This window comes from Siphateles boraxobius, unplaced genomic scaffold, assembly GCF_051911475.1.
Source record: "Siphateles boraxobius isolate OS27281-9 unplaced genomic scaffold, OSU_SipBor_1 26, whole genome shotgun sequence".
NCBI classification, from domain to species: domain Eukaryota; kingdom Metazoa; phylum Chordata; class Actinopteri; order Cypriniformes; family Leuciscidae; genus Siphateles; species Siphateles boraxobius.
The window spans coordinates 21,448,625-21,680,318 of NW_027508876.1; the positions used below are offsets into that span (position 1 = coordinate 21,448,625).

General features: G+C 39.7%; 8 protein-coding genes across 20 annotated transcripts; 3 read left to right on the forward strand and 5 right to left on the reverse strand.

The window, feature by feature from the left end:
- Positions 1 to 4,126: 4,126 nt before the first annotated feature.
- Positions 4,127 to 18,189, reverse strand: ptchd1 (patched domain containing 1). Its single transcript, XM_077244877.1, has 5 exons — positions 17,786 to 18,189; positions 16,650 to 17,124; positions 12,272 to 12,935; positions 5,551 to 9,311; positions 4,127 to 4,835 (listed from the first exon to the last, which is right to left on the reverse strand). Exons 2-4 carry the CDS (start codon positions 16,995 to 16,997, stop codon positions 7,660 to 7,662), a joined length of 2,664 nt encoding a protein of 887 aa, XP_077100992.1. The 5' UTR covers positions 16,998 to 17,124; positions 17,786 to 18,189; the 3' UTR covers positions 4,127 to 4,835; positions 5,551 to 7,659.
- A 20,989-nt stretch (positions 18,190 to 39,178) lies between these two features.
- On the reverse strand, positions 39,179 to 53,089 carry phex (phosphate regulating endopeptidase homolog, X-linked). The gene is made up of 22 exons (XM_077244878.1): positions 52,596 to 53,089; positions 49,659 to 49,715; positions 49,267 to 49,428; positions 49,101 to 49,184; positions 47,788 to 48,014; positions 47,623 to 47,691; positions 47,393 to 47,509; positions 47,189 to 47,272; positions 45,098 to 45,240; positions 44,791 to 44,884; positions 44,573 to 44,701; positions 44,036 to 44,137; positions 43,877 to 43,954; positions 43,652 to 43,755; positions 43,503 to 43,561; positions 42,794 to 42,848; positions 42,609 to 42,676; positions 42,394 to 42,524; positions 42,224 to 42,289; positions 41,460 to 41,561; positions 40,415 to 40,491; positions 39,179 to 40,321 (listed from the first exon to the last, which is right to left on the reverse strand). Exons 1-22 carry the CDS (start codon positions 52,717 to 52,719, stop codon positions 40,219 to 40,221), a joined length of 2,235 nt encoding a protein of 744 aa, XP_077100993.1. The 5' UTR covers positions 52,720 to 53,089; the 3' UTR covers positions 39,179 to 40,218.
- Positions 53,090 to 58,384: 5,295 nt separating this feature from the next.
- Positions 58,385 to 71,616, reverse strand: mbtps2 (membrane-bound transcription factor peptidase, site 2). 2 transcript variants are annotated; one of them, XM_077244868.1, is made up of 11 exons: positions 71,400 to 71,598; positions 70,511 to 70,659; positions 69,826 to 69,964; positions 69,594 to 69,697; positions 67,797 to 67,924; positions 67,518 to 67,636; positions 67,263 to 67,443; positions 65,709 to 65,803; positions 65,117 to 65,312; positions 64,945 to 65,036; positions 58,385 to 58,543 (listed from the first exon to the last, which is right to left on the reverse strand). In XM_077244868.1, exons 1-11 carry the CDS (start codon positions 71,472 to 71,474, stop codon positions 58,508 to 58,510), a joined length of 1,314 nt encoding a protein of 437 aa, XP_077100983.1. In that variant the 5' UTR covers positions 71,475 to 71,598; the 3' UTR covers positions 58,385 to 58,507. The 2 variants fall into 2 exon arrangements, with proteins under 2 accessions (XP_077100983.1, XP_077100982.1); XM_077244867.1 differs by lacking the exon at positions 58,385 to 58,543 and adding an exon at positions 61,464 to 62,934 and having other exon boundaries at positions 64,961 to 65,036; positions 71,400 to 71,616.
- A 2,532-nt stretch (positions 71,617 to 74,148) lies between these two features.
- Positions 74,149 to 90,173, forward strand: smpx (small muscle protein X-linked). Of its 4 annotated transcripts, none has more exons than XM_077244881.1 (5): positions 74,149 to 74,288; positions 78,927 to 78,991; positions 82,043 to 82,129; positions 88,169 to 88,304; positions 88,957 to 90,173. In XM_077244881.1, the coding sequence occupies exons 2-4, from the start codon at positions 78,953 to 78,955 to the stop codon at positions 88,292 to 88,294; spliced, it is 252 nt and encodes an 83-aa protein (XP_077100996.1). In that variant the 5' UTR covers positions 74,149 to 74,288; positions 78,927 to 78,952; the 3' UTR covers positions 88,295 to 88,304; positions 88,957 to 90,173. The 4 variants fall into 4 exon arrangements, with proteins under 4 accessions (XP_077100996.1, XP_077100998.1, XP_077100995.1 ...); XM_077244883.1 differs by having other exon boundaries at positions 74,152 to 74,288; positions 78,930 to 78,991; XM_077244880.1 differs by lacking the exon at positions 74,149 to 74,288 and adding an exon at positions 75,418 to 75,721.
- A 2,098-nt stretch (positions 90,174 to 92,271) lies between these two features.
- On the forward strand, positions 92,272 to 94,636 carry klhl34 (kelch-like family member 34). Its single transcript, XM_077244879.1, has one exon. It carries the CDS (start codon positions 92,470 to 92,472, stop codon positions 94,231 to 94,233), a length of 1,764 nt encoding a protein of 587 aa, XP_077100994.1. The 5' UTR covers positions 92,272 to 92,469; the 3' UTR covers positions 94,234 to 94,636.
- A 1,660-nt stretch (positions 94,637 to 96,296) lies between these two features.
- On the reverse strand, positions 96,297 to 188,596 carry cnksr2a (connector enhancer of kinase suppressor of Ras 2a). 8 transcript variants are annotated; one of them, XM_077244873.1, is made up of 21 exons: positions 187,982 to 188,596; positions 163,319 to 163,482; positions 158,678 to 158,880; positions 151,867 to 151,972; positions 145,957 to 145,998; positions 142,582 to 142,701; positions 141,760 to 141,819; positions 139,604 to 139,672; positions 137,130 to 137,276; positions 133,632 to 133,768; positions 131,452 to 131,645; positions 129,601 to 129,690; positions 125,003 to 125,211; positions 112,917 to 112,965; positions 111,653 to 111,828; positions 110,950 to 111,023; positions 110,734 to 110,873; positions 109,024 to 109,124; positions 105,516 to 106,035; positions 101,455 to 101,654; positions 96,297 to 98,910 (listed from the first exon to the last, which is right to left on the reverse strand). In XM_077244873.1, the coding sequence occupies exons 1-21, from the start codon at positions 188,043 to 188,045 to the stop codon at positions 98,695 to 98,697; spliced, it is 3,081 nt and encodes a 1,026-aa protein (XP_077100988.1). In that variant the 5' UTR covers positions 188,046 to 188,596; the 3' UTR covers positions 96,297 to 98,694. The 8 variants fall into 8 exon arrangements, with proteins under 8 accessions (XP_077100988.1, XP_077100984.1, XP_077100990.1 ...); XM_077244869.1 differs by lacking the exon at positions 96,297 to 98,910 and adding an exon at positions 99,249 to 100,217; XM_077244875.1 differs by lacking the exon at positions 96,297 to 98,910 and adding an exon at positions 99,249 to 100,217 and having other exon boundaries at positions 133,632 to 133,765; positions 151,867 to 151,954; positions 187,982 to 188,553.
- A 7,690-nt stretch (positions 188,597 to 196,286) lies between these two features.
- Positions 196,287 to 202,874, reverse strand: chrnd (cholinergic receptor, nicotinic, delta (muscle)). 2 transcript variants are annotated; one of them, XM_077244884.1, is made up of 13 exons: positions 202,743 to 202,874; positions 202,450 to 202,580; positions 201,888 to 202,033; positions 201,340 to 201,384; positions 201,006 to 201,115; positions 200,755 to 200,910; positions 200,539 to 200,648; positions 200,268 to 200,468; positions 199,247 to 199,358; positions 198,992 to 199,106; positions 197,835 to 198,045; positions 197,615 to 197,733; positions 196,287 to 196,753 (listed from the first exon to the last, which is right to left on the reverse strand). In XM_077244884.1, the coding sequence occupies exons 2-13, from the start codon at positions 202,505 to 202,507 to the stop codon at positions 196,571 to 196,573; spliced, it is 1,566 nt and encodes a 521-aa protein (XP_077100999.1). In that variant the 5' UTR covers positions 202,508 to 202,580; positions 202,743 to 202,874; the 3' UTR covers positions 196,287 to 196,570. The 2 variants fall into 2 exon arrangements, with proteins under 2 accessions (XP_077100999.1, XP_077101000.1); XM_077244885.1 differs by having other exon boundaries at positions 202,450 to 202,654; positions 202,743 to 202,842.
- A 2,790-nt stretch (positions 202,875 to 205,664) lies between these two features.
- On the forward strand, positions 205,665 to 207,958 carry camk2n2b (calcium/calmodulin dependent protein kinase II inhibitor 2b). The gene is made up of 2 exons (XM_077244068.1): positions 205,665 to 206,052; positions 206,645 to 207,958. Exons 1-2 carry the CDS (start codon positions 205,893 to 205,895, stop codon positions 206,713 to 206,715), a joined length of 231 nt encoding a protein of 76 aa, XP_077100183.1. The 5' UTR covers positions 205,665 to 205,892; the 3' UTR covers positions 206,716 to 207,958.
- Positions 207,959 to 231,694: the final 23,736 nt, after the last annotated feature.

A 231,694-nucleotide genomic window follows, 5' to 3' on the forward strand; every position in this document is an offset into this window, starting at 1 on the left:
ATCAGGGTTCTTCTCACACTTTCTCAAGAGTCAGACAGAATTCCTTGTTGCGAGCGGTGCTAACGTCACACAGACAGCTCAAATATTCCATGACATAGCTTTTGTCTTTGCATAGTGTGCCTTTCACCTGACTATGTGTAATGTGTCAGATGTAAAGACAGAAAGAAATGATCTTTTTAAGCAGGAGCAATTTTATTTTAAAGCTGTAGTTCACCCAAAAAAATATTATGTACTTGCTCCATGCTGTATAATTGTATTTTCGATATCAAAAGGAGATGTAATGCAGAATGTAATACAATGAAAGTGAATACGGACCAGGGGCTGTATAGCTCCAAATATGGCAAAATCTCAGTAGTCTGTATGCCATTTATATCTGCATAAGTCCTGAGAAGCCAGATGACATCTTTTTTGAAGAAGAAGAAGAAGAAGAAGAAGAAGAAGAAAAGAACAAAACTTGTTGCTATGAAATTAGGTTAATGACATAATATGTATGTTTAAATTTCATCAATCTGAATGAATCCAATACTATTTTAGATTCTGAAAGTTCTGTTTATGAACCCTAAACTTTGCAATTAGATTCACCAAATTAATTTGCTTCATTGTATCGATTGAGGGGTTACGTAAAGCCTTTTCAGTTCGATTGAGGCGTCAATCTGATTACTGACAGATTATTTGGTTGCAATGTAGCTAATTAAACCAAAGAATATTGGTATATTACGACTTACAATTGTGGAATACAACTGATTCATCTAAAGATGCAATAAACACAAGAAGTCCTGATAATAAAAAAGTTTCAGACATCGCTCAGAATAGCATAAACTAGAATAGGTAGGGATTAAGAATTGTGAGAGCACAGGTGAGGAATTAGTGAAATCGATTTCCCCCCCCCCAGTAGGATGCAGTTAAATGTAAGTGCTCACGGAAGAGATCTTTCTTGAAAATTGACAGGGATTTGGCTGTCTGGATAGGGTTGGGAAGGTTATTTCACCAGCAAGGGACAGTGAATGAAAACATCCTTGAGACTTTCTGCCTCTCTGTGATGGTACCATGAGGTGCTTACAGACCAGAGGCTCCTTGATGGCACATACTGTATAGGCTAGAGTTATAAGAGAGAGTGGAGGTTAGGAGGGTGCAGAGCCTGTTGCTGTCCTGTTGGCAAACTCCAATGTCTCGAAATTGATGCGAGACACAACTGGAAGCCAGTGCCGAGAGATAAACAGTGGTGTGACGTGGGCTCTCTTGGGTTCCTTGAAGACCAGTTGAGTCACTGCATTGCGGATCAAGATTTGATTGCACATGTTGGAAGTCCAGCCAGAAGAGCATTGCTGTAGTCCAGCCTAAATTACAAGGGCCTGGATGAAAAGTTGTGTTGCTTAGGAAGGGAAGGGACTGTTGTATGGCATCACACAACTTAATGAATGAAAATGAGGCTGAGTAAAAGATTACAGAACTTTTATTTTGGATGAACTACTCTGTAGATAAATATGACATTTTCACATGAATAGAATGTGATGTGGGTTGGTTGAAAAGCGGACCTTGAAAATGTAGGAAACATGGTGTTTATGTCTTTGTGGGTAAAAATAAATGACAGAGATAAATGTACAGAGGAGCACAGACCGGTTTAACATCTATTTCTCTCTCCCCCTCAACTCTCCACTGTGTAGTAGAACACACACACACACACACACACACACACACACACACACACACACACACACACACACACACACACACACACACACACACACGCACACACGCACGCACGCACATACACAAAAACACACGCACATACACAAACAAACAAAGAAACGTGTGAAAATAGCCCTCACACTTACAGCGGATCAACTTTTCAATTTCGCAGGGTGTGGATCCCTGGGGCCACTTTATCTCTTTCTACCTCTTTCTTTTGACAAGTTGTGCAATACGCTTAGTATATTGTTAGTTTACACTATTAAGTTTATTTTTATTGATTGATTCTGTTTTATATTGTTAATTTCTTTCTGTTTTTTATGTAATTGTTCTAGTTAGCTTTCATTTATTTTTATTTCAGTTTTAATTTGAGTAATTATGCAGTTTTCCATTTATTTTTTGATATTGAATTTAGCTTAATAAGAGTTACAGTTTTTTTCGATTGCTAAACGACAGTGAGCACAACTGGAGCCACATGTGCAAAACTCTAACTACAGTCTGCACTACCAACAGTCACCTGAGCTAAACAGTTCACATCACCTGCAAAACTCATTCCAAGCAACAGAACTCTTAACACATGGCTCAAAACAGGCTCAGTGCAGCCAAACACTACACAAACCTCACTGAGATAACACACACTGTCACTCAGAACACACTGAGAGTAAAAACACTAACATCAAACACCAATGCAGAAAATACAAACTTTACATCTTTACAGTTTGAACAATTTCAGTGACTTCATACAAAGTAATATTTTCTTCAAAGAAAAGAGTGACATTCTTTCAGATGATTTATTTAAGTTTTTAGAAAATAACAATTATTTAAGGTAAATGAAAATTAGCAGTTTGCTTCAATGGTCTGTAGTAATATCCGAAATTACAGTAATTAGAAAAAAAGGTAGAAACTAAAAGTACATACTGTAATTCGAACAAATAAAAAACAAGACACCTGCTTAGCCTTTCAGCTGAAATTGCAATTAGCAGTGTTTGAAAGGCACAAGGCTGGAATCTATTCTGTTTTTGAATGTGTGGTTCACAGTTTTGACAGCAGTGTGTTAGCATTTGAACAAAGTGCTGTAAATCCACAGGGTTGTGCAGGTTGTGGTTAAAGTCATGGGATAAGTGTGTAGAGTTTTGAAAACCGTGTTCAAGCAATGAAAAACGAACTAGAGTTTGGTCCACATGAACTGCTGCTGTGCAGACTGTAGTTAGAGTTTTGCACATGTAGCTCCAGTTGTGCTCACTGCTCACTAGCAATCAAAAAAAACTGTAATAAAAACAATAGCTTAAGTTAACAATATTATTTGCCTGGAAACAATGAACCTTGAATATTTAATATTATACTTCTTTTCAAAATTTCTAGGTTTAGATATAATAAATAAGCAACAAGTATGTAGGAAGTGAGATGTATCTATCATCAACAGAAGTGTGCATAATATTGAATAATGCCTTCCTTTTTATGACTTCCTCCTGATGGAGTTTAGCTTTTCAGCAGACCACGTTTCCATGGTTACGGTACGGATCACGCCTGAGAAAATGCAGAAACATAAAGAGTAGTGATACACCTCTATTTTCTCATACCTGTCTGTTCTCGCTTTCTTTTCTTTTTTTAGATTTCTCTTGAAAAATAAATGGTTGAGTTCATTTTGCATATAACCACTTTTTATACCACGCTATGAGAATATACTGTGGATGTTTCTCTTATCTGATGCATTTTGTAAGCTGTGGTTGCATTACATGAGAATGGTATTGTGATGGAGAAAAACTGACCTGCACAAAACAGTATTAGGTTACTTTGGTGAGGAGGCACGCCCTTCCAGAATGGTGTCCTCTTCTGTAATCTCTGCTCATGATCAGTGTATGTGGGACTGATTTGATCCCACCCACTGCCAACTAGGATTTAAGTTTGGGAATGCCACAGCATCTGCGTGACTGCCAGCGGGGCTAGACAGAAGGAATTGTGTCATGTGAAATGCAACACTCTTTGTGTAATATTTGTCTCAAAGAAGGGAAAACTCCTTTATCCTCCTGCCTTTTTTGCACATACACTCACACAGTCATACTGCTGCTCATATGGCTCTTGTTGCTGTAGTTATGAACCCTTTACTTATGGTAATGACAGAGTAGCAATCACAGAGTAGCAAAGTCCTCTGAGAATCTGAGCACTTTCAATTTGTAGAGGTTGTCGGTAATGTCACACTGTGTGAGTCGTTCCCAATTATGTCTGTGGATTCCTTTGGTTATACTATAACACCATATAAAAGTCTCACATGGCATTGTATTTCATGCTTAATGTCATGCACCTTTCTTCCAACCAGTTAACAATATCTACAAGTGGTCACTAGATGGCAGCATGCTGCAAAACTGAAAATAGAGCAGAACAATTGATTCGATTTACTGTTTAATGAGGAATCAGACAAACAAATGATGCGTCATCATTCACTTTTCATTTCAACCTCTTTTTATTTTTATTCTTCTGAAATTCATAGAAACATAAAAAAACAACAATCATCTCCAGAGGCATATCAGTCAGGTAGAATGCATGTACTCTAGGCTAAATTTGTGTATGCATTTGTGTATGTGCAAGCCAGTGTGGGTGTACAGTGAATTCCCCCCACCCCCCATTCTTCCTACTGGCTTTGACATCTTCAAAGGGCCTTGTGCCAATACTGCTTCAGAGCAATCATATTTGGGCTAAGTAAAATAATGGAGGTGTTGTACAAACAAAATGAAAGGATGTAAGCCTGAGTGGATCTGTAAAGCAGAGGAATGTGAAGGACTGTGCATTGAATGTTCATATCCAGCAATTTTGACAGAGGAGGCAAATAAGAGATCGTAATGATCATGAACTTTTAAGCTTCATTTATAAAATGAAATCATTTTAAGTCCATGGTATTTCTCTTAAAGGGTACACGCTTTCAAGTACATATACAACTGGACCATTGTACTCACATAAAACCACACTGCTGATCCTACAAAATGAAGGCTGATAGATAGATAGATAGATAGATAGATAGATAGATAGATAGATAGATAGATAGATAGATAGATGGATATTTTGGAAAATGATTACATTTGTTTTCTTAATTTTGTTCTTGGGTCTTAAAGGGTTAGTTCACCCAAAAATGAAAATTAAGTCATTAATTACTCACCCCCATGCTGTACCAACCCCGTAAGACCTTCGTTCATCTTCGGAACACAAATGAAGATATTTTTATTTAAATCTGAGAGGTGGATCACTGCTACATAGGCTGCCTAAAGGAATGAAACTTGACGGCCCAGAAAGTCATTAAAGAACATGTTTAAATATTCCATGTGCCTACAGTGGCTCAACTATAAGTTTATCAAGCGACGAGACTACTTTTTTTCCGGAAAAAAAAACATAAATAACGACTTTATTCGACTATTCCTTTTCTTCCTTGTGGGGTTCCACGACGCATGCGCGAGAACTGAACAAGAAGTATTAGAAGAAGAACGTCCTCTTCTCAGTTCTCGCGCATGCGTCGTGGAAATCTCTTGAACTCTCGTCTCAGGCCCACAAGGAAGAAAAGGAATAGTCGAATAAAGTCGTTATTTATGTTTTTTTTTCGGAAAAAAAGTATTCTCGTCGCTTGATAAACTTATAGTTGAGCCACTGTAGGCACATGGAATATTTAAACATGTTCTTTAATGACTTTCTGGGCCGTCAAGTTTCATTCCCCCAGGCAGCCTATGTAGCAGTGATCCACCTCTCAGATTTAATCAAAAATATCTTCATTTGTGTTCCGAAGATGAACGAAGGTCTTACGGGGTTGATACAGCATGGGGGTGAGTAATTAATGACTTAATTTTCATTTTTGGGTGAACTAACCCTTTAATTTACTTAACAAAAATTGCACTACATAATTAAGGTAAAACTACTCAAAGAAATAAACTGAATGCACGATTTATTCTCTAAAAACAAGCCTTATTGTTTTATGCAGTTTTGATAAACAAAAGTACTGATAAAAAATGATTCAGTATAGGGCCTGTCAACAAAAGTGCTGAACAAACAGGATCAATTTCAGTGCTTTTCAGAGACCAGTAAGTTTTATTTACAGTGCTGTTCTGAGATCAGTCAGAGATGAGTGCTCCACTGAGATCAACAGCATGCTGAGATCAGTGAAAGCTGCAGTTGGGTTGCTGGTCTGAGATCACTCAGAGATCTTAGAACACTTTAATTAAATTGTTGAAAGAATCATTCAGAGCACTATACTTGAATTAGTTTGAAAGAGTATTGAATAATGGCTACTGCACTGAGATCAGTAAAAAAAGCTGTGAGAGGCTCTAGCACTGAAAATATATACGGGCAGATTCAATTATGTGTGTAGGTCTCATCCAAATGCTTGTGGGCTGTGCAGCGATTCAAAAGTACTACTTAGGAGGAGAATGGAGTAGGTGAGGACCTGGTGGTCAAGTAGGTAGGGAATGGCCAAAAAAACTATTTTACAGCAGCCACATTAAGTTTGAGTGTCCAATCATGTACACATCTAACTGTTTTTTCCCTTTTCTTGTCCTTTAAATGATTATCTGCATGCTATGCAACACAAGCTGCAACATAACCTTTCTATTCTGCCACAGACATTATAAATGTCATTGTCATAGCCAACAGGGGTGCTTGAGAAAGAGAGACTTTAAAAAAAACAAAAAAAACAATAAGCCCCCCAGCTGCACTAAAGCTAAAGGGGATGCTGTTTTACCTCATGATTGATTTGACATTAGTTGCTTTTGGGGCCAAGGAGAATTTGAAAAGTAAGTGGATTTGATTGGCCAGATGCTCCTTTCCTATGCTCTCTTTATGCCCCAGGTCTCTCTATATCTCTTTATTGAAGCCTCTCATACACAGAGGGCAAAGTAGGGTGAACATGAAGGGACTCATGCATATTGATGAAGAATGTTGTCTGTGACAAGGTGATTTTCAGCATTTTTAGAGGCAAACAAAATAAGCAAGGAGCAGCAGGGATAAATCCTTCATAGATTATAATACCACTGCAGTCCAACTTATTTGGTAACCATTGCCCTTATTGAACTTACGGGGTAGGAAATTATACAGACACTATGCAACTAAACTGTGACCAGAGTTACCATGGAAGCAATCTACTGCATACCAACCTGTCAGCAGAGCCTTGCTTCTGTGTATCTCTCCAGCACATACCCCCTTCAGTTCTTCTCTTTTTCCCCACCCATTTTTCTTCTCTCTCATAGATTCCTTTATACAAGATCAGCCTTAAATGCCTATGAGACATTGGTTATGGTGGGGAGGTGACTTTCAACATGGTCAGACAGTGAAAATATTATGAACCTTCTGATATTTTCAAACGCTTTGCCGATTTAATACCACTATATCCCAAAAATATGGTCTCACCACAACCTCTAAGAGCGGCACATTAAAGTCATGGCTATCAGCAGATATGAATATGGCTGCTTGGTCTTTAGCTTAGTGCCCTTGAAAGTTTTGTTATGATTCTTGGGGCATCAGAAATATTGTAAGTCTCTATCTATGCTTTGTCAAAGAAATAGCTTGTTACTGTTTCCGCTCTACTGCTGCTGTAATGTTGCAGGCTAGAGGAGCCCCCCTCTGTGATTATCTGCAACTGTGCAGCAGTGTGGTTCATCTGGCCTTCCTCGCACTCATTGGGCTGCAGCAAACCTGCTTAGGGCTTTTACCATGAAAACAATACACATACTGTAGCACTAATGGCTCAACCTCAAACTCATCTACTGTTTTTACCATCAAACAAAAGCCTTGTGGGTTCATACTTGTTTATGCTGAAGTACACCCATAAAGTACTTAAAAGCCACCTCTGGTTTAATTAAGTATGGAAACTGGAAGCCCAGCTGCATAAAGGGTAACTCTCATATCTCAGGTCTCCCTCTGTCACCCCCTTGGGGGTGTTTTGTTTTTTTCTCTCTTGTACATCCTCCAGCCTGCCTCTATTTTTCGGGCATGTGGTCAGACAGTGGTAATCTGATCAACCACACGTGTGCTGTCCCCCATCTCCACGCACTCAATTTCTTCACTGTTTTCTGCAGCATCCTTTTTCTCATGTCGATTTTTCTTGGAGGGAGGAAGGAAGGTGAGCAGGACGGGGACAATGGCCAAACAGTGGAAGGCGGTGATGATGGCGGTGAGAAAGAGGCACCTGAATAGTGTGCGGGTAAGGTTTGAGGGCACGGCCGCAAGAGGGAGCAGAGCTGCCCCATAACACAAGTAGCTCTGAAGGGCAGGAACTCCATGTCGCTCCAGAGCCAGTTTCACCCAGCGTGTACGAGTAGATTCCTGGCCTAGAGCAAATGCAGATACTAGCGGAGCGCTGGAGTCCACGGCATAGTTCACTCCGTAGATCAGACACAGCACTGAGACGCAATCCAACTCTACCTGCCACAGAGTCATGAAACCCACCAGCCCGAACTCAACAGAGGCTACCGTCACAGTCAACCAGGCATTCACCAGTGGGTCAGCTGCCAAGAAGGTGGAAAAGAAAAGCAGAAAGAGAGCAGCGATGCAAGAGTTCTTCAGCGGTGCTCCAACCGATGAGGCATAGCGGTCCAAATACACAAAGGATGGATTGAAGATGATGAACTTTACCCTGGAGGTCAGCGACAACTTCCTCAGTGTGTCCAGTAGGATTGACATCTCTTCTCGTTTGTTTTCTGTCGTCTTGGCCACGAGAAACATACGCGAGGCCACCACATCAAATTCCCCATCCGCACGTTTGGCAAAGATGATATCGTCTGAGAAATGCACATAGCAGGGTTGGCTTAGAAAGCTAGACCGCAGGTGCTCTGTGAAGTTGCTGCGTGACAGGCTAGTGGTGATGTTCAGCCCGTGAAGGTAGTTTAGGTAACTCTCGAACCAGGAGATGCGTTCAAAACCTTTGGTGTACTCTAGTAGATCCTCTTGCACGCTGGTGTTCCAGTACTCAATGGACTCATAGATGTAGAAGCCGATCACGGGGCTATAACTGCTGAAATACCGCTGTTGGGCACGGGTGTATGCTATAGTGCTTGTTTCTGTGGCAACCACATTACTAAGATCGGACCCTTCACTGACCTGAAGGTAGCCCATGAGTGCGAAGGAAATATAGACCAAGTAGAAAAGAACCACAAATGGTTTGACATAGGTGTTGGTGATCCAGTCACAGTAGTACCGTTTCATAAAGGCTACCAGTAGGTGACTCTCGTAAGCACGCAGGGGTCCTGCATCTGTGGCCTCCTCATTGTAATGTGTGTACATGAGGAAGCGGTACCATGCCGGCTTTTGCTGCAGCAACTCAGGCTTCGGTACGCGCCTGCAGAATAGACTGTGACGGTAGTTGTTTTCCAGGTAGCCGGCAAACACCAGGTTGGAGCCATAGAAGGTGAGGATGTAGAGGTAGTTGAAGAGAACTGAGATACAGGCGTTCTGACAGAAGAGACGCACGGCCTCAATGTTTGTGAATGGACTTGCCCCAATGCCGAAGGTTACCACGTGCAAGGCCGTGCTAGCTGTGAAGGGCAACATACAGTCTGAGAATACAGCAGCAACCCGCTCCTTCACATGCTGGTCCTCGCGTGTCCGTCGCCAAGACGACAGCATCTCAAATGTGCCAAACAAGCCATGACCTGGAAGAGATGAAGAGAGAAAATATGTCTTTCAGTGATTTATAAACCTTAAATATAAAACATGAAGTGGAATGGTCTAAGCGACGCTCGGAATGATTTTGGCAGGCAGCTCTTTCAAGTGACATAAATGGCTGCTGGGAAAAGAGGAGACGTAAATAATTGAACAAAACGGTGACAAGACAGTCACTCTGCAGCTGCATCGCAACAATGGATATCCAAGAAAAAACAGATGCTCTCTTTCTTCTGTTCTGGCACTGCTGTCAAAAAGTGTTTAGCATACATGTGTAGCATTTGCACATTCATCAATGAAATCAAATTCTAATAAAATTAAATTCAATCTAATATATAGGCTTTTCAGCCAATGCAAAAACATAATTTCTAATGTATTGCATCAGCAATAAATTTACAGGAAAACCCATCAAAATAAAGAAAGGATCCATTCTTGAAAGCAGAGGGAAGGAAGCCTCTTGGCCATCACCACCTTTATTTACAGAGAATTATCTAACTATAGCCCACTCTGTCCTCCTCCATCTTCACAGCTGATGAATTTGTAGCTAAATAAATCTCAGTCACACTCCCACATGATAGCCACATGCCATGCAAAATTGATCTGATGAAAGGAGAAAGCCTTACGGATGTGAGGAAGGCTGACAGCCCCAGTAGCCTTGGGACTTTATAGAAGCACAGAAGCCCAAGACATTAGACAAACTGGGTCAGCCCACTTTTAGAAATTGACATAAAGGGTCCTACGATTGAATATAAAGTCTGTATCATAACGAAGCTAACATTCTTATATTACAACTTATATTTACACATTTAATTCAAGCATTCACTTTTTTTTTCTTTTATCTTTCTTTCGTGTTTTTAGCTTTCTACATCATTCGCTCGTGCAGGCAGAGTGAGCAGATGGCTCTCACCTACAGTTTTGCCACGGCATCAGTGACTCATCATTCATGACGGAGGTTCCCTCGGTCAGATATTACCAGTACTGCCTCTCACAAAGACCTGGGATGTGTGCCTGGCACAAAATCTAGCAGTCACCAGACAGTGCTGACTTGAGGTCGTGGCCTTCACGATTGGACTCCAGTGTACTGATTTCCGGCAGAGCTAAATATCTCAACTTAAATTAATACGTACATGTAGATGGTTGCTAAACTACACAATCAAGATCTGTCAGTGAGAGTAAACAAAGTGAAATAGAGAATGAATTCCTATTCTCATGCTGTTTTCTCCTGTTTTTTCGCACTTTTGCCTTTGATTTTAGTCGTTTTCCTTCATACCAAATGAACCAACATTTTAATTTCCACTCGTCTCAAAATAAAATAAAAATACCAGTGTGACACACAGACTGATTCTCAATATGCAAGTCCTTTATCTCCTGAATATCTTCGCTAATCTACCCCTTTTCCTCTTAATAAACATGACAATCTTAGCAATTATGGTCTATGATATCTCCACCTTCCATCTTTACATTATCATCAGAGGACTATCAGATGATTCCAGTTGACAGCTAATATCCTTGTAATGGAATTTGTTTTAAATAAAAGGCCGGTGGCTTACAGAGATAAGGGCTATTGTTTTGTCAGACATCCGTTATGATATAATTATTCCATATATCCCTGCTTTCCTTTGAACCCTATTCAATCCAGAGCAGCCTGGAATGACATTAATATGCAGTGACACTGGGCGGCTCTAGCAAGTTCTGTTTTTACACCAAGAAAGTGCTCTGCAGGAGAGCTCTGCAAGGAGACGTTGTCACTCCCAGGCTGCAATTGGAAACCAGCGGGGTGAATTCTGAGATTTCTGATGTGGACTGGCACAATTGTCAAGGTTAGGATTGAACTGTTGGAGTGTTATAAGAAGGACACAGATGTCAGTCGTCTTGAGATAGAAATGCATTATTAATTTTCTGGAGTGGGTGGCACAGGGTCAATCCAAACGCATAGTCTCATCTCAACCTTCGTCTATTTTTCCAAGCCTTCGTTTTTCTTTTCCATTTTTTCACTTAATTTCTCTGTCTTTAGCCCCAGCCTGTTATTTTCTCCACAGAAGCCTCCTCCCACATGTGGCACTAATTGCTGTGTAAGAGATGGCCAACAAGAGCAAGCGAGATGGATGTGATCTGTCAGGATGCATGTATGCGTGTTGGTAATTATCGCAAGATATCTGCTTGTGTGAATCTGTTCCACAATCACACAGTTGATTCACCCAGAAAGGCTCATGGACTGAATACAAAATAAGGGGTTGAATTCCTCTAAAGGCTGTCTGTTGGGCTCTATTAGGAATTCCTTTGATGTGGAGCGTTTCATTTTTAATGATACACCTCGACAAAAGTGCAGAGCTTTGCGGTCAGTCAGAAGGTGTACTCGTTTAACCTGACAGTCACAGTATGGAAGATCAAAAGAATGGAACAAACATGCAAACCGCAAAGACGACTAGCGACTAAAGAGAAAAGAGCACACATCACTGGGATGATAAATATACCATTAAAAATATGGGAGGATGCTTTAATTGATGTACATTAAAGACTTTTACACTGTTACAAAAACAATCTCAAATACACACTGTTCTTCTGAACATTCTATTTATCAAGGAATCCTGTAAAAAAACAAGTTTCCAAAGAAACATTAAACAGCATAACTGTGTTCAATATTAGTAATAAGAAGAAACGTTTCTTAGGCACCAAATCAGCAAATTGGGATGTTTTCTGACGGCTAATGTGACACTGAATACTGGAGTAATGGCTACAGAAAATTCAGCTTTGCAATCACAGGAATAAATTACATTTGAAATATATTAAAATAGAAAACAGTTATTTTAAATTGTAATCCAATTTCACAGTATTGCTGTTTTAATGTATTCCTGAACAAATAAATGCGGCCTTGGTGAGCGTAAGAGACTTATTTTAAAGCGTAAAAATTTGCATAATAGGATGACAGGGAGAAATAATATAATCTCACCTAACATGACAAAAGGGATGCCCAGGTATGTTGAATTGTATTTCCCTCCTGTGAGGTTGAAGATGCCCGCAGAGGTGAGTGTAGCAAGGCTGACGGTCACCAGAGCCAGAAGGCCCAGCCAGGGCTTTGTACGCACACAGTCTCGCATAGAGCAGCACAGCATGGCCAGTGTGAGACACGCGGCCAGGCTAAAGAGCAGCGGCCGCTCTGATACACGACTGGTCCTTTGGAAGTCCCTCTGAAGAGAAGAGGAGGTAAAGGGGTTTAGACTAAGCTCCGGATGTGCCTCTCCAAAGTTCTCCAGCTCCCTGCAGAACAGCAGCTCCCAGCTGGCCGCCACCACTTCGTTCAGTGGGCTGGCCGCTTGCAGGTAGTACGTGAGTTGAAGGGCTCGAGCAGAACGCACCCCGTCTCTCCCTACACCTGCCAGGACTCCGCCCAGTTGGTGCCCAATGTAGGCCTCCCGCCCATCTTTGAGTTTGGTGATGGGATAACGCAGAGAGGCTACTGAATGGTTGGATGCACGTGCCGATCTCATCTCTTCCAGAACCCGCAGGATGTCGTCCACGATGCAGCTCTTGCTATCATCCAGCAGGCAGAGGTGGGCAAAAGTGTAGTTGAATCCCAGCATAGGAACCTGGATCTGAGTGATTGTGTTGTGTAGCTTGAGGTGGAAAAAGAGAAGGATAAAATGTTTTACTAAAACAGACAGGTAATAGATAAAAGTGTTTTTTAATGTTTTTGTAAGAAGTCTACTATGCTCAACAAGGAAGAATTTATTTGATCAAATGTTAATTGTAATTTATTACTGTGATGACAAAGCTGAATTTTCAGCATTACGTCAGTCTTCAGTGTCACATGGTCCCTCAAAATCTTTATATTATGCTGATTTGGTGCTCAAGAAACATTTATTATTATCAACGTTGAAGGCAGTTGTGCTGCTATTTTTGTGGAAACCGTGATGCATTGTTGATGAATAGTTAAAACATTTATTTGAAATAGATTTTTTGTTAAAAGGTGAAAGTCTTTACTATCATTGATCAAATAAATGTGCCCTTGCTGAATAAAAGTATTATTTTCTTAATTTCTTTTAACAAAAAGTTTTGAATGGTAGTGTATGTTCATGCACACATTAGGAATAAATGAAAAATAAAACCTTTAATACTCAAGAGTAAACTTTAATTATTTGATTATGTCACATTGCATCGCATTCAGTTGCTACTATCTTGTTGCCAGGCAACAAGAAAGCATGTTGCTGCAGGAAGAGTGTGCCAACAAACAGAACATAAAAGAAAAACTTTTTAGACTTTCTTCAACAGGAATCCATGTGAGAAGCGGATTTATTGTCCTCTGAGGTCAGTGTCTCTGCGTTGTTAATGTCAGACTGATTAGACTGTGTCAGACTCAGATCACCGGGGGAGGCTACCTCCTCCAATCCTCCGGCCTCCTCGAGCAACAAAGAAATGTCAGACACACACCGATCAGGCCTCTAATTGCTCAAGCTTGATAATTAACCCTAAGTTGGAGACTAAAGCATGACATTGCATGCCCACAGTCTTTATGCATATCAACAGCCAGAAAAAATAAAACTATATATTGCACAGAATATAATCACCTCAAATCCTTTGAACCATGATTTTCCTTCTTTCAGAATCAGATCAGATCTTAACATACACAATTGTCACACTCTTTTAAATCATGGATCAGCAGAGGAGAGCTCGCCAAAGGTGGTTTATGATGGTACAGTGAACAAGGTAATACTGAGACCTGTTTTGTGTGTGCAGGGAGAATATAAAGAAGGTTTTATTTCTGGAAAATGCAATGCTGTGTGAATTTTAAAAAGTTCTTAAGATGTGGTTGCTGCTCACGGCTCAGGCTTAGTTCAATTAGCTTAAGAAAATTTAAATTAATGTTTTGAGTTAGAAAGAATGAGCCTAAATGCACAAGAAGTGAGCACCGGTACTTTGCATTAAATAATATAGAGTCTATGCTAGCAAAATGTCACTTTACATAAAGCCACAATTTCAAAATTTCACAAAAAGAGGTCAAGTGCTCATTTGTTTTTTGCCTGAAGTTAAGATCTCTTGCCAGTATAGTATAAGCAGAAGTTCCTAGCATCATATTTAATGTTGGTTGTTTCTGGGGGAGTGAATTTGGGATCTGAATTGGAAAGATGTTACAGGAAGAAAAAGTAGGCCACAAAATAAAACTCTGACTGAAATATATATATATATATATATATATATATACAGGTCCTTCTCAAAAAATTAGCATATTGTGATGAAGTTCATTATTTTCCATAATGTAATGATACAAATTTAACTTTCATATATTTTAGATTCATTGCACACCAACTGAAATATTTCAGGTCTTTTATTGTTTTAATACTGATGATTTTGGCATACAGCTCATGAAAACCCAAAATTCCTATCTAAAAAAATTAGCATATCATGAAAAGGGTCTCTAAACGAGCTATTAACCTAATCATCTGAATCAACTAATTAACTCTAAACACCTGCAAAAGATTCCTGAGGCTTTTAAAAACTCCCAGCCTGTTTCATTACTCAAAACCGCAATCATGGGTAAGACTGCCGACCTGACTGCTGTCCAGAAGGCCATCATTGACACCCTCAAGCAAGAGGGTAAGACACAGAAAGAAATTTCGAACAAATAGGCTGTTCCCAGAGTGCTGTATTAAGGCACCTCAGTGGGAAGGAAAAAGTGTGGCAAAAAACGGTGCACAACGAGAAGAGGTGACCGGACCCTGAGGAAGATTGTGGAGAAGGACCGATTCCAGACCTTGGGGGACCTGCTGAAGCAGTGGACTGAGTCTGGAGTAGAAACATCCAGAGCCACCGTGCACAGGCGTGTGCAGGAAATGGGCTACAGGTGCCGCATTCCCCAGGTCAAGCCACTTTTGAACAAGAAACAGCGGCAGAAGCGCCTGACCTGGGCTACAGAGAAGCAGCACTGGACTGTTGCTCAGTGGTCCAAAGTACTTTTTTCAGATGAAAGCAAATTTTGCATGTCATTCGGAAATCATGGTGCCAGATTCTGGAGGAAGACTGGGGAGAAGGAAATGCCAAAATGCCTGAAGTCCAGTGTCAAGTACCCACAGTCAGTGATGGTCTGGGGTGCCATGTCAGCTGCTGGTGTTGGTCCACTGTGTTTCATCAAGGGCAGGGTCAATGCAGCTAGCTATCAGGAGATTTTGGAGCACTTCATGCTTCCATCTGCTGAAAAGCTTTATGGAGATGAAGATTTCATTTTTCAGCATGACCTGGCACCTGCTCACAGTGCCAAAACCACTGGTAAATGGTTTACTGACCATGTTATTACTGTGCTCAATTGGCCTGCCAACTCTCCTGACTTGAACAACATAGAGAATCTGTGGGATATTGTGAAGAGAAAGTTGAGAGACGCAAGACCCAACACTCTGGATGAGCTAAAGGCCGCTATCGAAGCATCCTGGGCCTCCATAACACCTCAGCGGTGCCACAGGCTGATTGCCTCCATGCCACGCTGCATTGAAGCAGTCATTTCTGCAAAAGGATTCCCGACCAAGTATTGAGTGCATAACTGAACATAATTATTTGAAGGTTGACTTTTTTTGTATTAAAAACACTTCTCTTATTGGTCGGATGAAATATGCTAATTTTTTGGGTTTTCATGAGCTGTATGCCAAAATCATCAGTATTAAAACAATAAAAGACCTGAAATATTTCAGCTGGTGTGCAATGAATCTAAAATATATGAAAGTTTAATTTTTATCATTACATTATGGAAAATAATTAACTTTATCACAATATGCTAATTTTTTGAGAAGGAGCTGTATATATATATATATATATATATATATATATATATATATATATATATATATATATATATATATATATATATGCTGGAGAGCTGTGACAACTTTTATTTGAAATCCAGTTAATATGATAGCACCCGTTCCACAGAGGAGTTAAAATTAAAGATTTGTTTAATTTTGAAAGGCAGACTTTTGTTAGTTATTCTCCCATTGATTTCTTAATACTGGGACAAAATAAGTCAAGCAATTTTCAGCTTTTTTATAAGTTATACAAGATTTTGTTTTGACTTAAACATCCAAGTTGATTGCAGCCTTCTTAAAAAAATTAAGGCAACCTTTTTTCTTTTCTTTTCTTTAAAAAAAAAAGTGTATCCACTTGATTTCCTTTACATGTTTTACCTCTGAAATATGATAAAGACTAACAAGCTTCAAAGAAAAATGTTGTTGGACGTGCCAAAAAGTAGCCAAATCAACAAAATGTTGATTAATGGAGGCTTAACAACACTGTAGCCGTTCAAACATGTGAAACAAAGCCAATGACTGTAGTGAAATGTTGCTCACCTTTAGGACTGTGTTGACGTGGTGAGGGTCCAACACGCTCCCCCTGCGCGAAGTCACGATGACCCGGCCATATCTCCCGGGTGTTTGCAAGTCCGAGTACAGCGTGTGTTTGGACCGGTTCACGGGGAACAAACTATCCACCAAGTTCCCCTCGATCTTCGCCAGGCTGTGTTTGGGGGCTAACAGGTACTCCACGTTTTCCTCTATGCGGTATCTGCTGAAGCTCGCGCCCAGCAGGATAGAGATCAGCACGGGCGCGGAGGCGAAAAACACTGGGTGGTTGGCGACAAAGTGGCCCAGTTTGTGGAATGATGTCCTAAGCCCTTCGTGCAACACTTGTCGCAACATCCTAGAATGCAGCAACAGCGCAAGGGCGATGAACCAGCATCAGCATCGGAGATCCGGAGCATCAGTGTTCAACCCACGCAGCTGGATCACTGAAATGATGAAGCGTTGCGTTGAATATCATCAGGTCCTGCTGGGTCAGAGACATCTTGTTAGTACTGCTTTGTTATTTACTTCAAAAAGAGAATTTAGAATGAAAATGCATTCGAAACTCTACAACGTAGAGGCATGTGGCAACATCAGTGTGCGAATTAGCCTAATCAGTGACTTTCAAAGCTGACGAATTTTCATTCAGTATTCTGTCAGTTCATTTTGGGGCGCAGTCGGCTGAGGTTCGTCTCACGCAACCCAAATCGTCTTTAGCGCCGGCAGTACAGTAGCTCAATTATAGGCTAGTCTACCTCAAAGACATTTTAAACAAAACGCTAAAACGGTTTGGGATATGTAAAACTACAACGAAACGATACATAATGGAACTATTATGATTTACCATACCACAGCGATCGAGTAGTGAAACATTGGCTATACATAACGTAAGTTTAAGACTACTCAACCCATTTGCTTTGACGTCCTTTGGGGTTCAAGTCAACATCCGACCCCCATCCCCACCCCATAATTCGGACTCATGGCCAGAATTGGTCACTTTCTAAGGGAGTGACAGGTTATATTCATAGACAAGTGAAAAGAAAAAACAACCTTAAACCAGCCTGCCGAGCTGAAAAGTGGCCAAAACCTGGCTGGTTTAATTGTTTTTTTTCGACAGGGAAAAAAATGTGGTTCTGAATTATTACCAGTCACGTCTTGCAGTTTCATGCCATCTGAGAGACACAATTTCCATAACTGCGTCGTTGATCCGAGTGCCAGGGGTGATATGCTCAATTCTCGTAGACTAATATGCTAGAAACGAATCACTTTTCTCTTTGAATATGTCCACAGCGTCTTGGAAAGGATGAATCCAGTACCTATAACAGTGAACTGGTCATGTAGCCTAGTTACAAACAGTTTCAAATGCGCAAATACAGTTTTGTATATTCCATTATCTATGAGCTGCGTGTCATTGATCCATATTAATCCCGTACCGCGCCCAGCACGACCGCTATCCGCTGTTACTAGTCTGAAAACACGAATCTCCACCACCGACCCGCGGCGCAGAATGCGTGCGAGCTCCGCGCAGATCCAGCTCGGCCACTTGTGTGCATTTCCTTACCGACTTAAGACATTCGTTACTGCGCAGAACACAAGACAGGTCTGCACAAATAATATTCACAACGAACGAGATGCGGCACTTAAATGCTCAGTTACGGAGCTGATTCAGAAGTTCCAGTTTCCCGAAGAGCCGGCCGGTAAATGCCGCCGGTGCCCCCACCCCCATTACACCTAATCACGGGAAGATGTTTGTGGAAAGGGAAGCTTTTCTGATTGGTCTGTTAACGTTAGACCATACAACACGCATAGAGATAACGATTATGTGACGGACGGGATTGTATTTTGTGTGACAGTCTGTTATAGAAACTGTTTGCAATTACCCTACTATAGGCTAATGATTTACACGTACAATTATTGTCTCAGTACGCACATAGCATACTTTAACTGCTCTTCTGATGAGCGCTTTACACTCTAAAAGAGATTCTAAAAGAGGCTTTTCACATGCAACAGAAGAACCATTTTGGCTTCCCCAAAGAATCTTTCAGTGAAAAGTTCTTAAAAGTGAAAAGCACAAAGAACAATTTAGAAAGCTAAAATAATTATTGTGCAATACAAAGGTTCCATTTATTTTTAAGAGTGTGTGAAAGACATAACACATCTTTATACCAAAAACAGCCATAATGAAGCAAAAAATTTAGCATTTGCCCTCTATACTTTTAGTCAACACCCAAAAAAGTATTACAGATGCATTTTGTACCAATATTTGCCCACAGAGGAGGAAAAAAGTGTTCATAAAGGAAAGCCAGTCATAGATTTGATTCAGCACCATGGACAGAGACGATCACAGTACCAGTATTAACCAGTTTGGTCTTTTTGGATCTTGAATTGAAGATGAAATTGAGGCCCATTATGTCAATACACTTGAGAGTTTACCATAATATTTTCCTTCTGACGTGCTATTGATATTATTCCCACAATTACCAATGTTCTCCCTAAAATTTTGACAATTTTTCAGATTGTATTTGTATATATCCAGAGGAAGTTCAATCGCGGCCAGGGTTAAACTGTCCCAGCTCTCTCTGAATTCCTCAGACAGACAGACAGTCTCTGGCCAACAGATCATTTAATAACAGTGGAACAGACTGCTGAAGTGCAGGGGCACGGCTCTGGATTTACCTATGCATTTTTAATCAAGTACTGAGGCCGTGATTCAGCATGGCTCCCCTACCTGGACCGCTCCAGTGCCTTTTGCTCTACTCGGAGAGTTATTTGATATCACATATCCATATTAAACTTCCAAAAGGGTTTTTTGGAACAATGCCATAGAAGAACCATTTTGGGTTCCCAAAGAACCTTTCAGTGAAACAGTTATCAAGGAAAAAACATAAACAAAAATTCATAGATGTTAAAGGTGTTGGAACCATCGATGCCAATATAGAACCTTTGTAGCACAACTATATTTTGTATGGTTTATTTTAATCCACAGTGAGGTTGTTCAGATAGAAATATGTTTTTATTTTCCTGCGTCTAACCTTTGACCATACTGTAGACACAAAAGCAGGGCTTGTAATGATCATCACTGTTTTATATGGTTATTGCCATGGTAACAATGCCTCCTGTAGCCCATGCTTTGCCATAACGTTCCAGCAAACTGACAAAGAGTGGTTTCCATGGTTACAGCTTTAGGGCACCATTGTGACTTCACAGCTGAAAGTCCTGGTTGTGTTTAATGTCTGTAATACCTGTCTGAGTAAATGTTTAGACTCATATTGTATTATTGCTTCTACAGTATATTGTGCCGGCATTATATGGCACTAGCAACATCAAAGCAAAGGGTTTGATTCCTAGGGAAAACACATACTGGTAAAATGTGTAACTTTTACGTTGCTTTGGATAAAATATTCTGCCAAATGCATAAATGTAAATCTATAAATGTTCCTGTAAATGTAAATTGACTAACACAAAAAAGCAGAAACGTCTGGGCTGAGTTTATTTTAGGAGGCAAGAGAAGAACTGAAGTTTGTTACCATAAAAAGGTAGAGAAGGTTCAGTTTTCAGAGAGAGGTGGGAGTTTGGTCTCCTGCAGTAGAACTTTACAATAGGTTCTGGAAAGAGTCAAAGAACAGAGCTCAAATCTCACTTGAGCTGTACGGTGTTCAGAGAAAACCTGAACTGAGTAAAGCTCTGTTTGCCTGCTGTGCAGTGGAGTCTGGGGAAAAGTTGATGTGAGAGGAAGGAGGAGACCTGGATTGAGAGAAGAGGAGAAATAGAGACAGAGTTAGTGGGAAAGAGAGTAAGAGTGATGGAAGGGAGAGGGAGAAGGAGAGAGATGCAGAGAAAGGGAGGGAGGAGAGAAAATGTGAGCTGAATGTCAATGATGTAATTTTCCTTCACGTAATCTTTATCCTCATTTTACCTCAAACTTTTTTTGAATCATTTTCTTAATCAGAAATGTTTTCTTAGATTCTTAAATACATTCACATTTTATCAAAACTGTAAAAGATAATAATAGTTTTTGTCAGATAATGTCTTTGATTCTGTTTAAGCTTGTTTTAATTTGTTTTCCCCCTTTTAAGTATACACTTAACCAAATGTTGTTAATACAAACAAACGCATAAACAAACATTAATCCCTGTAAACAAGTCTTAAAGGTATAGTTCACCCAAAAATGAAAACTCTGAATTCATTTACTAACCTTCACATCATTTCAAACCTGTATGACTTTCTCTCTTCTGCAGAACACAAAATAAGATATTTTAAATTATATTGGTGACTAAACAGTTGATATACAGTATAGCCATTGACTTCCATAGTAGGATAAAAAAAATACTATGGAAGTCAATGGTTGCCGTCAACTGTCTGGTTACCAACATGCTTTATCTTCTTTTGTGTTCAACAGAAGAAAGAAACTCATACAGATTCGGAACAAAATGAGGGTGAGTAAATGATGTCAGAATTTACATTTTTGGGTGAACTATCCCTTTAAGTACCTTACATTGTGACTTTGTAGTTTATTTTGAGCATTTTTCTTTTCTCCGAACAGCTTTCATTGTCTTAGCTCTTGCTCTATCTGCCAGGATCTCTGTTCCCATAAACCATAAGTGTTGCTAGACCCTAGTAAAAACATTAGTTGCAGTAAACTATTTGAGTTTTTTCACTGTGATTTTCTCCTTACTATAGTCACAAAATCTATATGGTTCTGATATACTGTACATCTACTGACACATATTTCATTCAGTCACAGCAGCTCCTGTTTAAGTAGGGGCCTGAATGTAATTAATAAACCATCTCTCCACTAATACATCCTTCCATCTGTCTGTCCTTATGATGATTTCATCCCAAGACGACCAACACAAATGAGAGATTGAGGGTATGTGGATTTACAGTGTGGGCATGTGATGGCAGTAACCTATAAAATCCCCTATATGTCTCTCTGTTTTTCTCTGAAGGTGAACAAGTCAAGATAACTGATAACCAACAATAGAAGGAAAAATCTGCATAGAAACAGAACAGGAAAGGATGCACACAGAGAGAAATTACCTTTCTGACTATTTGAATCCTGAAGCTTATTGGTTAATTTCATCCTGCTGACTCAAACTGGGAACAATTGCATGGTAATCCCCACCACATGCTCACAGGAAACTCTAAACATATTTACAACAAATGAGTCAATTCAGGAATAAACATACAAACACACACTGACATGTTTCTATAAACCAGTCAACCAGTCATCTCCCGTCATTTTTTAAAATTAAAGACGGGAAAAAATTGGGTTTTAGAATTTGGGATAATACAGTGAAAATGTTGTTTTAAATTAAATTACAATTAAATAAAAAAAAAATTGCACTATTGATACCCCAATGTATATATCGAACAATTCATATCCATTTATATAATTCTATAGCCATTGCATTTTTTTTTATCATTACAGTTTAGAGTTAAGATTGGAGTTAAGTGTAATACAAATAAATTATACATTGTGCATTGACATGTTATTGATCACTTGAATACACCATTCCAAGAACTAGCATTTTCACGACAATATTTATGAATTTGTATGCTTCTGTCTTCAGGTTAACATGTTGAAATGAACAATGAGTGCACTCTGTACCCACTCAAAGTAATAGTACATTCAGCACATCTTCTCTTTCTTTACACTGAATTTTTCATTTCTGTCCATCGCTCTTCATCTCCCTTAACAATAATCCTTACAAAATAGGCAGAAGACTTTTCCTGAAGACTATTCCCAATAGTTGTTTTCCTGGCTTTGCGGTTTAAAGCAAACAACACAACAGAGGAACAGTTTGAAAAGGTGCATAAAAGTTAGATTGAGCTCAGTGGAGGCAAAATGGTAATAGAGAGAGAGAGAGAGAGAGAGAGAGAGAGAGAGAGAGAGAGAGAGATTGAGACATCTGTGCAAGCAGCAGTGGGAACACTGAACCAATGAGCCAAGAAGTGTCTTTAACTTCTCTGGGCTTCTCTCTTTTCTTAATTACCGTTTATAAGAAGATAGCTTAGATATTTAAAAAAAATACTTGGCCAAAATATGTCGACACCTGAACACCACATCCATATGTGCTATATACACTCACCTACAGGATTTTTAGGAACACCATACTAATACTGTGTTTGACCCCCTTTCGCCTTCAGGACTGCCTTAATTCTACGTGGCATTGATTCAACAAGGTGCTGAAAGCATTCTGTAGAAATGTTGGCCCATATTGATAGGATAGCATCTTGCAGTTGATGGAGATTTGTGGGATGCACATCCAGGGCACGAAGCTCCCCTTCCACCACATGATGCTCTATTGGGTTGATATCTGGTGACTGTGGGGGCCATTTTAGTACAGTGAAGTCATTGTCATGTTCAAAAAAACAATTTGAAATGATTCAAGCTTTGTGACATGGTGCATTATCCTGCTGGAAGTAGCCATCAGAGGATGGGTACATGGTGGCCATAAAGGGATGGACATGGTCAGAAACAATGTTCAGGTAGGCCGTGGCATTTAAACGATGCCCAATTGGCACTAAGGGGCCTAAAGTGTGCCAAGAAAACATCCCCCACACCATTACACCACCACCACCAGCCTGCACAGTGGTAACAAGGCATGATGGATCCATGTTCTCATTCTGTTTACGCCAAATTCTGACTCTACCATCTGAATGTCTGAACAGAAATCGAGACTCATCAGACCAGGCAACATTTTTCCAGTCTTCAACTGTCCAATTTTGGTGAGCTCTTGCAAATTGTAGCCTCTTTTTCCTATTTGTAGTGGAGATGAGTGGTACCCAGTGGGGTCTTCTGCTGTTGTAGCTCATCCGCCTCAAGGTGCGTGTGTGCGTGTTGTGGCTTCACATATGCTTTGCTGCATACCTCGGTTGTAACGAGTGGTTATTTCAGGCAAAGTTGCTCTTCTATCTATCAGCTTGAATCAGTCGGCCCATTCTCCTCTGACCTCTAGCATCAACAAGGCATTTTCGCCCACAGGACTGCCGCATACTGGATGTTTTTCCCTTTTCACACCATTCTTTGTAAACCCTAGAAATCGTTGTGCGTGAAAATACCAGTAACTGAGCAGATTGTGAAATACTCAGACCGGCCCGTCTGGCACCAGAAACCATGTCACGCTCAAAATTGCTTAAATCACCTTTTTTCCCATTCTGACATTCAGTTTGGAGTTCAGGAGATTGTCTTGACCAGGACCACACCCCTAAATGCATTGAAGCAACAGCCATGTGATTGGTTGATTAGATAATTGCATTAATGAGAAATTGAACAGGTGTTCCTAATAATCCTTTAGGTGAGTGTACTTCCACATTTAATGTCAAAACCATGGGATTTTGTCCTCTCTTTGCTTTGGAGTTCCAATTCATCCCAAACTCGCTAATTAGAAGCGGTTTCCTCATTCCTTGGCTCTGTGGTGCAAGGAATGAATGATAAAACATTAACAGTCAATGAGAATCCATCTTACTTTAAGACATGTTTAAACCAAGGACAATAACTATAACAATTATACTGTGACCAATCAGCTGTGAGCAAAGTGACACATGTCTGATGCAAAAAAGGCACTCCACCTGTTTCCATTCCAAATTAAAGATCGCTACATAGCATGATTTTTAAAGACAAAATCATCTGGCTTTAAGTAAAGCTTATTTAGAATAATAATTTTGTATGATTTAGATATTATTTATGTAATTATTAATTGATCACACATGTACAACTTTAGTTTATCAATTATTATTACGCAGAGTTTAATGGAATAAATATATAAAAGGTACTTTAAATACGCTTTAGAATCAATAGATAAAGCTATAAAATGACTACATGACTAAAGAACAACTTTAGTTTATCAATTATTATTACGCACAGTTTAATGGAATAAATATATAAAAGGTACTTTAAATACGCTTTAGAATCAATAGATAAAGCTATAAAATGACTACATGTGACCTTAAATGTTCAATCCTCTCTATACTTTTATCAAATGTATAAACTTACTTCACAACTTTTACTTGCACTGATATAGCAAGACTTTTTCTTTTAGTTGTTGTTTCATAGACAGCAATTTTCTTCTTGCTGTGTAAATTTGTTTAAATTCTTAATATTTTTCAATCTCGTAATATTCTGCAGAAGAGAGAAGTGAATTGCGCTGCTTCTCTCGCAAGAAATTAATCGCAGTTTCACTCTTTCTCAGCATGCGATTGGCTGTTCGCTACTGATGTCACACCTAAACTCAGGATCAAAGCCTGAGTTGACAGAGAAAGTTGAAGATCAGCATCATGGTACTAACAAAGCCTGGTTGGATTGGTTTGGTTTTGTCAACTCGAAACTAATCCTGTAACCCTGAGTTTGTACCATCATGGTACAGCCCCCTGGTTTCACAGACAAGGCTTAAGATAGTTAGATAGTCCCAGACAAAAATGCATGTTTGAGCTATTTTAACTTAAAGCAACTTGCACTGACATACTCATCTTAAAATATGTCAGTGTAATTGTTTTGTCTCAAGATGCACACCAGTAACGTTTTTTTTTCTAAGGAACGTTTATAAAAGATACTTAAATGTCCTAATTTAACTAAGGCTTAATCCTGGCTTAATCTAAGCCCTCTCTGTGAAACCAGGCCTGAATGTGACATGAAGGTTAACAAAAAGATGTGTAATATTGACACATTATGGCTGCTCTTGGCTAAACAGGTTGTGTTAGATGCTGTGAACAACAAATCCGCAGGTTGAGTTCATTTTAAAACCACACATAACTATGTGTAAAACAGCTGAATTCGTCCAACACAGTTTTATGTAATATACACATAATTTGTGTATTTTTCTATACATTTTTTAAGAGTGTATAAGAAAAAGACTCCAGTTCTAAGCAATTTACCTCCCTGTAGCAAGAGGCCTTACCATTCAGCATAACGTGCAAATTGCCCTAAGTTAATGGTGGAGGAATTATAAACGTTATCTAATTCGAATGAGTCGCTCTCCAGCTCATTGAGAAAGTTGATGTTCTTGTTTAATGTGTCACATTTGTAAAAGAACGAGTAAGGAGCATGAAAAGGTAATCCACTGTCCCAGGAGGGGCCAGAAATCAGGGTCCATTAAGAGAAGGCAATTAATGATTAATTAGTTAATAAGCAAGATAACAGGCAGTGCATGATTGTATGGGATATTGCAGATTATGAACCATTTAGTTTATTGAATAGGGATGGAGACTGTGTGTGCAGCCATTCAGGTTGAGCTACAATAAGACAGATCGAAATAAGCCATTCATCACTGTAATTCAGTTTCTATCCAGACCCTTTAAGTCAGGATAATAATTCACTGTCTTATTGTCCTATGATTAATTCATGTTTGTTTAGAAGAGAGCATACCCAAAGGGACTGTCTGAGGGAGTCGATGAACATGAGCATTAAAGAGGGAAAGTGAGAGGATAGATGGATGAAAAGATGGATGGTTGCGTGGAAAAGCTCTAGGGCTTTTCTGAGAGGAGACATTGCTGTTACTTGATCCCAATCCAGCCAGAAGCACACACGAAGTGGTGATTTACACACAAAAAAAATCATAATTTACTCACTCTTATTTTGCCTCAAACCCATATGCTGTTGTTTTTTCTGTGGAACACAGGAGTAGACATTTTATTAGATTCATGACAGTTTATAGTCGATAAAAAGGACAGAAACACATTAAAGCACCATAGAAGTATTATAAAAGTCGTCATGCACTGTGTTTCAAGCCTTCTGAAGCCATATGATAACATTACGTAATAAAAGTAGAGAAATGTAAGTCATTTTCTACTGATAATCTTGGTCTTCCTTCTCACAAACTTATGACAGAGTTAACAAGCCCTTTAATTCTCAACCAATGGCCTTTTATCTTATGCATACTGGCACAAACACTTGTGCTAGTGGGTGTTAGCCATGAGTAAGTCTAGTATTTACTGTTCTTATTGGCTGAAAGTTTAATAAGTAAATGATTCAACTATGTTGTTTCATCACACCCACCTATACACAAATGCACAAAACGAATTATAAACTATTTGAATCATACTTTTATACATAATGTGTCTGCCGCTTCTGCATTAGTCACCATTACTTCAAACTGTCATTTTTTAATGGAGAAAAACTACAACTGAAGCAGAGAGAGAGAGAGAGAGAGAGGAGAGAGAGAGAGAGAGAGAGAGAGAGAGAGAGAGAGAGAGAGAGAGAGAGAGAGAGAGCTATTCTTACACAATGACTCAGCACATCCAGTCGTACACACATACACACTGACACAATATACTGCACTTGTACCTTACAATTTCTCTGTCTGTCTTTGTATGTTTGTGTTAGTCTCTTGGAAAGTTTTAAGTGAAAATTGTTCTAAAAGCATTTTAGGGTGCTCATAATCGGAAGATTATTATCTCTGTATCAGTTAGTGCCGTTTACTACCACAAAGAAAAAGTTAAAAATAGTCACATCGTGAGATATATAGTCACAGTTGCAAGATACTGTATAAAGATGCAATTGTTCGATATAGTCATAATCACGAGAAATAAAGGACTGTTGAGGTAAATCCAAAAAAAGGACGGCAAATAAAGTCACACTATGCGATCACATTATTATAAAGCCATAATTGTGTGAAAAATGTTGCAATTAAGAAAAATTGTAAATGCAGGAAATACATTGAGAAATATAGGCACAATTATGAGAAAGAAATGGCAAGATATAGGTGCATTGTGAGAAAAAAAATATAGTCTAATGTTGCATTACAATATATAAAATTCACTGAGAAATATAAAGTCACAATTATATTTTTATTTTTTTTAATCTGAGGTGGAAACGTGCTTCCATACAAATTCCTTTGCTAATAATATCACTAGTGGAGTCAAATTTGTGTGTGTGTGTGTTCATTTTGTTAAATTGGTTATCTAAACTGATCTCATTCACTGTTGCATTCACTGTTGCAGTATTTTTTCTAAGATGAAGCATTTGCTTTTCTGGCTCAGCTGAGTGTATAAATCTCTAAAATTGACATAATCCAGATAATGTAAGTCATTAGTATTTCTCAGCATGAAAATAACTGTGGTTTGGGGAGTCTGGCACACTGCAGAACTGCTACATATGAAAGAAAGAAAAAGAGAGAGAGATGTTCTTCTGTTGTGCCTCTTCTTTCTAGTGGGTGGGCACACGCTCGGCCCCATCGCCCACCGCCTGCCACGTTATTTCACACCACTCGCACACACTGCCAAGGCTGAGGTCACCAGGCTTTTCATTTTGAAATTCCTGTGCGTTGTCACTCCAGTGGATGTCTTTGTGGGTCTGTGTGTAGGTGTTTGATTCTACGGAACGGTGTGACTCATACGCTTTCATAGAAGCTTCTACTTGCCTCATAGCTCAGCGCTGCCTTCAAAGCACATGATAATCAAGATCTCAAGGCGTTCTGTCTGTGACAATTCTCAAAAGCACAGACAAAGACAAAGAACAACAAAAACAAATGGAACTGGGTTATGGGTGTTGAGTTTGATGAATTTTAATGGATCTTAAAGATAGTTGGGAAGGTTGTGATCAGCAGATAAGAGGCGAACTGGGAGAAAGTGAATTGCTGAGGCTTGAAATTTAACCTTTAACACCTTTTCTTCTTCTAAGATGGAAGAGGACTGTAACCGCAACAATTGTTACAGAAAATCTCTCTGTCTGTATAAGAGGTCTCTTTAATATCATACTTGTTTCTCTAGACAACAATCAGAGGATTGAGATTTGATTGAGCAATGAGAGAAATTGAGAACAAATGAAGATGATTCCATTTAGATTAGCCAAGATATCAAAGTCAACAATGTCACTTTTATTTCTCCAAAGCAATTTGAAAATTATGGAAGCTTGTTTCCTTCACTGAATAAAAAAAAAAGGTAATTGCAACTTTTTCTCACATTTCCTGATTCCTGAAGTTTGTATCACGCAATTCTAAGAAAAAAAAGTCATAATTGTGAGAAAAGTCGCAATTACCTTTTTTCTCCCACAATCCTGAGAAAAATATCTTGCAATTATGACATTTTTGTCTCGCAATTGCAAGTTTATATCTTGCAATTGTGATTTTTTTCTTCACAGTTATGACTTTTTTTCTCACAATTGCGAGTTTATATTTCACAAATGTGAGGGAAAAAGCTGAATTGTGAGATAAAAGCTCACAATCTTTTATGAAATGTGATTCTGTGGCGGAAGCAAGCTTCCATAAAAAAATTAAAAAACATCTGAGACTTAGCTAATTTTGAAACTCCTAATATTTCAATGAATATTTCAATCTTTGAGCCATACAATGTTCTTCTGTGAGCCTGAACCTGAAGCCAATCCACACATACATTAGGCAGAGAAGCCATTATGCCTTTAGGTCATCAAGAGTTGACTACAACAAATTATTGAATGAGGTGTTCCAGTTTAATCCTCGCTGTTGTGTGTTTGTGTTTTGTAATTTTTTGGAACACAGTGACTGATCAGTCTTGTCAACATGATCAACAGTTTCACGTCTCAACAAGTGTGTCTGTGAGCACTGTGTTTGTAGTGTGTGTAGCAATTGTGTAATGGAGGGTGGGCATACGGCCACTGAGAGAAGAAAAACGCCTCATTATCGCAGCTAATGGGAAGGCCTCCTAACACAAGCCCTTCGTGGGGGACCGGACACAGTCACCACAGCAACCATCACCACAGCAACCACCAACACAACCCTCATATATTTCCACCAGCTGCAGTGAACCACTGAGACCATTATGAGCCTGATGTTAATACTCTCACTTTACGTTTCACAACTGAGATTTCCTTAACATCTTTTTTTTTTTGTTTCTTCTGTGGTCAGATTTGCAATTAAAAGTCTGAAATCTCTCATCAAATATTTCCAAAACCAAATCATACTTACTGCATGTGTCCCTTTTGACTTTTTAATTCTCTCAGGGAATTTTAAAAGAAGGATCTTTACTTCATGAACTCAGTATAACTGAGGATCCTGAGCTATAGTAGTGAAACCTCTGAGCGATAACGTTTGATTTTGGGGACGGCAATGAAAAGGGCAGTGAAAGATGACAGGTTAGGAGATGAGACTCGGTCTTAGAGATTCTTGTCACGCTCCCTGTCAAATCAGATTGGAACAAATCACTTAAAAGAAAATCATATTTTCCAGCTTGTTACTGTGGCTATGCAGCCTGAATCAGCTGATGCATTCTCCCATCAATCATCTCTCTGTTATACGTAACCACCAGTCTCTACCTATACAAGCACTACATTTTGCTCCAAGTGCATACAGTTAAAGCACTTTTGGTCAGACTTTCTTTTGAAGTTAACAATGACAGTATAAAAGAGCTGGAGCAGGAGTAATGCAATATGACTTATATAGCCTAATCCACACCTTTTCATCTTATCCTGGTGAATAGACCTATATCAGGTTCAGTCTGTCTATTTCTGCCAAGGTGATATAATTTGGTCTGAATTTCTCCATGTACAGGATCTTGATCTGATATATTTTACCTGAAGGTAGAGCTTGGCATTTGACGTTTTTGGGCTTCTTTTTGAGTCTTTCTTCAAATAGGCTCTTTTCACTCTCTCACTCACACTTTTCACACCCTCTTGTTAATTGAATCCGTCTACCAGTGTACATAAATGCATCACAGGAGGATTCTGTATTTTTTCCCTAAATGACGTGCACTTTTTCCACACAGTGTCATTTATACATATCGTCTCAAATAATGTATCATGTTTAATATAGCATTCTGCGGTAGAAATGATGGTGATGGAATTGAATTTAAAAAAAATTAATAAAATGTCTATGTCTTGCTGAGGGTAATTTCTTAGATATTGTGTATGCATAAAAGGCGCTATATGTAGAATTCAAAACCCCTTGTGGCTGTTAAGTGAACTGCAGCCAGCAACTTACTGCTCTTGCACACGTAACATACAGTACAAGAGACTAATCATAATTCAAGGTCCCGATATACTCACAGCGAAGTTCTTTTTCGTTCTCCTTCGTTCTTCTTCGCTTAGAGTTAAATAGAAGTTGGAATTAGCTATGCAGCGATACACTTTACAGTGCGCCCTATTATGCTATTTTAAAGTTTCCTAATGTTGTTTTGGAATCTCCTACAACAGGTTTACATGCATCAAAGGTCAAAAAACTTTCATTTTCTCATAATATATATATTGCACATCACCACATTTTCAATGATTTGCAAACAAGAGGAATGATGAATCAATCTCTCTAAATCCCTCCTTTCCGTGAGCTACTGTGCTCTGATTGGGCAGACAGCTCAGTCTGTTGTTATTGGTCTACCGTGGCTCTGCTTATCCTAAGGCTTCCTACACGGCAAACTAAACATGGTAACGAACAATGTGTACGATTTTACCATATCAATCCAACCACGAGTCCAATGATGAAACATTGGAAGAACTATTCATTCAACCCGAACCTCCATCGCAAGGTTGGAGAGAGCCTGTGTGAATCTGACCACTTCTAGAGTAACCAGTAGGCTGATTGGAATCAAGTTGTTATAAAGGGTGATGAAGGTCAGCAGATTGTACCAGAAGTTGAGGGAGATGTCACCTGGAAAGACAATGACATACGATGCGATCGAGCAGGACGTTCCTCAGTGATACACTACTCAGTTTGAGGTACATTATGAGATGTTGCAACTGTAATTCCTCACCATCAGCATTAACAAGTGCATGTCCATCAACAAACCGATTATTTTACTTGTACTCATTTATTTACAGAGTAGTTTTCTAATTTATTGCGGTGAACATGTGAAACTGTATCAATAACAGTGCATACACTATCCAAGCTCTAGCGTGAATGACTGATGTAACATTAACGTTGCTAAAACAAATCTTGGTCCATGCTTAATCTTTCCTCAAATTAGTGAGAATGACAGACAAGCTGCATTAATAGACACAGTTTTAGGTAATAGTGGTCCACAACTGATTAGCAGAAATATTAATAATGTGAGTTAACCAGTTAGCAGGAGACATACACAATATCAAACTCAAAACTAAGTATTTTGAACACCATCTTTCAAGAGCAAGCGGTTTGCGAATCCTATATTTAACTCCGAGATTTGAGAAGCAGTTGTCAGTAATATAAAGGGAACACAGCAAAAGTTTAGGATTATACTGCTGTGATATCGTGGTAAAGATGAATTTTAACCACCGATTCTTCACATGTTCGTTTTTGGGCAGTGTAAAAAAACTGGCTTTACCTTCACATTGTAGAGCACAGCATCTTTTAGACACGATGCAATCAGCACAGGAATCAGCTGCAGTGTTTGAGGTTCAAGTTTTCCCTGGTGTCTGCGCGCAATAAGTGAACGGGCAATATGCTAATGTTTTGTCTTGATGTCACAGTGAAACGGCTTATGACTCGTTTGAAAAACGATTCATTTCATTGACATTTCTTTTGAAAGACAATAACTTTATATATGGTGCACTTTCAGATTTAAAACTTTGTAGGATGTTTTCATTCACTTGGCTATATTACACACTACATGAAAGGTAATTTTCAAATATCCAGAATAGGGGCCCTTTAACTTTGTTTAGATAAATAAACTAAGATAAATATAGGCATTTAGATAAATATGCAGATGTGTGCGTTCCTTTCAATGACAAAATAAAGCCAGAACAAAAATGTCAGCGGTGAAAAAGCAGCATCAATAAAACATAATCTTAGCGTTGTGGATATGCATCATGTGGATATGCCTCATGTTGACAGATGAGGTAATTAAAATTACTCTGTTATTAACCTATAGCTTGATTATGAAGTATATTTGAGACTATAGATAGACTATATCTGACTTGTGGTTGTATTTTGAATTGTATTTGAAATTTTGAGGAGAGATGTGCTATATCTTTTATAACCGATAGGACCATAGACTGTAAAAAAGATGGATGACACCCATTCACTCTCTTCCATTGGTGAAAAGTGAAGCGGCCAAAGTCCTAATATAGCGCTGACATCTTGCGCTGATTTGGGACCTGATTCTGCACAGTAGTGAACGCGGGACCCGAGTCTGCGCAGTAGTAGTAGTAATTACCTCAACAGAGAAACCGATTAGAAGGGAAAGGTAAATGTTTTTTTTTTGTGTCCTAGGGGTTTATTTATTCTTAAAACTTCAGCTTTGTTTTCTTTTCAAATGTCTTTTATGTATAGGTTTAGTTCTTTTCTCTTGTATTCTTTTCGCTCTTTGACTTTCAATCTTAAACTAAAATGTACATTTCCTGAAGAAAATGTGAATGGTGCTTGCAGTGGCAAAACACAAAACATGCATAGATATAAGTCTTGCTGAACGGTTGCTAGGGAGTTGCCAATGATGATACTCCAAAGACTGCTTGCAAGTTTAAATTATATAATCCATATTATATAATGCCTATATGACATTCAGACTTAAAGATATCCCACTTTGGATTTGGGTTGCTATGGTGCTGTAAATAGTTGCTAGGGTGTGGCCAGAAAGTTAACAGGGTTCAACCAATAGACTGGATGTCTGCCTTTCCTCAATGGGAATTAAAGCCGTGATATCAAGGTCCCGCTCTCACTCCCGCAGAAATGATTAGTACAAAGTTAACTGCAGTGTCAGTGTAAAATAAACAGTTATGTAGAAATTAAAGTTGAAGCTCCAGTCTCCTCCCGAAAATCCCCCCAAAAGTCTGTTGCTGCCTCAGGGACTACTTCGTTTAGAGAAGCTGTCAATCATGATGTCACATTTCTGTTTTATAGCATTAAATAAATAACTAAGACCAAACTTATTTCACAATTTGAAACATTTGAAATGTAATTTGGTTGTTTAGTTTCCATCGCGCCCCATTAGACTAGGAGGGCGGGGTTTATGACATATACTGGGACCACCCGCCAAGGGGCGATCGAGACGCTTTGGCTTCACTTTTCAGCATTTGTGCGGCAAGCTTGGATCGGACCTACAATGTTCGCACAGTGAATGAAAAAGCGGCCGAAAAAATTCCATAGACTTACAATGGCAGAATCTTCGTGTTTTTAATCCCAACTGACATTTTCACACACAGGGCTTTAGAACCCTCCCTCTCCCTCTCCCTCTCCCTCTCCCTCTCCCTCTCCCTCTCCCTCTCCCTCTCCCTCTCTCCCTCTCTCTCCCTCTCTCTCCCTCTCTCTCTCTCTCTATCTATCTCTCCCTCTCTCTTCCTCTCTCTCCCTCTCTCTCTCTCTCTCTCTCTCTCTCTCCCTCTCTCTCCCTCTCTCTCTCTCTCTCTCTCTCTCTCTCTCTCTCTCTCTCTCTCTCTCTCTCTCTCTCTCTCTCTCTCTCTCTCTCATAGCCACACCCTAGCAACCAGTTACAGCACCCTAGCAATCACCCTTCCAATAAAAATAGACAAGAGGGATATAAAGGAATCAGAGCAACATAGAGATACGTGAGTTTGGCTCTTTTGATTTGGGCAGACATCCGGTCTATTGGTTGAACCCTGCTACCTGTCTGGCCACGCCCTAGCAACTATTTGGAGCACCCTAGCAGCCCAAACCCAAAGTGGGATATCTTTAAATCTGAATGTCATATAGGTATTGCGGTTGGATTATATAATTTAAACTTGCAAGCAGTCTTTGGAGTATCATCATTGGCAACTCCCTAGCAACCGTTCAGCAAGACCTATATCTATGCATGTTTTGTGTTTTGCCACCACAAGCACCATTCACATTTTCTTCAGGAAATATACAATTTAGTTTAAGATTGAAAGTCAGAGAGCGAAAAGAATACAAGAGCAAAGAACTAAACCTATACATAAAAGACATTTGAAAATAAAACAAAGCTGAAGTTTTAAGAATAAATAAACCATTTACCTTTCCCTTCTAATCGCTTTCTCTGTTTTCCATTCTCCTTTCTTTTCTTATTTTCACCTAATTTTTCTACCTCTCTCAGCCTCTCTGTGTCTTTTCAGTGGGAACGGCAGAGTAATGGTGGCATGCTTTTAGCTGCAAAACCATGATGGATAAGAACCCTTAAAAAAGGTCTGATCTAGTTAGACACTGAGTCTAAGGCTTTTCTTCCCAAATCTACTTATTTTGCCTCAAGGCCAGAGCGACTACAGCCCTTTTAGAAATGTACTTTGTGTTTTCAGAGCTACAAATGGCAGCGGAGCCTGTGAATGCTGTTCGGCAGGGAAGTCTTGCTGAGGGCGTTGTGTTTTGGATTTATATTCTGTGAGAGCAGGTGATTAGAGCGAGCTTTTATAGAATCATGAATCATCTGTGTCTTTCAGCTTGTAAAGGCAGCGAGATGAAGTGATGTCAGAACGCCTGACAGATATGTAATGGTTCAGTCCGCCAGACCCTAAGGCAATGTTCTTGTCAATGACTGATCCAAGTTATCCCACTGACAATGGCACATAGCGCAAATGTGAAGTGTGAGAAAGAAGAGAATTCTACTGAATAGATTTGCATCAAGGACATTTGTAGTCGTCATTTGACGGATAGTATTGTCAGTCGGTGTTACATCACTCATCTGTTGTAACTATGATGTAATAGTGTCATTCAGAGTCTCTGCTGCATAAGGGTCAGTGACACAAGAGTGACGAAATTCTTTTAAAAGTATAGTTTAAAACACATGGACAAAGTTTTAGAAATTCATCTTGGTTTAATATGGTTTTGAAAAGCTTTTTGAAAATATCACGTGAAAGTAAATATTGCATCGTGAGGTGCAATCTGCCTAAAAATACTTTTCACCTTGAAAAAGTATTTTAAAATAAATAATTTAATAAAGGTGTGTACAATCAAAAGTATGTTTAAATGTGACCATGTAAAAAGTAATAAAATATTTTCCTTATGTAAGAGAACTTAAAAGAATCTTAAAAGATTTTTTTCAAGAGCATTTCTGGGGGCAGGCATTTATTTAAGGACATGACATTTATTTTTATTTTTAATATTACATTTTTTTTTTTAAATTCGCAAACCCAAATGAAATCTTTCTAAGACCTTGGCACATTTTTTAAACTAGACTTTTAAGAGATTTGACCTTGCATTGACTCTTATGTAGCAGAAACTCATTGAGATCATAGTTACATCAGATGAGCATTCTATAAAATATCAAAATTACTTACATTTGGACTTCATTAAAAATATGCTCATCCTGGAAGACATAGTCAGGTCATTGAATGGATGAACTGCATTTTTATTAAATTGGTGAATAAAAATGCAGTTTGTCAGGTCATTGAATGGATGAACTGCATTTTTTATTAAATTGGTGAATAAATGAATAGATCCCTCCACCTAGAAAACAGCACCATAAACCATGATATTCATATAGAGGAGCATATGTCCATACATTTTACTGTCAGCATGTTCCACTCCAGATGGTATTTTTTCATGAGAGGCGGAGGCAATAATTTAGCTCTCCTGGATTGCCATTCATAAATCATACTTGAGATCTCTCACATTTCGTTCCCACCTGACAGCTCATGTGCCTGTTACTCTGATTACCCCCATAATCATTCCCGCCTCCGAGTCGATTCTCCATCATTACCACCACCAACAGACACGTGGACTTTCTTCAAGATCACACTAGAAGACAGGCGATTTTCAGCAACCTTTCACATGTAAGAATCTGGTGTCAAGAACAGCTCATTAGAAGGTGGTCTTAAATGACAGAGTACTAAGAAACAGATGTTTTCTTTCCTTGTGAACTTTCTCAAAGTAAATTATTAAACCATATTGACAGGTGCATTATTGATGAGGAGTTTTGTTGAGAGAAAGTGGCAACCAGTCTTTCTTTCTATTTCAAGGAAAACGATTGGCTCCTGAATTCCCTAGGCTCATCTCCTGCTGCATTTTAACTGTACACGTCTATAAATAATTCTTCCATTTCTTGGCCGTTCCGCTTTTTCAGCGTATCTCCTGGTGTATTTATTTTGGATAAGCCCTTGAGGAGAATCTGGCAACCTGACCTCTCAACGGTGCTGTCCCAGCATTGATCTTAGACAGAATATTAACGGTGAATCTGTCTTCTGCACTCTACTGGGCACTGATGGAAAACATAATGTTTACAAAAACCTGTGGGCAGATAAACTGTCTGACCCAAATGTTCCTCTTGTCATATTTTATGGCTTGAATTCCTGCGGTTCTGTGGTTCATAACCTGGACCACCTGGGAAGGATAATGTCAATTCTCTGTCACTTAAATGTAATCCGGAAGCACTGTACATTTTAAAAATGCAGTTTGTTATTCAAGCAATAGCATACCTCTCTCTCCCGATAGACAGATTTCCATTACACATGTAGATAGATAGATGATTTTCACTTACCTTTCATTTTCATGCATCTTTTAGATTCCCTCATCCTAATAAAAGTGTTTCAGTAGACACATGATAGATAGATAGATAGATAGATAGATAGATAGATAGATAGATAGATAGATAGATAGATAGATAGATAGATAGATAGATAGATAGATAGATAGATAGATAGATAGATATTTTTATGTCATTTCTCATTTAACATTTTATTTTTCATTCTCTCCATCGGATGAATTTAAACACAAAGTGATTCAGTAAACAGACACGTGGTCTGTGTTTATAAAGTCGTGTGCTCTTCAGGCTCATCCAGCTGTGTTTAATGCTTTTCAAAAGCTCTTAGTACCCCTGTTCCTATCTCTGTACGCTGCCTATCAGGATGGCACTCAAGCCGAACGTAATCAAACTCCCGAGAGGAGACCAGACCAAAGTGAACCTATCTTACCTCAACAAGAAGGCTAATATCTAAAAAGCAAAGCATGGGTAGCTATTTATATAAACTACTCGTTAGTCAATGCAGCATCCAGTGTGATGCGTCTGTTTAAATATGCAAACATACAAATCACCTTTTAGGATAAAATACAAAGAAATATAGGCCTATAAAAACAATCAAGGTTAAATCTCCCTCTAGTGGCAAACCTATGGAAAAACACTCAACCTGGTTTTAACTTTATGTATCTCTCTCACAAACACAAAATCTAGTACTGTAATTGCCTACAATATCTACAGCAGCGATTCTAATACACAGAGACAAAGGCTAAGTTAATGCAATCAGCTTTTAATTAATATGGGAGTGATCTTTTAAAGATTGATAGGCCTATTAACCACTGAATTGATTATTGCTCTTTTAGCTCTGAGATTGTCCCGCTTCCTCATTAGCTCAAGCCACCAGTTGTAGTGCATTATGGGGAGCGTATGTGATCGGTTTGAGTAAGGATGATGCTTGCACTGATAATATTATAATTACGTTTTTGGTCTCTTAGACAGTGCGGCCCCTCTACAAACTGCAGGTTCCAATGCACCCATAGGGCGCTGTGTTACCATAGGAACAGTATACATAAATGCTCATAATTGCGTTATTGTGTCTGTCTCAAAGACAGCCAGAGAGATGGAGAGCAAGAGATAAAGAGGCCAAGAGAAGCAGAGGAAACAGTTAATTGAGGCACTGTCCTTCTCTTTCATTATAACAGATGCATGAGCTATGAGTCTTTTGAGGAGCCTTGATTTCTTACGTATCAAACTTTTGATGTATTTGACGTATTCGATGCATTGTTAATGAATGGATTTTTATGTACAGCCAGGCTAGATGGCAAAAAAGGAAGCTTGCCGCTTGGGGTAATGAGCAACAAAAATCAATTGGATTGTAATATGAATGTGTAAGAGTATTATAGCCTATGTGTAGCCTACTGTGTTTGTCAATTAATGGGTTTTGTAAAAACTCATGCATACATTCTAAGAAAAAGTTGCTGCCTTCAATTTTTAAGTACAATCAATTTAAGTAATTTCAACTTAAATTAGGCTACATTACAGTGCATTTATAAAAAAATGAGGTATTTTATATGAGGTATAGCATGTGACACTGCAGGGCACAGTTGTGTTCTCACATTCACAAGCCTCATGCTTCAGTGGATGAATTGGCCGCCTCTGGCATTGTTCTGCAAAACTCACTCTCGCCACCTCCAGCTTTCTCTCGCTCTTTCATATCCAGTTTCCTCTGGGCAGAATGAAGATTTGGCCCCCTGGACATTTGAACCCATTATACTTTGTCACTCTATTTCTCTCGCTCCTCAGAATGACAGCAAACACTACAACACACAGACTGACGGATGCATCTCCTTAGGAACTCTGGGTTATTTTTAGACCTTTCCTTTTTAGCACTCCAATCAATGAAAATCTGTTTTTCACCGTTTGGTCCCCACAAGACTTCCACTATTCCTGCATAAATGGAGGTCAAAGCAATTGATTTTGGTTCACATCCTATCTGCATTATTGGACTGCTGCAGTGTCTGTGCTTTGAGTTTATGTTCAATAGAGCTGCCTCCATTTGTCATTCATCCAATTTCCCCCTGTGCTTAGTTAGACTGTTATTCAGACATTTTTCCTGATTGGTCATGTGAAAAAAAGAACATTTGCATTGATTTCCTCTCCCTGCACTCATAGCATTTATAGTTCCACGAGGAACCATTAACATCCATGGAACCTTTTCAATGCACAAATGTTCTTAATAGTGGAAACATTTTCTTCTTTATTCTTCTTCTGATTATTAAAATAAAAACCCCAAAATAGTTCTTCAATGGCATCGCTGTGAAATGCCCGTTTGAAACCTTTATTTTTAAAAGTGTAGACACATGCAACCATACACAAATTAATACAAAAATCAGTCTCAGTGTTTCATGACTGTCAATTGGACCTGATCACCCTGTCGGCCCCATTTATTTTTCTATAATAACAGGCTGACTATATTTTATCCTGCTTATTACATGGGTTATTTACTTTAAAAATAAACTAAAAAGGCGGCGTGTGAAAACAGTTAAATTACCTATATCAACATTACACACAACGTAAATTCATCCTTTTGTAAATGAATGTTACAGATCTTATTGTCAACAACTGTATATGCTTCATTTTTTATTTCTTGGACCTTGTAACATTTAATCATTGGTGACATATTCCAATCATGAATTCACTTAAACACTGCCATTTTCATACAATCAAGCTTGCATTAAATTTTGAGTGCAACACCCACATCTCAAAATATCCCATCCTACATTTTTTTATTCTTCGATAATTTCACTTATATGAAAGTCACATTACTGTATAAAGTTCTGTCGCTACTTCCGTTTCATCATGAACATGTAAAATACACCAAAACAGATTTGTTTTTCTGCACAAAACACCACACAGTTTGAAAACCTCAGGAAAACAATAATTATTTACTTACGTGTTCAATAAAATAAAATGACAGACAAAGTTAACCGGTATCAACAATAACAAAAATGACAATAATAATTTATAGCACTCTTAAAGCAACAGTGCGACCTAATTTGTTTGAAAAAAAAAACAGTGATGAACCAAAGGCAGGCCTCAAGGGAATTTGTGTGGTCCGTTTGCCATTTGCACATTATAATTGAGGTCAGAAAGTAAAACGCAGATCTGGCCAAAAGCTCTCAGGAGTGGCTGACTATTCCAGTGGCTGAAGGAGGGCCAGGCGCATCAGTGGTCAGTGTTAGTAACTGCTGTTTCTCTTTAGAAACCAGTGAACGGGACAAAATATCGAGGTTTGGGTTGTGCTGTGATTGAATTCTGCACATTGTCCTTACTTTCATTACCACACTCGACAGGAGCCCGCCCCTCTGTTCATGATTGACGTTTCAGGGCAGTTAAAAGCTTTACGGAACTCTTCATAGTTGCTCATAGCCCCGATAACCCTTCATCATAGCAACGAGAGTAAAGTGAGTCACATTGAAGAATAGGGGATGTAATATAGATGTAAATGAGCTGTATATATTACTGCACCTTACCTATATTTAGGAGGGCTGTGAGCTCCACTTTGGATCTGATCACGTGCTGCTTCTGGTCTGTACGCATTACAGCGAACCTAGCACATAACAATACACAAACAAATCAATAAGAGTCCCATTTAAGTCAAGACACTACTTTTTTTTTATGCATTGGTCAATTTTGAGATTTTGGGCTGTTTGGCTAGTGGAAAGAAAACATCCAAAATACACTTTTAAGTGTTTATTTTATTGCACTTCATCTATTTGCATCTGTAGATTTCAATTATAGTATCTTTCTTTTTCAAGGTTGTATTCTAAAAAGGAGTTTTTTCTGATCCACTAAGCCAGCAATCTCCAAAGATGCAAAACGGCAAGGCAGAACAAAAAATGTATATACAGTACACAAGACTATATTCAGGCAAGAGTTTGTTGTTGACACTCAAACTAAACTGTCTTGTTACTATTGCTAATATTATAACAAAAGCATAACTTGGTTCTGTGAATCATAGCAAAACAATATTAATCGCATATGAAGCAGAAACAACATCTGTTTTCAGGCCTTCTCAGCTTTTCCTGTTCATAACCCTTCTTTTCCCAGTGATATTCCTCTGAACATTTCTCTTTTGTAATGTCTCTCAGCCAGCTCTCTTTCTACAGTCTTTGCTCACTCCCTCCTCCCACATCATGAGTGGACACGCCCCCTCCTGCTGATTGGCTACAAGTGTGTTGTGGTCGACCCGATCGACTTTCAACAGTGTTTCTGAGAAATCGCTTACTGCACCTTTAAACTCAAATGTGTACTTAAAAGTATTTACTTTAATAGTAATGGGAAAGTGCATACTTTTGAGTGCGTACTTAAACAGTCCTCAGATATTTGTACATGCTACCATTGGATCAAATAGTAATTCTAATCTTGCATACTATTTAGGATACACATAAAACCCTTAAAAAAGACTGGAAACATTTTCAACACTTATCCAACCGAGTCTAAATTATTAATACAAAATAATTTCTGTGACATCTGCCATTTAGGCCCAAATATGTATGTGAAATACTGAATACTGACATGGGCATAACTGAGGAAGAACAGCTGGTTATTGGTCAGACCCACACCAGGTAGGAGAGGCTCCTCGACTCCTCTCTCTTTCTCGATCCATCTCCTGTAGGCCTGCAGACACGTTCACATGTACATGGATACACAGAATTTTAATTGTACACACCACAACCTGGAATACTAAGGTATAGTTTAAAAATTCACCCTCATGTAATTCCATACTTTCTCTCTTCCATGGAACACAGACTGGAATTTTTTTCTAAGCAATTAAAATGAATTGTCACTGGAGCTTTCAAGTTTCAGAAAGGATAAAAAAATAACCATTTAAGTATGACAAAAGTGTTTCAAATGAATCTTTAGCCATTTAGCTATATCATATATTTAATAATTTATTCACTGAATATCTTAACTCTCCAGGAGAAGCAGTCACAGTAGATTTTATGCGAAATTTTCACGGACACTGCAACACATAATTCACCAAATACACAATTCTCTCACATTCACATAAGTATAAATGGATGTCAATGGAAAGAAAAATGTAGTGTGACTGTGAACGCCTCATGAGAGAAGTAGCAATGTCTGACTTGTGAATGAATCATTATTATGTGTCACATTTTTCTATGAATCAGTTGATCCGGGTCAGAAAAGTAGTCTCAATGATGTGTTCACAAATTGTAAGAAATTCTCCAAATTTCTCCTCCTGCGATCCATCAAAGAAAGTCTTACAGGTATGGAATGAGACAAGTTGATAATTCTAATGGAAAATGCTGTAATACCCTGAAAGATTCTCTCAATCCTCCATTGTCAGCAATGTTCTCTCCCAGTGTCCTCTTCCCCTTGACCTTGAGAGGTGATTGTGGGTATTAAGTATTAGGTTGGTAGCTCTGCTACATTTTGATGAAGTGTTCAAAAATAAATGCATTGAAAATGCTGGTTCCTACTGTACATTTAGTCCTGCCTCCTTCCAATAGTAGCTGTCGTACTGGTCAATCATGCATTTTGCCTTTTCGGTGAAGAGGTTGATGGAGGAGTTGCTCCACCATTGATCCAAGTTCCCATTTTTGTCATATTTTCTACCTAGATGAACACAAATACTCACAGATGTCCTTGAGAATCAGGCAACGCATGTGTTGAGACTCATTATAAATCAAATGGCCTCACCATTGTTATCAAATCCATGGGTCAGTTCATGCCCCACAACTACACCGATCGCTCCATAGCTCAGTGATCTGACACAAGAACACATTTCACAATTTAGTTTTCCTAGAAATCTTCATGATCTTTAAATATAATATGTGCTGGAGAAATCTAAATCAGAAAACATCAACAAGAAGTGTCTGTCTCACCGAGGATAGTCTAGACCCCAGAAAAATGGCTTCTGAAGTTCTCCTGCAGGGAATCCTGGGTAAAGGAAGAAGAAGAATATGATCCAGTATTTCTAAACAAACATCAAACATCTAAAAACAAAAAACTCTGACAGATACCAAACAGAAATGTGTAATAACACATTATACTGGATAATATTACAATAATAAAAATAAATATATTTATATACATATATTTTCAAATGTAATTCATTCCTGAGATGGCAAAGCTGAATTTTCAGCATCTTTACTAAAGTCTTCAGCGTCACATGATCCTTCAGAAATCATTCTAATATACGGATTTGCTGCACAAGAAACATTTCTTATTATTATCAATGTTGAAAATAGTTGTGCTGCTTAATTTTTGTTAAACTGTGATGCATTTTTTCAGGATCCTTTGAAAAATAGAAAGTTCAAAAGCACAGTATTTGAAATAGAAATCTTTTGTAACATAAATGTCTTTACTGCCACTTTTGATCAATTGAATGCGTCCTTACTGAATAACAGTAGGCTATTAATTTCTTTAATGAATTTCTTTGCTTCCTGAAAAATTTGAGATTAATCATTAACAGTCATTTTAATTGATTGACTGACTTAAATTTTGAAGGCAAAACTTCTGTTTTAAAAAAATAGATTGTGATCACAGAATGCTGTGATCGACCAAGCTGTGTATTCGAAATGTGTAACTCACTGATCTGGTTGGTAGAGGAGCTGTAGAATGCATTTACTGTAGTTGGGTTGGTGAACCACCTGAGTGAAATAAAAAGTGATGTTTCATCTTGTTCAAACAAAGACACATTCATCTTATTTGAACAGGCTTTGAAAATGCTGACAACTTACTCCGTGCGTGGGACTTTTTTCCTCAGCCAGCCGATGTCAGACTGAGCTATGAACTTCAGGGTCTGCATGACATTCCCAAAGTAGTCAGTCGCAGTGAACGACAACTGTGCATAAACATAAAACCTCAATGACTTTGAGTTGTACTGACAACTGCCTAACACAATTAAAACTGGAATATCATCAACACGTCAAGACCAACACAATCTGAGAGGCTTGCAAACATACTCGTTTGATGTCCTCATTAATATAGGTGTCATTTAAGATGAAGTCTGGGTAACCCACTTTCGCCAAGACTGCGTGAGCCTAAAGTGATAAATAGAGAGTAGTGATATGGAAAAGAACATTATGTGTATTCATAGCCATCACAAACAAACTGGTACGCACCTTATCTGTTGCTTTTCTCTTTGTTTCTTCATCCATCCATTCATTCTCCTTCTCTAGCATGTCGATAAACGCCCACCGGATACCATTTATCAATTCCTCCATCTTCATAAAAGACAAAGACATTAATCATATGAGCATTCAAAGTAATGTTAAGCCGTTTTACAGTAAACTGAGTTCCAGCGTTTTATGCTGTTATTCATGATTAGTGCCACTAGATGGGGACAAAAACTAAAATTGTAATTATATGTGTATATATATATATATATATATATATATATATATATATATATATATATCCGTGTCTGTGTGTGTGTGCGTGTGCGTGTGTGTGTGTGTGTGTGTGTGTGTGTAGAGAATAGTTTTAATATATGAATAGTTACAAAACTTATGTATGTACAGTAAAAACAGAAATAATATTACAATTTAAAATGACTTTTTTCTATTTTTTATATATTTTAAGATGAAATGTATTCCTGTAATGGCAAAGCTGAATTTTGATAAAGAATGGTTGCATATCTAAATCCTTAAAAGTCTTACCATGTGTTTCTTGTCCTCCTGGAAATGCTTATCGACAAAGAGCCTACCGGTGGCATAGATGAGTGTGTTTTCCACATAATTTACACACTTGTCCCAGCGAGGGGTCAGAGAGGTGGTCCCCGTGGTAACCTGAGAAGAGACGGGTATTTTTAACCTCAGCAAATCTATTTACATTCATAGATTGGTGTAGGGTTAAAATGAGGAGGTGGTTCACTAACCCGAGCAAAGTCCAGGTATCTGTAGAGAAAGCGTCGGCTCAAGGTGGTGATTCGGGAAAATACTGATCTCCATATGACGTAATTGGCAACTGTCCTGGGGCGAGGTTGAACATTTGAAGCAGCTTAATTACAAAGTAATCTTGACTCTGTTATTGAGCAGAGCAAGTAATAAACTGGTAGGACGCATAAACAGCACACACAAAAACAGAGGGATCACACAACTGACACTGTCCAGATCAACACAGGCAGAGCCTCAGGGCTCTGATGTTTTAATAGGGTTTTGCTCCTTACAGAGATATCTGGATACCTGGTTTCTGTGGCGTTGATGAGTTTGAAGAGGTCTTTAAAGTGTTGTGGGGCACGTACGATCACCTGCTCTGAAGAGGAGATTTTCAGGTCTGGGTACAGCTCAGTGTCAATTACTGCTTTGACAAAACCCACCCAGTTAAACTGCAAAAAGTAAACACAATAATAGTATTACCTGGGTAAACTGTGTGACTTTGTATTTAGAAATACGGTAACACTTTAGAATACGGTTCCTTCGTTAATGAATAACTACACAGGAACGAATGAGTAACACAATATTAACAATCTAGTAATTACTATTAACTGACAAGAAATTCTGATTAACAAATTAGTAAGTAATAGCGCACAGATGAAAGTGGTAGTTCACTATTAACTAATCAATAACTACTATTTTTTTAATGCTTCCCAGAGAACTACTGTAAGTACTATTCTAAAGAGAATTTTATTTATTTATTCATTTTTTATTTATTTATAGTATTTATAAAGAGAAAGTGAAGATCATGGTAACTAACTAGCAATGACTCAAGTGTTTATACATACTTCTAAAGGAATTACTAATTATTTTAAGCTTTTTAGGTTTTTGGTGTTTTAAAAATTCCTTTAGAAGTATGTAGTAACACTTGAGTCATTGCTAGTTAGTTACCATGATCTTCACTTTAGAATACGGATCCAAATAATTAGTAATTCCTTTAGAAGTATGTAGTAACACTTGAGTCATTGCTAGTTAGTTACCATGATTCTTACAGTAGTTACTAATGAAAAGCTAATCCTAAAGTGTAGAGTCTTCTAATCCTTCACAAGATATTTGCACACACATATGACCTAGGAGACATACATAAAAACATAATGTCACTGTAAACACAATAAAATCACTGTATATGGTTGGATGACTCAATATGTTCCAGTAAGTTAAATAATAAAATAACTGTATATGGTATTTGGGTGGCTGATGATGGCTCAGTATGTTCCAGTAAGTTAAATAATAAAATAACTGTATTTGGATGGCTGATGACTCAATATGTTCCAGTACTCACCATGACTCTAGTGATTCAATGCCAGTCCAGAGGAATGCCGGGAAGTTGGCCACAGGACAAGTAAGGTCCCGACAACTAATTTAAAAATCCATTTCTTTAAAATTATTCAGTTGTTAAATAGTTCTCTAGGAGAGAGCATAGGCTAATTATTTCCCAAATCATAAGTCTTCTATGCTATTACATAGTGCTAGTCATTTGTCCTGCATTAGTTATTGATTAGTTTTGCATGAATTATGAAGCTTTTTCAGTAGTTCTCTGGGAAGCATTGATTAGTTAACAGTGAACTACCACTTTCATCTGTGTGCTATTACTTACTAATTAGTTAATTAGAATTTCTTGTTAGTTAATAGTAGTTACTAGATTGTTAATATTGTGTTACTCATTTGTTCCTGTGTAGTTATTCATTAACAAAGGAACCGTATTCTAAAGTGTTACCAGAAATACATTTACATTTGTATCAGGTAAATAGAATTTTATGTCAAAGCTAATTTATTCAGGTCTAAAAATACTATAATAAAATAACCTAATTTGTTCAAGCATATTTACGAGTTGTTTACGGCGTACATTTACGAAACATGCTTTACGAAAGCATGTTTACGATGTCAGATGCGTTCAAGTCACTTTCGCTGGAGCAAGATGGCGATGTACATTCTCTTAATTAACTACACAAAAATACTGCAAGGTTTTTAAACTCCCAATTCAAGAAAATGAATAGCAAAGAATTTGCTTCCGGAACGGGCTTATCCCGGAGCCAGCCACGCACGTGTACTAGTAGTACATAAACTCTGGGCATTAAGAAAACTCAGACATGTGGTGGCGTTCGTGTGCGATCATAAATATGATCTTTGCGACGTGACTTGAACCAGTAAATTGCTTTTTTTGGGCTAGGAAAAACACAGCATCCTTTTTTTATACAACTGTTATCAGCCAATACCGATCACCTCAAAATGACTAAACACTGTGCAACTAATCAGCCTGGCTCATTTATTTGTCTTCCACTAATTAGTATGAGTGACATGGCATAAAATATACATTTATTTGAATTATAATGTACTTACATCTGGAACAGTGCGCTGCAGTTTAGACAGACTGTACTTGTTGTACATGTTCTCACTGGTGCGGTTTTCATAGGGGATCACGATCTACAGAAGACCACACACTCCATTGAAGCATCAAGTACCCTGACTGCCCTGTTGTCTTTCTCAATGCCTCAATGATTTGTAGGAATTTGTTTTCAGATTTTCCAGTGTTTTGCTTCTCACCTTTGCGAGTTTCATTTCAAAATCAAGTACCGGTTTCATCTGAGCCTCAGCAGCCTGTTCATCGGCTCCAAGCATGACAGAAACGTCAACCATCAACCTTAAAAGAGCTTCTCGATACTGCAGAGAGGCATGAAAAGAATGGGTTGAGAAAGCAGAGACAAAACCAGGCCGGACTGTGACTGCATGCAATGATATATAGGCTAAGCAGGTTGACAGATGCAACGATGTACCATTTGTGCCTCAGTTGTGTTGGTGATGTAATCTTCTCTGGATGACAGTGACAAAGAGGCCTGATCCAGCTAGAAAAAAAAAAAAGAATTGCCATGTATTTTTACGCCCCAACTCACGCAATTGGTTGAGCCAGAGGTTGACATATGACGACATGCAGGTCTCACCTTGATGATGTACTGGTTGGAGTTCTTGTCATCAGGAGAGACATAAAGCCGGATGAGGACAGACTTGCTGTGCTGACTGCGTATCTGTGCTAGTGTTTCCAGCAGGTTAAACTGAGACTCCACCCACCGTGAGGAAGAGCCCAACGCATCGCCTAGAACCGGCCAGCGGAAGACTTTCTGCTTTAGATTCTTCAGCAGAGGTTTGGCATCCTCAATCTCCAGGACAGCTGTCAGGTGGAGAGATCAAGAAGTAGAATTTACATGTATTCACCTGACACCCCTGATGTATAAGATCACGTAAAGTCTCAATTCCAGTCCCAAACGGTTTATGAAATTACAGTTATTTTTTCTACACTGCCGTTCAAAAACGATTTTTAATGTTTTTAAAAGAAGTCTCTTTTCCTCCCCAAGGCTGCATTTATTTGATAAAAAACAACAACAACAGTAATATTGTTAAATATTATGACAATTTAAAATAACTGTTTTCTATTTTAATATTTTAAAATGTAATTTATTCCTGTGATCAAAGCTGAATTTTCAGCATCATTACTCCAGTCTACAGTGTCACATGATCCTTCAGAAATCATTCTAATATGCAGATTTGATGCTAAAAAACATACATTTTTATCATCAATGTTGAAAACAGTTTTTTTTCAGGATTCTTTGATGAATAGAAAGTTAAAAAAAACAGCATTTATTTGAAATATAATCTTTTGTAACATTATAAATGTCTTTAATGTAACTTTTGATCAATTGAATGCATCCTTGATGAATAAAAGTATAGATTTATTTTATTTATTTACCCCAAAAAATAAAATAAAACTCTTACTGACCACAAACTTTTGAACGGTACAGTTTAATGTTACTAAAGCCTTCCATTTCAGATAAATGCTGTTCTTTTAAACTTCCTATTCATCAAAGAATCCTGAAATAAAAATGTAAATAACTGTTTTTCAACATTGATAATAATGAGAAATGTTTCTTGAGCATCAAATCATCATATTAGAGTGATTTCAGAAGGATCATGTGTCACTGTAGTAATGATGCTGAAAATTCAGCTTAGATCACAGGAATAAATTACACTTTACTTTATATTCAAATAGAAAACAGCTGTTTTAAATTGTAATAATATTTCACAATATTAAACAAAAATGTTAATCAAATAAATGCAGCCCTGGTGAGCAGAAGAGACTTCTTTTAAAAACATTAATAATCCATAACTTTTGACTGGTAGTGTATGTTAAAAAATAACAAATAAATAATCTCGTCTGAATAGTGCTGTATGGAACTGCAAAGAGCTTTTTGGTTCTTACATTCATTCATGCAGGATGTGTAGAGGATTTTGGCCTTCTTCACTGCCTCGATGTCTTCACCTCGGATGGGCTGCTCTAACAACTCTGTGGCACAAAGATTCAATATTGAATCGCCTTATTTGGGCTGCAGGTTTTATTTAGTTGAGAATCATGTGGATCAGTGCACCTTTCAGCTTGAGGTCTACATTCTGCCGGAGCCATGGGTAAATCCCATAGCTGGATAAGTCTTCCGGAATGGGGTTATCCCGTAGCCAGCCTCCGCACGCGTACTGGAAGAAGTCATCACATGGTTCTACAGACTGATCCATCTTACTAAGGATAGAACCGGCTAGAGATGACACATCAGCAAACACAGAGTCAGCATCACAGTAATCTCAAACAAGTAAAAACAGTGTTTGAACTGTTTTTCTGAATCATAATGTCTGCATGTTGTTTAAAGTAAACATGAGTGTATAGTTTAGGGAATTGCTAGGTAGTTGCCTACTGGCGCCAAGTTTAAGAAAAAAAGTCCACATGACATTCTAGCCCCTATATGGCTTTATGATAAACGTGGTTTACCTGCTTCAATACATTGTGGGGTAAGGCAAACGTCTTCATCTTTTGCTTTCTGTGACACTACAGGGGGAGGGAAAAAAAAAATCTGTCAAGCAGACCAGTCAAAACTATGCCCTGAAATGACTGCCAAACATTACGCTGCGAACGAAAACACACATACATACACACACAGTGCTCAGGCTTCAGCTGTCCTTGCTCTGGATGTAACACACGCACACACACACACACACACACACACACACACACACACACACACACACACACGCAGGCCCGGATTGGCTAATCGGGAGCACCGGGAGAATTCCCGGTGGGCCGGTCTGTTTTATTGGCCAGGAGGGCCGGTGTTGTCATGGCACTGGGTTGAATGCTCCAGTCTCAGCGCAGCACCACTATTGTTTTATTATAATTTTCTCGCAGCCCCACAAAAAAAAGTCCGTTGTTAGAGATGTGCGATCAAAGAATAAGAGATGCAAAACATGGATAATAGGCGCAAAGGCGGCGCTGAAAAGGCCAGAATAATAAAACATCTCTAGAAACTCAAGCGGCCTAATAGCCTCAGGGCCGTACCGACCATTGTGGTCTCCGAGGTCCGGACCTCGGTCATTTTTCTGAGTATATAATGAACTTTGTGAAATAATTGCCTTATACTCTAATTTGGTGCTGCAATGATTCGCATATCGCGACGATAACCGACCTCATAATCTGAGCTGCTTCAGTAGCTACTCAACACCGCTCGTCGGCAATGGCAAAATGTTTGAGATGACCGATCAAAGCAAGCGGGATTTATGTTAACAGAAGCGTGAGCCGTGGCCGCTCGCGAATCCCAACACGACGCTTCAAGAGATTAGCAAGTGGAACTAAACTAAACAGCTGTTTTACGATAGAAGTTTTAAACGACCGAAATAAATAATCAGTTTGCAAAGACTGTATCAATCAAAGCTCAGCTTCGGGAAGGGGAGATTTACAGGTAACCTAAAGATAAAGAGACTGAGAGAAGAAGAATGAGAGAAGGAGATGGAGATGAGAGAGGAGAGCAGGAAGAGCAATAGCCTATTGCATACTATGCCCAGAAGGAGAATAACTTTATTACAATGGATTCCTATTTAACACAGATATACATGTTCTTTGCCAATGACAGTGGAAAAATAATATGCCCCCGAACCCAGATCACTTTTGGGACCTTTGTATTTTTGTACGGCTATTGCACTGAATAGAGTAGACAATTATATTTTTGAAAAATACAATGAATTACAAGGCTGTACAGAACAGTGCACTATTGCAGACTTATATACTGAGGGTTTAATTACATTATTTTAATATAGTCGGTCGGGAACTAAAGTGGGCCGGTCTAAGGTATGAAACTCCAGGGCTGAAAACAAATCCCACTCCGGCCCTGCACACACCCCACTGTGCTCAGGCTTCAGCTGTCCATGTTCAGGATGTCACAGGACAAAAACATAGTGCATGCTCTACTACACACAATCCAAAGAAGCTGCACATCTACAAACAGGGCAAGGGGAAGTAACATGTTACATCAGTGTTACTTCTTAAAAAAGCAGCTAATTAGGTTACCGCTAATTTTTATGGAAAATAACATTTTCGTTACTTCTGAGTTACATTTTCTCTTTCTTGCTTGTTTGTTTGACCTGTTTATTCGACTGTGCTTGGGTTTTAAATTAAATTAAATTAAAATTAAATTGAATATATTTTAATATATTATCTTAATATCTTAATTTATTTTTGTATTTGATATAACTAGCTTTTTTACAGAATAAAAATTTTATTTAAATAAACTATATCCCTGTGCATTTAAATAAACCATTGAAATTTTTTTTGTGTATTTGTTTTCTTTTATTTAATATATTTTGTTTTTTTAAAGTATTTAATTTAATTCATTTTAATTTAATTGAGGAAGGAAATGTATCATGAATACATTTTTGCGATATCTATTTCAACGTACTGAAACATGATCAGTGTGAACTCTCCATGCAGAGGTCAGAGAAGCTGTGTGAATTTGTGTCAGCGAGTTTGAGTGAGCGCAAAACTGTATGTATGTTGTGAAATCAGACAAGCATTGCTTTTAAAGGCTTGTGTTTATGGTTCAGTCCACAACTGGACAGCAGATGACCACAGCAGGATCCAGCACCCGGCCCTGTGGGACTGAGCCTCATTATCCTCAGAACCAACACACACAGCCGTGTTTGTGTGACTAGAATATGTACAAACAGAAATGAGCATAATTACTCTCTCACCGCAAATATGCAGGCAGCCCTCAGCAAGTGAGAGCAATAAGATGAACATCATTTATTTGCTGTCTCAACAGTAGGAAGACACTTGTGTATACCAAAATACTGTACATCCACACACTCATACAGCATGTCATGTTCACAATGTCTCAGGTTCCATGCATGAGACAAGACCCATTCACATTCAGCACTCTTAAAGGGACAGTTCACTCAAAAATGAAAATCCTGTCCTCATTTACTCACACTCATGTCATTCGACAAATCTCGGAGCACTTTTATGGTGGTCATTTTCATTTTTAGGGAAAAGAGCAACTTGAACACTCTTTGAAATATCTTCTTTTATGTTCAACAGAAGAAAGTAAGTCATAGTTTGGAACGAAATGAGGGGGTGATTTTAATTGTTAGGTCAACTATACCTTTAAAAAAAACACCCACATTCCCTAAACGACTCACGGCCCTCTAGCCTCAAAACTTTAAAGACCCATATATATATTTCCTAACCAGAGCTCCGACTCCTTACTGTGCTAATTACAGCCTACAAAGACATGCTGTGTGTGTAACAGAATACACTCCTAAAATAATATCATACACAAACACACAACTGACCGAAGAGCACAAATGAATCTATCTATCTATCTAGACACTTACTATCACATTAGTAGTAAGTAGGTAATTGTGCATGAAAATGACTCACCCGTGATGACGGCTATCAGTAGTGCAATGCAGACACACACACACACTGCCAGCGCAGCTTTCAGGAGAGTGTTGGGGCCCGCGCTCGGTTTGGTTCCTCCTCTCCCCAGCCTCTCCATTTCCATACTGCCACTGAGTTGAGCGTGTTCCTTCTCTTTCTATTCCTCCCTCTATCCTTCTCACACGGTTTTCCCTCGGTCTGGCCTGGAGATGTGCACTTTTAAGTCCCGGTCCCAGGGTGCCGTGGTCCTTTTGGATCACTGTGGGGCCGTGTGGAGGTGGTCTCGCCTCACAGGTCTCAGATCAGTGGCAGATGCACAGCATGGAGAGTCATGCTCCACTTGCCTAAGAGAGAGGAGAATAGGCAAGGAAGGAGGGGAAAGACAGATTGAAGGAGTGAATGAGAGAGAGTTAGGAGATCCTGGGGTAGGAGGAACTCTCCTCCCTAGAGCCAACTGGAGCACCTTACTTACAGGAGTAATTATATGGCGTCCTGCAGGAAGGGTGGGATGACTGTATTTGTTTGTGTGTGTGTGTGTGGATGTGGATCTATGCTGATATAGTCTGTGTTTGGGCTCCAGGTGTGTGTTTCTGAGTCCCTGCACTGCGTTTGAGATGATGAGCCCTCTGGTTAAATGTAGCCACTTCTGTATTTATTCTCTGTATGTCCCACAGCATAAAATAGAATGAGGAACACGGTGTGATGATGTGTCTGTGCCAGGACACAATCTACTGCCGACTCTAAGTTGACAATGTTTTATCATGAAGGTTTGTTTCTGATCTGATATGCTCATTGTCGAATATATCAATGCCAGGATGATTTACCCGTCTAAACGCATGCTTGAGATGCTCCTTATGAGAAAAATCTATAACATTATTTGACAAAGGATTGTGAGGATTTCCAAAGACGCAAGCAGATTTGGAATAGTAAATATAATTAAATATGGTTGTCTATGTATCTAGTTAATTCTAATTTAATCTTTAAAATAAAATAATTATGTAAATCTAATATTAAATAAATTGTTACTATTTATTTTGAATATATATATGAAATATATGAAATATTGTAAATTAATATAATATTATGAATATTCATTTAAACAATAATAATATTTTAATATTTAAGTATGTTATTAAATATTTACATATCCATATATTCAATTTGTAAAAACGCAGTCTTATAAATAATTGATTTATATTATTATTTAATTAATTAATTTGAATATAGATTCATATAGTAAGTTAAATTAATATTAAAAATAGAATTTGTTATTATCAAGTCAATTCAAGTGGACAATTAACAGATTTTTCTAAAAATATGATTTTGTTGATGTATGCTTTCCACACAACTGCATTAGTACAAACGGGTAACAGGGTTATTATTGTTAATAAAAAAATAAAACCATGAAATATATTTTTATTACTTGGAAAAAAAACTAAAAACTAAAAATTTAAACACACAACTTATCTCAGCATTCTCATTTTTTATTTAGTTTAAGTACTAAAACAACTAACAACAACTAAAACTTAACTATATAAACATATACATTTATTTTAAATATTTTATAAAAATGACAACAACAAAAAAATTATACAGAATATTAACAAAAATTATAATAGTATATCAATGAATCTTAAAAAATATTATAAAATATGGTGTTCATGGTATATCTTTGAGTACCATATAATGCTATGGTAAATTAATTTCACTACTTTAAGTGGTTTTAACCTCATAGCACTAGTTTTTTTTTTTTTGTAAGGGTAAATGTAAGTATTGTACACTTGATTTATTATCAGTTTTCATTTGTAATGAAAGCAACTAAATAGTGTTTGACACCTGGCTTCCCAGTAAATAATCACTTTGAATGAACAGATTGCAGAATCTGTAGACGTGCAACATTTTCTTCATCTTATCTTCTGATAAGAAATACAAACACTTGCTGAGCCATCAGATGACAACACTACTAGCTAGTCTAGTTAAGAGGGCAGCTTTCCTCACTGAGACTGTGACATGTCGAAGTGTAGAAGATCCACAGCTGTAGCAGATGGAGTGAATAACCAATTGTAATGTGCAAATGGGAAGAACTTACCTTGTCATTTTCCAGCGTGTCTATGAGGGGCTTCGCACTTCATTTGTTCACCAGAGGATGAATTCACTAAAACGAATAAATAATTTGATTGTGAAGGGGAAGTAAAACTTGATCTCATCAACAATTGAATCCATTTTAAATATCAAATCACTTTGTCACATCACCATATAGTAGGTGAAGGTGAACAATCCAGCAGGGACTCGTCTGTGGTACAGTAATATACAGCTTGAAATCTGTAGTCTGCTGGTGTAAGACCATCTTCTATATATATATATATATATATATATATATATATCATGTATATTAAAATGTGATTTATTAAAATAAATATTAAAAAAAACATTTATATACATATAAAAAAGTGGTCTTTTTAAATAAATAAAAAAAACATTTGTAAACCATCTATTTTTTTTTTTTTCAAAACCATTGCTTGTAAAATCTCTCGCTCTTTCTTTTAAAGAATTAAACAATATAAAGAGTGAAGATCCCAGAATGAGATTTATGTGGAATGTATCAACAAAGAATAAACTGTCATCCTCTTATCGCCTCGCCGTGTCACCTGTGACTCATCCCTAATCGAGATTTAAATTGCACAGGACGTAACTGCCATGAATTATACCGGAAATTTAGGTTGGGCTCTGACGCTTGAGCACCTTATTAGTGTTGGACGCTTTTTTCTCAAATAGATTTCCCAAAAAGACTTTTATTGTAATTCAGATCAAAACAGTCTGTCCTCATTTCTGAATGTGTCTCTAAAACATGTTCCTCATAAGATAACACAATCTTTTATTTTTTATATACAGTCACTAAATCACATCCCTTTGGAGATGGGTTAAATGGGACCGAGCTTCTGTTTTTGTGTGATGAATCTCTCACTCTATAAACCCCTTTCACACAAACATTCATAATCAAACACTTGACAGAGCGTCAGTAAAAGACTTCCTGAACTGATAAAGAGCCACATCTGGGCTCTCACCCTTAAGACTAATAACCCTGATGTCAAGTTATTTTAAACAGTTTTATAATCATGTCACTGAAATAGTTCATAACATCTTACAAAAAGCTTGTATTCTTATTAATGCTTTATTAAAGATGTGTTGTTTGTTGACAGTTCATACCCACCGTCATCTGGTCCAAACCCGTGCTGTTATTTATTTTTTCCTGTGGAAAATAAAAAAAGGAGAAGTGGTTAATAGTGACCATGATGGAAATAGACTCAATAAAATAATCCACCATAAAATAGTTCATATGACTAATTTGCTATATTTATACCTCATATGAGGTTCAGGCTGATCATTATTCACAGAGTCCTCCATCTTGCTGAAGCTCTGAAAGATACAACATATCAGACTATTGAACATATACAACAGCTGAACATGAAAGCTATATTTTATATCTTTATATCTATATTTTTCATTTCAAATCATGCTTCTATGTTTACACAGCCATTCTCAAAATTGATACCAATAATAAAAAAAAGCTTTTTGAGCAGCAAATCAGCATATTAGAATGATTTCTGAAGGATCATGTGACACTGAAGACTGGGGTAATGATGACGAAAATTCAGCTTGGCATCACAGGACTAAATTACAATATAATACAATAGAAAAAATTTATTTTAAATTGTAATAAAATTTCACATTATTACTGTTTTTGCTGTATTTATGATCCAATAAATGCAGTCTTGGTGAGCATATAAGAGACTTTTTTCAAAAACATAAAAAAACGACCCCCTTAAATTTGGTCCGAAGATTCTTCAAAAATACCTCTTTTAAAGGGACATTGTGTAGGAATTTCTCCCATCTAGCGGTGAAATTGTATTTTGCATTCAAACGAATTGTGCTCTCCAGCGTCTCGCTTTTTCAAATGTGTGTTGCATCTACGGTAGCTGTTATGTACCAAAAAGCTATGACACAATGTCTTCTAATAGCACTTCATCGAGTTTTCCTTGGTTTGTTAGGTTTGTTATTTCAAACAAACTGCAACTTGACACAACGAACAAACAAATGTTACAGTATGAACAATAACAGTGCAAAGCAGCCTTTTAAACTTGCCGGGGTAGTGACAAGCGCCTCTCACTGCTCTGCTCCTCCGTTTCTGCTGCTTTCAGTTACGTGACGCTGGCTCTGAACGAAAGCGCGTTGTGGAAACGCGTTGGCCTAGTACTTTTTGACCCTCTCTGCTATTATAGTTTTTCAAGATGGCGGAACGACATGGAAGCCTCCGTGGACCTACCCGTCACATGTATATAAAGATAATAAATTCGTCGTTTACGAGGATAAGTCAGATCATTGGCAGAGGTATTTGTACACCATTGAGGACATATTTATGAATAAAAATATTGCGTTTAGATAATAAAATACCTGAAAAACTACACATAGTCCCTTTAAGTTCCACCAAAAAAGTAACACTGTAAATGTTTTAAAATGCCTTGAGAGTGAGTAAATAATGACAGAAGTTTCCGTTTTGTGTAAGGCAGATCAGATTTCTTTACATGAGCCATTCTGCATTACTAAATCACACATAGAGTTAGATATTTGTTTATTCTGGTATGAATAATGTAATAACGATATTGACGAATGACAGCTGTGAAACAGCAAGGATTCTTTGGGATTGAGAGAGGGCCTCACCACACACTGTTTTTAAAGAATTTACTCCAAAATGTCAAATCTACTTTATTCTCATCAGTTTAAAATGTAAACTAAATTCAAATGTATAGCACTTCCCATAAAAACATTCCGAAGGAGCTTTACAAAGAACGGCGCCTTGCCTTTCAAATACTTATATTTATACACAACGCAATTGTGGTTAGTGAGGAGGCGAAAGCTTCTTTTTACAGACATCATTTTTCCAGGGGGAGCGTTTCGTGTCTCATTATGTTGTTAGTGAACAGGAGGCTGTGGTCAGGAAGACCAACTACAGAGAGGGAGGGTCAGCTACTCAGCACGGGACGTTACAGATGAAACCGGAACACAAACATTAGTTTAAACACAGGCGCTACAGATATGGAACATGTGGGGACTGAATGAGAAAAAGAGTGAGTCAATGAGAGAGGGAGATATGGGGGAGGACTGACGACACAACCTTGGGCGAAACCGCATGCATCGACTGCTCTGTTTACAGTATGCAGAGAAACAGACTGACAGTGTGTCATTACACTGAGATACGCACAGACTGAGGCTCGCACGCACGTTTACATGTTTTATGGGGACTTTCCCTAGAGATTTTTATACTGTACAAACTGTATATTCTATCGTCTACCCAACACATACCCATCACAGAAAACTTCCTGCATTTTTTACACTTAAAAAAACGATTTAGTATGATTTATAAGCTGTTTTCCTCAAAGGAACGAAAAATTTCCCCACAAAGTCTTATGTATTGCCATCCTTTGGCCCATAATGTGTAGGAAATACCTGATATCAAATATTGATTTATTTAATTACATAAACAAATTTAAAAATTAAAATTACTATAAAACCAAAAGGTAATAACTTAATGCTGACAGTAGTGCCTAAAGTTATAATATCATTACAAGTAATATCAGTAACAATAGCTGTAGTAACATTAGTGTATTAGGTATTTTAGTGGAAACTACAGTTAACATGGTACAATTTTGTAAGTGATATAATCGCTAACATTTCATCATCATCATCACTGTCAACATACAGTTTGTATACCAGCAGAAATATTCATAGAACATTGGCATTGTCATTAGTCAAACTGGTGATATCCTGCAGATGTGTGGTTTCTACTTCCCAAGCTCAGCTTATGAAGCCAAGCTTATCAGGCCAAACCTTCAATTTAGAGTATTATGGCAGAATCAAGCACTCCTATCCATCAGGCAGCTGCCTTCGCTCTACAAAAGAAAAGAGCAGATGTGACAACATGAGATTGTTGGTGCCACATGCCCACAAGAAAAACAAGGCTCATTACCTATAAGTGGCTTTTAAATTCACTAAAATAGCGGATAATGATATGTTTAATGAATGTTGTGTTTGTGGGACAGACACGTTACCTGGAATAGACACGCTTCTGTTACACAAGCAACTGTAGGGACATTCACTGTATGTCAACACTTCTTATTTGTTTTGTTGACTAATAGAAAGATTTCCAATTTAACGTAAGTACATAAGCTGAGAACAATCTCTCCCTCTCTCAAAAACCAACAAACATGCACATATTTTACCTGTAAGTGACCTACTGTATTTTCAACATACAGAATGTACACATTGATACTGTCCCGAGACAGAGAAAAAACACAGACACAAACACGACTGTTGGGATGCACCGATATGAAAATTTTGGCCGATACCGATAACCGATGTTCTTTGTTTGAAAGGCGATAACTGATATATTGGCCGATAAATCTAAATCCAAATTTTTATATAATTTTTGAGAGCCTGATTACAAAAACAGAAGTCTCATCATTAAAAGCCATGTCCCACGCACACAATTATAATGTTCTCATTAGTATTTTATGTAGTCTATATGACAGACTTTTTTTAAGGGATCCCAATCATATTTCAAGCAATTCAAAAGCATCATGGTGAACAGTGCACAACAGACAAGTGTCTCAGCTGAAGGAAATATTATTTATCGGTTAGAATATATTGGTCAAATTTTCTAGTCGGGCCAGTAATGATAACATAAAAAATTATCATATATCGGCCGATACCGTTATGGTGGCCGATATATCGTGCATCCCTAAATGACTGTTATACTAAAAGACACAATGATCTTTTATAATGTGTTGAAAGGATACGCACACACACACACACAAAGGGGGTCCGGAGAATGAGAGCTGAATAATTGTACTTTCATCCTTCTTCATATATATATATATATGAAGCCAGCAATTAGTTCACCCCTCTAGACTAAGAACAGACACACATATAAACAGCCCCAAGGCTTTCTGGGTGACGGTAAGAGGGGAGGAGTCTGGTCTCCCTACGCACAACCACATCCATGTGTAATTATTTTTCACTCTGAAATAGCACAGACATACAGTCCTCCGTCTTCCCAAGGGGCACATCTCAAATGTAGCGTCAACACACCCTTCTATGTAGAAAACCCTAAATAAAAAACTCAGAAATATGAACAATGAAAGCTAATTATAGCAGTACCAAGCTAAAAGATGCAACCAAGCACCTGAGTCTTAGAGGCGTGAAGTCACAAGACATCATGGACAAGGTTGATGAAGATCTCCAGAAGCAGAACTGACCAATGATCGGATGCCATGTGATTCAGATACAAACTGAAGTCAGAAATACTGAATGCAGTTCCATTTTATTTATTTATGTTTTTGGTTTCTTTATTGAAGTCTCTCTCTTTTTTTTCCCAAGATGTGTATTTCGTTTCTTCCATTCTTAACTATTTCACCTTTATTTATTATAATTTAAACTGTGATTTAAATCATCTCTTGCAGGAATTCTTAATGCAGACCTGTTTGTAATTGGGTGAGAGGGTGGGATATGGGTGGGGAGGAGTGTTCTGGTAAAAAAAAAAAAAGGGGGGGGGGTGGATATGTATATTCTATCATACAGTATTTGTTTTGCAAAGTTGTCATTCAATAAAAAAAACCTTTGAATGAAATACTGAATGCTGGTGCATAAAGAACTTAACAGAAGGACTTTAGGGAAAACTGCAGCTTGACCCATGAACTTCTGTCCCTTTCTCAAAGTGTGCTTTTAATATCACAGTCATCGTTCAACAGAACATTCCTCAAGCCTCTAATTGACCATTTCCATGAATTGATGCTCATTCATAACAAATAATAGTTATTAATACATTTCTGACATTAAGCAGCTCATGAAGGTTGTCCAAAAACGATGAAAAGGCCATGATTCCCATAGAATGAGATATTTCAGATCAAATGGGCCATAAACTATGAGCAATGTGAAAAGTGAAGCATGGAAAAAAAAACTCACAGTTATGCAAGTTCAAATACACTTGAGAGATGATAAATGCTGTCAAACTGACCATATAATTGCTATCGTTTTCCCATAGAGCCTAGCATCAGGGGAAAGCGACATGCTGTATCCATTAGCTGACTGACAGCCACCACTTTTAAGAGCAATCCACATACGGATGTCCTTGAGAATGAAAACATGGACACACACACACACACACACACCAAAGTAGCAGTGTCCATCAGCCAACAAATGTACTAAACCCTTCTCTGTGTGACACCTTTCCTGACATCAGATGCACCCAGACATCACAGTTCCATTGCCAAAAAATAACTATATCCTCATTTTCTTACAGTCCTGACAACACCAACTCCACTATCACAGATTCCTTTCACCCATGAAGCCCTTCTCTCCAATCCTCTTTTCTCAAGATGTCCTCACATAATTTCCCACCTCATTGGTGGCTCTTGTCAGTCACTGTGGTAAGATGTTTTTAAGATGTACGTGCATTCAGTATTATAGATACAGGGCTTGTTTGAAGTTGATAATATCATGGCAAATGATCTAACAACACTTGGATGAAACACTTTTCCCAAGGTCAAAAAAAAGGATAATACTGTCATCTACTGGCAGAAAATATTCTGCAATCATTTATACAGACCTATAAAGCTTCCATTTTAATTTCTCATGGATGAATTTTCCTTAGAATAATTATCCTTCTGTTTAAAAGTATAATGTTCTCATTATTAACTGCCATGTGTTTTCAGACAGGGTTTCAGACGGGAAGAAGGTTCATCAGACTTACCAAATATGTTCAGGGCAGCACTGACCTCTTTGTAAACAAATAAATCAATGACACAGGAAGGATCATGTAAATTACTTTTATAAACGCATGTACAATGGGCCATGAAGGTGAACAAAGACAACAACTTAAAAATACATATATAAGAAAAAAAGCAGAAAGTACATTAAAAACAAGTAAAACAAGTTTAGTGCAGTTTGGCTAATTGTTTTTGGGGAAAATATTCACAGTATACAGATCATATACAATATGAACGCTTTCCATGCACATTTAGAGCATGTTTAGCAATAGATTTCTCTTGTCATGTGTATAAGAGAACATTTTCAGTTCACAGCTGTGGCAGAGCTTTTAACTTTGCTTAAAATAAACCATTAGCCGTTCAATTGCTGACTAAGCAACTAAATCTACTCTTTGAAGCTCAATAATACTGCAGTAGTATGTTTATTTGTGTAGTTTCATGCTGTGTCTAGCCACTATATTTACAACTGTATTTTTTATTTTGTTTGCTCACCCTGTATGCGTTTCTATTTCTAAAGATTGTTGATGCTATGCTAGCTAATGGCAACAATCTTGGACTCTATACTGAAACCTAGTGGTGTGGATGAAGTATCACGCAACAGCAAAAGTTTTCAGTTACTGATACTATCATCGTGTCACTACTTCTTTTAGGTTACTTATGTGTCTGTAAAATTGCTGAATGGACACTCATTTTATTAACTTATGTTTTTACTTTCTTCCCAAATTTCCTTATTGGGACAAAGTCTTTTATTTGGCTTTATTTATGCATGTTTGGGTTGATGCAGTGCGGGTACAACGTAAAACTACACATACTTTGTTTCTATATAGGTTGAATTCAGGTTGATTGGGACCTAAAAAAGTGTCCTAATTAACCTTAATTCACCCTACTTTAGGGAGACAGAGAAGCAAAACAGGCAAGCAATGCCCACAAAATCCTCCAAGTATATTCTCATTTGTGGGTTTACGTGATATAGTAGACACTTACGTCAAGGTGTGATAATGCACAGTATTTATCAAAGAGGCCACTATTGGCGCTGTCCTTAAGTCACAGTGTAAAAGCATGCAGCTTCAAGATGATTTTTACTGCTCGTTTCTATCTGAGCCATTCAAACCTATCGATTAAGAGTTTTCTCGGGTACAGCAGCACTCTTGCCCCTCTGGTTGCACTCTCAGGGTGGGAAATCTGCCAAGTACCAGCAAAGGTAAAACCACCCAGTCGTTTCCTCCACGAGTTCAAGAAGGGTCTTCAGTAAGCATTTCCCCCAAAGAGTTTGACTGGAGGAGATGGCTAAATGTTATCGTGCAGTGACCATCCACAGGCCCAGAGCTACATTGGCCGCTAGAAGGGCACTGCCCCCCAGCAGAAAAAAAAAGCCAATCAGCTCTCGGTTGTTCCTCTCTAGGATCACAGAGCTCAACGTAGCTTCTAGGAATGCTGTGAGCATCCACTGGCCATCCAGCGCAAAGCACGGAACAGCGTTTACCACCGCCAGGGCCCCAGACAATGACACCAGGTATCTCAACACATAAGAAGTTAAGGCTATACATACATTTATAAATGAGTCAGTCATTACGGAGTTATTTATCTCAGATTACTAGTGGTGCAACGGATCACAAAATTTACGGTTCGGATGACAAATAAATAAATATATAATGTACGGGGGGGATTGGGGTTGTAACTTTGCTTTTCATTTATTACTTAAAATTGACTTAAAGTTCTTCGATACATATCAGAAACTACTAGCCTAACTGATAAAGTTCAAACATTATTAAAAACAAGTGAACAGTCAGTAATAAAATAAGAACAAATACACAAATTACAAGCAGAGATGAATACTAAATAACAAAGTTAAAGTCTAACAGTAGTATTCAGGTACAGAAATTAATAATTAAGCCAAAATGTAAAATAACACTATTTGTTCATTGCAGAAATTAAATATAGTTCCATCTTTGTTAAAGCTGTATTTTGTTGTTTTATTAACATTAATGACAGACAACTGTAGGAATATTAGGTGTCTGAAGTCACTTTAAAACCGAATGCACGGACCGAAAAAGCTGACAAACATCCGGTTTCTTTCTCAACTGTTCACTTATGACATAACCGAGAGAAAACTTGCCGAGACAGGTATTTAGACATTTTTTTGTGTGCACGTGTCCATTCATGGGCAAGGAAACGCGAAAGAGGAATCGAATGGTTGTGTAAGACTGGATAACTAGTTGAGGAACGAAATTAACATATTGAACTCCCCCTCGTGCAATATCGAAACGAAGGCCTCACCTCCCTCATCCTAATCTACATTTCTCCCCCTCATTCTTCAGAGATTACCCAAACTCACCCAAGAATCTAAATGGTTTAATGTGAATGATTATCCTCGAGTATTATACATGTTTGGTATCATTCGAAATGTCTCAGTGCGACTGGTACAAACGTCTCATTTCCAAATAAGTCAAACAAAAGGTAATTAAGTTTTTAAGAGTTTAGAGCTAATATGCACAAAAAAGAAGGGTGGGATGGTTAACTCTAATAAAAATAATGTCAAAGTCAGTTAGAATAATCAAATATAACAATTTATTATGTCAGGTAAATGTATCATTACAATTTCATAATCAATTCAAAGATAATGAATGCAAAACATCCAATGCTCTAGAACAAAGATGAAAAATATTTACCCGACATTAGAAATACGTGAGGCCAAGAGACTCGGCTCTCGGCCTCACGGCTGATCTGAGATACAGAAAAAAGCCTGAGCCCCTTGCTGCATTCCATTATATAGATAGACAATGGATATTTGCATTCAGAGGTAACACCTTTTGAGAACAGGAGAACCTACCCATCCCACCCTCCTTTGTGTGCATGTAATCTCTAAACTCTTAAAAACCTTATTACCTTTTGTTTGACTTATCTGGAAATGAGACGTTTGTACCAGTCGCACTGAGACATTTCGAATGATACTAAACATGTAATACTCGATGATAATCATTCACATTAAACCATTTAGATTCTTGGGTGAGTTTGGGTAATCTCTGAAGAATGAGGGGGAGAAATGTAGATTAGGATGAGGGAGGTGAGACCTTCGTCTCGATAGTGCACGAGGGGGAGTTTAATATGTTAATTTCGTTCCTCAACTAGTTTTTCAGTCTTACAGTTGTTGGAGCGCTATCTGAAACATGCACCTCTCTCTCTCTCTGCATACCCCTTTTCAAGTGTGTGCAGCTGTGTGCAAAGATAACGCGTGAGATCACAATTTTCGCCTCTTCATCCACGTTTAAAATTGTTTGAATTTGTAAATTGCCAAGACAAAACACTTTCAAATTATAAACTTCCCCTCTATGATGGTTGAATTTAACAGTTAATCCACGAATCACATGCGTGCCGAACCGTGGAGCCCGGTCCGTACAGATCACGGATCAACTGCGATCCGTTGCACCCCTACAGATTACAAAATGAACCAGGAACCATAACTGTGATTTATAGACTAAACAAACTCAACAAAGGATGAAGTCTTTAAGAGTGATGTAAATACTGACTGTGTGGGAAGGATACTTGCAGAAAGTCTCCAGCATGACAGGCAGGTCCGGATGAAGAAAGCCCAAACGAGGAACAAAGTTGGTGAGACTCACTAAAAATAAAGAAATTATCACGTTTATATCCAGGAACTTTTTCATTAAACTGAATAGAATAGAATAGAATAGGCCTGACCAGAGTACTGTAGGTGTGAAGGGTAGCCAACAAACAGCATGTCTGTTTGTGGTGGGTGTTTGACCCGGATCAGTCTGGTCTGGTTCTCCAGAGATGGGATTAAACACAAGCTTGGGATGAAGTCCGTTTGACAGTCTGTGTTGGTACGACATGTACGACTCGCTTCAATGGTTTTTCTGACCGGCAGACAGGCGAACTAGCATGAGGAGAAAAACAGCAATAGTCTAAAGTGTCAAAAATACCAAGACTGAGAGGGCAAGAATTGTTTTTCCCCTTCCTCTTGTGAGATATAAAGCGTAAGGGCGAATGTCAATAATGCAAAAATAGATGTGTTTTAATTTTCAGATATTATAGCTTATCACTTCCAGCCATGCAAAGCCTTGTTAGCCAACAGCAAGAACATTCACATTCAGTTTTAATAGTCATTGACTAAATGTTCCCTGTGTTTAGCAATGAGGTGCCATTATCTGACACTGCAATATAGTTTATTGCTGTTATTAATAGAAGCAAACAGAATCTCAATAACAGTTCTATTTTGAATAAAATTCCTAAATACCCACAAGGAGCATTTCAGAAAAGGTGTCCATCTTACCAATTTGCTCTCCACGTTATTACTGTAAGAGAAGCAGAGGTCAGTCAGGCTGTTGTTCCCACAGCACTCCATAGTGCCATCGAGACGTTTGAATGCTGAGTGGAAGAAAAATCTGAATGAGCTAACAAATATTGGTAATATTAACTTAAACAGCAAATCTTTATGTACACCACCATTTAAAAAAGTTTGGGGTCAGTAAAAGTTTATTTTGTTTTCGAAAAGAAATCTCTTGTGCATTTAAAGATTTAAAATAATTAATATTCAGTAAAACAGAAATATTATTCAAATTAAAAATAACTTTGTTCTATTTGATTATATTTTAAAATGTAATGTATTCCTGTGATGCAAAGCTGAATTTTCAGCAGCCATTACTCCAGTCTTCAGTTTCAAATGATCCAATTGTAATATGCTGATTATTATCAATGTTGAAAACAGTTGTGCAGCTGAATATTTTTGTGGAAATCATGAAGCATATTTTTCAGGATTCATTGATAAACAGAAAGCTCAAATGAACAGCATTATAAATGTCTTTATGGCTATTTTGATCAACTTAATACATCTTGGCAGAATAAAAGCATTCATTTCTTTAAAAAAAAAAATCTGACCCCAAACTTTTGAACGGTAGTGTATATTAGGGATGCTTACCGATGACCGTTTGACCGATGGTTGACCGTATCAACGTTAACCAATTAAAGTTGTCGGTAAAAAAAAAAAAAGTGATCTCTAAATTAGGCTATTATAGACAGTGGACTAAACGCTACTACAGTTAGCCATCTCATTCCAAGATATTTTTGTGTGAAGTGAACAAATCCCTCACACTCAATTTTTCATAACTCGCCGCGACTTGTTCTGTCCGTTATTAGAAGGCACACAGTGAGTTAGACCTGCCTTGGCCGGTGCATCTTTTACGCATTCTGAAGGTGCCTGTTTTATCCATTGGTTTTATCGTGTTGCAGACTATTAGGCAACATTCTGCATAAGATGGGCTTAGATTTGGAAATACATTACATCTACATTTCAGTGGTAACAGATAAGGTCATAATGATCATCATCTTTCTTTATTATTGTTAGCACTACCTCAAACTAAAGCAGCGTCTCTTCGGAGCTGTAATTTTCTTAAATGAGCCGCGGCAATGTTTTTCAAATGAGCTTCTAACGCTAGACTAACGCCTTTCTTTTCAACGCGATCACCTTGTACCCCAACCATTTAGAATCTAAGGAGCCATTTGTCCTCCGATTACATACAAGCTCCTCGGCGGCGCGTTTGCGGGACTCATGTTTCGCGCTGTAGGGGATTTAAAAAAAAGTGACGTGAGTGGAAGGGCGGCCCAGGGGCAGTGTGTGTGTGTGTGTGTGTGAGCGGGAGGCAGAGCGGCAGAGAGATGTGACAGAGTTCCGAAATTGCAGGCGCGACTCGAAAGGGCTGTTATTTCAAAGAGCGTGGCATATTTTAAACTAATCGGTTAACCGGTATCAACCGGCTAATGAGGGTCGGTGGTCGGTCAAGAACATTTTTAGTTTTCGCCATCCCTAGTGTATATGGCAGGTCAGTACCTCTTCCTGCCATCCAGCTGTGCTGCAGTTTGGCAGTATGAACACAGTACCCCGTCTGAGGATTATGGGACAGATGCGGAATGCAGTTGTGCCAGTCTTGCACTCCCTGAACAGTACAGTCCTCCAGCTGGGTAACCAGATCTCCAAGAAACAGCCCACGGGGTCCACTTGATGGGGAACCCTGTACAAAAAACGTATCTAAGACGCTATGGACAAAGTCGAAACATAAAACTTAAAGATGAAAGGCGAGCTGACCTCCACCACCTCAGTGACTAACGCCCCTGCTCCAGTGTAATACAAGGGGAACAGCAAGATGGGCAGCAGGAACAGGAAGCTGAGGGCCACAACACACAGCATGAAGTTGTGCCACACACCTACACGAAAACAGACAAAGTGGAAAATCTTATACTTTTATAAAAGTTGCTAGAGGAATAAGTAGTGAAAAGACAAAAATAAAGTTTTATGAATTGCATATGTAAGGTTTGTGGCATTGTGCTCGCAAAAAGTAATTGTTCCTGGTTTTAAAAGTCTCACCGGCGCAGAATATTCTGAGCTGCTGGACTGGAGAAATGAGGTTCAGATGTGTGGTGAAGAGGTCCACAAACGCTCCAGGATAAACCACAAACATGAACATGCCAAAACCATTCAACCTCACCTGCTCCCTGAAAAGAACATGCAGAAAGAAACTAAAACAAGCTTCTTTCCAACAGAACACCATTTTTTTTAATATAGGTTTTCAGGTATAACCAGCATTATAATGCCACAAGCCCAGAAACTCACACTTTGCTTAAATTTAATAATAAAACTTCTGAGAAATTTACTAGTCAAATGGGGTGAGATTTGAGTTTGTGACCCGAAACTTCTGATAATCCTTTTCACTGACTCACTCTCATTTCTATCACAAATGTGCATGCAAACTAGAGACAACTTAAGTATAATAGCAAGTAATCTTCCAAGAAATTGAAACATTATGAACAATCAACAGACTTAACATTAGTGACTCTTCTAAAAGTAAACAAAATATTTTCATTTATGCAAAAATCTAAAGATTCATTCTTGCTTATTTTTTGCTCCATTAGGGCACATTTTCATCTTAAAGCTGCTGTGTAATAAACGAAATTGCATAAAGCTTTAAAAATTCTTAAGTTTAAATTCGTTATCTTATCCTGGCTAAATGTGGGATAAGTACAGGTCCTTCTCAAAAAATTAGCATATTGTGATAAAGTTCATTATTTTCCATAATGTAATGATAAAAATTAAACTTTCATATATTTTAGATTCATTGCACACCAACTGAAATATTTCAGGTCTTTTATTGTTTTAATACTGATGATTTTGGCATACAGCTCATGAAAACCCAAAATTCCCATCTCAAAAAATTAGCATATCATGAAAAGGTTCTCTAAACGAGCTATTGACCTAATCATCTGAATCAACTAATTAACTCTTAAACACCTGCAAAAGATTCCTGAGGCTTTTAAAAACTCCCAGCCTGTTTCATTACTCAAAACCGCAATCATGGGTAAGACTGCCGACCTGACTGCTGTCCAGAAGGCCATCATTGACACCCTCAAGCAAGAGGGTAAGACACAGAAAGAAATTTCTGAACAAATAGGCTGTTCCCAGAGTGCTGTATCAAGGCACCTCAGTGGGAAGTCTGTGGGAAGGAAAAAGTGTGGCAAAAAACGCTGCACAACGAGAAGAGGTGACCGGACCCTGAGGAAGATTGTGGAGAAGGACCGGTTCCAGACCTTGGGGGACCTGCGGAAGCAGTGGACTGAGTCTGGAGTAGAAACATCCAGAGCCACCGTGCACAGGCGTGTGCAGGAAATGGGCTACAGGTGCCGCATTCCCCAGCTCAAGCCACTTTTGAACCAGAAACAGCGTAAGAAGCGCCTGACCTGGGCTACAGAGAAGCAGCACTGGACTTCAGGCATTTTGGCATTTCCTTCTCCCCAGTCTTCCTCCAGACTCTGACACCTTGATTTCCGAATGACATGCAAAATTTGCTTTCATCCGAAAAAAGTACTTTGGACCACTGAGCAACAGTCCAGTGCTGCTTCTCTGTAGCCCAGGTCAGGCGCTTCTGCCGCTGTTTCTGGTTCAAAAGTGGCTTACCCTCTGAGCTGTATGCCAAAATCATCAGTATTAAAACCATAAAAGACCTGAAATATTTCAGTTGGTGTGCAATGAATCTAAAATATATAAAAGTTTAATTTTTATCATTACATTATGGAAAATAATGAACTTTATCACAATATGCTAATTTTTTGAGAAGGACCTGTAAGTGTAAAAATGTTCGATGCTGCACCTTTAAGATGATCTGTTTACCTCAGTGCTGCCACCCCATGGCCAAACTCATGTATGACTCCACTGACCAAGATAGCGATGAAAAAATAGGCCAGTTGACTGACAGGAAGGTTCACACCAGGCACCTGATAATACAACAAAAGACATGACAGGAATGATGAGGCTGAGCACAGACGGTTCACACAGTCATCACTGCTCAAAGAAATGCACCAACATCGCATTCTAATTCCTAAAGATCTCTTTCTGCCCTCACCACCACTTGCAAGATCTGTTCGTGGGACCCCTCCGGCGTCTCTGCCAACATCTGACTCAAAGTCTGCAGCAATGTTTGGCTCAGGAGAACCACAGATCCAAACATCGCCAGGACCCCAAACACCATACCAGCACTGAACCTGAAACAGATGTGCAATACATAAATACACACACACACATATATATATATACACATACACACAAGTTGAAATAAGGATTTTAAATTCTTTCTCTATGATGATAGAGCAACAAAAGGACAGTGATTGTGGATATGTTGGTTTGTGCGTGCGTGTGTGTGTGTGTGTGGGGGGGGGGGGGGGGTACCCATAATACCTTGCTGTAACCACTGCTCTCATCATAAGCAGCTTAAGATTTTTTTAATACTTAAGCTGTAAGTCCTCAAAAAAATGTAATAAATATCATCAAAGTGGATTTTATGGCTCAACAGCCGCACCATTGGAAACCAAAACAGAGCAAGATGTCATATACATATTTAAAGATGTTATTAGACCTACCAGAAAATGCCAATGACATGATCCACGTTTCTTCCATTCAGAATCACAGAAACAAAATACTGACAGCTTTATATAATACAGCAATAAAGGTTAAAGAGCTCATGATAAGCATCACTGTCATCTAAACATGCAAAATAACTGATTTGAGGACAGTAATAATAAAACTCATACCAGATGTACAGAAAGCGAGGGTTGAGATGAGCACATCTGGCAAACAGACGGTTGAAGATGCCTGTGTGCCATTTTATATGGAAGGGGGAGAGAGTGAATCCGTTCAAAGATAACCACGATTCATAGCGGCTCTTCACTGAACTGGATGACTGAAGGTGAAACAGAGAAAACAAGATGGTTAGTTAGGATGGGATAGGGTTTTATAATCATCACCCTTATAAAGATTTAAAAAGGTAGAACAATAGTTTATGCCAAAATTAATACAGTAGTTGCTACATTTATTGCTGCTACAGTATAATAATAAGTCTATAATAATAATAATAAAATAAGTAAGAAGACATTTTATACTTAAATTTATTGCATTAGTGAGAGTAACTACTACATTAAGATAACTAGGTACAGTTATGCCATTGTAAAGTAATAAATCAGATGATGATACAATGGTATGGTACTATGAGATATACAATGTAACTAAAATTATACTGGTATTTTATACGGTATTTCAAGGTAAACCATGGTAGTACCGTTACCACGGACTCGGTCCAATGCCCAAAAAACATGGCAAATATCAAAACATGCCAGTATCGTGTTACAATGTCCAAAATGTTTAACTTTTTTTGTAGATATACATATGTAAATACAATGATACATAAATATTGCAATAATCCTTTACCTTGGTATGACTGCCATAACATATCAACATACCACTGTAGCCTACTTCTTTAAATGGTACAGAAGCCGCTCTTATCATCTAATGTTGTTGACAAATTAATCACATTCGCATTACAAAGGATCAAATATCATCAATCCTATTGTTTAAGCAGGGTATGGGGAATTTACTCTCTTTCGTTAGCTCAAGTTAAAGGTTGTAATGGTAAGATCCGCCTACCCGCAGCAGCGTGTCCGCTAGATACACGGTACACCACCCGCCCATCACACACACCACCACCGCTATGGGAATCATGGCACACTGGGCTGCATGCGTCTCAAGAACGTCCAATTCGAGAGGCAAACGATCGTAAAAGTCCGACTGTCAAGCACATGCAAGGTGCACAAAACACCAGTGGAACACGTCGCTTCCGCGTTTGCGTGCATTACGCAGTATTACTATTCGAGTCAGACTGTTTACTTTTGTCAGAGCATATAAGTGGCTAACAGAGCAATCGAGCAAGATGGGAAGGTTCGACTCATTTCCACGAATCGGTTCTTTCGAACAGACTGTTTAAAATAATTCAGTGCTTCTTTGACTTTATCGCGTTTTTAAGTTTTAAATCCTATTGTATTTTTTTGTGATTCAGGTCATAAAACAAATTAATTTAAATAGGTCTAATAACAATTTTAATGTAGCCTATAAAGTGTGTCAATCAATCTGCCTAAAGGCAAGCGACACATTTCCAGTATGATTTTATTTGTTCAGTACAGGCTACTTAAGTTGTAGCCTACATCAGTCTAATTTTCGTAAACGTAACTTTTTATCCCTTCAGTCAAAAAATTAATTTAACCTCAAATGCTCTTACTAGTATCAGCACTCGCATAGGTTCTCAACATTACCAATTGTACATGTCGGTTCTTGATTCAATTAATGCGTCGGTGAGTTTGATGCATTGAGAGTCGATATTATTTGGTCCTAGGCCTATTATTGAACAAATTGTTTAGTCCTATTCGTGGATGTATTCTAACTCCCCAGTCTCATGTATGTTTAGGGTGGACTTTAAAGATGGGACCAGTCAGATAGTAGCCCCAAAAAGGAGAACAAGAATTTTGTGAACTGCTTCAACTAATTTGAAAGATCCGACACAAAAAACGACTCGTTTAGGGATCAGGCATCGCTACTTCACAATGCAGCTAAAACTACATGTGCTTTTTTATTTGCATTTGCTGAAGCATGAGATCACATATCATTTGCACCATAAACATAATTGTGAACTGCACTTTAGTTTCCAGCTGAACAAACATGCTCTTCGCTTTTCTAATTTGGCCTCTGTCTGTGTGTGTGTGTGTGTGTGTGTGTGTGTGTGTGTGTGTGTGTGTGTGTGTGTGTGTGTGTGTGTGTGTGTGTGTTTGTACTCACAAGACCTGCCTTTAAATGTGCAATTTAATAAAGATGTATTAGGCATTACTGTTGACCTGTAAGCAAATGATCAACAAACGAGATGGTAAATTTTTCTCTAAAAGTCACAGTTATTGTAGGCTATAGTGTATGAAGAACTGCAGTGTCGTTGAGTGTAAAGCACATGGGTACAAAATAAATGAGAGGTCCAAAAGTGTTGAAGTCCCTGCAAACTTTTCTATCCGGGAACAAAGCTTTTATGGGTGGGAGAGATCTTGTCTGCTCCTCAGGCTCCTAAAGGTTTTATGAAATTATTTATTATCTGAGATGGTGGTCTAGATAGACAGCAATTATGGCAGCCTTTTATGCTTACAGTAGAGAGGAGGCCGCTGGCTTCATAATGCCACATGACCACAAGGACGGATTCATGTAAAATAGACAACAGATACTGAAAGGACAGTCTCGTGCTGCTAATTATAATATGACACTCAACTTTTATGACCTGTTAATGAACTTCAACAATATTTGCGTTGTTCAACCGTGCATTTAGACACTTTCAAGTGGGATCTTTGCATTGTTACATGCACATTAAAAAAGATTCCAATAGGCTCAAGAAATAATTGCCCGCTTAACCATATTGATTATTATTTTATTACGTTTGACCTACGATGACTGGCAGGATTAGCAGCAGGAAGTTTGTGATGCCAGGTGTAGGGAGGAGAGTACAGGTAAGGATTTGCATAGCTCTGCTGTCTGTAGAGGACACCTTTCTCATCAGCTGTGGCTCCAGTAGAGCTTTATACTCAGCATTGAAGGAACTGGGTGAACAGGATCACACGCCAAGTCTGAGTGGCACCAGGTAAGGACAGAAGATGTTTTTATAATCTTATTTTCTCAGGTTTATGTTTGTGGTTTGATATTTACCCTTGCAAATGTTTGGTTTAGTACAGTATACACATTTATTGCAATAATATTTAGCATGCATGCATTTGGAAGATGCTTTTATCTCATGAGACTTGTGCATGCAAAGTATACTGTACATTTTACCAGTGCGCTCAAATTGAAAGTGAAGTTTTTTCTCTACATTTAACCCATCCAAGTTAGTGCACACAAGTTAGGAGCAGTGAGTAGTGAACACACACTTTACAAACCGTGAACAAACACACTTGGAGCAGTGTACAGCCATTTTTGCTGTGGCGCCTGGGGAGCGATTGGGGGTTAGGTGTCTTGTCTCAAGGGCACCTCAGTCATTTCCTGCAGGTATTGAGAATTGAACCCACAACATTCTGTTTACAAGTCTGACTCTTTAACCATTATTCCACAACTTCCCCAAACCCATGACTTTGGTGTTGCTAGCACTAAGTTTAAGAAGCCTACATTTTCCACGGAAATTATGTGCGGCTTCCATCGTTTGTTTATACCTGTCCAGTTGTGGGTTAAAATCAGCCTAGATTAAGATCTGAAACTCCTCTAAACTGGCAGTGCTGCTACCACTGGGAATGGGTCGTCATGTCAAACCACGGGCCAATCAGACGTCTCCCTGGGCTCTGCGAGCTGGAGCCTAAATTAGGTCATGATCTTAATAAGTATTGTCGCACAGTGATTCTCTGACTGCGTAGAGGAGTACAGAAGAGGACCTCACAGAGAACAGGCAGGGCTTTTGACTGGGCATCATATCAGAACAGAAAGCAGTGAGGAGGTGTGGACCTCACGCTGGCAGCTGAACAGGTAAGGGCACAGTGGGGTCATGATGTCAGGGTCCTGTGTCGTGCAGAGCCAAAATGTACTCCTCTATCACCATTCACTTTTTCTGAACTCTCTTTTTTCTTCCATCTTCATTATCTGCTATATAGTACTGCAGCTATAAGTTGTACATCCTCTCTTATGTTCAGGCATATCGAGGACATTTCGATCTAGGTTATAGTCTCCTAAATATACCCTAGTACACATTATACATGCAATTGCAACAAGCAGTGGCAATTTAAAAATGCAATTTTAAAGTGATTCTGTGTTCTGGTGTGCATATACAGTACAGTGGGGTTTGAAAAGCCTGAGATGACTAGGCAAGTTTATTTATTTATATATTTAATATTATTTTTATATATATATATATATATATATATATATATATATATATATATATTAATGTTGTTTATTTTTTATATATTCGTATATATTCATATATAGCCTTCCTATACATTTACGTATTTATTAATAATATAAATAAGCATATATTATATAAATAAACAATATAGATTAATATTAATGTTATATACTTAACATAAGATGGATGGATGGATAATTAACATTAAGTTTATGTTTAAAATATCGTTATTATTAATATATGAATATTATATATTATGTCATTTATTTTAGGCTAGTTTATTGTATTTGTGTGTGTGTGAAGTGTGTGTGTACTGTGTATATATATATATATATATATATATATATACATACAGCACAAACACACACTATATATATATATATATATATATATATATATAATTTTATTGATCCTTGGCAAGTTAATTTTTTTCTATTAATAATATAAAATAATTAATCATTTTTTACAGCATCATTTGAAATAGATGCAAAGAGCATATTATGGTTCAATGGAAGCAATAACATCTGATCTGTATGATGGAGTCACATGACCGATGTCACTAATGTAGCCTACTTGATTAACGGCAGAAATAGTGCATACTATTTCTTATTAATATTCTTTTCCAAAACGTTATTTCCATGTTTAAATTACATTTTAAATCCCAGATTCTCACTGTGTGTGTATATCGTGACAGGACTGTGAATGGGGCTTTAATGTGCATGATGGGGCATATATGTGTAAAAGGCTGTCTGTAAAGTGAACAGTCAGGGTGGACAGAAAGCAGGTCCCCTCTGTGTATCACACTACTATTTATAGTGTGAACAAATCCCAGATATGAACGGAATCCCCTGCTCCTCAACAGCATGAAGTGAGGGAAAGAAAGAGAGACAGTGGTGTTGAACAGAACCAGAACTGTGGACAACAGAAGTCAAGACTGCTTTAGTCTGAAAAGAGAGACAGAAGAGAGAGAGAGCGAGAGAGAGAGAAAGAAAGAAAGATTGGCATTTGTCCTGTCTGTCTCACAACAGGGAACAGCGGTTTACAGTTACGGCAGCAGGTATGCAACTTTTTTTGAGGGCAGAGGGAAGATGTGTGTGTTCATGTGTATGTGAAACTGTAACGGTGCTAAAGGTCACAATGAATATAGGGGACGGGCTTTCTTTAGGTAAATTATGCAATATAGTGATATGATGATATAATGAGACCAATAAAATTAGTTTAAATCAAAACAACTTGGACTTCTAGCTTCAGGAGGACTTCTAGATTTCTTCTATCTTTCTCTAAAAGTACTCTCACTTTTCTTACTAAATACATAAGGATGTATATATTTTTTGTTTGTGGGGACTTGTTTCTGTAAAGTATATGAAAATGACTCAGGACTCTGGCAGGATTCGGCCTATGTAACACACTATGAAACAATAGGCAGGTTTAACTGTAAACTGTAACTTTGCCTTTACATAAGCATTAGCATTCGTTGATGATATGCATGTAAATGATACTTTTTTTCTGTCTATCTTGTGGTTTTCCTGCAGTAGACATCTCATCTAAGCATAGGACTGTGATGACGTTTGATGATTTACATATTAAACAGTGTTATTCCGAATAAATTAAATTCAAATCAATATATTGAAAGAACCGCTCATCAACACAGTTGAATATCGACCTTAGGTGCCACAGTGTCAAATACACACTTCATTTTGAAAAATAAAAGATAGAGAGATTTTTTTGTCAGACAGGTTGGAAAGGTCTAGAACTTCTGGGAGGTTTCCAGCAATGCAAATAAATTGTGCCTGTGAAAGCATTGTGGGAGTTTTTGGAAATGCAATATTCAGTGTGAGATTGCGGTATCTGGTGGGCGGGTTTGTGATACTGTAGGTGGTTAAATTGATCTATCCAAATCTAAAAACTCAAATTTAGAACCTTCTGTTCTAGTCTTAGTTTTTGCTAAAGGTGGTTTGATCCAAGTTTTATGCTGTAATTAGATGGTGGGTTTTTTTATATTGACAGTATCTTTAATTTAATTTTTGATTGCTATTTTGAACACAAAGGAATTTAAAGAGACAGTTCACCCAAAAATGGAAAATCTGTCATCATATACTCATTTACATAATTCACTCACCCTGTATGAATTTCTTCCTTCTGCTGAACACAAAAGAAGATATTTTGAAGAATATGAGAAACCAAACAGTTTATGGGCCCCATTGACTTCTATTGGACGGGAAATAAATACTATGGAAGTCAATGGTGCCCATCAACTGTTTGGTTTCCCATATTCTTCAAAATATCTTCTTTTGTCTTCAGCAGAACAAAAGAAACTCATACAGGTTTGGAACAACATGAGGGTGAGTAAATGTTGACAGAATTTTTTTTTATTTTTGGGTGAAGTATCCCTTTAAAGAGGGTATTTTGGAGCACTGTCAGACAGCTGCCGTAGTGCTTGCTGCTCTTTAAAAGGTAAATTTAGCTCAACGCTCGGCAGTAGTGACTCCACACCACTTAAAGTCCTAATGCACCGCTATTGATGTGCAAACAACACGGTTGCTAAGGTTGTGAACCTCTCTGTGAGCCCCAACTGACATGATTTGGTTGATCATAGCTGCCCCAATAAGACCAATGTTAAGTTAGAGAAGGAGGGAGATGTTGAAAGATTTGATATAATATTGCGAATGCATTATATTGGCTGTAAAGTTCACAGGAGAATTCCTCTTATATGCCAGGTGTTTTCAGCGGGACGTTCCATCAGCAGAATAACCGAGCAAATTATGGGCAGAAAGCTCCTCGCAAGCACATAATCAAAGCTCATCTGCCTACAGCTGTGTTCATTAGGTCACTGGATGATTTTACATATTTCTGAACAGCTTCCTTTCGGAAACACAAAATTAGAGTGTTTCAGCCTTCATTCTGCTCCGTCTGAAATGTGATGGTGAAATGTGTTTGTTTCCGTGTCGGTTTGTGTTGCCAAGTATTTAAATGTATTCTCTTTAAATTTCCCAAATTTCTTTAGAGTTCCCATTAGTCATTTGTAGGAAATGGTGCCTTTTCATTGTCTTGAATCATTATTATGTTAACCATTATAGAATAATAATAATAATAATGCACACCATTTTTTATGAAAATATATAATGGCGGCCAAGGATGTTAGGCATTTTTGATCTTCACTTCTATAATGTTTAGTTAATACTGATAATGAAACTGACTGATATACTGACTGAATTCATTTATTGTCCAAATTTGTTTTTATAAATATCCATTGATAGACTATTTGTTAACCACTAGTCTGAATATTATGTCCCCCCTATGGTGGTTCATCAATGTCCCTTGATTATTTTGAAGCTGAGGTGGACAGATCTTTTACTTTCTTTCTTTCTTTGTTGTTGAAAATGTAGCAGTAACCTTTTAAAGTAAAATTTAGCCTGACATTATCTGATGCTTTTTTCTGTGGAAAAAAAGGAAAGATCAGACAGCAATGAGATCACCTGAAACATTAGCTTAAACTTGTTTTTTTCCAGAAAAAGCCAGTAACCTCATGTTTTGAAAGAGTTCTCAACATTGTCATAAACTATGCTCAAATACGCCAAAATATGAAAGTCTACAATTAAGGCCCGGTTTCGCAGACAGGGTTTAGATTAAGCCAGGATTAGGCCTTAGTTAAATTAGGACATTTTAGTAGCTTTTATAAACATGCCTTAGAAAAAAACATTACTGGTGTGCATCTTGAGACAAAACAATAGCACTGACATATTTTAAGATAAGTATGTCAGTGCAAGTTGCTTTCAGTTAAAACAGCTCGAACATGCATAGTCTGGGTCAAGACTAAAGCCTTCTCTGTAAAACTGGGGATATTAGTCATACATTTCTCAAATATGAACTCAAATATTTCTCATCCCATTCCAGGACCAAATGAGCAGCCACTGAGCAATACAGCTCAAATGTCCATACAAAATTCATGCTGAACTATGGCGTTATGCATATATTTATTTACAACATCAGTACATATTCCACCTCATGTTCCATATCCAGTGTGTAGGTGTGTGTTATCCCAGCCCTGTTCTCTCCATGTTAACATAAATGATTCAGGGGTAAGAGCTGCTACCTGCTCCTCACTGCAGGAGTCACTAAGCAACTGAAAGACTATCCACGGGCACCTGAGAGCCGCAGGGGGGCTTTACTTTTCCCCGCACAAAATACATGTATTCAAACCCACAGCAGGCCAGTCTATCTATCTGATCAATGCATTCAGTCTATTCCTGTTTTTTTTACAGCAGAAACGCGGACAGAACTGCACAGAATGTCTAAACAGCCGTCGACCAATGTCAAAGCCCTGCAGGTGAGTAAATGGTGTGTGTTTTTTTGTTTGCACATAATTTAAGAATAGTCAGTGAGCTTTTGTGTTGATTTTAGTGGCACAAAATGAAGCATTTCTTTTTTTTCTTCTCAAAAACACTCAAACATGTCAACATGAAAGATTTTAATATGAAAAGCCAGTTCCCTTTGAACACTGAGTTATAACTGGAAAAACACATTTCAATGTACAATGCATTACAATACGCACACAAGGCCATTGACAAGTAAATGAAATGCATTACTGCATGTTGTTGGTGTGTGTCCAGCTTTTTGTCTTGGTAGGAAACCTTTCTTATCCAAGCAGAAACAATTTATATAAAAATAGACTTGTACACTTTAATTAAAGTCCTTATAGCCTTTTCCCTTTTGATAAAGTTGATGGAAAAAATATGTGAACCTGTGAATTTACATGGATTTCTGCATAAAGTGGTTAAAAATGTGATATGATCTTCAACAAAGTCTGCTTAAACAACAAAAAAGATATCTTGTAATGTCTTCATGGAGCACACTGTGAAAACAATGAAAAAGTTCAAGGATACCTGTACATCCTTAGGAGGCAGCATAAACCTCCATTAAACATTTCTTTGTGTTCAATAAATACATAAGAATGTGTTGTTTGTAATTTAAGCAGACTATTTTGTCTATTGATGTGACAGTCGATGCGATCAGATCATGTTATGACCAATTTATGCAGAAATCCAAATTGCGCACACACGCACGCACGCACGCACGCACGCACGCACGCACACACACACACACACACACACACACATACAGTTGTGGTCAGAATTAATGGTACCCCTGGTAAATATGATCAAAAATGCATGTAAAAAATAAATCTACATTGTTTATTCTTTTGATCTTTCATTTAAAAAATTTGCAAAAATCAAACCTTTCATTGAAGTAAAATAATTGAAAGTGGGGGGGAAATCACATTATGAAACAAATGTTTTTCTCCAAAACACATTGACCACAATTATTGGCACCCCTAGAATTTTTTACGAGTAAAATATCTAAGTAATAAGTATATTCCCATTCATATTTACGTTTTTTAGCACACCAGGGTGACTAGGAACATGAAATTGTGACTTCTTGTTTCACAGGAGTTTAAATATGAGGAAACACAAGGACAAATTCCGTTAATCATCCATCACAATGCATAAAATTAAAGAAGTTCTGATGTACAACAAAAGATTGTTGAGCATCACAAAATAGAAAGTGGCTTAAAGGACAATTCCGGCCAAAAAGGAACCTAAGGCTAAATAACACATACTGCAGGTACCGAGTCGACCATTCTCTGGGATGCGTTTTCATGATAATCGAATGTAACCCGTTTTAACATTAGTTTTAGTTTAACCACAGATTAGCTTATAACGCTAGTGTATGAGGCATTGAATAAGTAAAAATAAAAATCGCTAGTTAATACCACTAACAAAGCTCAAAATAGCCCCAGTCGAACCACGAACACCATGCTACGTGAGCTGAACTGTGACTATCGACCAGGACGTAGCACGGTGTTCGTGGTTCGACTGGTCGAGACTGTTTTCCAAAGATGGCTCCTGCCTATATACGCGAAGTGTACTGTCTTTATAAAGTATCTTCTTATTAAACTGTCTGTACACTTACAAAGTTCTCAATGCTTAGGTTTGCAGGTAGGGAGGGACGCTCATTTATGCTGTTAGTGTGGGGCTATTTTGAGCCTTGTTAGTGGTATTGATCAATTCTGACCACAACTGTATATATATATATATATATATATATATATATATATATATATATATATGTCTGGCTAGGAGCGATATCGTAGACACTCTTATAACAGTTCACCACAGTGTAGAGACAATTTTTACAAACACTGAACACTTCAGCCAAAAATAGACACATTTATCTTTCCATAAAAACTCTCCATATACACACAAATCCATAAAAAGACCCAAAATACACAAGATTCAGGATACAGTCCATCAGAGAACATAGACAGAAGGAAGAAAGGTCATGCATGCAAAGACAGGAGCACATGGTCACTACTGTACAGCCTAAAACAGCCAATAATTCATCCAGCAGCTTATATAAACGTAGAGCCAAAGAAATAGAGTAGAACAAATGCAAGGGTTTGATGTACTGGACCATGAAATGCATGCAAAACTGGAGTGAAGTCTACTCTTTAGGGGCATTTGCGATTGGTTGAGGGCAAATTTGGTTGAGGGGCAAATTTGTAAAAAGAATCGAGTGTTTGACCTTGTGTGACCAATACAGCAGGAAAGCAAATAAGTGTTTGAGGTTCTACACTCTTAGAAGAAAATGTTATTTTTAGTGGTTCCCATCATTGGGTCATTTTATGGATTTAGTTTTAATAAATTCATTTTGTTTTTAATAAAATTGTTATGCAATTATTTAAGATTGAACCTTTTTGAAAATTGAGAATGACAGTTGGATAACGATAATAAGAATTTTGGGGGAAATGTGTTTAGTTGTCATGAAAATAATGCTATTTATGCAAAAATATAATTTCTTATGTGACCTGGTTTCCGTGAGATTCACCTAAAAATAATGGAATGGCTAAGACAAACATGCTAAAAAATATATATGAGAAGAAATGTGGCAAGAATCCTGATCCTATCAGGGTTTCCCCCTAGTGTAAATTTACATTTTCACATTTGGAGTTTTGTTTTCATAATACATGCTGCATTTAGACGCATTTAATAAAGACCAGACTAAAAAATAAAACAAAAAAAGACAGGCTGTCTGCTTCGGGCTTCAGTAAACAGAGAGATGTCTGTCATCTCACGGTTTTATCTGTTGCCCGCGGCTCATTTCCATACAGGCACTTTGCTCTTTATGAAATACAAACTCCAGCAGGAAGACACGTCCAGCAGGTTTTGTGGAAAGGTTTGGTTTCAACAACTACACAATATTACATGAGCTTAAATGACTTTGGTATTGTGGTGTGTTACAGGAGTAAATGAGCAGTGTCCCTGTGAGGGTATAGCAATGATGGTGACTGTCTCAATGCATTTTCTTGTCTGTCTCAAAGGCCAACCTTAATATTCCAATGGGGGCTCTGCGTCCTGGGGCGGGACATCCTGTGAAGAGGAGAGAAGATACAGTAGACACAGAGGAGGTCAGATTCTGCTGTAAACAATCACGCATGCACACACTTACACAATTAAGTAAATTAGACATACATAAAGATATTCATAATCATTTTTCCAGATCACATTTCAATTTAAATTAAAATGAGATTTCTTTGTGAAATATTTTATTTGACCACTGAGAATTTTTTTGCTTTGTGACAAATTGAAGTAATTTATTTTTATCTTTGACTTCATATAATTCATTTACATTTCTTATCATGAAGTACTAATAAACACAATCATTGTTTTTGCCTACAGTAAAGAGAAAGAAAGAACGTCTCAGGTTACGACTGTAACCTATGTTCCCTGAGAACAGGGAACTCAACAATACGTCAACGACGCTATGGGGAACGCCTCAGGCGTGACAGGTGTCTGAAATCACTATCAAATCACGTCAATCATATTGACCGGCGACAGCCCGTGAATCATTAGCGTGAATGATTAACGTGCGACCTGGAAGTATAAAGGGGCGCCTTGCAAACATGACAAATCACCTTATCGTCTGAAGGGACTGTACGGTAGGCAAGCCCCGCGGCATGGCAGGGAGACGTATTGTCTCGTTCCCTGTTCTCAGGGAACATAGGTTACAGTCGTAACCTGAGACGTTCCCTTTCGAAGGGAACTCAACAATACGTCAACGACGCTATGGGGAACGATATACCAACGCCGCCATGCTAAGGGGAGTGCATGCCAAGTGGCAGTGACAACTGTCAGAACCAGCAACTTCAAATGAAACGCTAGAACCACTCACCCTCAGGTCACACTGGGCTGTCAGTGACAGCATTCCCTACGGTCATAGCCCAAGCTACAGCCTCACAGAAAAACCTTCATAAACATGGTTAAATGAAAGGTCTACCTGGGCCGGCTCCGGGCCTGGAACCTCAGCTTCCAATTAGAAGGGGTCCCTTCTAGGGAATGTGGCTAGGGAACCCAAGGGAACCCCAGCCAGTCACTATTCAGGGGAACGTACTCACCCCGAAATGCCACCAGGACGGCCTGACCTGGCGCCAGTACATAGACACTTAGTCTGGCCAAATCCTGTCTGTCTGAAGACAGAGCCTCTGGACAAATGCCTTAAGTAAGGCATCCAACCCGAGGGACTGCGAAGCTGGCAGTGAACCACTCGGCCCGGATCTCAGAGACGGGATATCCCGGAGAGTATGACTCAGCATAGTGCTTTCCGACCCTTGCTAGCGAGGGGAGTTTCTCTACTCGATCCACGGATCAACCCAGTGTCTGTGTTTCAAAACACTGAGGAGGCCTGTGAAGGCCTAAGGGCTGATCTAACTGGGAGGCCTCACGAGAGGCCTACGACCGTCTGACCAGACTCAGGAAGCCGCATGCTCAAAGAGACCCTCATGAGGGGAGCACAAGGTCTGCCTGATAGGCAAACCAGGCTGTAGGCAGAAAAGGTTCCGGGAGGGAACCTTTAGCAGAGAATGAACACTTTAGCGAGCCAGGGCGCAAGCTCGCCTTCAGCAGCTGCCTATTAAGGCTAGCTGAAACTGATAGCAAGAGACCACTAGCTTCATAAACCCAGCACCACTAGGGAGCGTTACAGGGAGGCCCGGAGAGGCCTACTACCTGATCCTTTAGGGAGGCCAAGAGAGGCCTACTACCTGATAACCACAGTACGTGGGAACTCCTCGTTCAGGGAGGCCCGGTGAGGCCTGCTACCTTACAACCACAGTATGTGGGGAGCTCACCTTCAGGGAGGCCTGGTGAGGCCTACTACCTGGTCACCACTATCTGTGGGAACTCACCTTCAGGGAGGCCTGGTGAGGCCTACTACCTGACCGTTCTCATTCAAGGAGGCCTGGAGGAGCCTACTACCTGATAATCACAGCATGTGGGAACTCACCTTCAGGGAGGCCTGGTGAGGCCTACTACCTGACAGCCAAAATATTTGGGAGCCCACATCCAGGGAGGCCCAGAGCGGCCTACTACCTGACAGCCACAATATTTGGGAGCTCACATTCAGGGAGGCCCAGAGAGGCCTACTACCTGATAGCCAACGTAAGTGGGAATTCGCCTTCAGGGCGGCCGGGTGAGTCCTACTACCTGATAACCATCTTAAGTGGGAATTCACCTTCAGGGAGGCCTGAGTGGCCTACTACCTGATAACCACTGGTAGCTTTGAGCCCTGAGTCCGGGTGAAAGTATAAGGTGGCCTGCTAAGGCCAGCCAGCTGGGGACTCGCCTATCATGGAGGCCTGGTCGGGCCTACTAGCTAATAGCAAGTCATATTCTGCCATAAAGTACACTGTTGGAAACCATACTACACAGCATAATTCACTAATGGGCTTCCAGTAGCGCTATAAGGTATGTCCCACAATGTTGGGACTCACCTCCGAGGAGGCCTGTTTAAGGCCTACTACCCATCAGTGAGTCAACTGCCCGAACCACCAAGGCCAACCACGTAAAGTGAGCTGGCCTACAGTGCCCTGTGGGGGGCTGTCCAATCAAGGAGGCCTGCTGAGGCCTACTACCTAATGGCGCAGCCTTCGTTGGCAGAAAAACTGTTTACACAGCGCCTACAGCATCCTGGTGCCTAATAACATTGCCCATGGCAGTGTACTCCGCAAGAAAGCTAGCACCCTTAAAACAAGGGGAGTACAACATACGCCACTCTGCCTCAACGGAGGCCCCAGTTAGTCAGGGGCCTACCATCTATGCATGGGCGTCAGCTCAGGGCAATGCTCTGGCTTCAGGGGAGCGTACTTCGACCAAAGAAGAAGTGAAGCTTACTTCATACTCGACCCGAGCCATAGTGGTGCGAGGTGGGATAAAACAGAACTGGGAGTGAAGTGCTCAGACCTACCCTGTATCACAGGGGAATACTCACACCTCACCCTGAGGTTACCAGGGTGCGGGCCTGCCAGCGGCTCTAGGGGTGACAGAAATGTATCTGTGCCCAACCTAGGGGAGTGGGGCTTGAATGAAAGCCAACCACCTACAACCTAGCGCTCGAGCAGTAGCTCAGCGAGGTGAGTGAAGCCTAAACTGGCGGCCTAAATCCGTAGGCCAGTTCTGCATGGCAGAGTCGGGCAGGAAACCCAGTCTTCTTCGTGAAGCGAAAGACGGCCTAACCCTGCTCAATAAAGACATATATACCACGGAGGCCTGTTTGAGGCCTACCATGTCCTTACAAACCATCCTCAGCACCACGCTGCATTACTCTAGGCACCCCAGAATGCAGAGAAGGGGGCGGGCCTTGGCCTAACGACTCCCACGGGAGGAGGCTGTTTATACAGGGATGCTAGAAACCAACATTCACACAGTGAAGGGTCAGAGGAAGAAATGCTAAAATTTTTAGCAGAGCGCCTCTATTATCCCTGGCACAGCCTATGCCAGCTACAGAGGCGGCCCTGGTGAGGGCCAGCCTGCAAGCATAGATCAATCTGAGGGCTCGGAGGAGCCACAGCCTTACTAAAGAATATAGTCTGTATTATTCCATACAAAGGGCTGCAGAATCGCTCAGCCTAATGAAACCCAAACAGAGCTCAAGGGGCGAAATACTCAGGAAGAAGTCAACGGACCCGTGGGCCGGACATAAGATCTATCTGAAGCTCTAGCGTCAGTCAACACTCTAAGTAAAAAATTCTGAGAGAGAGACCAACTACTCTACCCTGAGGTGGCTAACAGCCCGAAGGCTAACATAGTTATCGTTCTGGCCACCTAACGGGGAACTTCAGGGCCCTAATGATCCAGGAAACTTCTCTTACCTTATTACCTTGACATGACCCCATAGCTCTATACAGGGAACGAGGTCTGTAGAGAGATACATCTCGGAATTTTAATTCACAAAAAAAATTACTCTTAAAAGACCAGTCAGCTCACCTGCGGCGTGCGGAGTGAAGACTCGCCAGATAGTTCTTTATGACCCTGGGGTCCACCACTTTACATGCCTGAAAGAGGCGTTTCTACTAGCCAAGCCTAGGCGGGCCATTGGAACATCGTTCTTATCATAGGCCCAGCCCCAGGCCTGATGTAATGAACGTCTGGGGAGTCAGAAGAGAGGAGAGGGCTGGATTTCTTTTTAATGAAGCCCTCCGGGGAGATTATCCATCAGCGACACTGTGTGCGCTTGTGCTGGATAACCTCCCTCAGATCCCTCTTCTTGCGGGAGTCACGCCTCTTCTGCGCCCTGTTCCTCCACGGAGGGGGCGCACGAGAGGCGACACTGGCTCTCTGGCCCTGTCTACGGTCCTCGGACCGTGAAGGGCCAGGCCCTCCCGCCTGCCTGGGTGTGGAACCGGATCTCAGCGGTATGCAGGATCCTGCAGCAGGTCGGCCTGATATGCCTGCAGCACCGCCATAGTGTGCAGGGAAGCACCAGCCTGACCCGCTGTCGTGTATGCTCTGCCATTCAAACGTGCTGTTGACTTTAGCGGTTTGGATGGCAGGGTTGGAGCTCTCAGTGTCGACGCCTGCCCAGACACGAGATAGTTCGCAAACGACTCGTCAAATGGGCGGCATCGACACATACCCATGCTCTGCGATCCCCTCAACATCAGCGAAATTAACCCGCTGATGTCGGTGAATACGGGCAGAGTATGGGCTCTTCCATGCCCTCTCGATCTCCGTGTGAAGATCAGGCAGGAATGGAAGGCTCACCTGAGCTGGTGTGTATGGCAGGGGAGAAACCGATCGCCAAGCCTACCGCGAGCGGTCTCTCCTCTAGCGCGTTGCCATGGCAGCTACAGCCTGTTGGCGGCGCGCTCCACAACATCCACCAGGTCTGCATACACGGGGCAGGGTGGCTGAGAGGGTTCAGGATCTACCTGATTATAAACCTCCTCAGCCATCTCCTGCTCGTCCTGAAGAGCAGCAACTGCAGGAAACCATTGGTGCCTGCAGTTCGCCCTCGTCAGCCGTCGAATCATTTGAGAGGTTTACAGGACTCTCAAGATGATCGATGAGCTCTATCTGGAAGCCCATGATGCAAGTCGCCGCTCTGCCTCGGCACGAGCGGGACCACGCGGACCAGACGTTGAACCCCCTTCACTCGAGAAGAGGGCCAGACGAGAGCGGAGCGTTTTAAGAGAAAAACGCTCACAGTTCACACAGAGGATTCCCTCGAGAACCTCTCGTGCGCGCTCTTCTCCCAGGCAGGAAAAAACACACTCGTGTGCTGTACATTTCATTTTCTTACCGTTTCATTGAGTAGCGTTTTCAAACAGACAGTCCCTGAAGACGATGAGATTTGTCATGTTTGACAGGCGCCCCTTTATACTTCCAGGTCGCACGTTAATCATTCACGCTAATGATTCACGGGCTGTCGCCGGTCAATATGATTGACGTGATTTGATAGTGATTTCAGACACCTGTCACGCCTGAGGCGTTCCCCATAGCGTCGTTGACGTATTGTTGAGTTCCCTTCGAAAGGGAACGAAAGAACGAACGAAAGAAAAAACATATTTTTGCCCCATTTACATTTTTTATGAAAAATAAGCATACTTCTCTCTGCTCCCTTATTGCAGCAATAGATGGACGTTTTACATTTCAACTTATAAATTATATAAATGTAAAAAATTTATTAAGGGTATATTATTGAAAAAAAAATCTTAGTACTCCATGATAGTATTTACGTTGATGAGAAGCATCATTAGCAATAATAATAATAATTATATATATATATATATGTATATGTATATATATATATATATATATATATATATATATATATATATATATATATATATATATATATATATAAAAGCATATATACAATTACTAATAAAATATTTAAATGTTTATTTTATAAAATATGTCTATATGTGGAAATATGTTTATGGTTGTATTTATACATTATAGTAGTATGTTAAATAATTAATTACAAAAACATCTGAAAACATAGTCTAATGACAATTTAGGGGCAAATGTGCTCGTTAAAAAAATTATATTACTATCATCTTTTGGTCCTAAAATAGTCTTTTTATTTTGGGGGTAAAATGACAGACTCATTCTTGAGAGATTTTGTGAGGGCCACTCAGTAATATCTCCCACAACTGTTGGTTTCATAGCCATCCCCAGTCACTCCAGAGGAGAAAAAGGCCCTGCCTGGTGCTGTGAAACTACCGGGCCCCGCCGTGAACCTCTCCGAGATCCAGAATGTAAAAAGTGAACTCAAATGGGTCACCAAAGACTAAAACAACACAGGTAAATCTGACAGTCAAATATACACACTCACACCCATTTTCCCCGTCTACCATTTTTGGTTAGTCAAACAAACATTATAACATTGTTGGTTCTTCTCAATCTTATGTGCACACACACACACACACACACACACACACACACACACACACACACACACACACACACACACACACACACACACACACACACACACACACACACACACACACACACACACACACACACACACACACACAAGAAAGAGGAACACAAGAGCAATCGTTTTTTTAAACGCGCCACCCTGAAATCATCTAGGAAGGTTCAATGCTGTTCACACAAATGACCACATGGTGTCAGGAGCTTTAAAAGTAGTTTGCACGTGTGATAGCATGCATGCTGGAGTGCGTTAGTAGCTGTCTTTGAGTGTGTAAAGGGGGTATGATGGTGAATCAGGCTCTATTAATACTCCACAGATCAGTGGGGCAGTGAAAGTCAGTCTGTTGTGTGCAGTCCCAGCATGCCTCACAAGACCTTCCTATTATAGAGCAAAACATGCACTGTGTGTGTGACCCACTCTATGTGTGACAGAATAAAAACAGATTTGCCATGCAAACTACCTTGAGACCATGTTTTTATTGTTGTAAACCCATTTAACCAATTATCATTTTCACAGGTGACTCCACCCCCATTTTATCCAAGGCTTTGGTTACGGTCTCCATCCAATCAGATTCATGTATTTAACACAAAATCCCAGAGAATCGGTCGCAACGGAATCATTGACAAGCCTTAATGATGACACTACCAACTGACCTGACAATGAAGAAAGGGGGTGGATTCTATCGAAGCAAAGACTGATGGGAATTGAGCAATTCAAAGCTCTGAACCATGGTTTTGTCTGTCAAAAAATAGGTCATTACTGTTTAAACCACCCAGCAACGTATTCCATATTTTGAGTTTAAAAATGTTCTGTGTGCTAAACTTAAAGGGATAGTTTACCCAAAATGAAAATTCTGTCATTTACTCACCCTCATGAGTAAACTATACCTTTAGGTTTGATTTTAAAGTAGATCTGTATTCTCCCTACAAAGATCAATGATTCATACAACAGAATATATTAGTGTGAAGGCATTGATTCATCTTGAAATTCCTCCAATCTTCAGCCAATTCTGTCTTAACTCGTTAAAAATCAATGTTCTTGATACATTTTACATCTAGAGTGATTATTATGCAAATAATTGCGTCAAATTGTATGAATTAATCAGAAAGTCATGCATTTAATTTGACTGATTTTCTTATGACTGACAGCCCTTCTTAAAATGGCCAAGCTGCAGGCTTGTTTTCGCTCCCTACTTTTTCTTTATCTATGGCTTTGTTCTTGTGTGTTGCAGTTCATGAGTAGGCTGTTGCATAATAAAACATGAATTCACGTTCTCTCCAAGAGCAAACCCGTAGGAGGAAGCCAGCACTTGTTATCCTTGAACAAATAGAACTGGATTTCAAATGCAGCACTATCAGTTTGTTATGTACATAAACCGAGATCAGTTTAACAGTGCAAAGATGCTCATCTTCTCGCTTGTAAATCACATAATATGTCTGTTCTGTTCTGTGATCTACAGAGATCTGCAATCTGTAGTTTACTAGCAGCAGGTGTCATGACCTTTGGGTGAAAGTGTCCTTATTAAAGATCATGTATCGCTCCTTAGATCAGAGTAAGTCTGCATTAGGAGCTATTAGTCAAAAGATGGGAAATATGTACAATGCAGATTAATTGTGTCTACATATGTATTTCTTTAATTTGTAAGGCTCTTTTTTCTGTAAGTTTGCTTTGAAACAATGTGTATTGTGAAAAGCACCATACAAATACAAATGTCTGACTGGATTTAAGACAAAGTTTTGTGAAATTAATTGGATTGCAAAGTGAAAGACAAACAACCAACAAGTATTCAGCGTACATGGCAATACATTCAAGCCTTTTGAAAAAGCTTCCCAGGATGCACCTCATCTAGACTAAAGGTGGCAACTTTATAGGATCTTTATTTAGCATAATTTGCACATTTTAATTTGTAGTTTCATAGTTTTAAAGACTTGCTTTTATTCAAAAATGGCACATAAAATGGAAAAAAGTAGTGCTAAATAATGACCTGAGAGCAAATAAATGGCCACAAACACTACAAAAGACAATGAGTACAATGCTGGAACAGGACCTATCAATCATGTGGATATGGAATGGAATATTTCAGGATTAAGCATCTGGCAGAGGTGTCTGGAACACAGACAGAGTGAGCAGCTGTCCAACTAATCAACAAAGCCTTCATAATTCCCTCCTTACCCGCAATGCAAAGAGAGAGAGAGAGTCTGTAGTTCTAAAACTTGCTCAGCATACCTCACCTTCTGCCGATTCCTTGATATGGCCACCTTCTGTGCTATATGCTTTACATTATACATTACAAACTGTATATCTATAAAATATGTTTCGTTAATTAAAATGATTTTCTTACCTAAAGCTTTATGCCCACCAGTTATTATCAAAATAGTTCACCATGACCACCAGAGCCAAACAAAACCCCTAACAGGAAGAACAGATAGTTATATTTAGAAAGCCACTAAGGTCTGGCAGATTTCTTGACTGAAGGGTCACTAGAGAACACAAACACACTCACAAATTGCCTAGGCACATAAATCTCATGTAAATGCACTGACAAACCCATCAGGTGTAAAACAGTTTATCATAAATTATATTTATAGATTTTGCAGTGGTGGAAGAGATCCTGCAAAAGACCTTAAAGCATGCAATGAAGTGGAGTCTGGTTTTGTTGACGAAATATAAAAAGTGCACCATAGTTAATGCATCTAATTTAAACTACGGCAGTTGTTTGGTGCATTTAAATATATATCTGCTGATGCAGTGTGTAAAGACATGCCAAGGTCCCTAAAAGGCCAATTACTCATTAAGCAAGAATCCGAAGGGTTTGTAAGGTATGCACAGGATTTGGCAGTACAAACAGTGTCTACAAAATCACTTTTTTGAGACACAGCACACAAACACACCCCCATATGATTTATCATGACCTTATTGCACCCGCTTTAGAGTGATAGTGAATTCACAAATTACCCTAGTTACCAATTACCTTGATAGATGTTTCTCCACTGTCCAGCATTTGCAATACAATACATAGTATTGTAAACGCTAGACAGAGGAGAAATCAGTGTGACTATGAGGAGAGGGTGTGAGAACCTCTATCATAATCACCCCTCGCTCTTATACTTAATACCCCCTCTGCAATCTGGCCTGATGCTGCCCCATCCCAGCTTTGAGTCAGTAGCTATTCAGGGAGAATGAAGGGTACGATGTTCACGAGGGTGGGATGTTTCCTTTTTCGCTGTGGATCACACAAATACAAGTCTATAAATCAACCTCACTCATCAGTAATCTAGCCAACATCTCTGTGGTTATAAAACAAATTTTATTGTCTTTTTTTTTTAAATCTTTGTGCCTTCCTGACATTGTCTGAACAATCTCCCTATGGTTCTCATACACGGGGTTCTCACTGCCAATCCTTTCTCTTTCTCTCTTTTTTTTTTTTTTGGCTAGACTGTGTCCTGACTGTCCCTCTGATAAACTCTGAGTTTCTATTCCTGTCACCTTGGTGAGATGTTGCTTCTGGTGGCGACAGACAGAAATCCACAGTGCTGACTAACTCCTGCATTTATCAAGGGATGACTTCAGATCTGCATATCATAATAAACCCCCGGCATGATCCCTCCCGCTCTCTGTGTTCCCATCTAACTAAAGGGAAAGGGCAACTAGCTCGAGGCTGTGTTTACCCCTTGTGGCCCCAAAATGTCTGCCCATCCATTCCCCCCTCCCTTTTAGAGATCTGGTAGAAAACACATGCCTATCTTGTTGAGGCAAGAGGTTTGGAGGCTGCCCACTGGGTGGAGGAGCAATGGTTGACCCTCCCCTTTACAAGTTTACGCATTTGATGCCTGCAGAAGTCATGGACCACATCCCAACAGACGCAGCTGGTGCGGCGGACCTTTTCTTACTTCTGTCTTCTTTACTTTTGATGACTTTTGCAGGAGCAAGACGACTTAGCCACCTCCGCCTCTTCCCCTTCCTTTCTCTCTCGAACTCACCTGTTCCTGACCCTGGTCTTCCTTATCTCTCTCCCTTCTTCTCCTAGTGATGAATTATTTTCTGATGCTCAGCAGCACTCATGGAGATGGTGTTCTGTCTCGGTACCAGAGCTTGCGTCTGGAAGGTCGTATGTGTGATGTTGTTTTGGAGGCGGAAGGTGTGGAGTTCCCTGCTCATCGCACTTTACTAGCCTGTTCCAGTGACTACTTCTGGTCTATGTTCCAAGACTACACTCTCGAATCCAGTACTCGCACTATCAGCTTGCCAGCCCTGTCATCTCTGGGCCTGGAGCAGATACTGGACTTCATCTACACCTCATGGATCTCACTGTCACCCTCCACTTTGGAGGTCACACTGCAGGCTGCCTGCTATCTACAGATCACCCATGCTGTGGATCTTTGCACTCAGTACATCTCAGAGAGCATTGCTCCTGATAATTGCTGCTTTTTTGCTAACATAGCAGCACGCTATGGCCTTTCTGAAGCCTTCAATGACAGCAACTCTTTCATTGCCAGAAACATGTGCAGAATACTTGCAACTGAGGAATACAAGGCTGAGATAATGGAGTTAAACCTTGATTCTCTGCAAGAGGTGCTTGTAGCAGAGGAGATGCCAGGAGTGAAGGAGACAGAACTTCTACAGCTGGTTTTGGACTGGCTAGAGTGCAACCCGCAATCTGCCCTGCAAAGTAATGCATTGCTCAGTCGGATCCGATTTGGTTTGGTGCCATCTGAAGAGCTGTCTCAACTTAGTGCACTTAAACCTGCTCTACGTACACCCTTCATCCGCAGCGTAGTGCAGAAAGCGCTTAACTACCACCTTCAGGGTCCCTTACAACCTCTACTTCAAAGTGTCCACACCAGCTTAAGAGCCATAAGCAACAAGATTCTTCTGATAGGGGGAGGACCAGAAGAAAACAGACCCCAGAATCAGATCCTAACCTACGAACCTCGCAGCAAGAAATTCCAGGCACTTTCAGCATCCCTACCAAATAAGATACAGCATCAGGGAGTATGTGTTGTTGGGAACTTCTTATATGTACTAGGTGGTGAGGTGGTGCAGGTGGATGAGGAGAATGAGAAGAGTGCTGTGATGACTGTCACTGACCAGGTGTGGCGCTATGATCCAAGGTTTGAGCAGTGGGAGGAGATGGAACCACTCTTGCAGAAGAGGGCACAGTTTGCCTGCTGTGTGATGGAAGGTGTTATTTTTGCTATTGGTGGACGGGGCGAGAAGGGTGAGCCTGCTTTGTCATCTGTGGAAAGGTACAATATGAGTGAAGGGTGCTGGCGCAGTGGTGTATCCCTACCAAATTCAGTTCATGGACACGCCTGTGCCACTATTGGAACAGGAATCTACATCTCCGGTGGCATTCATATCAGCAACCCAGAAAGCAGCAAAGAGGTGTTGTTTTTGAATTCTGTTCAGGGGGATGCCTGGAAGAGATGTTGTAACATGTCCATTGCCAGATTTGGCCACCAGATGGCAACAGTGAGGGGAAGAATTTACACCTTTTTGGGAATGTATGAGCCCTTCTGTGACATTGAACGCTACAGTCCTGAGCAAGACCTGTGGACCCGTCTAAAGCCCCTACTGAATGATCGCTTCTGCTATGGTTTGACCGCAACAGGGGGCAGACGTGTGCTTATGTTTGGAGGCAGAAAATGGCAGGAAGGACAGGAGGTGTGTACAACAAACGTACTGGAGTATGACACAGAATATGATGCCTGGAGGGAAGTGTGTAAACTACCAGGGCCCTTGTGTGGGATTCAGTGTGCCACAATGACTCTTCAAGACCCTCCGGAGACCTAAAAGTCAATTACAAACACCATCCCACATACACACAGACAAACAGATGGCTGTCATGGGGCAGAGAGAGTTTAAGGACAAGGATATTCTTTGTCTCATGGATACATGGTTTGTAAAGTGGTGTGGAAAACAGGAGTCTATTTACCCAGATACAGAAGACCTTGGTAGGGGTAAAATGCTGTCAAGTATGTTTTGCAGCAAGAAGTAAGGAACTCCTGAAAGTAGGTCACTATGAATAGGATAGAGAAAGTCATGACATTGATAGATGAATTGTCATAAAGACTTTGTCCTAAAAAATGGCATAGTTCCTGTATGGACACTGGAGAACTAAATATTAAATTTCAGACCACTGCACACTCTCGAAGAAAGGACAAACAAACAGAAAAGCAATCTAGATAAGAACAAATGAAAACAGACATAAAGTGTGCACTTGAAATCCAGTTTAGACAAGATTTGACTATTTGGCACTGTGTGAAGATCAAAGGTGACAGTCATAATGTCTTATGACAGAGGGACAGCTGCCATGAATAGTGGAGACAGACTGTGGATAGTAGAAAAGTCAGCAGTTAAAATGAAGGAGAGTACACTCACAGAAGCTGTGAGAGAAAGCCCAATTAGACCATTGATTTGGAAGGGTACATGGGAATTCAAAGCGGGCAAGGACAAGTGTCAAGACCACAGTGTGTGTGTGGGATGCAGACAAGCCAAATGAGGATGAGGAGATTTTGAGTGAGCAATGATAACATAACTGCATAGGCATGTATACCTGACAGCTGAAAAGATTGGCCCTGCATGGAAATCTAGATTCCCAGTCACAGATAATATAGTGTGATTAGAAAACCAATGTAATTATGGTGAACTGCAAATAGTGAACAGCAGAAATCTTGAAAACAGTGCGATATACATCAACAGTAGTCACTAGGCTGGATGATATATCAAAAATTCATAATATATTATTTTATAATAGTATATATATATTTATGAAACCATTATAAAAAACAGATGTTTTAATGAAATAATGTATGTTTGTTTTTCCGCTTCAGTATAAGAAGTTGCAAGTTTGATTCATTTCTGTAAGTTCAAATTGATTCAAATGAATCAGTTCAAAACTAGTAGTAATAACCATTTATGTGTTGGCATTTTAAGCAGCATTGATCATCGAGTCTGTACAATGAATATTTACATTTGTTATGACAATTCTACAAATTACTAAGTGCAATTGAGCAGCAAAGAGAGAAATGCATTAATAAAAGATTTGTCTACATAAAACTTTGACCCCAGACTTAAAAGTTTCTTTAAAGTCTTTTGTACTCATTAACACAGGGGTGCTGGTAATAATAGAAAATGAGAGACAAAATAGCAAAAGATTTGGGTATGAGCAGCCCAACCTGGTTTGCTGGTTAGATTAGTTTACACCAGATAAGACCAGCAAACAAATTTAGGATAGTTTAACTTTTTTTGTTTCATTAGCTTCAGGTGTGTAGATGGAAAGAGAGAGTGATTGACAAGGAAATAAATCAGAATTTCCCATCAGAACTGCCTCTCGTGTCCAAACAAAGGAGACCCATTCTCGACCTAAGACTCAGAGCAAACTCAACAGTTCATCTCCATTAAATGTAAGTCCATTACCTTCACTGAACAGCCTGGAAACAAGCAAGCTTCTGGAAGAAAAAAAGAATAGCTTTCTGGGAAATTGACATGGACTTCCATTTTAACCACCATCTGGAGAAAGGTGCCTTTACTCATTGCCCGATAGGCTTTCAAGCTCTTAACTCCTCAGGCGATTGGCTTAAGCGTAAATATATTTTGGACTGAATTCCTGACCATAAACAAAAATGGCAGAATCAAGGTTGGAAATGCCAGCCGAGAAACTGCCATTGAGATGAATGGAAACACAAATGGACAGCTTTCTCTCCAAGTATAATCGACCTACATAGGCATTTACCAGCTTCAAAGTTTGTGTAGCCTGTCAGGCAATGTCGAGGACACCTTTCTCCAATGTGCATTCTAACTCGCTTCATTTAAAGTATCCAGCATATAAAAAAAACACATGCATATACAGTAAATACAGCATGATTACATCCATAAAAGTTTATTGACTCTAGGTATAACCACACTTAAATCTGGATAAAGCAATAACTCTTTTTAAATAATGTCATAAATAAAGTAAACTTTTACCAGGTTGTACGCTAAACACAACACATAGGAAACTGCACTGCCTAAATTACATGCCCTATTCATAATAAAGACAGGCAGCAGCACAGATATTGATGAACTAGATTGTTGTACGACAACTTTGTTAAAAAATGGGCTGCTAAGGAAACATAACATGATTTGCACTAAATTAATAATAACTTTGATATATTACTAAAGTAAAATACCAATAGACATCTGTTCTAGTACTGTAGCTCTATATCCACTGGTAATCACTTTCTCTAAGAGCTAATGGATTCCCATGATTCCCATGGACACATTAGCACCTGAGTCACTCAATCAAAATCAAGCTAATATAGTCTTAGATTACATACAGAATGAAATGTGCTCCATTATGTCAGTCATACCTGAAATATCAATGTACATCATATAATACACATCTTATTATACAATAAACACTCTTCTGATCATTCATTGTTCTTAAAAATCTCACATAAAGCATCTTTGTGTTTGCTGAGCGCCTGAGAGCGGCCTTTCTGACAGTTGAAACACTGACATTAAATCATTTGGCAGCTTTGGTTTAGAAAAAAACACAAATGTGATTGTGGTGTATCTACAAGCCATGTAGCAAGAGATGTTTTGCTTTGAGAGTTTATTAAGATGGATGACCTCCTGAACTTTGGCATACATGTAATATCAGGAGTTGAGCTGCTGCTTCTGACAGATGCTGGGTTGAGTTCAGGGCAACAGCTTTGATCGGCGAGTCCCTGGGCAGAGACCAGCGGTGTCCTGGTGACCTTGGCTCTCATAAAAACTCACTGTTGGTTGACACAAATCTCCCTAAACCCACGGCAATGCACATGACGACTGCATGGCAGCTTGCAGAAATGGAAAACGTGTGTCCAAACGGAGGTATACAATAGAAAAAAATTCATAAAACTTCAGATTAAGCATAAAAGATGAACAGCACACCTTCTGCACGGGTACACAATCAGTTGTCAGTGCCGTCTCTGCTCACTTAAGGGTGCACATTTTTGCTAGGAGCATCCCGTGTGAATCTGTTTTTGATTATGAACACTCATTTGCGCATAATTTCACCTCATATTATCAGGAAACTGTAGTGAAGAGAGAACTTCCACAATCCGACTCAAGTTACAGAGATAATGATGCTTCTGGATAATGAAGCCTGTGCTATTTTCTACCAATCAAAGCACACACACTTCACCGAATGTTCATCCATTATCAGAGGCCCAGTTTAGCAAGGTGTTACTCTCGGTCAAGAAGCGTTTACAGCACAGGCGCAGAAATATTCCAGGTTCAAAACTAGCTGAACACTATCTACAGCATTTTTGTCATTCTGTAAATTACTACATTCAATTATTTTGAGTCTTTTCTGATTGAGACACTGGACCACAATAAATGTTAAAATAATTTTTTAAATATCAAAAACTCATAGATCCACAGGACTTTAACATTATGCATGTCAACATGTCTAACAGAATAGTAATTTTTACTAAATATAATAAATTATTATTATCATTATGATTAGACTGATATATTTAAACTGGCCAAAAAGGATAAGCCAATAATTTCTTCATTTTTAAAAAAAATACTGTTTTAAATAAATTAATATTCTAAATACGTTACAAATAAAACCCTAAAAACTGAACTCAGTTCACATACATTTGCAATCAAATGCATGAAATTTAGGCATCACAACATTATATTGTACTCTTGAATTAAATATTTTATATTTGCTGATGTGTATCCCACTGATACAATAAATAAAAAAATTATAATATGGTACCAATTAGTCTTTGCCTTGTCCCATAGACTTCCATTGTGATAGCATTACTATGAGTCGAGTGAAAATTTCTGACTTTGGTAACCAACACCAGGCCACAGAAGCTGTTAACAGAAATGATTTTGAACTAGGAATATTTCTTTAAATGCCTTTTCTTGGAATATCCAAAGACCCTGCGGAGATTGTGGTTAGATGAAGTAACCACATTAGTTTTCCATGTTCATGCACACGCACACATCTTCCAACGCAAATGTACAAATGCTATAAGTCGGGGCCAGCCGATGTATAACAACAGATCATAAATATATAGTATGATACAGTAGAGTATATGGTGTGCTAAAGTGGCATATAAACATGGCAGATAACTTGTGTGATGACCGTCTGCGAGTCCACTGTGAGATTTGCTTCAAAAAGACAGCCAAACACAGGTACAGCAGCACAACAGAGTGACAGTCAGTGCGTTTAATGTTCAAAGGCCGCCTCAGACACGCATTTCCTCTCAGAGTTCAGTTTGAATCTTCCATTTCCATGATCAAGAGCTCTGGTTCCTGTCTAGAGGTGTGCCAGGTTTGTAGTCTGTGCGACGGCATTGTCTCGCCTCGTCTGAGCCGCTCGGAGGACTCGTAACCATGGCAACCACGTGTGCAGAAGTGGCATACTCTGAAGCCCGTTGGTTGTGAGTTGAGCCATTGAGAGTGCTTTGTTTGTACAGATATCTGTGCCTGCGTAAACAATGTTTTCAAGTATTTAAAAAGTAGATTGAGTCTGCGATTGCTGTCAGGATGGGAAAGTACGAGGAAAAGTGAGAAGGGAATTTTTATTAAAGGACCTTAATCTGGGTAGATGCGGTATCAAATCTGACGTGAATGAAAACGAGACTGTGAGGGATAACTGTACAATATAATTAATAATTATAATATATCTTTATAATCTTTGTGATCATATAATAATCACAGATAGTAAAATTATAGCTGATACAATATTTTCATGCCCAAAATTTAAATTCTATGAATTTTTTTTCTAAATAAATAATAATAATAAAACACTAAAAACTAAAATCAATTGTTTAAAATACACTTTTAATGTGAATTTAGGCATCAAAAAATTATGAATGGTCTGAATGGTATGAATTTGAACTTTTGGTGAGCATTAGATGATGGCTGATCCAATTTGGAAACGGTTAAAAAACTTATATACTAATAAGTATACTAATATATTAGTAAGATACTAATATATTGTGATCCCTAGAAAATACGTCAATCACAAAAACAAAAATACAAAAAAATACAAAAATGCCAGAAAGCTCACACAGACAGGTAAAGCCCTTTTTCAAATCAAGTGGGGAGAAAACATGAACTATTACTGGCAGATACCATTTTATTGTGATTCCTAAAAAATTTCATCAGATATTCTAGAACATAAACACTATATTTCATAACCAAGCTGATTATAAAATTATCAGCACATAATATAGCACATAATTATCAGCACATATAATCAGAACATTATAAAATTACCCAGAGGCCCAGATTATATGCACAACAAATTATTGTGCATTTAATCTGGGCCTCAGGGTAATTTTATAATAATTACTAAATAATGTAACTGCATTTTCAAATCATGCATCAGTGCATTGTCATATCCCTAAATGTTAATTCTGTACATATATCCCTCACAGCCACATAATTAAAATATCAGATTATTAGTCCATAAACACCAATTCACCCCATACTTTATCTTGAAGGTCCGTGCAAGTGAGCGACAACTACTTCAAATAATGTGGTGTCTGAAGTGTGCATCAGACGTGAGTCTCGATGTAGGAGTGCGTGTGCGAGAGGGAGGGCGTGCGGGGGGCGGGTTCAGGCGTGGTGGCAGGGCTGGGCTCAGAGGCAGGGCTGGGCTGACGGTCCCGCTGGGGCTCTCCTGAATACAGCTCCATGTAAACTTTCTTCCATTCCTGGAACTCTGAGGATGTGAGTTTAGGATTGGCCAGCAGCTTGTCAATCAGTGCTACCTCGCCCTCCCTGTCCTATGGGAGTGAAGAAAGAGAGCAGTGGAGGGTGGGCATTACAGATACAGTCTCCTTCATACAGTGGTTAGGATGTCATAAAGCACGCCACAGGCGGTAAGCGTAGACGTGAAGCGATGTGGACTCAGCCTAGATGAGCAGAGTGGCACACACACGCAAACATACATAGCATGCTCAGACTTGACTGGAGTCCTCTGGCACTGTGGGGCTTTGTGCCCCCAATTAACCTTCTTTCATTCAAGTCTGAGTGATAAGGGATGCTTATAATACCCACAATGCAACGGAAGGCTCTACCCCAACATAATGAGGACAGCAAGAGGATTGGGGGTGGGGGTGGGGGTGGGTGGTGATGGGGCGTTGCAAAGGCAGAGGCACAGACACACAGCAGAGGCACAGACCGATTGTCCCAACCACAGGCAGGCCTAATGGCACCAAACCAGATTAACCCACATTGAGAAGCAGAGTTCAGAGCAGGGTTTGGCCATACCAAAGATTATTATCTCATCGAAGATGTTTATCAGCTTTAAGATTGTCATTAGCTGGTCTAAGATGGCCTAAGCTGGTCGACATGCTCATAAGCTGATTTAAGATGGTCATTAACTGTTTTAAACTGGTCATTAACTGGTCTAAAATGGCCGTTAGCTGGTTTAAACTAATCATTAAATAGTCAAAGATGGCCCACTAGCTGGTTTACACTGGTCATAAATTGTCATTAGCTGGTTGTGTGTCATTAGCTCATCAATAAATGAGCTATCGTAAATCTTAGGTTTTGGAACCTTTTTTGGTGCTATTGAACAGCTGTTTATTACACCCACAATGCAAGGCGAAGCTCTGCCCCAACATAATAAGCACAGCACAGCAGCTGGGGGGTGGGGGAGCTGGGTCACAGCAGAGGCATGGGTCGACTGACCCAACCACAGAGGACCCAATTGCACCAAGCAGAGCCAAAACCAGATTAACCCACACAGAGAAGCAGGGTTCAGAGCAGAGTTTGGCCATACCCTCCTCCCTCACCAGACAGAGAACTCCGTCTAACATGGATGGGATTCTGGGATAGCAGTTTGGCTTAGTAAACTGTGTAAAAAAGAAAAGAAAAAAAGAAGAAAAAAATCATGCTGTCCCCAGAACCCCAAAGACATCAGACAGATGGAGAGGGACGGACGGACAGACGGGACAGATGAAACAAACAGGCACACATGGTTTCAGTGGGACCCATGCGGCAGCAGAGGTCAGATACCTTTAGCGTGCTCTGCAGGATGCGGAGATGATGCAGTTTGTCATTTAGCTGTGGATCGTTGCAACGCCGAATGAAAAGGTGTTTGTACTCCAGACGGGTGGAAAGGCGGTGCTCACCAATAGGCGACAGACTGGCACGCTCCAGCGCCCGGTACAAATCACCAAGCGAATCCGCCTGCCGATGGCACTCCGGCTCCCCGCCTGTGGGGGGCGCCACAGAAAGCCAGGGTTAAAGAGGGGTGGCTCCACCAGTAAAGAGTTAGCTATTCAACATGATTAGCTGGTTCAAGCTGTCAAACATGGTCAAAATGGTCATTATCTGGTCAAGATGGTTATTAGCTAGTTAACATGGTGATTAGCTGGTTCAAGCTGTCAACCATGGTTAAGATGGTCATTATTTAGTAATATAATTTGGACATTAACTCATCTACGTTGGTTATTAGCTAGTTAACATGGTGATTATTTTATTGTCTAAGATGGTCATTAGCTAGTCTAAGGTGATCAGTAACTGGTCTAAAATGGTCATTAGCTGGTCTAAGCTAGTCATTAATTGCTTTAAGCTGGTCATAGCTGGTTTGAGCTGTTCATTAGGTCTAAGATGGTCATTAGCTGACCATTAACTTGTCAACATGTCCAAAAGCCGGTTTAACCTGGTAATTAACTGGTCTAAGATGTCCATTATCCAGTTCAAACTGGCCATTAACTGGTCTAAAATGGTTATTAGCAAGTCTAAGATGGTAATTAGCTCATCATTAATGGTCCATGAGATTTTTTTTCTGCATCGACCAGTTCAGAACCAGCTAATAACCAGTTTAGAAGTGCTAGTAAACAGTTACTAGATGATCAAAAATGGGTTTGATGGTCAAAGATGAGTTTTGTAACATGGTGGCTGGTCAACCAGCTAATGATCAGTATAAACCAGCTAGAAATCATCCACCAAAAAACAACAGCATTAACATGCAAAATGGCAAAACTACAGAATCACATTTTGCTGAAATTACAGTATGCTAAAAAAGGGGTTTTGGGATGGCAGACAACCAGAACCCACTGTTCATGACATGTTAATTTCATCAACACAGAGAAAAACTCTCTTTGGACTACTGAGGTTTGGCAATCAATCACTCTGGCGAGCAGGTGGCATGTTGCTTGTTTCTTTGATATTTCTGTCTGCGTGTGTGACTGTATGCTGGTGCTCATGTGTTAGTCCGGAAATAAGTTAAATCACTCATGTCCTGCTGTTGGAGTGTTTGTGTAGGTAAAGCATGTGGGCCATGAACAGTATCTACAGCTGGGTGTTATTGGCAGATATTTCATGCGTTTCTTATGATCAGCCTTCACAAACCCACAGTGTACAGTATGTGGGCGAGTATATACCCACTATTCTGAAAACCACAAGAGGGCAGCAGTCCCACACAGCTCCTATCAGCATATGCTGCAGATGCAGGGTATATGCATGTAGCATTTAGCAATGTAGTTAGATAAATACAATATAAGGAGCTTAGTTTAGTAGTTTACTAAAAAAAAAAAAAATTCTAAATGATTATCAATTTAAGCATTTTCCATTTATGCACCAAAGTCCCCAATGACTGTGGGAAGAATATTATGTTTTATTGTATGTTATGTACGAATTTCAGCTTTTATTTATATAATAACAACCCTAACCGATACGGACTCTACTACCTGTCAGGCCACGTTTTGAACCTCTTTATTATATTTCTAACTATTTTTATTGGTTGCTTACCATTTTGTGTGCAAGTTATTGCTGGCAAGCCCTTTTTTTAAAATACCTGCAATAATTGGAAAGAAAAAGCATTTTAACGACCGCATGGTTAGCTATGTGATGATGAATTACAATAACAACGACTCAACCTGGGTAGATCAATAAAGTTTTAAAGCTCTTTGTGATCCTTTTGTAACTTGTTAAATGGCACAGAACTCTCTAGTAGAGCAGAAAAACTTTCCAGTTGCTGGGGAACATGTGATTGAGAGTCACGATCAATAGGCCATGCCTCTCTTTTCTCTTCAGTATGTAGTACAGCACGCATGGGCTCCGTGGATGACTAACAGATGCCCCCAACTCCTCCAGAGAGAGATAGAGACAGAGCGATATAAAAGACACAGATAAGAGGGAGACTCATTAAAAGCTACTGGGATTATATATAGACTGCTGCAGGAGATCCGTCTGAGATGACGAAAAAGGGGAATATTAGAAGAGAAAGTTAGACAGGACACTGCGAAAGGGGGCAGACTGGAAGTGAGACAGGCAGATCGGTGGTGAGGGAGTGGAGATGGGCAGTGAGATGGGGAATAAAGATGGTGAGATGGCAATGAGCCATGAGGCGATAGACTGCGAGACGAGGGGAAGATGAAAAGTAATACCGAGAGATAAACAGAGTGGTAATCCAGCAGCAAATGAGAGGCTTCCTGGGAGGTTTGTGGAGAGAAATGTGTCTATCTGGACACCAGACCAAAATGGGACAGAATTAATAGCCCATTCAGAATTTATTGTTACGGTTTAAGCATAATCCATGAGATAGAGCATTTCAGACATTAAAAAGGTAAAAGAGGTGGCCTTGTTTAAAAAGTAGTTACAGTTATTAATAAGAATCTGAATAAACAATTATTCCTCCAAGTAATATAGTTCATTAGCATTCAACAGAGGGTCCCCAAACTTTTGTCAAGCAAAACTTTTTGACGTAAACTATTTACTTGAAGTACCACCTGATATTTTAAGTTATAATTTAAATCATTTGCATGTTTACAGTTCTCTGATGACAGTTAATGGTCAAATGACAAGCAGATAAACAAATAAAATATTTATTTTGTATATTGTTTGTAGTACGATTTTTATTTAAATTGTTTTTATTTGAAAAATATTTATTGCAATTTTTGGTCAGACCTTAAAGTGTTTTTTTTCTTGCAATTGCGAGTTTATATCCTTCGATTCTTTTCGCAGAATTGTGAGATCTAAACTCGCAATTTCGAGTTTCAGCTCACAATTCTGACTTTATAACTTATAAGTGAGTTTCATGGAAAAGAGCATGCAGCTATTTCTAGAAGAAGATGCCTGCATGTGCATGTATGTAAGAAATGAGTGGACAGATCTCAGTGGGGAACCTCACAGCACAGCTAAAAAAATCCTGCAACTCAGGCACTGTTTATGCTTCATATAGCACCAACACACACTCAAACAGAGAAAGAGAGGAAGATACAGAAGCTAAGAAAACACAGGAAGAGATACAGATGTAAAAAGAGCCACAAAATCCATGAGCATGTCCCTGTCTGAGTGCACTGCTCTTAACAATTTAATATTGAAGCACTCAAATTCACACATGCACTAAAATAACTCTGCTGTGCCTGCTGTTCTCATAATCAGAGGGGCTATTAAAATCGAATATAATTGTGGTAAAGAGGTTTTAGTGAGCTGATTTGAGCCGACCTGGTTTATTTTCTTTCAAGCACAGCTTCTCACATTGCAAAATTATAACAAAGGGAAGACTCAGCACTACCTTTACATAAGCTTGATTAAGACACATATATGTGTAAATTTTGAATGTTAATCATTTGAATTCTTAAATTGACAGTCCTGATTGAAATAAATTAATAAACTAATAACAAAAATAAACAAATACATCAATTATAATAAATAAAAAATATAAACACTATATATATATATATATATATATATATATATATATATATATATATAATTTTATGTATTTCGATTAGGACTGTCAATTTAAGATTTTAAATTATTTTAATTTAGGTATATTACTTGGGTATATACATACAGTATACACACACACACACACACACACACACACACACACACACACACACACACACACACACACACACACACACACACACACACACACACACACACACACACACGTATAAAGGACTGTCAATTATAAAAATGTATTTAATTATGGAATTAATGTCAGGGAATTAAAAAAATAAATAAATGTATCAAAATAAATGAAAAAATAAATAAATAACAAAAAATATATACAACAAATTTATAATACACAATATTTTAATACAAATATGTTGACCCACCGTTATTGATGCAGTGAGAACGGCTGAGCTCCCTGCGGCTGGGGTCCCGCTGTTCTGCCATGGTGGCAGAGGGTGTGAGGAGGGCATGCAGGCCGCTATCCCGAGGCAAGGTGAAGCTTCGGGGTTTCCCGACTGTGTTAGCAGGGTCTCTCAGCCTCTCCCCTTCAAGCATGGGGAAGGGACCGTAATGTTCCTGCATCAGTGTGCGTTGGGCAGGTAGAGTGGATTGGCGGCGATATTCTGGAGACAGACCCGCCCCCGGCTCACAGAACACAGCGTCTTCTAGGGGCAAGGTCTGCAGGTAGTGGAGGCCCGAGCTGGTCAGAGGAGTTTCAATCAGGTCCTGCCATGAACGGCGCTGACTGGCGGACTTCCGCGCAGGGGAACCTCCACCGCTGCTGCTGCCCCCTTGAGGTTCGGAGCGGTACTCCTCATGAGAGGAGCGAGACTGTGAAGTTTCCGTGGATGAGAGGCGGCCGTGCTTTGGTTCTAGGTAAGGACTGGCAATACTAACCGAGTTCTAGGTCAGAGAAAAAGAAAAAAGGACACAAAAGAATAAGGTGAACATTAGGTTAAACTCAAATATTTTAACAACAATTTTGTAGGAAGCTTTTAAACAATATCACTCTCATTGAAAGGAAAAGCAAAGAAAAACATGACCAATATAACTACAACTTAATTTGATGCTCATCATGAAACTATATTTTCAAAGGAATAAAGCATTCATTCCTTTAAAATTCAATAATCTTATAAATCATGAATGGGCATGACACTTTCGGTCATTCTGTACGTCTCACCTTTAAGTAAAAGGCAAAAATAAAGTATTCAAATGAAGAAACTCAAAATGTAGACCAGGCATCTGAATAGCCACTCTCGTCTAAGACAGGCAGATGAGTAATGAACAGAGAGATATCTGGTTTCTGTGAAAAGTGCAGAATATAGAAAAATGGAGGAATAGGGGACAGAGGTGTGGAGGGAGAACCTAAAGCTGTGTTAGTGTGAAATTAGGCTCTAAATATAGGCCAACTGCTCTTTTTGCTTTCATCCAATTGGCAAAAGAACAGGTTTAAAGACAGACAGACTATATTCAGACAGACTGACAGATAGATACAGTAGATGCTGTTTTGTAATGTGGTGAAAAACAACCAGACAAATCTGGAGGACTCTCGGTTAACAATGTCAAAGTCCCCTAATTCGTTTATCTCTGGGAACAATGTGTGTGTTTGTATGAGTGTAGAAGGACTGGAGGGGGCCTTGCGGAAGGAAAAAGAAAAACGTTTAATTCAAGTTTCTTTGTTTGCTCTTAAATAAAGGCTTTGCTGCTGTGTGTGGCCTCTAGCTGACCTGCCCTGAAGTACTGCACTGAAAATACACAAAAAACGGTTACTGTGCACACAAATTGAACCACATACATTCAGGAATACGTAGACACCATATACTATAATCCATTCAATTTACAAAATAGGAATGTTTAGCTTCCTGCGTGAAAAATTGTAATGGCACTTGATGCCGGCCTTCCAATATATATATATATATATATATATATATATAGGTCCTTCTCAAAAAATTTGCATATTGTGATAACGTTAATTATTTTCCATAATGTAATGATAAAAATTAAACTTTCATATATTTTAGATTCATTGCACACCAACTGAAATATTTCAGGTCTTTTATTGTTTTAATACTGATGATTTTGGCATACAGCTCATGAAAACCCAAAATTCCTATCTAAAAAAATTAGCATATTTCATCCGACCAATAAAAGAAGTGTTTTTAATACAAAAAAAGTAAACCTTCAAATAATTATGTTCAGTTATGCACTCAATACTTGGTCGGGAATCCTTTTGCAGAAATGACTGCTTCAATGCGGCGTGGCATGGATACAATCAGCCTGTGGCACTGCTGAGGTGTTATGGAGGCCCAGGATGCTTCGATGGCGGCCTTAAGCTCATCCAGAGTGTTGGGTCTTGCGTCTCTCAACTTTCTCTTCACAATATCCCACAGATTCTCAATGGGGTTTAGGTCAGGAGAGTTAGCAGGCCAATTGAGCACAGTAATACAATGGTCAGTAAACCATTTACCAGTGGTTTTGGCACTGTGAGCAGGTGCTAGGTCGTGCTGAAAAATGAAATCTTCATCTCCATAAAGCTTTTCAGCAGATGGAAGCATGAAGTGCTCCAAAATCTCCTGATAGCTAGCTGCATTGACCGTGCCCTTGATAAAACACAGTGGACCAACACCAGCAGCTGACATGGCACCCCATACCATCAATGACTGTGGGTACTTGACACTGGACTTCAGGCATTTTGGCATTTCCTTCTCCCCAGTCTTCCTCCAGACTCTGGCACCTTGATTTCCGAATGACATGCAAAATTTGCTTTCATCCGAAAAAAGTACTTTGGACCACTGAGCAACAGTCCAGTGCTGCTTCTCTGTAGCCCAGGTCAGGCGCTTCTGCCGCTGTTTCTTGTTCAAAAGTGGCTTGACCTGGGGAATGCGGCACCTGTAGCCCATTTCCTGCACACGCCTGTGCACGGTGGCTCTGGATGTTTCTACTCCAGACTCAGTCCACTGCTTCCGCAGGTCCCCCAAGGTCTGGAATCGGTCCTTCTCCACAATCTTCCTCAGGGTCCGGTCACCTCTTCTCGTGTGCAGCGTTTTTTGCCACACTTTTTCCTTCCCACAGACTTCCCACTGAGGTGCCTTGATACAGCACTCTGGGAACAGCCTGTTTGTTCAGAGATTTACCCTCTTGCTTTAGGGTGTCATTGATGGCCTTCTGGACAGCAGTCAGGTCGGCAGTCTTACCCATGATTGCGGTTTTGAGTAATGAAACAGGCTGGGAGTTTTTAAAAGCCTCAGGAATCTTTTGCAGGTGTTTAGAGTTAATATAATTATAATATAATATAATAGTTGATTCAGATGATTAGGTTAATAGCTCGTTTAGAGACCCTTTTCATGATATGCACATTTTTTGAGATAGGAATTTTGGGTTTTCATGAGCTGTATGCCAAAATCATCAGTATTAAAACAATAAAAGACCTGAAATATTTCAGTTGGTGTGCAATGAATCTAAAATATATGAAAGTTTAATTTTTATCATTACATTATGGAAAATAATGAACTTTATCACAATATGCACATTTTTTGAGAAGGACCTGTATATATATATATATATATATTGTGAGATCTCATACTGTCTATCAAAAGCACAGAGTAAATGTTACAGTGACAGTACAGTGACTCACAAAGACTGAGAGATAAGTAGAGAAACAGACAGATAAGACTCAATCTCCTCACATCTCAACAGTGGGCTTAGAGTTGAGGTGGTCTGACTCACCCACAGTCACTCAGTGACGTGGTAAGGCCAGGTCTGGGGGACGGCACTACAAAATAGCTCTTTTACTAATGCCAAATGTCAAGCATTATGAGTCTGTGCTATTGTGTGGGATTACACAATGAGAGGGAGCTGGTATATCTGTGTGCATGCTGGATGCTGACTCACTGAGGGTGGCCGTGGGTATGTGTCATAAGGGGGTGGTGGGCTGTCTTGCTTGGGCGTCGAGGGCGTCTCATTGTCTTCGTGTTCACTTTCACTCCAGTAGTCTGCTTGAAGAGAGAGAGAGGGGCATGCAAGCAGTCATTAGCTTGTTGCAAAACATTTCCATAAAGTAAACAATAATTAAATTAACGCCTCAGAGATCACGTGGGGCACAAAGACCTACAGTAAAACATCTTACTAAACAGTTCCAAGGCCTTCACTAGAACCTATCATGAGATGTGATGTCTAAGGCGTCAGAGAGGAAAAACTAGGCCATTTTAAGCTTTTAAGAGCTGTCTGAAGAAAAAAAAAACTTAATAATGTAAAATATGTGGCTAATTTTGAATGAGCAAAGGAGAAAGATGTTTTTAAGGACAGTATCTACCAGCAGGTGGTAACCAACTAACCAGCCAAACTTTGACCCCTTTGGTTGTGTATGTCGACTTGTGTATAACTACAATTTACCAAAAAAAAAAAAAAAATCTCACTTGCTTTCTCTTTCTATTGTGTAATTTCTACTCATGTGAGGTGTATTTAGGAAACATTTTAAAGTCAAACATTGTTCTTATACATTTTTATTCAAAATGTCATAACTCAATCTTCCAGTGGCAACGCCAAAAATTATGCAAGTGTTCTCCAATCATTTTGCCAGCCTAAACCCAGTCCCTCCAGAGGCTTGCATTCATTTGTCTTCGTCCAACTTTTTTTTTCTTTTTTGATAATCTGTTACTCTCGTTACTTCACAATATGGAAGAAAAGATCTGTCAATACTCCAGTTTCATTGCGACTTTAAGACAATGAATTAAGGTTAATGTTAATGATTACATGCAAACAGTATGCAACAAGGGGGGTCTATGGTTTCAAAACACATTTAGGACACAGTTGTGTTACCTATACTGACAACCTGTCCTTCTTCTACAAAAAAGTACGAACTTCTGCATCATCAGCAAAGCCTTTAGAGCAGGACTGGGCAGCTCTGGCCCTCTAGATCCACTTCCCTTCAGTGTTTAGCTCCATCTTTGATAAAACTCACCTGCCTGTAGCTTTCCAGTAACCCTGAAGACCTTGATTAGCTTGTTCAAGTGCGTTTTTAATGCATTTCTATGGCACAACTATCAACGCCAAAATTAATCTGCAGCAGTCAGGTGGTACAGCAGTAACATGGTACAAGTAGGAGCTCTCAGACAATTCCCATCATACAAGCTGTAATTACGAGCTCTACGAGGACATGAGCGCTTTTTACAAGTTAAAATTACATAATTGCGGTAATTATGACATGGTGTGAATGGACCTAAACTCTGCAGGAAAGTGGATCTCAAGGGCCAGATTTACCCAACCCTTTCTTTAGAGTGCAGTAAAAGTATGCAAGTTTCCCACGTCATTTGGCTGCATTACCCAAAAGCATACAACGTCCAAGTAGATCATAGAAACCATTGCTGCCAATGGTCTTTACGATCTCCTCAGGCTTGCAATGCTTTTGGGAAATGTAGCTCTGATTATGCCCTCTCTGAATTTTGGTTGGCCCATCCCACCGATTTGCTCCACCATTCTCTATTTCATTTATACATCTGGGAGACGCTTACATTGAAAGCGAATTACTTTGCATTCAAGGTTCGTATTTCCTGGGAATCGAACCTTCAAAACCCATAACCTTTCTACAATGAGTATTCTCACCCTGATCCTGACGGATTCGCTCTCTTTCTGCATAGCCAGCTGCCGCCATGTTGAGACGACTCAACCATCTGTTCATATCATCCACGCCGTCCGCTGCGAAGTAGAAGCTCTTGATTTTGGGATGGCATGCTTTAAAAGCACTGCGTAGGGAGCAAAGATTCATTAAGAATTTTTCAAGCATCATCACATTACTCAAAAGTTCGTAAAGGTACTCACTATTTTTTGCGACATTCACTGGCTCTGTCGATCTTGAACTCGGGGAGGCTGACAAACCCTTCGGCCTTCTCATCCTAAAAGGTGGGGGAAAAAAGAGAGAGAGGATTGTGCGGACGCTTCACTCCACTTACACTCTTCTGTAATTTCATTAGGTCCTCATTAGGAGTTACATCTTCTAATTCTCCTTTCTTTTCTCTCTCTTTTGGTTCATTCCATTACTTTTTTCCCAGCATTAAATTGCAGCAGCACTGCTGACAGGACCTCTGCATAAATAAATGAAAAGCATAAATTGTTGCGGCTCTCTGTAAGCCTGTCTGTGTTTACAAAACCCACACAGTAGAAGATCATCAATTATAGCAAAGCTGGACTATGTTGTAGCATTCTCAGTGGACCAAAACCAGGCGAAACCTCCGAAACCCCCAGAACGGCAGCCGTATCCCAGGCCCAGGCTGTGATAAAAAGTGAAGACGCGAGGAGTAATTAATCAAAAAGTGAGTGTTTGTTCGGAGAAGTTCCTTATCTTCATTACAGAAACGCCATGTGTAGAAGACTGTTTTGTTAGGGTAGATGAGCATTAATCTTATTCCACACAACAGGGTAAAGCCGCACCAATTAAAGTCTCATCTCTAGATCGATACAGTTTCTGCTGCGCTGGTGGATACGAGAAACAACAAAGATAACTGTATTGGCCCAACACACTCACCTCCTCATTCATGTACCAGTACAAGCAGGCACCCTTCAAAACAAACCAGTATTTCTTCCATTTCTGTGAGAAATAGCTCTTAGCATCCTTCTTCTTCCACAGCCAACCCTCACAATCTCCACGGCCCAGGTCCTTACAGGAAATGCGTCTCTTACTGATGGAGGACAGTGGAGCTGCTGGATGCAATAGAAAAACACAGTATGTGTTGATAAATGTTATAAAATGGAAAGTTCACACTTCAATTCTGATTGGATGAGGCTGTTGTATAACGGCATCATCAATTCATTTCTATAATAAAGGTATAGCCCATCCAAAAAACAAAAATTCTAGCATAATTTCTTTAATGTCGTGTTGTTTCAAACTAGTATGACTTTCTTTCTTTTGTAGACAAGTGTGTTTGTGTGTTTCTCAAAAAGACAAGTGCAGGATGTTCATGGTGCTCTTTTCCTTCCAACGAAAGTAAATGGTGACCAGTGAACACCGGAAAATGAAAAGAAAAATGTAATCTATTTGGCTTGTGCACTATACTTTTGAAGCCATATAATAAGTTTTTGTGAGAAAAAGGCCCAAATCATGAAAATCTCCCCATCCGCCATGGCTCTCAAATCTCATTCAGTGTTTTGATTATGCAATTTTTTAAACTTGCCATGTCATGACTGATTATGAGACATATGAGAAGAAATTATGTTTGGCATGCCACGTCTTTATGCACCATATTTGTAATTGAGATTTGAAATCTTTGATTCAAAAATAGATTAAAATGATCAGTAAATAACAACATGAATTTTAGTCTTTTACTCACACAAATTGCTTCATTAGACTTGTAATATCACATGGCTTCAGAAGCCTTAAAATATAACATTAGTACAGGCATACATATCACTTATGCTAGTTTTTGTTTTTTTGGGGGACAATATTACCTTTCATAGTACAGAAAACAGGCAGTTAAAGCATCTCATTTTGTGTTTTACAGAAGAAAGGAAGTTTCTGGGTGAACGGTTCCTTTAATATAACACATATTGCTTTGCAGCAATTAACCACCTCCTCTATGTGCTATGGCTAGGAACATCTCTTACTCATAGCAAAATTACTGTAATGCAAAAAAGTATGGCAGAATGCTTATAATTAAGAGGGTAATTAACTTTCTTTACTCTTTCCTATGTTGGTGGACAATTTTCTTTCCTTATGCAGTCAAAATATGCAAGCAGTGTGGCAATGAAGGCAATGTTCCCAAACATGAGAATATGGAAAAATAAGTGATCACCTTTACTTTTTTTCTTGGTCTTGGATAGGAGAGAGGATCCCTGGAATGTCTGTAAAGCAGAATATATATATATATATATATATATACAGTATATATATTTATATTTAAATACAAATGGAGAAATGTTGAAAAATACATCAGGAGTAAGTGAAACGAGACAAAAAATGTATTGACTATATTATCGGTCAACACATCCGATTCTCCCGAGAGGAATCACATGGAAGAAACGTGTGAACATAATCTCTGACCATCCATCCATCCATCGTACAACAAATTAAAATCGGAGGCAACATCCGAGCAGATGAAGGCGTGAGAGACAAACAGCTAGTGAAAAGGAAGGCTTGAAGAGGCATAGAGAGAAAATAAATGCGATTTCTAACATCCTTGGCCCGTGTGTTTATTGAGCAGTAATTCTTGGATCAGCACACCCAGACCGAGCGCATATTTATGATCCAAGCCCTGTGGCATTTCTCCTCTGTGAAGAAACTTCCTGTGAGCTTGGGTACAAATTCAGAGGAAAACTTGTGTTGCTATGCTAACAGATTAGAGACAGTATCACTGACCTAAAGAAAACACTATCATCATGGTAATTGATTTATTAATATGTGCCAGAGGAGCGAAGCTGCTGTTACCGAAGCGGAATAACTGAAATTGATTAATGGAACATGTTTAGAAACTCAGGCAACCAGTTTGTAGATTGTCTTAATTTATTTAGGAGTATCTAAATATACCGTGTCCATTTCCTGAAGATGGTTTTCATTGTTTTTTCGTTAAAAACAGGTTTTCCCAGTGACCCAAGTATGAGTACTGGGTCACGTTTCAATACCATTTCCCCTCTTTACCCCACTTTTCTATAAAATTAAGCCCAAAAAATATAAAATGAAAAACATGATGGTGGTTTTCCCAGCATTTAACCTAATAACTCACTCTGAAAGCACTGTGGGAATCTCTTCATAGAAGGTGTGAATCGCAATTGCTGTGTGAACTGAAGCAATTTGTGAGAAAGGCTTAGACACATTAAGACAAACTTCCCTGAGGATTCAACACCTAGACATGAATAAAGAAAAGTGATAGAGAAAACTATGACACAGCACACAGTATATATCAAAGAAACAAAATAATACATAAAAGGGTGAATGCCTACAGGCAATGCCCAATCTTGATTTGCAGAAATAAACGACCAAAGTCATTTACAATGTCATTGAAGAAACAGAGGGAGTCTTGCTGAGTTAATGGCTCAGCCGACCAAACTTGCTTGAAATGATCACTGGCAATCACTAAAATTGTGCAGGGGGTGGAGAGCAACTCCTACAGTGACTAAGGATCGTGTAACACTCCTCATTCATTAAACACAAGCCGAACAATTCCTGTCAATCGTTCGTAAAACCATCCTTGTGTAGGAGCGTTTTTACGAGTGACTTACACAGGAATTCACTCTACTTGTGCTTCATGAATGAGTCTAAATGTTGCAGAACCTCAAGCTCTCTGCAACGCATGAAGTCACTTGGATGATGAACAGAAACACACACCCAGAACAAATCCCACAAGACATGAACATGAGATGTGCATCAGCTACTGAGTCCAAAGATATTCTAAACCTAATTTCTTATGCCTCGGGAATCATGATCTTCAGAGAAAGAGCGTTATGGGACAACTACAACCAGTGTGACTCAAGCAAACACTGTTCTTACATCTCATGTGGAGATGTAAGATGTGATGTGAAGATAAGGATGTGGCATAGACATGGCGTTGCTCTTCGACTTGCGTCCTACAGTTTACTCTTGTTACCCTCTGCTATATCCATCTCTCTGTACTGTTTTCTTCTGAAATGGTTCTGTTAATCCCTTCACTCAGTCTCTGATGTTGTGGGTCTCTTTCAGACCAGACATGGATTTGATCTCTCTATGATTGTTCAGTAACACATTGCCCTAGATGGCATGCTAAGACTTGACTTACAACTAAATGCCACATGGCAACACAGGCTCCCAATTCACATGACATATGGTACAAAACCTCTTCCGCTGAGATATCAACAACTGACATATGCTGACATATGCAGCATGTTATGGCCTCAAAGCACACGCATTAACCTCTCTTGTTATATTTAAACCAAACCTGTAGGTAAACAGTACCTTCTCTGGAGGCTCTTTTTTAATTTTTGTTGTTTTCTAACAATGTGATGAAATCAGTTTTCCAAATGAATAAAGGGCTGTTCACACCAAGACCAATAAAGAGAACTATAACAATAACTATATTAACATGCACACCACCTGACAATATCATTCTATATATTCTAAGCACATGCTGCAGTTTTGGTCTCTACTGCTTTAAATTCTCAAGCTCTCAAGTCGAATGGTTTCTGATTGACGGTCAATCGCTCTGAAAGTGATTTACATCAATATTGTTTATCTGTTATTATATAGTTGTGGTGTGGCCTCTGCTATTCTTTTATATTTAAAATGTTTTTTAGAACTATATCTTTATCATTATCGTCTTTGGTGTGAACAGGGCATAAAACTGCAGGCTCTGGGGTGTGTATATAGTTTTTCAACAGTAAGGCAAAATACTTTTGTGTGTGTGTGTGTGTGTGTGTGTGTGTGTGTGTGTCTAGTGGATGGAGGGAGTGAGTGAGGTGCTGGAACTGTTCAGACAAAATGCAGCTTTCTTATCGGACTGCAACGCAGCCAATGAAACACCACTGTAAACAATAGAAGCTGATGCAGTTACACAGCACATACCAACAGAGGCAGCCTTATTAAATCAACGCCACACAGCTTGGTCTCTTCTTGCACCATCTTCTCCTCTGGCATCTTACTCATCTTTCATCTCACTTAACCTTCACTTCTAAATATCTTCCAATCTATAACTACCATATATTCTGGTTTTAATATCTCCTCTTCTCTTCTTACATCTTCCCACATCATCTTGCATATTTATTTAGCTTTTTTGTCATGCCTCTTCTTGTCTCCTCTCACCTCTTCTCACGTCTTACGATCTTATCTCTTAACTTCTCGTCTTACCTCATCTCAGTTTCATCTTGTCTCTTCTTATCTCCTCTTACTTCTGCTAGTTTTGATGTTCCCCTCCTCACGTTTTATCTAGCCATTTTTCTTCTCTTCTGGTCTGGTCTCAAATTGTCTCCTCTCACCTCTTCCCGCATCTTATGTTCTCTTATATAATTTGTCTATTCACTTCTCATTATGTCTCTTCTCTTCTGATTTTATCTTATCTTATCTGTCTCATTTCATCAAGCCTCTTCTCTTTTTTCATCTTATCGCATACTTTTTATTTTATTTCATCTCGTCTAGTTTTGCATATTCCCCTCCATATCTCATCTCGTTGTGTCTCTTCTCTTCTCGTCTCCTCACACCTCTTCTTATTTCCCTTTGTCTCTTCACTTCTCATCTTGACTCTTTTCTTCTGATTTTGTCTCATCATCACATCACATCACATCACATCTCTTCTCATTTCATCTCATCTCTTCTCATCTCCTCTTACTGCTTCTCTTTTTGCATCTTACAGTACCTTCTCTTCTTGTTTCATTTCGTCTTCTTATTTCTCTTCTGGTCTCGTCTCATCTAGTCTCTTCTCTTCCCTATAATCATGTACAATTCATATAAAGCGGAATATGCAGATTATAAGTTAGTGGAGTCTCTAGAAAAGTTCATAAGCTACAGAAAGAACAATAGTAAGAATGCTGAGACCAGCACATTGGTTCTGGTCCAAAATTATGGTGATGGAGTGGTCAGCACACAAGTTGTCCCAACCCTGGCCTGGTCATCCTTTAACCCACATCAGGTCAGAGGACATATGGACACAGATACATCACCCTGCTAAGTGTTTTCAAATAGAAGCAGCAGGTAAGATACACTGTGAAAGTCACTCTTACGCAGGACTGTAACACCCCAGCTGGGATTCACACTTCTTCATGAGGAGCTATAATTAGGCACTTGAAGGGGGAAAAAAAAGATACAGAGAGAGCCAAACACATAATCACTTCTCATGAGCTGGCGGGCATATCAAGATTTTAAGCACAAGATATTGACATGAGGACAGCACATGGCCTAATATTGGCCAATCACAGCTCTGTTTCAGATTGAGCTTGGCCATTCACGTCACTCCATGCCCTGTGACAGATGACAAAATGACTTAGCTCCGCCCACCGCTACTGAACCACCATCTGCCTACTCATCATCCATATGCACACTGTGACACACCACAACAAGTCACTTTTTCCTGGATTATTAGTTTTCCCTTGGTGTTTCTGTGTGAGGTTATGGCTGCGTTGGTGTGTGTGCATTCTGAGAATATCGGCTGCCACATTACCTCTTAATAAACGACAGCCATATCTCACCTCCATTCCTAATAACTTCACACAAAGGATGGCTGGTCTCACTGAGAAAACCTACCCACAGACACACACACACACACACACACACACACACACACACACACACACACACACACACACACACACACACACACACACACACACACACACACACACACACACACACACACACACACACACACACACAGGGCTGAGCACACACCTCCACGCTGACTAAAGGTAGAGGACTAACAACACACACACATACACACAAACGTCTCGGTTACATATGGTAACCCTCGTTCCCTGAGGGAGGGAACGGAGACGTAGGTCATGACTGACCAATAGGAATCTCGCTAGAGAGGCTAATCTACTTCGAGTGAAACTAAAACAAGCCAATACACATTGGCGTGCAATCATTTGCAACAGCTGTGCAGCCCCGCAGCGCGGGTATTTAACAAGCAGCTGGTGTGATTGCACACTAGTTTTTTGCTGAGGAGCCAAGCCTGAAAAAGCTGGCCGCCCCGGCGGGCAGCAGCAGATGTGGCGACGGGACCTACGTCTCCGTTCCCTCCCTCAGGGAACGAGGGTTACCATATGTAACAGAGACGTTCCCTATCGGTCAGTCACTACAACGTAGGTCATGACTGACCAATAGGAATCCCTACCAAAGCGCCACAGCCGCTGCACCCCATCCAGCGCCCCGTGCAAGCCTCTACACCTTCTTGCCTGGAAGGACGATAGGAGGAGGCTTACACAGAGTGAATCTGACACTGTTGTTCCGTGATAACCCATACAGTGAGATATTGGATAACACTGGGAAAGCGTGCCCTTTCTCTTTAGGAAGGAACGCTGCGGAAGCCACTTCTTCAAAGAGTTATGTGGAATACATATGGACTAGCCCGCAGGCTGTACTGCATATGAAATAATTGGTGACTTAGCCCAAGGGAAAGACACGGGCTTCCGATAGGAGCAGCCGTGGAAAATATACACATATGGGATCCCCGTAGGGTCACACATATGGAACCCAGCCCAGATCCGGTTCTCAAGGATTCAGCGGATAAGGGCCTGGCACCGGACGCTCCGCCATGTCCGGGCCGAGGGGTTTTGGAGGACTCGACAGGTTTTACTCTGGAGCAATAAGGGTGCACAGTAGGGTGCAGCAAGCCGATAGAGCCAGGCCTCTCAGTGCTTCTACCCGTCTAGGGTGAGAACACGGGAGGAGACCGGCTCTACACGTAGGCTATAATATCTAGCGAACGTGTTAGGTGTCGCCCAGCCCGCAGCTCTACAGATATCTGTTAGCGAGGAGCCACGTGCCAGCGCCCAGGAGGATGCAACGCCTCTCGTGGAGTGTGCATGCAACCTGAGCGGGCAGGGCACGCCTTGAGCTTGGTAAGCCAAGGCGATGGCATCCACTATCCAGTGGGCCATCCTCTGCTTGGAGACAGCCTTTCCCTTCTGCTGGCCTCCGTAACAGACAAAGAGCTGGTCTGAGGTCCTGGCGCTTTGAGTTCTGTCCATGTACATACGCAGGGCGCGAACGGGACAGAGCTAAGCCAGGGCTGGGTCTGCCTCCTCCAAAGGCAGCGCTTGCAGGTTCACTACCTGGTCTTTGAAGGGAGTGGTAGGAACCTTGGGCACATAGCCAGGCCGGGGTCTTAGTACCACGTGGCTGTCACCCGGCCCGAACTCTAGGCACGATTCGTCGACCGAAAATGCGTGCAGGTCTCCTACCCTCTTGACAGAGGCCAGTGCAACCAGCAGCAAAGTCTTCATGGAAAGAAGCTTTAAGTCTACTGACTGCAGAGGCTCAAAGGGAACATCCTGAAGTGCTCGAAGCACCAGGGAAAGATCCCAAGAGGGTATGGAGGGGAGTCGGGGAGGATTTAATCGTCACGCCCCCCTAAGAAACCTGACGACCAGGTCGTGCTTTCCAACTGCTTTGCCATCTATGTGGTCATGATAAGCTGAAATAGCGGCAGCATGTACTTTGAGGGTGGAGGGAGACAGTCTACGCTCCAACCCCTGCTGCAAGAAGGAAAGCACAGACCCTATCGAACATCTTCGGGGGTCTTCTCGGCGAGAAGAACACCACTCGACGAACAGGTTCCACTTCAGGGCGTAAACACGTCTCGTGGACGGCGCCCATGCTGAAGTGATGGTGTTAAGTACCTCTGGGGGTAAGTCACCTAGAACCTCCGCGTCCCGTCCAGGGACCAGACATGGAGTTTCCAGAGGTCTGGGCGCGGGTGCCATAGGGTGCCCCGTCTCTGAGTCAGAAGATCCTTCCTCAGAGGAATGGGCCAGGGAGGGACTGTCACGAGGAGCATGAGTTCTGGGAACCAAGTCCGGGTGGGCCAATAGGGAGCCACCAGAAGGACCTGCTCCTCGTCCTCCCTGACTTTGCACAGTGTCTGCGCAAGTAGGCTCACCGGGGGAAACGCATATTTGCGAAGGCCCCGGGGCCAGCTGTGTGCCAGTGCGTCCGTGCCGAGTGTTCCCTCGGTCAGGGAGTAAAACAGCTGGCAGTTGGAGGTCTCTGAGGAGGCAAACAGGTCTCAGATCAGCTGAACCACCTGGGGGTGGAGTCGCCATTCTCCCGGAAGCACAGCTCGTGATAGCTCGTCGGCCACACGGTTGAGCACGCCAGGGACATGCATGGCTCGAAGCGACCTCAGATGCTTCTGACTCCAGAGGAGGAGATGGCGGGCGAGTTGCGACTTGCGACGGGAGCGTAGACCACCTTGTCGGTTGATGTACGCAACGGTCGCCGTGTTGTCCGTACGTACCAGCACGTCCCTGCCCTGTAGCGGCCTTTTCAAGCGGCTCAGAGCGAGATGTACTGCTAGCAACTCGAGGCAATTGATGTGCCAATGCAGTTGGGGGTCCGTCCACATCCCTGACACTGCATGCCCGTTGTACGTGGCACCCCAGCCGGTGGCAGAGGCATCTGTGAATACCACAGCATGCCTTGACATCTGTTCCAAGGGGACTCCTGCCCGCAGGAACAAGGGGTCTGACCACGGGCTGAAGGTCTGGCGGCACGCCGGTGTGATTGCCACCCGGTGAGTGCCGTGATGCCACGCCCATCTCGGGATTCGGCCGTGAAGCCAGTGCTGAAGCGGTCTCATATGAAGCAGGCCGAGCGGGGTTACCGCTGCTGCTGCTGCCATATGCCCCAGGAGCCTCTGAAAGAATTTCAGTGGGACCGCTGTCCTGCCTTTGAACGTGTTCAAGCAGTTCAGCACCGACTGAGCACGCTGCTCTGTGAGGCGCGCTGACTGGGTGACCGAATCCAACTCCATACCGAGATAAGAGATCCTCTGCACAGGGGAGAGTTTGCTCTTTTCCCAGTTGACCTGAAGACCCAACTGGCTGAGGTGCCTGAGCACTAGGTCCCTGTGTTCGCATAGCTGATCTCGAGAGTGTGCTAGTATGAGCCAGTCGTCGAGATAGTTGAGGATGCGAACGCCCTGTTCTCTCATGGGAACAAGGGCCCCCTCTGTGACTTTCGTGAAGACACGGGGGGACAGGGACAGCCCGAAGGGTAGGAATTGTACTGATATGCTCGACCCTCGAACGCAAAGCGCAGGAATGGCCTGTGTCGAGGAAGAATCGAGACATGAAAGTACGCGTCCTTCAGGTCGATCGCTGCAAACCAATCTTGGGGACGGATGCATTCGAAAATGCGTCTCTGCGTGAGCATTTTGAACGGTAGCTTGTGGAGGCTCCGATTCAAAACTCGCAGATCCAAGATCGGTCGTAACCCACCACCTTTCTTGGGTACAATGAAGTAGGGACTGTAGTGCCCTGACCTCATATCGGCTGGAGGGACCGGCTCTATCGCATCCTTCGCCAGTAGGACTGCGATCTCCGCTCGCAAGACATGGGCATCGGCTGCTCTCACTGTAGTGGAGTGGATGGCCCGAAACTTGGGGGGAGGCCGGGCGAACTGAATCGCATAGCCGAGCCTGATGGTTCGAATGAGCCAGCGAGACGGACTGGGGAGCACTAACCAGGCTCGCAGAGACCGTATAAGCGGGACCAAAGGGACCGTAGGCGTACCCGGAGTGGGGCAGCGAGGTGGAACACAGGGACGCAGCTCGGGAGGCTCTCTCTGGGAGGCGGCCCGTAGCGGAGTCTGAGTGTGCTGTGCAGTACTTACCTGGTTCCACGGGGCAGGAGGTGCGGGAGGCGGCTCGGTGGCGTTCTCGGACCGTACACAGCTGCCGGCTGGCGAAAATAGAGGCGGATGAGAGTGGTGAGGATTCCAACCCCCCACTGCTGTCCGGGTCTTCTTCGGACCCAGAGATGATAGAAACTGCTCTTTTATTGAAAATTTGGGAACCGCTGGTTTTAAGGCCAGCGGTGGAACACAAACAAAATGAAACAAAGGATTTACCACCCGGCCCTCTTCCGGGGGAGGGAGCGATGCAGTCATCGTCTCCTGGAGAGCAGTCCCTTCCATCTCTGGGTCGCCCGTCCTAGGGCCGCTTACCCTTGGCTTTGCCGCCCCTCTTGGCGGGGGCCTGGACGGGCGGGGCGCCCTGCCTGCGACTGGCTCCACGGCGCCGTTTAGATGGAGGCTGCTACTGCGGTGCGGGAGCAGGGGCAGACGCAGGATGACACCCACGGCGACGAGCAGACCGAGGAGCCGCGGGCGGTGGGGTGGAGGCAGCAGCTGACCGCCGCGGCAGGATGTGTCTGATGGCCTCAGTCTGCTTCTGTACAGCTGAGAACTGCTGGGCGAAGTTCTCGACCGCGTCGCCGAAGAGGCCGGTCTGGGACACGGGGGAGTTAATGAACCTGATCTTGTCGGTCTCCCGCATGTCAGCCAGACACAGCCAGAGATGGCGTTCCTGGACCACTAGTGTGGACATCGCACGACCCACTGACCGCGCATTGACCTTCGTCGCACGAAGCGCGAGGTCAGTTGCGGCCCGAAGTTCTTGGAGAACTTGTGGATCATGACCACCCTCGTGCAGGTCCTTCAGAGCCTTGGCCTGATGAACCTGCAACAACGCCATAGCGTGCATGGCAGAGGCAGCTTCGCCACAGGCCTTGTAAGCCTTGCCGGTCAGGTCCGACGAGTACTTACAGGCCCGGGAAGGAAGACAGGGTTCTCCACGCCAAGTGGAGTTAGGGCACAGTTGCATAGCAACGGCCCGTTCCACTGGCGGGATACGCGTGTATCCCTTAGCTGCCCCACCATCAAGGGTGGTGGGGGAGGAGGAGCCACCGAGACGGTTTCTGGCAGTAAAAGGTGCCGTCCACGTCCCTGTGAGCTCCTCATGCACCTCCGGGAAGAAAGGCACTGGGGTGGGTTGCTGAGAACCAGCGCGCGCCACCCCGAGATACCAATCGTCCAACCTCGAGGGCTCGGGACACGGTGGAGGGTTCCACACGAGCCCGATCCTGTTGGCGGCCCGGGAAAGCATGGCCATCTTCTCAGGGTCCGACTCGAGCACCGCTGCCACACCCGAAGGAGGCAGCGGCTCCGAGCCGTCGTCCGCAGAGAAGTCTGATCCACCCTCCGATGCAGCGATCGACATCTGGTCGTCGCAGGGAGCGCCCAACGAAACGACTGGTACACATCTCGAGGATGGTCCAGAACGTTCCGTTGGCAGCTCAACTGGTTGCGGAGCATGAGAGGAGTGAGGGTTCCTAGGGGGTTGGTTCCCCGAAGGAAGCGCGCTCACTGTAATCCTCAGGTCACCCGTGTCACTGCCCGTAGCAACCCGCGAAGGGGGGTTGGAACGAGGTGCAGGCACGGGGACTCCGCCCCTTTGCAGGAACGTGAGTCTTGTCCTCAGCTCCGAGATGGTCATCTTCCCACAATGGGTACATGACTCATCCACGAACGCTGCCTGTGCGTGTTCGAGGCCCAGACACACAAGGCAGCGATCGTGACCATCCCGCGACCCCAGGTAACGACCGCATCCAGAAACACACAGATAGAATGTCATCTTGAAAAAGACGCAAACTATCTGTGTAAGCTCTTTTAGAGACTGCTCTCCTTAGTGCTGAAGCACGCAGGGGAACGGTCACAGCGAACACAGACAGGAATGTGCACCTGTCTGTGCGCGATTCTCTCTCGCTGGTCTTACCAGCCGTGAAAACGGCCGTTGAGCGCTTTAATCGCGCACCTTACCAGCCGTAAAAACGGCCGTTGAGCGCTTTAACTGCGCACCTTACCAGCCGTGAAAACAGCTTTTTTGTTTGCTCAGTTTTAAAACAACAAACAAAGAAGAGAGAGAGAGAAGAGAAAAAGACCGCTCGCGCTGCTGTGCCGTCACGCCCGCACCAAAGTGGAGAGATCCAGAAGAGGCTTGCTTTCAAATTCACTCTGTTCAGCATACGAAGTGCTTGGCTCCGAAGCAAAAAGCTAGTGTGCAATCGCACCAGCTGCTTGTTAAATACCCGCGCTGCGAGGCTGCACAGCTGTTGCAAATGATTGCACGCCAATGTGTATTGGCTTGTTTTAGTTTCACTCGAAGTAGATTGGCCTCTCTAGCGAGATTCCTATTGGTCAGTCATGACCTACGTTGTAGTGACTGACCGATAGGGAACACAAACATTTACCCAGCATGTGGGTGTAAGTATGCATTCTCCTTCTTCACACCATGACCTGGTGCTTTCAATGAAAACTATTTAAGAATCTACCTGCAGTGATCACGGAGACCTTGATCGAGCACAGAGTCGGTGAAAGCAGCCAGGCCTTGAAGAATAACTCTTTGTTTGAGCAACAGAAAATAAAAAGAACACAGACACTGTGCGATTTTATTTACAATCTCAGAGTTTAGCCCGATTCAGACTGCATGACACTCAAAGAGAGACTGAAAGATACTCTTAGACAAAGAGAAAGAACTTGATTGAGGCATGTTGGATTACTTACTTACTACCACTCGATACAAACTCCCGTAATAGCACACACAAAAAAACCCTGTAATTTATATTTTGTGTAATTTGTATATATATATATATATATATATATATATATATGAAAAAAATATAAATTACACACAAATTACATTAATGTGTACATTTTCAGCATCATTCTTTAGTGTCACATGATCATTCTGATTTGCTGCTCAAGAAACATTTCTTATTGTTATCAATGCTGAAAACAGTTGTTTTTCAGGATTCTTTGATTAACAAAGTTCAAAAGAACCGCATTTATTTGAAATAGAAATCTTTTGAAACCCATTTGTACTGTCACTTTTGATTAATTTATTTTGTCCTTGCTGAATAAAACCATTAATTTCTTTAAAGAAAAATAAAACTGATCTTTTTTTGAGGATGGTTAGATATTTTTAGAAATAAAAATAAAAATGGGAAAGCAAGACAAAAACGTTTGCAGCCCAACACTATTGTTTCAATATTATGTGTGTGTTATAATCATGATAGAAATAATTCCGAACCCTCAACTTTACTTCCCAATTCTTCCCGCAATCGCACACACAACAACTCCTGTACCTCCTATGCATATTAAAAGTCTCATGCAACAACTTCACAATACACATATTGTTACAACTATGATGGCCGCAAATAATCCCTGCCTTTAAATCAAAAGAACCAATCGCCTTACTGTTTTTTTGTTTTGTTACAGAAACATAAGCTTTGCAGGAGATTTTGTTAATTCCATTCACGCAGATAGACGCAGTACTAGCATGATTACAAACAGCGATGGCAAGATGGTCGCAGAATGAACTGACTCTCTTCAGAGGACTTTGACAGAAAACATACTACTCACATGGTAAAGAGAGCTGGAGTCTGGGTTAGGTGTGTTCATGGATTCCTGCCTGAGCACCTCCATTTGGAGGGTGGGGAGGAGGGCATAGTGGGTGGGGCTTCCGCTCTTCTCGCTCTTCTTCTTTCCGCGTTTCCCTGTGTCTCTTTTCATGCTCCGGCCTGTCAGATCGGCAGCCTTCTCATCACTTATATACCTCAACAAAGAGTTTTCTGAGACAGAGAGAGGAAGAACAATTTCTTTAATCACAGTAGTTTTATTGGGAGCATGAAAGCCCAATGTCAACATATGCACAGGGCCATCCTTAAAGGTTTGTATGTGAGATTCACAGCTAGCAGTTGAAATGGGTACTGCAGTCCAAATTCAAAATATTGGAGAGAGTTGTTTTCCCTGCCCCATCCTGCTCACGTAGGTTGCCAGACTGAAAACACGCAAAAGAAACGAGCGCAATTGACAATGAAATGCAAGGAGACTTACATTCCCTGTTGTTGTAAGTAAGTTGATGATTTAATTTATTGATTTACGATGAGTTGATATCGCGTTTTAATATGGACCCGTTCATGGGTGTGGAGGCTTTTTGGGTCGGGTCGAATCTGCGATCACTGACCCACTTTGTTCGTTGGCTTCCATGGCTGCAATATGCTGTGTTTTCCGCCAACTGGCAACCTGTGGTGGCAAAATACTATTGGGTAAATTGGCAATGTGCAATATCGCACAGACCAAAACAAAAAAAGATATTCCGAGACGGAACGCACATTTCAAAGTAAAATAAATGGCTGTAGAGAGTTTTTCAGAGAAACAAGTATGTGAACTCAGCATGTTTTCTAAATATCTGCAAATATATTATGGTATTTTTATGCTGTAGTACAGTCAAAAACTTACATACAGCACCTTTAAGGTAGTGTAACTGGTGCGACCGCACCGGGTCCCGTGCTTTAGGGGGCCCTGCGGTGAATGGACCGAGGGGGACCACCCCCCTTTTAATCATTTTACTGCAACCATTTTATTACCAGTAAAGCCACAAGGCTACACCACCCGCTATGAGACGGAAAAAAATTCAACAATGCCACCATTTTATATGGTTAATCAGGCATTAGAGATTTTGTCTGGCATGTGCAGTAAATCAAAATTACATCTGTACAGCCAGTCCTTCTCAAACACTATGGACATTTTCCAGGTTGTGCTGTGTCAAATCACTAAATAAGCTTGCATTAGTATTCCATCAATCAAGCATCCCAAACCCCTCTTGAAATACTCCAAACCTCAGTTGGCCAATCACAATGATTCATTCCCTCAATAGAGGTCTATCATTAGCACTACTTAAGCCTGTGCACTCTTCCCAAATCAGTCAAATCCAATCAAACTCTATAGGCTTATTCTTGCCTAATGAGCATAACAAGCCGATTGGTCACAGCCATATTAGCGAGCCAAACCAACGGGCTCCCAGCAGCCCTGATTTGAGCTTGTCCTTTGATTTAGGAACCACCGTAGCCATTGTTGGGTTTCCCTTCTCCCACGCCCAAGTCCACCGTTGCCCGGCAGCAGCCAATGGGACATAAAACACTCAGGAGAGCTCCTGTCAGAGTTTCCATGGCAACAGCATGCTTCCAGAAGAAGTTCCCTCTTCTTTACGGCTTGGTTTCCCTCATGCTGATGAAAAAGTTGAAGAGGTGGCAGATTTTAAATTGCATACATTCAGCCAGACAGGGATCACAACCTAGTAGAGTCATTATAAATCATAATTTTAGAGTAGTAAAAATGGATTGAAGTACAGTATAAAAATCATTAAATGGACAAGAGGTGAATGGATCTAAAATGTCAGTTGTAAAGTTCTGGAAGATCCATCAGCAACAAAGTACCTTTATGTAGGGCTGCACAATTAATCGAAAATAAAAACAAAATCGCGACATGGCTTAATGCGATTATCAAAACCGCACCAGTCAAAAAAAGAGAAGATTTAAAGGGCTTCCTGCTGTTTCCAGCGAATTAAAGCTTGATGGTTTCATTTCATTTTAGATTAAATGTTAATTTTAAACAGCCATAAATATTATTATTGTAATTTTACAGTTGTACTATAAAACAAAATGATTATTATTATAATATAATTTTTCTTAAATACTCAATTTATTATTATTATTTTATAGCCATATCGATATGTAATCACAGAAATCTGGGCTAAATTGTACAGTCCTACAAATATGCACAGCAAGCCTGGATTTAATTTTATTATTATTTTAAATCACATTTTCCAGGGGGAAAAAAAACGCTATTGTATTTATTTATTTCAAATTGTTCAACTCTACCTTTGTTTGTTTATGAAAATCAAGCCTCAAAACGGATTGCATGAATTTTCTGAATTTTGAATGCAATGCCAGCTATTCAGAGGATGCCTTTAGTAGAACAAACATTCTGACAGTAAAATACTGTCACTGACAAATTACCCAGATTTCCAAGCTGTGGGTGACCTTAATACATCTTTACCCTCTCTCCACTCCAACATTTTAACAGAACCTCCTTCGAGTGCCTCTTTCTTCTTTTACCATCTTACTCTCAGCTAAACACCATTTGGCAACCTCAACACAAGCATATTTTCTCCCCAGAGTTTTAAGGAAAAGAATGAGTAGAGAAAGCTAGGAAATAAGAGAGCTATCAAGACGCTAATCTCCACACAATGCAGATAGACAGAGCTGCTTAACAGGATCAAATAGCAGCCGGGAGACACAGCCAGGTGATCATCCACCTCCTTTGCTCAAAAACACACATATAAAGACATAGAAGTTCCACAAATGAGAGAAAATAGAGGGGTTTGAGCAACAGCAAGTCCTGGAGGAGACCACCGAAAGAAAACAGGTTAGCGTGGGAAAGCAGTAAGACACGACAAGAGTGAGTCACAACAAAACATGCCTCTGCATCCACAATGAAGATGGTAATAAGGAAGTGATGAAGATTGACTAAAACATGCTAACCAGCCATACATTATACCTGAATTCATAATATAAAAAAACACCAAAAATTAAACTTCATGAAAGAGCTTCATTGATACAAGCCATTGGTATTATCTGTCTAAGGTATTGCAGTCCAACTATTTCTGTCAAGAGTTCTGGACTGTATTTCTAAAGCAGCAGCCAGTTGAGACTGTCTCGGCACTAGCGCACACTGGCTCTGTGTTGGTGCTCAAAGACTGCCACTGTTATCCTGGCACTGTGTGCAGTGCGGCCACAGGAAGTAATCAGAAATGCCCAGCGCGGTTCAGAGCCACCATGCAGCGAGGAGAATTAGATCCATGGAAAACAGCTCAGCTAAACATCACTACTGAATAAGAGCCATGAGAATGTAATAACAAAGAAACTGAGAGAAACAATAAAGGGAAATCCAGGCAGAATGAGAAGAATCAACTGATGGAAAACAAAGATGCATTTGAAACCTGAATAAGATATTCAGGATAAATACATTAAAAACGGATCCTATGGATCCTATTTATTATTATTATTTTTTTAATTAAATGTATAAATTATTATTTATGATATTCTACTTTTAACTGTAAATAAAATAGACAATTAATGTCCCAGGTTTTATTTTGTGATTTATCAATGTATGTTCTAAAAAAAGAATAGGCCTATATATATTTCTTTTCATAATCTTCCATTAAAATGCAATAACGTTCTCCACCTCTTTTTCTGCTGATGTAACCAAGGCTCTGAAGTTGGCAGAGCAAAAAAAATAAAATTTGCTGACCATATTTGTTTCTGAGATGTCAATTACTAAACATTAAGTTCTTGTTTATAGAATTGTTGCATAGAAACACTATTACAGTGTTATATTAAAACAGCGCTTTTGCTCGTCTGATATTCGCTCGTCAATATCACAGGCCACTTTTCACGAATCAATAAAACCCTGATGGTTAAAATCAAGGAAGAGATGCCAGCATAAAAAATCAAGGGGTTTCAGCTGTGATCTCCAGTGGGACATGCTATAATTTATCTACAACTATTTTAATCAAACATTTTCCAATTCATGAATAATTATTATACATGCTGTTTTATGGTCTCGTATTAATTAAGAGGTTAAATTGAATATTTGTACTATTAAAATGTATTTGTCACACAGCAGGACCATTTAAAATGAACAAATAAAACGTTAATTATGACAAAAAGGTTTTGGACACTTTCTGATTGTCAGAAGGACCATGTTAATATAATAATATATTATATATAATAATATACATGATAATTTTCGGATGCAACAATAGTGTCAAACAAGACCATAGACCCATGTAATAAAACTATGCCTTTCGTTACTCCATAGATCCACCTTGAAATTAAATCCATTTTCAAAAATGCATAAGAAAAATAAAAAAAACTATCTATGGAATGAAATTTATTTAATTCTTTAATATTTTATTTAACCAAAAAAGTGCTTAATTAAAAAAATTTATATCAAATAGCTATAAACAGACAAAAATAGGACACCTAAGATGGGCCACTCTCTTTGTAATCAGTTGGATGATTATATTTCCATAATACCTTAGCAAGGAGAATAATGAATAAAAACAAGAGAAAACCCATGTGTATTTATTGTATGTAACTGACAAAAAACCTCACCTCTCCGACCTTCTCTCTTCATTCTAGCTGGATCCTCATAATCAGGAACCCAGTTATACTCCACAGGCATAGATATGGGCCTCATACGACCTGAAACCACAAACATGTAAATTAACTAACATCACATTCTGTGTGTGTGTGTGTGTGTGTGTGTGTGTGTGTGTGTGTGTGTGTGTGTGTGTGTGTGTGTGTGTGTGTGTGTGTGTGTGTGTGTGTGTGTGTGTGTGTGTGGAAAGACAAGGGATATAAAGACGGAGGTAAACTGACAGTTCACAATCCATGTTCTCCACAGATGCCAAGGTAAGTCTGTGTGAGTGTGTGTTTGTGTAAGACAAACTGTCACAGTTAATGTGTCCTCTAGTTTTCTAGGGAAGCAGCGGGCATGGAGTGTGTCAGCAGTTCTGTGCGACTGCAGAGGCTCACGCTGGCATTTAACGGCTAGAGCTGAGTTCTCTGCATTTGAATATAATGCTACACACACACACACACACACACACACACACACACACACACACACACACACACACACACACACACACACACACACACACACACACACACACACACACACACACACACACACACACACACACAACAATGTGCAGCCCAGCTCCCTAGAGTTTAATTACAGAAAATCTGAAACCAACTCCCCTACGCAGGAAACAAGTTATAGACATGCTCACTTTTTTTGAACCTCAAAAAACAAACAATCATGCGTTGGAAAAAAAAGGAACACAGAACATACTGTATTTAGATTAGCAGAAGTTTCTTTCTTCTGCAGATCTAAAACACTTTCTTATTAACAGTTTTCTTACAGTTATGCATCATAATTGGGGTAAACAATGATTATTTTCTCATTATGTGCTATTCTACAATCAGCAGATGTTCATAACGTTTGGTCTGCGCCTCGAGTTAGTCGCTGGGTCAATATTCAGACCCTCAGATAGCTGTTAAACCCAGCGGAAAATAACAAATTATTTTATGGTGTGTAGAAAGGCACAAACCAAATTCCCCGTGCTAAAAGAGTAAATAACCCTGCTGCTGTACCAACTAAACTCCAACTGAAATGAACTCATGGACAAAACTTTTTGTGCCTTTGTGTTAGAGCTGCACGATTCTGGATAAATTTAGAATAACAATTTTTTTGGTATCAAACAGAGATCAAGATTATCCCATGGTTCTAAACAGACAACTAATCAAAACAGCATGTAATTTACTAGATGTTCAGACATATGTTAATTGCTGCAGTCTATTTAAAATTTTAAATTTATCTGAATGAATTATTTTAAAAAATGGTTTGAATGAATGATTTAAAGACTCACTCATAAATACTTTGTTTCATTACTGGATGAATCAGCATTTTTTGAACAAATCTCTTGAATGAATGATTCAATGACAAATACATTTTTTAACAGGAACTTGTCGCTACCTGGTGGCGTAACGATGGAATCGACATAATCGCTATTTGAAGTGCCAAGTTACTTTTAAAAGGTGATTAATTATATTTGTTCACTTCCGTCGACATCAGTGTTTATATCCAAACTATAAACTTTTATCCAAGTTCTTCTGTGATAATATGAATATTTGTAACACAGATAACAGATTTGTAACACTATGTGGTTGAAAAGACTGTTTGTGAAGTTGTTTCATACTTATCCATGACAACTGCTCTCTCTGGGTTAGCGGCAGTGCCAATGCATATATGACTGTTCCACTGTGGTTTTGTCAAAGTTTTAATAGACACAGGCGAATCGTTGTCAATTAGGAATGAGATTTGAGTGGGTGTTTGAATCGAGAACGCAATCTTTTAGCGATTAATCATGCAGCTCTAATGTGTGCGTGTTTGTGTACCGTAAGTGGATGTGCTGTCTCGGCGGGACGTTGTGGGTCCGTGGCTGGGGTCGTACTCGTAGCAGTACAGGACGGCCTCCTCTTCCATTAGAGGAAATCGCCGTCTGTACTCTTGATCCAGGAATGAGTTTGGTGATTCAGACCCTTTAGCGACAGGTACCCCACCCTCGCCTGGAAGACTGCATTTTTCATCTCTAAAAGCACAACATAACACAATATATTCAGATTGTATGCACACGGTAAGATTTCTTAATGATTTTGAAAGAAGTATCTTATGCTCAACATGCTGCAACTGAAGAAAACATGCAAATAGAAAATGTGGTTGCATTGTGAGTATTTGCAGCATGTTTCTCTATTTGGTTGCGATGTGAGGTTTTGCAGTGCGCTTCTGTATTTGGTTGCGTCGTGAGTATTTAGAGCATGTTTCTGTATTTGGTTGCATTGTGAGTATTTGCAGTGTGTTTCTGTATTTGGTTGGATTTTGAGAATTTGCAGCACGTTTCTGTATTTAGTTGCGATGTGAGGTTTTGCAGTGTGCTTCTGTATTTGGTTGCGTCGTGAGTATTTAGAGCATGTTTCTGTATTTGGTTGCATTGTGAGTATTTGCAGCATGTTTCTCTATTTGGTTGGATTTTGAGAATTTGCAGCACGTTTCTGTATTTGGTTGCGATGTGAGGTTTTGCAGTGCGCTTCTGTATTTGGTTGCGTCGTGAGTATTTAGAGTATGTTTCTGTATTTGGTTGCATTGTGAGTATTTGCAGTGTGTTTCTGTATTTGGTTGCATTGTGAGTATTTGCAGCATGTTTCTGTATTTGGTTGCGTTTTGAGTATTTGCAGCACGTTTCTGTATTTGGTTGTGTTGTGAGTATTTGCAGTGTGTTTCTGTATTTTGTTGCGTTGCGAGTATTTGCAGTGTGTTTCTGTATTTGGTTGCATTGTGAGTATTTAGAGCATGTTTCTGTATTTGGTTGCATTGTGAGTATTTGCAGTGTGTTTCTGTATTTGGTTGGATTTTGAGAATTTGCAGCACGTTTCTGTATTTAGTTGCGATGTGAGGTTTTGCAGTGTGCTTCTGTATTTGGTTGCGATGTGAGGTTTTGCAGTGCGCTTCTGTATTTGGTTGCGTCGTGAATATTTAGAGCATGTTTCTGTATTTGGTTGCATTGTGAGTATTTGCAGTGTGTTTCTGTATTTGGTTGCATTGTGAGTATTTGCAGCATGTTTCTGTATTTGGTTGCGTTTTGAGTATTTGCAGCACGTTTCTGTTTATGGTTGTGTTGTGAGTATTTGCAGTGTGTTTCTGTATTTTGTTGCGTTGCGAGTATTTGCAGTGTGTTTCTGTATTTGGTTGCATTGTGAGTATTTGCAGCATGTTTCTGTATTTGGTTGCGTTTTGAGTATTTGCAGCACGTTTCTGTATTTGGTTGTGTTGTGAGTATTTGCAGTGTGTTTCTGTATTTGGTTGCATTGCGAGTATTTGCAGTGCATTTCTGTATTTGGTTGGGTTGTGAGTATTTGCAGCACAAGTGTTGTCAAACTGATGATGTTTTTTAATTTGCTGGTGTTTTCTTTAGTTGCAGTGGCTCTCTCAGCCACTGTAAAAAAATCTGTAATTTTTTGACATAATATTTCAATTTAAAATGATTACTACTTTATTGTATTTTAAAATGTAATTTGTTCCTGTGATGCAAGCCATTACTCCAGTCTCCGATGTCACATGACCCCAAACTTTTCAATGGTAGTGTAGATCAAATATTAATCAAAATTGATAAGTTCATTTGTCAGTAATATTTGAATACTATGGCTACTAAGGAAAATGCTCAGTATTGAAATTCTAACTTTAATTTAAACAAAAAAAAACGTCCAGTGAGTGCCAGATCATGCAACAGTTATCTAAACTCTGAAAACTGGTCATTCACAAATCGCAACAGTGGTGATGTCAAAACCATTAGCTCATTAACATGTGCCCACCCACATATACATATTAATTCTTATACAGTCTACCACAATAATTTTCGCCAATACAGAGAGCCAATCAAAATAGCAAAACAGCTTGTTTAATTCTAAGGATGTGAGAAAGGGTGAAAATTGTCATGATAAATATAGTGTTTTCGATATATGAAACCTATACAGGTGACCTTCATCAAAAAAGCAGCAAAAGCCTTTACTGAATGAGTTACCTGGGTGTGTATGGCTCAGATGGAGGGGGTGGGATATACAGATCTTGGAGGGCGGAGCTATCACGCTTTGAAGGTGTGCTGATTGTGCTTGTGGGCGTGGCCGAACTGCTGGTTGGACTCCTGGGAACAACTGGCTGCTGGGCAGACAAGATAATTGGGTTAAAAATCAAAAGTTCACATCTACTACGAGCTGAAACTACTGGTAAAACATCTTCAGGGCACAACTAAATGTAATAATGGAGCTCTGTTCCAGGACGTGACCCAGACACTGATATCTGCAGACAGTCACAAGGGGCAAGGCATAGAGATTAATAGGTCCCTGAGCAGTGAGGCAGCGGCGCAGTCCCTCTGCAGTGCTGTCTGCAGTAAACAGTGCACTGAGATCTCTGGGTCAGGATGCTTTGACATAATGAGTGGGAGTCTATGGAAACATTCGTGGCATCTCCACGGAACACAATGACTTCAGAGACTGTAGACGTGTGATTAGTGTCTCCAGTGAGCTGAAAGGCTGGGGACAGGGGTTGTGACACAGACTGCACATTTGGATGTACACACACACGACATGCACAAAGAGGCACGTGCAAATAATCATAGTGCAATGGGCAATGTAAGATGACAGTGCAGATCTGTTTGGGAGTGGTTGGGGAAAATGACTAAAAGTTTAGTCTAGAGTCACAAGTCTAGAACTAAACTTGAATCCTCCAGCAAAAGCCGATTAAAGCTAATCTGCTCTCTCTGGCACGGACACAAACACTTTCAGGTGCCTTTTACATGTAAAAAGCAGTTTGAGTTAAGTGATGTTAGTGCAAATAACTTAAAAAGCAACACAAGAACCGCAAAAGCAACTCTGAGCCGATTCTGAACTGCCTGAAACAAGTCGTCAGTAATTCCAGTTTTCTTCCTGCATGAACCTACGTAGGTTTGTAATAAATTTGCATGATACCAGCCTGTGGTCTTCATTGGATTCACACAAAAAACATCTGCTTTGACCCGCCCTCAAACACTGTAGTTGTAGCTGAGGCTTGGAAGAGTTTGGTTCATGTTGTAGACATGTCAAGTTGATGCTGTTGTTTGTGCTGCGAAAGCAAATCGCTACACATGCTTCCAAAGGATGAGGACTTGGCCTCGAATTGATACAGTAAAACCAACGCCATCATTACTGTTTGTATCACTTTGTATAGAAGTACTGAGGAAGCCTACAGAGCTAAAATTCAGATATGGTAATGGGTGTTTTGTTTCCGACACACGTAAGCGGTAGACCAATCACAATAGACTGAACCATCTGGCCAATCAGAGTAAAGTAGGCTCTGAGAAAGAAGGGATTCAGAAAGACGGGATCCTTGATCAAGCCATTTCAGATGCTGTGAGAAAACTGGTGATGTTGCAATGTATATAATAAGAAAATCAAAACAAAAGTGTTTTTTGACCTTGGGTGCATGCAAATCTATTGTAGGAGAAAAGTAGGAACCTTTAAAATAGCATAATTGGGCCACTTTAAATAATAAAGATTAACTTTAAGTGAGCGATAGATAGGGTTGGGAATAGAATATTTGAGGTCAGGAAACGGATACTTGTAATAAAATTTAAATTTCGATTCCTCTTATCGATTACTGTGTGAGAATTTCAATATGACTTTTAACAAATCAAGCGCGAGAAGACTTGCACGCTATTTTATGTGCTGCACACGCATCCAAAGCACGCTCACAAATTTTTTTATTTTACACCATTCAAGCACGAGACGACTCACACGCTGTTTTTAGAGATGCACACACATCCAAAACGTGCACACAGAAAAGGTGATTTTAATGTGATTTTAAACCATTCAAGTACGAGCTGTTTTCAGTGCTGCAGGCATTTGTAACTATTGGGCAATTCTTAAAGTGACAGCAACTGACGTGTCGATAATAACACTAATCAAACAACAAAAGACAAAGAGAAAATTCACTCGTTCCTGACAGAATAACTTTTGTAAGTATATTTGTAATGTATATTTTTACAGTTATTTTACATTTGGTAACAGTTTCTGTACCGGAATACCTGAAAATCTTAAAACATTGTTTATTTCAATCATTTCTTTGTTCAGTTGTATCTTTTGTTGTCATCGCTAATTTTTTATTTGTTCTTTTTTAATTATTGAGTGTTTATGTTTCTTCAATAATGCTTGAAATTTATATAAGTTAGGCTTGTTGTTTTTCTATGGTAGGCTATTTTTAAACCACAGGCCTTGCATACGGCCGTGTGTCCACCAAAGCGTTTTTTCACGCTCCTGGCTTAAAATTCTAGTTGTTTTCAATGGGAGCGTTTTTTTAAACGCCATGAGCGTAACGAGGCGCTGAGCGTGTATTTAACGCTCGATTGCCGAGCGTTCAGCGTTTTTTACTGGTCGCCGAGAGTTGAAGAATGATCAACTTTGGGTAAAACGCTGCGCTCATCACTGTCACTTTTTACACAGCCGTCCAATCACAGTGGAGGAGGGGCGGGACAAATACCACACTGACCAACTGTCACAACATTCTTTCTGTACAACGACATCAACCAGCAGAGCTAACCGAACAAAATGGATGAAATTTTTTTTTTTGTATGAAACAAATTATCTACGAAATCAGTTACAAGTAAACTGTGCTGCGGATATTCTGTATCATAGCAACGAATCGTCTCAACTGAAAAAACGCAGCGCTGCCAAAACCCTCTCAAGCGCCCAGTGCTAGGCGTTTTCAGCAGAGCGCCTAGCGTTTTCAGCCAGCTAAAACGCTTCGGTGGACACAAGGCCTAAGTGTTCTTTGGCCTGTTGATTTTTGTTCATGATATTCAGCAACAAATAAATATTTTGCAATAGGATTAAATGTGAATGATAAGGTTGTTGTTTTTTACCTTATAGGAATCGTTAAGAATCGGAATCGATAAGCAGAATCGAAATTTAAATCGGAATTGTTAAATTCAAACGATACCCAACCCTAGCGATAGATGATGGCAAAGGTAATCTGAATGTAAAACTGTACAATTAAATATCCAGTAAAGACCCACAAATAAAACTGTTCAACTGCTGATTTATGAAAATAATGCTGAAAAAACATGAGTTATGTATATAACACTGCACAAACAGGCCATTCACAAATCCGCAACCATGGTGATGTCACGACGATCAGCTCATTGGCATATTCCCACCCACATATACATATGCAGACCTGTTTTGGGGTGGCTGGGGAAAAGAGTTTAGTGTAGAGCATTGGACCCCCATTGTCCACAACGATATCAATAACCTTCAAGAACATGAAAGATGTATATTTATTATAAAAATAACCAAATACTAGGAAATATTTAGATTTTTAGTTGTTTTAGCTTATTTTAATAGTCTAGAGTCACAAGTATAGAACCAAACTTGAATCCTCCACAAAAAGCCGATTAAAGCTAATCTGCTCAGGGAGCGAGTGGCAGATAAAGGGGGAAAGTGCAGCCCAAATGATGAAAGCTTTGGGGACAGGGCATTTTGAATCCTACCTGCAGGGCCAGGGGCTTCCATCTCATGTTCTTTAGTAGGGCTGGGGCGGAGGTGAGCGTGCTCTGGGGACGCTTTTTCAGGGTCAATGTCACACCGGCAGGGTCCCCACGCAGAGAGCTTACCAAGTTTTTCAACTGCCAGCCCACCTACAGCAACAAACACAGGGTCAACATACACAGACTCGACAAGAACGCCACACAGAGACATCACCTAACAAGCAACTGCTAGGAAATGCTAACTTCCGTCTCTCTATATTCACCTATGGTGAACAATGGAGAGAATATAACTATGTACCACACACACATGCTTCCTGACACACAGTAAATATTGGGATGAGTGTACACTAATAAGGTGTGATGTTTGCTAATCTTTCAATTTATTCAACATTGAAGTCTACGGAAGAACTTGACATTCCCTGGTCAATATTTGAGCCTTCGGTTCATAATATATTATGTGTAAGCCTGAATGAAGAACCAACTGCCTAATGTGGAAAAATTCATAAAATAATTCAGATGAATGTTGAAATAAATGACAATACTGACTATATTTAAAATAAAAGTTAAATAAAATAAGTTTATACACTGACTATATACAATAAATATATTTATAATGGTTTAAATAATTCTGTAACGCTGTTGTAAAATGCTTACTGAGCAGGCAAGTGAAGCTAATAGCTAGAGGCAATTTTGTAAATATAATTTTAAATATGCTATAATTCTATATGCAAGCTATACATTTTTAAAGATGTTTATATTACAGATGAATTATTAAACTACATTAATTCATAATATTCCAGTTTAGTAACATAATAAGGCTGTGCAGAGCACCACAAGTGATTTTACATTGATTAAGATGTGCTGGTAGATACAAAGCCACTAAAATATGATAAAAATCATTGTACATTATTACTGACTCAAGTGGCATAAAGTGACAATAGCAACATGAGAAAACTGGGGTTTTCAAAATGGCGTCCAGGGAAAGGGATAAGATAAAATAAAATAAAATAAAATAAACTGTATAAACGTTTAACATAAAAATATTACGGGTTTGGAACGACATATGGGTGAGTAATTGATAACACAATTTTCAGTTTTGGGTGAACTATCCCTTTAAGACATAATTTAATGTGTTTTTTTAAGCAATTTATTGTTGGCTAGTCTCCAAAATGTATGTGGTTTGAGGTTTTACTATCCTTTAATATCCTTGTGGGGACATTTACTACCCACAATGTAGGCAAAACTTGACCCACACACACAGTTTACACTAAGCATGCCCTTCACAAACAGAAACGATTACAATACACAACTACAAATACACACACACTGAGATGGGCTGGAATCTCTCGATATACGGGACATGATCCTGTAGCGTATGGGGTCCAATCACAGATGTTACATAGAGCAGCTCCCACAATGCACCATTATTGAACGCTCACTGAGGTTGTTCCTGAGCAAGAACTGCTCATTGTTGCGGTAATTGTTTGTCTGTGTGTTTTTGCTACAAGCCAAATTCGTAACGCTTATCGCACATTAGAGGCACTTTTATCCAATTATGAAGGGGATGACAATCTAATTTCATGAAGATTAATGAGGCCTTAGTGTTGCTGATCTTTCATCACAAAAAGAGCTTAGCATCCCTCACCACGGTGACAAGATGACTGAAAACAAACAAGAAAAACTGACGCAGAAGTTGAATTCTGATGCCTTGGGATAAAATAGAAGGAAAAGAGCTGAATCTGAACCAAGTTGTCAGAAGTCCTGTATTCAAAGGGGAAGATTTAGACTTCTGCATTTGTAACTTCATAATACATGCCACCACTTGAGAGTCAAATTAAAATATTCAAAGAATTATTCAGCACCTCATACACATCAAACACTAAGGGAGTAATTTCAAACAGAATTGATTTCACAAGCTTAAATCCATTCACAATTACTTGTGGACACACACAAACAGAATACGCAGAAAAAGCTCTTTATCAACTCTTTGAAGGCAACTCCACATGGTATGATCACTGGAGTACCTACTGACACACTCTATATTCACGAAAATTTTACGACCATCCTTAAAAAACACACTCCACAGTCCTTAATTTATAGCCTCTTATGCCCTTGAAACACCCTCCAGTCTCATTCAGAAACACCATAACACACTCAATCAGCATTGTGAATTAAGTCAAATTGGAATATAGTTGCCCCAGTCCTAGAGATGAGCTGAAAATACATCAAGTAATACTTGAAATATGTTTTAAAACTCTTGGTGCTTTAACAAGGACACACTAAAGCCCTTAAATTCAAATGGAACTCATTTCAGTCCCATAATTCTATACACAAACAGAGAGGAAGGGGGCAACTGCTGTTGAATGCAAAGTGAGATTTACATACATAGGGGAAAAAACTGATGGATGATTGGGTGGATGGATGATAAAATTGAAGTATAAATGAGCCAAATGGATTGAGTCCTAAGAGAGACTCACCACTGTCTGATGGTTCACCTGGATGACCTCATCCCCTGCGTGAATCTTTTTACAGCGATCTGCTGGAGACTAAGAAAGAGATGCAAAGGAGAGATATAAAAAGACAGAATAAATAAATGTCAAATAAAAAAGATATACTGTAATATTCTAAGTATTGCAATTACATCTAAGAATTTGGTAGATGCTTTTACCCAAACATTACCTAGCATTTAGGGTATACACTCCGGGTCAAAAATATGGAACAATTAAAGGATTAGTTCAAACTAAAAAGGAAAAATTGTCTTCAATTACTCACCCTTATGTCGTTCCAAACCAAGTCTTTCGTTCATCTTCGAAACACAAATAAAGATATTTTAAATGAAATCTGAGAGATTTCTGTCCCTCCATTTACAGCTACTCAACTAGCACTTTAGAAGCTTCAAAAGGTTCATAAAGAGATCGTAAAACTAATCCATATGAATTGAGCGGTTTAGTCCAAATATTCTGAAGAGACACGATCGCTTTATCTGATGAACAAATTTCAGAGCTCGAACATGCTCTGTTAGACGAGAATGGTTCTCAGTGGTTCTCTCATATCAAGCAAACATGCTTGAGCTTCCGTTGACCATATCTGATGGGTGCGTTGATGAACATAGGTAAATAAAAGCCTAAATTCAATCTGTTTAGTGTATAAAGTGATCGTTTCTCTTAAATTTTATGATCTCTTTATGAACTTTTTGAACCATCAAAGTGGTAGTTGCGTGGAATGTCAATGGAGGGACAGAAATCTCTAAAATGTAATAAAATATCTTCATTTGTGTTTCGAAGATGAATGAAAGTCTTATTGGTTTGGAATGACATGAGGCTGAGTAATTAATGACAGATTGTTTATTAATATCCCTTTGATATTTTTTTATATTTTTGAAAGAAGTCTCTTATGCTCACCAGGGCTACATATTAGATGCAAAATACTTTAAAGACAGTAATATTGTGAGATATTATTATAATTTTAAAAAATTGCTTAATATATTTGAAATGTAATTTATTCCTGTGATGCAAAGCTGAATTTTCAGCGCCATTATGCCAGTCTTCAGTGTCACATGATCCTTCAGAAATCATTCTAATACACTGATTTGGTGACTCAAGAACATTAAAAAAAATCATAATAATAATTACAAACTTTTGACCGGTAGTGTACATTTTATCAGTTTATGTATTCCCAGGGAATTGAACCCATGACCTTGATGTAGCCAGCATCAGCTTGAAGCTCTACTGCTAAGCTACAGTTATTGCATATAAAAGCAGTCTGGTATTTAAATTATATCGTAACTTGATTATACGTATGATATCATGGTTATAGTGTGCTGCAAATAGAAAAAACAATGAGCATAGAGCAGAGATACAAAATGAATGTGGATAGAATAGCTCTGATAATTTGGTCTGGTAAGAATTTGATGGGAAATTAGATCATGTTGAAATCTATAGTTTGACTTCTGAATCTGCACACTTTGGTATGAGATTAAATCATTAAATCATAAATCAATCATAAATCTCTTAGACCGCATTTAGATTAAATTGATAACAAATTAAAATTTCTCAGACAAATGGAGGTTTCTCAGATTATCCTCTTCATCTCAAGAGATGTGTGCTCAGATTTGACATATATGAGCACACATCTCTTGAGATGAATAGGATAATCTGAGAAACCTCCATTTGTCTGAGAAATCTTAATTTGTTATCAATTTAATCTAAGTGCGGTCTAAGAGATGCAAATTAAACATGACAAATGAAATATATATTGTGCCTTTTTCTTTTCTTTTCTATGGGTAGTTTAAATTGCAGTATACAGGGCGATTTCCACCCACTATTAGAGCTACAAAATCTAAGAGCTTTCAATCATATGATCGGTGGATCTGTATTGAGAGCACTCACTGTCTATATAGCTCTCTCGCTCGCTCTCTCTCTCTCTCTCTCTCTCTCTCTCTCTCTCTCTCTCTCTCTCTCTCTCTCTCTCTCTCTCTCTCTCTCTCTCCCTCTCTCTCTCCTTCTCTCTCTTTGGTTTGATCATGTGCAATAATAGCTGTACAATCAATTGCTGAGATGTATTAGTTTTATCAGCAGCATAATAGACATTATAAAGACACAGAACACACACATTAACACTGACTGGCTCTTACCCCCTCTGTGGTTCCTGTGATAACATGAAGTCCATCATATGTGGATTTGATGTACATTCCCTTAAGATTTAAGAGACAACGGAAAAAGACAATAGACTAGAATGAATAATCTCCATGTCTTCCTTTTTCTGTCTCGCATTCACATTGAGGAACATTTCAAATCCTTTCTAGTTTATTCATGTGCATAGAGAGAAGTGAAATTACTTTTAATAAAAGAGATTTGTGATCACATATCAATACAAGCATGCATACACACATATTCGCTAATTATGAAAAGGATTAGTGTTGGTGAAATTATTTGAAACTGTTTGCCACTTATAATTACAATACAGCTACAGTCAAGCTACCCAGACACTGCAGACTGTAAGCTATACTGCTAATAAAAACTACATTAAAGCTTTTAAAATAGGCAATATAAACAGAAATCTTTTGTAACATTATCAATATATTTACTGTCAATTTTGATGAATTTAATGTGTCCTTGCTGTTAAAATTAAAAGTATTAATTTCTCTTTTTTTATCTTAAAAACCCCAAACTTTTAAACGGTACAGTATATGATATATTAGTTATGAATAATATTTCATACAAATAAATAATAGTATTTAATATGTAAATAAATTATCAGATACTCTGATTTATCTTTACAAAAGTGTTTATAAATCACAATTAGTGTGATATCATTAACATGAAGTTATGAACAAATACATTTACATTAAATTTCTAATCAAATGTAATCTAAATAGCTGAATTAAAAACATAGTAAAAAAAACAGCAGTAATAAGAACAATGGCCAGCAGCAAAGTATTAATGTATGATCTTACCAGACCCTCTGTAGGTTTAATATTAGCCAGTTGAACCACCTCCAGATGTGCTGACTGGGAGACCAGGGGGTCTGACGACAGTGAGATGATGTGGTCACATACTCCAGATAATGTCTTACACTTCAGAAAGAGAAAGAGAGAGAGAGCATATCAATTATTTTCAGCACTGGGTGATCATTTATTAGATACAACTCAGCCTCATTAATATGATGTAAATTATCTAGGTATAACGTCCCTTGACCCAAGAATGCATCTTTAGCTGAAGTCAATGTTTGTGGTGCACAGTTTTAATATATAGGTGCAGTTCTGAAGCAATTTCCATTGGGAAGGACTTTGTTATTCCTAAAAAGACTTACTAAGACTAAAGCTGTGGTTGGTCAGGAATAATTATGGTGATAATAAAGTTTGGAAAAGGTTCTGTATTAATTGGCAGGAAGTTGGGTTGTATGGAGGTTTCATCCTGGTTTAGAAATCTCCCAAGGATAATAATCAAATTTCACCCCTCTTTGATATTGGTGTAGTTTTCTCAGGGTGAAGGAGGTGGGAATCAATGTTGTTTCATTTCCTGTTAACCACTGCATCTGCCAAAACACCTTAGCAACAGCTCAGTTAGAAAACATTAGTTGCCACATTGCTTTAACTATCTATGTAGAAACCAACTACCAACAACTTAGCAACCTATCTAGCAACCAACTATATCTATCTATCTATCTATCTATCTATCTATCTATCTATCTATCTAACAACTTTTACTTTTAAAAAAGTAATGCGTTACAATATTGTGTTACTCCCTAGTAACTAATTGTGTTACTCAGAGAATGTGTTGGTTTGTGGTTTTATATGCATTACAGTAACTCAATATTACAGGTTTTTACTGTAGTACTTTTTAATGTTTTTTTACTTTTACTATGGTAACTTTTTAATGTCTTGTTAGCTGACACCTCCATCTTGTTGCATTATGTTAGTTTAGCAAAATGATCTGCTGAAGTCTATTGCAGATATAGATATTCATACATGCGTCTAACTACAATTGCAGACACTCAGACAATAGTGGCGTACGGCTTACAATTATCGGCCAATAAAATAGGCATCTATGTATATTGCACAGACTAGTCGACTTTAATGCTCTGCCATGACCCTTTAAGCTTGACGTTGACTAGTTGCTGATCATGGCCAATAGAGGGCGCAACAGGATAAGAAATCTTTGAAGCACACATTTTACGCTACCTTTGCAACAGTTAAAATAACAAATAAATGCACACTTAGAGAGTGCTCCTCAAGATATGTTTGATTATACTATATGGATATGGATGCTCAAAATTGATTGGGTGAATTCATATTTTAAGCAGGTTATTGTACACGCAAGTTAATCGTCTGTATTGTAACCCACATATATACAGAGAGTAGCTCCCACATCACTTGCAGATCGCGCGCACATAGAAACATTTAGTAGCGCAGAAATGTAATGTCAACACTATTCTGTGATTTATCAATAAAATAGCTTAGAAACTGAAAAGTTCTAGCATATTTCTTAGAAAGTAAAATCCACAGCTATGGATTTTATTAGTAGAGACAACCAGGTAGAATTAATTCACACACAATCGCTCTCTCAGTAATGCATTCGTACAGTATAAATGTAATGTTTACCGTGCTGCTTTATCTGTATCTGATTTAGAATGAGCAGAAATCTGTGAGAAATATAACGACCCAAAAACAAAAGAACTAATAAAAATAAACTGTTATGTAGGAGCAAGAGCCTTGTGGGTAGCACTGTGTCATATGCCATAGCTGTGCACAAGGCAACCTGTGTCCGAGTCTCAGCTCGAGGTTCAGGCTTATTGGTTTATCAATGACGTCATCAGCGACTAAAATCAATGTTGACTCGACTTTAATCACATACATGTAAATGTCGACATAAAAAATCTGAAGGTTTTTTTTAGGGTCCTGTAGCACTTCAATTTACTTTGTTTTATGGTTTCATCTCTCGCTTTACTTCTGCTTTCATCTGGTGTCATTGGTGTGTTTGTTTCTCCTCCTACAGTCAGTAACTGAGGTGGGGTGGTGCTGGAAAATGAAATCTGCTGCTAGCAGGCGCAATGTGAAGGTATTTATAGCTGTGGGACTCAGTGAGAATGACAGCTGTGCCCAGCCCAGCAGTCTGTGGCGACAACAGGACCTGCCACACACACTGCTGTGTGCTAGTGCGTATGAGAGGGGAATCTCACAAAGAGCCTTGATGTGGGTCTCCTGTGAATGCAAAGGGAACTTCACCTCCGGGCCTGAAGCAGCATAATACATGTTTACTAAATGATATCCACTGGTCATGTTACCTGACAATTTTACAATAGCAAACATTGACATGAAGAATCACATGTTTTACAAATCATAAAAGCCATCCCTAAAATTGATTTCAATGTTAAACTAAAAGGCTGGGATTATTTGGGACCAAAAATACATGCAGGGACTTCTGTGAACACTACCGAATGATGACTCAAATTAATACGCTTTTTTTGAACATTTCAAATGTCTATTCGCATCACTAAAAATCAGTCAAGAGTTTACATTTTATTGATAATTTGAAAAGGTTCCATATGTCACCAGTTGAAGATGAAGGAGAGTTCAAAAGGTTTCTATAAGCAAAATGGTTCCTTAATGAAAACAAACTCAGGTAACCCATAACGACAAAGAGAAAGTAACAGCATGTGTTACACGAGAACACACAAACAACAACCATCAAACACAGAGTGAATGTGAGGAACTTAAATACACAGTGATAATGAGGAGATGACAAACAGGTGTGATGATCTGATGAGTGTCCATGACAACTGATGAGTGGCGGGAAAATCAAACAAAGGAACACATGTGATGAATGAAAATAAACAAAAAGGTTATGAAGGTGAAACTAAAGATGAATAATATAATATAATATAATATAATATAATATAATATAATATAATATAATATAATATAATATAATATAATATAATATAATAATAATATAATATAAAATTAAAACCGTGAGTAATAGTGTTATTTAATGTAATACTAGATCTGTTTTTACTACTACTGTTACTATAAAAAAACCTTTTGGGGGCAAAAATGTAGGGACTTCTGAAAACACTACCGAAAGATTACTCAAATTAATAATTTTTTTAATGCACTACATCTAAAACGTCTATTCACAACACAGTGTGGTTATAAAATCAGTCAGGCATTTTGTCTACCATAGAAATAGCAGGCAGAGAAAGTATGTGTATGAGCATCCTCATGATTCTTCCTGTAAATGAAGAAATGGGGGCTGAGCTCACAGGAGAAACATTAGAGCTCATTATCAGCCTCATATTGCAGCATAAAAAAAAGAAGAGAAATACTTACCACATGGAGGATCTTATTTTCGGTTTCATAGACGGCGCAGTCCTGCAAAAGGGAGAGGTAAGATATTACTGTCATTTAAACAGTTAAGGCCTCTCATGTACACACTCACCCACACAGAGCGTTTGAGAAAACATTTACTGAGCAAAATAGGATAATCTTCCAAACAGCTGGGTCACTGTGAAATGTCTCTCTCTCTCTCTCTCTCTCTCTCTCTCTCTCTCTCTCTCTCTCTCGCTCTCTCTCTCTCTAATGCTGATCTAATGTAGGAAGGTTGAACAGAGGAGAGCCCCAGGCTCAATTTAACATTCGGGCTCTGATGGAGACATTTCAAGGAGCTCCCGAGGCTCCCGCTGGGGGCCGGGACTACTGTGAAAGTTCATGGAAAAATAGCATATCGGCCAATTGATTGTGTTTTTACAGGTGTCATAAACAGTACAGTAAGTCCTACATGAAGTGTATACATACACAGGGAATTGTTTTACAGTTATTTGCTTGTCTATTGGTCACATGCAGATCAATTTTATCAAGTACATTGATTGTTATTATTATAACCTGACACTAGATTTGTCTAAATGAAATTAACAGTTTGAGGAGGTCTATACAGTTGTTGAGGCTGCACATTCAGAATGTTCACTAACCGTGGACCAGTCAAATCTGAGCTTGATGTCAGATTTCAGCAACGGTAAAGTTGGAGAACTTTACTTCCAATAAAGTTCATTGGTATCATTCATATAGGCTATTTTACAGTATCATAACTATTTTAAGCATTATTTTCAATGAAAACCCAAAAATCACTTTGAATTAGGTATTTTAGAATAATTATACTATACTGTTTACCACTGTTTTTTTAAAGAAATAATACTTTAATACTACTTCACCAGGGATGCATTAAATTGATCAAAGGTGTCAGTTAACATTTCTACTTCAAATGAATGCTGCTCTTTTGAACTCTCTATTCATTAGAGAATAAGACATGTAATAAACACAATCATTGTCTTCTGTAGTCTTCTGCCTTTGAAGTTGTTTCATAATTCATGAACTAACATTGACAGAGTGATTAAACTGAATTGAATCAACACTGAACTAAATTGAGCTGAATAATGATTATCTTCTGTAGAGCTGCTTTAAAGCTGAATCAAATTTGTTTCATAATTGATGAACTTTCCACCATTGACATTGTCATTAAACTTAATTTTGCAATTCTACCGCTTTACAGAAACCATTGGGACATTTTTACTGAATAAGGCAGCAATGAAGAGTTTTTTTTTCTTGTAGCAGCCAAGTTAGTCATTAAATATTCTTAATAGTCCTTAAATATTTCATAAATGGACAGTGTATTATATGCATCAACCAAATGGTGTGATATAGTTTTATATTCATGGGAAAAATGTCCATAATAAAACTTGGAAAAATGACATTTGGTGAGGACATTTGGTCCATGGACAGACAAACAAGACTATAAATCCCTGCTTAGTATATATGGATACATTGAGCATTTATGAAATATTAAAGAAAACATAATGAAGAAACTGATCTCTAGCCATCAGCCGTCACCATGGCAACACCCACTCGGATTCCTGTATCCATCACTGACCCCCCAAACCCAGCAATGCCAGTAGGAGGTCATAATTCTCTTTTTCTTTGGTCTAAAGAAATATGTCTCAGTTTCTGCAGCATCGTAGTGAGAGAGCATATTTTTTGTCATCGTCTTTGTTGCTCTCACATGCACCTCTTCCCTTTCATCACAATAAAGTAATAACCAGCCCTCACACCTGAGACTCTCGCACAGCAAAAGCCTTGAGAGAGAGAGTGAAAGAAAAGAATGTTCTCAGGAAATGAAACCGCATTGATTCACTTCCCTTTCGAGCACCCCTGAGCATCTCCGTAGCTATTCTCCAGTGCTGTCACTCAAGCCATCGATCATCACGCAGAATGCCAGTGTGCATATGTATGTGTGTGTGTGTGTGTGCCATTAGGACTTAAGGTGCACTTAAGATACGTGCATTCTCATGTCACAGCATAGTGTCTAAAGAGATAGTTCCTATAAAAAATGAAATTGTGTCATTATTTATTCCTGCTCATGTTGATCAAAAGTCCAAACCAAAATGATTTTCTTCTTTTACACAAAAAATACCTTTTTTGAGGAAAATTAAACAGGGACTGAAACTGTCAAGCACAATAAAAGTAACATATTTTTTAAATTGTACAACTATTTTAAATTGTTCACAATTTTACTATTTTTACTATATTTTTGATCAAATAAATGTAGCCTTGGTGAGCATGAGAGACTTTTAAAAATGATATATCTTACTGACACCAAACCTCTGAACGGTAGTGTATTTTAAATGTATAGTTAGTACTGCTAACTGCTTATAAACATGATGTGAAATACAACCAAATTTCCATAAAAGTTGGGACAGTTTGTAAAATCTATGATTTGTTAATTCTCTTCGATTTCCAATGTTTTCACTGACCAACTTTATTGTATTTCGCAAATATAAACAAATTTCGATTTTGATGGCTCCAAAACTCCCAAAAAGTTGGGACAGGGGCAAAATAAAAGTGAAAAGATTATATGACATCGAAGTTCAACTTTTTTTTTTAAACAGTCTATAATTAGCTGGTGAATTTGTAATAATAGGTGAGGGTATCGTGTTTGGGTATAAAAGAGCTTCTCAGTCATTGCAAGCAAAGATCGGTCATGGCTCACCACTTTGTGCCAAATGTCAAGAAAGAATCGTCAACCAATTTAAAAATCACATTTCTCAGATTACAAAGAATTTATGTCTTTCACCATCTAAAATACATAATATTGTGAAAAGATTCAGGTAAACCAGAGGAATCTCAGTACATGTAGGGCAAGGCAGGAGACCTCCATTGAATGTACATGACCTTTGAGCTCTCAGACAGCATTGCATGAGAAACAGACATGCTGCTCAGTTAAATATACCCACATGGGCTCTGGAGTACTTTGGAAAACCTTTGTCACTTAACACAGTCTGACGCTGCATCAAGAAATGCCACTCAAATCTCTGTTTCGCAAGGAGAAAGCTACACATCTGTTCAATGCAGTGATACCGCCGAGTTCTCTGGGCCCGAGCTCATCTCAGATAGTCCAAAAGACAGTTGAAATGTGTGATGTGGTCAGATGAGTCCATGTTTCAGCTTGTGTTTGGAAAAAATGGACATCAAGTTTTCAGTCCCAAAGACGAAAGGGACCATCCAGACTTCCATCAGCGACAGGTGCAAAAGCAAACATCTGTCATTGTAAGGAGTCGCATCAGTCCAAACGGTGTGCATTTGTGTGAAGGTATCACTGACATAGAGGCATATAATGGGTTTGTACAGAAATATGTGTACAACATTAAAGCAACATTCTAAACATTACAGCAAGACAATGCCAGGCCTCATTCTGCACATGCTAAAACACAGTGGTTTCTATACACTCTACACAGTAGACTGGATGTGCCTGACTGCAGTCCAGTTCTGTCACTTATTGAAAATGTGCGGCCCATCATGAAAAGGAGAATCAGACAACGACGACCACGATAGTTGAGCAGCTGTCTTGTATCAGACGAGATTGGGCAACAATTAGAATCCTCAATTCCCAAACATTTAAGTGTAATTAAAAGGAAAGAGGATGTGAGACAGTGGTAAACATGCTTTTGGTAAACTTTTTTGGAGTGTGTTGCAGCAATCAAATTCAAAATGTGTTTATATTTACAAAATACAAAAAAGTTTATCAGTGAAAACACTGAAAATCTTTTCTTTGTACTTGTCAGTTAAACACGGGTTCAAGAGAATTAACAAATCTCAGATTCTTGATTTTATCCCAACTTCACTGAAAAGAACAATTTATCCACAAACCAAACTTTGCTAAACATGCCAAGTAGAGCTCTGTGGATGAATAAATATTACAATTTTGGTCTGTTTATCACAAAGCTGTCATATGGCTTTGGAAGACTTGAAATATATGTGCAGACGGACACTTTTATGATGCTGTTGGGTTTCTTTTTTTTCTGGAGCAGCCACAGACCTTAGTCACTTTCATTGTATTGAAAACACTCATGGAAGAAATGGAAGAAAGTTAGAATCTTTGGAACAAGAGAAGTAAAAATTGATACATTTCATTTTTGGATAAACCATTACTTTGAATCATAGTGAGAGAGACACACACAAACAAACAAAAACTAAGATGGAGGTAAAAGTGATGCCAGCAGGGGGCGCTCATCCATACAAGCGATGAAAACTATAATTCAATAATGTAGCAATGAGGACTGTCATTAAAGCTTGTTTAGGTGGTTGACTAGTGACTAGTCAGTGGTAGACTACCAGTGGATAAATCAAATGGTCAAGCAGGTTTTTGGAACATGTTAGGCTGGCACAAGATTGTCTACCAGCTCAGTCAGGTTCTAACCAGCTGAAAGTCCATCTGGTCATCTAAGCCTGTTTGAATTATGTTGGATCAGGTGGAAACCAGCTAGCATGTGCTAAAAAAAACACTCCTGCTAACTTAAAATGGTTTTATTTGGGAAAAAAAGATTATGAACTAATCTCACAGGGGCCGATCTGGGAAAAGGACCTCTGCTGGTCCTGAGCGCTCAATACTAGTTGCATTAGTTGAGATTAGAACCAGATCTCTGGCTTTAACGCTGTAATCTCTCCTGGATTAAGAGAGAGTTTGCGCAGTGCTCAGGCTGAGCTGGCTGTGACCGACTCATCCATTTAATGCTGCTCTTGCTGGCCATGATCTTCTGACCTTCTGAAAAATGATCTGTTGGGTACAGACACATACTAACACACACTAGCATGCACATGACTGCAGCAGCCTTGAATCCTTCTCCTTTCTCGTATTTCTCTTTTGTCTAGAATGATTGTTTCAGACTGATCAAGTTTCCCTTCATGCTCTGCTCAAAAGGACTACATTACCCATGATGCATTCGGAAACAAATGAGCTGTAGTTCTTGACATCCTCATAGTGCTTTTTAAAACCTCTTTATAACATATGGAAGAATGTAAAAGGAGCAGATATGTGAGAGGTTTAAATTCGTTTCATATTAATAAACGCGCACTCCTTTCATCTTTTTTATCATTTAAAAATTACGTTATAGAATTTAATATGGGATTGGTGTCAGTACAAAGGCATATAACTATGTCGTCTTGTTAACTAAAATACATCACAGTTGAGGGACTTTTTTATTTTTCAAATAAAGTTTTATTATTATTGTTTTATATTTTATTATTGTTATTATTTTATTTAGTTTCAAATACATGCTATTATTTTGAACTTTCATCAAAGTATTCTAAAATAGTACTGAATAACAGTTTCCACAAAAATATTAAGCAGCACTGTTTTCAACATTGATAACAAGGAATGTTTCTTGAGCAACTAATATGCATATTATCATGTGACATTGATTAATTTTAAAATGTATATTTTTTTTACAGTACAATACACAACACTAATTTTTTTAATAATAAAGTTTAAAGTTTTCAGTAAGTAAAAAAGATTGAATTTAATAAATGTAAATATTTTCCAGATAATTTAACAATTTTCAGTGACAATAAAATACCAACATATTTAATTTTGGAAACTAAAACTGTATTTATGTATTTATCTATTGACATGAAAATGTACAGCTGCCTCAATATTTATGTTTTAGTCCCTCATCATCATATTTGGCAAAAATGAAAAACCCCTCACAGCACCGATCTCAGAGCTAAATCTGCTCTGAAAGTCCTTCTCCACAGCTAGACTACAGCCATATATAACCTACATAAATATTTTAAAGAATTTCCCCAGTTGAAATAGACTCAGAAATGTTGTTTCCATGAGATGCATCACAATCAATGTGTTAGCATCTAATATGATTGTTTGATCTAGTTGGTTTGGTCAATGAATGTCATTACCTGTTGTACTATGGTAGTGAGTTCCAGGCACAGCTGGATCACGTTGTTCCGGGTCATGGAATAATCTGTTACGGCAGCGAACGGTGACCTGCAAAAGAAGTAGCACCTGGAATTAACCGTTAGATTATTCTTAGAGCCAGACCCACAAGATAGACAATTTGAGTGTGTGTGCTTGTAAACTTCAGATATGTGTCGGTGTGTGCTGGGCTATAGGTTATCCCCGTTGGTCGTGAATGTACTCCAGACCCAGTTTATCTCTTTCTGTGAGTGACGAAGTGAATGTGGGTCGTGTGTATTGAGGCTGTGTGCTATATATACAGGGCTGTAGGAACATTGGTTCATCGTTTCCATCCTGTCTCTAAATATTCCTCTAAGACCGCTGGGAAAACCAACTGACGCAAACCCAGAAGCCCCTCACAATTTAAGAAACTCTAACAATATTTCACCGTTGGGCTAACAATCCTTCATTCAAAGACCCCACAAGTGCTCTTATAACACCCTAACACACATTCCTGAGTCAAACTCTCTTCTCTAAACAGGATTTGGGATGCAGCTCTAGGCGAATACTAAATCCCCGTTCAAAACTCCACTCCTAAATGTCAGCGACTTCGCTTGATTCCCAAATATCACTTTGCGGTAGATAAGAACAGCGACAGCGTCTGACCCCAGTTCAAGGACAACTGTCAGCAAGCATGAACGCAGTGGACAGACGCTTCACGAGAACTGTCTGAAAGGAACCTGAGGGGATGGAGAGGGAGGGAGAGACAAAGAAATGATAGCAGCAAGAAAATAAGAAAAAGTTTAAAACCAAGTCATCCGAGCTAGTCTGCGAGACACTGAAATCTATGCAGCTCACTCGATTCTCTCCAGGATTAACTAGACTTCATTACATTCAACCTTTGCTCTTTCGAAGCATTTGAGCACACGCCGCCATCTGGACACGAAGGCTTCAGGCTGACAGGAAATCCGTCAGTTGGGCAAAAAAGACCACTACCATCTCCTCAAGGCCAGGCCTCAAAGTTTCACCTCTTCCTGCTCTAGTTTTACGATCAATGCATGAGAGTCTGGGTGCTTTTGTAATTGCTTATATGCTGCTGTCTATCTTCATTTAAAAAGATACTTTTACACACGGAGAGAGGATCCGAACACTTTCAGCTCCTATCTGAACAAATCAATGAAAAAGCATTAGCACTAATAATGTCAGGGCATTTACATTTATGCAATTGGCAGATGCTTTTATCCAAAGCAACTTGCAGTGCATTCGAGGTATACATTTTAGCCGTTCACATTCTCCCTTGGAATCAAACACATGACCTTGGTATTGCTAGTGCTGTGCTCTACTGTTTGAGCTACAGAAAAGAGTCCGGAACCTTTATCTAGGTATAATGATTACACCATAAATGTAAATATGGGTAACTATAGTAGGGCACCATCAAGAAATTTGAGGCTGATATTGAGGCTAGAATTCAAAATTATTTATTTTTATTCCTAGTATGGTTAACTTTTAATTTTAAAGAATAGAATTTTAAAATCGGATTATTCAGTACGAAAGGCCAGAAAAGGAGTGGATTTGAAAACAGCTGAGCTGAGAGTAATATCAAAAACTATAGACCTCAGTTAGAGTAAATGGCAAATTTAAAGTGGCACAAATAAAAATGTGACTGTGAGGATAGGAAGTACACTGTGTTCGCAATGATGTGCATAGAGGTTGAACATTCCGTCTTTTCACAAACTTAGAATGACATTTTAAGTGTTTTGTTGCCTGAGTTACCACCAATATGCAAGTACTGATCTATTATGCCTCTTACAGGGATAGTTCACCCAAAATTTACATTCTTTCATTAAATTCTGCCGTTTGGAACGACATAGGGTGAGTAATTAATAACAGAATTTAAATATTTGGGTGAACTAACCCTTTAATGTAATCGACAGGTAAACAAACCTACCGGAACTTCTCCTGCTTTTTAATAGGCCACTCCCACATGGAGCTCCGCCCACAGTGAATGATAATGAGGGAAAGCCCACAACAAACCGAACAGAAGCAGCCAGATATCATTAAACGATGATCACCGGCTTGGCAAGAGTGGCAGAGGAGAGCTGGTGTCAGCCTGGATGGATATCAACCAATAACACTTAAGGGACTGAGACTCTCAAGTCAGTCATAATGTCTCTTGGCTTCAGATCCATTCACCTGCGTTAGTCTAACTCTGTTCGTTCCTCCTTCTCTCTCTCTCTCTCTCTCTCTCTCTCTCTCTCTCTCTCTCTCACACTCACTCAGAGTTCCTCCTGTTCTTCCACTATGTCTGCAGGGGAGACGACAGCTCTACTGGGGACTGTTTTGGCAGAGAAGAAAGGCCGGGGAGCGTAATTAGGCCATCATTAATGAAAGCGGGGAACGAGGTACCCCTCCCACCCGGTGGCCTTGTTCCTACAGTGTGCGTTCCTGATAATGGATACTGAAACTCAGAAACCGCCCTAACCCAAACACTGACTGGCTACAAGATCACCTTAGTCAGCATGCCGTGAGCTGGTGTGGATTAGTGCTCTCAGCTGGATCCCAATCCAGACTGGGCCAATGTGAACTGTGTGTGATATGGACCGCTCTCAGGTCCAGGATCAAAAAGTGGGGTTGCGGGTGTCTGGGCACAGCAACAGAGAGATGGCGTTCTCAGTGGGGTGTAGCTGAGAGGATATCAAATGCCTTCTGATGGAAAGGGTCCTACTGTGCGGTGCTGTCCCAGTCCAGAGCTTTAAGCCAGGCACAGTACCAGAGGGAGCTGGACTGAGTAAAGCAGCTGGGTGCCAAATGGATCATTCAGCACAAACCACCCACTTGATTTACATTCATTGCAAAATTAAAAAGTAGAAATATTACAGCACTACAGTCTATAACTTAAGTATTTTATGACGGGTTTTGTAATGACAGTGATTTGCAGCGACAAAGCAACAAAGTTAAGGAGAATTCAAATTTATGATTATAAGTAGCAAAGCAGTACAACGAGCACACATTTGTCTACTGTCAGCTCTGTCTAACACACTTTAACATGTCAGGTCTCAAAGATAATGTTTTCTCTTCTTCTGGCCAAGTTTAGATTTTTTAAATTTATTTTAACTGATCCAACAAATAGATAAAGATAAAGATGTTCACAAATGCATTTTTATATTTGTTATAAAAAATTGATTGTTCAAGGTTTCAAGGTATTTTTTAATTGGACAAAATTCTGTTCACTTTTTTTTTTTTACAAATGCTTATTATGCTTATGCTTTTTAAAAAGCATTAGTTACAATATGTAATTGTTTTCGCTGCTATAAGCGGAATTATGGAACTTGTCGTCATGCCGATGGATCAAATAATGTTTATGGATGAGTGAATAGGTTGTTTGCAGTCACGTGACTGTGTTGACGCGCAAAATTCAGATGGAGGGCAGGAAGTGAAGAACGCAATGGACGAGATGGAGGAAAGTCCGTACTGTACTACTTTAGACGCTATTACAAGAGATTTTATTATTACAAGGTCGGGACGGTAGGACAATTCTAAGGGCCCACACACTTTTGGGGCCACCAGAGATCGATTTTATTAATGGAATGGGTGCGGTAGGGGGCCCAACCACATATTCTTTCATAGAGCCCAAAATTTCTAGTTAAGTCCTGAATTAATACTCACACAGGTCAGTTTATTAGACGAAAGAAACTTGTGAGGTAACGCGCTGTTTCACTTGGTCTACACTATCATACCAAACTGCATTTGAGTGTGTTAAAAGTTATGTTATTCTATGTGTTAGTTTGTTGGCTGTATGAGACTAGCAGTTAGCTAGATCAACATTAGAATAACATACTGATCATATTCTAACATTTCATCATGTTGAGCTATATAACATTGATTTGTTATATGTACATTTGCTCACCTGTCTAATAAAGTACATGCAAGAGTGGAGTCTCTGTCAAGTCCAAGTTAGTTGCGGACGTGGAGCTCTCGGCATCTCGAAAACGCCACGCTGATATTGATCCTCGTTTTATTTCTCCTTTAGTCCCAAAGTCTGCTTGCCATGGCCCATAATGTTTGAACGAAAGAACAACAGCGTGAGCGTGCCACTAGATGTAATGCAGTTGTCCACGTCTGTCGCCATGGTTACTATGGCAGTACGAGTGGAAACCAGTTATAACGCGAATTTTAAACCATTGACAGGCGACAAGTGAACATGGACGAGCCATTATTTAAAATTGGAATTTCTCTGAAATTAAAAATCTTTGGGAACTTTTGGGATGTTGTAAGTACACAAAAAGTGATTTTTGGATATTTTATTACAAAAATCTTACATATTGTACTTTAAATTAATTTATACAGCTATTATTGAACAAAATCATAAACACATTAATTATTATCTATTAATATTAATATAATTTAGTATATATTAAAACAGTTAATTGTAATTACAATGCAAAAAAATCAACATGCAATCAAGAGGTAAAATAAAATCTTGTTGTTAAAAACTATTGTTTTCTTTTGAAGAACATACAGTTCTTAACTTCTGGAATCACAAATTGTCATAAATTGTGGTTAATTAATTTACCTATATTGACACTCAGTTTCTTTTAATTATATATTATTGTTAATATATACTGTATATCTTAGTTATACTCCTGTTAATATTACATTATACAGGAGGCCTTCGAATATTAAGTTTGAGTCAAAAATGAGTCATAAGAGGATGAATGGATGTGAAATTATTAGTGGCACTGCAGAATATCTACAGATTTTTCCTCACAATCAGCAGCACCAAAAACGGACACAGATTCCACGTGGACCTATGAAAAGAAAAGACAGTTTCAAACAACCACTGGACAGAAATTTTCCATTTCTTACTTTCTTCACGTCTCTCTCTCTCTCTCTCTCTCTCTCTCTCTCTCTCTCTCTCTCTCTCTCTCTCTCTCTCTCTCTCTCTCTCTCTCTCTCTCTCTCTCTCTCTCTCTCTCTCTCTCTCTCTCTCTCTCTCTCTCTCTGCTCATCAATATATCATAATAATAATTATAATTAGGTTTATTTATAAAGCGCCTTCATAAAGCGGAGATAACATAAACAAATCAAACATAAGTATGCATCACATAGTACATATACCCATACAAATATACAGTAACAAAAAAGCAGAGGAGGGTTGGAAATACTGTGAGAAAAGATAGGTTTTTAGTTTGAATTTGATCATATAATAGATTTGTGACACAAAGGAAGAGAAGTTGTCACGTGTCACAAAGAGTTGGAGGAAGAGAATTCAAAAGTTTTGGAGCCACAGCACTGAATGAACTACCACCCGAAAGACGAAAACGACGAAAACGAGGTACAGTAAGCAGTTTTAAGTCAGATGACAAGAGAGAGTGAGGAAGTGAATAATAGTAGAAGTTCAGATAAATAATTGGGAGCAAGTCCATGAAGACATTTAAAAGTTAAAAAGAGAACTTTATACTACAGTAAATGCAGAGAGGAAAAGGTATCCAATGTAGATTATAGAGCAAAGGGGTTTATTTTATCAGATTTCATGACTTGATTGATGACTTTGTCAGCAGAATTTTTAAGATATTGTAGTCTAGTGATTCATAAAGAAATCACAATGAACAGAAGCAATGAGGGAAAAATGTAGACCTGAAAGAAGCGGAAGTTACTGAGAGAGAAATAGTCTGTGTTATATAAGACCTCTATCACTCATCTATGTACCTGATTGCTGAGGGCTGGAACACAAATCCACATGATTGAATTCGAACAGACAAAAGCTGGCCTCATGCACACTAAACAAGAGACCCAAGTCGCTAACTTCTGACCACCCTGCGACACAGAAGTTGTGACTCTGATTCTAAGTGCCATCCCTTGACGGGAGGGAAGATCGTGCACAAAATGATTTGCACAAACAGGAAATGTTCCTGGATCAACACCCTCTGTCATTCCTGGAATGACATAGGAATCACAACCGTATCTCTGCGCCTAAGCCCAAAATCAGAGGCCTTCTTTAAGGAACAACAAAGGATGCCAATGCAGGAATACATACTAAATCCAGATGAATCCATAAACTAATTCATACTAATAATACAACTCTTACCATTCAATCGTCTGGTCGGTAAGATTTTTTTTAAATGTTTTTGAAAGAAGTCTCTTATGCTCACCAAGGCTGCATTTATTTGATCAAAAATACAGTAAAACAGTAGAAAAAAAATGGTAAAGCTGAATTTTCAGCAGCCATTACTCCAATCTTCAGTGTCACATGATTCGTGAAACATTTCTTACTTCATAAATGTTAAAAACAGCCGAGCTTTATTGATACTTCTGTGGATATCATTATCCATTTGATGGACAGAAAGTTTAAAAGAAAAGTATTTATTTGAAATAGAAATCTTTTGGAGCATTATAAATGTCTTTGTCACTTTTGATCAATTTAATGCATCCTCACTGAATAAAGGCATTCATTTCTTTCAAAAGAAATCTTACTTACTTGCAGCTCTAGATCTACCACTATCAAGTCATGAGAATTCAGTCAGTTACTCACGTCACAACAGCATTTATATGAAAATCAACAACAAAAGAGGACAAAAGACCCTGGATTTCAGGAGGAGACCCCTATTAACCTTTAAGGTCATACTTCTTCAATCTTTATCTAATGTCAGACATCCTTTTCTCTACGAAAGGGCACTGAATGTGGCTATACCCCAACTTGACACATTAATGTGGAATTTGAATTCAATTGAAATCAAACATGTGTATATTTATATTAAGTACGTATTAATTAATGTATTGATTAGTGTGTATGCGGCTCTTAGCAGGACTAACCTATCCAGCCAGGCCAGAAGGCTCTTAGCGGCAGCGATGAGGTCCACCACAGAGGTGAGGAAATCGTTGGGCAGCTTGCGGGTTGTCCGACCATCATAATGGCCACTGCGTCTGCGGCCCGTGATGAAGTTCTGCAGGTTTTTGGCGGAGGCATTGAGCTTGTGAGAAAGGGTTTTCAGGTTTTCTGTCTCCAGCCCATAATTCTGTCAAACAGAGATAAAGAAAATGAAATGCTTTAGGGACAAAACTCCAACAATTGTAGGAATGACTCAATCAGAACATCGCTTTTTGTTTTCCCGCTGTTCTTTTCAGTGTCCCTTTTTAGATACATGACTCTCCTTTCTCTGTTTTCCATTTTATTGTGCATTATTGGCATGAAAGAAGTTGTACATTTGCAATTGTGAAAATTTTGAATGTTACTTGACAAAGGCTTGCCAAATAAAAATAAATGTATTTAACATTAATATAATGATACATTTAAAAAGTTACAGTAAATACTTATTTTACTAAAAAATAAGCATTAAAAAATCAAATAAAATTTGTAACAATAAAATAAAATTGCCAATCAATTAATTTAAGAAGGAATAAATAACTTCAGTTATTACCAAGGTTAAACTAAAGATGTATTAGGCTACAAGAGCATAAATTTGGTAATAGAGATGGGCACAAAGCACATCACTCAATGGCAGACAAATTCTCTCTCTCTCTCTCTATCTCTCTCTCTCTCTCTCTCTCTCTCTCTCTCTCTCTATCACTCACTCACACCCTCAAAGATCACTCAGAGATCCCAAATGAATATTCAGCACCTGGCAGAGAGAGAGAGAAAGAGTGAGCGCTTCATATGTAGAGGTGTGTTGAGTGGGTGGAGACAGAACAAAAAGTTCAGAGTATGAATAATGCACTGAGAGTCTCTGCTGCCAGCTGATAGGAGCTTACACACGCCTCACTCCTCTGTAAGATAAAGCAATCAGCTCAGACAAATCTGCATATCTATATCTGACAAAACCATGTCAGAAAAAAAGCCAAAAAGCACACTAGTTTTCACATACAGATATAGGCGTCTTTGGCATAGGAAGTAAAAAAAATTAAATTGCAAATGAATTTGCTGTGTTTGTGTTGGAGAGAGGTCGCACCAGGTGCCTTTGGCAGGGTACCAAAGTACCTTGTTCCTCCATAAAGAGTAGGGATCAAGGAGCGAAGTCTATTCAAAAGCAGTATTATGCACATACATTCAGGAGACGGAACACACACATTAGTCCAATAACTTCAATCCATAAACCTTACACTCACAGAAATATGTTTTGCATTATTAGGTGACCGGTGTCCAATTTGATGCTACAATTCTTTCTCCTATCCCATGGTAATAGGCAGAACAACATATTACTGTAAAGGCACAATATGTAATAATTTTAGATTACAGTAAAATATCCAAAAACCACTAGAACAATGTTATAGATTTTGCTGACTTTTGTTGAACTTAAACTATTCCAAAAGTTTCAACATTGTTTAAATTCTGAGAATGAATTGTTGTTCTCTACCATACAATATATTTTTTTAAATAATTGCATGCCATTTAGCAATACAAGTCATCCAGCTTTTACAGTATTACATACTATGATATTCTAATATCAATCTAAGTGTAAATGTGAAATATACATATGACAAATGCAAAATGGTATCTGTGGTGGCTGGGTTTAGAGGCTGAAAATAGAAAATATTATGAATTCAGCATAAAACAACGGAAATCAATGGAAAGTACCCACCATGATAGAAAAGTGTGTGTGTGTGTGTGTGTGTGTGTGTGTGTGTGTGTGTGTGTGTGTGTGTGTGTGTGTGTGTGTGTGTGTGTGTGTGTGTGTGTGTGTGTGTGTGTGTGTGTGTGTGTGTCTGTGTGTGTGTGTGTGTGTGTTAAAGTGTGCATCAATTTCAGTAGGGCCTATCTCCTCTCACATCAGCAGGAGATCGATCAGAGTAATGTGCTCCATCTCGTCCGAAGAACAAATCCCCCACACGCACTCACAAAGTACAAGAACAGGTAATAAACACACCTGCAACACTAAAACAGGTTTGTACAACATACACACAGACTCACAAAAGATACATTAATCAGCTTCATAGTGGTGGGAGACTTGCACACAAGATGGGTGTGTGGTGGTTGGGGGGGGGGGGGGGGGGCACACCACAGCAGATAGCACACCACAATGACAGAAAGATAAAACAATTGGAAGGGGAAGAGTGAGATAAACAAATATGTGAGAGAATGACAGCTTTTTAGAGTTTAGAGAGACAGGAAAGGAGAGAGTGGGCTGCTCTGTGTCTCTGAGGTCAATATGCAGTCAAAAAATAAAGACTCAACAGTTCTCTCGCTTCCATCAATATTTGTGTGCAAATTTGTATCTAAGACGCTTTCGAAGACACCTTACAGTGGGGAAACAAGGCACATCATGTTTTAATTAGTGTTTTTCTAGTCTTATTTTTATACCATTATGGCACTTATGTTTTGAATTTACTTTCATATTTTCAGCTTTCATTTTAATTTGAGTTTGATTAAGTTTTGTATGTTTTATATCTAATATTTATATTTTATTATTTCAGCTTAATTTCAACCAGCAGACATTGTTTAATTTTGATAATCTTACAAGAATAAATGCGAAATTATGAGCAGCAAATGAGATTTGAGAGCTAAAAATGTCAGGGATAGTTTACTCTAAAATTAAAATGCTACTACCATCATTTAAACACCCTCATGTTGTTCAAAAGCTGTTTCCTCCCGTGGAATACAGTATAAAAGAAGATATTTTGAGATATGTGGAAAACAAAATGGTTGGGTTACCAACATTCTTCAAAATATCTTTTGTTTAAAAAAAAAGAAAGAAAGTCACACAGGTTTGGAATGACATTTTTGAGTGAACTATCCCTTATGCTCAGTGTATGGAAAAGAGCAGCAGGAACATTCTGCAAAATATCTAATTTTGTGTGCAGTTTAGGAGAATGATTCAGTTGAAATATAGCTAATTTCATACGCATATGTCTACAGGATGACATTCACACACACACAGCCTGTAAGTAACGTGAATGTCATCAGCTCTGATTTGGGATCAGCGTTCAGAACAGATAGAGAGCACAGCAAAGTCATCTATTTATGATTAACGCTCTCCTAAATGTCAGCAGCACAGGCCAGTGGTTCACAGTCACTCACAAAACCTCACGCTCATTATAGTTCACCTTGTGTTAGAAATCTCACAGATCAGGAAAAGGCAACAAGAAACATGTCTGATAGAAAGACAAGAGGTTGAAGCGAAGATGGAAAAAGAGTCAAACATAAAAAGGACAAGAAGGATAAAGGCTGAGGAGAGACTCAGGATGGTGAGACGGCTCACACGGACGTGATAAACATCTTCCTGTCGTCTGTTCCCTCCCGTCATGTTGCTGACATTCTGAAAGCGTGGGCTGGTAAGTCATTGTTTTAATACCTCAACTGAGAGATTCGAGAGAGAGGAAGTGGAAGAGAGAGAGAGAGAATTAGATGGAAAGCTAGTTATTAAATGCTAGATAATGTAAAAGGCTCAAGCGGTGCAGAGCAAATTTCAGCCTAAATCCTTTCCCATCTCCCACACTGTCAGTACTCTTGGTACCGTTTTGAAAATCATTTTCAAGCAGTCTAACATCTCACAGCAATAAAAAATAGTCAAGAGACACTCATGCACACAGAGCAGATACAGATTAAGGAACAAACCCACCTAGCAAAAAGCCTAATTTAAATACTGATTATAATAGGAAATATTTCCCAGGAGAACAATATTATCATCTTATAAAATTTAAGCTGCAACTCTTAAATCTTGTAACTTTTAAGAGGGCATGAAATGGCATTTGAAACTTGTTTCATCTCCGTAATGTGACGTTATTCAAAGTGAAATTGAATATTAATTTTAAGAGGATTGTAATAAAGAGTCTCCAATACTATTATTATTATTTTATATTTCTTTATATTATTGTTAAATGAAAAACAGTAATATAAAGAAATCATGGATTACCAGAAAATTCTGTCAAAGACGGGGATGTGCTGTGTCATAAATTATATAAATAAATGGTGGGGCAAGAGTTAATAAATAAGTAAATAGAGCCTTTTTTACATTTCTAACTTTTGTCATTCATAGTCAGTACATGCAAACAAACATTTTTGTAGTCTTTTCAGAATGTGATATTGTTTTTTTCTCAAAGTGATATCTCTATATCTTTGTTAACATTGTGCAGTAGATGACTCCACTGGTGTCTGCCAACAAATAAGAAAATAGAGTCATTGGTTAATTTTTTAAATGTTATTATTTTTTTATATTTATTATTTTTTGATTTTTTAATTTTAAATTATTAGATTGTGTTTCTTTTTTTCTGATATACTGTGTGAAATAAGACCAGGTAAATATAATAAGTAAACAGAGTGAGTCTGTCTGCTGTCATTCATTGGCAGTCGAAAATGCAAAACAAGTGTTTGTAGTCTTTTCAGAATGCGATATTGTTTTCCTCTATAAGTGATATCTCTATATCTTTGTCAACATTGTGCAGTAGGGGACTCGGTGTCCACCAGCTGACAGGGTGTTGAACAGCAGATGTAGGATCAAGCGTATAAAGGAAGGCTCTCACCAGAGCGCACAGGAGGTCCACAGCTTCCAGGATCAGCTCTTGGTGTCCGATGCGGGACACCCCCAGATCCTCCAGCTCCTGATGGGTGATCCTCAGCAGCTGGTCACCTCCTACCTTCTCCCGTTCAAAGTTCTTTATATACTGCTGCAAGCAGTCATCCAGACCTGTAGAGACATTAAAAAACATTTACAATCTAGGCTCGACCCTGATTTACTTTGTAAAGATTAGAACATCGCAAATCCATGGTATTTATGGTTAAAGTGCCCAAAAGATAGGAAAGATGGGAGAAGTTCCCCTTAATACAGGAGTACATTTACAGCCAAATTATAACATATTTAGAGATGCATTTAGCTTGTACAAGACAATGATACATAATCCAATATATTGAAACATTTGCAACTGTTGTTGTTATTGCACAAAACTGAAAATCAAAAAGGTTTACTGTCATAAGATTTTTGATCTGATTATATACAAAAACATCTGGTTGTAAATCAGTTTAACAAACTATGTTTGTAATGTAGCCTATTTTTTATATTACTTCATTTAAATGTCTATTTAAATGTCTGAAACCTAAAATAAACATTATGTGGTTGTAAACACTAAATAGTTGTGATATATGAAAAGCACTGAGCGTCTCTGCCTCAAGCGGGAGCCAGAGAGCAAAATCCCTTTTGAATGTATTTCGAATGAAACATAGCAAAGGACGCTATTTTATACAGCTTTTTACAGCGGATGCCACTTAAAACATGGGAAGTCTATCCCTCACAGCCTCGCTTTTATACATGTCATGGTGCTACTCTGAATAAGGTCTATAACAGGCATTTAGAAAAAGAGTGAATATTCATTTTATGCCAACTAAATGAATTACTCTGTCCATAATTCCCTTATTAACAAATGAAAATATATATCCAACAAAAATTAAGAGATCACTATAATCCACTTGCAAAAAATATAGAACTGTTGAGATGGAATAAAAATCACACAGAGGTTAATGTTCAATGAAAAAAAATCAAGTATATAATAAACAATAAATGTATCTAATATTACCCACACCCCCTTGCTTGCAGATACTGGTAAATCAAGCACTGACCTGGTTTCTGTTAGAGAGCAAATGAGTAATGCAGATGCAGTTGCATATTTAATAATTGCTCATCAAAGCATTATTAGCGGACAAGAGCAAGGTTTATGAAATAAATATGTATGCATATTCTGTTGATTAATTTCATAAACATTGCACTTGACCACTATGACTCTGTTTACCCCAAAATCAGCAATGACAAAAACACACAAGGGCTGCCACACTTATACATGATGACTGAGTCAACAACCTGTATTCCGCTCTAACAATGTCGCATATCCATCCAACTGACAGTACATGACAGCTAAGCAACATCATAACCTCTAAGCTTTCCCATGTTTGAGGGAAAGGTTTCATTTGATCACAGAATTGTCAAAGTCCAAAAAATGTGCATGTAAATAGAATTTGTGTGGGTGGGAGCGTAAGTTTGTTTAAATGAGACAATTTTGAGATCTACATTCTAGAAAAAGGTTCAGTGGGGTTTAACACAAAAATATTCTATGTAATGAGAAAAAGGTATTCTTCACCACTGGCAAAATGGCCTTTCTGCTGCCTATGCAGTAGAAAGGCAAACCAATTTTTGAAATTGGTGCTACCTGACTAGATAAAACAGAGGAAAATGGCTGTTGTCTTTCCTTTAGGAAAATCGGTAGGAAAACTTCAACACACTGTGCTGGACATGTTGTCCTCCAAGGTCATTACCAGTTTGCTATGGATACGCTTAACCAGTCAAATACCGCTTTGCTTTACTAGGGAAAAACGTCTTAGCAACCTTTTAGTCAAAATTGTTCCCGGGTGCAAGAATTCAAAGAGTAAACGTTTAACAGGACAGGAGCGAGTTATTTCCGGTTTCCAGTGAACTATCTAGCGCATTGTAGGTAGCGGCTAAAGGCTGTAAAGAATCGTAATAAGTATGGAACACTGTGACGGAAAATCTGAAAAGACTCAATGTTTGTAGTTTCATTTCAAAACTGGATGACAAACACAGTATTTTAGGCCAAATGGAGGGGGAAAAACTGCAAGAAACTGCTGTTCTGTCAGTTCCATCAAACCAAAACGCTGTTGCGTACATGTAAGAAAGATGTTATCATATTGTTCCATTTTTACCATAATGCTGTTTAAAGAGTTGAAAAAGTACGATACAATTTTCAGTGTTAAACCCACTCTTACAATAACTGTTTATTTAATAACCTTCAAGAAAAATGTTGAAGTATTTGTAGTCTTCACAAAAGCCCTGGAGCTGTCAAAAGTCTGCCTGAAGACGCGTTTTGCACCATCTGGCAGATTTTTGCTCATAATTAATGTGAATTTCTCGGTCGAGGTAACAGACAACAAGTAAACATGGTTCATTTACATATTCTACTGACATTGTAACAAGAAAAAACGAGGTGAAAATCGGTGAAGATATACTTTAAATGATAGCATAATACTTACTTTAATATTGTATAATTACATTTCTTTGATAAAGCATGTTTATGAGCTGTTTAATTAATAAAAATTGAATTAAAATGACAAATGAACCTAAAATGAATTCAAACTAAATCCACAATATGATCACATGACGGAAACCCCTAAAAGGTTCTATATAAGAAGTGCCTGTAAGAATGTTATATAGAAAGTTTTCTTGTGAGTGTGTATATCAGTAAAGCTACGTGTCCAGAATCAAAACCATCCTAAATCAAATCAGAAATGATTGCTGCACTGTCTACGGCAATGCTTCTGAAAATTCAATGGGATGCACACATAAATCAAAATAAAGCACACATAAATCAAAATAATAAAGCTACCGTCAGCTGTACAGGATAGATGTGACTATGAAAGCTATAAATACAGAGAAATAGTCTAATAAACAGTGAGGGATCTAGCAAGTTTCGAAAACACCACCATTCACAACTGTCACCATCAAACAGGTGACAACACACACACTCTCTATAGTGACACACACTTGTTGGACTGCATTTGTCAGTCTTGGGCAGTCTGTTTCTCAACGGCACGTCTCACAGCAGCCGTGATCTCCCAACAGCTGCTGTTCGACACAACGTACATAACTGCAGGATTTACATATTTTGCTTACAGCATGTGCATGTGTTTATTATAGTGTATGTAAGAGGGAAGGTAGCAGGAACTTTTTAATCTCACTAGCTGCCCTCTAGTAATTAAATCTAACGCAAACAGCTCATTAAAAGAACGGGCCAAAACTCATTGGCAAAGACAGCAAGAATAACTGTTGTCATTACTGCTAAACAATATCTGATTCATTATAGAGCGACCATTTCTGTTGTTAGATACTTAGTTGGTGATCCGAGTTCTGAATTTAACGTGGAAGGTACGGATAAAGATGAGAATCTTGAAATGAGCGCAATGACTAACTTCTGCTGTTGCTGTGGCTCTGATTCACATACTGGACAGGTGCAGTGAACAGTTAATTGTTAGTTAGGGTTGATAATAATGATGTGTGGTCAACAGGATGGAGAGATTTAGAAAGGAAAGAATAAAAGAAGGGTTTAGAGAGAGCATGAAAGCTCAGTTTTAATCTTGGTTACTATGGCCATCATCAGAGGGAAGACAATTGGGCCCTGTGACAAGGCCCTTAAATATTTTGTCTCAGGCCCTATGAACTCATGCAACGATACCAGATGCACCATTAAAGACATTTTGGCTGATACTCCTATCCGTTATTTATTTACCAGTAACGGCTCATGACCACAAATTTATGTAGGGCTGATTCTGGGTCTTAGTGCTAGTTTATAATAAACATTTTGTAAGATTTATATTCCAATCACTAAACAGATACGAAAACTCTGAATCAAAATGCACCAATGCTACAATTTTCTATAATATTATAATCATAATCATTTGTTAACAAACAAGTATGCATTACTTCAATGAGCTCATTGTTTCTGTCTTAAATTGTAACATTGTATAAATTGGTCAATTTTTATCTGTGATTCTGAAATACATAATTTAGAAAGTTACCTCTGATAACAGATCAATCTAAATTGTAATGTACACATGCATTTTCTGTAAAGCTGCTTTGAAATGATGCGTATTGTGAAAAGCGCTATACAAATAAATGTGAATTGAATTGAATTGAATTGAATTGAATACAGACTGATACACTTTTGGCAGAAGTCTAATGTCCTTGCGTTATTCAGGGTGGCGCTCTAATGTTGATTGACAGTAACAACACACACATAGAATGCTATCTTAGAACTGCCTTAATGTAGTATTTATTGCCTCCGAATATCGTTTTAGAATGTTACAAGTTGTGGAGGAATTCCAGTGAGGAAAAGAAAGTCATGTCTATTCTCAGAACAAACATAACACAGACAACAGAACTAGGCTATATAAAGGCTATTCACATAAGCACATTTAAACTAAAGGGTTTATACTTTCATTTATTTGATACGCTACTCGCTAAAGGAAGAACAGACATGCCAACTAGTTACTAATGCAGTAATGCATTATGCAGACTACAGTAATATACACATAGTTGAAGCTGATTGATTTTGTCTTGGTCTGGAGCAAGGTTTACGTAAAGTAATGTGAAAATAAGCAGGGCAGTCTCCTTAAAATCTCTCAATTAAAGCGTGCTGCAGTTCCATTTTTTATAATTTATGAATTAAAATAGTCTAGAAATCTGAAACATATTTGTTGCAGAATGCTGAACACATTTACAATTTATTAGTGAATCAGTTAATGAAGAGGTCTGTTTTCATGAATATGTTGGCGCTTACAGACGAGCCGGGGCTGATTTTTACACTATGGTTTACAACCGAAATGGAGACCATTATATTACAAATCTAAACAGTTTTTTTTTAAAGAGCGAATAAGCCAGCTAAGGTGCACAGAGGTAGAAAAAGGGAAATTATTGGTGATATTATAGGCTAATACCAATAATGAATTATATAATAATAATATAAATAATAATTATGTGGCCATATGATAATAAATAGTATAAATCTACAGTATATTTCTGTCAACCCTCATGTTCTGTTGAGACTGACTTTCACTATCATTCAAAAGCAGCCATTACTCCAGTCTTCAGTCACATTTGAAAAAAAACTTTCTTTTTTATAATTTGGTGCTCAAAAATAACATTTCTTCTTATTATTAATGTTGTAAACAGTTGTGCTGCTTTTTGTTTTGTGGAGACCATGACATTATTCTTTGATGAATAGAAAGTTAAGAACAATAGGTTACTATCGTAACCCCGGTTCTCTGAAACATCGAGTGGAGAGATCCACCTATGGGAAGGGCATCCGTACCTGACCTCTGCAGAAGCATCCAATTGCACCAAGTCTGGCTAGACAGACAGAAGCGCGCAGCCAATGCCAGGTGAGGCCACACCCCCTCACCTAAGGGCATATAACATCTGGGCGCGCTGCTATTCCTCAGTAAGTATATTCGCTTCTCGTGCAGCAAGCGGGGCAAAGCTGGTGGATCTCTCCACTCGATGTTTCAGAGAACCGGGGTTACGATAGTAACCTATTGTTCTCTTTCATCATCTCGTGTTCGAGATCCACCTATGGGAGAGACATGGACAGCTCCCCGATTGCCCAATACACTCACAGTGAGGTTCTGAAAGCCAGAGAAAGACGGTCACCCCGGGGAGGCGGTGCCTGACACGTCCATTAATCATGAACCTGCAAAGGTGACGCCACACCGACTGCTGTGGACACGCAGGACATGAAGCATGCATGAGACACATACATGAAAGTACCCCCAACCCACCAAGGCACATAAACTAAACCCATAACGGGAAGTAAATGTTTGGTGGCAAGAATGAACATGACCAGCCGGGCCATTCACTCTTATTGGTTTCAACAGGGTACAGGGAAGAGCTAAGAAGACCCAACCCCTAAAACCGAATGTGCTACCGAGGTTCTGGTGACATCCAGCCGGTAGTAACGCACAAAGGTATGAGGAGAAGCCCAACTGGCAGCGGAGCAGATGTCCTGCAGTGACACTCCCCTAAACAAAGCCCAAGAGGCGGCTAAGCCCCTTGTGGAATGAGCTCTGATGCCCCTTGGGGGCTGCACTCCCTTTGCTTCATAAGCCATAGTTATAGCGCCCACAACCCAATGTGAGAGGCGTTGCTTCGATATGGGACTCCCTCTGTGCGGAGGGGCCCATGAAACAAAGAGCTGGTCGCTCTTCCGGAAAGCGCTGGTCCTGGTCATATAAGCCTGTAAAGCACGGACTGGACACAGAGCATTCAGCCTCTGATCCTCCAGAGAGGTAAAAGGTGGAGGGTGAAAAGCGGACAGCTCCAACACCTCCGAAGTGAACGCAGGGAAGCACTTCGGCATGAAGGCCGGGTTAGGCTTAAGGGAAACCTTATCTCCACTGAGGGAGAACTTAGTGCACGAGGGGTGAACCGAGAGTGCATGTAGCTCACTGACACGTTTGGCAGATGCCAAGGCCAAGAGCAAAGCTGTCTTGAAGGACAGCAGCTTAAGGGAAATACTCCCCAGGGGCTCAAAAGGATGTTGAGACAGTGCTTCCAGCACCATGGAGAGGTCCCATTCCGGAACAGTTCTCCTGATGACTGGCAACGAGCGGCGTGCACCCTTCATGAATCTGCGGATTAGAGGGTGCTGCCCGACAGTAGAGCCCTCAAAACCCACATGACAGGCTGAAATCGCAGCCAAATAGACCTTAATGGTGGAAAAAGACCTCCCTTTTTCCATGAGGTCCTGAAGGAAACACAAAATATCAGGAACTGAGCACTGATAAGATGTGAGACCGCGCCCATCGCACCACCCTTCGAACACGTGCCACTTACAGCCATATAAGGACCGTGTAGAGACTGCCCTGGCATTCTGAATAGTGGCGACCACACGCGGCGAAAGCCCAAGTGCGTTCAGGTTCGTCCTCTCACGGGCCAGGCCCAGAGAGCCACCCTGTCCGGGTGGGGGTGGTAAATCTCCCCGTTGGCTTGGGACAATAGATCCGTGCGAACGGGAAGGCGCCACGGCTCGGCGTATAACAGAGGAATTATCTCCGCCAGCCATGGTGCCTTGGGCCACCTGGGTGCTATCAGAATGAGAGACAGGCCCTGCTCTCTCACCCTGGCCAATGAGGGAATTATCAGGCACAGGGGAGGAAAAGCATACAGGAGCACTCTGGGCCATGGGTGGGCCAGTGCGTCTACCCCGAGGGGCGCGTCCATGTCCCTTAGAGAGAAGAACATAGGACAATGGTAGTTTTCGCGCGAGGCGAATAGATCTACGCTCGCCCGTCCGAATCTCATCCATAGCATTTCCACTATCTGAGGGTGAAGACGCCAATCTCCGTAGATTGGGTTTCCCCTTGATAGCAGATCCGCACCTCTGTTCAGAATGCCCGGAACGTGAGTTGCGCGTAACGACAGGAAAACCCGTCTGCTCCACACCAAAAGCTTGTAAGCTAGAGCGTGGAGTTTCGACGAGCGCATGCCGCCCTGACGGTTGATATAAGCCACAGCCGTGGTATTGTCGCACCGTACTAGAACGTGATGTCCCTGCAGGCGAGGCAGAAAATGATTCAGAGCTTTCCAAATGGTTAAAAGCTCTAAATAGTTTATGTGCGCTGAACGTAGTCTGTTTGGCCACAGACCGTTCACCGTTCTGCCCTCCTGGGTGGCACCCCAGCCTGTCAAGGACGCATCTGTCGTCACAACTTTCCGCATCGTAACCGCCCCCAGAGGGGTTCCCCGTGCGTAAAAGTTCTCGCTCTCCCAGTGGCGCAAGGTCGCCGAGCAGGCGCGTGTCACTGTTACCGAGCGGCAAAGGTCGCGAATCGGGCTGAAATGTAGTGACAAGACCCATTTCATGAACGCCCTCATCCTCAGAAGTCCCAATGGCACAACTTGGGTGGATGAAGCCATGAGACCCTGTAGCCTGAGACATGTGCGATATTGCACTTTCGCCCCTTCTCTGAACTGCGTCAGACAGTTCATCAGAGAGCGAACGCGCTCTTGAGAGAGGCGCGCTCGCATGGAGACCGAATTCAACTCCAAGCCCAAGAAAATGACATTCTGACTGGGCGTGAAATTGCTCTTGCTCACATTCACTTGAAACCCGAGCGATGTGATGTGCGCGAGCACACGGTCGGTGTCCTGCAACACCTTCTCCTTTGATTCGGCTATGATGAGCCAATCGTCTATATAAGTCAGGATTCTCAGACCTGATATTCTCAGAGGTGCTAAGCCCGCCTCCGCGCACAGACAGAAAGACCGGGGACTCAAACTGAGTCCAAACGGAAGAACTGTGAATTCGTAACATATGCCCTGGTAGGCGAAACGAAGAAACTTCCTGTGCGGAGGATAGATGCTTATGTGAAAGAAAGCATCTTTCAGATCGACTGATGTGAACCAGTCGTTCTGTTTTATGGCACGGGCGAGTGCGCCTTGTGTCAGCATTCTGAAATTGTATTTCCTCAAATGTTTGTTCAACACTCGAAGGTCCAAGATAGGGCGGAGAGAGCCGCCTTTTTTCGGGACCAGAAAATAACGGGAATAAAAACCCTGGTTCATCAGATTGGGAGGTACCACCTGAATCGCTCCCTTGTTTAAGAGAGATGAAATTTCCTCTTTCAGAATGTGAGAGGCGTTCTCTTCCGTGTGAGAAAAGAGAATGCCGTTGAAATGCGGGGGTTTTACTGCGAATTGCAATCTGTAACCCTGCATTACTGTACGCATCACCCACTCGGGAGCTGAAACGGTTCGCCAAGCCGCTTCGTGACTCGCGAGAGCTCCCGCTCGGGCCAGAGCGGAGCTGTGTGAGACCGACAGGTTTATTTGTGATGCAATGGCGCCATCTAGTGGGTACACTAGAGGCGACATGCAGGGGTTCGGAGGGATTTCCTCTCTCTGCAGTGAGATGAATTCTCTCTGCGGAGAGAGGTTTTCCCGCCGAAACGAATTCATTTGATTCGTATTTTTTTGTGTTTTGTGTGTTTTGTGTTGGGCAAACACTGGGGCCGAAGCCTTTATTGAGAGAGTGAGGGGAACAGAGTGTGGGCAGTGTGGTGTCACTGAGCTTAAACTTTCCCTTACAAAGGGCCCCCTGAACGTGGGGGGAAAACACACATCTCTCGAACACACGAGCTGGGCAGTCTCGTTTACACACGGAGAGCTGACCCATCCGCGGGACCCCCTGGGTTTTTTGGACGGGGGTCCTAGAAGAGGAGGGGAGTCCGAAGGGCTTGCGGCCCGTGAACATGGACTCGAAGCCCCCATCGGCTGAACATCAGGCAGGCCGCTTGCGTTTCGAGTCGGTGGGGTTGGAATTCGCAGGTCTCCCGGCCGCGGCCGCGGCGGGAGCGGGCTTACCCCAGTGCTTGTGTGTAGGTGCTGGGTTATGTTGCCGAGGGGGTGGTTTGTTGCGGGGCTTTTCTCTGCCCTGATGAAACTGTCGTCCCGTGGCCGGTGGGTTAGGCAAACGCACAGGGGGCGCCTGGCGTGGGACTGACTTCCTAGGAAGGCAAAGTTTGAAGGCCTCATCCTCCTTTTTCTTATCGTCACACCGTTGTTGCATCAGTGCGACGGCGGGGCCGAAGAGAGCCCGGCCGGGCTCCACCGGCGCGCCCGCGATGCGCCGTTTCTCACTGTCAGGGAGTCCCGACAGGTTCAGCCAGAGCGCGCGCTCTCCGACCACGGAAAGCGCCATGGAGCGCCCGCAAGCTTGGACGGCCTGCCGAGCGTTACGGAGGACGAGGTCGTTCACCGTTAGGATCTCCTTCCACAGGGTTTCAGAAGGATTTCCCTTTTCCAATTGTTGCCCTAACTCTTCAAGGATCTCCGCCTGGTAGGCGGAGAGGAGCGAAGAAACGTTAAGGGCCCTGACAGCCACGGCCGAGGACTTATAAGCTGCCTGGTGAACGGAGGCAGCAAAACGGTCCATCTTGTTGGGCAAGACCGGCTTGGGGGGAGCGAGCAGCCCGCCCTGAGCGGGGTTAAGGTGCCTGGCGATGGAAGGTTCGACGGTGGGAGGTTCGCCCATACCGTGCGCCGCCATGTCCTTAACCTCGAGTCCCGTGAGACCGTGTTTGAAGTCGAGCGGGTCGCTCCAATAATTTCTCATGTGCTTCGCGCACGCCGGGAGGATGGGGAAGAGTTGTTTCCTCGGGCCGGGAGGGGGTCCCAGCACTTTCCCATCATAAATATCCCTCTCCTGGTCGGTGGCGCTCTGCGGTGCCGGCCATTCGATGTTGAGACGAGCGGCCGCTCGCTCACACACTTCCAGGAGGATGGCTTGAGGCAGAACCGCGTGGGCCGTAGCCTGGGGAACACCAGAGGGCGGGATGGCCTCCTCGTCCTCTGAAACCCCAAGAATGGCCGCATCCTCCTCTTCGCCAGAACCGGGCAGGTCGTGGACGAGAGTGAGGTTGTCCCCGAAGATGTCCTCCTCGGGGAAGGCGGGATTGGGCTGGTCAGCCCAGACGAGAGACGTTGCGCCCCGGGAGGCCCCCGGTAGCGCGTCGTCATCACCGTGTCCCCCGTCCGAGTCAGAAGGGCTGAGCCCGGTGCACTGTGTCACTGCCACCTTAAGACGGCGTTTTAGCAGCTTCCTAGGCAGCAAGAGGCAGAAACTGCAATTCTCCGGGTTTTCAAGGGCTTCCCGAGCGTGCTTAAGACCCAAACAGACCACGCAAAGCTGATGAAGATCCTTAGCTGCGATGAGGGCACCACACGCGGCCGGGCAGGCCCGTGACATGCTATCCCCTGGAGAGGCTGCAGGCTTAGACAGTGACATACCAGCGAAGAAAACGGAGAAATCCGTGGCGGGCAGCCGTGAGGAGAAACGGTGAAAATAGCGAGAGCGTGGGCGGCTCCGAATGCAAAGCAGCAGTAGTTGAAAAATAAACAACTGTCACGTCCGGCGGAGGCTGATCTGGTCGATATGTCCTCCTGAAGACACGAGGTGAGCAGTGTAAAAATCCAACCGAGCTGTGAGATGCAGAGATCGCGAGAAGCGAATGTCAACTGAGGAATAGCAGCGCGCCCAGATGTTATATGCCCTTAGGTGAGGGGGTGTGGCCTCACCTGGCATTGGCTGCGCGCTTCTGTCTGTCTAGCCAGACTTGGTGCAATTGGATGCTTCTGCAGAGGTCAGGTACGGATGCCCTTCCCATAGGTGGATCTCGAACACGAGATGATGAAAGAGAACAACATTTATTTGAATTCGAAATCCTCTCCAACAATATTGCAAGTCTTTATTGTCACTTTTGATCGATTTAATTTATTCTTGCGAATAAAAGTATAAATTTCTCTCTAAAAGAAATCATACTGACCCAAAACTTTTGTACGGCTATACTATTATGTTGGTATGAATTATGTGTAAAATAAAAATAGCAATTTTAACCTATTTCATTCTTTAAATATGTTCCTTTTTGAGTTAATCAACTTTTTTGTGTTTTGAGTTGATCAAAACCCTTTAGAAACATATTATTAAAGAATTAACTATTTATTGTACCACAAAGACAGAACTGTTTAGTACCACCGATATATTGTTTCATCCTAATGTATAGGGAAGAACAGAGAAAAGTTGAGAAACACTCAAATGATTGACACTGTAAAAAAACATATGATCAATAATTTATGACACCATTTGTTTTCACTTTGCTTTAAATCATAAAAAAGTTGAAAATTGCTCAACTTAGTTTAATAAGTTATACAACTAATTTAAGTCAGTTTAATGTAATTTAAGTTGAAATGACTTTAACATCTAAGTTGATTGTATTTAAAAATGTAAGGCAGCAGTGTGATAGCAGAGGTGCCTCCTGCTTACACTCAAGCAGCATGCCATTAATTCATCACCATAGTGGATTTATTAACAAATTCCTGAACAGACACCTATCTGTGCTCTCTGCACACACTCGCTCCTACAGGAGTATTAGAATAGCCTCGCTCTGTTATAGTGCATTATTCATTGCACATGGGCTACTCCTCTGACAGGTATACCAGTAAAACTGAAGGGAGAGAGAGAGAAAAAGCCAGAAAAATGGGCCAAAAGGATATAAAGAAAAAAGCTTAGCCTGAGCACTTAAAATATGACACGTATTAAACACCTCCCCGGCTTCCCTTCCATGAATGATAGATAAAACTATCTGGTAAAAAGCTCTAGAGTTACGGATATTCTGAACCTTCCCAACTCTTCCAGATGCAGTCTAAGCAATGTAATTTATTCGTGCTCTTCTCTCTATATTCTATCCATCTTCATTCTTCTCCTCATTTCTGGCAGCTGTGCTGTACATTATGCAGACTTGATGACCACTGAAAGGGTTGTCGTGACAACTGTTCAAGGTGCACAAAGTGCTCAAGGTCTTATTGGAAACTCAAAGTGCTTTTCTGATTTGTTTTAAGGCTCCTGCAATTTAATGGTTCACATATAGCGGTGATTGGGTAACTATGTTGATTTCCAAGTTCCAAGTTACCTAGTTATTAGTAGTTAAACTAATAAAGCTTCACTTTTAAAAACGTAGTTCAGTCACGACAACTTCCGGGATAGTTTGTAAAACATTGTATTAATGTAAACAGAATGTACATAACCTGATTTCACCAAGTGCAACATGTTCCTGGATCAACATCTTTGTTGATACTGGAACAACATTCCAATCAACCAATCAGATTTGAGGGACAAGTTTACAGTTTAGGTCAAGTTTAGGCTTACAACCAGGGTTAGGTGCTTCTACATCATTTCCCTCTGATTTTAGGGATAACTTATGGGTAGGGTTAGGTTTAGAGGTAGGAATATGGTTATAATTACATTTTTGGACCGTAATGTTGTTCCAGGATCAACAAAGTATGTTGAACCATGAATGCGTCTAACTGGGACGTGCCTACATAGGTTTGGTCTTGGCAGACTAGATCTGCTGTACGCTGCCACGGCTGCTGCTGCAGAGCAAGTGTGACTTAACTTTAATGGAAACATAAAATTAATGGAGACATGCTGCTGCTGCTAGGGAGAGGGAGACACCTTCGTAACAGATCTAGGCAGGTGGTGCTGGGGAGGCGGAGGGGCTAGAATAAGAATTTGCATAGTGTTTTCGTCTGTTATGCAAAAATAACAACGTATTCGGTGCATATTATTACATTTATTGGGATATTACTGGTCCCTGTCTTTAAAGCCCAAAGTTACACCTACTCCTAACCCCACTCAAAAACACTTGCTAGTAAAGCTACTACATACCCATTAGGCCCTTTATTTCCACTTGTTGAATATTTATTTAAAATAAACTCCTCTCCGAGCTGATATGCAAATGGAAATAATAATTTTCCTTAGGAGATATAATATAAATAGCCTTTGCCAGCAGGGTGGGCTATTTGCACTTGGTGTAAATTGACACTCCGTAATCATAAACGTTTCTTGAGTATCAAATATTAGAATTATTTCAGAAGGATTTCCGACACTGAAGACTAGAGTAATTGCCATAATAAATTTTTGCATAAAAACAGTAGATAACAATGGCAACTGGTAAATCTAACCTAAATACAACTGATAAAAATAGAAAACACAATGATTTATGAGTGATAAATGATAAATGAGTCAAATACAAAGTGATTTGGCTACAAAAAAGTGTAAATACCTCAAATTAATAAGTGAATAATTTGAACAAAACAAATTTAATGAATCATTTAAACAAACCTATTCACTCAAATGAATCGGACTTTCGAAAGCCACATTAGAGTTTGCTTGGTTTTAAAGTTGTGAAGTTTATCGACAAAATATCACCAATTTAACGGCCTGGTGAGATACAAGGTTACTTGTAGGAGAAAGTCATCTTGTTTCTGAAAAATATACACAAAGCTGTCACTCTATTGACTAGTCAAGTTAGTAGCATCGCTTCTTTTAGTCTGGGTTCACACTCCAAGTCTTAAGAGTTCAATCCTCGTCTTCATCCTCCTTACCGCCTACACTCAAATTCACTGACTTCTGCTGCAAATCACCTTAACTCCTGACTTTAATGGTCTCCATGACATTTACTTCCGTATGACATCATGCTGTATGCCGTCTTTGTTATTGTTCTTTTGCGTAGAGATGTGACCAGTTCACCCTCGAAATCTGATATTGGTCAGAATGGCAACATTTAAAAAGTAATTTGAACAAAGAAACAAAAACAAAAAGAAATCGGACCTGATCAATAAGCACAAAGGCATTTAGCCTTAGTTATGGTTACTAAAAGGTGTAACGTCCCTGAAAAGAAACATGAATACAGATTGCAAAAGGATGGGATAAGAATACCCATGAATCAGCTATGAACTCCTACACAAGTTTTTCGTCGTTCTGCCATGACACCACCTGCGATAAGGCTCTTAATATGTGTGTGTCCACCACTAAATCGTCCTTGCTCTGCCGTCACTTAATCTCAAAGCCATAGGGGACTTCTGGAGAAATTCATCAGTTAAATAAACCCTATCTTAAAATGAGCTATCCAGCTGTGCAGAGCCAGACCTCAAGCCTCTGCTGAAGCAGGAGAGCTGAAAGGCTGGTTGTTGGACCAACAGTGAATTGTTCATAAATACAGTCTTCCACAACAAAATGAACACACTATTCTAGATTGGTTTCTTTTTTCTGGCTGTGAACATAATAGGTTCTTTGTGTATAGTCCTTGAGATGCCTATGGTCTTCAGAGTAACATTCTTGAGGTTACAATATACAGTAGGTTCTTCACATCCGCTTGTTTGGTTTTACAGTATTATAATAGAGGAAAAGCTAGCACATACTCTGACTTGTGATGTACAGTACACATACAACATGAGTTGGGATCTAGATCGACTCATTTCCCAATCCCACTCCCTTCTCATCTCCTGATTGTTTCCTGTCATCTGTTCACTATCGTATCCTTGCCATAAAAACAGATTTTTTTATTCTCTTTCATGTTGAGTGTATATGCATGGGAAAGAAAATACTAGCATGTGTAACCCTTTCTAAAACTCCAGAGAAATGTAATAGTTTAACGTTTTTCCTTTCTTTGCTCAGGAGATTTAACTGAGTTCTCAATTAGGTTTCATTGAATTACCAGCTAATGGGAAAATCAAAATTTCACTGACTTGATCTTCAAATCTCGTTCAGTCAACCAAACAAATCTTCATATATGATTTCCATTTTTTATAAGCAAATCCACTAAACAAGTCCACATACGTGATTTTTGTTCATATTCGTATTAATCCCTATATTCTCAGATGTTTCTCCTAAAATTCCTTTTTAAAAGAAATGGACCCAAATGGGACCTATATAAAAATATAGAGCTATAAACATTTTTTTTCGATATTACAGCTCAGATAACATATCAAGAATCAGACAATATTAGTTAATATCTCTGATTTTTGATTCCATAATCTTGGCAGAACTAGAGCAGTTGACATTCTCTGCAACTTTTTCTGAAATCCCTACCTCTTGTAAGAATTTAGACAAGAAGAATGTGAGATCATATTACAGACTTGGTAAATCTGTGTGCAGTTTGAGATGTTGTTGAGATCTCTTCTGTAACTCTATTCAACACATAGGCCTACATAAGATTACTTTTCTTTCCTACAATAATGACAACAAACTTGACTTGGACCATCACAGACGCAACAACTTTTCTGTTCTCCTATCTACCTGGTTGTTTATAATGGCTCCCAAGCGGAGACACCCGATCACGAATCCCATTTTCACATCAACCAACTAAAAACCGGTTTCTGATTGCTCTCAGGTACTGACTCTTGAGTAATGATCTGAATCCAGAACATCCGCAGAGGAACCCAGGTGTTCCCACCAAGTATGTCTCCTAACAGATGCTCTACTCCCTGCAGACACATAACAATTGTTCAAGCGAATCAGTTTCCCTCCCATCTGTAAAACTATGCAGCTCGTGGCCAGTTTGATTGATGACTTTTTTGGGGTGGCCTTGTTGTGGTGGTGGTTTCATTCCTTATAAACAACAGACAATCTTTAGATCACCATCCTCAAAAATGTGAGCACCGACAGACAGGATACAGCACAGAGCATACAGTCTCTTACTGAGTACACACTGCATTGCTACCTTTCTGGAGTGTTTTGCTGAATATTTCCCTCTATACTGCGGTTCTTCAGTTCTATAAAGTGATTCAGAGATGACTCACACCCTTTACACCCACTGACAGCACACAAACACACTTTTACACTTTTTCACAGGAGGGAAGAGTCGCCCTGAGCCAAGCCACACACCCACACACCCGCCCCTCGAAGCTGCAGCCCAGGACGCAGTGATAAAGCTCTGCGTGTGTGTGTGTATTATTATTCAAAGGTCTTTAACCTCACTTTCTTCCCCTGCTCTCTGTATTTCTGTCACACACACGCAGTCAATCCTCCCCAGCTCTGCCACATGTCATACTAAATACAATATTCATGTGTTCCCTTAGGACACACCCCGGAGACAGGCCTGGAATCCCCAAAATGCCTTGGAGAGCCTGATACGTGTGTGCGAGTAAATATGCTCTAATGACCTCCATAAGTGCGTGCTATACGTTTTCCACTCAAGCATACCAACATTAGACTCATAAACCATCAGAAAAAGTATCAAACCAAACCATCTGGGCTGAAAACCGCTAAACGACAGCCTGTCATTTCAGGCGAACATCCCAAAAAGCAGCTAATGCACCTTCCTACATGACAATCAATTATGAGATGTGTAGTGGAGCGAGAGAGCCGCGCCGTAACACGGTCTTTCATCTTTCTGTCAAGATATTTCAGCTGAAGCTGCAATTCTTTTTTTGCTCGTTTGTTAAAAAAATGTTTAAGTGAGGGATGCCAGAAAGGAAAATTAGTTCAAAGTGAATACGTTGAAATTCTTGAAGGGTTTTGAATTATATATAGGCCCTATCATTATATCTATGTGCAGGTAGCAGCCGGAGGGTTAATATATCAATTGTTTACCATATAGACAGGCATGATATAGCTACTGCTGCAAGCGTCTCAGATTTTTCTATCCACAATATGGCTAGGCTATACGTCACTGTATGTCAACGAATCGTTTAATTTGTTTCCCATTTTATTTAATAATAATAGTAGTAATAGTTAAACTTTGTGTCCAATTTTTTCCTTTAAAATTTCTAATAATAGAAACAATAATGATTTATTATTATTATTATTATTGTATTTACTAATCTATTACAGAAAATATATTATTTCAGTTTCAGTTTTCCAAAGGAATTTTAGGAAGGAGTTGATTTGATATATAATTTATTTTAATATATAAATTATTATTGTTGTTAATATTAATAATATATTACAGAAACATACAAGTTTTGTTTTTGCAAATAAATTCCAAAGGAATTTTCCATGGATTTCGAGGAAAAATCCGAGACAAAGTTGATATTTAAATAAGAATAACAGCCAGCCAATCAGATTTTATTTGTATAGCTTTATATTCTGTGTCGATAACTGAATTAAAAAACAAATTAAATTTTTATTTAAATTCATTATTTATATTATAATGTTAAAAATAATTATTATTATTTTATTATTTTACAAATATATTCAAAAGAAAAGGAAAAAAATCTCAAAGTTGATATTTAAATGAGCACAACAGAGTATAATGAGCCATAAAAGTGTTATCACTCAGTCATCTGTATCTATTCATCACAGGCATTCGTGTGATGAACGATTCTCAGCTGAATTGATTTTGATACCAAAATATCTCAGTAGGTGATTCAGGACTTGAATGGTCCATCAGCACATTTATAGGCTCCAGTGCACAGCTTCCAGTGTCGCTTGGTTATTATATTGAACACTCCTCTGAGGCAATGGCTCTATCTGAAATAGTGCTGCCTTCCAGTAAAACCACAAGCCACAAAAACACAGCAAACCAGGACCACAGTCTAACTGGGAAACCACAGAGGCTAGTTCTAGTTTAGCCAAAGTGCTCCACCCTGATCTTTACAGAGATGGAGGCATTGGCATCAAAGACGGGCCTCCAATCAGAAGCTGAGATGTTTATTTCTCTGTTCCCTGGAACGTGTTGGCCCGCACTGCAGATACATGGACTTTTCTACAAATAGAGCCTGAAACACCAAAGTGTGTAGAAAAATTCTACCAAAAACTTGAATAACAGAAACAATTGAGAGGTCAAGCTGGATGAACAGTCAACAGCATTAAAAATAGCTTAAATATACATATTTTGCTCATAACTTTATGTTAGGTCAATTTTGTTAAATTGTTACGTAATATTTCGATTAGTTCTCACAATAACAAAAATGAGAGTTGTGCCTCTGTTGCTTTTACCAAAGCATACCATATTCAAGGAAAGTGATGCACACTGGTTAGCCGTAGGAGATGATTATACATACACTAGCACTTATGGGAAAGAGCAAGAAAAAGAGAAAAAGAAAGTCAGAGATGGTGATAGAGAGATGGAGAGAAGAGGCTTGCTGCCTATGAGAGTTTGTAAGGCTGCAGTGATGTGACTGAGGGAACTTGATTAGATCTAAAGCCCTGCGGTCAGAAAGCTAATCAAGAGGAAGGAGTAGGCATACACACCCACAGACACCCTGAAGATGTGTTTCCAGCTGTTGCATTCCGAACACTGGAAAAAAGATGTTCGATCTTTAAATAGTGATGACATGAAGACAACAGCTGGCTTAATTATTTCAAGTAAATGTCTTGAGTGAACTTTAAAGGTCACGTTTCCATGACTTAAAATCTGTCATCATTCCAGCAATTACAAATTTAGGTTAAGTATCTCTAAGAAGTAATGCAAATTACAATATTGTGTCATATGTGCTTATGAAATGGATGGAGAGCAAAACATCACATGAATATTCAACTGGACAAAAACAAGACAAAAACCAAATGCAGATCTCAACGTTTGATGCAAAAATACAAGTGGTCATTTTAGTAAAACATTAAAATATTTATATCTGTAAAATATTTATTTTAAACAATTAAAAAAATAATTTTAGATATATATGTATATGTTGATTACTGTATTTGTAATGTAAATATAACTATACTATAACTATAACTGTAATGTTGACTACTGTATATATATATACAGTAGTCAACATTTGAAGTGGATCAAAACCTTTCATCAAAGTTATACATGAATTTTTTTAAAATATGGCCGTTCTTGTCTTAACTTTTTTGATCCACTTCAAATCTTGACTACTTTATATATCATGTGTATTATATCAAAGTTCACTTACAAGGTACAAGCTGTCTTCTATTGAGACATTAGGGAAAACACTACTTAGAGATCGAAGATTTGCGATATCATATTTTGTTATTTTATCCTTGATATTTTGAAAGTTTATCATATTGCAGTTCAAATCCCAAACACAATATTAAACTAAATTATTATAATGTGATATTTTTGGCCAAAATGTGCAGCTCTTAGAAATAATCATACAGAAGCAAACACATTGTGATTTGTTGGTTTGCAGTTGCAACATCTGTTGATAGTAGCCTTTTACGGTATTTCTCCATGGTATTTCAGAAGAGCAATCGTTCTGTTAAACCTTTTAAGTCTCCAGGGTACAGGCTGATCTACCATTACATTTCCTTCTGTATCCTTTGTCCCATCTTTCCTAAACACTGTTTATTAAAGGCCCAGCATGGCTCTGAGACACCACAACAACTGCATAGAGGAAAGTAATATTCATTCAAGAGCATTAAAAATGCAAGTCTGGAACCCTCCATTTACCAATTATCAGCCTTAGCTCTACCTCTCACTTGCTTGCATCTTCATGTCCATCTTCACAATCCTTCTCTTTCACTGTTCTTTCACATCTCTCATTAAATGCATATTAATCACAGTCTCAATGATTCCAGACAGCTTCCACATCTGGCTAATCAAATACAACACCAGACCAGTCCCTTCTTGGCAAGTCCCTTCTTTCTGAAGCCACACAGTTCAACCAAAAGGGAACCATTTTGGTTCAACCCAAATTTAAAGGGATACCCTAGTCCATATATAAATGAATATTGTTATAATTGAATCATCCATCTGTTTTTCAAAACATTTTTTTCTTCTGTACAACACAAAAGAAGTTTGAGTCCTTTTTTGTCCATATAATGAAAGCCAATGGGGTCCAATGTTTTTTTGGACCCCACTGCCTTTCACTGTATGGACAAACACGTTTTAAAATATTTTACAGAATAACTTATTTTCTGTTCCACACAGTCTGGAATGACATAAGGAGGACAGAATATTCATTTTGGGGTAAACTATCTCTAAGTCATGTATTGTGAAAGAAAAAGAAAGATTGTTACTTTGCTACAAATTAATATGCACTATACCTCCGTTAACCAGACACACACAACTCTACAATATGAAGAAAAATGCAGGTGCTACAATGTAAAATACTATTTTTATACTACAAAAATTCATGTAAGATTCAATGTGTAACTTGCTGTTTCTTAATTGTTTGTGAAATTTATCAGCATTTTCTATGTGAAAATTGTTTCTATACCAATTTTTTTTCAGTGTAAAGATCATTGCATCTTGCGATCATGAGAATGACAGCAAAATTGCTCCTATTTCCACATGATGAACACTTTAAAAAGTGTCGTAGAGAAAGGACAAAGCTGTTGGAGATGTCCGTTTTATTCCAAATGTTTTGCTGATTCTGAGTTTGTGGCACTCCAGGCAGCCTTCAGAGCACCGATACACTATTAGCAAGGCTTCAATAATGGCATTTAGAGAGGGCCATAGAGGGGGTGTGCTGAGTGTAATGTGTAGGCCTGGGGAGGTGCGATCAAAACACGCACAAACTCTCTGAGTCACAAACTGAGAAAATAGATTAACTATAAGTCACAGATGCAGTTTGACCTTAAGCTGATGTACATATGTACCCCTCCAACACACACGCAGACCAAAGAAGCCTGAGCCTCCACTTCAATTTAGCCTGAACCAGACTGATTCAGCTACATCCTGTCTCTCTGTGCTGCATTAGCCGTGCTATTAAATTAATCTTCTCTTCACAAGCAGGTAAAATTTCACAGCTCTATTTCCAGGTTATATGCTTGTAATTGGGACAGTAAGGATCAAAACCAAGCTGCTAATATGACTAGGTCGATTTTATAGCTTATATGTACACATCTGAAAGGACAAATCATGAGACAAATTGATAGAGAGCACACCAATAAATTTGATTGCAGTAACTGGCTGCACTGAACCTGGTACACAACAATTTGAATCCAAAATGAGGGCAAATATCCCTCCTGATAAGGCCTTCTTCTCTGATGGTTAGTCTCTCAGCTGTTCCCCACAGATGCTCACATTGACGCACAAATGTGTCAAGACACAAATGCGCACAAAAGACACAAACACTAGTACAAATGAAAAAATCCATAGCTTAAAGGTAGGGTAGGCAACTTTCGGCACTGCTAGCAATAGCAAGCTAGATTTGAAAGCATGAGATCCCACCCTCCCTTCAGAGCACTCTCCAAAGCCACACCTTCGTACGACCGAATCCGGAAAAAAAATTAAACTTCCACTGTTGTACCACAACATAAAAATAAATAAATTAATAAATTAAATAAAACACAACATGTTTCAACCGATCAAACGATCCCGAGACACATTATCTGTGTATTTTCCGGAATCTCTGTGTGAAAGGGGCTTTATAGTAACTTTACATTTGAGGCTTCCAGTGAACCAATGCAAAAGTCTATTATAGGGTAACTAAAACCCTGGTCAAAGCCTGACTCCACCCACTGCCAATATTTGAAAAATGCTGAAAAAGTGGGCAGACCCCAGCGGAGATAGGGGGGACGAACCGAGGGCAGGGCTGAGCGGGGGGGGGGCGTGCATCTGAGACCCGTAGCGACAGCTGCTGTCAAACTAGCTAAAATGGAGTGACGCAAGTAGCTTTGCAACAGAGCGGTCATTTGAAGTCAAGAACTTTTCTCCCCCACCTTCACCTGAAGTGAAGGAGGGTGAATTGTCTGTGGACACCAGCTCAAAGTGCGGTCTTAACTCCCGCATTGCGATCGGCATCCGATTATTCTTATATTCAGTCATTTTGAGGTAATTTTTTTCCAGGATTATTATTACTATTACGTTCATTGCTTTTATACCAGGGGCTGGAACCAGATGCTTTTATACCAGGGGCTGGCAAGGGCGTGGTGAGCTGGAACCAAGGGCGTGACAGAGTGACGTCAGAGAGTATTCTACGTCAGAGAGTACCCCTACTGCGAGATATATCCAGCTGCAGACCCGCAGCACCACCAGTTTCAGAACCCCAGTGCCAGAACCCCAGCGCCAGAACCGGAAGTGAGGGAGGGGCGGAATTATTTACAATGACACAAGCATGGTTATTTTTGCAAGTATTTAAAAATATTAAAAATTGTTGCACCTTTTAAATAATATTTAGGGTATGTTTTTATTACACAGTGAGTCACTGCTCGTTGTATGAACTATAACTGGTATGTGACAAATAAAGAGCAAGACAGTGCTCGTGTTGTTTGAAGACGTGAGAGTGCGCGCGCGCGGCCGGGGCTCTCTCTCTCTCTGCTCGTTAAGCGCCCTGTCATGCGCAGCAGTCATTCTATTCCGCCAAAAAGCGGACGATCTGACGGGTTTTAGAAGATTTAATACAACCTGAAACTAAAAAACAGACCCGACCTCTATTTGAGACCGGACTTATATTTACCCAGACCTGCAGCCACACCAGGCGTGTAAAGAGACAATCGTCTATTTGGGACTCGGCTATTATTTGAAGTACGGTACATTTTTATGGTTTCTTTTAAAACAATGCCGGATTTTCTCTCTCTTTTTAGATTTTTGACATTATTTTACATAAAGAAAAATGCATGCTGCACATGTTCTTGTGAAATAAAGTATATTTTATATAAAATGACCATAAGTTTCAAATATTATTTTCACGATCAGGAAGTAACTCTCATAATACAATAAAACGGATAACTATATAGAATTATATTACACAAAATCAATGTTTTAAATGCTTATTGTACTATACCTTAATGTATCATTATAATGGGTATAAAGTATGACATTTCGTGTGTAATAATGACGTTTCGTGTCTAAGCAAATTACGCTCCAAAACGTTAGGTGGCGTTACTCGGTTTAGAACGTAAGCTCCGCCCCTCACTTCCGGTCCTGGCGCTGGTGTTAGAACGTAAGCTCCGCCCCTTACTTCCGGTTCTGGCGCTGGGGTTCTGAAACTGTCGGTGCTGCGGGTCTGCAGCTGGATACTATTGCCTACTGCAGGAGCTTTCCGTTTAACCTGAAGAGGGCAGCACTCAGACGTTTTTACACCATATATTTGAAACACTTTATACCCAAATGTCAAAAAATGTACTCGAATCAATGAACAGCATTTATGAAGCTCCATTCTTACAGATTATTAACTAAAAAAAGTTGTTTTAGTGTTTAGTTACCCTTTAAAATGGCACAATATGCTGCTTTCATAACTTTCATCTTTTGCACATACATGCCCAGAGCAGAGGTGTTATTCTTACATTCTCACATATTTCTATCATATTAGTTCGACATGATATTAAGAACACTTTTGACTGATATCATAACAAGCCTTATATCACAGATCTGTGATTCATTATCGCACTGGGACGCACTCGAATCCTGTCATACAACCTCGATAACTCACTGCTCGATTTGTTATTCTGATGACGAATTTGGACACACCGCCCACGCCCACGAGAGCAGAGAAGGCGCGTAATGGCCCCCTCCGCCTCCGCGCGTCAAAGATTCTGCTTCTTTTCTTCAACTATACATTATTCACATTTCATTTATTATCCCCATAAAATTTAGATTACCCAATGGAAATGGTGATTTTTGACGCTCCATCACCAGCATTCTCATTATTGGCAGTGTATGTCGGAGTTCAAGCTTTTTGTGAAATAACAAAGTTAAATTCTAAAAGGTTATTTGTGATTATAGATAACTTAAGTAGCTGAAAGGCTATCTTTAGTTGGCCTAATTATGCGAGTTAGCATATGTATTAAACAATGGCTTTAAGGGCGTTCGACGTTTTAAAGGAATTTCTGTCAGCAAGTTTCTGTCGAGATTTGTAACATCTGTGCCCCTATATCTCGCAGTCAGCTATTTAAAAAAAACATTTTAACAAAACTTTAAAGCTCTTGTGATATATTTGTGATGTGTAACTCAAAAATAAATAGATAAATAATTACATTAATCGTGCTGTCATACCATCCCATACCGATCCTAACGGAAAGCGCTCGAGCAGCGAACTGTTGCTATGGTTACCTCCTCAGGCAAACGGGACTTCTGTTCGCTAGAGGCTATTAGTGCTTTCTGACTTGTAAAATAACTTTTGTGTGTACTGAACTAATTGACACACAAACATATAGTTGCAAGTAAAAGAAGACAGGCTACTTTTAAACGTTTTGTTTGACTTCTTTTGAGGGGTTCAAACCATTCAAGTGAGAGTTACAGACTCAAACAGTCCACCAATAATTCATTCCCTGGTTGCTATCATTAACAGAAGACACCTGTAGGCCTAAGCTAAAGAATGCCAAACTAGAACATAAACGATATGATATATATCAATACAAATTCAAGAATAGGCCTACCCCATTAGTATAGGCTAAATAATGGGGTTTGCGGGTTTATAGGGACCAAAACGCATCACGTACCTTTCATCCAGTCCACAACTTGACTGGGGCTCCATTTACTAACAGGTTCCATGACGAGAGCCATAACGAAACTTTCTGTGGTTGCCCCCTCGACACGGATGTTGATGTGGTTTCACGCAGCTCTGGGGAGCTTAGATCGGTGGTCTCACGTTAAGCGCCTAGATTTGGCCCCCGGTTACGCGATTTCATCCCATCCAGAATTGCGCATCCAATAGCGTCACACCGAACGACATCAAACACATTCCTAACCCTTTACTCCAGCAAACTCAAGCGTTTCTTATTATTAACACCCATATCTACGAGCCCAAACCTGGTCCCCGTTTCAGTTCAGATCCTGGCATAATGTGCCATGCTCTGCGCGGTCCCCAACAGTCGCGTCTTCATGCCATGCACCAAATGCAGTCTCTCTTGTTTCTCCCTTCGTTTTCTTCTCTTCTTTAGGAGTCTGTAGTTTTCAGATGTGGACTAGCGGGTGTGTAGAGTGAGACAGAGAGAAATGAGCGGTGTACCCACGGGGACTCATGTGAACGTCGCTTTCAAATGCAGCGGCGAGCGTTGATTCAATTGGGCGCGCGCTCCTCCTGTGGGTGGTGCGGCAAAGTGAATTTGACTCGCGCGCTCGGTTTATTTCCCACGAGGATAAAAGGCTTTCGGCCGTATTCATTTTAATGAGGGCACGCTGGTTCGCCCTGTTTAAGAAACTCTGTAAAAGCAGTGCACGCAAAGTATTTGTCTGGAATATGTTATGATGCTCATAGAGGCGCTGTATTTGCATGAGATTTGGGCACTTGGGACTATGCAGCCTAATGTGGTCTAAACCAAAATTATGGAGGACTATGGTAGCATAAACCATATGAGTGACAAGAATAACTCAAAGATTTATAAATGGGAGTTTAACCGGGGCTGGTTGTCACACGTTTCACTCCAGTGAATATTTCTCACGGTAGGTTTATTTTTGAAAGTCAATTTCTGTACAAAAACATTGCCTAAAGTCTTAAAAAGCTAGTAAACATTTCGATTTGAACACAAATTGCCTAGGAAAAAAGATGCTGTTAATGTAAGAAAACTTTGGTGAAACTAGATGGGCAAGTTGTCTCAATATAAGGGAACCTGTCATTTAACAGCCTATTTCAGGCTTTTCTGCAAAATGTAAAAACATGGCATTCATGAAACATGTAGGTAACATACAAAATTACATAGGCTATTGTTTTTGGCCAAAAAGTGGCCTTGGTCCTAAAATGAATTTTGCAAGAAAAACTAGCTTTTCGAAACCAACAAAGCCATTATTCACAAAACATAAAATATATGTAAATTTACAATAAGGTCTCGTTTGTTAACATCAGTTAATGTATAAACTAACATGAACTAACAATGAGCAATACATTTGTTACAGTAACGTTAGTTAATAAAAATACAGTTTTTCATTGTTCATGTTAGTTCACAGTACATTAATGTTAACAAATAAAAATGTTGATATGAATAATTTATTGGTAAATGTTAAATTAACATTAACAAAGATTAAATGCGTTAAAAGTGCAGTTCATTATTAGTTCATTTTAACTAATGTTAACTAATGAAACTTTATTGTAAAGTGTTATCATAATATATAACTCACAAACAGAGAGATTTGACAAAAGGCATTTTAATTTCACATTAAAATTTCTCAAAATTAAAATCCAAATCACATTCCTAATGTTAAAATAAACAGTTACAGCATCTATTATTCACAGAAAGAGCCCCAAAAAAGGTATACATTTTGAGCATAACAATTGGATACAAAAACATTGTTTAATGTGAGTTATTATTGTTGGCAGTCTTTAACTACAGCACAGTGTAAAGTAGAAAAAAGGCTGCTGTAACTGGTTCACTGAACTACAAAAATATTAAATTCCGTACTTAGTCACATGTAAAAAACTGCATTTATAGCATGTTTTTGTTGCATTTAGAATGTATTATGTTGAACAAAACAGTTCTATGAGTGTTTTCAATATAAATTGAAGTGGTCTAGCAAACCCATCCAACATGGACAGTTTCGCCAGTTCACCATCATCCCTGGCCTTCATCCTGGCAGCCTATTGATTTTGTTCCAACTCATCCTTACTTCAGAACCAGAGCAGATGGAGCCAGGAGGCTGGATTTGGGCCCAGATCAGGCCCCAGTATGTCAGCATGAATCATACAACAGATTCTGTGGAACCTCACCACAGAGATTCAGTGATCAGTGGGCTCTGCCCCATAAACATGCACTCTCAATCACACGGGGTGGGTAGAATCAGAGCAGGAAAAACTGGAGCTGTCGGATTCATTTGCAGACGATTGCATGCAGCACAGTCCAGCTCAGGGGCTTTTTTAGCACCTGCTTTCATATTTGTCATCTAAGTGTGCTCTTTTACGAGGGCACACCACTTCTTTTGAAATGGATCTTTGTCATTGTGTGTCATTTTGATTTGATTTCCGCATAATTGGGGTAGTGTGTGCCCCCTTCTGGCCACCCAGAGACATGAGCCAAAGTTGCAGGAGCTTTTAAGGTAAAACAGAAAGGATTGATCTCATTCTTTATTTGAATACTTTCAACGTATTTTACAGTGTCTCACCAGTGCAGGTTTATAGATACATATACAAGTTGTGAGAAACAAACTTGCTTAGAGTGAGATATGGATATCATAGTTAAGTTAAGTTTGTCCTTTGTTCTGGGATAAGTGCTATGCAAAGCAGGGAAAGCACTGCTTCCCATGGGACTAGGGAAAGTTGGATAGAAAGATTCTGTCAGCTCTGCTTCCTTACGGTCTTTTTGCTGTGCAAACAGGGTGGTAAACAAACACCTCCAGAAGGATGGCGGGGGTATCGGCTTCAGAACGCATTGCTGCTTTTGAGTGGGAGGAACTAGGGTGTTTTTATTTCCTGCCGGCCTAGATGTTGTGGAGACATCAAATGTATTCCTCTATCCATGCTGCTCCTCTTCTAGAATGGCACAAACAAACAAAAATAAAAATGAGCGTATGCCGTTTTGGAAAATGAAGTGGGTTAGCAGTGCTGTCTGACAGCTGCCACAGGGCTCCTTATCCATAATAAACACAGTTGGAAGGAATATGCTTGTCTGGCACTAAGATACCTGTGTGTATGCTGAGAACAAGCTGAGAGGTTTGGGGTGCATATTCATGCTCCTTTTTTCCATTCCATTTGAGTTATCTTTAGGAAGACTGATGTTAGAGAGATGTTCAGGGCTCAATAGAAGATATAAGCTTTATCAGCATCTCTGGCATGCTGTTAATTACTACAGAATATTTCTCCACAGTTTGTACAACAAAACAAAAATCGCATTACAGAAATGTTCTTACAACATACGTCTTACATAGACGACTATGGGGCAAATCGTGTTTAAAATGTTTTTTTCACTGTAAAAAATTAAAGCCACAATATTTAAACATTACTCATGTTAAATGAGAATATGCTGCCCTTTATTCTTATCATCAGTGACATTTTTGAAAATAAGGCATTTCAATAACTGAATAATAACCTTTTCATTGCCATTAAAGTGAAATTACTGAACCTAAACAGAGCCTGATAAAAATGCTCATTTAAAAGAAAAAATGTCAGACGGACTTGGAGGTTTTTGCATCTGAAGTCTTATACTGTATTAACTATTTAACTATTTGTTAAACTTGTCACGTGAATGGCTTTTAGAGATACTTTGTTGTTGTCGATAACAAGCATGACATTCATGTTAAACGTTTCAGAAGATAACTGTTCCTTCTTCTTCTTCTTCTTGTTTTTCATGGCATTTGATTCAGTGCTCTGTTTTCTGAAGTAGCATACACTAGGCTCCAGACCTTATGTAGCCCTGCCCCTTTTCAGCGCCACGCTTGTTGTCTTCTCATGTTTGTATTTCCATAGCATGAAGGTAAGATACGGATTTATCAATCTACTGACATTTGTTATGACATCTGCTTCAAACTTTACAATACTCTACAATTAACTCTACAATATGGAAATCCACTTCTCCAACTAACTGTAGCACTGTTAGCACAACTAACCAGTCACATGGACTATTTTAACAATGACTTCACTACCTTTCTGCGCCTTGAAAGTGCAGTATGCTACTATGTACACAAAAAACTCTCGGATTTCTTCAAAAATATCTTAATTTGTGTTCCGAAGATGAACAAAGGTCTTAAGGTTTTGGAACGACATGAGGGTGAGTAATTAGGCAAGGCAAGGCAAGGCAAGTTTATTTATATAGCACATTTCATACCCAATGGTAATTCAAAGTGCTTTACATAGAAGAAATTAAAATAATCAAAAGAAATCACAATAATTAAAACAGTTTAGAATAAAAGATAAAATACAGAAATAATCACTGACAGAATAAAACTGACAATAATTACTGACAGAATTTTCACTTTTGGGTGAGCTAACCCTTTAAAAGAGTGCTTCATTTACAAATCGAGCTTTGCTAGTTCTGATTATAAGGCCATGGAAAAACTTTTTCTCAGGTCATTAGTATTTCCCTTGCCAGCCAAGGATTTATCTGTAAAGTTTTACTGGGGCTTATTGTGTCAGAGTAGAATTTTCTTGATAATAATCACCCCTCCAATGTAGCTTATGGGCCTGGATTTTGAAAATATTTACAACTCAAAATATTAAGTGCATCAACACAAATGTGAGCTTTACAGTTCTAATTTTAGTACATGATATTACATCAGTGCAACTCAACCAAAGATTGAATGTCAGTACAGTAGTCAAAATAACTGCTTTAGAAGCTATTGGTCTCGCTGGTCTGAGCTCTCTCTCTCTCTCTCTCTCTCTCTCTCTCTCTCTCTCTCTCTCTCTCTCTCTCTCTCTCTCTCTCTCTCTCTCTCTCTCTCTCTCTCTCTCTCTCTCTCTCTCTCTGCCTGTCTCGCTCTCTCTCTCTCTCTCTCTCTCTCTCTCTCTCTCTCTTTCTCTCACTATAATAGCATAACTGCTCCGCTGATGGATGGCAGTTTCCACACAGCTAAACAAACACTCTCCAATAGAGCGATTGCAGGCCATTAAGCCATTCTATCAAGACCAATGGACAAATGTCTGGAGGAGCTGGGGTCCCAGTGGTGGGGATATAGATCCATTCTTTAGTCCCCCACCGTCAACAACTTTGTATTAATCTCCAGTTTGGAGTTCAGATCCAATCTCAAGGCCAATTTGTGTGGACCATAGTAACAAGGTTTTTAGGAGTCAATCGATCAAAGTTACTACCAACTTCCAGATCATTTTCCAGACATGACAGAGCGCCGAGTTATTTTCACTTAATAACTCACGGCATGTGGACTATTAATTATTCATTTGACAACTTCGGCAAAGGTTGAGCTGGAGGGAAGGGCCTTGGACTGTAATGGTGGGAAAATCCTCATTTCATCTAAATGGGGCAAATACACTCTAGAGAGTACAGTGTGGCCTCCTATCTGAGGCTTGGTCTTTTTTGCATGTTCTTTTAAGATAGATAATGACAGACAGAGTTTACTGGGGCCTCCATCAAGCAGTGGCTCACATAAATTACAATATTGTGTGTGTGCAGGCTACTGATAGGAAGAGAATGCTAATTTGCACCGTTTGTGCAAGTCAAGGAGATTTTGTTATTACTTCAGGAAATCAAACCTGGCAGGCAAAAATTGGCTAAATAAATCCCATAGACTTGCATTGATGGAGGTGGATAAATTTGAAGGTAGGCTGATTTGAATAATGCCATGTTCAAACTACACAATATTAGCTAGATTGTGGCACAATCCATTTCACGACAGAAAAGCCCAAATGTCCCAATTAAGAGACTTTTTTAGAATAATTGCTGAATTACACTTTAAAACATAAGTATTGGGTTTCAACTCAAATATCTAATGATACAAATTTAAAGTGGTTCAAATGTTGACATATCTTAATAATATGCAATTATATGTTTATACTCTTTACTATGTACAGAAAAGGACCATGGTGTCACAGTTTGTGAACCCTGTTTTGTTTTTTAGACAATTTTATGTAACTCTAAAAAAAAGTCCAGCCTACAAATGTTACTGCCACTCATCAACGGCAGCTGTCACAGTTGCTAGGCGACAAGAAAAATCCTCCGTATTCTAGACTAGGGGTGTGCGATATCACGATTTTTAATTGTGTATGATTAAAATGTCTCCATAATCTGCTTTTGAAGAAATATCGTAGTATCGTGCTACAGTGCATTCTATCAGTTGCAATTCTGGCGCTTCCGTCCCAACATACTGTACAGTGCGATGTAAAAGACCGGTGCCAGTGTCCGTTCCAGTGTCTGATGCCAGTGTGTCTGTGTCCGTGCCGGTGTGTCTGTGCCGGAGTGCCCGTGTGTCCGTGACTGTGCCGGTGCCTGTGCCGGTGTGTCTGTGTCTGTGCCGGAGTGCCCGTGTGTCCGTGTCTGTGTCAGTGCCAGAGTGCCCGTGTGTCTGTGTCTGTGCCGGGGTCTGTGCCGCTGTGTCCGTGTCTGTGCCGGTGTCTGTGCCTGTGTGTCGTGCAAGTGTGTTGGTGCCGGTGTTCGTGTCCGGTGTGTCAGTGCCGGTGTCAGTGCCCGTGTGTTCCTGCCAGTGTATCCTTGCCAGTGTTCGTGTCCGGTGTGTCCGTGCCGGTGTCCGTGCCGTTGTCCATGCCAGTGTCGGTGTCCGTGCCAGTGTCCGTGCTGGTGTGTCCGTGCCGGTGTTCGTGTCCGGTGTGTCAGTGCCGGTGTCAGTGCCTGTGTTTTCCTGCCAGTGTATCCTCGCCAGTGTTCATGTCCGGTGTGTCCGTGCCGTTGTCCATGCCAATGTCAGTGTCGGTGCCCATGCCGGTGTCCGTGTGCCGGTGTCTGTGTGTCTGTGCCGGTGTGCCTGTGCCAGTGCCAGTGTCCATGTCGGTGCCGGTGTCTGGGCCAGTTTCCGTGCCGGTGCTAGTGTCCGTGCCAGTGTCCGTGCTGGTGTGTCCGTGCCGGTATGTCCGTGCCAGTGGCCATGTCCGTGCCGGTGTGTCCGTGTCCATACCAGTGTCCATGTTCTGGCTCCTCTGTCACCATACTGTACAATGCGATGTACATTCACATCACGTTAACGCAGAAGTTGAGTTACACTCACGGAGTTACTGCAATTTACAAAAGTTAATTATTTGCATTTGCTTTTAAACCTTGCCAGTTAAACATTTGTCCGTGGCGGTGCCAGTTTCCGTGCCGGTGTATGTAAATTATTGTATATTGTATGTTGTGTATATGTAATGTGTATCTTTGTTCTTTTAATAACAAAGAAAATAATGACAAAGATTTTTGGCCTAAATGTCTGCCATTGTTTTTTATTTTAAATTGTGTTACCTTGTAAGGCTTTGTTTTTAAAACAGGGACATTAGTATGACTGTAATGCGCAGTCACTTGCAAAATAGTAAAACCAACATGAAGAAGAATCGTGCTAAAATCGTAAATCGTTATTTTCCTGAAAAAAAATCGTGATATGATATTTTTGCCACATATCCGGCTTCTCACTGACGCACGCCGTTAAAGACAGCTATAAAGCTACATGTAGTCTGACATGTTTCTTTACGAGTCAAAATCGTATCTGACACAGTGACTATCGTAACAGACAAAAATATTATATGAACCCGGCATAACCAGTAAGTAACCCCCTAGCAACCCCTCAGCACACCCTAGCTACCATATAGCAACACACACAAAAAACACTCAGAGCATGGTGGCAACACCCTGGCAACCAGCCACAAACCCTTGCATTATAATAGCGACTTTTACAGGGGTTGGTTTGCACACAAAATCTAGTCTTCCCTATTTCGAGCCTGTATGTGTATGTATGTGTTTCCAGTTTCTACCACCAAGAAAGATTTATGTACTTTAATAACAGGATGTTATTTAGACCTAAAGGTTGAATGAATCAGCTACGGTCTATTACACTTTGCATAATCAAACCTCTATATTTTTCACTCCAATCACTTCTCTCCTTCTCCTGTCCCTGTGGTGCTGTTTAATATCTCAAGCACTTCAATAGCAAAACAGCGTTAATTATGAAGGGGAAGTTTGATGGACAGATTTTTTTTAGGGCAATACTAAACCCTAGTGGTGAAGCATTGCAGTGCAGTGTTTATGATTTATTCATATAATTATATAACAGACAGGCACTCTCAAGCTAGTTTGTGAGCTGTGCCATTTATAACTCCATTTATAATTTAGAATACTCAGTTTTACTTTCCTTGCATGTCCAGGATCCTCTTCATGGATTAGGTTCTTTCTGTTCTGAACATGTTCCTGTGAGATTGTTCTGCAATAACAACACAGCAAATATGGCTGGGGGAAAAACTTTTTTATTATTATTTGAACCCACTGAAACAAAAATTACACCCAGGAGGAAAAGGCAAGCAATATTATTTTACGCCCCCTTTCTCACAGCAGAAGAGGTTCATTCAGCACACTTATTAAACAACATACATAATGTTAGTTATCAAGCCTGAATAAAAAGACTAAATGGCGGGTAATTTATATTCATGCTTTGTATTGCTGTCAAAATAGCTTTTATGATATTCCTCAGAGCGCTTCAGCTATTATTTATAACCTAGCGGTAGTGTAGAGAGGTCACGAATAGCGTTTGTTTTCTTCTATATAAGTGAAGGAGTCTCCCTGGAAGGGCAGGGCTGGTGGCTGGTTGTAGTTGGCCATTGTGAAGATGAAGATGGTTCCTAACGTCATAACTGGAGTGACCAGAAAGAAGCAGAGTCGGTCCACTGTCCTGGCAATCCCACTCCAGTTGTCCTTTTCCTTATATAGAAATGGTAAAAGATTGTAAATTAAGCATGTATGACACATATATTTTATATATAAATATATTCCATATATACTTCATATATATATATATATATATATATATATATATATATATATATATATATATATATTGTTTTTTAATAAAGATGTTCATGCAATGCATTTGCACACACTGTAAAAAAAATCACCTATACTGCAACTTAAAAACTTTAGTAGTTATAATTTGCTGTATAATCAAATTGGATGTACAAGTCATTTCAACATAATTATATTAATCTGGCTTACAAAAATCGAGCTGAATCTCAGGAAATTGGTCAGTAATGAAATGAGTTAAAGTAATGGAAAACGGTTTTGTTGATGTATTGTTTATCGTCACCGTCATTCTTGTTGTGCATTTAATTAAATGAATTGTTAAATTAAATGGAATTTATTAAATTAATCCTTAAAATTTAATTAAAAATTTAAATATTATTTTCATATCAAGATATATTTAGAGTGTATATATATATATATATATTTAGATCTAACATATGTATTTTTATATACGCAGCCTACTCTATAATTATTAAAGAATCATAATTTGTCATTTTATTTTATTTATATAATTCATAATAATGTAATAAACCTGTTTTCATTCTTTGAAATAAAGCAAAATGAAAAGGTTCCAAAAAAATGCATATCAATATAGGTAATATATATTTTTGTTATGATAACTAAATTACTATAAATGCCTGAGATATCAAATATGATACATAAAACATGTGTAAAATTCGGTTTAATATGTCAGGCTTTACAGGGTTAAAAACAGAAGGTCATCTCCTGCAAAGTGTTTACTGGATTTAATCGTCTTCATACCTCATTATAGTCATTTTTGTCGTGCATGTGCTTGACGATGTAATTGGCTCCTTCCACAGCTGGCTTCATCTCGTTGTACAGCTGTTCCGACACCTCTGAGTCATTACTGGATGTGTACGCTGGGAAGAAATTACTTTTAGTGGCACTAAACTGTGATAACACCTCAAAAACAAGATCATAATGCGGGTTTAAAGTATCATTCTGGTAATGTGGGACTTACTGGCTTTGGGAGTGGGGCGAGCGGCCATGCCATGCCTCTCAGACTGCTTCTCAAACATCAGTTCGCTGCGTGATTTAACGCTGTAGTATTCCTCGGCCTGGGCGATGTATCCCAGTGAGCTGGAGCGTCGCGGCAGCGCCCCCTCCAGGCTGGGTTTGTCATCGGACGGACGGGACATGAACAGAAGGCGAGGCAGACGCTCCAAAAAGAACTGTAGACGACAGGATGAGTTGTTGTAAAATAATCCAAAACAGGCTTGGAACAGAATCAATGGCTATGTTATGTGCAGTAAAGCTTTTAGGCACAATGTATCGCTACCACTGGTTCGCCCCATTTTTTTTAATTACCCATATCTACATATATTGGATTTAATTCTTCATGCTCATTTCCCATTGCAATGACATCTCTTCTTTGATGTGTTTACTGGCACGAGGGCGGGGCAACCTGTCACTCACCGCAATAGCAAACAACAACCATCCTATCAAATCCCAGTGGACAAAATCAAGTCCCTATACCTACATTTTTGTCTTGTGCAAGAAGCAGTTTAATTCGGGTAAACATCACAATAGGGAAGAAAAGACTATCAAAACGTTTCATGCCAAATTTAAATGTAATCTTTAGCAGATCATTATTTAAAACTAATAATAATAATAATATTTAATAATGTAGGCATACTTTACAATGTTGTGATGCTTCAATTCGCTTGTACAGTGTAAACAAATATTTTTCGAAGTTGTAAATAAAATCCGTTTTACACGAAAATACTATTTTAGTCTTTATACTTCAAAACGTAATGTTATTGAAATAGCCATTTCAATGCAATAGCATAGCAATCATTTCTGAGTGCAAATTGTTTAAAAGCCATTTTTTTCTTCAGTTCTTCAGTGTAGTATTTAAAATGATTGATTTTACTTTTTAGTGTTTTAATTTTCATTTATTTAGACAAAATAGTCAAGAATTTTAATATTGGACATAACATGTAAAAGATTTTCAATGCATCTCTATGTATATATATGCTACCATTACACCATCAATAAAAAGCGACATTTTCAGCAAGTTGACGGGCAAAACAGTCAAAGTTTGTACGTGTTTAAGATGTTTATGTCACATGCAAAAAAAAAAAAAAAAAATACATTACAGACAAGTGTGGGCCTGACCTCTCTGGTCCATTCTGTCATGACATGGGTGCTAGGGGTCCGAAAATGCAGGTTCAGCACAATGACGCAATTCAACACCACCACAGTGACCAGTACCATGATAAACATCAGATACCTGTCAAATAAAAATTTGTACTATTATCTAACTTCTCTTTCTTAAAAAAAAGGGATACTTTTATGCAGTATGTATTGAAAATCAATACTTAATATTGTCATAGTTATACTGAAACATTCTCATGTAATATATCGGCATACTTGACGATTAAGGGAACCGCCATAGACGTCTCAGGCAGACGCTGTGAAATCAGCAGCAGAAACACAGACTGAGCCAGCAGCACAGAGATGGATAACGTCATCTTCTCACCACCTGAAACAAAATACATTTTATGTTATATATTTATTCTAATATATGTTAACATGTTGCCCCAATTATGCTATATTAAATGTTCCTAATTTTGTTTTGGAGGTCTCCTACAATAAGTTTACATACATCAAAGTAAAAAAAAACAAGTTTCTCAAAATATACATTGCAGCATCACCTCATCTCTCAACGAGTCTGAAAACGGTTCGTTCGAAGATTCGGTCTCTCTAAACCCTTCCTTTCAAAGACTACTCTGCTCTGATTGGTCGGATAGCTCATTCTATTGTGATTGGTCTACCGCTCATAGCGCATGTCAGAAACTAAATGCCTATTACCATGTTTGAATTTCAGCTTGATTTCAGCTTCACCTCGGTGCTTGATACACAGTGATACGAATGAAGGCATCAAATTTCCTGTATCAATTCCAGCGTGAGTCCTCATCCTTTGGAAGTGCATACAAAGTGGATACGCAGCACTGAAAACAGTATTTTCAAGGCCAAACTCTTCCAAATCTCTGCTACAACTATAGTGTTTGAGGGCGGGTCAAAGTAGACGTCATTCGCAGACAGCCAATGAAGACCATAGGCTGGAATTATGCAAATTTGTAACATTATTACATAGGTATATAACAGAAAGTGAGACTGGAATTGCTGACGACTTGTTTCAGGCAGATCAGAATCAATTGTTTTTTAGGAGACAACTTCATTTGTGATGCACTTTGATCTTTAAAACTTTACATAAATTATAAATTTACAAACAGTTACATTACACACTTCATGAAAGGTAATATTTGAAAAAGCATACTGGGGAGCTTAAACATAAAAGTTTTGCCTGTTTATTTCAATATCCTGTCATTGTCTTTTTCAGGATGTACAGTATGAGCTATAATATGATGTAAATGGCAGGATCACTCACTGTCTGCAGGCAGGTAGTAGACGAGCGAGGCCAAGAAAGAGATGAGAACGCAGGGAATGATTATATTCACAATGTAGAACAGCGGTTTGCGTCTAATGATAAGGTAAAATGTGATATCCTGGTGCTTGTTGCTTTCCATTGGTATGTTTTTATAAATGTTTCTCCTGGCAGGCTTGTGAACGATTTCCCACTCGCCATTTTCTGCAAGAAAGGAGATCTTGTATTTAGATGAAATGGCAGAAAAAGAGAAAATCATCATGTCAGATCTCACCTGTGAATCCCTCAGGATCAATAACGATCCATTCCACCTTGTAGGACTTTCCATTATCCTCCTCCTCTTTCAGATGTATGCTAATCTCTCTGGCATTGTAAGTTAATGAGCTAATTGAGACAGAATAAGTGTTGTGGGGCTCATAAAACTATAAAATACATGAAGTAATTCATACAGTAGCCTAGTTAATGTGTATAGACATAGTAATAAACGTACCTGAACTTCAGAGAGCAGTTCTGCCAATCAAAAGGGAAGTAGTTGACGTTTATAGAGCAGGAGCTCCGAAATATAGCTGGAGGTAACCAGTACACGTATCCACTGGGATAGATCAATACGTTGCAGTAATAGGCCACCTGGAACTGGGCGTCGTTGCTATTTAAAAGAAACAATGAAATCAAAAATTCCTTCCTTCATTAAATAAATAATAAATACTGAGAAATAAAACATGGTGACGAAAGGTAGCATACTTGTTTTCAAGGACAATCTCTGGTAACCACACCATACTTGGCGGGAGACGAAGTACAGGAATGTTATCAAATTCTGATTCATTCCATTCAAGTCTATAATCAGTCCAGCCCTTAAAAGAACAAGAGAGAAATATATGTTGGTGAACACACATTAAATATTAATCTAAATATTATACTATATACAGTGTGTGTGTGTGTGTGTGTGTGTGTGTGTGTGTGTGTGTGTGTGTGTGTGTGTGTGTGTGTGTGTGTGTGTGTGTGTGTGTGTGTGTGTGTGTGTGTGTGTGTGTGTGTGTGTGTGTATTGCATGGAGCAATTCAAATAATGTACTTACATGCTCCATCCACACATTTGTTAGTAATGTCTCATCAACTTCTTTCTGTCATGGAAAAACATCTTTGTTAAACAGACTGACACAGAATCAAACTATAAACATCAATACAATGTATATTATATATATATATATATATATATTACAGTCAATGTTGGAGAAAGTTACTTTTAAAAGTAATGTTTTACAATTGCACTACTCTCTAAAAAAGTAACTAATTACGTAAAGTTACGTTACTTCACACGTATGCATGCATGACTGTGCATATGTAAGTGACTACGTTATGGAGAAGAGAGAGCATTTTAATTCAGTAGTTAAAAAAACTTTTAGGTAGCTTTTAAAACTTTAAAAAAAAATAATTTAAACATTAATGTGTACATTTATTAAAATAACAATTATTTGTTTCATCTAAAAAAAGGATTCTGATTACATAATGCATGTTACTCTTAATGTGTTGCACCCAAACACTGATCGCAGTATAGTAGTACATAATAATATCTCCCCTGCTCTTTGTACAAAAAAAGCTCATATTGCTAAAATTATGCACTCACCAAGGAAATTAGATTAGAAAGTGTTAGCGCCAGGTAAATATCTACGGTTTCATCTTTATTTTGGACCGGCCGAAGCTCTTTGTTGTAGCCGCGTTCCTTGAAAAGGTAGTTGATGAGTCGCTCCTCTTCGTTCCGTCCCCAACATTCTGCAAAACACATTGACAGGCCTATTTCAGGATAATCTATCAAAAAAAATCATTTCTGATTGATAAGATGTCTTCTATCTCAGAACGAGCTTTCTTTAACAGTTTAGAGAGAATAGCTATATGGTTGTTGTTGATTTACAAAAAACAAATTCTACATGCCTCAAAACAACTCTAAATGACAAGTATTTAGTTCACTGTAAAAGTGCAATCTAATTCGCATACAATCGACTTCCAAACACATTACGAATATATGATAAAGTGGTTGTAAATAAGTTGGTTTCAGTTTGAACGTTAGAAATAGTCCTAGTAGTTGTTTTACTAAATAAACACCATAGAACAACAGCTCACAGATGAAGGGTCATAAAATCCCATATAGTAAATATAAAATTATAAAATATGAATTTATATTGTCCTACCTTGGAAAAAGAAGAAAAACAAAGACACTGTCAACAGATGAAGAATGCTTCTCATCATGGCATGCCGTTGAATGCCTTTTACTGTTATTACTGTGCCCGTCCAGGGCTCTTCTGTACAGCTTTCCCCTTGACTGACACAGACAGGTGTGGAATCAATCCACAGAGGAAAAAAGCACACACGCAATCTCCTATGTCCACTGCCGGCCTTAAAGAGAATGTAGACAATGCTCAACAAAATACAAGGGCCCAGAATTAGAGGGCAAAGTAGTCAAGAAGCATATATGTGCTCTTACTTATCTATCCAAAAGAGTCAACCAAAACCACTCATCATCAGCTGTGAGATGCCAACTGTTTTGCTCTCTACTTTTGTCCACACGGCCCTGGTCTAAAAATGGATCACACGACATTCCAGTGGTGATCCTAGCAGGCCACCTGTCAATGAAAAAAAATGTGTTTGTACAGACCATAAGTCTTTAAGGCAAAAGTCAGATCTGAGATCTGATGGAAGCCATTGGTGCTACCTGACATGACAATGATAGTAAAAAAAGAGTTGGATTGTCTAGTTTTAACACTGTTTTCATGCAGCATAGCGTTGCTACTGTACACATTTTAGGATGTCTTTGAAATGTCCAGCAGAGGGGGCCAACAGATAACTGAAGGGTTGTGATTAGGAGATGACAGCATGGGCGGCAGCTTTTTACATATTTACCCATTCATGTATTTTTCTAACTACCTTTGGTATAACATTTGGGGTCAGTGACTTCTTAAGTTGTGCATTTTATAAATTGACTTATGTTACATGTGTGTTTCTGAAATTATTGATTAATTACAAATTAAGCTGTCATAGCTGCTTACTTTGTCACAATTATTCATATATATATATATATATATATTCACTCAGTAATTTTTTTATTTCAATTATTTTACTAAGTACTAGTAAAGCTTGAATTGACAAAATAATTAGTAACCTATTTTAATATAGTTAATCCTAAGAATGACTATACTAGGAGGGGGTAATTTCACTTAATGCTAAAACTTTGTACTGCAATTGCTTTATACATTAATAAAATGTATAATATTGTTGCTGTCAGGCAGAAGATTGAATCTCCATTTTTCAAAAATCATTACTATTGGTCACCCTTTACGTCTGTCTGAGGGTTTTGGAAATTTTTAATCAATGAAAAGTATTGAAAAGAGCTTGTGACTAAACTCGTAACTCCATTGGATCATCAAACTTTTGATAAAACCTCATAAATCCACCCCGCCTCTATTGTGAATGGCGTGCCAGATGCAGTTTTTTACCGTCTCTGCTTGTTTGTAAGGATAAATAAAGAACTGGTTTGTTGAATTAGTACCGCGTTTTCTTTACTCAAAAAAAGCTCTAACATTTTTTTTCCTTAAATATGAGGTATATTCTGGCCCTAATTCCGAAACATAAATTGGTTACCAGTTGGTTACCATTAACAAGTTACTTAAAGCGATAGTTTATCCAAAAATAAATAATTCTGTTATTAATTACCCAACCTCGTATCGTTCCAAATCCGTAAGACTTTCGGTCATCTTTGGAACACATATGAAGATCTTTCAGATAAAATAGGTTCTGTCCCTCCATTGACAGTCCATGCAACTAGCACTTTGATGCTTCAAATAGTTAATAAAGAGATCATTAAAATGTTCTATATAAATTGAGCTGTTTCGTCCAAATTTTCTAAAGAAACATGATCAATTCATATGATGAACAGATTGAATTTAGGTCTTTATTCACATATAAACAGCCTGGCTAACGTCAGACCTCATTGAGACCTGGGTCTGGGAACTACCAACGCTATCTCACGACCAATTCGTACGAATTTGTACAAGTGATTAAAAATTCGTACGACCTCACTCGTACGAATTTGTATGATTTGTCTAAACATGATGGGTAGGTTTAGGGGCGGGGTCAGGTGTAGGTCATTTGTACAAATTCATACGAATTGGGCAACTCGTAAGATGTGTACGCTACGATTTAAAAAAAAATCGTACTAATTCGAACGAGTGAGGTCGTATGAATTCGTACGAATTAGCCACCTTGTAAAATTCGTACGAATTGCCATGAGATCGGGCTGGAACTGGAACCACATGTTCATTTTCTCGTATATTAAGGCGTGGTTTACGAATGCCCAGAACCGTTTATTGGGTGCCACGAATGTCTTCAATTATACCAGATGACATATGTAGAGCTGCAGAAACTAGATGAGCAAGAAGACGATGGGTCAGAGATTTAACTAAACTACTTAGAACAATATCTAAGGCTGCATCGAAAGGTAACTTCGCATCTACTGCCATGTTGTATCCATAGGTATAAACAAACTGCTTTGGTGTGTCGCATAGACGTCGTCATCGTCTTGCTGCTCCCGCCCCGTTCTGTGATTGGTCCCCTCGCTGAGGCGAAAATCTGGTCCATGGAATCCAGACTGCCTAGCAGCGTGAATAAAATCGCGCTGCGCGCAAGGCAGCATGGGGAAACCCAGGCTAATATAAACATTCATCAACTCACACATCAGTTGTGGTAATTTGAAGCTCAAACATGTTCGCTTGACGTGCGAGAACCAATGATGTTCATTCTCGCGTGTTGCATCACATTTGAGCTTCCGCAAGAACCAATGAGGTTTGTTCTCGCGCGTCAAGTTATTTCGGTTGAACTTCTGTTTATGTTCGCTGATCAAATGAGAATAAAAGACTAAATTAAATCTGTTAGCGATCAAGTGATCAAGACTAAACCGCTCAATCCATATGGGTTAGTTTTACAATTCCTTAGAACTTTTTGAAGCGTCAAAGAAAGTGATAGTTGCGTAGCTGTCAACGGAGGGACTGAAAGCTATCATCTTGCGGGTGAGTAATTAATGACAGAATTTTCATTTTTGGGTGAACCGACCCTTTAAAGCTACTGGGATTTAATAGCAAAGGAATAAACACATAGCCTACCTACTGTAGTGAGTAGTCAATATTGGGGAAAAACGCTGAAACTAAGAAATATAGGATTTCATTAGCCTACTTAATATTAAACTAAATGCTTCTTAGTTTAGATCCTAGCAAAACGTAAGCTTAAGCTAATTAACTCGCGCATCTTTATTTATTTATTTCTCCCTGCCTGCAACCCTCCCCCATTCAAACCCGGATGGATGACTTCACTTTTCCATCTGGGTTTCCTTTCTGGTTTCGGGATCTCCCTCTATTTCTCTCAAGAGCTCACCAGCAGGCGAACGCAGCACTCCTCTCTCCAGATACACCCGACGGATCGGCCAGGAGAGATAGTTATTTTTCCAGGGTCTTAGTGGGACTTTATCTTTCGACACTGAAGTAGCCTGAAAATATATTTTTTTTAATTGATATCTACCTCCAAATAATACTTGTTTTTCCATACGACCTTAGCTGGGAACTTGAGTATATAATTGTGTATAGCCATGTCCGAAGTGCTGCCATACAACGAGGGGAAGATGAACGGCTACGGGGCGGACAGTGAAGTCTCCTTCAGCTGTCGACTGCAAGACACGAACTCGTTCTTCGGAACATCACAGTCCAAAAGGCCACCGAAACTCGGGCAGATTGGCAGGGCAAAACATGGTATGTATCAGCAATATACTGATAACCATAACATATCAAAATGGGTCTTACATGTAACAATGGCTAATAACATTGTTTGCGTGTTACAACAGAGGTTACACACAAACAAAATTAAATCAGGTCAACACATGATACTAAAACACGATACAAAAAAAGTGTTAATCAAAAAAGCATTAAATGTACAATTTTAATATCTTAATAAATTAAATATGAAGAACAATAAAAAAAATACAACATGTATTTGATCAAATGTATTATTTCACTCAAAATCATACGGATATTCATAGCTTTTTTTTCTTGCACATACAATATTTAAAAAAAATGAATTGTAAAATGTACATTTGTATTTAATTTTTACATTTACATTTCCTGTTGAAACTAATATCATTGTTTCACTGCATATGGTGAGGTAACCTACAGTTAACCAATTACATTATTTTATAGACTATTTATCCATAGCATTATTTTTCAATTAAAATGGTAGTTTTCCAAAATGGCTCTTTTCTTGTTGAAACATAGATATATGCCCTTTTTTGCCTCCATGCTTACTATTTAAAAGCTCTAAAATAACATCTGTGTCCTCTCTCCGCAGTGGTCATTGAAGATGACCGGATAGATGAAGTTCTCAAAGGTATGACAGACAAGTCAACTCCTGGCGTGTAAACCTGAACGATTACACCTCGTCAACCTTTTCTTTTAATCACTGGTTTGAAGCACTTGTCGCCTGCGCATGTGAACGAGAGGTGAAGATGATGGTACAGTGTACAAGTACAGGATGATGGATGAAGAGCCACTCTGGGCAGTGGGTGAAAATAGTGAGATTTGAAGATGCTGGCAATTCTCCAACTTAAACCCATCCCAAACTGCCGCTATGAAGAAAGCTGCTCAAGATTTCTGGTCATTTAGCCCCTTGTCTCGTAGAAGCCGTGGGTCTGGGTGTGAGATTTCATCCCGACATCGGCAAACCGAAGTCCCTGTTTCATAGGCATCTATCATGCTATGAGCTTCTCATTCAAGGGAGCTGTCCAGTTCAGCACCTGGCGCACAACTTGACTGTCTTTCCAGAGAAATAAGCTATATCTTGCATGGAAATGGGATGATGTATGTAATCGAGGGGAGACTGATTACATTTATTCACTGCTGTCATATCTACACACATTCCATTTTCAATCCTTGACTGTTCAAATGCCCAGAATACATTTTATAGCGAATAAAGCCACTGAAACGCCAGCAAGGAAGAGCTGAAGAATGACAGCAATGGAAGGAAAATGAGAAGGAGGAGTACAACTTCTTTTTTGATTTATTGCGTGTTTTCTATGACTGTTTTTTTGTTTGTTTTTTGGCGTCGTGTATAGATTATTATATATACGGTTCTCTTTGCATGAACTTTTCTCTTGTGCCATGGCGGGAGTTTCGAGCTCTTTTAAACCCAGGCACGCTTGTTTTTACCGAAATCAATATTTGTATTTTTTATATCTGAATATTTGTTATGATATTATCATCTAATTCTTAATAGTCCATCGACACAGACAGGGTATGTGTAGATACAGAGGCATAATTCATAATAATAAAAGGACATACTGAATGTTATTTTGGGGAAGGGGTTTCACACATCTGTATTAACATGCTTTTCATTGCAATAATTGATCATGCCTTTGTTGATAATGACATGATTAAGAAATATAATTACAGGGTATGTTCAACAGCACTCTCACTGCAATTACATCAATGTTTTTTTAAACATTTCAGTTGAATATTTATTTGTTTGTTTTTGTATTCATAATGTTCAGTGTATGGTTTATTGTGCATGAAATATGAATATCTTTCAAGCTTATACGTTTATGAAGCAAAAAACTGTACACAAATGTCTCAACATTCTACAAATGAATTAATAAATAAATTTAGAGGATTCATTCATCATGAGGTTTCATTTTTACATAAAACGTATTCAAATCACTGTTGCAAATACATATAGCTACCTAGTTAAATAAAAACGAGAAAAGAGTGAATTGCAGATCATGGGCTATCCTTTAATTTGAATATAAGCTGGTGAATTTGAGGGGTATCTAAGGGTCTTAATGCAGGAATGAAAATGGAAAGAGTTATTACTGTAAATGGGATGATTTCTGCAGTTGTCAGAAATTAGAGCGAATGTTGCCAAGCCGACAGCATGAGAACAAATCAGCAAACAAACAAACTTAATGGCTCACACAGTCTGCCAACCACACATGCGCTCTGGGCGTGCAAACCTTCAGGATTTTAAGCCTGGCATCTAAATAACCAATGCCAAAAAGCCAATGCACCTCTTTGTAAAAATGCCATACATTAAATATTATTACTGCTTTCTGGAATACCTGTTCCTAATTGGTCAATCACAGCATTCAGCGGTCTCCTTTTTTTCAGACCAGGGGTGTCCAATCCTGTTCCTTGAGGGCCACTGTTCTGCAGAGTTCAGCTCCAACTCCAGTCAAACACACCTGAACCAGCTCAAGGTCTTACTAGGCATACTATAAACATCCAGACAGATGTGTTGAGGCAAGTTGGAGCGAAACTCTACAGGAAAGTGGCCCTCCAGGACCAAGTTTGGACACCAGACATTAAATGTTGTCCATGGCAATGCTGCCACACAACAGCGGCTCTACTTTCATGGCCCTGTTCCAAATCGAACCCTAAGCCCATACAGTACAGTACATTCGTGACGTAATGCTGCTCTGACTGTCGGGTAGACGTGGAGATTGTAAGTCCACAAGACTGCAAGTGCACATGAAGGCTGCATCCGAGGCTGCCACGCCATCAAACTTTGTCAAAGGACGTCTCAATTTGAAGGATCCTTGGAAGGCAGCCTTTGTTTCTCCACCTTCTTTCAGGTCATTTTGAAGGATGGATCAAGTGTATCCTTCATGGCCTTCAATCATACACAATTCTCCGCAGACATTCAAATTCATGACAAAGAGTTGATGGAAAGCGAGTCGGCACTGAGCTTGTCTGAGTTCAAATCATGAACTCTGAGTTAACACTACTGCCAATAATGTGAGCTACTGGGAGACCACAGATGTTGTCATTCACTGTATTGCATTAAAAGAAAGCAATTTTTGGTTTAAATGTGATAGACTACATCAGTGATTTGCATAGTATTTTATAATATTATGCATACTTGCATTTAGCAGTTAAAATGTGCTTTCATCTGTTTTACAACAACAAATCCTGAACAAAGAAGGTTCATTTTCAGTTCAAAAGTTTTATTTGCTGTATCCGTTTTCGTGATGACCCAAACCAGTGCCTCCTAGGAGGTGTGTAAGGGTCCATGAAGTAGTGACTCAAATAGCACAAAAGAGTCTAAACAACCCTCAAGCTCAATTTCTTATCGAGCTCTAAAATAGAAACAAATTACATTTCATCAGAGGATTAAAAATGAATGGTTTCTGGTTTATTAATGCAGACCTCAGAAGAGTTTTGCGCTGTGCTGCGGCACGGTGTGGTGTTTGATGTTTCTCTGCAACGAATACAGAGGAGAGGCGTCGGAGCACGACACAGGCAGGGCACCCGGCATTCTCTGCAAGAACACTGAACCCTAATGTGCTGATCTGCATGTGGCGCACCTCTCTGCTGACTCACAAAGACACAAACATATCACTGTGTGTTTGAATTTAAGCTTGAATTTTAGATAATGGAAAACATGGATTTAGGGCAATGTTCTGAAAGGCTGAGTATGTCAAAAAAGAATACATACGAACATAAGAAAAGTCAAATGAGGGGAGACAGGAGGACAAAGAAGAGGGGAAAACAAAGAGGTTCTTGTGGAGAGGAAAGTCAGGTCTTGTTCTTGAAGTTAATAAATTATTATATCATTGTCATATCAACCATAATCTCAGACAGCATATTCTTTGTGACATTTGTGACTTACTGCTGTAAGTGTAGTTTTACTTAACAGTATTATTTGCCCACAAATATGTTATCATACACACAACATACAGGATTTTTTTCATGAACATAATAATAATAATTCGTGCTTTAAATGCAACCTATGAAAATGTGCATTTAATTTCCATATTTTAAAACTAACTATCATTTATGGTTAATGCATATTTTGTTATAATTAATTTAATTATTTATTAAATTACATATTTAATTTATTATTATTTAATTCATTAATTAATTTAGTAATTTAAAATTACATTTACTATGTAGTCTATATAATATACAAATAATTATTTTATTAATTTTATTTTTAATCATTATTTGTATACATTTATCAAAAACAATATGATGGACTTTTTTGATTAGGTTAATTGTTTTGACAGTATTAGATGTATTTCAGAATGAAGAAGCATATTGTCTAATCATGCTAAAGTGTTTTCAACATATGACAGAATATCCAACATCTTTATTATAATTATAATAATTATTAATAATATTAGATTAGGCTATGTTGAATTTCAAATTGAATTGCCAGCTTACTAGTTGTGGGTTTGTATTGGGTTAAATAAAAAAAATTGATATATGGCACATACTGACTTTCTTTTGTTTGTTTTTATACCTCACTCCAGGACCACATAGTTTAATATTGTTGTGAACTTTTTCTTTGTAGAAAAGTTAGAAGCTCAGACCAGGAGACGGTGGAAGTTTTCCAAGCAGAAGTTCTTTATTGCTTGTCGTTGCTGCAGTCATTCCAACATCGTCTGACTTCTTGAGTCAAACATTGTAATATATATACATTATAAGAGGGAGGGATTACATTGTGATGGTGGAAACTCGTATACAAGTTTAGGAACCTGTATTAAAAGAGAGAGGGAAAAACTTATTCAAACCCTGAGACTCCAGAACAGGAGTGACAGGACTCTCTCTTGCTAAGACAAAAGCTCGCGAGAGTCTCCAAGAGTTTCATTAACATGTTTCATTTAACTTACAATAGAAAGAAAATCCGTCTGACAGCTGTATAGAGACACAGAAAAAGACAGGAGTTTCGTGCTCCACAGCTGAATGCTAAATTCAATTTACAGAACTTTCTCAGTTTATATATGAAACTAAATTAAACATTTGACAAAGTTGTATTCCTTCAATATCCATCCCTACAAACTGTTGAGCAATAGTTTTGACTCATAACTATGACATTAAATGCTGTGAAGCTGATGAGAAGATATGTAAAGAAGGGAGTGTGGGGGGTGCGTGACTCGTCAAATCCGTAAATAGAGTTATGTACTTACCGTGTATGTTGTGGAAGCTATGTGTGGAAGTCGTGGCATAGGTTATTACTTGTTACAACGAATGAGATAGATTGACAGCAGCTAAATCCCGAAACTCCGGGTAATCACCTGTTTAAAAAAAATCGCTGAACACCGAAGAGTCTGCTGGCAAAAAGAGAACGACAGAGATCGCAATAAAACGAGAATACATTTTGGCTTTGCTTTTCGAAGATGAGGAGAACTGAGGGATTTTTAAATGTTGTAAAAGAGGCGCGATGGCATTTTTATTACTTGCATTAATATACCTATTACTATGCAGGTGAGTAGGTATTTTTTGAACAGATAAATTGCCATATGTAGCTCTCTAAAAAGAAATTGTAAAGTTATCTATTGCGAAGGGTCATATTCATCCGCAGTCACGCAGAGCCGAAGCACAACCAAAGTAGTATTCTTCCGCAAAATGCATGCAGTTTTTTTACGTTTTTTAAAGTTACATATAGTGTTCCTTTAATAGAGAAAGTTAATAAATATCGCACATACTCTGCTGTAAATGAAGTAAAGATATTTAAGCACTTACAGACACTTTCTCCAAAAGACAGTCACCTGAGAGGGTTTCTTCACTGTCCTGTGCATTGGGGAAAAATGGGTATTACAAAGTGTTGTACTTTCTTCCCTTTTGATGTAAGGTTAGAAAAAGTCTTCCTGCACATGCTTCAGCCAACACATTCTTGGGAACAGATACAAGTGTTGGTGTATTGTTTAAAACTGCACAAAAGAGGAAAACACAATTTCATTGCAATGAAGTACAATGGGGGGAATGTGATCAATAACTCATGGCAACATATTTTTTTTTACATTAACTACATGTAGTTTCACAATTGTTTCACAAGTCAAAGCAATTCATTACTACTCAACGTTTAACAGTTGATATGAGTGGACAGCCATTGGGCTATAGGCCTACTTAATTTAATGCAGCAACTAATTATTTTACAGTGTACTAGGATCATTTAATGCTCATTTACCAGTAATGAAGGTGTTGCTGCGACTGGCCTCTGGGTCTGAGGAAGAGCGGCCCCCGGATGCCCTCCACAATGGGTCGGTTCACATTTAACCCAAGGCCCAGCTCTTCTGCCTGGGTATAACGTGGGGTTGCAGGACCACCACCTGTTTGTTTTTCTTTTCATTTTTTCTCAGCTTTTTTCTTGGTTGCTTTTATAAACAGGCAAACATTTATTAGCAGTGCCTTATAAGTACAAATTACCATTAAGTAGAATATTCTAGTAATTTACTTTTACTTGTTCCCATGTTCTAGTAGTGGGTGGGTAATGACTGATGTAGTAGAAATTTTAATAGTCATTGATCCCAAACAGGTATCATAAGAGAAAGAACCTAATCAATGTATAAAAGTATGTGTGTACGTGCTTGTGCGTGACGTTTCAGGAACATATGGGACAGGACCTCTGACCTTAGGGACGGTCAGTTTTGGCCAGCTTATTTCAGTACCAGTTTGTGTCCTTAAGTAGAAACTGAGCAGCAGTAAGGACCTTATCTGGGTGGGTGAAAGGTACAGCGGGTGAGGAGGAACCTTGAAAAGAGTATAAAGGCTGTCTTATATCTTCCTGTGGTGTGTCACACAGCGTAACTTCTGTGTACTGGACTGAACATATTCTTGCAAGAATAAATACTTTCCTTTTTTATTAATTTGACTCTGAGTGTCTCTTACGCAGTGATGATGTTTAACAGAATTTTTGCCACAACACTGACATTACAATGAACAAAGTTATTAATTATTTAGATGTTGAAATACAAAAATATATATGCCTACTGTAATAGGCTACGTGATAAAAACATCTAACATGGTCACTACACACTTAATTTGGTACTTTTTGCCAGCCCTCTCTCCTGGGTTTTGCACATTTGAGGTTAAAACTTTTAATTAAGTTTTCAAATGCTGCATATTCTTCAAGCAATAACTCTTGCTCTGCTGCGGTGAAAAACTGAGCGCGCTCTTTGGCCACGGAAAACAGCCAATAGCAGCGTTGCTGATCAATGTTTCTACTATCGATACATATCCCCTTTTAAACCAACTCATGAACGCGGAATTATCTCAGGTAACTCAATCCAGCGATACTTATCATAAACAACAGGTGTGTTCGAAGAACCCAATTAGCCGGATCACGATTAGCACGATGATATCATCTTGGGTGTCTCATTTGATCTCGGATGTTCTAAGCAACGTACGAAAAACCGGCCCCAGGTAAGTAGCAGGGGCGGATCTACAGGGGGGCAAGGGGGGGCAGGTGCCCCCCCACTCTAGAGCCTTGCCCCCCCAGCTGCCCCCCTAACTTTGATGATCCAAAAAATGTACTTGTAAAAACAACTCGCAAGCTTCTCAAAACAGTGAACTAAACATACATTTACAAAAATTGAACAATTTAATTTTTATTAAAGCCCCTCCCGCTATCCCTCAAATACTTAGTACGTCCCTGATTCAAACGTGCAGTTCGCTCAGTCTGGCTCCCACACTCACACACACAGCGAGTCTGCTGCGGTGCGGTGGCCCTGCAACCCGACTGGACAGACTGAGCTGCCCCAGAGCCTCTGAAGGTGAAGTGAGTTTCCCAGGTGTAGTCAAAACACACGTTTAACTTAGTTACATTTTTAATGAATGCAGTGTATGCTAAAGACGATCCAGCATCAGCAAAAACAGCGAGTCTATTACGTTAGCCAAAATCAGCGGTCAAATCGCTCCCTCATGATTTGTAAGAGCACTCTTCCCTTTGATTAGCCTAATTTTGATTTTTGTAAAGACAAGAACAGCTTAATAAAAAATATAAATTGTTTGTATCAATAACGTTTACTGATGGTCGCCGTTACGTTACAACACACAATACAGTGCCAGTTAGGAGATCGATCATTTGATTAGCTAAGCAAATCCAATTGTTCGGTGCACGAATTTACACGTAGAATACACGGTATAAATATAAATAAAACTCTAAATAGCGATAAAATTCGGTCAATTCGTGTTTGGTCTGAACGCAGCATATTGAACAGACTGCGATGTCAATATTGCAATGCTGAACTGTGTGTGTACGCGCGAGAGAGGGAGAGGCGAGGGCGCGATCGAACTCTGTGTGTGTGTGTGAGAGAGAGAGAGAGAGAGAGAGAGAGAGAGAGAGAGAGAGAGAGAGAGAGAGGCGCGGGCGCGATCGAACTGTGTGTGTGCGTGCGTGTGTGTGTGTGTGAGAGAGAGAGAGAGAGAGAGAGAGAGAGAGAGAGAGAGAGAGGCGCGAGCGCGATCGAACAGTGGAAACAAAAACATACTCCGTAAACATATAATTCAAACTGCAAAGTGTTTACATTTGTGTACACTCGCAATAAAACACAACATTGTGCTTTTGTCACACTCTCTTTTCAAACTGTAACCTACAACTATCACCCAACCAAAATCTCACGCACGGACGAACACACACACACACACACACACACACACACACACACACACACACACACACACACACACACACACACACATGTAGTGTTTCCATGTTTTATGGGGACTTTCCATAGACATAATGATTTTTATTCTGTACAAACTGTATATTCTATTCCCTTACACTAACCCTACCCTATGGAGCGAATTATGTGCCATAATTAAACAAACAAATACCACATTTTGCAAACAAATTTGATTGCTTTGCAAAGGAAAACTCGACTCACAAACAAACTCGATCTGCTTTGCAAAGGAAAACTCGACTCACAAACAAACAGAAAGCAACAAAGGTCAATTTGTGCGAAAATGCAGTGGAGTAACAAATATGTATTGTGTTTTGCAAATATAAATAAATGAGCCTAGACAATATTTCACAAATAAATACAAACCATCCTACAAATTGCATCTAACCTTTGAACAAATACCAAATCTAGTGCATACAAATGCATATCTGTCTGTTTTGATTGTGAGACACTTGGCTTTTTATGAGATCTCTCGGCTCGATTTTCTCACAAATGCGTCCAGGCAGATTTTCTCACAAATGCGTCCAGGCAGATTTTCTCACAAATGCAGTTGAGCAACTTCCTCTTCTAAAACAGTAGATGGCGCTAAAATAGGGGATTAATTTAGCGCTAGTCTCCCGGGAGAAGCACTGATTTGAAACGCGTGCTTGCCTTTGCCTACAGCTGAGGAAAATAAGCGGTGAACAGGTGAGTTTCTGTCTTACTGTATCTATAATTTACCTTTTTGAGGTTTTCTTCTGCAAAATTTTATCACATATCTAGACAGAAATCCACATTAGTACTTAGTAGCACTTCACTTTAGGATAGAGGAATCTATAAACTGAAAGCTCTGCCATCATAATGTTGTTTTTACATTTTTCCTATCGGACACGTGCGAAATGACTAAATTAGTGATTGTGTCTACACTGAACAAGTCTATTTCTTTCATTCTCCATAAATTAATGAGAACATTTCATTTAATTGAAAGGAGTGTTTCATTTATCTGTCCAAAATAATCTGGGCACTGCATATGTCAGAGGCAAGTTAAGAAACAATTGTATATTTTTTTTTGTTCATTCATTTTTTTATTACATTAACAGTTAAGCTGACTGAATTCCAACTAAATAAATAAATAAGTGGGACCCTCATTTCAATTAAATGAAATGGTCTCATTGGAGAACTCATATGGAGAACAAAAGTAAATGTAACGTTTTTACAAAAATGTAAAAAAGCAACATATGATGGCAGAGCTTTTTAGCTTCCTCTATCCTAGAGAGAGTGAAGTGCTAATGTGGATTTCTGTCTATATATGTAATAACATTTTGCAGAAGAAAACCTCAAAAAGGTAAATTATAGATACAGTAAGATAGAAACTCACCTGTTCACCACTTATTTTCCTCAGCTGTAGGCAAAGGCAAGCACGCGTTTCAAATCAGTGCTTCTCCCGGGAGACTAGCGCTAAATTAATCCCCTATCTTAGCGCCATCTACTGTTTTAGAAGAGGAAGTTGCTCAACTGCATTTGTGAGAAAATCTGCCTGGACGCATTTGTGAGAAAATCTGCCTGGACGCATTTGTGAGAAAATCTGCCTGGACACATTTGTGAGAAAATCGAGCTGAGAGATCTCATTAAAAGCCAAGTGTCTCACAATCAAAACAGACAGATATGCATTTGTATGCACTAGATTAGGTATTTTTTCAAAGGTTACATGCAATTTGTAGGATGGTTTGTATTTAATTGTGAAATATTATCTAGGCTCATTTATTTATATTTGCAAAACATAATACATATTTGTTACTCAACTGCATTTTCGCACAAATTGACCTTTGTACTTGAACATTGCTTTATGTTTGTTTGCGAGTCAATTTTTCCTTTGCAAAGCAGATCGAGTTTGTTTGCGAGTCAATTTTTCCTTTGCAAAGCAGATCGAGTTTGTTTGCGAGTCGATTTTTCCTTTGCAAAGCAGATCGAGTTTGTTTGCAAAATGCTGTATTTGTTTGTTTAATTATGGCACATAATTCGCTCCATACTACCCCTAAACCTACCCATCACAGAAAACTTTCTGCATTTTTACATTTTCAAAAAACATCACTTAGTATGATTTATAAGCTGTTTTCCTCATGGGGACCAAAAAATGTCCCCACACGAACAAGGATTTCAGATATTGCCATCCTTATGGGGACATTTTGTCCCCATAATGTAGGGTTTACCAGGCCACACACACACACACACAGTTGTACTTTTAAATTACACATTCTGCATTGATTAAAAAAAGAAACTCAAATGTGGTTTTTAATGGTAGCCTAGTATTATTTTATACAGAAATCAATTATTTATAATTCAGATGAGAATAAAGTTAGGGTTAATTAAAATTAAGAAAAACAAATATATTGATCTGAAATATGGCAAAGTAATTTTAAATTCATTCAAACATACCAAACATATCGCAAGGTCTTTGTCTTTTTATTAATTTAATTAATAAACTAATTAAATTATATAAAACTATTGTCAGTGCACTACAAATAAACTGGTTCTATGCCTTTATTAATAAAACTTATTTAAAAAATACAAGGCTTAAGACATTTATAAAAATGCCTTCTGCATTTTTGTTTTGCTTTTCACTCCATTGTACCGAAATCGTACCGAACCGTGATGTCTGAACCGAGGTATGAACCGAACCGTGACTTCTGTGTACCGTTCCACCCCTAATACAAGGATAACGTACTCGGTTACTAACGTAACCTCGGTTCTCTCTAGAGAGGGAACGAGTACTGCGTAATATCTTACGCTATGGGGAAAACCTCTTTTCCACGAGATATTGAAGCCAAAAATTATCCTTTAATTTTGATTAATGTAAAACGCTGTGCGGCAGCGTGCAGACATAGGCAAGACGGCTCGCGCGCCTATTGGCTGCCCTGCGGCCACAGCAGCAAGCCTATCGAGAGAGGCCCTGCGTGACGTGACGTCCAATGGGGGTACTTCTCGCCCATTTCGTCGCGTCCCGCCAGAATAGGCGTGGCCTTGGCCTATAAATACGCTCGACAGGCTGATACAAACTGGTTTTCAACGTTGAAGCGAACCAGCGCTGTTGTATGCACGGCAAGATACGCAGTACTCGTTCCCTCTCTAGAGAGAACCGAGGTTACGTTAGTAACCGAGTACGTTCTCTTACGAGAGTATCTCTCGTACTGCGTAATATCTTACGCTATGGGGAACACAATGTAAGACGCCGTGCGTACTGGGATCCGACACCAAAGTCCCAAGGGCAGTAGCCCGGGGCTCATATAGTGCATAATCACCGTAGACTCACAGAGAGTCGGAGAAGAGAGGCTACCAGCATCATTCCCCACGTAATAGCATCCCATAGGAGCTAGTTATGTCAACAATATATCCCGCAGACAGGGTGAACGCGTTCAGCCTGAACTGGGCAAAAATACGGGCCATTCAACACCCATGGAGGTGTTCCATCGATCAGTGAGTGATACTCAATCAAAACTCAGCATTTTGCGCCGGCGCAGCGGGACAGATAGTACTGAATTCTAGACCGACAGCAGCTTGGCCTGTAAGGCGGGAACTTCTAGGTTATAGAACCTTATAAATGTAGACGGCGAGGCCCAGCCTGCCGCCATACAGATATCATGCAAGGAAATCCCACTAGACCACGCCCACGAAGAGGCCACGCCTCTCGTGGAGTGCGCTCTGACACCCAAAGGACACTGCAGGCCCTTAGAGGTGTAAGCCAGCGCTATGGCATCGACTATCCATCTGGATAGGCTCTGTTTTGATGCGGCCAGTCCCTTGGAGCGTCCGCCAAACAAAACAAAGAGCTGCTCGGTCTGCCTGAAGACAGACGAGCGGGACACATAAGCTCTCAGCACCCTGACGGGGCAAAGGAGATTAGCATCCGCTTCCTCATTGTTCACCGGGAGGGCGCACAGGGAAATAACCTGGGCCCTGAACGGTGTGTTGAGGGATTTTGGCACGTACCCGTGCCTTGGTTTGAGTATGACTTTTGAGTCATTAGGCCCAAACTCAATACAGGACGCGCTTACTGAAAGCGCTTGCAAGTCCCCCACGCGCTTCATTGAAGCAAGAGCCACAAGAAATACCGTTTTGAAAGACAGGTGCTTCATGTCTGACAAATGGATTGGCTCGAATGGGGCACCTTTCAGGGCTTCCAGAACCATAGAAAGGTCCCACATAGGGACTGAGGGAGGTCTGGAAGGATTCATCCTCCGCGCTCCCCTGAGGAATCGCACGACAAGGTCGTTCTTCCCCAGTGACTGGCCAGACGTCGGTTTTGCAAACGCCGCTATGGCCGCCACGTATACTTTGAGCGTGGACGGGGTTCTACCCTTATCCAGCAGCTCCTGAAGGAAGGAGAGCACTTCCGTAACCCCGCAGTCTACGGGTGTAAAGCCCTGAGCTTGACACCAGGTAGAGAACACTGACCATTTCGAGGAGTAGAGCCGTCTAGTAGACGGGGCCCTAGCCTGCGTGATCGTGTTTAACACTCCCTCCGGGAGGTTAGCGGGTACCCGTTGATGGCCCACACATGTAGGGACCATAACTCCGGGCGAGGATGCCAAATCGAGCCCTTTGCCTGAGAGAGGAGGTCTCTCCTCACCGGTATCGGCCACGGGGCAGTGCTGGCCAGCTGCATCAGGACTGGGAACCAGGTTTGGTTCGTCCATAGCGGAGCCACGAGCAGCACTGGGCATCCATTTTCCCTGATTCGTTCCAGCACTTGGGGCAGGAGCGAGACGGGGGGAAAAGCATAGAGGGGGCGTCGGGGCCATACGTGGGCCAGCGCGTCCCTGCTCTTGGAGAAAAAGTCCGGACAGTGAGCGTTTTCCTGGGACGCGAACAGGTCCACCTGCGCTCTGCCGAATGTCTCCCACAGCAGTTGGATCGTCTGCGGGTGCAGCGACCATTCCCCTGCTGGGACATTGTTTCTGGACAGTCTGTCTGGTCCCAGATTCAGGTGACCAGGCACATGCGCTGCTTTCAGTGAAAGCAGGTTGTGCTGAGCCCAGCCCAGGAGGCGTTTCGTCAGCCTGTAAAGGCTTCGGGACCTGGTGCCGCCCTGGTGATTTATGTATGCCACCACTGACATGTTGTCCGACCGGACTAAGACGTGGCGGCCTTTTATCTGGGGACAAAAACGCCTTAGCGCGTTGTCTACTGCCAGCATTTCTAGACAGTTTATGTGTAGGAGCTTCTCCCGTTCTGACCACTGGCCAAAGAACGGTCTGCCCTCGAGCAGTGCTCCCCACCCCGAGGTGGAGGCGTCCGTGGACACCACCATCACACTCGAGGGAGTCCCCAGACTCACGCCTGACTGGTACCAGTCGGCTTTTTTCCAAGGTTTCAGAGCCGAGACGCATTTCCTGTCGACCCTGAGGCGAAACAGACCAGCGGCCCAAGCCCCGGGCGGAACTCGTGCTTTCAGCCATAACTGCAGTGGGCGCATGCGAAGCAGGCCCAGCTGAAGTACTGAAGATGCTGAGGCCATAAGGCCCAGCATTTTCTGAAACCGTTTGAGCTGGACTATAGAGCCGCGGCGGAAGGATTTCACGGCGCGCTGAATGTTCAGTCCTCGCTCCGGCGACAGACGTGCTGTCATAGACAGGGAGTCCATCACTGTTCCCAGGAAGGAGATTTCCTGGCTGGGAGACAGCGAACTCTTCGCCCAATTGACTGTGAGACCCAAATTCTCGAGATGCTCGAGTAATGCGGTCTTGTGTTCTATGAGCTCTGATCGTGATCGAGCTAGAATCAACCAGTCGTCCAAGTAGTTCAAAACTCGCATGCCATGAAGTCTCAAGGGTGCGAGAGCCGCGTCCATGCACTTCGTGAATATACGGGGTGCTGGAGACAGGCCGAACGGTAGGACTGTGTATTGATATGCCTGGCCCTCGAAGGCGAATCTCAAGAATCGCCTGTGACGTGACGCAATCTGTATTTGGAAATAGGCGTCTTTCAGATCTATTGACATGAACCAGTCTCCCTGGCGCACGTGCGCGAGGATTTTGCTGGTTGTCAGCATTTTGAACTTGCGTTTCAGAAGCGCTTTGTTCAATTGTCGCAGATCTAGAATGGGTCTGAGACCCCCGTCTTTTTTCGGTACCAGAAAATATCTGCTGTATACACCCCCTTCGCTCTGAGCCTGAGATAAAGGTTCTATGGCCCCTTTGCTCAGTAGTTTCGCTATTTCGGTTCGAAGTAGATGAGATACTTCGTTGTCCACCGTGGTTTCGACACGCGCCGTGCAACGGCGGGGACGTCGAGCGAACTGTAGCGAATAGCCTCTCTTTATAGTGTTCAACACCCATTCTGATACCCCGGGAAGCATTGCCCATGCATTCGCGTGGATAGCTAGAGGCAGAATGATATCCGGGCTCTGGCCGCGGCACCGCGGCGGCTGCAGAGCTTCGGTGTGCTGAGACATGAACACTGCGTTTAGAGTGCGCGAGGCGGGGGGCGCGCCGATCACGGCGGGCAGGCTGTTCGCACTCGCTTTCTCTATGACACATTGTGGAGAGAGAACGAGCGGGACAAGCCCCGTAGGGTTCAGCGTGTCTGTGAGTGAATGTGGGCGCGGGACAGCGGGCACATTTACTGCACTGAAAACACCGTCGGCTTGCGCTGACTGAATATGTGTTGGTTTCGTTTTTACAGAAACCGTGGGACACGCACTGTGTAGTGTTTGTGGGCACTGTGTCGTGGGCACATTCACTACGTTTGCACAATCGACATGAGTCGATTTTATTTGTGCTAGCCCTGAACTGTGGCGGGCTGTGTCTGTGTGTGGGAATGGGCACTGTGACGTGGGCATTCTTACAACACTCATAACACCATCGGCTATGGCCGGGACACCAGAAAATACACTCTTTATTGGATTTATCTGGGTAGCCGTAAAAACGGCTGTTGTGTGCAGGCAAGCGGGCAAATGAACCGACTTGTTGACTGCTAAATACACTGGAACAGTCACATCGCATGGAACTGGACGAGCGAAATGTTTCGGTGAAAATCCGGCCGCAGCGAGATTTGAACACCGTCGCTTTCCTAGGATGGCTAGGAAGGCTTTGAGACCTCGGGCTTGATCTCAATCCTCGGCCGGGGCCCGCGCTGAGGGGGGCGGCGTCCAGCAGAGCGAGAGCGCGGTCTCTGTTCTCGGGCCTGGCGGCACTGAGAAGCGGCGGCGGGTGGTGCAGGCTGTGGCTGTGAGCTGCGGGCAGACGGCTGTTTCGAGCGACCTGCTGCGGAGCTAGAGCGCTTCGGGAGGAAGTGCTTCATAGCCTGCGATGTCTTCTTAACCTCATGGAATCTGTCCGCGAAATCTTTGACGGCAGATCCGAAGAGGCCCACTGGCGAAATGGGCGCGTCGAGAAACACAGAGCGCTCCGAATCCGTCATTTCAGACAGCGTTAGCCATAGGTGTCTCTCAGCCACGGTGAGAGAGGCCATGTTCCGCCCAACGGCCTGTGCAGCAGATTTAGCGGCGCGAAGAGCCAGGTCTGTAGCGCTCCTTAAATCCGCAACGCTGATCGATCCCACGCCTTCCTCGTCCATTTTTCGGAGAAGGTCGGCCTGGAAGATCTGCAGGATGGCCATTGTGTGTAGCGCCGACACAGCTTGCCCGGCGGCGGTGTAAGCGCGACCGTGCATGGCTGACGTCACTCGGCAGGCTTTAGATGGCAACACCGTCTGTGCTCGCCGTCCAGCAGAGGGCGGGCAGAGATGTGATGCTACCGCTGCTTCCACAGGAGGAAGAGAAAGGTACCCTCTGTCTTTCGCACCGTCTACAGTGGAGAATGCAGCAGAGACAGATGTACGCATTCTGGCCGAGAAGGGGGCGTTCCAAGACCTCGCGACTTCTTCGTGAAGCTCAGGAAGAAAAGGCGCGGGTCTGGACTGTGATGGGGCGTGGTCCTTCTTGAGGAAACATCCATCCAGTCGGTTGCGCGGGGGTTGCGCGGGCGCCTCCCAGTCGAGGCCGAGGTTGTCGACGGCTTGAGAGAGCAGACGCATCAACTCAGACTCAATGCCCGCTCTTTTCCCGGAAGGCTCGCGAACAGCGGAGGGGAGGTCCACAGAGCTCGCCCAATCTTCGCTGTCCGACGCCAGGATAGAACAAGCCTCGGCTGTTTCGTCGATCTCAATGGCGGAAGCGGTGGCAGACGGCGGCCGCTGTCCATCGGTGAGTGACTCGAGCGATGCCGGCGAAGCTAGCGGGCGAACCGGCGAGCTTAGGCGGGCAGGAGAGGGCTCGGGAACGCGCTGAGCGCGGCGCTTTTTACGGCGCGGCGTCACAGCGGGTTGAAGTGCAGGCTCTGAGAAGGATGCCAGGCGAGTCCTCAGAGTCACCATAGGCATTAGCTCGCAATGAGGGCATCCGCCTTCGACGAGAGCGAGAGCCGCATGATCCTCACCCAGGCAGGAAGCGCAGATGACATGACGGTCCCCGTCGCTGAGTGTGGCTCGGCACGAGCCGCAGGATCTTTGCATCTTTAAAAAGACGCTTGCTCTTTTAGAACAGATAGAAAACAGAGATAGAGTGTGAGTCGCAGCGGCGAACACACACTCAGCAGTGAAAAGGATATGAACGCCGGAAAGCGTAGCAGGTACGGCGGCTGAAGGCGGCGAGGTGCAGGCCAGCGACTTCAGGCTCGAAGGCTCGTCCCGCAGAAGGCTTACAATCAGACGGCGCGGCTTCTCACTCCGGATCCAGCGATGCAGTAGTGCTTCGCTGAAGAGTTGAAAATCAGTTTGTATCAGCCTGTCGAGCGTATTTATAGGCCAAGGCCACGCCTATTCTGGCGGGACGCGACGAAATGGGCGCGAAGTACCCCCATTGGACGTCACGTCACGCAGGGCCTCTCTCGATAGGCTTGCTGCTGTGGCCGCAGGGCAGCCAATAGGCGCGCGAGCCGTCTTGCCTATGTCTGCACGCTGCCGCACAGCGTTTTACATTAATCAAAATTAAAGGATAATTTTTGGCTTCAATATCTCGTGGAAAAGAGGTTTTCCCCATAGCGTAAGATATTACGCAGTACGAGAGATACTCTCGTAAGAGAACCAGAGGTTTTCACATATTGACTTTTGCAGGCAAGAGTAGTTGAAGAAAATAGCTTGAGCCTAACCATTAAGGCTAAAAGTCCTTGGACACAATTATTGTACTTTGTTTTTTTATATTTTCATTTTGCTTGTTATAATTTTACTTTTTAAAAGATGCACGGTTTTGTTTTGTTTGAACACTGCACTGGGCTTATTCCTGTGGTGAATTAAAAACCTTTGTAGTGTGTAAGGGCATGATTAAACAAGAATACTTTGTTTTTGTGTTTGTTTTGTTAAAGCAATTCACATATAGGGATTCCCACCGTCTGCCCCTGCCACACTGCCAAGACCTCTTGCCACCCCTTTGCCCCCCCCCCCCTTTTAGTTGTGACTTATTGTACGTGTGAATGTGACCCATAATTCACTCTTCATTTGCTCACCATGGGACTTCCCTCAAACACCAGCTACTGGAATGTATTCAAGCTAAATTGGGCCACTGTGTCTCTTGACCATGAGTCAGCGTGTGTTTCTGTTTTCAGATGTGCGCATCTGAGGGGTTTCTATACTGATTATATACTGAATACAACCTGTTCATTGAGTTTGTTGTCATGAGGAAAACCTCTGAAACAAAACCAAAAGTAGTGCTTAATGATTTGATCATATTACTAAAACACAATTAGACTGACTCAGACTTATTAGACAGTGGATTAGTGAAATTTACACTTGTATTAATATAAAAAGAACAAACCTAATTTACACATGACATCTATACCTTTTGAATAAAATAAAAATAAACATTTGTATGGCAGTTATTAGAATAAGTAGTTGATTTCTGACCAGTTTTTAGAAAGCAGAACAAAATAGTATCATTTCAAATTGTATTAATGCATTCAAGTTAAATTATTTAAATTACACACAACTACATTTAAAAACAATACATTTATTATTGATTATTAAATATTTAATCAGTTGCTGCATTCACACCATTAACCGTAATTTCGAGATGACAACACGTGACGTTCTACTCAGATTGGGTAATAGCCTATATAAATTTCTTTCATTAAACTCCAGATGGCGCAGGCTGATGAGTACTTGTAGAATTACGAGTTTTACGAGGACGTGAACGTTTTTTACAAATTGGAATCTCTTAATTACGGTAACTACAACATGGCACGAACACTATATTGGACGGTATCAGTTTCTTGGAGCAGAAATCAAAGGAAGAAAGGAGCGAATAGGGAAGCTTTTCATAGAAGTCACAAAATTATGGAAGAACAAATTGAACTGGAAAATTTAATTTATTCTTCCATAATTTAGTGATTTCTATGGTTTCCATGGTTTTCCAAAACCCCTTCAGTTTTAAGTTCAGTTCACACCAAGGAAGATGACTATAACGATAACGATAAAGATATAGTTTTAAAAATCGTTATAAATGTAAAAAAACTGCAGAGTCTGAAACTATAACAATAATGGCAAAGAGAAACAAAAGGGAAGAAATTGGAATCTCTTTCACAAAATATTTGTCCAACTGATACATGATAAAAATATTTAACAGCCAATCAAATCCATCGTGCTTCAAGTGCTCGAGCATTTAAAGCGACAGATGATAAAACTGCACTGTGTGCTTATAATAAACAGACAACCGAAAACCAAAACAGTTCTCATTATAGTTATCTTTATAGTTATCGTTCTTGTTGTGAACTGGCCTTAGGAATGGTGTCCCTAATAAAGTGTACAGAACCAGAAAACAATCCTTTAAAATGTGCAGCACTGCAAAATGACAACACCTAAGGACACAGAATAAGTTTATGTATAATTATATCCTTTATGTTATGCGCTAAAAAACACAATTTCTATCCAATATACTTATCCAAACCACTTCATGTTTATCACAGGTGACCTTTTCACGTGTTATTGTTTGAGCACATCAGTTCTGGCATTTCTTTGGCACGAGTCAGACCATTTTCATTGAAGTGTGCACTGTCATCATCATGACAACCTTTCCTGGACTCAATAGCAGACCGTATTAAAAGAGTGAGACGAGAGAGGCTCTTTCTACTTGCTAGAAACATCCATTCATCATCACACAATATCTGAATGATCAAAATATTAAAATGAAGGAAGAGAAAAACATTAATAAATGCATAGCGTAACAGATGCATGAAACATCATTTAGCTGAATCACATTTCCGCTGAGAGAGGCCTCAAGCACATGTCCTTTTCTACAGTGTAATGTTTTAAAATGTCGCATAACTTCATATGTAGCATTGCTGTTTTCTCTACACCTGTATTAACCAAAAATGTCTTTTTGACAGTACCATACAGCTAAAAAAATTTAGGAGCTGGTTGAAACAGAACTCGCTTTTTTTAAATAGTTTTTTCATATGAACATTTAACGTTTTGATTATTTCACCGTGAATCGCAACTTTTTCTCATCAATGTTAGTTTCCACAGTGGACCAATCAGAATAAGCCAGGGGCTGGGGCAAGCATCGCCAGTGGGTTTACAGTGCCCCTGTCCCAAATGACACCCTAAACACATGAGGTCATGTGTTAAACATAGAGCGAGAATGATAAACAGATGTCAGATTTGACCACGGAATAAAAAATAAAAAAGGTAATTGCAAATTTTTATCTTACAATTCAGACTTTTTTCTTGCAATTCTGACTTTTTTTTCTTCTCAAATATTAGGGGTTAAACAGATTGTAGTTGATCCGTATGCCGCACGGACCAGGCCCCACGGTTTGGCACGCATGGGACTTGCGGATCAATTGCAAAGTTTAACCATCATGGAGTGAAGTTTATCATTTTTCACGTTTTGTATTTCCAATTTAGTACTCACGCGGTGTTATCTGTGTGCACAGCCTGAACCCTGCACACACAGAGAGGCGCATTTCAGATAACTGCATCTACTTGAATTTGAACCGACACACACAAAATTGTCAAGACACCCGTATCTGCAAGTATTCTCAAAAACACAGTCGGATATGACTTAAGTGAACGTAAACCGCTAAGAAAGAAATCTAATGTGTGTCATTATATTGGATCTGTGCATTGGATCTGTGCATTCACTCTTAAAGTGACAGCAGGCTATAAATATCTGCTGCTATGTCATTAATCAAACACCAAAACACAGCTTTAACAAAGCTTTATTATGTAATTTATACACTGTAGTGTCATTTTACATTAAGCCTAATTATTACATTTCTGTACCTGAATACTACAGTTAGACCTTGCTTTATTTGTAACTTTGTTATATTGTATTATTATCCATGCTTGTAATTAATGTATTTGTTTTTATTTTACTAAGCAGTTATTTATTTAGTTCTTTTTTCTTTCGGAACATTCCGAAAAATTTTCAGATCTGTGACTCATAAAGCCTAATATGATCCAAACTGTGCAAGTTTGTGATCCACTGAACCACTGTGAGATACACTCAGAATTGCTAGATGTTAACTCCCATTTCTGAGATGAAAAATCCCTTTTTTATATTAAACAATTGCAAGATGTAGACTTAAAATTCGGAGAAAAAAGTCTGAATTGTGAGAGGTAAACTTGCAATTTATAATTCGCAATTCTGAGGAAAAAAGTCAGTTTACATTTTACAGTTGTGCAATATAAATTAGCAATTTTGGAAAAATTTCTGAATTGGTAGATAAACTCTCAGTTGTGAGAAAAAAGCCAGAATTAATTGAAAAACACTGTCGCAACAACATTTTTTTTCTTCTTCTTTTTACTGTTCCCCAGAGTGTATGGTTTTTAAATGCATTAAAATGAATGCTTTTAAATGGCATTTATTGAATATGAAAAATATTTAAGATTCTGCAAAACGGAAGTATTTTCACTAGATTATATCGGAGGATATCACTTTGTTTGTTTTGTATCAGAACCTCTCTATGACAAGAGGGAACAGACGTTCAGCTGCCTTGTTCAACCAAGAGGATGAAATCTCTTTCCTCCACTGGGCTTTATATCACAATCTGATAATAAGTTGGGGATCATGCTCTTTTGTGTTCTTGGTTCAATCTATGGGGCCTTTGAGCAAACAAGTGGAATTATTGTGGTAGAGAGAAGCAAACTGGCAATAAGAGCCACACAGACAGTCAGTTGTCCACTGGCTCCTCACTGCCTGTTATGTAAGTTTCATGCTCTAGTACTATGCTGATAAGACTCGCAAAGGCCAAAACTTACATAAACACCCTCAGTGCTGAGACATGCTAAGAAAATATTTAGAATTGAGTTTTAAGGGGTAAATGCATGAATATTTTCAAATGTAAAAACCTGATTAACAGAATGTGAATCTCTTTTAATCACCAGTACATGCAATTATGGCTTTTTGAACAAGAAAAAATTTGTAGGGCGGGACTAGATTTTGTCCATCGGGAATTGATTGGATGGTTGTGATTTGCTGTTGCTGTGATGTCATGTGAGTGACAGGTTGTCCCGCCATCACGCCATTAAAAACATCAACAAATTTACAGTTACACATTGAGATGCCGAAGTTCTGATCTACAGTATATCCTGCTTCAAAATTAGTCTTGAGTCTCTCGTTCATGATATGAAAGCATGTCTATTGATTTATCTGCACAATCCGTATTAGAAGATATGATTTGAGCTAGAGTTGGCTCCGTCTTGTTTTCTGTAAAGCAGTTTTTATTATTATTGTTCAGAGGCTTCGGAAAAAGTAGAGCAAGCTGTCTGTCTCTCATGCCACCTCTGCAGGCCCCAGGGATGTGATTGTTCCCGGTGAGTAAGGGCGATCCTTGTGGGTGACAGGACACGTCTGCCTTGTGTGTTTAGCATCCTTCTGTTTTTATAGTCTGAATGGCTTTGAAATAAAAATCTGATGACAATGTAAATAGTCTCATAACACGAATCACGAGATCTGGAGCACACAGTTTAAGAACATGTCTTTCGTGCACATGACAAGCTTGCTTTGGTGTGAAAACTCATCTTGGGTGTCTCTCATGCCTTAAAGGTAGTTCACCCTCAAATCAAAATTATGTCATGTACTCACATGCATTTTGTTCCAAACCCATACAAATGTATATTTTTTTTATTCAATTCCAGTAAGACCGTTTACATTTACACAAAAATTTGTTCTTCTCATCTTTTAAGAAGCAGTACATGTTTTCCCTGAATTTTCCCAGTGTTGTTTGTACGATCAATGCTATTATATTCATGAGTGGCACATTTTTAGCTACCTCCTGTTTCTTGTATATCAACTATTTTAGATAAATCCAACCTTAAGAGTCACATACAAATAAAATATATTAGCCAGTCAGTCAGACGTTCTGCTCCAAGTTCGCCAGGATTTCGTTGGCAAATTAGACTATACTTTGGGCCCTATTTAAACGATCTGAAATGCAGGTGTCAAAGCGCAAAGCGCAATAGGCGGATCCCGTGTGGGTGGATCCCGGCGCTGTTGCTATTTTCCCGGCGGGATAAATGCCTCTTGCGCCTGGCGCAAATCTAAAAGGGGTTGGTCTGAAGTAGCTTCATTATTCATAGGTGTGGTTTGGGCGTAACGGGAAACAAACCAATAAGAGCTTTATATCACATTCCCATTAAGAGCATGATGAACGAGGTGCGCTTGTTCCATGTCGCAATACTATTATAACGGCGCATTTACCAGGCGCGCTTCAGATTTGGTTCTCAGCCGAGGAGATCGATGTTCTCGTCAGGGCCGTAAAAGAAAGAGAAGTGACATTGGGGATGGGACAAAGCCACCCAAATTAGCTTCGGTTAAACATGCATATAATAATTTGGGTAAATGTGTAAGCTGTATGCCTATTTTCCCCATCGTCATGGACACAACAATGATTTCCCTCATGTTTTAATATTTTTCCTTATAATAATGTATCATTTGCAAAAAGTTAAATGCATCTGTGTAGATGAGATAATCATCTACAGTGTATGCGCGTTGTTCACACTCTGTATTATGGCCAAGCATGCGCGCTTAAAATAGCCAGAGCCGGTCCGAGCCTTTTGGGGGCCCTAAGCAGAATTTGATTTGGGGGCCCCCTCCCACTACGCGAAGTCATCTGTGCTTGACGATTATTGACACAAATGTCACGCAATAATGATACATTATAAATTAATACAATGAGGTTATGTATTAATACAAAATAAATACTTAATAAAAAATAGATGTCAACTTAAAAAAGTTTTAACTTTTACTTTACTCTTTTACTAACTCTTTGACATAACTCTCAAAACATATAAAATAAATTATCTGCTAAAATGATGACAACTGAGAAATCTGAAACATAATCAAGAGATAATCAATGACAATTAGCCTATTGTTGAAAACTGTAAAAATATTATTATTTCTCAACTGTCTCAATACAGTATAACTGTCCTCAAAATCTTTTTTATTATTATTATTGTAACAGACTTTGTTGGATTGTACATGACAGAATCCAACAAAGTCTGTTACTATAATACCGGTAATGATGTACTGGCGCTCGTTGTATGTGTGTAATGTGTGTATGCAATCTATTTTTCCCCTCGGGGCTTGCCGTAGATAGGAATGGGTCGTGCGCACTTAGTAGCCTACTGGAGTGTCGCGGGTTTTTGGAGTTAGTGATCTGATGTGTGGTATAATAAAGTGATAAAGTATAAAAAACTGCTATGTTTATTATTTATTCAAACTGCTACCCTTACACCTAGAAGGTTAAGTTCCCCTGCGGCTATTTTCTCCAACTTAAACCGATACCGTGACTATGCGCAGTTGCTCACGACTTGTCTATGCACTCGCGAGGTGTCTAGATTATGCGCATGACTTAAACGCTGGCAGACACAGCAGCAGTTGTTGGCAGGTATATTTATCATGAAATCAGAATTTTCTTGTCTTGATTCATTCATTCATTCATTCATTCATTCATTCATTCATTCATTTATTATGTCACTTGTTTAAGTCATCTAAAAAAAAAAAAACTCAATTGGGGGGGGGGCCCTGGTGGCCATGCTTAGGCCTCGGGCCGGCCCTGAAAATAGCATCTGAAAGTACGCGCTACGCGCCACTGACTTTAGACTAGTTTTTTTTCTGGTCAGTGGCGCAGTTGTTTTATAGAACAGCAAAATAGCATGAGGGAAAGTATGCGCCAGAACACGCCTCCTCTTTGCGCTGAACCGCCCCGGGGAGCGCAAGTGTATTTCTTATTTAACCGACGTGTGGCTGTGGAGGGAAAAGTCCGCTTTGCGCGGGTGCAAAATAGGAATGATACATGCGTCAGTGTACAAAGTCATTTGCGCCGGATGCAAGATAGGGCCCTTTTATATCGAACTGTCGAGCTAAAAAAAAGTTTTAAAAAAAGTGTGATTTGTGCACTATTTCCCAAGTCTTCTGAAGTCATATAATAGCTTTAGAAGAAAATTTAGGTTAAGTCAATCTTCCATCCATTAGCTCTAAAACTCTCTTTAATTAACTTTGAATGGCCACCAACTCTTGTGAACGGCAGATTTTATTGCACATAAAATTCTAATCAAGCTGTTTTGTCAAATTGTGCAAAAAATGAAAGTTATTTGTGTGATTAGAAAAACTAGTTTTTGAAATTTTATTCCCACCACAGAATGTTTTTATATGGAAGCCCATTTTGACCACAAGAATTTTTGTTTTTTTGTAGATAATAATTGTGACACAGAATGTTATAATTCTGATGACATAAGCCATCATAATCATATAAGGGAAATAACTGTGACATAAACGTTATCGGTGATGTTAATTACTAAACCATCCGCCAAACCTCAGCGCTCCATGAATACCAGCGGAAATTAGCAAAATATTTAATTTTTTTCATAAGTTGAAATTATGAGATACAAAGTCATAATTGACAAAAAAAATTCATGTCTTAATTATGACTTTTTATCTCATAATTTAAACTTTTAATTTATTAACTTTT

What these genes read in the sequence shown, in the direction of transcription:
- ptchd1 (XM_077244877.1), bottom strand. Translation starts at nt 16,997, where the DNA reads ATGTTGCGACAAGTGTTGCACGAAGGGCTTAGGACATCATTCCACAAA. An exon ending in ACGTCAACACAGTCCTAAAG is followed by an intron (nt 12,936 to 16,649) that starts GTGAGCAACATT and finishes TTCCACCTCAAG; the next exon opens with CTACACAACACAATCACTCA. An exon ending in CATCCCTTTTGTCATGTTAG is followed by an intron (nt 9,312 to 12,271) that starts GTGAGATTATAT and finishes CATCTCTTCCAG; the next exon opens with GTCATGGCTTGTTTGGCACA.
- phex (XM_077244878.1), bottom strand. Translation starts at nt 52,719, where the DNA reads ATGGAAATGGAGAGGCTGGGGAGAGGAGGAACCAAACCGAGCGCGGGC. An exon ending in CACATCCTGCATGAATGAAT is followed by an intron (nt 48,015 to 49,100) that starts GTAAGAACCAAA and finishes TCCACCTGACAG; the next exon opens with CTGTCCTGGAGATTGAGGAT. An exon ending in ATCAACGCCACAGAAACCAG is followed by an intron (nt 44,885 to 45,097) that starts GTATCCAGATAT and finishes ACCTCGCCCCAG; the next exon opens with GACAGTTGCCAATTACGTCA.
- mbtps2 (XM_077244867.1), bottom strand. Translation starts at nt 71,474, where the DNA reads ATGATTCCCATAGCGGTGGTGGTGTGTGTGATGGGCGGGTGGTGTACC. An exon ending in TAGCGGACACGCTGCTGCGG is followed by an intron (nt 70,660 to 71,399) that starts GTAGGCGGATCT and finishes TTTCACCTTCAG; the next exon opens with TCATCCAGTTCAGTGAAGAG. An exon ending in CATGGGGTGGCAGCACTGAG is followed by an intron (nt 67,925 to 69,593) that starts GTAAACAGATCA and finishes TGTTCTTTTCAG; the next exon opens with GGAGCAGGTGAGGTTGAATG.
- smpx (XM_077244881.1), top strand. Translation starts at nt 78,953, where the DNA reads ATGTCTAAACAGCCGTCGACCAATGTCAAAGCCCTGCAG. An exon ending in CCAATGTCAAAGCCCTGCAG is followed by an intron (nt 78,992 to 82,042) that starts GTGAGTAAATGG and finishes TCTGTCTCAAAG; the next exon opens with GCCAACCTTAATATTCCAAT. An exon ending in ATACAGTAGACACAGAGGAG is followed by an intron (nt 82,130 to 88,168) that starts GTCAGATTCTGC and finishes TTGGTTTCATAG; the next exon opens with CCATCCCCAGTCACTCCAGA.
- klhl34 (XM_077244879.1), top strand. Translation starts at nt 92,470, where the DNA reads ATGAATTATTTTCTGATGCTCAGCAGCACTCATGGAGATGGTGTTCTG.
- cnksr2a (XM_077244869.1), bottom strand. Translation starts at nt 188,045, where the DNA reads ATGGCTCTCGTCATGGAACCTGTTAGTAAATGGAGCCCCAGTCAAGTT. An exon ending in AAAATAAGATCCTCCATGTG is followed by an intron (nt 142,702 to 145,956) that starts GTAAGTATTTCT and finishes CTCTTTCTGAAG; the next exon opens with TGTAAGACATTATCTGGAGT. An exon ending in GACCAAGAAAAAAAGTAAAG is followed by an intron (nt 111,829 to 112,916) that starts GTGATCACTTAT and finishes TATTGCATCCAG; the next exon opens with CAGCTCCACTGTCCTCCATC.
- chrnd (XM_077244884.1), bottom strand. Translation starts at nt 202,507, where the DNA reads ATGATGAGAAGCATTCTTCATCTGTTGACAGTGTCTTTGTTTTTCTTC. An exon ending in CAAATGTGTGGATGGAGCAT is followed by an intron (nt 201,116 to 201,339) that starts GTAAGTACATTA and finishes TGTTCTTTTAAG; the next exon opens with GGCTGGACTGATTATAGACT. An exon ending in TGATCCTGAGGGATTCACAG is followed by an intron (nt 200,469 to 200,538) that starts GTGAGATCTGAC and finishes CCTTTCTTGCAG; the next exon opens with AAAATGGCGAGTGGGAAATC.
- camk2n2b (XM_077244068.1), top strand. Translation starts at nt 205,893, where the DNA reads ATGTCCGAAGTGCTGCCATACAACGAGGGGAAGATGAACGGCTACGGG. An exon ending in GATTGGCAGGGCAAAACATG is followed by an intron (nt 206,053 to 206,644) that starts GTATGTATCAGC and finishes CTCTCTCCGCAG; the next exon opens with TGGTCATTGAAGATGACCGG.